The 288,358-nt window shown below is 43.9% G+C and overlaps 4 protein-coding genes across 5 annotated transcripts in view; 2 read left to right on the top strand and 2 right to left on the bottom strand.

The window, feature by feature from the left end:
- Nucleotides 1-1,574, top strand: part of TCF4 (transcription factor 4) — a 339,764-nt gene extending 338,190 nt beyond the window's left edge. The window contains exon 21 of the transcript XR_008332771.1: nucleotides 584-1,574. The gene's annotated coding sequence lies outside the window, so the exon portion shown is untranslated. The remainder of the gene's footprint in view (nucleotides 1-583) is intronic.
- Nucleotides 1,575-129,424: 127,850 nt separating this feature from the next.
- CCDC68 (coiled-coil domain containing 68) lies at nucleotides 129,425-157,290 on the top strand. The gene is made up of 12 exons (XM_053408476.1): nucleotides 129,425-129,618; nucleotides 134,375-134,486; nucleotides 138,393-138,535; nucleotides 139,389-139,475; nucleotides 142,481-142,618; nucleotides 146,076-146,201; nucleotides 146,697-146,825; nucleotides 149,192-149,274; nucleotides 149,838-149,943; nucleotides 151,451-151,534; nucleotides 152,832-152,908; nucleotides 156,140-157,290. Exons 2-12 carry the CDS (start codon nucleotides 134,468-134,470, stop codon nucleotides 156,186-156,188), a joined length of 1,041 nt encoding a protein of 346 aa, XP_053264451.1. The 5' UTR covers nucleotides 129,425-129,618; nucleotides 134,375-134,467; the 3' UTR covers nucleotides 156,189-157,290.
- Nucleotides 157,291-163,689: 6,399 nt separating this feature from the next.
- Nucleotides 163,690-267,448, bottom strand: RAB27B (RAB27B, member RAS oncogene family). 2 transcript variants are annotated; one of them, XM_053408098.1, is made up of 8 exons: nucleotides 267,323-267,448; nucleotides 267,083-267,174; nucleotides 229,072-229,158; nucleotides 176,155-176,326; nucleotides 172,721-172,806; nucleotides 169,689-169,792; nucleotides 165,665-165,788; nucleotides 163,690-165,064 (listed from the first exon to the last, which is right to left on the bottom strand). In XM_053408098.1, the coding sequence occupies exons 4-8, from the start codon at nucleotides 176,305-176,307 to the stop codon at nucleotides 164,875-164,877; spliced, it is 657 nt and encodes a 218-aa protein (XP_053264073.1). In that variant the 5' UTR covers nucleotides 176,308-176,326; nucleotides 229,072-229,158; nucleotides 267,083-267,174; nucleotides 267,323-267,448; the 3' UTR covers nucleotides 163,690-164,874. The 2 variants fall into 2 exon arrangements, with proteins under 2 accessions (XP_053264073.1, XP_053264074.1); XM_053408099.1 differs by lacking the exons at nucleotides 229,072-229,158; nucleotides 267,083-267,174; nucleotides 267,323-267,448 and adding an exon at nucleotides 199,928-200,244.
- Nucleotides 267,449-288,041: 20,593 nt separating this feature from the next.
- Nucleotides 288,042-288,358, bottom strand: part of LOC128423678 (uncharacterized) — a 14,086-nt gene continuing 13,769 nt past the window's right edge. Inside the window, exon 9 of the mRNA XM_053409118.1 lies at nucleotides 288,042-288,251. Coding sequence (XP_053265093.1) covers nucleotides 288,117-288,251 — 135 coding nt within the window. The 3' untranslated portion in view covers nucleotides 288,042-288,116. The remainder of the gene's footprint in view (nucleotides 288,252-288,358) is intronic.

Here is a 288,358-nt window from a genome sequence, read left to right as displayed (position 1 = left end):
TCAGATTCTGAATATTTCTTCTTTATAGATTTTTTGAATCATTCTGAGTAAAAGTTTGTTACTTTATTTTACTATTTAAAAGATGTTATTTTACCATGTGTTACTAAGATGAAATTGTATGGTAGTTTCTGTTTCTTTTTCTTTTTTAGTTGTAGGTCGCGGGGGGGGGGGGGCGGCAGGAATTTTTTTTGCGACCGAACCTGTAGTAGCTGCAACAGTTCAAAAAAGGAAAGGGGGGGAGGTGAAAATTACAAAAGGGACAAAAAAGGAGGAAAAAAAATGTTAATACAGTTACACTTTGTTTTCAACGTGTGGCTGAGTGCCTCAATTTCCCCTCCATGTTTTTGGTGTACTTTCTGATTTGTAGAAGTGTCCAAACAGGTTGTGTGCTGGAGTTCCTTCGAGAAGAGAGAGAAAAAAAAGCAAACAAACACAGCTTGCCGTAGGCCATTACCTGTTTCCCATCTGTAGTTATCCGATGCCGTCATGTACATGACCGTTCTGTAGCAATAAATGTGCCATTTTTATAAACTGCTTCTGACACCTTTGTTTCATTTCATTTTGCATTGTCCCATTTCTGTAGGTGTCACAGGAAGCGCTGCTTTTGGCTGACCTGGTTAGGTGGCGTTTTCGTCCCAGACACAACCCTCAAAATGCAAATGGGCTTTAAAGGTGCCCTTGGTGTGTTCGGAACTGCCACATTCCAGATGATGTGTAAAAAACTGAAGCTCTGGTCATCTGAGTTTCTTCTCAGAACACAAAGAGTTCTTCTAGAGGCCTCCATGCTCTTCATGTGCTGACTTGGGTAGCTGATAAAAGAATCTGCTTTCTGGACATAACTCTAGCAGAAGCACATGTACTTCACGTCTTGGCCTAAAACCTTTCTGTAATACGGCTATGCATTGTAATATAGTTGTTTTAAAAAGGGGTGGGGTTGGGGAGAGGACTGGCTCACGGTTGGCTTGAATCCCAATTGGTGGAGAAAGTTGTTTGTAAGTTTTAACTCCTTTGTAAAGTTCTTTCATATCTTTTGGAATGGAAGGTGCTATATAAAATGTAAAATCGCTTTCATGATCATCGGTATATAGCTACTCTGTAAATATAGCACCTGTATTTCACTTGGGGGGAAAAACTGTTATGTACATAATGAGAGGATATAATGCACCTTTGGACAATGGGGAAAATGTCAAGAAGGTGCTGACATGTATGCAAAAAAATAAAATAAATTGAACTATGTGATGAACTAGCCCTTGGGAGGGGGGAAGGTACCATCTGTCCAATTCAAAGCTAAGGACTAGAAGAAAAACCAATGGGCATAGTGCTTCTGTTGATCCAGATCTTCATGTAGTTTTCATATATTGATGAGATTATTTCCATGTCTCCAGACAGAAGCATTTCTTCCCTCCGACTGCAGTTTGAGCTGTACTAAAAAGCCAAAAGGGATGGTCACCTTTATTTTTACCTTCCCCCCCAATGAAACGTGTGTTGAAGTTGTAAATTATAAATGCTAACGTTGTATTTAACATCTTGTTAATGGGTGGGAAAGAAAGTAATAAATTCTGGTTGGCCCTGTTGCATTTTATTAGTCCAGAAGGTTTTCTCAATCTCTTAGTATCACAAAAATGGACCGTTAAAACAAAATTCAGAAGCCCATGTTACATACAGTACACTATTAGGAGATGTGTTTGTCAGATGGATCCTTCTTGGGGAAAGTGGAAATCTGGTCCTATGCAAATAATATTCAGTTGCTGCTAACACTGATGCCTATGTTCCACCTCCACTGTCTGAGATTGTCATGCTTCTGAATGCCACTTGCTGGAAACCTCAAGAAGGGAGAGTGCTGTTGCATTCAGGTCCTGCTTCTGGACTTCCCACAGACATCTGGTTGGACATTGTGAGAACAGGATGCTGGACCAGATTGGCCACTGGTCTCTTTATGTTCTTATGAAAGTTACCCTCTGAATATAGGAACATTGTGGCTTCAATTCATCTCATGGGGCTCTTTCAGACAGAAGGTTTAGTATAGAATTGCCACAGTTTGTTTACTCACTTTTTACAGATGGTCCACATTATAGCATTAGGAAATCAAATGGCTCCTTTGTTTTTTCTTTTGCTCTTCCACCTTTTCTGAGAGTAGAGAAAGTCCAGCTTTTCTAAGAAAGATGGAAGAGGTGCAGAATCTCTTAGTTATTCAAACAGATTTATAAAGCACTTATTCAAAGAGCTAAGTGGTGCACATAATATTGTAGATAAAGCAGGTGAAATCCACAAAACCACTGAGAAACAAACATGCACAAAATTTATCCGCAAAACATTGCAATCAGTAAAAATCAGAATATAGGTATTCTGATAGGTAGGCTTGCTGAAAAAAGTTCCCAGCAGGCATCTGGAGCAAGATACTGAGGGCACCTGGCTAATGTAGGGAGTTCTGAAGAACAGGTCTAGGTGATCCTGTTGCTACTCTTCCATCTTCTATAAGAGGTGGGGCTTAAGCATGGGCAGTGACAGTTTGGCGGTTAAGGCATTTCACCTTCATAAGACCCCCCTGGGGAAAGGAGCAAAGCAATACCAAGTGAGGGCATCAGTGGCTCAGTCCTCCTTAAGCAGTGGAGGTAAATGACAGATTAGGGTGGTTGGATGAAATTGGTTGTCCACTGACTGTTCATCCCCTGGGTTCATTATGGAGTACAACTAAATTTGCCTGACTGACTCTAAAGATGCCAAGGAGGAGATGCAGCCACCTTTTTCCAAACTGACCCAGAGCTGTATCTCTCCCCCTACCTTTATTAACTTCCTTCCACAGCAGAGCAGGAAATGTCCAAGGTCGGCTCACTTGGTTGGCTGGAGCCTGGGCAACAGCCTTCGGGTAGCAGCGTCACCGCCTGCTTACCAACAGGGAATGACAAGGTCAGGGCTTCATGGACACACCGGAGAAGTCAGTCCTGTGTTCCTTTCAGTGCACACACACAGCCCCAGCCTCACCCACCTCCCAACAAGTAGCAGTGATGTTGCTGTCGGGAGGCTATTGTTGCAGCTTCACTGCCATCAAGGTGATGGAAACCCAATCACTTCCCAGGTAGTCAACGGCTGAGGTTATTGGTGTTGCTGCCTTCCCTTCAATGCCATTGGGGATTTCGAAGGAAGTAGAAGGAGCTGCCTTCTACTGAGTCAGCATTAATCCACCTCACTCAGTGGTACCTCGGGTTACATACACTTGGGGTTACATATGCTTCAGGTTACAGACTCTGCTAACCCAGAAATAGTACCTCGGGTTAAGAACTTTGCTTCAGGATGAGAACAGAAATCACACGGTGGCAGCAGGAGGCCCCCTTAGCTAAAGTGGTGCTTCAGGTTAAGAACAGACCTCCAGAATGAATTAAGTACGTAACCAGAGGTACCACTGTATTGTCAACACTGGCTGACAGCAGATCTGCAAAGTTTCAGGTAGGGAGTCTTTACCAGCCCTACCTAGAGATTCTGGGAATCGAACCTGCCCCTCCTATATGCAAAGCAGATACTCCACCAATGAGTTACAGCCCCTTCCCTTTGCTCCTGTGGGGACTGAAGGAGGAGACACAATTCCCCTAAATGCATCTCCCTCAGCCCTTGCACTGTAGAGTTGCTTATTTCAACCCGTTGTAGAGCACCAGGGGTCCTCCGGACCTGTGGGGGTGCCAGGTTTTCTTTCCCCAAAATACAAAGCAGACCCAAGTCCTCTGTTCATCCTGCTGATGCTGATGCAACATTGGTTCATTTCTGTGCCCCTGTGAGCTGTGTGTTGCATCTGCTGTCTCTAGAGTAGTGTGCATTTGTGTAAGAGGGAGGGAGGGAAAGAGAAGAGGGTGCATGGCCCAGATGAAGGCAGCAAAAGCCTATTTGTCATTCAGGGCTTTGTAAATATATAAAGGTAAAGAGACCCCTGACCATTAGGTCCAGTCGTGGCCGACTCTGGGGTTGCGGCGCTCATCTCACTTTATTGGCCGAGGGAACCGGCGTACAGCTTCCGGGTCATGTGGCCAGCATGACTAAGCCGCTTCTGGCAAACCAGAGCAGCGAACGGAAATGCCATTTACCTTCCCGCAAGAGCAGTACCTATTTATCTACTTGCACTTTGATGTGCTTTCGAACTGCTAGGTTGGCAGGAGCAGGGACCGAGCAACGGGAGCTCACCCTGTCACGGGGATTCGAACTGCCAACCTTCTGATCGGCAAGCCCTAGGCTCTGTGGTTTAACCCACAGCGCCAAAGAGGGCGTCCCTCTTTGGTGGCAGACTGCTGATTGGGGGCACATGGCTGACTTGCTGCACCATGGATAAAACAATTCCACCGGCTGCCCATTTACGACAGAGTGAGGTTCAAGGTTGTTACAAGGAAATGTTTTATCCATGGTGCCGCAAGTGGGTCATGTGCCCCCAATCAGCAGTCTGCCACCAGTGTTCTACACCAGCTGGGGCTTCTGAACCAGGCCCAAGGGCAGCCCCGCATGGAGCACATTGCAGTAATCTAGCCTCAAGGTTACCAATATGTGGACTACGGTGGCCAGGCTATCCTTGTCCAGCAACAGCCATAGCTGGCAAACCAAACCAAACTGGTAAGAGGGGTAAAGGACCCCTGGATGGTTAAGTCCAGTCAAAGGCGACTATGGGGTTGCAGCGCTCATCTCGCTTTCAGGCCGAGGGAGCCAGCGTTTGTCCACAGACAGCTTTCCGGGTCATGTGGCCAGCATGACTAAACCGCTTCTGGTGCAATGGAGCACTGTGACACAAGCCAGAGCGCACGGAAATGCCATTTACCTTCCCACTGCAGCGGTACTTATTTATCTACTTGCACTGGCGTGCTTTCGAACTGCTAGGTTGGCAGGAGCTGGGACAGAGCAATGGGAGCTCACCCCGTCGCACAGATTCAAACCACCGACTTTCCAAGCCCAAGAGGCTCAGTGGTTTAGACTACAGCACCACCCATGTCCCACAGAGGACCGTTGTGACAAAGATGCATCTGTGAGTACCTCAAAGCTATGCACTTGCTCCTTCAGAGGGGCAGGCCCATCCAGAACAGGTAACTTGTTTATCTCCCAGTCATGGGAACCACCCATCCTAAAATCCTCTGTCTTTCCAAGATTCAAGGACAGTTTGCTGGCCTTCATCCATCCCACCACTGTAGGCAAACACTGATCTAGCGCTTTCACAGCTTCTCCTGATACATAATGTTATGGGCAGGTATTTCTGTGTGTCATCAGTGTACTGATGACACCTGGCCGGTTAGTAAGTGGCACCTCCTCCCATCCCCATCTTGACTAGTTGACATGAGAACTAAAAGAATTAACCCTTAAGTTCAACACTGGATTATCTCTGCTGTTGCACTTCCAAAAAATGCCCCAGCTGGAATTGTCTATAGGTCTTTCTTGTGGCTAGTGAGAGGCACAGGGAGAAGTGAGCCAGTACCTTATCTGCAGAAATGCCAGACTGAACTTCCTGACATGCTCAGATTTGCAACCACCTTTGCCAAAATGAGTAGACTACTGGGAAGCTTCACCTCTTATGGTAGGAAACACTACTTTCTCTGGCACAACAGGACCAAATCTTAATACACCCTAGTTGTACTGGCATAGGGTCCTGGAGGTTTTGCTAAACATGATTAGAAGGGACCAGCTGATACAAGGTATTCAGGTCAGATCTAAACAATATAAACTTAAAGCCTTTGCAGATGATCTTGTATTGACACTACAGGAGCCAGTATCTAGTACCAAGAGGGCTCTAGAACTAATCCAGGAGTTTGGTCAAGTGGCAGACTTTAAGCTAAATAAGTTAAAAACTAAGGTCTTGGAGAAAAACTTGACGCCGATTGAGAGAGAGAGGTTTCAGAATGAGACAGATTTAACATTAGTAAAGAAGGTAAAATACCTGGGGGGTGAATATGACTGCTAAGAACGCAAATTTATTTAAAGATAATTATGAGAAATGTTGGTCAGAAGTGAAGAAAGACTTAGAAATTTGGTCGAATCTGAAGCTTTCCTTGCTTGGTCGAATTGCTGTTATTAAGATGAATGTACTGCCGAGAATGCTGTTTTTGTTTCAATCATTGCAAATTATTGAAAAGATGGACTGTTTCAAGAGGTGACAAAGAGACATTTCAAGATTTGTCTGGCAGGGCAAAAAGCCCAGAATAAAATTTAAGATACTTACAGATGCTAAAGACAGAGGGGGGTTTGCCCTGCCGGACCTTAAACTTTACTATGAATCAGCAGCTTTTTGCTGGTTGAAGGAATGGCTGCTTCTTGAGAATACTGACATCTTAGATCTTGAAGGTTATGACAATGTATTCGGGTGGCATGCATACTTGTGGTATGGCAAGGTTAAAGCGCATAAGGCATTTAAAAACCATATTGTCAGGAAAGCACTATTCAATGTTTGGAAAAGATATAAAGACTTTTTGGAGAGTAAAACCCCAAGGTGGTTATCACCTATGGAAGCGAAAGCTATGAAAAAACTTAATATGGAGGCCAAATGGCCAAAGTATTGGGAAATCTTGGAACAGGAAGGTGACAAGCTGAAATTGCAGAGCTATGAGAAGCTTAAAGGGAAGGTGCGAGACTGGTTACATTATTTTCAAATAAGAGAGGTATATAACCAAGACAAAAAAATTGGTTTCCAGGTGGAAAAATCAAAATTAGAAACAGAATTGTTAGAACCCAATGCTAAGATATTATCAAGAATGTATAATTTGCTGTTGAAATGGAGTACTGAGGAAGAAACGGTAAAATCTGCTATGATCAAATGGGCACAAGATATAGGGCATAATATTATGTTTGCGGACTGGGAGCAGTTGTGGACCACTGGGATTAAATTTACGGCATGTAATGCCCTAAGAGAGAATATTATGAAAATGATGTACAGGTGGTACATGACCCCAGTCAAGCTTGCAAAAATATACCATTTGCCCGATAATAAATGTTGGAAATGTAAAGAAATTGAAGGTACATTCTTCCACCTTTGGTGGACGTGCCCAAGGATTAAGGCTTTCTGGGAGATGATTTATAATGAAATGAAAAAGGTATTTAAATATACTTTCGTGAAGAAACCAGAGGCCTTTCTCTTGGGCATGGTCGGCCAAGTGGTGCCAAAGAAGGATAGAACTTTCTTTATGTATGCTACAGCAGCAGCAAGAATACTCATCGCAAAGCATTGGAAGACACAAGATTTACCCACTCTGGAAGAATGGCAGATGCAAGTAATCGACTATATGGAAATGGCTGAGATGACTGGCAGAATCCGAGATCAGGGAGAAGAGTCGGTGGAAGAAGATTGGAGGAAATTTAAAATTTATTTACAGAAACACTATAAAATATATGAATGCTGATGACATTGAAATGAAATGAAGGGGTTCTAATAACAAGATAGATAAAAACTTGAAATTATAAATTTGGGAGGTAAAATAATTAAGGATAAAGTAATTGGATGAATTTGCTGAACCAACTTTTAAAGAGGGATACAAAAAAGGGAGGCGTGAGGAAGTCAGGAAAATAAGTTAATCAAAGATGAGCAATTAGAAAAGAGGGATTTGTGTTTTTCTTTTTTGTGTGTTTATTGACTTTTTCTTTTTTCCCTGTTAGGTTAAATGTTTGTATTTTTTGTATTGTGAAATTTTGTATGGTTGTGTTTTATATTTCCCCTGTGCTTTTATTGTTCTTTGTCTGATTGTTGTGGATTTTCTTTACTGTCAAACTTAATAAAATATTATTATAAAAAAATATATAGTTGTACTGGCATAGAATGCTACCCTCCTTACTAAACTACCATAATATTTTAAAACTTCTCAGTGGTATTCGGAAAAAAGGAAACATAAAAATAATAAGTATCAGAAAAACAGAGGTGCATCATAAAAACCAGTAAAAGGGTATTATCAAAACAAATCAAACCAAGGGGTCAGGGAAAGCCTGGGCAAAAAGCTATGCCTTTACAAAATGTCCAAAGGGGCTGGCTGAAGGTTTCTAGAAATCCCTGCAACATTTCTGCACTGCAAGCAATTTGGCTGGGAAACTCAGGCATTGAAAACATTCTCTTTGCTTTTTCGGTGGATATTAAAACCCGTTTCCCCTCCTGCCAAAGTAAATGAGCATTTTCTTCTCCATTCCATAGGAAGCAAGCTTGGTTCTTAAGCCCTTTGGCAGACAGAAGGAAAACAGCATTTGACACAAAACTGGTCACATCAGAGGGTGGGTGTGTGTGTGTGTGTTTCAGGCTCACAAGGTGTTTTTTTTGCTGATGGGTTGTTTTTGTGTTTTGCCTTGTTAATCACTGAGAGCTGCCATCGCGGCAGAAATGCTAAGCACCTTTTCTGGATCATTAGAGGGAAATGATTTATCAGCTCTAGCTGGCCAAACTAAGAAACATTGCCATTCTCTAGGAAATCTCCATCATTCTGGGCTAAATTAAACCTGTCCACTCTTCACCTAGCACATGTTGTGCTTGAGTTGTACCATTTTGCACTTAGTTTGCAAGGTCTGTGGGGGTCAGGGACTCTGCGTTCTCTCTTATGGCCTACATCAGCACACAACACTTTCTTCAGACTCTGCTTTGGCTTTGCACCTGCCCAGAGACCTGCAATATATAGGTGTGCTTACCATTTATTTGCCTGGCACTTTGAGCTGGAGGAAGTCATAACAGGAAGGCATCCCTTCCAAATGCAATGTCGTCACACCATCACTGTTCTGCCTGAACCTGACAACCCCCCACAGTGCCCCCAATTCACCGTGCTGCTCCTTGCAGTGCTCATTGTAAGGGTGGGGGGAGCTGAAGAAGGCACAAGTTGGTTGTGCTCAGTGCTTGATTTATGGGGAAGGAAGGAGGGACTGTGGTGGTCCCATGATTTGGACCCCTATCTCAATTCAATGGCTCCTGTGATGTTTCTTTCTTTTACATTTATATTCCACCTTTTCTCCAAGTTGGCTTACGCAATTCTTGTCCTCCCCCATTTCACCTTCACAACAACCCTGTGAGGTAGGCTGAGAGGAAGCGACTGGCCCAAGGTTGTCGGCTAAGTATTATGGCTGAGCAAGGATTTGATCCCTGGTTTCCCAGGTCCTAGTCCAAGACTGTAACCTTCCACACTGTGGAAGTTGACAAGCCACTTAGATGCATATGGTTCCTATGACCTGCATTCCTTTCGGAGGGTTGTTGCCCTAACTTGTGCCCTGGTGGTCAAACAAAGGCCAGCTTAGCTTGGCATCTAAGTGGCTTGTCAGCTTCCACAGTGTGGAAAGGCCAGAGTGTCATGGTCCAGTTCACGAGCGATCAAAGTCCCGGCTGGGAATGTCGGGACCGGGGGCAAGATGGCGGGATGGGAGCAGGAACAGGAGTCCAAGAGTCAGGAAGTCAAAGGTCCTAGTTTCAAGAAGCAAGGAGTCACAAAGTCAGGGGTCTGAGGATCAAGAAGCAAGGAGCCATGAAGTCAGGGGTCCAAGGATCAAGAAGCAAGGAGTCACAAAGTCAAGGGTCCAAGGATCAAGAAGCAAGGAGTCAAGGAACCAAACGCATCAAGGCAGGGAACGTGTTGCTGTGGTAAAGAGCTGAAGGGAAATGCTGACCTTATATCCCTTCCCAGCTCTTGCCACCAGGTGCTGTGAGTTACCAATCGGCCTCACCTGTGCAGCCACGCCTTGCGTCTTCAGAACAAACTTAGGAAGGCCCCAGGCTGCAAAGTCCTGCTGGTCACTGGGCCTGGCTCCTGCACACACACCCGACACAGAGCTCAGGTGGCAGAACATCTGCTTTGCATTCCTAGATTTGTAGAGTTGGAAGGAGCCCCAGGAGCCGTCCAGTCCAACCCCCTTTGATGCAGGAATTTTAATTTTTTTTTGCTCTAAAAATATTTTATTTAGGATTTTCTTGTTTTACAGAAGTGTAATGCCTCGTATTTTTCCCCCCATGTAACATTTTTACAAATCCGTTTCATTTGTTGAGGCATTAGGGGGAGAAGAAAAAAAAAGGAAAAAGAAAGGGGGTGGAGGGAGGGAAGATGGATGGGGTGGGGTCAGGTGGTGGTGTTTCTATTATGCTTAATGTATGTAGAGTTTGGTGTCAGCGTTGTTTGTGTTGTTCACTTGTGTTCCTTTGGTGGTGAGAGAGTTTGGGGTTGGCCTAGGGTGTGATTGTTTGTTTGTGATTGGCTGTGGTGATCTTTGTTTTCGTGTGTGAGTGGGGTGGGTGGGTGTTTCGGATCAGGTTAGCCATATTGATTTGTATGCTGTTGGTGGATTCTTGTCATTGTCTTGTTGGGCTGTGTATGTGATAAAGGGGAGCCATACCGGGGTGAAGGTGTCTTCTTCGGTTTGTCCCCGTGTCAGTTTCAGTTTATTAGTTAATTTTTCCAGTAGGGCTGTTTCCCATACTATTTGGTACCATTGGTCCATGCTTACTCCTGACAGGTCTCTCCAGTGTCTGGTTATGGTGTTTCTGGCTGCTGAAAGTAGGTGGGTTATGAGTTCTTTGCGGTGTAAATGGGCATTGTTGTCTTGGAAGATGTTTAGTAGGGCCAATTCTGGGGTGATATCTAATACTTGTTTAGTTATTTTACATATTTCTCGTATGGCTGTTGCCCAGAATAGTTGGATTTTGGGACACTCCCACCACATGTGTAGGTATGTGCCTGTGGAGGTGCACCCTCTCCAGCATTTTGGTGAGGTTCCTGGGCGTATTAGCGCTAGTTTCCTTGGTGTTAGGTACCACCTGTAGGTGAGTTTCAGTGTGAGTTCTTTTCTTTTCGTTGATATGGATTTAAAGGGAGGTTTAGACCACATTCTGGTCCATTGCGTGGGGTTAATTTCATAGTCTATGTCATTCTCCCATTGTTTTTTGATTGCGTCTAGGGGGTTTGTGGGATTTTTGGAGTAGTATTTTGTATATTGCGGATACCGTCCCTTTACTGTTTCCCTTTGTTGTTAGGAGGAGGTTTTCGAAGGTTGTCAGGGGCCTAGTTGCTGCTAATTTTACTGTTGGGTTGTTTAAGAGGGCATGTAGTTGGTGTTGTGTTAACCAGGGCATTTGGGTGTCTTCTAGTTTGTCTTGTATTTCTTGTGTTGACAAAGGTTTGTTATTTTTATAGAAGTCTATTAGGCGATATAAGCCTTTGGTTCACCAGGTTTTTATCTGGAGGTTTTGTGCTGCATGGTGGAATAATGGGTGGTACGCCAGGGGGATTAGTAGGGATGGGGTTGGGGATAGTTTGCCTATTTGTGTTTTCCATGCTTTGAGCATGGTCTGTGTGTACCTGTTGAGTGTTGTGGGAATTTTCTTTAGTTTGTTTGGGAGGAGTGGGTATGCTGTGGTGCAGGTATTTTCAATTGTGTCCCTCTCTAGGTGTACCCATTGTTTTGTCTCATCTTTGAGTATATATGGGATTATATGTCGTATTTGGTTGGCAATGTAATATGCTTCTATGTTGGGGATTCCCCATCCTCCTTCTAAGGTGGGTAGGTGCAGGCATTTGGGGCTTATTCTTGGTTTTTTATGTGAGAAGATAAAAGAGTGTAGTTTTCTCTGCCAACTGCGGAGTTGGGTTGGGGGGATCCAGATTGGGAGGGTTTGGAATAGGTAGGTTAGTTTTGGGAGTGTGATCATTTTGATCATGGCTATTTTGTCTGAGAGAGTGAAATTCATGTTATTCCATCTCTTTAGGTCTTTGTTAATTTGTCGCCACAGGGGCTTGTAGTTGTGGAGGTGCAATTTATTGAGGTTTTTGGTTATTTGTACCCCTAGGTATCTGAACTTGGTGTGGCAAAGTTTTATTTTGGTGACCTTCATGAGTTCTTTTTGGGTGTGAGGAGGGGTGTTGAAGCACATAGCTTCTGACTTTGTGAAATTTACCTGTAGGCCCGACACCATTGCAAATGTGTTGAGTTCTCTGATTAGGGAGGTTGCTGTGCTTATGGGGTCTGGTGTTGTGACCATTAGGTCATCTGCAAAGAGCCCTAATTTATAGGTTCTGCCTTTTATTTCCACTCCCTTGATGTCTGTGGCTGCTCGGTTGCGGATTGCTAAGGGTTCCAGAGCCAGGATAAATAAGAAGGGAGACAGTGGGCATCCTTGTTTCGTGCCTCTTTGGATAGCTATAGTATTAGAATCCATATTATTAGTTCTGCATCTTGCTGAGGCTTGGGAGTATATTTGTTTGAGGATTTGTAGGAAGTTGGGGCCAAATTTCATGTTAGTTAGTACTGCTAATATGTATTTCCACTCTAAGCAATCAAAGGCTTTGAGGATGTCTAAGGACATAATTGTCAATGGGAGTTTCGTTGCCTTGCTGTGTTCGATCAGGTTCAGTAGTTTCCTGATGGGGTCTGTTATATTGCGGCCAGGGACAAAGCCAGTCTGGTCTGGGGCTATTAACTTGTGTAGGAAGATTTTTAGGCGGTTGGCCAAGATTGATGTGAATATCTTGTAGTCTTGGTTTATTAATGAGATTGGGCGGTATGATTCTACTTTGAGGCTGTCTTTTAGTGGTTTTGGGATGGAGACTATTTTGGAGTGGGTCCAGGTTTTGGGGATGGGAACCCCTTTTATGATGTCGTTGAATAGGCGGGTCATGTAAGGCATCAAGGGTTCTTTGAATTTCCTATAGAATTCTGCTGTGAAGCCGTCTGGGCCTGGGGCTTTGTGTGGTTTCAGATTATTGAGGACAGCATCTATTTCCTCTGGGGTGATAGGGCTGTCCATGAATTCCTGTTCCTCATCAGTTAGGGTAGGCATGGTCAGTCCTGCTAGAAATTTTTTGATTTCCTTCTCTGGTGGGTTATGGGAGGTGTATAGGTTGGAGTAGAATTCTGCAAATTCTGAGATTATTTCTTTGGGGGAGAATGTTATGTTGCCGTCTTTTTTGGTGATGCAGTGTATTCTTGTTTTGAGTGCTTTTTTCCTACATCTATTTGCTAGTAATCTGGAGTTTTCCTCTCCATATTCATAGAAACGTTGTTTAGAGTATAGAATGTTGATCATTGTTTTGTTGATTTCTAAGGAGTCTAGTTCTCTCCTTTTTTGTTCTATAAGTTTGAGGAGTTTTTTAGATCCTGTTTGTTTGTAGCGTGATGAGAGGACTGTGATGTCTTGTTCTATTTTGCTAATTTTTGAGGTGGTTTGTTTTTTAAGGAATGTTTTCTCTTTTATGCAAGCTCCTCTGGTGACCGCTTTCATTGCGTCCCATAGGAGGGGGGTTGTTATATTGTCTACATTGTTTTCCTCGAAGTAGTTTTGGAGGGTTTTTGTGAGACTCTCTCTAATTTGTTTGTTTGTAGTTAGGATGGGATTGAAGGACCATGATGGGGTGGTTTGTGTTCCTTCTCCTATTTTAACGATGACTTCTACTGGGGCGTGATCTGTGATTTTAATGTTACCTATGTTTGTTGATTCCACTGAGGGGATCAGACCCTGTGTGAGTAGAATGCTGTCCAGTCTGGACACTGTATCATGGCGTCCCGATTGGAATGTATGGCTGATGTCTCCCGGGTTTTGCTCACCTCAAATGTCATAGAGACCCCTGTTTTTACCAATTTTAGTAATTTGTAAGAGTTCCTAGTTGTTGGAGGTTTCCTTCGGAGGAAGGTTGCCCATGGGGTTGTAGGGTGGATATCTTTCAGGGATATACCTTTCATATTTAGATTGAGGTCCCCTCCTAGGATTGCTTCCCCTTCAGAGAAGGAGAGGAATTTGTTTAGTGTCTTCTGGAAGAATTCTAATTGTTTCGCGTTTGGGGCATATATGGAGCCGATTGTCAGTTTGATTTTGCCATCTAGTGTCCCTTTAGAGAAAATGAATCTGCCTTTTTTGTCCTTGAGGACTGTTGTGGCAGTGAAGTTCAGGTCTCTACTAAGTATTATGGCTACACCACGTGCTTTCCCTGAGCCTCGTGCGACCCACTGTTGACTGAAGCGGGGGTCGCTCAGGAGTTTGCTGCCTTTGGGTGGGTTGTGTATTTCTTGTAGGAAGGTGATGTGTGGTTTCATGGTGTTTATGTATGAGGTGATGCGCTTTCTTTTGATGGGTTTTCCCAGCCCCCTCACATTTAATGTAATTGCTTTTAGGTTAGCCATCTTGCTTATCTATTATGTGGGGCGATTCCCTGCCAACCCGTTCGAGTTGTCTTGTGTCTCTCTCTTCGTGTTGTTTAAAGAACCAGTGGGGTTGCGCTGACCTAGGGTGTGGTGGGTGGGGGGCTAGTGGGATTAGAGTGAGATTTGGGTTAAAGAGTAGGGGGTAAGTTGTGGAGAGTTTCCTATATGTAGTCATATAGGTGTTTGTTTGGGGTATTTTGGGCCATCTGGCATTTAGCCGGTTGGTCCTAGGTCTCAGCTGGTGTGGAGGGCCGTGTTCAAGGGCAGGCCATCCCCCCTGTTGTTTGCGATGGGGGTTGATCAGCGAGACAGTGTGAAGTGACTTTGTAACGTCGCTGTCAAGTATAAGGTTCATAAGCAATGTTGCCAATGTTTTGAGCAACATTGTTGGTGTGTTGGGGTGGGGATGTGGGTGCTGGTATGCTCTGGTGCCACCATAGTGCTGGTTGGGTATCAGATTTTAGCCTGATTGTGGGTTGTGTTATTAAGGTTGGAGTTGTTTTTCCTTAGTATGGAGTATGGGGATGTTGAAGGTGTGGGTGATGGGGAATGTCGTTGAGGTCGTCTGGACTGGTGTTGGGGTGAGGATTTCTGTGGGGGTGCGGGGCTGGGGGCGATGTTGATGGTGTTAACTAAATCTATGTTTTGGGGGGGAGAGAGGGGGAAAGGGGGGGGAATCACCAGTCCTTCAGTTTGTGGTTTTTTTCTGGTTGCTTCATTCAGCTGGGGTTGTTGTTGTTGTTGTAGGGTTGTCCATCTGCGATGAATTGGTTTGGTTAATCTTGGTCTGGTTTCTTGTGTTGTATGGCCGGCGGGACGATTCTGAGCGTGATGCTTGTCTGTATTGGTTTGCATTGTTGTGCCGCTTCTGTTGTTTCTTTTTCTTCTGTACCGTCGTCCAGTTGTTTGCTGTTGTTTCCTCGTGGTTGGGGCTGTCACTTGGTGGGTTTGTCGGTTGCCATTCCGGTGGGAGGTCGAGTTCAAGGTTCTTTAGTAGTTGCAGGGCCTCAGATATGTTGGTGGCCGTGTGTTGTGTTGTATTAGTTGTTACAATGAGGCGGAAGGGGAAGCCCCATCGGTATTTGATCCCTGCTTGTTGGAGACACTGGGTGAATGGGCACAGGCTTTTCCTCCGGTTTAGGGTATCCTGGGATAAGTCTTGTAAGGCCAGGATGGGGGTTTCTCCATATCAAAGGTTGGTTAAGTTTCTGATGTTGTTCCATACCTCTTCCTTCTTTTTGTAGCGTGTGAAGCATACAATGATGTCTCTTGGGGGGGCGCTGGGTTTTGGCATAGGTTTTAGGGCTCTGTGAGCCCTCTCCAAGTCATCTGCCTCAAGTTTCAGGCTTGGGATTGTGTTTTTCAGCCAGCGTATAATTAGGTCTGCTGGGCTTTTCTCCTCTGTTTTTTCAGGAAAGTTGCGGAAGCGGATGTTACAACGTCTATTGCGGTCTTCAAGGTCGGCTTGCTTAATTTTCATCTCTCTGTGTTCTGCTTCCATTTGGTTTACCAGTTCGTCCAGTTTCTTGTTCACACGTGCATTCTCCTCCCGGTATTGCTCTATTATTCTTTCTTGCATTTGGTTCTTGTTCTCTAGAGCTTCCACTTTGGAGGTTAGATTGTTGATTAGTACCTGCATGGGAGCCATTGTGGCCTTCAGTGTTTCTTCTAATCGTGCTTCTAATCTTGCTTCCATTTCCCTCAGGTCTCGTTTCGTTACTGGGCGGTCATCATCTTGAAGGGGAGTTACGGTCTTAGCATTGTTTGCCATCTCCCTGGTTGGTGTCATCTCAGTCTCCCTAATGGTTTTGGTTTGAGGTTGGCTTGGCATCCTCTTGGAGTAGAGCGGTGGTTAGGAGTTGTGGCAGTGGTGGTTCCTGGGTATTGTTGGGTTGCTGAGCTGATCAGGCGTTGCTGGCTGGTGGCTTGTGCAGAGCGTTTGGATTAGGTGATCATTTGTGTCACTTCTAGCCTGTGTTTTAAGAACTTCTGTAGGGCTTCTGTAGTTGCCTCAGCGGTGCCGCCAAAGCGGGGGGGGGGCAGGTAAGAAGATGAGTAGACCAACGGACAGACAGTTCATATAAAGGGAGGGGGTTAGCAGGTAGAGATGCAAAAGATTAGGGGGTGGGGCCAGGGGAAATATTTGTTTCGGAGGGGGTTGTATATACCCCAAAGGGGTACTGTACTGGGGTCCAGTTAAGGTGGAAGTTGGGGTTGGGAGTGCACTCAGAAGCAGAGACAGACAAATAGGCTATATGTAAAGGGTGGAGGGGGGAAAAGGAAGAAGAAGAAAGAAGAAGGGGGGAGCCGGGGGGAGAGGAGAGATTGGAGTATAAGAGAAGAGAGAGAGAGACAAAAAGAGAGTTGAAAGAGAGAGGAGAGATAGTACAGTAATATCAGCGGTAATAGATTGCAGCAATAGTTTTAGCTATAGTATGAGGGGGGCAAAGTCTTGATGCAGGAATTTCAACTAAAGCATCCATGACAGAGGGCCATTCAGAAGGTCCCAGGTTCAGTCTCCTGCTTCTCCAGGGAATGTCCCATGTCTGAAATGCTGGAGAGCTTCTGGCACTCAGGACAGACAATACTGAGCTACGTGAGTGAATGGCTTGATTCAGCATAAGGCAGCTTTGCCTATTCTCCTACCTACTGAATACAGGAACATATGACTTGCCTAGATGGTCCATGGCAGGGATGGATGTGGGGTGAAACAGACAAATTACTTAGAATATCCTACACCAGCTGCACTTTATCCAACCATTTGATTTATCACCAGAATATACAGTGCAGGATAATGCAGTCACTTTTAAATAAGCAATAACATTTTATTAGAACTTCTGAACTTGTCCCAACTACTAACAGGGGCAGGCAATTTCTCTCACACATTTCTGCAGCAACAGTTGAGTCGGAAATCAACGATCCCTCAGTCTGTCTCTCTCTCCTCCTGGCAGATGAACGGTGTGAATTTCATGGAGCCTCACCACAAGTGAACTCCAACTGAAGACTCCCCACACCCACACAGAGCAGCACAGACCTTCAGAAGCTAAGGAGAGCCTGTGCGATAAGGCCAGTCTTTTCACAGAGACCAACCAGATGGCTCTGGGAAGCCCAGAAGCAGGACTGGAGCGCAACAGTGCTCTTGCCACTTGTGAATCCCGGCAGCTGGTATCCAGAGGATATAAAGTGGTACCTCAGGTTACATACGCTTCAGGTTACGGACTCCACTAACCCAGAAATAATACCTCGGGTTAAGAACTTTGCTTCAGGATGAGAACAGAAATTGTCTGGTGGCGACAACGGGAGGCCCCATTAGCTAAAGTGGTACCTCAGGTTATGAACAGTTTCAGGTTAAGAACAGACCTCTGGAACAAATTAAGTTCTTAACCTGAGGTACCACTGTATACTGCCCCTGACAACGGAGGTGGAACACAGCTATCATGAATAGCAGCCCGTGGTTGAGCCACAAGTTGCAGACATTGTTAAGCACTTACTGACCCTCCAAGTGTCCCTATTTTCCAGGGACAGTCCCCGATTTACAGAAGTCGTCCTGGCCTCTGATTTGTCCTGCTTTTGCATGTCTAGCAGCCAATGTTAGTGTTAAAGGTAAAGGTAAAGGGACCCCTGACCATTAGGTTCAGTCGTGGACAACTCTGGGGTTGCGGCACTCATCTCGCTTTATTGGCCGAGGGAGCCGGCATACAGCTTCTGGGTCATGTGGCCAGCATGACTAAGCCGCTTCTGGCGAACCAGAGCAGCGCACGGAAATGCCGTTTACCTTCCCGTCGGAGCGGTACCTATTTATCTACTTGCACTTTGACGTGCTTTCGAACTGCTAGGTTGGCAGGAGCAGGGGCTGAACAGCGGGAGCTCACCCCGTTGCGGGGATTCAAACTGCCGACCTTCTGATCGGCAAGTCCTAGGCTCTGTGGTTTAACCCACAGCGCCACCCGCGTCCCTGCTTTGCAGAAGACACCCCTATTGTCATCTGAGAAATATTGGAGGGTATAGAGTTATGCGACCCCCACAAGCCAAGGAGATAAGTAACTATACAAACTTTAGAAGACATCTGGCCCTGTTTAATGGTTATCTTTTTAATTATGTTTTTGTATATGTTGGAAGCCACCCAGAGTGGCTGAGGCAACCCAGTCAGATGGGCAGGCTATGAATAGTATTATTATTATTATTATTATTATTATTATTATTATTATTATTATAATAGGACATCCTTATCTTCGTCAGAGAAATGTTTTAGGTATGCATTTATAAATCATCTATGAAACTGAGCAGTGGCCTAATCTCCATCAGGATTTTGGCAGAGGTGAAACGAAGGTCAACCCAGATTTTCTATTTAGGAAAGAAGGATGAGAATGATTGGTTGACTAATTAATTAATTAATTGGCATGTCGCTTGTATCCCAAAATGGCTTCTAAGCAGTTGATCAGTGCATAATTAAATGCATATAACATGCCGTCATGTGTTCTTTCTACAGCCAGTTCTAACTACAAAAGCAACACACTTGTACTGCTTCTTTATTTTTTTATTAAAAAATATCTACATACCGCTGTATCACAAATATATATATATATATATATATATATATATATATATATATATATTGCAGTGTTTTGCAACAATATAAAAACATAAACCCATGTGGTAGAATAATACAAAAGCTAAATACAAGTTAAAAGCTAAAATAAATTAAAAACAAGCTTCAATGAGAGCCATTGTGGGTGATGTTCTCTTAATTGTCTGCATAGGCTTGGTGGAGCAGAAAAGTTTTCACCAGGCATTTGCAAGTTGGCACTCAATGCGCCTGATGAATCTCTAGTGGCAGGGTGTCCCGCAGGACTTTGAGGCTCAATTTCCGCTTGCCAGGAAGCAATCTTGTAACAAAAGCTCAAACTTACTCATTTTAGGCATTCTTTGTAGGTTAACGACTAGCTTCTCAAGTCTACAGGCCAGGTCCTGCTTCCAGAAGCTTCTTTTAAAAACACCAGGGTCTAAATGCGTGCGGCATCAGTGCATTGCTTTGCAGGCTTTTTCTTTATCAGACTATAGGCATGGGTCGTGATGTTCACTGGGCCCGTCAATGAGAGCTGTTATCCCAAAGCAGTACCTGAGGAGGGGGTGGTGCTATTTCAGCCATGGTGAGGAGGTTTCCCAAGGAACACTGCCCTGTTCCCCACCCCCACACTTAATTAATTAATTACTGCATCATGGCATGATGCAGGCAACACCATTAGCACCTTGTGCCGCTTGTTGGCCCTAAGAACATCCACCGTGAGAAGTGACGCCGTTGCGCCAAAGCTCTGGAATGTCGTCCCAGATGATGGATATGCTGGCTCCTCTCATATTTCTTTTGAATATTTCATTCCTAAGAACATGAGAAGAAGATTGGCATCTGTCTGTCTTGGAAGACAATGGAGGAGTGTGCCTTTGAGGGTGAAGTCACACTGCTGGGAGGTTGCAGCGCCCGCTGTGGCTGTAGAGACCGATACAGAAGAGACATGTTTTGTTGCAGCTGGGGCAGATGAAGGAGTCTGGTTTCGCTTTTACAGATGCACCATGGAGTTTCTTCTCTCTGCGCTCCTCCCAGTGATCAATCCTTCTCTGGTCACTCCTGTGGATATATAATATGACTGATTGTCTCCAGGCAGTGCGGTCATCTGCAAGGGATTCCCAAACAGTGGGGTCAATGTTGCCAGCCTTAATGTCATGTTTGCAGACATCTTTATAATTCAGAGTTTGTCTGCCAACAGGCCTGGTGCCTGAAGACAACATCCCATAGAGCACTTCCTTGGGGATCCTGCCATTTTGCATTCTGTGGACATGACCAAGCCAGCTTAGACGTCACTGAGACAGGAGTGAGAACATGTTGGGAATGTGGGCTTGGGAGAGCACATCTTTGTATGCAACTCTGTCCTACCATGTGACACCCCAAATTTTCCTGACGCAGTGTATGTGGAAGCTGTTGTTCCTGATGGTTGTAACATGTTTTCTACCCACTTCCACAAAGCAGCGTGCTCAGCACACATACTTGAGAAGGTGGTGAAAAAGGTAAAGGACCCCTGGACAGTTAAGTCCAGTCAAAGGCGACTATGGGGTTGCAACGCTCATCTCGCTTTCAGGCTGAAGGAGCCAGCATTTGTCCACAGACAGTTTTCCAGGTCATGTGGCCAGCATGACTAAACCTCTCCTGGCACAACGGGACACCATGACAAATGCCAGAGCGCATGGAAACGCCATTTACCTTCCTGCCACAGTGGTACCTATTTATCTACTTGTATTGGCGTGCTTTCGAACTGCTAGGTTGGCAGGAGCTGGGACTGAGCAACGGGAGCTCACTCCATCGTGGGGATTTGAACCGCCAACCTTCTGATCAGCAAGCCCAAGAGGCTCAGTGGTTTAGACCACAGTGCCACCCGTGTCCTGAGAAGAAGAGCCTTTATTAAATCATACCCAAGAGCTCTTGGTTCCCACAGTGGCCAACCAAATGCCTCTGGCTTCAGAGGAGTCTGCGGACAATAGCCCTCTTGCAGTGTTCTCCAGAAAATGGTACTGAGAGGCAAGGCGTATTTCTCAGCCTGGAGGTTCCACACAGATTGCAGATTGCTTTTATTCTTGTGCTTCCACCTGCTGAGAGTTGCTGAGCTGTTGATGGAAGTAATGCTTTGTTATGAATCTGACTGTTAAGTTTTAAGTGTGAGTTTTAATATGCTGAGATGAGGAAAGGCTTAATTGTTGTTATTGTTTTAAAAAAGCACTACTGTATGGTCCCCATTTTCATTCATGTAAGAATACAGCTTTTTTTTGGTCCTGAAAGGGAACCTTATGCATTCCAAAGAAGCCTTCTTGAACCTTGAAGGGAATACATATATATATATATAACTGCTGTTGTTGTCGGCCCCCGCGGCTTAAGGCGGCAGTCTAAATGCAGACATTAGAAATTAATGTGATCCGGCGTCAAAACGCCAACCTAGCCAATGCCTCCTACTGCCAGTGAGATAACGGCGACAACACACAGGCTAGATCACAAAATAAAACTTTGGTACAGATGTGTCCCTGAACGAGCTCAGATACTTATTGGAAAGCACTAAATAACTTGTAAGCCTGAGATTCAAAGACGACTAAAGAGGATTAAATAATCTGAAATAGGCCAGGACTACTTTGTTGCTGTTGTTGTAACTTGGTTGAAATGGAAAACCAATGGGGGGGAGGTGTATGGGAAGGGGGGGGAGCTCTATCCTTCATAAACAAGAATAAGATTTATTTATTTTTAGAGGGAAAGGAGGAATAACATTAGAACCAAAGACGTTTGTTTGTTCATCCCCCCCCCACTCAAAAGAAAATTTAGGAAATTGGTGGTGGAAAAAGCAGGGACTTGCAATCTAGGGCATGCTAGCCAGAGAGAAAAGCTTAACAGACTGACTAATCCATTGAGGGGTTTTTTTTCCCCTTTCCTTTTTTCCCCTGCAAACACAATCCTCCTTCTGCATTTCTCTCCCCCCACGCCAACCCCAAACAGCAATCCAGCCAGCAAGCTGTTGATTCTATACACCAAAGTTCTGAAAAGCAGGTCTGGAGCGCAAAACCTACAGCGCTGAACAGACTGGAAAAAACGGCCACTTTATGCTTTAGGAGAAGCAGAACGCTGGAACCACATGCCATAATGAAAATGCTTCAGCTTTAAGGTGCTGCTAGACTCTCTTGTTTTGGTGTTTCATAAAGTGTTACTGTATATAGGGCGGGGGGGGGGGCTGGTCCATTAGGGATGAGTTACTGCCCCCACAAGCCGCAGTCTCTCCTCCTCACTTAGCCCCTGCCTGCCAGCCTATCAATGGCTACTAGATCTGCCCCCATAGCAGTAGACCCTCCAAGTGTCCCTATTTTCCAGGGACAGTCCTGGACTTACAGAAGCCATCCTGATTTCTGATTTGATCCCGGAAATGTTGCACTTTTCATCAGAGAAACGCTGGAGGGTATGGAGTTATGCGATCCCCCAAGCCAAGGAGATAAGTAATTCTACAACATTTATAAGACATCTAAAGGCTGCCCTGTATAGGGAAGGGTTTTTTTTAAAAAAAAATGTTTAATGTTTTTAAAGTACAGTTGTACCTTGGAAGTCAAACGGAATCCATTCTGGAAGTCCGTTCCACTTCCAAAATACTTGGAAACCAAAGTGCGGCATCCAATTGGCTGCAGGAAGCTCCTGCAGCCAATCAGAAGCCACGGGAGCCCCGTCGGACATTCGGCTTCCAAAAATAGTTCGCAAACTGGAACAGTCACTTCTGGGTTTGTGGCATTTGGGAGCCAAAACGTTCCGGAACGAAGCTGTTTGAAAACCAAAGTACAACTGTATTATGTTTCTATATATGATTGAAGCAGCTTTATTTTATAAATAATAAAGTTATAATCATCATTATTATTATTATGGAATAAAAGGTAAAGGGACCCCTGACCGTTAGGTCCAGTCGTGACCGACTCTGGGGTTGCGGCGCTCATCTCGCTTTTTTGGCAGAGGGAGCCGGCGTTTGTCCGCAGACAGCTTCCGGATCATGTGGCCACCATGACTAAGCCGCTTCTGGTAAACCAAAGCAGCACACGGAAACGCCGTTTACCTTCCCGCTGGAGCGGTACCTATTTATCCACTTGCACTTTGACGTGCTTTCAAACTGCTAGGTTGGCATATTATTATTATTATGGAATAGGATGTCCCTATTAAACGGCGTTTCCGTGCGCTGCTCTGGTTCGCCAGAAGCGGCTTAGTCATGCTGGCCACATGACCCGGAAGCTGTATGCCTGCTCCCTCAGCCAATAAAGCGAGATGTGCACCGCAACCCCAGTCCGCGACTGGACCTAATGGTCAGGGGTCCCTTTACCTTTGCCTGTATTTTCATAGGAGAAATGTTGGAGGGGCAGTAATACGGTACTTCTGAATATCAGGAGGGAAGAATGTGCAGGTCCTGTTTTTGGGTTTTCCACAGGTATCTGGTTGGCCACTGTGAGAACAGGATGCTGAACGAGATGGACCATTGGCCTCATCCAGCAGGTCATTTGTATGTTCTCACGTTCGTATGTTCTTCCTTATACAGTGGTACCTCGTGTTAAGTACTTAATTCATTCTGAAGGTCCGTTCTTAACCTGAAACTGTTCTTAACCTGAGGTACCACTTTAGCTAATGGGGCCTCCCACTGCTGCTGAGCCGCCACTGCACGATTTCTGTTCTCATCCTGAAGCAAAGTTCTTAACCCAAGGTACTATTTCTGGGTTAGTGGAGTCTGTAACCTGAAGTGTCTGTAACCCGAGGTACCACTGTATACATCTGCCTTGATGTAAGGCTTTCCATGGCTCAGGTGAGGTTGTAGAGACACCTGTTAGATGCTATAAAGAGCCTGTGCACCATCTTCATTGTGTCCACAAGACAACGGCAAAACATGAGTACACGGATCCCCAAACACAGTCACCTGGTGCCCAACGCCTACAACCCCAACAGGCCACAAAGATGCCCATGTGACAGAAGATGCCAACTAATTAGCTCATGGGGGTTAAGATGGCACCAGCCTTCTCTACTTTAAGCTGCCTTATCCTGTGGCATGCCCAGCCTAAATACTGTCAACTCTGACTGGCAACAGCTTGGCAAGACCTCAAGCAGGGGGGGGGCAGCAGGGGGGCAGAGAACAAAGGTCAGCCCCTTAGCATCTAGCAGGAGGAGGAGGAGGGAGATAAAAATATTAACAGGATATGACAATGGAAAAAACTCTCTCTCTCTCTCTGCCGGCTGCTGGGCTGTTATCCTATCCTGGGAGCCAAGGATGGAAAGGAGGCCATCTCTACCCCTCCACCGCCTGCTCCCTACCCCCCCCCACAATGCTGCTGTGGCTGCTGCCGGAGGAAGCCTTGCCAGCGCTTGGCATCTGGGCTCTGCAGCTGTCAAGCCAGCCCCATGAGTAACCACAGCAGTTGGACGGAAACTAGCAGCAGATAAAGGCTGAACAGCAGTAAGAGGACGGACAGGAACACACACAACACCATAATCAACAGAAATGGGAAGGTGCCAAATAAGAATTTAAATGGCTCCATGTTCCAGTGGGGCTTTGATGGGGGGGTGGCGGTGCAGGGAGGAGGAGAGGCTATTTTTAAACAGTTTTATGAAACAGCCAGACAAATAAATAAAACCAAACAAAGGCAGAGCCCTGCCTTGCTTTCCTCCTTAATTTTAAATAGAAAAGGTCCCCTCCGTTATTATTTCCTCCTGCACTCTCGTGGTTCTGCCTCTTAATAGATGTGGTTTAAGGCGGATGGTAAGGCCACGGAAACATTCTTTTATTTTCCTTTTGATCAGTCTCTGGGAGGGATGCGGGGGGTGGGTTGGGGGGAGAGAAGCTCAGCTTGGCTTGCGTTTTTTCAATGTGAACATCCCCAATTTTCACTTCTCCAAAACAATGCGCAAAATGAAAAACAGCTACCCTCCAGAGCTTGCAGTTCTCCAAATTTCGCAGTGCTGATTTCCAAGCCCAAAATTGTGCACTTATTAGTGGGGAAGTGTGTACGTAAAAATGCATGTTTCTCCCCCCCTTGAAAATAACAGGAAAAAAGTGTTTTGGGAAATTGCTAGCAAAATTGCTTACACAACTGCGTGAATTAGGATAAATGCAGACCGAAACTGGTGAACTTTCGTGAAGTCTTTTTCTGAAGAAATCACAAATTGTAGTTGATGAAAAAATGTTGCAAAATGGAACTTAAGGTTGGAAAACTGAGAAACTGAGAAAAACCATTGACAGATCCACCCATCTCTAGCCCCCAGTCTACACCTATATCAGAAGGAGGCAGTAGAATCCTGACCATTTCAGTGCTCAGTCACTATGATGACTTATCACCTTCCAAGCTGGTTCCAACACGCAGCAATTTCCTAATATTATAACAGGCAACTGCACCTCTTTACCCTGGCTTTCAACACCTGAGATGTACATTTTTAAGGAAACACCTTATTTTTGTAACTGTACGTTGTCCTAAACTGTTCCTAACATAATGTTTCAATCGCTGTACCTCAACCTAGAACCTTAGCGTAAAGAGCAGATAATTAATGACGATGCTTATCTGTGCTGTGGCAAATGTTTGCCTGTCAATTTTAAAACTGGCAACCTTACATCATTGTTATCTTACCAGAAAGCAATTCTTTTTGCCCTCGCTTGAGACTGTGACTTAAGAAACTCAAGCGGTCTTTATTTATTTATTTTTTAATGCTTTGTGCATCCACATCTATTCTTGCCCCTTTCTAAAATTTACTTATTAGTGTCTGTTTTTCTTTTTGTAAATCTACAAAGAATAAAATCAAATCAGGATTAAGGGGTTTTCTCAGGACAGTGCGGGGTGAGTGGGTGTCCCGTTGGTGGAAATGTGGGGGGGGGGCACAAAAAATGGCGGATCCAGGAGGGTCGGTTGGGAGGGAGTGAGACGTGCCACTATTTTCATCTGAGGAATGTTGGAGGGTATGCATCTGGGTGGTCACTGTGAGAACAGGACATTTGTAATAGATGGGCCACTGGCTCTTATGCACGTGGACCTACTTCTCTTGTCTCATGCTACTAAGGCATGCACCTGAATGCTCAAACAGGACTTGTGAAACAGCCCTTAGCCCTCACCAAGTCGACCACACTTGCTAAAGCTGAGGTTAGCATGACAATATCAGCCCTTCACCCTCCCCTTGCGCTCACATCCAGTCTGATTTTTTTTAAAACTTATGAATTAGGAGAGGATATGTTCTTTAAAGCTGTCAATCAGGTTCAAAGGGCCGATTTGAAACAATCGCATTGCTGAACACTCTGCTTATTTCCATGAAAAGCAGCTCCCCAAGCCTTCCCCTCCACCTGGGCAGAATTCAGCCACACCTGGCACGGCCTTCAGAGAACAGCCTGGCTCCTATTGGAAAATAAATTGCATCGAGGCAACACATGCTAGCGATAGCCATTGGATAACGATGCAGCGTTTATTGGCCAGGCTCTCACTGCTGCCCTTTGAAGTTTCCCCCGCCTGATTATTTAAACATTGGGAAAGTTGGATAAGGGCAACCCTTTCGAGAAAATTTGAATTTTAATCGTTTCAAGTAATTGCGGCAAAATAATGGACGTATAATGAGGAAATGTGTGCAGTCCGTGGCATGTGGGGGCAGCTGGGGAATGTGTTTGTGGCTGGTCTGGCCGTGCCTCCTGGAAGGGTGTTAAGGAAAGGACCACTTAGGTCATTGGATAGCCCTGCTCATTACTCCGCAGGAAATGCGAATCAGATGGGGCTGTGTGGCAAGTTCATGGCAGTTCAAAGCAGTTCGTTGCATCTAAGAGGAGGGGAGGGGGAAGGAATAACCCAGAATATGGTGAGGGCGAAGAGAAATGTACAAGTCTCTTATTAAAGTGGGTGTGAGCAACTTGACACTTGTGCATGTGCGTGTGTGCAGCGGGGAGAGAAGTAAAGTCCCGGGGCAAAAGACGCCTCTTTGTTCCTCTCCGCACCCCATGCAAGTTATTGAACTGCATTGAATGCAGACTTCAGAGGACTTCCTCATTTTGCATATCTCCACCCACTTGCAGTTGAGAGATCTGCTCCATACCATTGAAATGGCAACATGGGGGGAGAAGCAGGACTTATTTCTCAAAGAGGGAGGGCAGAAATGGAGGGTGGGAATGTTTGTATTGCTGTCATATGCAGCAATCTGGATGAAGAGCTAAGGAGAAAAAGGTGGACAGGATATAACTAAAATTTGTGTTTGCTCACATTTTTTTTAAAAAAGCTACAACTCCTGTGATCTTACCAGGAAAATGGTGTTTTGCACATGTTCTGTTATGTACTGAGTTGAATAGGATCCAAACTGCAGCAGTCTGATTGGTTCTAGAACAATAGGATCCAAAAGGCAGCAGTCTGATTGGTCCTAGAACAATAGGATTCAGAATGCAGCAGTCTGATTGGTCCTAGAACAATGCAGAAGTATGATTGCTTGGCAGGAACTACCCAATCATGCTCCAGATAGAAGTGAATCCACAACCTGATTGGCTTACAGTAGAATTCCGGAATTAGCCAATCATGTGCAGCCCATTGTGTAAATAATGTATATAAAGCAGATACTTTGAGGGGACTTGCATTCATTCCTCCTCACCACTATGAGCTGAATAAAGAGCATGAAATCACTTTGCGACTCTTTCTTTCCTGCCAGAGGTTACTGCTCCCATTCACAAGCAATTATCAGAAATCCTGGAAGGAAGAAAACCAAAAGAGGCTTGGACTAAGGGGTCAGCCTCTTTTCTTTGGCCTTTGCCCCTGTGGCTGGCCATCCATTGTCCTCCCTGACCAAGGGTGGGTCAAAGGCCAGCCCAAGCAGGTGGGAGGCACCCGCACAGGTGAGCCCTCGGTCGGTGCCACAAACCCCGCCCACCTGTGGGGAAGGGAGGGCGAAAATTGCCAGAGATTGCTGCTTTTCTCCTCCCATCTTGCAGAGAGGCGGACGAGGAGGAGGAGTGATAGTTTGAGCCCAAGAGAAACTCAAATGGATCTAGATCTGGACCAGAATCAAAACAGACTGGAAGTATTTGAGCAGAAGGATTTTCATCATACACTGCCTTTTAGAAATATTCACTGCATCACTATTGTATTGTATTAATGGATCAGGCAACTGATGATGAGAAAGACCTCTGTCCAAGAACCCAAAGAGCTGCCACCCAGGGCTAGCCAATTGCATTTTTCTGCCTGAGGCAAGGACAAGATGGCAGCCGCTCCCATTGCATGTTCTGAAGTAGACTGCTGCATTTTGATATTGGAGATGGGATAGCATCCTTCCTCACACCTAAGGGCTGTGGGATGTGAAACACAAGAGCAGTCAAGTACAACATTCCTAGAGTGAACATGTTTACACTGCGGAAATCAAGCCTTAGTCAGAGGAATTTGCCACTCTCCAGGCACCCGGCTTGAGTTCCTTGTTGACCTCCCCGTCTGCGACTCCCGGCAAGATCAGGCGAGATCTCAATCGGCGATCCTCCTCTAACGTGAGAAGAACACACCACTCCTCCCCTGCCATTCCCAGGGAGGGGAGAGAGACAGACAGAAATGTATTTACATGCCTTTCTTTCTGTCCTTCCAGCAGTACAGAGAAACGTGTCTGCACTCTCTTAACACCAACAGCAGAGAGAGAAAAAACTCCTCCCATGTACTTCCAGTACAGGTCAGATGACACTCAGAGCTAACTTCCGGTGCTCAGTGGTGTGAATAGACTGTTCCTTTGTTCCCACGGAACAGTCCCAAACGTCAACATCCTGTTTGGCCTTCCAGCCACCTGGAGCTCGCTGCTGCATTGCTCCTTTTTCGTAACATACACATGGGGAGGAATGTTTGTCCAGCCAGCAGGCAAACTTCCTGTTTCCTTCTGGGCTGGGACAGACTTCCTCTGCATGTGACTAGAGGTGGGCTTTGCCTCACCTGTGCAGGTAACGACAAAAGCACAGGGCAGGGCAGCCTTCTCTCTCTCTCTCTCTCTCTCTCTCTCTCTCTCTGACTACATGCATCGAAGAAGCAACATCTGCTTAGCCAAAGATGCCCTCTTGGCTCCAGCCAAGTGAGGACAAAGGGACTGTCTTCTTATGGAATAGTTTCCAAGTGTATGTTACTTTTCTAAGCTAAGTCTGCCTTCTGGGGTCCTATCATGAACAGAATGATGTGTGAGTAAACCTTTTTATAGAAGACTGTGTCGTGTCTTATCTTTTATGAGGGAATAAGGGGAAAATACCAGAACAGATATTATAGAGGCTTTAGCAAGCCTGAGCAAACGCATCCGCTGCAAGTTTAAAAGGGGGGAATGTTACTCTGCTAAATTGTGGAACTTGTTAACACAAGTTGGAAAAGGATATAATCAGACAATATATCCTCTCCTGCATCCCTGAACATTCCCACAAGGGCCTCCTGCTGGTTTACAGGGTTCAGGAAAGGCTGTGGTTCACCAAAGTCTGTCCTCCAACCAACATCTCACTGCTATTCATTGCCTACCAACCCCCCAACATTTGTTACCTGAAGCGGCTGCCTCACTCTGCCTAACGGTAGAGCTGATTTTGTTGCTGGCAGTCAGACTAAGGTAGGTGGAACTGGGCTAGATGAATAAGTTACCTGACCTTGTTTGACAACTTCCTGTGCACCTTCGCTTGCGTGACAGGAAGCCCATGAGCGCTTGGAGTTTGATAGCATAAAAAAAACAAGGATGCAGCAACACACACAATTTCTAGACATCATGTTGCAAATAAATACGCACAAATGCCCAAGCAAGGGATGGTGGATATAGAGGAGGAGGGGAGAGGGACTCTGAGAGGAAAATCCTTCAATGAAATGTGGATGAAAGCCAGCAGAGGACAAAAATACCCTGGTGGATTAAAGTCTCTCTAGCCACACTTAGATGGAAAGATTATGTGAAATTCCTGAATAATGTGGAATAAAAGGGACCCAAAGATCATTAATGATAATCAGAGATTAACATACACCAAATGCAAGACGGCTGAAGCGGTGTTATCTGCTATCAATTGAACTTATTTTAGCAGCAAAATAAGACAGATTTGCAGCATAATAATGACGATAATACAGATAAATAAGATAACTCTTAAATCTTTAAAGCAATATTGTAAAGTATTTGTAAGACCTTAGTAACATATCTGCAAAGGAATGCCTCTGTGCTGTTATGGATTGAATGTCCCAGATGTAAGAGGAATATAAGGAGGGGGGAGAGATTCGGCATCAGTTATCGTGGTCTTAAAGCATCTTTGTTTCCCTTCATTTTTCCTCTTAAGGAGACATCGGGCACTTCCTAGGAAAAGAGAGGGGTCAATTGCACCCCTTTCTGTGGCTGTCTTGCTGCTTTCTCCTATGAAAATGGCCAGATCATGGCATGCCAACAGATGGACTGGGGGCCAAAGTGTACACATCTGCACAAACAAAAAAATAGAGGGAGCTAAACTCTTCAGAAAACAACAGAACCTTGGTATGAAATCGCAAAGGATTTGTTGCTTGCAGACTCACAATATAGGTTGCCTCAAACTACGGATTTAACCATGAGCGTAGCCAGGATTTTTGTTGGGGGGGGTGTTTCAGAACCAACGTGATTGGTCAGTTAGTTAAGTATTTCTATTGTCTTACTTGATCGGGGGGGACGGACAACTGCCCCCTGCTGCCCCTTGGCTATGCCCATGGATTTAACAGGCATGTGCAAATGGAGAGGCAGTGTGGTTTAGTGGTTGGACTGAGACCTGAGAGATTGGAGCTCTAATCTACACTGAGCTATGAAGCTCACATGGGTGACCTTGGCTGGTCAACAACCTCACAGGGTTGTTGAGAGGGAAAAATATGGAGAGAGAGAGAATAATGTATGACACCTTGAGTGGAATGGCGGAATATGGTGCTACTCTCAGTTAAGGGCCCCAGTGTGCAGCTATAAATCATAGAATCTTAGCATTGCAGAGTTGGAAGGGACCTGGGGGATCATCTAGTCCAACCGCCTACAATGCAGGAATATGCAGTTGTCCCTCGGCATTATCAGCACCACGCTCTACCCAACTGAGCTACCCCAGTGCGTTCTTGTAAAGGCAAACTTGAGTCAACAAATGGTGTGCAGAATGAGCAATCGGAATCCAAGGCATGCATGCTAACCTTACATGACAGGGATCAATCCCTGATGTGTAAAAGTTGTGCCTAGAAGTAATGAAAAGGGCTACAAATGGAATAAAAAGAAGAAAAGCTGCACAAATGTGGGTGGTGTGCTGATTATGCCCCTTTGCTAGGATAGCATTTGAGATAGGGTTGGACATACAGGCAACTGCTAGATAGCCACTCCCAAATTGGTCAATGGTCCGCCACTGGAGCACGGTCTACCTTCTACTCACCCCTGAGAATGAAAGTGATGCTAGAGATCCCTAGACGACCTTTTTCAGTCGTGAGCCAGTCCACCATCCCTCAGACCATGTGGTGGGCCAGACTATATCTTGGAACAAATTCCTATGCCCCACAAATAACCCAGAGAAGCATTTTAAATTAAAGCATACATTCTACTCATGTAAAAACACACTGATTCCCGGACCGTCTGAGGGCCGGATTGAGAAGGCGATTGGGCCGCATCCTGCCCCCAGGCCTTAGGTTGCCTCCCCCTGCCCTAGACGTTCCTGTAGCTACTGGAAGAGCCCTGGGCCGTCTCAGCATGGTCCCACTGCTCATTCACTCATGCAAAATCCCATCTCCTGGACAGCTGTATCCAGGAGTTCTGGCTACAGTTACAGCCCCACAATCCCATGACAAAGGAAGATTTAGATCCCGATGAGCTGGAAAATATCTACACACACACACACACACACACACACACCCCAACATCCTAGCAAAACAGATGTGGAAGAGATCCGTTGATTACTAGAAAACAGCCTTCCAAGGAAATTAGAAACCGGAGCGGGTTAAATTTTTTCCTCCCTTGGCATCTGTGTACAGGCTGGAAGAAGCTGCATATGTTTTAAGAAATAAATGTGTTAAGCCTTGAAATCCAGCCACCCAAAGATTGCAGTTAAACTTTGAGCAGTTCAATGAGCCCCCTTGGAAGGAGGGAAAAGGGAGAAGAAGCTGGTGTTGATTTCAGCCTAGTATTCGGAAATTGCACAGGTGCGAATTCTTAGCGCAGTCTCAGGAAATGAAAGGAGAGGGACAACGACGGCGAATCTTGATGACTGGCCATTTACTTGGACAATTTGCACGACAGAATTTGCACGGACTCAATAGGATCCATATGGAAGCAGCGGCAAAAAACAGTCTGTGGCTTTGATAAGGAGTCTTACGGAGAGGAAAGGAAATACCAGATGGCTTAATCTTCAGATGCATTGAGTAGCAGGAATTCTTAATGTAACGGAGTTCTTGGTAATCAGTGGCTCAGAGTATCAGCCCACTAAAAAGGGCACCCTTCTTTCCCCTGGATACTTTAAAAAAGGAGGAGAATGGGGAGGTTTCAACAAGGCTAAAGAGATATGCCTGTTTCTGGCCTCCATGGCAAGACCCAACAGAGGCAGGAAGGAAGGGCAATAGAGTGACCAGGTGCAAAGGGAAGATGGCACAGGGAGGGATAGGAGAGAGACTCAATTTCAGTTCACATTTAAAGGCTAACCTACCCAAGTCACAGAATGTGAACGAAAACACAGGCACAGTTCAAAACGTGCACTTCTCTAAATTTTGCAATGCAAAATTCTCCAGCCGAGTAAATGGTGTGCAAAAATGCATATACTAGGGCAAAGTGTGCATAAAAATTCATATCGTAGTGAAAAATGATGTAGAAAATATTTGGGGAAATCACTTTGCAAATGTGTGCATTGCAAAAATACATTCAGAGACATTTGCAACAAAATGTGGATGGATTTTTACTGGGGCCTGCTTCAAGTGGGCTGTCAGAAAGGTGGCATATACATGCAATAAAGGGAAAGATAACTAGATTAGATAGATGATGATGATGATGATGACAGACAGACAGACAGACAGACAGACAGACAGATGATAGATAGATAGATAGATAGATAGATAGATAGATAGATGATAGATAGATAGATAGATAGATAGATAGATAGATATAGACACTTCCTGTTCCGAACAATGTGCAAACCAAAATTATTATTATTATTTATTCATTACATTTGAATAAAAAGGTAAAGGTAAAGGTACCCCTGCCCGACAGGGCCAGTCGTGACCGACTCTAGGGTTGCGCGCTCATCTCGCTCAAGAGGCTGGGAGCCGGCGCTGTCCGAAGACACTTCCGGGTCACGTGGCCAGGGTGACGAAGCTGCATCTGGCAAGCCAGCACCAGCGCCGCACACGGAAACGCCATTTACCTTCCCGCTATAAAGCGGTCCCTATTTATCTACTTGCACTTAGGGGTGCTTTCGAACTGCTAGGTTGGCAGGAGCTGGGACCGAACGATGGGAGCTCACCCCGCCACGGGGATTCGAACCGCCGACCTTACGATCAGCAAGTCCTAGGCACTGAGGTTTTACCCACAGCGCCACCCGCGTCCCACATTTGAATACTACGCTTCATCTGAAGATTACAGGGTGGTACACAAACATACAAAATGAGAACCCAAAACACGTAACAAAAACAAACCAATACACGCCCCCTGCATGAACACTGAAACTATCTTTTAAAATCTGCATTCCTCCAAATTTGATATGCAGTTCTTTTTTTTAAAAAAAAGGGCGCAAACATTCATAACTTAGAGGGCAGTATGCATAAAGTCCATATATTTATAAAAATAACATACAAGCATGCATTGTATTAGGGAACATCATTTGTAAAAATGTGTATATTAAAGCAGAGTTGCATACAAAAAATATGTGCATATATTTGGAGAAAAGTGCAGTAAAATCCTGGTGCATTTTTGTGGGGACTATTTCTTTAAAACAACGACAACAACTCAACAATAACTAATCGATGCAGAAATGTGGTGAGCTAAGATGGAAAACGGATAAACCAAAACTGACAACAAATCCTGTCTTCCTGTGCGCTAAGTTACTCTTGAACAGCTTCAAGTGCAACAGAATTGTAGAATCATAGAATTGCAGAGTTGGAAGGGACCCTGAAAGTCATCTATTCCAACCCCCTGCAATGCAGGAATCTCAGCTAAAGCATCCATGACAGATGGCCATCCAAGATCTGCTTAAAAACCTCCAAGGAAGGAGAGTCCACAATCTCCCGAGAGAGACTGTTCCACTGCCAAACAGAAATGGACTACAGTTAAATTCACTACTGTTGACGTCAACCTTACAGAGAGTTGGGTGGGTGGGGGGCTTCAGTGGTGAAACCATTTAAATTATTGCCTGGGTTCAATATTCCCTGAATGCCTCGTAAGCCACATACTAAATAATTTTCTCGGTAGGTAGCTGGAAGAATAGCCTTGGTGAGTTAGATCTTTTCTCTAAGCCCAGATCTGCTGGGCAAGCATGTAGACACATCAAGGAGCTATGATGGGAAGCTGGAAGACCTGCCTGCAACTTCCTGGTTGCGCAAAGTCCCCTCTCGCTCATGTCAGACAACATGGAATTGACCCCAGAAATAAATGTGAACCTAGATGCGAGCAGGTTTTGGTTTTTTTTATCCTCCTCCCCACATCCACAAATATAAATTTCCCCAAAGCCTATGGGAAATAACACTGGACAACTTTGGCAGCCATTATGTGGTTTGACGGAAAGCAGAGATGCCCCGAGCTGTGAAGGCTGGAACCGGGACAGATCCTCCCAATAAGTTCAGCTCTGCTCTTCCAACGGAGGTTTGCTTCTAATTGGATGTGACACGTCAGCCTCCAACGGCCGGCGGATGTACAGTTCACACAACAGAGGGCCCCCCTACCTCGCTCTCATATATAGCACACACAAAACCACCAAATTATCCTAAGCGTTTTTTTGAACTCCATAGGGATATGTGGATGGGATTTGTTTGGGGTACTTTGTCTTGGGCAAGACACACCGTTGCAAATAACTTGTTGGATGGTTTCAGTTCACTCTGCTTCCAGGGGAAAGAATTCGAGAAACTGGCCTGAAGCAAGCAAAGGAGAGCATCATGTGCGGCACATATGGATGTGCATGCAGGTGTGGTTGTGGATCTGCACTGTGAGATGCTTAATTGGCTTCCATTTGATTTGTTGGAGCAGGCATGTGATGGACCTTGATAGGGATGTGTCTCTCTCCTATCCAGGGCCATGAACTACACACAACATAACACCTTGAATGAAAGCAAAGGGAAACATAGCTCAGTATCAGAACAGCTGCCTTGCATGTAGAAGGTCTCCTGCCATCTCATGCATCCATTTCCTTCCTTCCTCTCTTGTTTTCCTGTATGTATTCTAGACTGTACGCCTTTCCGGACAGGAACAAGACAAACACACATTAATTGCAGCTTCAGGTGGTTGTGGAGAAATAACCTTTTGAAATGTGTTTCATTTTATGCACTTATTATACATACATATGCAATGTATATGAGATCACCTTACATATGTAATGAAGACTTAATTTAAAAACACAGAGTATCCACTTGTTGGTTGTTACTTAGGTCTGGGGAAAGCAAAGTTCTTTTTATACTAAGCTAGAGGGCTGTAAAATTACGCTTCTGATTGGCTTGTTGGATAGAAATTTTTGGCCACTCATTGAACAATGGTGCAGTCGCTCAAATCTGATTGGTTGGAAGGTTGGCTGACACACGGGTTCTACTACTGTTCAATGAGAGCTTGTGACTGACTTGGAATGAGGAGAAAGACTGGCAAGAGAGTGTTGAGGATATGGAAAGCCCGGTGATACAGTTTGCAGCAAAGGAGCTGAATCACTGGCTCAAGATGAAGATTGCTGGAGAGGTCATCTAAGGATGGCGAGGAAGAGTTCAGCAAGGTGTTTCTGGAGCTGACCAGAGAGAGAACTGCCTGAACCCTTGGCTCATAGGACAATCAAGAGAAGTTCTCAGTACCTGGTAGAGGTGATAATTGACTTGACTGGCAAAGGACAAAGGGTAATTGGCATGTAAGTTAAATATGGTTAGGGACAGAACTTTTCAAATAATCCTTATGTATTTGGATGCAACTGGCAATTAAAAGCAAGCACAAGCCTCAAAGAAAGACCAGCCACTTTAAGTAAAGTGTTTACCTTATTTTACTTTTATTGTTAATAATCAATACTTAACATTTTGTTGATTATATTTTCTGACAAAATGTGTCAGGCTGGTTCTGCACCACATCTAAAGTTCCACAGCTTCTGGGTTATGATTAAGTATGTTGGTAAGCAGTATAATGCAGATATTTGGTGGCTGTGGTTAGAAAGGTAATCAACAGCGATGATAAAAACTAGTGACACACGGGCTGAAAGTTTGAATGCTTCGTTTAAAAACCTAAACTTTCCCTGCATGTAGAAAAACAGCGGACAAGATTAAGCTGAATGTTTCCCACTGACTTGCTCTTTTTTAGAGGCACATGCACAAACACACTGTACCAGCTTGGAGTCGTACAACTGAGGAAAAGCATAGTCTGCTGAAAGCATCTTATTTACCTATAACATTTCCACCCCACCTTTCAGCCAAGGAGCTCATTTTATCCTCACAACATCCCTGAGAAGGAGCCACTGGCCCAAGGTCACACAGCATGGTGACTGGAGCGCTGGACTTCCAGGTTCTAGTCCAACACTCTAACCCTTACACTACACCACCTTTTGCACTATACTGGCTTTGCAAGGAATGTCTATCTTTTTCTTTGTGTGTGGATGCAGAATGCATACAAATAGCATCGCGGGGGAAAGAGAGCTGTACTAAACGTTAGTATTTAGGAGACATTTTCCCACCCCTCCTTGAGCTCCAGGTGGCTCACAAACTATTAGACCATTTAAAAACAACAAGATATTCCTTGTCGCCCTGGAAAGAAATCTGCTAAAGACATGGCCGAACCGTACAGTCTTCCTTTAGCCCAGAGCTTATAGTTTGTTCTGCTTAATTACAGGATATTTAGTTCCCTCACATAATTTATTAGCAAGCCAGGCAATGATAAATTCAAGCTAGCTTTTTCATATATATCTATTTGGGTTTCGGCACTAACTGTCTCCAGATTGTCAGGCATTATCTATGGAAGTGGAGAGCAGCAATTTATAGCTATTTATTTGTAAGTTGTAACCATTGTAAATAAACGAGTGAGTGAAGGCAGAATCGCAGGGGAGAAAATAGCTTGAGGAAAGCCAAGGGAATTTGGGATGGATTATATTGAAGATGGGAAGCAGGTGGGCTTTGATTTAGATAAGCAAGGATGGAGGATGCAAACACAGTGAATTTCCATCTTGTCTCACTGTTCCCAAGCCTTAAAGGGGCCTCCTTAGGGAAGCACTGACAATTGCCTTCCCAAATTCTTCCACCCACCATCTTGGGTGTTGTTTGTCTTTTACACACATCATGATTGGCCACTGCCTGTTCTATAGGTTGCCATGCATGGAAAAAAAACCCTACTCCTGCGGTTTCAGAGTTACTGCATGCCTGGGCACTGGGTGGCTGCTTATGCATGCCTAAAGAGTGACCTGTTAAGTAAAATTGTTTAATTGACACTGAAATGGACAATGCCTGTGTGTATTGCTGGAAGGGTTTAACTGGGAAATTCCACTGAAGCTAAAGAAGAGCAAGAACTGCTCTCTAAGCACCTAGATGGGTTGGTAATTAACTGTTATTGTTCTCTGCTAGCTAGCACGTGAGTGTTTAACCTTAGATCACATGAGAGGTGTTGAATGGCAAATCGCCATCTTGGATAATTGGTCTTTGGGCTTTTGTTCTCAGGCTCCGTGGGAAAAGGATGTGATAAAGATGCCTCTCCAGGAAGCGCATAGCCTTGGGGCTGAACTGCAGGCTAATGGGTGTGGGTGTGTGTCAGCTCTGTTTATAAGTTATTTCAAAGAGAAGACTATCCCCTGAAAAGTAGGACAGTAACGGTTGAAGGCAGTAATAGTTGCTTCCAAATACCAGTTGCTGGAAGCTGCAGAAGAGGAGAGAGCTTCTGTGCTTGTAGGATTCCTACAGGCATTAGTTTGGCCCTTGTGAATCACAGAATAATAGAATTGGAAGGGACACTAAGGATTATCTAGTCCAACTCTCTGCAATGCAGGTATATGTAGCTGTCCCATATGGGGATCAAACCTGCAACCTTGGTGTTATCAGCACCACACTCTAATTAACTGAGCTATCCGGTTAGTTATAACATTCTTAACATCTGTGAGTTCTTTGTTAGCCAACCGAACTTTGCATCTTGTCTTGCCTGGTAAGTCAAATGCTAGATCAAAGCAGCACATGCATATTTGTTCTTCCATCAATCCATCCTTCGCCTAACAGAACAGGATGCTGGACTAGATGGATATTTGTCCTGCTGCAGCAGCATTTCTTATGTTCTGTAAGCAAAACCTTGTGGAAGAAGCACATAGTTAAACTATGGAACTTCTATCCACAGGAGACATTGATGGCCACTGAAATATACTCGGGGGCCTGTAGTGATTTCATGCTCTTTATTGCAGCTTGTAAAACAGTGAGTGAATTGCCCCCCAAACCTCAGGCTTTTATATACAGTGGATGCTCAGGTTGCGAACGTGATCCGTGAGTGATGCATGTTCGCAACCCGCAGCATTCACAACCCGCGTCTGTGCATGCATGGGTTGCGATTCGGCGCTTCTGCGCATGCTCATAGCACAATTTAGCGCTTCTGCGCATGCGCGACTGCCGAAACCCGGAAGTAACCCGTTCCAGTACTTCTGGGTTTCGGCAGTCTGCAACCTGAAAAAACACAACCTCAAGCAGACGCAACATGAGGTATGACTGTACATTATTTACACAACGAGTCCCATCTGATTGGCTGATTCTGCTTCCCTCCTGGAGCCTGATTGGTCTTTTCCTGCAGGCCAATCAGTTGTTGCATTCTACAATCCTACCAGCCTAATAGGCTGATTAACTTCCTCCTGGAGCCTGATTGGTCTTTTCCTGCAGGCCAATCAGTTGCTGTGACACTCAGGTCCTCCTTTTGGGCTTCTCATGGGCATCTTGTTGGCCACTATGAGAACAGAATGCTGGCCTAGATCAACAGGCTCTTCTTATGTTTCTAAGGCACACAGCCACCCCAGCTGGGCAGGTTTTTCATCATGCAATGGTTTAAGGACTTCTAGTTGATGAAACAATGGAAAGAAGGAGTATCCCAGGCCAACAGCACGGGGAAAGAGTTTCCAAGTTTCAAATCCTGAGGCTAAGATCTGGTCTAGACAAACAGCTCATTGTGTGGTAAGCTGGAATCTGCCACTTCAGACCACAGGTTGGGGGAACTGCATTTCTTGAATGTTTCTCCCACATAAAAAGAAAATAAATTTGCTGCGTAGAAAACCAGGACGTCGGGGAGAAAGCTTCTCTAGAATCATCCTCCCTGGTACCTAGCTTTTGCTTCACAGTGCAGGTTTTATAAAGGGGAGCACCAATTACATAATCCCCATGGCTGCTTCCAGCCAGGTGTTTATGGTGGGATTGGTGCCCCTCATGCTTGGAAACAGACTGTAGCATCCACACAACATCATTGTCATCAAAATGCCAGCCCATATTCCCTCCTACCACCAAGAAAAAAAAATCTGGAAAGCAAAGAAACCATCGCCCCACAGTTGCAGTATTAAGCCCCAGTCTGAAAGCATCCATAGCTCAAGAATAGGCTCACCACATTATGATCTATGACCTTAGCCATGAGCCTTGCCTGCAGCAACCTAAAAGCTACTGGTCACCAGATCAGCCCAAGCACTGGTTTAAGAAATGAGCCATGCATGGAAGCACTGGGTGCAACAGCCTTATCAAACAATGTCTGCTTGGTTTCCCGTGTGTGTGTTCTTGTCTTGTCATTTAAGTTTTACAGCGCCCTTGATCTCTGCTTGTGGGTACCACCATGGCTTACCCCTGTGCAGTAAAGTTGGCTGTCTCACAAGATCACTCCATCCTCAGCCACATGAAAGGCAAGGCAGAGGCTTGCAGGCTCCTGGAGCCAGCTGGAACGCCCGGATGGGGCTGCTGAGTTCAGCATCACGTAGACATACTTTTGTGCAATCCGTTCACACAAAGGGCTTCTTCTTTGGCACGGCAGATGAAGTCAGCACTTTCGGGGGGCGGGCAGCGATCTGCTTACTTCTGAAAACAAGATGCGCTCTGTCTGTTTACTGTCCAGGGTGTTCTAAGTATCAGCAGGAGGCTTCTTTTCAGCGACCAAACGCGAACTTTGTATAGCAGCCCCCTTTTTCGGTTGAAAGTCAGTCCCACACTGAACTAAATTAAACTTAGGCTCCATCTGCACTATATGTTGAACACAGTCATTGAGCAATCATGGCTTCTCCCGGTGAATCCTGGGAACTGCAGTTTGCCAAGGGTACTGAGAGACCCCTATTCCTTTCACAGAGCTAAAGTTTCCAGAGTGGTTTAACAATCACTCCCTCTTCTCAGGAGGGTCCTGAGTCTCCTAGCAACTCTCAGCCCCCTTAACAAACCACTGTTCCCATGATTCTTTGGGGGAAATGTTATGTACTGAAGTTCTCACCCTGGGCCAGCAGGGGGATACTGTAGATAGTTTTCACTCAGGTCCACATATGCAAACGTTCAGTGATTGGATAGTTTTAGGAAATTGTTACAGTTACGTTGTACTGGAGCTCTATATAAGCAGGCTGGCTGAACCCTTCAGTTCAGTTCTGTTCTGGCCTGTGAATAAACAAGAGCTGCCTGAAGAATCGCTGTGTTGTCTGATATGTTCACCCACAACTTAACAGGAAGCCCTGACTGTTCAGAGTAGCATGACCTTGCTTTATGTACATTGTACAGATGTTCTTACAGAGCAGATATGCCTGTTCCGCACCAAATGATCAAAGAATAATAGAATTGTAGGGTTGGAAGGGACCAATTCAGGAATCTTTTGCCCAACGTGAGGCTTGAACCCACGGCCCTGAGATTAAGAGTCTCATGCTCTACCGACTGAGCTATCTTGAATGTGCTGGAGAAAGCGAGCCTCTTGCCAGAAACTTCCAGTCTGCTTTTGCTACTCTGTGTGAAATGGAAATAGGGGTGCCAGCAGACCCTTCTCCTCCTGCGGCAAAATATGTTGGGCTGCCCTCAATTGCTAGACCAAATTATCTCCTCCTTGATACACAGAAAAAGCACCACACAATTATCTAAAGACTCTTTTTTGGAAAGGCTAAGTTGTTGGTTTATTTCTTTCAACGTAATTCCCCGCCGCAAAAAATACCTTTACATACAGTTGCACACACCCTTAGTCCTGTGTGGGGGGGCAGAGGAACCTAGAATTAGTTCTCTATTATTATTTTGTTTAGATCAGTTTTTTTTATTGCATTATGAAGAGACTTAAAAATATTTTATTACAAATAAAGAAGAACCTAGAATGAGTAAATGCCTTACTATTCGTTTGGCCTGGGGAGAAAACCTGCCCTGGTTCATACATAAACTACACAGCAAGCTCTTTTCTTCTACAGCGGTAAAGAACTATGCTTTAGATGAAGGCAGGCTTATTTTATACCACTTAATTAAAAACAACAATATGAGTAATGCTCACATACAGATGTGCCACAGTTCAAACCGCTGGTGAAAAACATTTTTTAAAAAACCAACTCTGTGAAAAACCCCCACAAAAGTTCCACTAGATGGAGGATCACTTTGAAATATCTCTTTTATATTCTCCCTCTTTAAAGCAGAGGTAAGGAATCTCTGCCCCGCCAAATGTTGCTGGACTACAACTCCCATCATGCCATGCAAGCTGGGGCTGATGGAAGTGGGGACTCCAGCTACATCTCAAGAGACTCCCCCCCCCCACTGCTTCAAATAAATATTTAACTTTATAACCATATTTTGAAATTAATATGATTACCAAAGGCTAATGGATGCAGGGTGTTTGTTTAAATGAAACTCTGGTCCCCTCTACCAAACAAATCACAGAATATGGCTTAAGGATGGTGATTCTGTTCATTTTGGCTTCTCTTTGTTTTCCATTTTTCAAAGTTCACACATTTCTAAATCAGCTTGCTATTATTATGTTTTTAAGTCCTTGTGAAAGTTCACCAGCATTTCAGCACACATTTACCCTAACATTCACAATTTCGCACGCACTTTTGCCTAAAAGACACTCTTTTGCAAAGCAATTTAACTTCATATAAGTGCAGTTTTCTGTGTAGTTTTTGCCAATACAGTGGTACCTCTTGTTAAGTACTTACCGTAATTCGTTCCAGAGGCCCGTACTTAACCTGAAACTGTTCTTAACTGTTCTTAACCTGAAGCACTACTTTAGCTAATGGGATCTCCTGCTGCTGCTGTGCCGCCGGAGCCCGATTTCTGTTCTCATCCTGAAGCAAAGTTCTTAACCTGAAGCACTATTTCTGGGTTAGTGGAGTCTGTAACCTGAAGAGTATGTAACCCGAGGCACCAATGTATATGCATTCTGATGCACACCTAGTTTGCCCTGAAATGTCCTCCCTCAAACAGACTAGATAAAAAAAACCAAAATGAAACAAAGAAAAAAATAAGCTCTAATTCAAACATTAGCTTTTAAAACATGCAGTGTTCAAAATACATACATTAAACTGAGCTAAGTGCAAATGAGGAAGGGCTCAGTTAGTTCCTTTCCCTTTGCTTGGTTGGAGATTACGATCCTGACTCATGGACTTGGAGAAAGAGGAAAAACAGGACCAAGCTGAACTGTTGTGGTCAAACTGTGACATCTGGCAGGCCTAATTATCCTCCAGGTGTTTTGGTCACAGTTAATTAAGTCCTAGACTGGTGAGTATATCCACACTAACAGACCTTGCCATGGAGGGTCATTTGCAAATTACATTCACAGCCCTTTTGTGCTGGATACTTAGGAGATTGAGGAGGGGCAAAGGGGGGGGGGTGAAGAAAGAAGAGGACTGGGCTTTGCAAATTTGCAAGCACCAAAAAAGGAGAGAAAGTGTTTACAAACACAGGGATGGTGAGAAACAGTTTTTGTTACATGCCTTAGGGGTTGGTTCACAGATTGCCTGTGAGAACAGCCTCAGGTCAAACACCATCAACTCAGCAGAGTTTTCCTATTGCTCCCCATTACCTGGGCTAACAGCAATGTGCGGTGTTTGGTGGTGCAAGGAAAAACTATAGAAATGAGAATTCCTGGAAGCCAAGATTCAGATTTGGGGAAGGTACTCTTTGGTGAGAAAACGCCAGCAGAGATTTAAAATCATGAAATACGCAGCAAATTAAAGCACAGAAATGTAGGCTATTAGATATTTAAAACAGATGCCCTTTAAAGTGAGTTCCAAAATGTCCCCTTTAAAAGTTTCTTTACAAAGCTTCCCAATCTCCCCAGCCTAGCAAAACGTCTGGCAAGTTAAAAAAATGGTTTACTTACAAACTCTCCAAAGGTCAGATGCATGTGCTTCAGAAAGTTGCACAGGCCGTAAAACTTGGCTTAGTTACAAAATGGTGAAAGTTCTTAGATTATTGGTATAGGAACTTGAGAGGTTCAAAAGAGTCGTGTGGTCTGAGTGCAGCAACCAGCTCAAACATCTCCACATCATTGCATTCACATGTAGAGGGGGTGGGGGAGAGAACAAAGACTAGTTCCTCCCAAGGTGAGGGGAAGTGGACATAGCTAAGCCTAGGAGGACAGCCTACTCTATGGTATTAACCCCTTCAGGTGTTAATTAGACTTAAGCATGTTGCTTACATGAGGCTGATTATCTCACAGCGTCCCCCTTCCCTCCTCTAAGTGGCACCAGTGTGGCGTATACTTCATCGCTGTAGTGGCAGAGGATACAAATAAGTGTTTAAACTCTTTCCAGGAAACCCCCCCACAGTATAGCTATGTTAGTCTGCTCCTTCAGGCTAGCTTCTCCAGGTGATTGCAATACAGTGGTACCTCGGCTTACATACGCTTCAGGTTACATACGCTTCAGGTTACAGACTCCGCTAACCCAGAAATAGTGCTTCAGGTTAAGAACTTTGCTTCAGGATGAGAACAGAAATCGTGCTCCAGCGGCGCGGCAGCAGTGGGAGGCCCCATTAGCTAAAGTGGTGCTTCAGGTTAAGAACAGTTTCAGGTTAAGAACGGACCTCCGGAACGAATTAAGTACTTAACCCGAGGTACCACTATACAAAGTTCCAAATATTGGGAGTTCTTCTCTAGACTGAAGTAAAACAATGAAATATTTTCTCTCTTCCCAGCCCTTCTTCCACTATATGTGTGTACAGTGGTACCTCGGGTTACAGACACTTCAAGTTACAGACGCTTCAGATTACAGACTCTGCTAACCCAGATATAGTACCTTGGGTTAAGAACTTTGCTTCAGTATAAGAACAGAAATTGCGTGGCGGCGGCAGCAGGAGGCCCCATTAGCTAAAGTGGTGCTTCAGGTTAAGAATGGTTTCAGGTTAAGAACGGACCTCCAGAACGAATTAAGTTCTTAACCAGAGGTACCACTGTACAATTATGGTTGCCTCACATGAAAAAGGATATTGTGGAGCTGGAGAAAGTTCAGAAAAGGGCAACCAAAATGATCCTGGGGTGGAGCAATACATCTATGAAGAAGTTGTCATGTTTGGGACCTTTTAGTAAGATGTGACTTGATAGAAGTTTGTAAAATTAGGTATGGCATGGAGAAGGTGGACAGAGAAAAGTATTTTCCCTCTTTCACAGCACTAGAACTTCATCTAATGAAGTTGAATGTTGGAAGATTCACAACATATCAATGAAAATATTTCTTCACACAGCATGTAGCTAAACTATGAAACTTGCTCCCACAGAAGGCAGTAATGGCCACTAACCTAGATGGCTTTAAATAAGAATTGGACGTATTCATGGAGAACAAGCCTTTCAATGTTGGCTATGCTCTACCGCCACAGTTGTAGGTAGTGATGCTTCTGAATACCAGTTGGTGGAACAGGAGAGGAGGGTTGCTTTGTGGTCCGATCCTGCTTCCAGATTTCCCACAGACATCTGGCTGGCCACTGTGAGATCTGGATGTTGGACTAGATGGGCCACTGGCCTGATCCAGCACACTCTTCTTATGTTTCTATGGCTAGGGGCCATAGGGGCCATAGTTATTTAGCAGAGGCTCACAAAATCATTTGTATCCAGCGTTCTCTGCCCACTTGCAAATGAGTGAGCCTCAATACAGTGGTACCTCGGGTTAAGTACTTAATTCGTTCCAGAGGTCCATACTTAACCTGAAACTGTTCTTAACCTGAAGCATTATTTCTGGGTTAGCGGAGTCTGTAACCTGAAGCGTATGTAACCTGAAGCGTATGTAACCCAAGGTACCACTGTACTTTGTGCAGCAGAGGGAATCCCACACAGGCTAGCGGAAACTCACTGCACAACTGTTTATTGTGCAACAATGTCACCAGCAACATGCATCGCCCTGTGCAACAACACACTTCTGGTGCAAAACATTTCACCAGCAGTACAAGTCGAAAGCCAAGTGACTTTAACTTATTGGATACAACCCACAAAACATTACTCGGGCTGGATTTTTCCTTAAAAAGGACAGAAGTTCACTAAGTTCATGCTTATACTAACATTTCCAAACAGTGAAGCAAGCAAGTTGAATGGGATAAATGCTCTCAGTTTCTGTAGGCTAATGCAAACGTCTTAGATGTTTCCAGAAGGGGGCCTTTCACCTTAGAGTTGCAGTTGGTGCTTTTCTTCACTGTTTATCTTGTCTTGAGTAGAGGCTGGAGGTCCTTAGCCATGTGCTCCATCTTCTCTGTTTCCTCCAACGTCTCTCCCCAGGGGCTGACATGAACAGCAAAAGAAGTGTACACAAAAGATTTTGCCCTCCTATATTTCCTCCTCTAAGATGTTGGACCATTCCTCCCACATAATCTCTCAGGAGGACGTTCTCCTTGACTTCCAGAGGCTGTTGGACAGGTGGCAATTTGAATGGTGACAATGGCCACAAAGTACCGTATTTTTCGCTCTATAGGACGCACTCCCCCCCCCCAAAAAAAAATGAAAGGGAAATGTGTGTGCATCCTATGGAGTGAATGCAGGCTTTCGCTGAAGCCTGGAGAGCGAGAGGGGTCGGTGCGCACCGACCCCTCTCCCTCTCCAGGCTTCAGGAAGCTATCCGCAAGCCTTCGGAGCGCAGCGGGAGTGCCCGCCGGGCTCCCAAGGCTTGCGGATAGCAGCCTGCAGCCCGAAGCCCGGGGAGAGCAGAGCTGGGCTCTCCGGGCTTCGGGCAACCATCTGCAAGCCTTCTGAGTGCGGCGGGAGTTCCCACCAGGCTCTGAAGGCTTGCGGATAGCAGCCTGTTCTGGGGGCTGGGGTCGGGGGAAGCTCAGGCTTCCCCCGCCCCAGCCCCGCGCCGGGGAAAAAATACCCCCCTTTATTCCCCCCCCAAAAAACTAGGAGCGCCCTATGGGCCGGTGTGCCCTATAGGGCGAAAAATACGGTATTTGCATCTGAACAGGTTTCCTGTTCAGTAATATGTGCTTTATGTAAACTCGTCTCCAATGCTTAGACAGAGTTTAAACTCAAAGTTCTTGAGAAATAGAAAGATGAAATTTCAGCTGTGGGGTAAAACACATTTTACTGCAGCAAGTGTCAGTGTATATATCAACCCCACCTAAATAAGCAATCAAGATTGCCCGTTCTCGCTGTATCAATGTAATAATAAAGATAATCACAATAACAGTAGAAGGAAATGAAACAATTCTTGCAAGGTGGCAGAGATTTGAATGTACCCACTGCCACAGTGTACAAGAAAAGTAGTGGTGTTCAAAGAAATTCCAGCTCAGAGCCAGAATACCGGCCCTATTCAGATGTGCTATTGCTGTGTTCGGATTACAGTGGTACCTCGGGCTAAGTACTTAATTCGTTCCGGAGGTCCGTTCTTAACCTGAAACTGTTCTTAACCTGAAGCACCACTTTAGTTAATGGGGCCTCCCACTGCCGCTGCACCGCCAGAGCACGATTTCTGTTCTCATCCTGAAGCAAAGTTCTTAACTTGAGGTACTATATCTGGGTTAGCGGAGTCTGTAACCTGAAAAGTCTGTAACCTGAAGCGTATGTAACCCGAGGTACCATAGAATCACAGAATCATAGAATCATAGAGTTGGAAGAGACCACAAGGGCCATCGAGTCCAACCCCCTGCCAAGCAGGAAACACCATCAGAGCACTCCTGACATATGGTTGTCAAGCCTCTGCTTAAAGACCTCCAAAAAAGGAGACTCCACCACACTCCTTGGCAGCAAATTCCACTGTCGAACAGCTCTTACTGTCAGGAAGTTCTTCCTAATGTTTAGGTGGAATCTTCTTTCTTGTAGTTTGGATCCATTGCTCTGTGCCCGCTTCTCTGGAGCAGCAGAAAACAACCTTTCTCCCTCCTCTATGTGACATCCTTTTATATATTTGAACATGGCTATCATATCACCCCTTAGCCTCCTCTTCTCCAGGCTAAACATGCCCAGCTCCCTTAGCCGTTCCTCATAAGGCATCGTTTCCAGGCCTTTGACCATTTTGGTTGCCCTCCTCTGGACACGTTCCAGTTTGTCAGTGTCCTTCTTGAACTGTGGCGCCCAGAACTGGACACAGTACTCCAGGTGAGGTCTGACCAGAGCAGAATACAGTGGCACTATTACTTCCCTTGATCTAGATGCTATACTCCTATTGATGCAGCCCAGAATTGCATTGGCTTTTTTAGCTGCCGCGTCACACTGTTGGCTCATGTCTAGTTTGTGGTCAACCAAGACTCCTAGATCCTTTTCACATGTAGTGCTCTCAAGCCAGGTGTCACCCATCTTGTATTTGTGCCTCTCATTTTTTTTGCCCAAGTGCAATACTTTACATTTCTCCCTGTTAAAATTCATCTTGTACCTTATAAGAAACATAATATAAGAGACATAAACCTGAGGAAAATTAAAACGTCAGCAAGAACAACAATCAGAGAAAAGGGGAGGATGAGGGACAGATGAGGGAACAGTGCTAAGGTGAATGATTTTTCTTGTATTTTCCTGTCTCCTCTCTCTTGCACCTCTAAATCTATTCTGGGCTCCCCCCCCCATAACCCCCCAGAGGGGATGGCGTGGGTCGGGGGGGGGGATTCTCCTTGTGCTAGTGGGAATGCTTGCTTTGGTTCTTGCTAGCACAACAATTTAGCTGAATATGGACTGTTGTTTATTGTTTTACGCAGCCCATCCTGGGATCGCTTGCTTGATGAAGGGCGGGATAAAAATGAAATAGGAAAGAGCGCAGGAGGAAGGGATATAGCCATCATGATTTGCTGCCATTGGTAGACTTACGTGGAGTTGGCTGGCGATCACAGCTGAGAAGCTAACAATAACATCTCTGATGAAAGGAACAGCAGCAAGCATCTTTCACTACCTTTGATTTCACAGGGCGTGCTAAGCTCGTGTTCAATGGGGATTAAAAGGTGCTTAACTTCCCCTAGATCCCCCTGCCAAAAAAACGATGAGCCAGCATCACAAAGCCTTCTGATGCTCTCGCCCTTCTGTGAACTAGGGCAGGTTCCACATACACAACCCCACAGGCTGAACATGCACGCAGTGTGTTTATTTGTTTGTTTGACCATGGACCTGGAGAGGGCAGGGTTAACAGTGCTGATGTGCCCTGATGGAAATTAAGTGTATTGTCTTCTCACCTGCCCATGCAGGCCTAGAGCTGGCCTTGGAGCTCCATGAACACAGGGGCCAGGTAAAAGGCTGGGGTTCCATTTAGAACTCACACATCACTGTTCTTAAAAAGTTACATTGGTTGCTCCTTTCTGGTCCAACTAAAGGTGTTCACACTAGTGTTAAGTAGTAATAGTAGTAGTAGTAATAAATTTATTATTTATACCCCGCCCATCTGGGTTTCCACAGCCACTCTGGGCAGCTCCCAACAGAAAGAAACATCAAACATTAAAAACTTCCCTAAACGGAGTTGCCTTCAAATGTCTTCTAAAAGTCAGATACTTGTTTATTTCTTTGACATCTGATGGAAGGGCGTTCCACAGGGCAGGCACCAGTACCGAGAAGGCCATCTGCCTGGTTCCCTGCAACCTCACTTCTCGCAGTGAGGTAACCACCAGAAGGCCCTCGGCACTGGACCTCAGTGTCTGGGCTGGATTATGGGGGTGGAGACGCTCCTTCAGGTATACTGGGCCGAGGCCATTTAGGGCTTTAAAGGTCAGCATGAACACTTTGAATTGTGCTCAGAAACGTTCTGGGAGCCAATGTAGGACTTTCAGGACCGGTGTTATGCGGTCTCGGCGGCCGCCCCCAATCACCAGTTAAGGTCCTAGTTTATATATATCTGAAAGTTCCCTCCTTCCCTACAGAACCTCTTGGGTGTTAAGATCAGCAGAGAGGACACTCCTGGTAGTTCCACCACCTTCAGAAGATTGTGGAAGAAGGATCTTTCTCTGTGGCAGCCCCTAAATTGTAGAATTCCCTCCCCACAGAGGTGTGTCTGGCACCTTCTTCATATGCTAAAGGCTCTTTACCTTGGTCTTTAGCACTTGGGTTGAATATTTTTTTAGTACCGTCCTGAGTGCACCCAACAATGACAGCTGTTTGGAAGTCTAGTTCTTTATTGGCACAACACTTGATTACACCTAATGTGCAATGGTGATGCACACCACCCCTCCTCATCCTTCTTCAGACTTATGCTCTGACGCAGACAGTTGGTGCAACAGCAAACCATGCCCCTCTCAGCTCACTTAAACCCCATCGTCTGATGTGATGTGGCACCTTCTCCTGCACAGCTGCTCCTGTCGCTTTAAGCCCCTCCTTTTCCTTGGAGACAGCTGGGGAGGGGGTGGGGGAAAGTCTAAGGACCCAACTCTCTCTGGGACTGATACTTCCACCTCTGCGCTTCCTTGCAGCTCCCCGCCGTCTCCTCTCCTCCTTTCTCTGACTGCCCAGACTCTTCCTTTTCCTCCACCCTCCAGCTTCTGCCTCATGAGTGGCACAGAGACCTACAAATCACTGCCCCCTTCCCAGAGCATCCTCCTGCCCCTCTGCTCACCCCTCAGACTCCTGCTTGCCCCTGACACCACCCTATCCTTGTGATTTCAATTTGTTTTAAGCTGTTGTTGTTGTTGTTGTTGTTTAGTCGTTTAGTCGTGTCCGACTCTTCGTGACCCCATGGACCAGAGCACGCCAGGCCCTCCTGTCTTCCACTGCCTCCCACAGTTTGGTCAAACTCTTGTTGGTAGCTTCGAGAGCACTGTCCAACCATCTCGTCCTCTGTTGTCCCCTTCTCCTTGTACCCTCCATCTTCCCCAACATCAGGGTCTTTTCCAGGGAATCTTCTCTTTTCATGAGGTGGCCAAAGTATTGGAGCCTCAGCTTCATGATCTGTCCTTCCAGTGAGCACTCAGGGCTGATTTCCTTCAGAATGGATAGGTTTGATCTTCTTGCAGTCCATGGGACTCTCATTAAGCTGTTCTTAATGTTGTATTTTAAATCATAGTGGCCCTACTGCCCTGGGGCCTTAGGGTGACGGGCTGTTAATCAGCCGCAATCAAAATGATCACAATCAAAATGATCACAATCTTTCTTTCTCTATCACATGCCACATGACGATTCTGCGCTCTAGAATAAAGTTTACTTGTGGTGTGGGAGTTGACCATACGCAGAAACTGGCTCTGCCCTTTCTGGATTGGGGCAGTCATGTTTAAAACCCCACCATCGGCAATTTGATCTTGTTTTAGATCGCTTAATTTGCAGTTTCTTAGCGATGATTGGCACCAGCTCTGAGCAACGGGAAGTATTGTGTGTCCCTCCCCCGCCCCCATGGCTTCCTTGCCAAGGTAGTGTTAAATTAAAATGTTATAAAGCCATTCAGATGCATTAGTGCCATGTACTTAATTTTATTGGTAACATGCTCTTCTGCTTTTGATCATGCATGCTCGTCTGAGACACACCGTAAATCACTGCATGCTAATCCGGGCTTGCTATAATTAAATTCTTCCATTCACATTTCTCTCGGAAGAATCACTGAGAACAGAAATAATAATGATATAAAAATCTGTCAGTGCCAGGCTCATGTGACTGGTTTTATTTTCCTGGCTATTTTGCATCTTTCGAAATCGAGTGTGCTCACTTTTCATCTGTGACATGACCTTGGGCATGTTGGTGACATGCTAGGAGGAAAAGCACTTTGAAAGAGTTCCTTCCTTGGGTCCTGTGCAAAATTTTTCCAGGAAAACAAAATTAATTTAAGTTTTCACCACATGCATAGATTTTATACATTATTATTATTATTATTATTATTATTATTATTATTATTATTAATTGAATAGCTTTAGCATACATAGAAATCAAGAATTTTGTGTTACTTTTGTAGGAAATATATACTTTTTGTGCATTCTGCAATCTCCTATTATTATTTTTATCATCATTATCATTAGCTATTATTCTCCGCCCTTTGATTTAATGTGAAATTGGCTTCAATCAGACAGCTGCTCATAAGACTCAAACACACACCCTTAAACACTGGTGTGGTAGAAAAAAATGAATGCAAGAGAAAGCTTTTAATAAGGGTTTAGTTGTGGGTTTCTCAATAAGCCATGAGTCAGGAGAGGCTCATGTTAGCACAGGCTCTGGAATATTATTGCATGCACAAAGAATACCATCTGGTCCTTGACTGGTATAGGCGGGGACTGCAGAGGAGTTGTCCCAGCCACCGCTTCTGCAGATCCTCTTTTCCTGCAGTAAATAACAATATATTGGAACAACATATATTATATTACAAGAGAGGACGCGGGTGGCACTGTGGTCTAAACCAGTGAGCCTCTTGGGCTTACTGATTGGAAGGTCGGCGGTTCGAATCCCCGCAACGGAGTGAGCTCCCGTTGCTCTGTCCCAGCTCCTGCCAACCTAGCAGTTCGAAAGCACACCAGTGCAAGTAGGTAAATAGGTACCACTGCGGCAGAAAAGGTAAATGACATTTCTGTGCACTCTGGCTTTTGTCACGGTCTTCCGTTGCACCAGAAGCAGTTTAGTCATGCTGGCCACGTGGCCTGGAAAGCTGTCTGTGGACAAACGCTGGCTCCCTCAGCCTGAAAATGAGATGAGTGCTGCAACCCCATAGTCGCCTTTGACTGGACTTCAGGGGTCCTTTACCTTTACCTTTTACTTACAAGAGAGGAAGCCAATGTGCCGGCCTCTGATTGGGTGGGGAAGTAAGCTGAATACTGTAGGATAGGATTAGTAGACTGAGTCTGCCTTCCCATCATCTGACCAGTAACTAGTTTTGCTGTAGAACACGGATGGTATATATGTGGTCCTCCAGATGCTGTTTGACAAAACCTCTCCTCATCCCTGGTCATTGGCCTTGCTGGCTTGAGCTGCGAGTTAGAGTCCAATAACATCTGGAGGGTGCCATGTTGACGACTCATGTGTTACAAAAACACATATGTCTTTGTTTGCTGCATCTGATGCCAAGTCTGGCAGTGATAGCTATACAGATGTTCCAGGTTCACGTGCACGATATCTCCAAACAGCAGGAAGATGGTTGCCCTTGTCTCCTGCTCCTGGGCTTCCCCAAAGCTGCGTGGATAGCTCAGTTGACTAGAGCAAGGTGCTGATAGCACCAAGGTTGCAGGTTCGATTCCCCATAAGGGACAGCAGCATATTCCTGCATTGCACTGGGTTGAACTAGATGATCCCCAAGGTCCCTTCCAACGCTATGATGGTTCTATGATTTGGCTGGCCGTTGTGGGAAACAAGATGAGCCTTGTGAAGCAAGGTGGCTTCCACTTACAGAAGAGCTCCTGCATAATGGGACTTTCTCATTCACAGAACCAACCTACAGAAGAAGGAGGATTATGTGTTATAGCTGTTAAAAGTGTGCCTCTTCAAGGCACAGATGAGAAAATGTGGGTTTGAATCTTTCACCCTGCAGAAAATATCCTCTGGATATAGAAAACTATCAACCTAGAGGACAGGTTTCTAACCTTAAACCCATTTCCCTAATGTGTCTGTTATTTCAGTCCAGGATGTATGTTTTGAAACAGGAATTCCTGACCTTTTGGGACCTAAGAGCACATTTGGAACTTTGGGGGAGGGGGGAATTGTGGGCATCACTCAATATGGCTGCCATGAGCTGTGGGCAGATGGATTTAGTAAATGAAAAATAGAGAATCTTGAAACGGCATGATTTTTGCACAGGATTCCCTGAACCACCATAAAATTAAAGCTTGCCTTGCAGTCTATAGACTTCCTGCACTCAATCGGAAGCCACGGAAGCCATGTCAGATGTTTGGCTTCCAAAAGACGTTTGCAAACCAGATCATTCACTTCTGGGTTTGCGGCGTTTGGGAGCCAAGCCGTTCAGGAGCCAAGCCGTTCGGTAACCAAGGTACCACTGTATATATAAAAATCAACCGTGAAAAACTTCCCTGAAAAATGCCCGGAAATGCCCTTGAGAGTGGAAGAACTCTGGGGCTGTATACACACTATAACACCTTTAAAGGACATCCGAAGTGCCTTCTTTCCCTCAAAGGATCCTGGGCATTGTAGTTCATTAAGGGATGCTGGGAACTGCAACTCTGTGAGGGGTAGACTACACTGCCCAGAATTCTTTGAGGTAATGATGGCACTTTAAAGCTATAGTGTGCCTCACACAGCACTTCTGGGTCCAGGTGATTTTCCCTTCCCCTCCCCTTCCCCCTCAAATTCCTCGGCTGCTTGTTAGTTCATGTTCAGCTCCCTTAATTTATGGATGTCCTTGTCAGCAATATAGCTCGATTGTGTTATTGTTATCTAGTCCTTTTGTTCTCCCTTTTAACAACATGCACAAACAAATCCGTTTGGAGAATGCTTGGGGGGGTTTTGGGGAGCGGGGTATTCTGGGGTGTGTGTGTGTGTGAGAGAGAGAGGGTTGTCATTGTTGTTTCTGTTTTGTGTTCTCCAGCCTGCCTTTCTGGCTGAGCATTTTGGGTACACTTTTAATAACGCGCGCCAGCAAATAGAAGTGGTACCTGTGCCATATCTCCATGGCGACAACTCCAAAAAGGCCTGGGTAGCAAACAGCTGAAAGAGGCTTAACTGTTGTTGCAGTCCTTTGAAGATTCTGAGCAGATAATAATGCAATGAATCTTCGCTGCTGCTGCTGCTGCCGCCACCGCTGCCTCCCCCCCGGAAGGCTGCTTGTTTGGAAGGGAATCAGCCAACATCCTTGGCTGCTTTGATGTGCCCTGCGATGGCAAGTGGAGGTAGCTCTGGCAGGGGGTAACCAGGCCCCGCTGCGTAATGCATGCTGATGTAATTGCAGACCAGGGAAAGAGACAGAGGCAGAGCTATACAGATCCGAGGCTGCTGCATTACACCACTGTCTCTCAGTAGGGATGGTGTAAACACTGGTAAAAGAGCTGATGGAGAGGCACTTGGCTGCAGAGGCCCAGAATAAACAGCCTGCATGTGGTTTCTGACGAAGCTGATGCATACTGTTAAGATGATTCCCCAAGCAGCGAGAGAACTTCCAGGGTAGTCCTGCAGGGAATCTGCTTGCTTTAGGGTGATGGAAACAGCACAGGAGACTTACGGGAGGGCTGTGTTTTCTGGCAATTTGCAGCTCTATGCACTGAGAAGGAAGGAGCAGTGGCCTGTGAAACAGCATCACTCTGCACCCAAAACCCTGATGCTCTTGCAGGTCACACCCATTTGATGTCCACACACACACACACACACACACACACACACACACACTGACAACCCAGCCTCTTTCAGACAGCTGCAAACCTCAGACGAACCCTCCCCCAATCTCTTGGGCTGCATAAATTGCATCTGGCAATTACTTATGTAGTCATTACTTGAGTATGTGGGGTTTGGCCAACCTTAATGGGTTACTGGAGAAACATCTTTCAGACATTAGTGCCCATTGAGGAAACTTCTGTAGCCATTAGTTAAATATATAAGACTGGAGGAAAAGTCACCTCCTTCTCCTCGCCTGACACAGCACAACGGCAGTCTTGTTACAAATGTTATGTGAGGCACCTGGTATAGGGACTTAATGGATCGTGCAAAGCAGTGGACCATTGGGAGAAAGGCATTCTTTACACACCTTCCTAGTTAGCTGTCGCTTTGCTCCATGCTGTTTTTCTAGAGAAAGAGGTGCTGGAACTCACCACGGATGCCTTCTTTGGTCTCTTATAATGGCAATGGCACCAGCCTGAGAGATGCCAGAACTGAGTTTTAACTTATGTTGATATTGTATTTCAATATTATTGTAGCTTGCCCTGGGACCTTATACTGAAGGGTGGCTAAGCTATCCAATAACGCTAATACAAATCATATACTTTGGCGACCTCATAAGAAGAGAAGACACCCTGGAAAAGACCCTGATGTTGGGAAAGATTGAGGGCACAAGGAGAAGGGGATGACAGAGGACAAGATGGTTGTACAGTGTTCTTGAAGCTACGAACCAAACTGCAGAAGGCAGTAGAAGACAGAAGTGCCTGGCATGCTCTGGTCCATGGGGTCACGAAGAGTCGGACACAACTAAACGACTAAACAACAACAACAACCTGTAACTGAATTGCATTTGCTCATTTCTAACTCTTTCCCCCCTTTCATCTCCCCATCCTTCTTCCCCTTCCTCTTGCAGAAAATGGTTCAGCTTTTTTTTTGGGAGACCCCAAAATTGTTGACCTTTGATGATTTTTCGATCCAGGACAAATCCCCCCCCCCCAGACATCAACTCCACCTTTGAAATCCCATCAATGCCATCCCTACAAAAACACCAGTGACAACCTCTTTAAAAATCATAAGCTTCTAGCCCTCTTGATAACCCAGGAAAAGTGCTCAGTCAGAAACCAGACCGGGGAACACTGCTGTTCCCTGTAGGGAAGAAGAAAATCTCCCTTCTGCACTGCTCCCATCCCTGAAATTTCCACCCATTTCCATTTCCTTCATTCCCACTGCATGGAACGGACAAAACAATGAACTAGAACATTGGAGAATTGCACACCCAATACCTTTATACACATTAGCATTCAAATGACAGGGGAAGCTTTCGTTGCCAAAAGATACATACACAGAAATAGGCAAGCCATCCATTTACTGCTGCAGGTGTTTTGATCCTAGCTAGACTTGGGCTGGTAATTTGCTAAATCTATTTTTGTCGCTGTTTTCTTTCTCTCTCCCCCCCCCCAAATAGGCTGCAGTTTGCTAGCAGAGACATCCTGAGCAGAATGTAACCTTTGTTTTCTTTCCTCTTTGGGAATTTTTTTTTAAAAGGCTCAGGAAGCTGAAGCCAAGGCAGGCAAGATAGATAAATAGTCTGAAAAGCGTGGGTAAACATATAGGGTGAATGACAGACAATATCCCCGGGCAAGTCATTTGCTGTAGCGTTACCTATTAAAGACAGTCTGGTAGTAACTTAGTAGTGGTAGACAGGGGTTGAGTTGGCCTGGGTTCCAATTAGCAGCCAAATATGGGAGGTTGACTCCTGCTTCCATTCCAAAGGTCAAGGGAAAAGCCATCTTGAATTAGGACAATAGCCCTTTCCATCCACACACCTGGAACCATTAAAATTCTCATTTGTTTTGACCAAACTCAAAACGTGGATCCACTGGCAGTTCATTCCTGTCTCCAAAAATGCAAGGCAAGTCAAATCCAAGGGGGGGGGGGAATGGAAGGACATGGAAGCCCATGAGCCACCACCCAGAAGATGCCAGGGAAGTCAGAACAGTTGTATAAAGTCAGGAATTGTTTCTCGTGCTGCCCCGAAGCAACAGCAAAACAACGTCTGCATGGATCCATGCACACACACATGCACACACATGTGCGCTCACACAGAATGATGGGATATCATCTACACTGACCTTTTTTAACATTACAGTGGTACCTCGGGTTACAGACACTTTAGGTTACAGACTCCGCTAACTCAAAAATAGTATCTCAGGTTAAGAAATTTGCTTCAGGATGAGAACAGAAATTGTGTGGTGGCAGCGGGAGGCCCCATTAGCTAAAGTGGTACCTCAGGTTAAGAACAGTTTCAGGTTAAGAACAGACCTCCAGAATGAATTAAGTTCTTAACCCGAGGTACTACTGTATTAGAACAATATTAGATCTATTGTTCTAAAACATCACAGGGCATACTGGTAAAATAAAGAAGTTCCTTACCTTGTTTCCTCTGTAACAATGCAGTTTCCCTTACTGCCGGTTCCTGATTGCTCTGCAGTGTCACATTTTAATAACACATTATTAGCATTACAAGCAAAATGCAATGTGTCCAAATACGTTATGGTAACCCTTCCTTAACATTATAAACAATGAGTGTAGATTCTCCCCATGACTCAGCCAAGAATGTAGCTTGCATAATAAAAACCACATGAAAACAACTGGAGTCACAAAACACTGGCTAAATGTGGACAAAGAAAGCTTTCCCTTTGCCTGCATAAGCCTGGTGGCACGAAAAGGTTTTTAGCAAAAGCCTAATAGTTATGAGGGCACATGCTGAATCTCTATCAGAAGAGCGTTCCACAAGATTGGGCCAATGACACTGGAGGCTTGATTTAGTGATGACATCAGGTGAGCCTCACCACTCATGGGACAAAGATGCTCCTGCAGATGATCTCAGTGACTAAGTTGGAATATAAGCTAAGGGTTCCCTAAGGTACCCTGGACCCCAGTTACTTGCCGTTTTGTAAGTTGATACAAAAACCTTGAACCTGGCTTGGTAGCAGATGGGCAGTGAGTCTCATCACTATAATCTCAGCAGAAATACAATACATCTCACCATGGTGGGGAAGACCTGTGTGTCTGCTCAGTTATTGCCCGGGTGCTGTTGGTGGGCAACTTCAAGGCCCCTCCTGCTTCCCGTTCTTAGGGTTCTTGTGTTCAAACCCGATTTGGACAGGGCAGCTCTTGAAATGAGAGACACCTTCAAAGAGAGGACTGTTCTCTGTAAAAGAAGGTGCATGGCCACCCTAGCAGGGGCTGGGATGTCAACGGGGCATAAAATCAAATGGAAATGTGAAAATGATGTAGAGGTGGTATATTACACCAGTGAAATTAGCTAAAATGTATAAAACGAGTAACAAATGTTGGAAATGTAAGGGAAAAGAAGGAACTTTTTATCATCTGTGGTGGGAATGTAAAAAAGTGAAAAGCTTCTGGGAAATGATATATAATGAGATGAAAAAGATGTTGAAATATACATTTGTAAAAAAAACCAGAAGCATTTTTACTTGGTATGGTAGGTGAAGATATTAGCAGACAAGATAATAAATTGTTTTTATATGCGATAACAGCGGCAAAAGTACTATGGGCACAGAAATGGAAGCAGGAAGAATTGCCGATGAAAGAAGAGTGGCAGATGAAATTAATGGACTATGCAGAATTAGATAAAATGACAGGAAGCATTCAAAACTGGCCGGATCAGAGGTTCTTAGAAGATTGGAGTAAATATACGAACTAATTGAAAATCAGCTGTAATCAATTGAATACGCTAGTAGGACTGCAAGAAGTTTTGTAAGGAGGACTATATGAAATATTGCAGGTAAAATTTATGAAAAGGTCTATTAGTTATGGATTTTTAAAAGTAATAGTGAAAATAATGAAATGCAAGTGATGAAGAATGAAAATCATTAGACGTAGTTGATGGAAGTCCTAAAAATATTGTATAAGATAAGATGTTATGTGGTGTTTGGAAAATGTATTTGCTATATATATATATATATATATATATATATATATATAATGGAAATATATATATATTTTTAACGATTGTCATCAACAAGAACAAGGAAGTGTTTGTGCCAAATGAGAATAAATGTCTCCGCTTATTTTCACCCAAAGCCCACGGAGAGCTTCATAAACATTATATTAATGGATGAGAACTGGGACTTCTGCCAAATGTGGGAATGTGGCCCCAACCCAACTCTTTCTCAAATTCCTCCTCTTCTTGTCTACATCGCTGCACACCCATTGAGCTATTCTGGGCTAAATTCAGAAATTGAATAAAAGACGTCTTTATAGACTCCAGTCACACTGCATGTCAAAATGAAGTCAGGAACATGGTAAACTTTAGATCTAATATTCTAATTTGTGCTGTCAACTGATTTCAGTCACACAAGTGGATTTGCCTGCAGATTTGATCATTAAATCAATCAATTATTCTCTGATCCTCAATTATTTGCTTCTTAATTAAAAAAATCATTTTAGCCTACTCCCCACTTTTAAAGGCTCAGTGCAAAGAAGGGAAATTTAAAAAGTTAAAACACATAAAAGTGAGAAGCAGCCTTTAGGGATAACGTTCAAGGATAAAACATAGTTCTGTGCAGTAAAATTCTCGGCAAATTGCTTTAAGATCAAAGTAATCACCGTAAGGCTAAAAGCCAATAGATAAACTTCACGGAATCCCATAACCAACTATCAGGGGTGGTTGGAGTTATTCTCCAAAATCATCTGAAGGGCCACAGCCCTGCTTGACTCAAAAGACAAATAAATAAATAAAATAATTTTGAAAAGCTGCAACAGGTGCTTATTTTGTCCTTGTCCAGTTCTAAAGGGCTTTTTAAAAAATATCCTCCAATAACCAATATTTATCCCCTATTTGTATGAGGAGTGATAAGGGCATGGTAAACCTCTTGCCTCCATCTGAAATAGCTTCAAATCTATAAAAAAAGGAAAAATTAAATGTGTAGAAGTGGCCAGCCCTAGTTTGGAAAATGCTGGGGGGAAATGTTCGGAATTACATACTTTGGGAGATTGGAACCTATTGTCATTCGGGCTGTTGTGGGATGGAAGCATTTGAGGGCAACCTGATCCTTTGCTAGCAAATTGTGAAATGGTATGACTTTTGCTTTGCAGAACAGGTTGTTGCTGTTTACCTGATTTATGACATGCAACCAATTAAAGCCTGGAGATTGGATCAAAAGAGCTCAACAAAAAACTAAAGGCGTGAGGAGAAATTATAAGCTAAAACTGTCATGTATATATACATATTGGATTTTCACCAGGTTTTTAAAGGCTGCAAGAGAGCACTTGTTTCAAAACACTTTCCATGCACCAAATCTGGATAGAAGGGCAGGCTTCATCCTGCAGTGGTTTCTTCCTTGGTGGTTGTTATGTACTGAGTTGAATAGGATCCAAAATGCAGCAGTCTGATTGGTCCTAGAACAATGCAGCAGTATGATTGGTCTGCAGGAGCCACCCAATCCAGCTCCAGATGGAAGTGAATCCACAACCTGATTGGCCTACAGGAGAATCCCGGAATTAGCTAATCACGTGCAGCCCATTGTGTAAATAATGTATATAAAGCAGATACTTTGGGGGAACTTTCATTCCTCCTCACCACTATGAGCTGAATAAAGAGCATGAAATCCACTCTTATAGAAGCACCTCACTATGCTAGCTTCCCTGGAGGTGACTCTCTGGTGGCAGGCAGGTCAGTGCTGTAGAAACGCAAGGGAAGGGTGCAGAATTGTCTCTGCCAGCATGTTTGCACTGCATCAACCTACCTGCTGCATTTGGCCCCCTATTCCTCCCACAGCAATTACCGACTTGCTGAGCTAATGTAGCAGCCCTGCCCCACCCCATCCAGCAAGCCACTTCTGGGGCTGACTCAACCCCTTGCTTAGTACAGTCCCATGTGGAGCAAAGCTTTAGGAGACAAGGAGTTAAGGAACAAGCTTGGAATGGCAGCGAGACAAAGCAAATCTCAGTCACAGAATCAAACTTGTATGCAACTGAGGAGCTGCTGAGTCACCAATGAGATAACAGTGGGCATCACCAGTGAAGATGCCAAGGCTGACTTTGTTGTTATTTAACCTTGGGGGACCTTAAGGCCATTTGTCACAAGGGGAAGTCTGAGAACCACTGGCTTTTAGATTGGATCTAATAGGGCAGGAATGCAGGATTAAAGGTGGAATGCAAAGCATTCCGCTGCCCGTTTTAAAGGGAACGACCCAGCTATGGAGATGATGGGATCTGCTTTTGTTTTGTTCCTGCTGCTTTTCCAGTATATCTGTTGTTCTGATCTTAACAGGCATATTATAAATAGAACCGAAACAACCACCTCCAGAATAAGCTGGTATGAATCCTTATGTAAGATTTTGTAGAAAATATTTGTAAGATTTTGGGATTTATTGGTGCTCATCATACTGCATGATATAGTGAGCACTGGGCATTCTTTTTGAGGACCACTGAGCAATTGCTCTAAGGCAGTGGTTCTCAACCTGTGGGTCCCCAGATGTTGTTGGACTACGACTCCCATCTTCCCTGAGCTCTGGCCTTGCTAGCTAGGGGTGATGGGAGTTGTAATTCAACAACATCTGGGGACCCACAGGTTGAGAAAGGCTGGACTATGGGGTTGCATGTCAGAGATGACACACACTGAGGGAGACCTTTGGCTCATCTATGTAGCTCAGTCCTATCTACACTGGCAGAGGTTCTCTGGGATTTCAGGCAGGAAAGTGTCTTCACAACAACACATGGTGATGGGAAGGATTGAACCTGGGACCTTCTGCATGCCAAGCAGGTGTTCTACCCATGTGTAACAAACCCCCTTCCCCCCGTATCACCATATCCTATAGCATCTCCGGCGGGCTAGGGCCAAAGGTGAGAGCTGTTTCCTAGTTCTGCTGGATCTCTCAGCGGCATTTGATACCATTGACCATAACATCCTTCTGGACCGTCTTGAGGGGCCGGGAGCTGGGGACACTGTCATACAGTGGTTTCGCTCCTTCCTCCTGGGCCGTGTTCAGAAAGTGGTGGTGGGGGATGAGTGTTCAGACCCCTGGGCTCTCACTTGTGGGGTGCCTCAGGGTTCCGTCCTCTCCCCCATGCTTTTTAATATCTATATGAAACGCTGGGAGAGATCAGCGTGGGTTTGGGCTGTATGCGGATGATACCCAGCTCTACCTCTCTTTGAAATCAGAAGCAGTGAAGGCGGTGAAGGTCCTGTGTGAGTGCCTGGAGGCGGCTGGAAGATGGATGGTGGCTAACAGATTGAGGTTGAATTCTGACTAGACAGAAGAACTGTTTTGGGAGGACAGGGGGAGGATGGGTGTGGGGGACTCTCTGGTCCTGAAGGGGGGAGCTGTGCCCCTGAAGGACCAGGTGCGCAGCCTGGGAGTTATTTTGGACTCACAGCTGTCCATGGAGGCACAGGTCAATTCTGTGTCCAGGGCAGCTGTCTACCAGCTCCATCTGGTGCGCAGGGTGAGACCCTACTTACCTGCAGACTGTCTTGCCAGAGTTGTGCATGCTCTAGTTATCTCCCGCTTGGACTACTGCAATGCGCTCTATGTGGGGCTACCTTTGAAGGTGACTCAAAAACTGCAATTAATCCAGAATGCGGCAGCTAAACTGGGGACTGGGAGTGGCCACCGAGACCATATAACACCGGTCCTGAGAGACCTGCATTGGCTCCCAGTACATTTTCAGGCCTCGGTCCTGTATACCTGAAGGAGTGTCTCCACCTCTATCGTTCAGTCCAGACAGAGGTCCAGCTCCAAGGGCCTTCTGGCGGTTCCCTCACTGTGAGAAGTGAGGTTGCAGGGAACCAGGCAGAGGGCCTTCTCAGTAGTGGCACCCGCCCTGTTGAATGCCCTCTCATCAGATGTCAAAGAAATAAGCAACTATCCTACTTTTAAAAGACACCTGAAGGCAGCTCTATTTAGGGAAGTTTTTAATGTGTAATGCTGTATTGTGTTTTTAATATTCGATTGGGAGAAACCCAGCCAGATGGGCAGGGTATAAATTATTATTATTATTATTATTATTATTATTATTATTATTATTATTATCATTATCATCATCATCATCTGTCATGTATTACCTAGTTGAGCTTCTTGCACTGCAGGGGGTTGGATTAGATGACCCTTGGGATCTCCTCCAACTCTACAATTCTTTAATTCTATGATTCTGACCTATTTTGCTGCCTGAGACCAGAGTACCAAGAATGGGAGAAATGCATTTACTCAAGCATTTGGTTAAGTTGACTGGATCTTTTGACACTCCCGGAGTGCTGGGATACAAATTTGATTCACTGTTGTTGTGATTTGATTTTCCATGTTGTTTTACTTTATTATATCTATATAAAGTGGTTACTCAGTTTTGGGATGTCTCTGTTGCCGAACATTTCAGTTTTCGAACACAGAAACCCCCCCCCCAAAAGTGAATGCCTCCATATTTGAACACACCTCAGAAGTCGAATGGCTTCCCCTGCATGTATCTGTTGTTTTTCACAATTTTCTCTATTGAATTGGCAGACCACCCTTTGCTCCTTGGTTTTCAAACGTTTCGGAAGTTGAACGGTCTTCCGGTATGGATTATGTTTGAAAATCAAGGTTCCACTGTATATCTATATAAGGTAAAGGACCCCTGGATGGTTAAGTCCAGGCAAAGGCGACTATGGGGTTGCTCATCTCGCTTTCAGGCCAAGGGAGCTGGCGTTTGTCCACAGACAGCTTTCTGGGTCGTGTGGCCAGCATGACTAAACAACGTGATGGAAGCCAGAGCGCAAGATAGATGATAGATAGATAGATAGATAGATAGATAGATAGATAGATAGATAGACAGATAGATAGATATAGACAGACAGACATGCTATATCCTACTCTGGGATTGATTTTAATGAAGAGCGGGTTATAAAATGACCAAACAAATGGAGTATTATTTTATTAAATTTCACAGTGAGTAGACCATATACAGCAAATATGATTTCATCCATCCCTTTATGCGCTTTTCGCGTACCTCAAAAATCAAGAGCCATCAAAGAAGCCTTTTGATTAACATGTGCATTCCAGAAGACCACAAACTTGATTCTGATTTGTGTATTTATTTCTAATATTTACATCCTGACTTCCCTTCAGGAGCAAACAGGTCTTGAAGCAGAGTGTTCTATATCACAAAACTATTCTGATGCTTATCGTGTTCAACGTCTAGAGTCTCTGTCAGGAAGGCGGCTTATTATTCCAACCTTACAATCTATACATTTTGATTAAAAGCAATTAAAGCCAAGCTTTGCAGTTGCCTCATCGAGGCAAAACTCTTGATTCCCTGCATTGCAGCCTAATTCAATGGGAACACACTTTGGGAAAGATTACTAATGTCTAAAAAAAATAAATTTCCTGGCAAGATCTGAGCCACCCACAGTCATTCCACAAGAAACATTGGAATAGATGTATATCTCTGCCATAGAACATTCTTGAGGAGTAATATGGAAGTAGACAATAACAGATGTGTCTTAAGAAGCAAACTTCCTTAGGTATCTTTCGTATTGCTGCTAAACAGGAAAAAAATACGATCCAACTCTTTTGCTCGTATACCATGCTGCCATCTAGTGTGAACAGAAGGTTATGATTTCATGTAGTTTAAATAACAGTAGGTGGCCAGTGGGGAGTTCCCCCAAAAGCTTCAAAGGATGAGCTTTCCTCAATACCAATGTGTGGGTTAAATTCCCCTTCTCACACCAGCTTTAGATGCCATTGTGATCAGGATAAACACACATCCAGCATGTTAAACCAGTATGTTGAATGCAAAGATGCTCTTAATGACACATGTATCATTATCTCAGTGAAGACCTTACTTGGAAAATCAATACAACCCAGGTGGTTAAGAAAGGCCAACACAGACTCCATCTCCTCAGAGTATTGTGAAAGAATGTCAATCAACATTTGATGTTCTCCTTCTACCAGTCCACAATAGAAAGTGTCCTTTCATACTGCATCGCAGTGGTTTGACATCAACTGATAGGAAGTGCCTACAGAGGGTGGTGAATACAGCACAAGATATTATGGGCTGTCCTGTGAATCCACTGGATGACATCGCAGAAGAACGTTGCCTCAGGAGAGTGAGGAAAATTCTCAGGGATGATTCATACCCTGGCCGGCACTTCCTTGATCTCATGCCCTCGGGCAGAAGATATAGAAGCATGATTAGTCACACCAACAGGGTAAAGAACAGCTTCTATCCGTGGGCTGTTAGGCTGCTGAATGAAAAGATAATAACAGGGCAACTGACTTTCGGGTTTAGTGTGTGTGTGTGTGTGTGTGTGTGTGTGTGTGTAAATGAGGGGAATTAAGACTAAGAAAGCTGAGTGGGGGGTGCTCATGTAATCTCACTGTATACAAGTTGTACACGTGACAATAAAGTATTTCAGTATGTAGTTTGGTTCTCAAGAGGAGAACATGCTACTGCTGTCAAGGGAATGGCGCCCCAAAAGGTCATAGACATATAAAATTGTAGGGTTGGAAGGGACCCCGAGGGTCAAATAGCCCAACCCCTGCAATACAAGAACCTCAATGAAAGCAACTGTGACAGATGGCCTTCCAACCTCTGCTTAAAAACCTCCAATAATGGAGAGCCCACAACCTCACGAGGGAGACTGTTCCACTGCCAGGCAGCTCTCACTGTCAGGAGGTCCTTCCTGATGTTTAGTCAGAATCTTCTTTCTTGTAACTTGAATCCATTTGTTCGAGTCCTACCCTCCAGAGCAGGAGAAAACAAGGAGAAAACAGCCCTTAAGATATTGGAAGATGGCAATCATATCTCCTCTTTCCCAGGCTAAACATACCTAGCTCCTTCAACCATTCCTCATAAAGATTTTTCCCCCCAGACCCTTGATCATCTTGGTTGCCCTCCTCTGCACACATTCTGCTTAAATTGTGGCGCCCAGAATAGGACACAGTATTCCAGGTGTGGTCTGACCAAGGCAGAATAGAGTGATACTATTACTTCCCTTGATCTGGACACTATACTTCTGTTGATGCAGCCTAGAAGAGCATTAGCTTTTTTGCTGCTGCATCACACTGACCACTCATGTTAAGCTTGTGGTCTGCTAAGACCCCTAGATCCTTTTTACATGTACTACTGGTAAGCCAGGTGTCCCACATTTTATACTTCTGCAGCTGGTTCTTCCTGCCTAAGTGCAGAATCTTACATTTTTCACTATTGAAATTCATTTTGTTAGTTTGGGCCCAGTTCTCCAATCTGTTCAGGTCATCCTGATTCTGTCCTCTGCTGCATTAGCTACTCCTCCCAGTTTGGTGTCATCTGCAAATTGGATGAGCATCCCCTCAATTCCTTCATCCAAGTTGTTTATAAAGACGTAGAACAACAATGGGCCCAGGAGAGATCCCTGCATTCTCCCCTTTAGAGGTAATCTGTGTCCTAGCCATAGCATCTGCAAGGACTATCTGTAACGCCTGAGGGCATGATTTATGCCAAATATTTTCCAACAATTTTATAAGGCCTAAGGCATATATGGGGAATCTCTGACCCTCCAGATGTTGCAGAACTACAACTCCCATCATCCCCAGAAAGCAGGGATGAGGAAAGTTGTAGTTCAGCAACAACTGGAGGGCCAAAGGTTCCCTTATAACTTCTTGTGCAAACAGAAATATTACAGTTGCACTGCACCATGGGACATGTAGTCCAAAAGTACAGTACGATTTAATCAAGTGATCATGCACAGAGACTTTGAAGTCGGGGGCGTCAATTATATACACCAACTCTTCCCCAAAGTCAATGTTAGATGATTTATAGAGGTGTTTGCACAGGGCCTAAAAAGTGGAGTTAACCCCAAACAATTAGAGGTTGACTACAATTCATGACAATGGAATTCACAGATGTATCCCTTGTATTTGCACTTGATGAGCTTAGTTTAAAATGGCTGCTTGTTTATTGCATTTTTATCTCACATTTCTTTCAGGGAACATTTGGTTATGTCACTCTGCAAAGTGTCATGTACACTGAGAGTGCTATATGTTAGCAAAATCATTTAAATAATGCAGACAGAGTTCAGGGAGAAAATAAATCCCGATAACACTTTACTGAGAAAACTGAACAAAACAGTATATCATTTTAGAAGAAACAAACAGACCCTGTACATAGCAGGAAGACATTAAACCAAACATACAGATGAAAAACCTCCCACAGAACTACACAGCCAATCAGAGCACATGCTACCTCACTCTGCTTGGTTGCTAAGCAACACCTCCCTCACCCTTGATTAGTGGACCAATGGATAACAGAATCACTCCTTAAGTAACAGACGGAATGATATCTGCTGTTGCACTTTTAACACTCTGTACATGAATCACAATCACAATATATTTCAATTTGGAAAGGTTCGGGTAAACATACCCCTGGAATCTCTGTCTCACCGAAAAATGTGGAAAGCTCTGAAATCTAAAGACCTTACATATCGATAGGGAAGCTCTGTTCCTCTGCATACAGTGGTACCTCAGGTTACATACGCTTCGGGTTACATACGCTTCAGGTTACAGACTCTGCTAACCCAGAAATAGTACCTCGGGTTAAGAACTTTGCTTCAGGATGAGAACAGAAATCGTGCTCCGGTGGTGCGGGGGCAGCGGGAGGACCCATTAGCTATAGTGGTACCTCAGGTTAAGAACAGTTTCAGGTTAAGAACGGACCTCCGGAATGAATTAAGTTCTTAACCCGAGGTACCACTGTATTGTGGACTACAACTCTCATCTTCCCTGACTGTTGGCCATTGCTGACTGGGTCTGATGGGAGTTGTAATCCCACCAGTCCCACAAGAGGGATTTTTCTGTGGCCTAAGAGAAACACAGGTTGCAAGTTACAGATAGGTAGCCGTGTTGGTCTGCCATAGTCAAAACAAAAAAAATTTTCCTTCCAGTAGCACCTTAAAGACCAACTAAGTTAGTTCTTGGTATGAGCTTTCGTGTGCATGCACACTTCTTCAGATACAGGTTGCAAGGTTTGTTGTTGTTGTTTTGTTTTGATTTTTATTGGGAGGTTCATCATAAGTTCTTGTGTTGCAACGAAGCCAGCTCCCTTTCAAATGCTGTGGCCACCACAACACACACCTCGTATGAGACCATGGGCTTTTTGAATGCTTACCCTTCTCCTACAAAGTACCACAGGGGGAGCACATCTTTGATCAGGCATACCATGGCTGACTCGGCAGTAGACTAATCTGCAGAAAGACCTTGGAGGGTGAGTATTTTAATGACCTCTTTCTGGGAAGAAGAGCCTGTTTTAAAGTTCTAAATGGCCCCATAAATGTAGTCAGGCATATATTTCCTTACTGATACTAGACAATAAAAACAGTGGGACGCTCAAGTACCTTGTGGGACACCCCACTGTGCTTATTACCCTATACTTCTCCACTAGCTACTAGAGCTTAAATTTTAATACTCATGTGTTTGTTTACCTTGCTCCCTCTCAGCTGTGGTGCTTCAATTTCTTTAGATCTTTTATTTCAATAACTGAATTCATTCTTACTTAGTCTTTTCCCTCATTGCATGAACCGATGGAGAAGGAAAACAGTATTCAGAGAAACTTGGGTGTGGGTGTGTGTTGTTGTTATTGTAAAGCAGTGTTCACTACCCGGGTGACATTCAGGATGCTTTGGACTTCAACATCCATCAATCTCAGCCAGAAGCCTGCTGGGGTTAATGGGAGTTGTAGACCAAGACTTCTAGAGGACATCAGCTTAGTGATCACTGCCATGGAAAATAAGGGTGACTGCCTCCTTTCTCTCCGTTCTCAATGCACATTTGAAGGACTGGGCAGTAGGAGGGTAGCTGCCTGACTTGAGGAGGTCCTCAGAGTAGCGCTGGTGAGTTTCTACATATTTGTCAGGGGCTGTGCTGAGGAGGGCTACAATGAGGAGGCATGGTGGAAGCCTCCTCCTCCCCCCGATCCTGAATCTCCCCATGAGCAGGAGGACTGTATAGATTTAGAATAGTGGTTTGCAGAGGGGCATATTTCAGAAAGCAGAAACTGGGAAATACTGGATGGAGAACAGCTAGGAGAAGAAACACTGGAAGAGAGAGGGTTAACAGATTCACAGTCTCTGGATGGCATTTCTTCACCCCCATCCCCCACTCCCGGTCTAAAAGAGCTCAGAAAGTCTCCAAACAAAAAGCACAGAGAGTACAAGCTCAGGTTACAAGACATAGGAGTGACGTAGATTAATAGGGACGGAAGTGGAATAAGCCTTAATTGGGAGCACCGCCATTCTAGAGTGATGCATTCTGTTGTCTCTTGCTGTGATTATTAAAGATTCTAACTGGTAAGAAGATTCCTTTTCCTTTGTTCTGCTTATCTACTGCCATAGGGGAGGAAGCCAATTCCCTGAAACCTGACATTACACAAGTGTCCCCTCAGTGGCAGGGCTGGACCAATAGGTTTTGCTACCTGAGACAAAGATAAGGTGGTACTTCCATACCCTCTGGCATGTCCCAGAGGGAAACCGGGACACACATCTTTTAGGGCTGCAATCTTGCGTGAGAGCACAGTGTCCAAAAACACAGTCTTTAAGGCCACAATCTTTTTTGCAATCATGTTAACATCCATTCATTCATTAATTCAACCATAAAATCAGAAAATAATACTTACAGTGCTTGAATATTTTTTTTTAATAAAAAGGCCAGCACTAGGCATGGGAAGGGACGCGGGTGGCGCTGTGGGTTAAACCTCAGTGTCTAGGATTTGCCGATCGTATGGTTGGTGGTTTGAATCCCTGCGGCAGGGTGAGCTCCCGTCTTTCGGTCCCAGCTCCTGCCCACCTAGCAGTTCGAAAGCACCCTTAAGTGCAAGTAGATAAATAGGTACCGCTTTATAGCAGGAAGGTAAACGGCGTTTCCGTGTGCTGCGCTGGTGCTGGCTCGCCAGAGCAACTTCGTCACGCTGGCCACGTGACCCAGAAGTGTCTCCGGACAGCGCTGGCCCCCGGCCTCTTAAGTGAGATGGGTGCACAACCCTAGAGTCGGACACGACTGGCACGTATGGGCAGGGGTACCTTTACCTTTACCTTTAGGCATGGGAAGGTCGACATGGAGGGAGCCTGATTTCACTTGGGAGGAAGTCCCGCAGAATTGGGCCCACAATATGCCTCCTGGTGAGTACAAGTTGTGCACCCAAACCATTGTTGTTGTTTAGTCGTGTCTGACTCTTCGTCACCCCATGGACCAGAGCACACCAGGCACTCCTGTCTTCCACTGCCTCCTGCAGTTTGGTCAAACTCATGTTAGTAGCAAACCATCGGGGACCACTAACAGCAACTCCCCTAAAGACTCTAGTGATCAGGTAGAGATCACAGACAAACCACAGACAGTAAGCCAATAACACATCATGGCTAGCACTCATGGTTTGTTTGGGATGAACCACAAGCCCAGGCTTGTACGAGACTTGTTTTGTTTGTGGCACGGCAACAGTAGTAGTAGTAGTGTCACAGGAATCTCTTGCATACCATACACTATCATGCTGTTCATCCACATCAAACCAGAACTTTAAATTATGGTGTATTGTGGGGGTTGGGAACTGCTTTCAGCCCAAGGGCCACACCTTTGAGGGCCACATACCTCTGCATGTTACCTCTGTGCAGTAGGTTACATTTCAGGCATGCAAATGGCAGAGATTTCTGCAGCGCATATCCACACCCAAAACACATTTCTCCATCCTCCTTCCAGACCAGCAAAAGGAATTAGCAAAGTTCAAGGGCACATTCTGGGCAGGCAAAAGCACTCAAGGAGGGTGTGGCTTCTGGGAGGGGGTGTGGCCTGAGGAGGGTCCTGAAATCCAAACAGAGAGGAGACGAGGGCGCCTCTGGCCCCCAGGCCTAGTATGATGTGCACACTAGGCCAATAGCAGAAGTATTCAAAGGAAAGCCGCATAAAACACTGCTAAGGATTATCCATTTGGTAATTTTGGACTGGTACTTTTAACTCATTGTCCTTTAGCTGGCCAGCTCTGTTCCTAAGCACCTAATAATGTTAATTTAGCTGACAACATTCTAAGTATTCAAGTCCAATAAATTGGATTATCACCCTTTGGTTGGATTAGGATGAATGAGCTTCCAGATTCCTGGCCCGTTCACTCTAACTGTACTTGGATCCTGTGTACTCTACTTCTGATAACCAAGATTTTTTTCTCTCATTTAATAAGTAGGATCTGCGGAAAAGAGATGGAAACTAGATCAACAACATTGCTTTCTGGCTCATTTCCTTTTTCCTCAGAAGTCAGAATCCCTCAATAATTGCCTTCATTAGCCTTGACCCAAGGAACTAATTCAAAAGGCATTTTTGGAAGGAGAAAAAAAAGAGATTAATAGGAGGATTTGAGAGGAAGAGAAGGTATTACAAAAACAATATTCATGTCTGCCCGGCAAAATTCAATAAAGTTTTCCATGATGCATGCAGGATCATACTAAGACTGTGACTAGCATTTGGCTAGACTAGAGTGCATTGCTGAGTTGCCTTTGTAAGGAAACAAGGAGGATCTGGTTATTGTTGTTCTGACTGCAGTAATAATAATTCCTATTTTTAAAAAAGATGGTTGGTTTTTCAAATCCCTTCATTGCTCTTTGGGGTCATAGTGGGAAGAATACGCTTCCAAATGCTCGTCTTAAATCACTCGCGGGTATTGCAAAACAATAAAAACATCAGCTGCCGTCCAAAATTACTGCAAGCACATGGAACCTCTCTACACTAACTCTGTATGCACGGATGCAGTTTCCTGGATTACAATCCGATAGTGGCCCATGGGTTTCACATAGGTGTTGCTACATTCGCACCTGTAAAACAGGACATAATAATTTTGCAGATATTAATATTGCGCAGCTCAAAGTGACTGGATGCATAAAAACGGACTTCTTTTGGAATAAAACGTTGTCCAGACCCATAAGTTTGATTCAAAGCTTTGCTTGCAGAACTTTCTTCAAAACAGAACAAAAAAGTAGTAAATGATACATCCAAACAGTTCCATAATATCTTGAACATGTCCAACACGGGCTCAGCATCTTAGAAATAACTTTAAACAAGGCTGGGATCAAAATTCTCTGTCTTCCCCATTCCAGCCTCCCTTGCAGCCTGAGGCTATGCAACTCCTGGAGTAAGCTTCATTATCACATCTTACTTCCACTCTGGCTGGGAACAAAAGACCGAAGGCAACTCCCTTTCAAGATGGAGATTTGCAACCAAATACCTTTTTCATGTGATCAAAGGCACACACTCAGTTTAAGAGCAGAGAACATTCTCAGTTCATGATCAAATGGTTAAAGCTCAGAGTCCAATAGTATGCTGCTATGGAAAAACCCAATGTTAGCAATACACATTTAGCTATTCTCCATTTCAGCGTTAATTAAACTATTATACGGTACTTAACGATGAAGAGCCCTGATGTCCCACCTAGCCGAGCACCCTGCTATCACAGTGGCTGACCAAATGCCATGGGGAATTTCACAAGGGTAGCATTCTGCCTGTGACGGTGAAGGTAGACCACAACCATCATTGTGAGTAGTTGTTGGGTCATCTAGTCTAACCCCCTGCAATGCAGGAGTAATTCAGTTCATGTGTAAAGGCAATCTGACCTAGGGCTCACCCAAACTTCTGCTTGTCGCTTGCCTAGAAAGCACAGTGGTTTTCTGCTTGACCCAGGCTTTCTAGGCAATGGTCAGAATGGTTTTGCCTTTGCCCCACTGCTTTCCTTTGGAAAACTCACTCTTTAGTGCTAAACCAGAACAAATGGCAATCTGCAGAAAACCCGACGGCTGTTTGTTCTGAGTCAGTGCTAAAGACTGAGATTCCTGGGGGAAAGCAGCAGGGCAAATGGAGGTTTATTCTGAATAAATACAAGAACCAAACCCAGCCAACCACTGAAATTTGCACTTCGTCAAATTTGCAATGCAGTTCTCCAGACAAGTACAATAAATAAATAAATCATATACTGGGGTAAAGTGTGCATAAAGATGCACATATTCGTCAAAAACAACATGTCAAAGGAAGCACTATTTTCAGGAAAGCTGCTTTGCAAAAATGGATATATTGGGCAAAATTGCAAACAAAATGTGGGTACTAGGAGACAGTCACACTAAAATTCGGTGAAACCTGCTGAGCACTTAAAAAAACAGCTCATAAACTGATGTTTTATATTGTAAACTGCCCTGTGATTCTTGGATGAAGGGCAGTATAGAAATTTTAATAATAATAATAATAATAATAATAATAATAATAATAATAATAAATAATAGTGTGGAAATGTGCAGAACTGAAGAACTTAAAGATGAATAACTGAGAAAACTACATCAGCAGATTTGCCAGTTTCTATTTGAAACCAACCCTAAGAACGCATTTGCATGTTCCATATTTATCCCCTTTCCCATCACTCTGTTGAAATTTAAATTTGGCAGCTCTCCTATATCCATGCATGCATGTATACGCAGTCCCGTAAAGCGCTATGTATATGAATGTCTATAAATAATGTGTAATGTAGTGAATAGTTCCTGTTATTTTTAACCAACACATTCCCTACAGACTTCTGATGGGACGGACTAGTGTAAAATTTAAATAAAACTTAAGCTTGGATACTGCACGTTAAAAAAGGTTTACGTAAAGCACAACTAACCATCTGCTCATATCTGGCCTAGCATTTGTTTTAGGATTATCCAGCATATGTGTTTTTGGGGAACCTGGCTAACGTCTAAGGCATGTAAATAAAGCACAGGGAAGAGCCTTTAGGCCTCGGAAAGGGAGCATTTAAAAGGTTAACCCGATTCAGTGTGTTTCTGCAAAGGCAAACCCAATGTAGGGATAATTAGGCAAGGAAGAAATGGGTAATAAAGTAGCAAGCATTCTGTTGCCATTATATGGTCCAGAGAAAGGTCTGATCATGCATTTCTATTGCTGATGCTAGGCAGGGCTAGCACTGTAAAATGTTTGGACCACCTGGGTACCATATGCAAGCTGCTCTCAGAGGAAAAACAGTGCATAAGTGCAATTAAAAAATTGAAATGAAATGAGATAAATGGATTGGTTCTTCGCGTTTGGAATGTTGTGCAGAGGCCTATTCATCTCACCTCCAAGAAGGGTTCAGCAAAGCTGGAGAGTGTGGCTGGGGAAAGCTTGAATGGTGTGGAGCGAGATACGTTTCTCTCCCTCTCCCTCTGCCATATAACAGAAGAACTCAGGGGAATCACCCAGTACATCTGACTGACAGGAGGCTTTGTTGTTTAGTCGTGTCCGACTCTTCGTGACCCCATGGACCAGAGCATGCGAGACACTCCTGTCTTCCACTGCCTCCCGCAGTTTGGTCAAACTCATGCTGGTAGCTTCGAGAACACTGTCCAACCATCTCGTCCTCTGTCGTCCCCTTCTCCTTGTGCCCTCCATCTTTCCCAACATCAGGGTCTTTTCCAGGGAGTCTTCTCTTCTCATGAGGTGGCCAAAGTAATGGAGCCTCAGCTTCAGGATCTGTCCTTCCAGTGAGCACTGAGGGCTGATTTCCTTCAGAATGGATAGGTTTGATCTTCTTGCAGTCCATGGGACTCTCAAGAGTCTCCTCCAACACCATAATTCAAAAGCATCATATCTTTGGCAATCAGCCTTCTTTATGGTCCAGCTCTCACTTCCATACATCACTACAGGAAAACCATAGCTTTAACTATACGAACCTTTGTTGGCAAGGTGATGTCTCTGCTTTTTAAGAGACAGTAGGCTTAGGGCAGGCAAAAGAAAATGCTTCTTTAGGCAAAACAGAGCTTTGCTTATAAAACCCTTTGCCACAAGGTGGCCATCATCCTTGATTTGCTTTCAATAATTGCTTTCAAGAGAGAGGGAAGTGGGGAGAGGGGGGACAGAGAGAAAATTAATGGTGGAGAGGTCTATTATCCATGACAGCTAGCTAGAACCTCCACAGTCAGAGGCAGCGTACCTTCCAATCTCTCAGCTGCAAATGCTGAGAGGATTGGGATGCCTGTTTCTTATTACTCAGCAGCACACTGCTTAAACCACTGTGCTGGAATAGATGGGCTGGGCTGAGAAAAGCTCTTCCTGTATTTTAGTATGTCTATTATGTGTCAGATTAATATGACCAGTTAGGCTTCAGTCCTGCACACATTTATCTGGGGCTGAATCTCATGCACCTAAGTGGGGTTGGTTTACTTCTGAGTAGACATGCACAGGATTTTGCGTTTAGTCACCCATAACTAGATATCTTTGATGTTCTACAGAAGCCTTCACCAATCTGATGTTCTTCAGATGTTCTGGACATCAACTCCCATCAGCCCTTGCTGGCTGAGGCTGATGGGAGTTGTAGTTCAGAACACCTGAAGGCCAGGAAGCTGGGAATCGTCTCGCGTGTCTTTGCATTCATTCTCAGCACCAGACTGTGTCTCCTGTCCCTTGTGACAATGTAATAAAAGCCTGCTGGAACAGGCCAATGACCCATCTACTCCAGCTTCCTGTTTTCACTGTGACCAAACAGATGCCTTTGGAAACCCACAGAAAGGACCGTGGCACAAAAGCACTCTCCTCCCTCATGGATAGTAGCCATGGAGAGCCTTCTCCTCCACAAATTTGTCCATGTAAACTGGTGGCCATCATTTTTTCCTGAGGGAGTGAGTTCCGTAATTTCACTATGTGTTGTAGAAGCACCATCTTCTTTGGGGGATTGAGGGGGACCCTGCATGACGCTGTGTGATGTCACGACGTCATGCATGTGATGCCAGGGGACGGAACCAAACACCCCCTAATATTGACTCCCTCAAAAAGTACCTGGGGTGGGGACAAAACTGCCTCTGCCCCTAAGAGTTGGCACACCTGATGTGTTGCATGAAGCCTGTTCTTTCGCCTGTTGTGAATCTTCCAAAATTCACCTCAGCTCCCTTTTCCTTCCTCTCAATCAAAAAAGTCATTTCCCCTGCATTTTCAACTTTGCTCCTCTAACAGACTCCTGCGAGAGCTATTTTAAATCCATTGACGCCCATGCCTTAGAGGAAAACGTTTTTCATTATGATATTCTGCATAAGCAAATGCCACAGCTATTATTAGCTCTTACAACAATAGCAGAAACATCATCTTGTCTTTGTGTCATTTTCCCCTCACTCAGCATAATTTTAGAAAGTGTCTCTGAGAGCCAATAGCATAAGACTCTGAGCTTTGCATTTGCTAACCCTTTTATCTTCTGCCACCCTCGTTTTAGCCTCTGTGGTTCCTGATATAGCAAACAAGAGACGGAGTCTGAGATTGCAAAGAAAACACTTCAGAATTTTAAAGTCAGGGCTGTCCTTTCACACCAGTTTTGGGTGAGGAGCAGGTGCCACAAGCTGACTTCACTGCCATCCATTTCGCACGGTGAATACATCAGACTTACACTTGTTGCGAAAGGTAGTGTTTACCTTGCTAGGGAAACACCATGGAAACATATTTGTGATGTGGAACTGATATGGTAAAATGGCAGGGGGTAAAATCCAGGATGGTAAAATCCAGCAGTTAGGCCAGTGGTGCAGTACTCAGATATTTGCTCTGCCATCTCTACATACAAACTATCCCCCCCCTCACAGATTCCCCCACACATACACCCCAATAGGATGGACAAATTTATCAGTTTTGTTTCTCTTAGTTTCTCATTTTTCCAATCTGAAAAATTTGAAATAATTTGCTATGCATCCAAAGAGTTTTTAGATCAATAAGAATTTGGGGGTAGGGAGTTGCTTTTTTGGGTGGGGAGATCTGGTTTAAGGGGTTGTTAATTACCGTATTTTTCACACCATAGGGCGCACCGGACCATAGGGCGCACCTAGTTTTGGGAGGCGGAAAACAAGAAAAAATTATTCTGAACCCCAGAAGCCAGAACAGCAAGAGGGATCTGGCTTCTGGCATATCGTGTGGCTGTTCTGGCTTCTGGGGTAACCGCGCCAAGCCTCTTCAGGGCAGCGGGATGAAGGCTCCCCCTGCCCAAAGAGGCTGCACAGGGCTAAAGCAGAAGCCAGGACAGACGTGTCGCTGAAGGAGCACTGCGCCTTCTCTCTCTCTGCGCAGCGCCCCTCCTTCACAGGAGAGGCGCTGCGCAGAGAGGGAGAAGGTGCAGCGCCCTTCAGTGAAGCTGGAGAAGGAACAAAAGGAGACCCTTCTGTTCCTCCTCCGGCTTCGCTTGATAGGTGCGTTGCTCAAGGGGTGCTGTGCCTTCTCTCTCTCTCTGTGCAGCACCTCTCCTTCACAGGAGAGGCGCTGCGCAGAGAGGGAGAAGGCGCAGCGCCCTTCAGCAAAGCTGGAGAAGGAACAGAAGGAGACCCTTCTGTTCCTCCTCCGGCTTCCAGGACAGGCGCGTCACCGCGAAGCCAAGGAGCCTGCATTCGCTCCATAGGACGCACACACATTTCCCCTTCATTTTTGGAGGGGGAAAAGTGCGTCCTATAGAGCGAAAAATATGGTACTTTTTATTTTATTGTTATTATAATAAAATTTCTATATTGCCTTTCATCCGAGGATCACGGGACAGTTTACAATATAAAAACACAAAAATACGTAACATTCAAGATGCCTTATATAGAAATTATTTGGGGATAATAAATTGGGTAACCAAAGAGTAATTTAATCTTGGAGTCAGAATTGATTAGGGATAAATGAATGGGAAAGAAATTGATTTGGGGTGATCTGGAATTGAGTACTGTACACTCAAAAAATAATAATATCTGCAGTGATTTGTATACTAAATTAGGAGGTTTGCCTACTGTGACATTTAAATTCTAAATTTGCTTATGTACAAATCAACCAATCAAATTTATTCTGATTTGTGTCTACAGTCCTAAGTGCTGAAATATTTAAGTACCCTGCATCACCTATGCAGTTGTTGAAATCAATGGGTTTAAAATTGAATAAATTTGGCTTGATAGTCTCTCACGCAAGTTTGCATGTATGACTTGCTTGCCTAATGTTAAGCAACGTCCATTTAAAGACCAGAAGTGTCATGTATCACTCATTGCTTCTAACACATAGGAGTAAGTCATGTCAATGTGCACAAATACGGTAACCTAACGCTGAGCAGGGCAAATCCAGAAATCCAAATCTGTGGAACCTCCTAGTTAATGAAATCTCAAATGGTTTAGCAACCTGGGGCAGAGAAGGGTAAGCAAGCAGAGTTACTGATGCAGGGTGACTTAATGGAAAGATAACGGATAGAATGAAATTTTTGCTGCATGCTGCGCTTAACCCAAACTTGCTAAGTGACTAGAGCATTAATGAGTGAGAGATCTTAATTAAATTGTAAGCAATTAACTTGCCTGAGAGCAACATGGTTAAAACTAGCGAGGGCAGAGTTGTATCTCTAGAAGTCAACCTGGAGTCTGCTATTCAGACAAACCATTTCTGCTCTTTTTGAAAGCAGCGCTGGAGCCTGCTTATGCTAAACTGGAGATGGGCAATTGCTTTTAAGATATATGGAAATGCTGTGGTGAAGACCACATTGCCCTTGGTATACACACATCTCACAATTGTCTTTGAGGTTCTGCAGGTTTTTGAAGCATGCAGGAAACTGTATACTGAACATGGTGGGATGAGCAAAGAGCATTCCAGTGCTCTGAAAAAGGGCTGTGGACAGCTTGATGTGGACATTATGCATATTTATTTTACTTTTGACAGTGTAATCCCCATACACGTTTCCTTGGAAGGGATCCCCGCTCAATTCATTGAGACCTGTTTCCAAGTTCACGTGTCTTGAAGTCAGTGATCATACTGGAACTGCATTTGACATCAGAATCTCACCGAGAAAAACCTTCCATTGCTCCACAATGACACCCATCACAGGCCTGCCTAAGCTGCAACCCAAGAAGCCAAAATAGAGCTTCCCAGCCTGGCAGCATTTCCCACCAGTGACTTTTTCAATCTCTGCCTTTTTCTGCCTAGATGGGGTTGCCAACAACTTGGTAGGGCACAATATGCTGCTGGTGATTTGTATTCAGCTTGGTGGATGACAAGTTGCACAGGCCAGAAGTCACTGCACGTCTTCATGCCTGGAGAGACATCACCAACTTCCCACTTGGCTTATAAATGGTTGTGGATAATACAATATAATGCACACAGAGCTTCACAAACCAAGGCAGCTCACACCTCCCTGGGAAAGGGATCTCCATGCTAATGGTGTCCTTACTGTTAAAGACATATTATGAATTCTGGAATGTATTACTGAGGTCTCTGCCCTGCTTTGTTTGGTTGTTTTTTTGTCTCTGCCTTGTTATTTTGAACCTGTCTTCTGTAATTATTTTGATTATCTTTCATGATAGAACCTCTCTCCTTCAAGGACAACTTTGAAGGCACAGAATGAGATGACAGACGCTGTGCCAATCCATGCTCTCATTGACAAGGTGTAGATTAGTATATTGGGAAACACTGGCCTGCGAGCGCTCCAATTGGAGAAAACAGTCTTTACCAAAGGTGTCATGGGCTTTGAAGATGCTGAAACTCAGGACAAAAGGGAGAAATGTGCTAAGAGGAAGGCATGTTTGGCAAACCCTCACGATGATCAACTCACACCTGGAAACCTATGTCCTCACTGTGGAAGGACATGTGGATTCAGAATTGGCCTCCACAGTCACTTACGGACTCACTGTTAAGACTGTGTTCATGGAGTGATTGCCAAAGAAGAAGAAGATAATTAGTGAGGTTGTCAAACAGCTAATCTACACCTTCAGATGGGTTCCTCAGGTGAGAGGCTTCCCAGTGCTGGACCATGTCCTGCTGAAGAAGTGAAAGCTTTGAAGGCACAGACTGGGCAGTTTTCAGCCACCTATTCTGTATCTTCGAAATTCCCTTCAGGTAAACTGGATGAAATCAAGCCATGGGTTGAATCCAGCTGGCAGGCTGTAAGTTCTCAACCTCTGTAGATGTTTTATGGAACGTGGCATGCTACAAAATCAGTTCTGACACATCTCCATGTTGGGTCAACTTTATCTATGTTTGTTTTAGTGGTGGGAATGAGTTAATAAACAGAAAATCTGTGTATAATTTGTTGGGGTTCCTTGGAGGCTCAATCTGTACTGTTTTGTTCTTTATTCCATGGGTTTTAGGCAAACGACACATATCACTATCTTTCAAAGCAGAGATGCTTGCTTTCCCAGCTGCTAGGCAAGGGGGGAAATGTACCCATAAATCATTAAAACCAGTCCCACAGTGAATATTTGACCAAAGATATTCTGTCATGATCTAATGAAAAACTAAGCCACTCTAATATGTGGCAGAGTTTTCTTTTCATAACAATCACTTATAGGTTTTTAGACTTTGTAATCTTGTTCGGCATTGGCTCGGCAGCCATTGTATAATCAAATAAGTTGGGCAAATGTATGAGCAAAAATTGACCGCTGTCATCTATAATAACTGCCTTGGGCTTTTCAAAGTTCTTCTAATACTGTCCATCTTATGAACTTCTTTGCCAGGTCCCCGAAACCCTTTAGGAAAGAGGAACTCTTAATGTTGTTTTTGTCCTGAACTCATCTGTGAGTTATTGTTGTTTAGTCATTTAGTCATGTCCAACTCTTCGTGACCCCATGGACCAGAGCACACCAGGCCCTCCTGTCTTCCACTGCCTCCCGCAGTTTGGTCAAACTCATGCTGGTAGCTTCAAGAACACTGTCCAAACATCTCGTCCTCCATCGTCCCCTTCTCCTTGTGCCATCAGTCTTTCCCAACATTAGGGTCTTTTCCAGGGATTCTTCTCCTCTCATGAGTGGCCAAAGTATTGGAGCCTCAGCTTCAGGATCTGTCCTTCCAGTGAGCACTCAGGGCTGATTTCCTTCAGAATGGTTAGGTTTAATCTTCTTGCAGTCCATGGGACTCTCAAGAGTCTCCTCCAGCACCATAATTCAAAAGCATCAATTCTTCAGTGATCAGCCTTCTTTATGGTCCAGCTCTCACTTCCATATATCACTACTGGGAAAACCATAGCTTTAACTGTACGGACCTTTGTCAGCAAGGTGATGTCTCTGCTTTTAAGATTCTGTCTAGGTTTGTCATCACTTTTCTCCCAAGAAGCAGGTATCTTTTAATTCCGTGACTGCTGTCACCATCTGCAGTGATCATGGAGCCCAAGAAAGTAAAATCTCTCACTGCCTCCATTTCTTCCCCTACTGACTCCATAATCTGAAAGTGAGTCTTCCTTAACCACTTGCAATGTGCTACATAAAATCTGCCCATTCCACACACACACACACACACACACACACACACACACACACACTTTAAGAAATATGAAGGCCAGAGGAGCACATTTGAATGGCGTGCCTACATGTATGGGGCTCATTGTATGGGTCTTTCTCACCTTCCTACCTAACTATCCACTTGCATAGCCCTTTCTATGCCCCAGTTATATTCTCAAGTGCTTTCAGAATCTCCTCCCCATTGTATCTTCATTTTATCTTTCCTAATTCTTCATGCATTTGCACTGATTATACTTATTACTTTTGCTGTATTTTGTATATCTATCATCTATCTATCTATCTATCTATCTATCTATCTATCATCTATCATCATCTATCTATCTCTATCATCTATCTATCTATCATCTATCATCCATCTATCTATCTATCTATCTATCTATCTATCTATCTATCTATCTCTATCATCTATCTATCTATCTATCTCTATCATCTATCTATCTATCTATCTATCATCTATCTATCTATCTATCTATCTATCTATCTATCTATCTATCTCTATCATCTATCTATCTATCATCTATCTATCTATCTATCTATCTATCTATCTATCTATCTATCTATATCTATCTCTATCATCTATCTATCTATCTATCTATCATCTATCTATCTATCTATCTATCTATCTCTATCATCTATCTATCTATCTATCTATCATCTATCTATCTATCTATCATCTATCTATCTATCTATCTATCTATCTATCTATCTATCATCTATCTATCTATCTATCATCTATCTATATCTATCTATCATCTATCATCTATCATCTATCTATCATCTATCTATCTATCTATCTATCATCTATCTATCTATCATCTATCTATCTCTATCATCTATCTATCTATCTATCTATCTATCATCTATCTATCTATCTATCTATCTATCTATCTCTATCATCTATCTATCTATCATCTATCTATCTATCATCTATCTATCATCTATCTCTATCATCTATCTATCTATCTATCTATCATCCATCTATCATCTATCTATCTATCTATCTATCTATCTCTATCATCTATCTATCTATCTATCATCTATCTATCTATCTATCATCTATCTATCTATCTATCTATCTATCATCTATCTATCTATCATCTATCTATCTATCTATCTATCTATCTATCTATCATCTATCTATATCTATCTATCTATCATCTATCTATCTATCTATCATCTATCTATCTATCTATCTATCTATCTATCTATCTATCTATCATCTATCTATCTATCTATCATCATCTATCTATCTCTATCATCTATCTATCTATCTATCTATCTATCATCTATCTATCTATCTATCTATCAATCTATCATCTATCTATCATCTATCATCTATCTATCTATATCTATCTATCATCTATCTATCTATCTATCTATCTATCTATCTATCTATCATCTATCTATCATCTATCATCTATCTATCTATATCTATCTATCTATCTATCATCTCTATCTATCATCTATCTATCTATCTATCTATCTATCTATCATCTATCATCTATCCTTCTTAAGTATCTTTAGAATGAGGCAGGAAAATGGAAGCTTTTTCCCCACAGGGAAGGAAATCTTTCCACACACACAAAAAGGAGAGCACATTTTGCCTGGCACTAATTGCAGTTAAGAACTTAAGAAGAGCCCTACTAGATCAGACAAAAGGCCTATCTAGCTCCAGTCACTTCTGCGTGCCTCCTTACTAATCCAAAAAATGAAAGAAAAAAGAGCTAAAGCAAAAGTTTGACAATCGGAATTTCAAATATCAGAAGGCTTTGGTTTTAGAGTAAGAACACTTGAAAAGTGCGGCAGATGTAGCACATTCGCTTTCCTCTGATTGTGCCTTCAAAGCTCTTCATGTTTTTGTCTCTGAATTCTGTAGCAGTCCTACCTAGAACTGTGTGGAATTGTTTTCATGCACTCATTTCTCTATAGAAACATACTCTTTCTTACAGGGGAAAACAGTTCTGCACAGTAGCCATATTCTTTGCAATACTTGATAAAGGAAAGATTCTGAGGCCCTTCTCTCAGTCTTGGCGCAGGCACTTGGTGGGGACACTGCCGAGGGCCTTCTTGGTGGCTGCTCCCAGACTCTGCAACTTCCTCCCTTGAGAAGCTAGACTGGTTCCCTCCTTTTTGTCTTTCCACTGGCAGGTGAAGACCTTCTTCCAACAGGCTTTTGGGAACTGACTGCTCTCCATGAAAGGGCTGACGTTGTGCTGTTTTCATGGCAATTATTTGTATGCTTTAAACAGGTTTAATACATGTATATAGTTTTAATTCTATTAATGTTTAATTGTTCTTTAATTATTGTTTTTTCTATGATTTTAGAAATTCTTATTTTTATCTGTAAGCCGCCTTGAGTCCCACCCGGGGAAAATAGTATATTGTTATTATTATTATTATTATTATTATTAGGCTTATATATTTTCCTTGGCTAGATGATGAAAAAGGTCTCTACTCCCTTCGCAAGCAGAGGCTTCTCAAGAGCGCCAGCCTCTGTCTCCTCTGGTTGTACAAGCTATATGCAAAAAACAACAACTGCAGAGTATTTCATTGCTCATTCAACTCACGTATATTCCACTGGTGTAATGGCCTGGGAATCCGATTCAGAGGTTGAACCGGAGGAATCCCAGCCTGCACAGGAGTCCCCGCCTCCAGGGCCAGCTGAACTGGGGCAGGGCCTTGATTCTGAAGCGCCTGCACCTGTGCCGGATCCTCAGGAGCAGGCACCAGGTGAATCCACTCTGGCTCCGGAGCTGGTTGAGGACTCAGTGCCTACAGGTGAGTCTCCCCCTGGGTCCAGTAACCCTTCAGCCTCTCCTGAACTGCAGAGGCTCAGGGCAGAGAGGCGAAGGGAACTGGTTTCTCCCAGGAGGAGTGCTCGCCTTAAGGCCAGGAGAGGCGGGTCTCCTGGGGGCCGGGACCGCCCCTGGCCTCAGAGAAGATAAAGGCCAGTCTGCCCAGTCCCAGGTTGCGGGAGCAACATCGTTGAAGAGCAGTTTCGGCCAGCATCCAGTCCTGTTCCCTCAGAGTTCCTGTCCTTGCCCGGCTTCTCGCTGTGGACCCCACTTCGCCCGAGGAGGACTGTCTGCCGACCCTCAACTCAGGTCCTGGACCTCGCCCCACGTTAACCTCCCCCCTGGACCAGCACAACTGGGAAGCACAGCATTTAAATAATATATATTTCAAAGTACTTTTATATTATAAATCACCTCAATACTATTTTAGTAGTGGGTATAGGGGTCTAAGAAAATAAATAAACAAACAAACCCTCTCCCCATCCTGTTTTCACAGTGGCCCCAAGCAGAACTTGAGCGCAGTATGGTGGTACCTTGGGTAAAGAACTTAATTTGTTCTGAAGGTCCGTTCTTAACCTGAAACTGTTCTTAACCTGAGGTACCACTTTAGCTAATGGGGCCTCCTGCTGCCGCTGTCACGTGATTTCTGTTCTCATCCTGAAGCAAAGTTCTTAACCCGAGGTACTATTTCTGGGTTAGTGGAGTCTGTAATCTGAAGCGTATGTAACCTGAAGCGTCTGTAACCCGAGGTACCACTGTAGTTTGGAAGCATTTGTGTCTCAACTTTCTGGGGGGTCTTGGGAGTAAATTGGAAGTGGGTGGATCTCTTCCTCATTATCATAGCTACACTATGGCTTGCTCCTGATGGCCACCAGCTCGAATGCTTTGAAAAGGGGATTAGACAAATTCCTGGAGGATCAGGCTATCAGTGCCTACAGACCATAATGACTATGCTTTGCCTCCCCGGTCAGAGGCTGTAATGCTCCCCAGTGCCAGATTTACATATAAACTGGATGTACATTTCCAAAATATAAGATAAAAAACAAATAAAATAAAACCTACGTACAGTATAGTGTTTTGTGTTGTGTAAGCTCCTATGCTTGGCAGGGGGTTGGACTCGATGGCCCTTGTGGTCTCTTCCAACTCTATGATTCTATAATGGGCCCTGCCTGCTGGCCTGCTCCCTAAAATATCACTGGTTTGCTCATTTCTATATACAGTGGTGCCTCGCAAGACGAAATTAATCCGTTCCGCGAGTCTCTTCATCTTGCGGTTTTTTCATCTTGCAAAGCACGGCTATTAGCGGCTTAGCGGCTATTAACGGCTTAGCGGCTTTAAGAAAAAGGAAACAAACTCGCAAGAACTCGCAAGACGTTTCGTCTTTCGAAGCAAGCCCATAGAGAAAATCATCTAGCGAAGCGACGCAAAAACTGAAAAACCCTTTCGTCTTGCGCGTTTTTCGTTTTGCGAGGCATTCGTCTTTCGGGGCACCACTGTATAGGGTGCCTACATTCTGCATGTGCAGATGGCTTTAGATACCTATTAGGTCCATAAATTACCATATAGCATATATTCAACACAAAAAACAGTGACCATTTGTTGTTGACAAAGGACAGCTGGACATATTACCTTCAGTAGCTTAGGGCCTCATCAAACCTAGGGCCCTGATGCTCCCAAATGCCTGACCCAGCAGCACAGTTACTGGGTCTAAATGCAAACTACCACTGTTATCTTTCTGATAGCTTGTTGGATTTTCATCCCAAAACCTCTGACCAGAGGACAATCCCACCGTATTTGCCAGGAAGCACTTCTGGTCTTCCGACATCTCCCTCAAGGATCAGAAATGGTTGAAAACATTTTTGCTAATTAAACGGGAGTATAATTCCATCTTAAATTCTCCCTTAAATTTAATTTAATCCCACTTTCCACAGACTAATCACAAACAGATCTCACTGCTGATCCATTGCAACAATATTAATTTCTCTCCCCCAGTTCTCTTAATTGGATTTATAATGCTACATTCCCGTGCAATTAAGAACTTATAAACCCTTGGATATAATTGTGTAGCCCTGTTCATTAGATGGCTTCTCAACCTTATTGTGGGGTCCAAGAAATCTTACGCCATAATAAAGTTGTTTGTCTTTAAGGTGCTGTGACACAGGCCTTGGTTCAGCCTCCTTGTGACCCAGCATTGTCCAACCAGAAGGGACTGGTGAGCCAAAAATACTGAGAAGCTTTAGCGGTCAGATAAGGACAGTCGATTGTCTGAGAGAACCAAGATAGGCAATGGCTGTAAGTCAGGGACCTGGAGAGAGTTGGAACTGGCCTGTTAGAAACATGAGATTGCTAGGCAGGGCAACCCGGTTTGGCTCCCTGTGTGAAAAGTGAAATCCTAGAAAGGGTTGATTGAGTGTTGCTGGTTAGAAACACAACTAGCCATTCTAGGTGGGGAAAATCTACCCTGAGATTTGGTTTGGAAAAGAGTGCTGTTTGAAGTTCTCTGTAAGGTAAGTGTGTTTTAAACTAAGTTTTGTGCCTCGCTTCCATAGCTATCATGCTTAAAACTTTCATTGAGTGTAAATAAATAAACAATTTAGTTTCATTCCAGAGGTGCCTTCTCATCCTTGAACCAATGGGTGGGAGGCGAGTGGCAGCCTTCACAGAGGTGCAATACCTGGCTGCTGTTTATTCATAAACACTACCTCAAATAGAGCAATGACAAACCTAGACAGCATCTTAAAAAGCAGAGACATCACCTTGCCAACAAAGCCCCGTATAGTTAAAGCTATGGTTTCCCCAGTAGTGATGTATGGAAGTGAGAGCTGGACCATAAAGAAGGATGACCACCGAAGAATTGATGCTTTTGAATTATAGTACTGGAGGAGACTCTTGAGAGTCCTGTGGACTGCAAGAAGATCAAACCTATCCATTCTGAAGGAAATCAGCCCTGAGTGCTCACTGGAAGGACAGATCCTGGAGCTGTGGCTCCAATACTTTGGCCACCTCATGAGAAGAGAAGACTCCCTGGAAAAGACCCTGATGTTGGGAAACAATGAGGGCACAAGGAGAAGGGGACGACGGAGGACGAGATGGTTGGACAGTGTTCTCGAAGCTACTAACATGAGTTTGACCAAACTGTGGGAGGCAGTGGAAGACAGGAGTGTCTGGCGTGCTCTGGTCCATGGGGTCACGAAGAATTGGACATGACTAAATGACTAAACAACAACAACAACCTCAAATAGTTAATTCCAGACCCAAATAACAGGGAGAGTTATATCTTCTAACACACCCACAGAATCAGTCACATTAACCCAGCGCCCATCTTCCGTAAGGGTGCAAGCCACAGCAACCACAAGGCTCTTTATTATGGAGCTGATCACCTCTGATTCCCAAAATTACAGAACTTGACCATCCCAACTCCAATAAGCCTCAGCATGCCGTAGAATTATTTGTTTGCATGTGTTTGCTATTCTTGCAATACAGGCAACTCATGTCTTCTTCTAGGGTTCGGTTCCAGCCAGGGGTCCATGCATAAAAGTAAAATTGCATAAAGCCATGGAACTCCTGGAACTGCTCCCCCAAAACGAGGTGGGAGGGCTGCTTACCCAGTTTTGGGAAGGTGGCGCAAGGGCTCTGGCCACCTTCCCAAAGCCCTGTGTCTGTCTTGCTTTGGGAAGGTAGGATGCTGCCAGAGCCCTCACGCTGCCTCCCCGAAGCCCGTGATCGCAGCTTTGCTTGCATGGTGGTGAAAAAAATAAATGGAGATTGGGTTTCCTCTGCTCTGCATCCATCCATCCGTCCATCCATCGAGAGCCAGTGTGGTGTAGTGGTTAAGAGCGGTAGTCACGTAATCTGGGGAACCGGGTTCGCGTCTCCGCTCCTCCACATGCAGCTGCTGGGTGACCTTGGGCCAGTCACACTTCTTTGAAGTCTCTCAGCCCCACTCACCTCACAGAGTGTTTGTTGTGGGGGAGGAAGGGAAAGGAGATTGTTAGCCGCTTTGAGACTCCTGAAGGGGAGTGAAAGGCGGGATATCAAATCCAAACTCTTCTTCTTCTTCTTCATCCATCCATCCATCCATTTATCTATCTATCATCTATCTATCTATCTATCTATCTATCTATCTATCATCTATCTATCATCTATCTATCTATCTCTCTATCATCTATCGTCTATCGTCTATCACTTATCTATATCTATCTATCTATCTATCTATCTATCTATCTATCATCTATCTAATCTATCATCTATCTATCATCTATCTATCTATATCTATCATCTATCTATCTATCATCTATCCATCTATCTATCATCTATCTATCTATCATCTATCTCTATATTTATCATCTATCATCTATCTATATCTATATCTATATTTATCATCTATCTATCATCTATCATCTATCTATATTTATCATCTATATCATCTATCTATCTATCTATCATCTATCTATATCTATCTATAATTATCATCTATCTATCTCTATATTTATCATCTATCTATCATCTATCTATCTATCTATCTATCTATCTATCTATCTATCTTTATCATCTATCTCTATATTTATCATCTATCATCTATCATCTATCATCTATCTATCATCTATCTATCTATCTATCATCTATCTATCTATCTATCTATCTATCTATCATCTATCTATCTATCTATCTATCTATCTATCTATCTATCATCTATCTATCTATCTATCTATCTATCATCTATCTATCATCTATCTATCTATCTATCTATCTATCTATCTATCATCTATCTATATTTATCATCTATCTATCATCTCTCTCTCTCTCCTGTGATCAAATAAGTAAAATGAGCATAAGATACCAGTTACCTGTACTGGATTCATACCTTAGTGGCACTGGCATGCTTTCTGTTTAGGAGATTTATCACATTTCATGTCGTCCTTGCAGGTTACGCTGAAAGCATTCAAGTCCCGAATTTGGTTCAGAACCCAAACCTACAAGCTCAGTATTCCGTCCTCTGGACCATTCACAGTGTTGGTGATTAACACACATTATTTTGCAGTGATGCATTTATGAATTCGTTAGATGTTTTCCTTTTAATTGTGCCAAGCAGTTTAACCTATGACGTCTTTAGGTAGTTTAGATAGAACAATATATTATTTTTATTACATGGCAAAGTTCCATTTGAATGAAAACAGTGGCTGAGTCACTTAAAAAAAAATACAGATATGTGTTGTGGCATGAAATCTGTGCACCTGGAACAACTCCTCCGGAAAAATAATAATAATAAAGCTGAGTTTGAAAAGAGAAGATCATGACTCAGCTGCTGTTTTTGTTTGGGATTGTAATGGATCTGTAACATTCAACTGGAACATAATATTAACACAAAAAACAATTAGGCTATATTATATAGAAAGAAGTGCTGGTAAAAGTGGTTATGTGTGGATCAAAAGGCCAGTTAATAGTTTCAGTTTCTTTTGCTGATATATTCATATTTCTCCAAATCCTATAGATCAGCCCCAGGGAGTTATAGTCCAAAACAGGTTGGGGAACACTGCCATAGAGCTCCCTTCAAATACCTACTGCTAATCTACTTAAGTTCTTACGACCATCCATTCTATTCTTTTCTTTGCCATCAGACTATCAAACACATCCTTCACCTAAAGCACACTATTTTAATTGGGTTTGATCCATACTTAGTCATGCTTAGAGTAGGCCCACTGAAATCAACTTAAGCAAGTACACACTAAAAACATGACGAAGGCTGCAATTATGGCCCCACTCACCTGGGAGGAAGCCCCATTGAATTTATAGAATCATAGAATCATAGAGTTGGAAGAGACCATAAGGGCCATCGAGTCCAACCCCCTGCCAAGCAGGAAACACCATCAGAGCACTCCTGACATATAGTTGTCAAGCCTCTGCTTAAAGAACTCCAAAGAAGGAGACTCCACCACACTCCTTGGCAGCAAATTCCACTGTCGAACAGCTCTTACTGTCAGGAAGTTCTTCCTAATGTTTAGGTGGAATCTTCTTTCTCGTAGTTTGGATCCATTGCTCCGTGCCCGCTTCTCTGGAGCAGCAGAAAACAACCTTTCTCCCTCCTCTATGTGACATCCTTTTATATATTTGAACATGGCTATCATATCACCCCTTAACCTCCTCTTCTCCAGGCTAAACATGCCCAGCTCCCTTAGCCATTCCTCATAAGGCATCGTTTCCAGGCCTTTGACCATTTTGGCTGCCCTCCTCTGGACACGTTCCAGTTTGTCAGTGTCCTTCTTGAACTGTGGTGCACAGAACTGGACACAGTACTCCAGGTGAGGTCTGACCAGAACAGAATACAGTGGCACTATTACTTCCCTTGATCTAGATGCTATACTCCTATTGATGCAGCCCAGAATTGCATTGGCTTTTTTAGCTGCCGCGTCACACTGTTGGCTCATGTCATGTTTGTGGTCAACCAAGACTCCTAGATCCTTTTCACATGTACTGCTCTCAAGCCAGGTGTCACCCATCTTGTATTTGTGCCTCTCATTTTTTTTGCCCAAGTGCAATACTTTACATTTCTCCCTGTTAAAATTCATCTTGTTTGTTTTGGCCCAGTTCTCTAATCTGTCAAGGTCATTTTGAAGTGTGATCCTGTCCTCTGGGGTGTTAGCCACCCCTCCCAGTTTGGTGTCATCTGCAAATTTGATCAGGATGCCCTTGAGTCCATCATCCAAGTCGTTGATAAAGATGTTGAATAAGACTGGGCCCAAGACATGATTAGGAGTGGTGTGTAAGTCTGGATCCAACCCATTGGCTTTCCTTTCTATGATCACTCAGTTAAAGTGCATTCCTTTAACAGACAATGGGAAAGAGGCTACATGAGAGACTCTGGAGAGTTGTAGTCAGTCTTCAGTAGAGATCTTCTACATCATCTGCTGCCAAATTTTTATAAGTGGGGATGCCACAATTTGCACCAGTGACCTTCCGCATGCAGAACATGTGCTCTGTTACTGAGCTACAGTCCCATCATTTCATTTTTTATGGGAAGCTAGTCATTTTGTGGCAGGGGGATACTGGAAAATTGCAGGCTGGGGTGTTCTTTTTGGCATAGCATGCACCCTTTGAGTTGTTCTGGCTTGTAATAGGTTTGTGTCAATCTGAACTATGGGATGCGGGTGGCGCTATGGTCTAAACCACTGAGCCTCTTGGGCTTGCTAATCAGAAGGTTGGCGGTTCAAATACCCACGACGGGGTGAGCTCCCATTGCTCTATTCCAGCTTCTGCCAACCTCACAGTTCAAAAGCATGCCAGTGCATGCTGGCTTCCATCACAGTGTTCCGTTATGCCAGAAGTGGTTTAGTCCTGCTGGCCACATAACCCAGAAAGCTGTCTGTGGACAAACGCCAGCTCCCTCGGTCTGAAAGCGAGATGAGTGCCACAACCCCATAGTCACTTAACCATCCAGGGGTCCTTTACATTTACCTTTAACAACCTGAACTTATTTCCATAGTTTACCAATGTAGATCATGACAGGAGACCCTCCATGATAAACTTTGGTGACCCTGGTACAAGCCAGATTCCAGCCTCGCCTTCTGAAAGGCATTCAGACATAGCCTGAGCTAAAGATTAACACATGCAAATTTAGTTGTCAAATACTCAACTCCTCAATGGGAGCCATCCACAAGATGGTAAGGTGATTTGAAGGCAGATAGCAGACAAAAAGATATCCAGGTTTAGTCAATTGCTCAGTAGGATTGCTAGGATCACAGTCTTTCACCTTTTCGTTAAGCATGATGGGTGAAGTGAGAACTGGGCAGGAAACTCTGAAACTGTGTAAACTGTAGAAATCACCCATTCACAACCCCCTTCCCTTCTCCATCTCCTCCACTGAGGAATGGACAGGATCTCTGGGAAAGACAATAGAATTGCTCAACTCAAGGCCCATTCCCCTCTCTACTGGCATGCCTTGCCAGTAAGATATAAAGTGTGGGAATGTTCAGGGATGCAGGAGAGGATATATTGTTTGATTATATCCTTTCCAACTTGTGTTAACAAGTTCCACAAATTAGCAGAGTAACATTCCCCTTTTTAAACTTACAGCGGATGCTTTTGCTCAGGCTCGCTAAAGCCTCTATAATATGTTTTAAAGGTAATTCCCCTTTAGTCCTTCATAAAAAGATAAGACATGGCACAGTCTTCTATAAAAGTATAAAAAGAGTTTACTCACTTACATTCTGTTCACAATTGGATCCCAGAAGGCAGACTTAGCTTAGAAAAGTAATATACACCTGGAAACTATCACATAAAGAGACAGTCCCTTTGTCCTCTCTTGGCTGGAACCCAAGAGAGCATCTTTGGCTAAGCAGATGTTGCTCCTTCAACGAAAGTAGTCAGAGAGAGAGATGGCGGCCACTCCTATGCTTTTGTTACCTGCACAGGTGAGTCACATGCAGAGGAAGTCTTTCCCAGCTTAGGAGAAACAGGAAGTTCCGACTGGCTGGTCCAGACATCCCCTTTTATGCCCACTCTAGGGATGTTGTACTTGACTGCTCTTGTGTTTCATATCCCACATAAAGTCCCCCTTTGATTCAAAAGTTAGCTAGCTCTGTTATCTGTCTAACAGGGCAGAACTTACCCAACGCACACTTCTGTTTCGCTTTAAAGACAGGTAGACTTTCTTCCCCCTCCTCTTTTTTGCTTCTAGCGTGGATTTATGGAAAATTGTCATACCCATGTTTCCGTAGGTTTTTTAAAAATAGCAAGGATTCTCTCACTCTTTCCGCTGTTTTGTAGGAGCTGCTGCCTGCTTAAATTGTAATTTTGCATGTCTGAGACAGCATTTATATTTTCTGTCACTCCTATTTAGTATAATAAACTAAGTTTTCTTTATTCCTCTGTGTGAGAGCTTCTTGTGGGCATAGCATTGAGGGTAAAGCTCATACTCATAGACAAGTGTGTGTTATGACTCCAGCCAAAGATCCTAAACCTGTGTGTTTACATACTTGAGTGCTGGTTGCATACATGTGAGTCCAGGTACACACTTGCAAAAAGCTCAGGCCACTGCCTGTCTGCCTAGATATCATGCACTATGTTCACACTCACAAACTTTTCAGTGGAAACTTGTCTCCCTCATGCTAGGAAATCAGATGTGTTTCCCACATCCCCCACCCCACCCACAACTTAGGGGAGGAACGTTGCAAGAGAGCGTCAGCAAAACCACTTGATAGGTCTTCGCGGATAGATTTCAAGAAGGGTTAATTCAATTCTGCAGAAATGTTGACTGCATTACAGGCAAAATGAATGCAAGTTGCTACACAACTTGATTATCCTCGTATCTGTCTATATATAATAAAGGAGAACAATATGTTGGGAAAACATGCCTAGGGATTTACCAAATGCAATCATGGTGCAGAAGGCAAAATAGATATTCAGAGAATCACCTGCAGCCTTGCTTGGAAAATCAGAGCTAACGTTATATTTTTCCCCTATTTAATTATCCCTTCCATAACATCACTTAGACTTAGTCTCCTATCTCTGCAAATTAGTAGCACCATTATTATTAAAACCTGCTTAAGAATCTCAATCAGGGAAAACTACCACTTTGGTGCTGAATACATATAGGCATATATAATTGTGTGTGTTTGTGTGTGTGTGTGAAAAACAACCAGCAAAATATGATATAAATCAACCATACGGCTCCACGGCAAATATGTGGTTCAGCATTCAGTTTTTCCAAGTGGCGCAAAACTGCATTAAACTAGCAGTCACAGTTGTGAGCTTAGAGCCAGTTATTTACCCGGTGTGATGGCCTGGGATTCAGACTCGGAGGCTGAACCTGAGGAATCCCAGCCTGCACAGGAGTCCCCGCCTTCAGAACCAGCTGAGCCAGGGCTGGGGCTTGAGCCTGAAGGGTCCTCACCTGTGCTGGATCCTCAGGTGCAGGCACCAGCTGAGTCTGCTCTGGCTCCTGAGGTGATGGAGGACCCATTGCCTGCAGGTGCTCCAATCTCAGCCCTGTCAGGGGAAGCTGAGGTTGCCTCTGGGTCCTGTAACCCTCCAGCCTCTCCTGAGCTGCAGAGGCTCAGGCCAGAATGGCAGAGGGAACTAAGTTCCCGCAGGAGGAGTACTCGCCTCCAGGCCAGGAGAGACAAGTCACCTGTGGACCAGGGCTGCCCTATGCCTTGGGGCAGATAAAAGCCAGCCAGCCCCAGTCCCAGGTTGTGGGAACAACATTGTTGGTAGCCTGTTCCTGCCTGCACCCTGTCCTGCTCTTCTGCCAGAGTTCCTGACCTCACCCAAATCCCTGCCTTGGACCCAGCTTCAGCTTTGACGGACAGCCTCCATACTGCACCCTTGACCTCGGACTGGACTCGGACCTCACCGCATTGTTAACCCTTGGGACCAGCACACCCACACTTGCTTTAGTGGGGGGGAGGGAGTCATGATCTGGAGCAAGGATGTGAAAGCACATGTTCTACAGTGGGAATGTTCATCCCATCAGGAAAAACACCTGTATAGCTTCAACCATATCATGTCACATTATCCCACAGTGCCATCCTATGGGAGTCTGCAAAGATCTGCCAACACACAAGTACCGGTTGCAAGACCGTTGGCAGCTGACTGCAAACTGGAGGAGGTTTTACAACACCATCCTGTTTGTCAAGCATTTGTCCTGATGTGTTCATGTGGAGGTTAGACGACATTGCCAGCTAGTGGTTGTTTCCTTGCACTTTCCAGTGCAATTTCCCTTCCCTTTTCTTATCAGGCCCAGTTGCCCTGCAAGCAAAGTAAAAAAAGAAAAGAAAAGAGAAAGGCAGATAAATGTTTATGCATCAGCTAACAGCTGCCCGCACATGACAATCAGTTATAATTGAGGGCGGGGGCACTAATGTACCATCATTGGAGAATTAGATATTAAGGGTTTGGGAAGTAGTTCAAATGATAAAATTAGTCAACATAGTCAGGGTAGGCAAACCACATAATCGCTTTATTGAAAAATGGAGGGGTGGGTTGTTGTGTTTTTTTTAAATAAAAAAAAGTCATGTATCGGAACAATGAGATGCAAGATAATATAGAACCATGTACTTTTTTGGGAACATAATATTCATATATATGGAGTGAATGTGCAAACATTTCCCCCCTTGCCTCTTATTCAGTTCTATACTTTTGCCTATGTACTGTATGCAATGTATACTACTTATTTTTTTCTTAACGCACTATTATTTACCTTCCGCATTATTGCTGTTATTGAATAATAAAGTGCAAATGAGAGGAGGGGGCTATTTTGGGGGAGAAGGGCAGGAGATCTGGGGCCCAGGACAAATGCCCCAGGTGTCTCCCTCAACTCACCCCCACAAAACAGAATGTCCTGGTCAAGGATAAAGATTCTCAAGTGCTAGCAGCAGCTAGGCAGCTGGTGTTTTGAACGACATGTACGTATTTCCATGGTAGTCAGACTAGGGGGTTCCTTCCCCACCCCCACACCCTAGCATGACATGAGATGATCACAGCTTCAAAATACTGGAGAAGACCTGAGGAAGAGCACGTCTCCGTGTCTCTCATTCTCTTCCGAAACAAGCGATATTTACAGGGACCCTTCTCTGTGTAATTACACAATTATTAAAAAAACACAGTCATGAAGTGAGGGCTTTTATCAAGTCATTCAAATTAGAACCGTTTCATCTTAATCACTATCTACATGAATATGTATTTGCTTGGCTCTCTAACTGGGGTGGGGGGGGAGAGAGAAAGCTCATTAAATAATTTCTTTCTTTAAAATTTAACTACTGGGAACTTCTTCAGAGAATAATCGTTGTGGGTATAATTAGGATCTTTGTTTTTAGACGAAGAGGTATAAAGGCTGACTGAGAAAGAGGGAGAAATTGCGGGTCCAACGTTTGGTAGAGAGCAATTGGAAGACGGGGCAGCATGCTAAGAAGCCAGAATTGCAGAGCAAAATGGCGGCACATAGAAGGCAGATACTCAGTTCCTGCCTCTGTATCTGTGGGAGGAAATCAGAGGGCAAGGATGCCACCTATCCCACCATAGCTCTGCTCCTGAGCCCTTTAAAGAAGACTGGCACACAGAAATGGAAACTGAAGCTGCCCCCTGCACTTACTTACTCATTCACCTTTTTGGCCAGCATCACTGAAAGGGCCATGCTGTAAAGGGACCCCTGACCATTATGTCCAGTCGTGGATGACTCTGGGGTTGCGGTGCTCAGCTCGCTTTACTGGCCAAGGGAGCTGGTGTTTGTCCACAGAGAGTTTTTCTGGGTCATGTGGCCAGCATGACTAAGCCGCTTCTGGCGAAACGAGAGCAGCGCATGGAAACGCCGTTTACCTTCCCGCCGGAGTGGTACCTATTTATCTACTTGCACTTTGACATGCTTTTGAACTGCTAGGTTGGCAGGAGCTGGGACCGAGCAACGGGAGCTCACCCAGTCGCAGGGATTTGAACTGCCGACTGTCTGATCGGCAAGTCCTAGGCTCTGTGGTTTAACCCACAGCGCCACTTGCGTCCCTTTCGGGTGCAATTGGGGGGCATTAAATAAAAATAAGACGGTTGTGGAAGCATAAAGAAAGAAGAGAGGAGAAGAAAATTTAAAAAAAACCATTCATACATGTTTCATCTGTTGTGTAATGACACTGACCGCCAGGTCGGGTGCCATTGCGGGAAAGCAACAACGCTTCCCCTGGATCCAGTGATCATGCTGGAGGTTATGGGTTTTATTGGGGTTGGATGAATCCTTTTTGGCTTCACTCAGGTCTGGGAAGTGGATTGCAGCTTGCCTGCCTATTTGACCAATGGCAGGCGAGCTGTGGAGCTGGCCCCGCCCCTTCACTTAAAGAAGGTAGATTTCCAGGGGGCACCGAGTATTAATTTTTTTTTCCTGAAAAGGGAGAGGTCGGCCAAATAAGTTTGGGAACCTCTGTTCTAAACAGATTTTATAGATGCATATAATTTTAATTGTATCCATGTTTGATGATTGTTTTTTCTATGTTTTCAGTGAGAATTGTTTTTATCTGTAAGCCACCGAGTCCCAGCACAGGGGTAGTGTATATGAATTTATAACAATAACAGTGGCATGCAGTGAAATTTTTCATAGGGGAACAGCCAGGGCCAGAGGTGCCAGTTTGCGATGGGGGTGTGCATGATGCACACATGTTATCACAATGTTGCATGTGTGAACATCACACCTCCCTCCTTAGGAACCAATAGCAGTACTCTCCTATACGTATCTCCTCAGAAGTAAGTCCCCAAATATCTGAAATGTTGCCTCCTTCCACACAAACCCTCTTGGGTGTTCAGATTACCAGAGAGTCCCTTCTTTGTAGTTCTACCACCTTCGGAAGTTTCTGTGTGTGTGTGGCCCAGGGAAGGGCCTTCTCAGTGGCAGCCCTGAAGGTGTAGAACTCCCTCCTGACAGAGGTGGGTTTAGCACCTTCATTATATGATTTCCATCCTGTGCTGAAGACACATCTCTCAACTCTGAGGATGATAATAATATTAATAATAATAATATTTCACAGACAGCTCTTGTGAAAGAGGATTGTTCGAGGCAAGACTGATGCTCTGTGGGAAACAAAAGTCCAAAAACTTCTTTTTATTAGGTGTAAAGAAATGCAAGTGTCTTGAAAATGCATTTTGAAAGAAAGTTTCTAGTCCTATAGGTTGAACGATGAAGAAGCATCATTCAGATTGTTACTCCAAAGTTACAGGGAAGCAGGATCTTTGTGATGTTAATACTAACACTCAATAAAATAAAAGCTAAGGATTTTTAAATATATATTTTCTTTTTTTAAAAATCAAGAATAGGGATAAATGGATTACTTGTACTTCTCGATGCAGCTTTTGAATCAGCAACAAGCAAAATCAGACGTGATTATGCTTCCCCTCAGTCACATTTTGCCAATCAACCAGATTATTTAAAAAAAAAACACCAAAAAAAATGAGAGACTAAAAACCATCTTTTGAAGAAGAAGGAAAAAGATGAAGAAAATGAAGCAGAACAGAAATCTGGCAATCATTTGCAAATAATCTACTGGACTAGATGTAGAGTAAATTTAAATTACTGGAGATGGCACACTGAAAAATATATGCGCTGCTTCTACCATCCAATATCAACCATTCTGAAATTTTACTTCTCAGTATTAAACAGTGAAAGGGGACTGATTGCCAAATCCATAGAAGATGTTGACAGCACAGTACTGGCCTAAAAAATTAAAAAGTGAAAAAATAATAATCTCTGGGGTTGTTGCACTTCAAAGTCTGGAGCAATATTCAGACGTTATTCAGAACTTTCTAGAACTCTTTGTTTTCTTAATATTCTACAGTCAGCACCTCAGAGTAAGGCCTCATTCCCACCGTATATTTAAAATGCTATTACAGTCGTACCTTGGTTCTTGAACGCCTTGCGACTCAAATGTTTTGGCTCCTGAGCACCGCAAACCCAGAAGTAAGTGTTCCGGTTTGTGAACGTTTTTCAGAAGCCAAACGTCCGATGCAGCTTCTGAGGTTTTGGATTGTGTGCAGGAAGCTCTTTGAGCCAATTGGAAGCTGTGCCTTGGTTTTTGAATGTTTTTGGAAGTTGAAGGGACTTCCGGAATGGATTCTGTTCAAGAATCAAGGAACGACTATATGCCACTTTAAACAGCCATGGTTTCCCCCAAAGAATCCTGGGAGCTGTAGTTTGTTAAGGGTACAGAGAGATCCCCATTCACCTGCTGGAGATACTATCATTCCCAGGGAAGCATTCCCAAGCATTCCCAGAGAAGAGAGATTGATTGTTAAACTGCTCTGGATCTTTATCCATGCAAGCAACACAACACATTCAGGAGCAGACCTAAAGTTTATGTTTCAAGAGTTCAGCAGTCAGACAAGAATCTGATGGAAGCAACGAAGATGTCCCAACAGTTTCCACACCCTGCTCACCAAGCATTTTAAGGTAAGGCGTGGTGCGAACACTCCTGAGACTTTCTCACTTTGGGGGAATGTTGGGATTGCAACAGTGTGCTCGTTTGCAGTGGCTAGGTCTGCTTCCACCTACAGTTGCGACACCTGGTTCTGGGCAACAAGACTGTATCTTCCTGTTCTGGCCGCTTATCAGCACTGCCTCCTCCTGAGGTTACTCCCCCTTGGCTCCCCACAGTCTCCACTGAGGCTCTTCATCCCACCAGAAGATGAGGGAAGGAGCTGACACCCCTTCTCTCTCTTCAGAACAGGCTAATGTTGAGACACAACAGGGAGATTTCCTACTCCACCAGCTCTGATTCTTACAACAGTCATACCTCGAGTTACAGCTGCTTCAGGTTGTGTTTTTTCGGGTTACGGACCACCGAACCCCGGAAGTACCAGAACAGGTTACTTCTGGGTTTCGGCAGTCGCACATGCACAGAAGCGCTAAATCACGCTTTGCGCATGCGCAGAAGCGCCGAATCGCAACCCATGCGTGCGCAGACGTGCTGCTGCAGATTGCGAACACTGCGGGTTGCAAACGTACATCCTGCACGGATCACGTTTGCAACCCGAGCGTCCACTGTATTCAGGCCCCACTCTGTTTCCTCCTCCTCCTCTGGTGCCAGGGCTCTCCAATCCAGACCTGATCCTGACCAAACACTGCAGGGCTTGCGACAAGAGGAGACATTCCGTTGTGCGAGCGGAGGTCGTTCCACTTGTGCAATGACTTCGTTGCATCCTTCTAGTGTCTCTAAGAAGCTTGGCCTGTTTTTGTATCTCAGACACAGCCCTGCGTAACCCTTGAAATCTCCGAAGCAAATTAGGAACCTAATGGCAAATCCTGTATCATAAATCTGCTTTAAAATCCTCTCATTTGCTATTTGGAAACAAACTATGCAGCTCAGAAGGGGGTGGGCGGGAACAGAGCTTAAAGCAACAAAACCACAAAGCCCCTATCAAAGCTGGATAATCTTCCATCACCATCAAGAATTTTCTGTTAGCAACAATAGATGTTAAATTTAGCCACGGAATAGCTAGTTAATCAACCTGCTAATGCACACTTATTTCTGACACATCTAGTTGAACCAAACATTTTTCACCTAAGCAGTGTCAAGCTGTATTCAAAGATTATGTGTTATAAACAATGTCTGTTTGCATTTTATTTTGTGCGACAGTATGGTTTATTCTTTGCACAGGTGCTCAGCTGAGGAGTGGTACATGGAAGGGGAAATTAATTAACAGATTGAGGAATACGAAAAGAGCCGGATATTCTCACTGTGGTACGATATTGACGTCTGCACCCACCAAACTCCCTCTCTCCAGGTTCAGAAATGTTATAATCATCTCTGAATATGTCAGGAGTGTGGAGGCTTACTGGGGAAAAACCCAGCTTAGTGTTCAAAACATGGATTTAAGCATGGTCTGGTGGCTTATTGAGGGGAAACCCAGGCTACTGTCCAAAAAACAGGATTTAGGTATATGGTCTGGTGGCTCCACTCTGCTGTTAATTCGAACAGGGGGACTGATCACTTCTGGAATGTGGCCAAGCGTCACGAGAGGTGTCATCCACTACTCAAGGTTATAGCGCTGGGAAGGGTGGAGGACAGACACAAGAAGATGGAGAAGTTGGATTGGTTGAGGAGCAACAGGATGAGGCCTTAGGCAGAGGCAGCCAGATGAAAGAGAGAATGGAACCTGGGCAGGCGTATTCAGATCAAGGAAACTGGACTTCCCTCCTCTGTGTGAAAATGAGGTCCTTGACTTGCACCAATGGGCACGGGAGCTATATAACATGGTATGATCAAAGCCTGAAACCAGCTTGGATCATTTATTTATTTATTGTAAGCTACGTCAGCAGAGGATAAGGGAGAGCATGCCAATTATGAAAGATGTAAGCATAATCCACAAAGGATATTGAAAGAAAATCAAAGGAACATTAATCTTACAGAAGGCAAAATATAAGAACAGTGAATGCAAAGGCGGCAGCAGTGGTGGAATGGGATTATGATGCCCTGATTACGTGGGGAAACAAAATGTGAAACATTCTGCATTAAAGCATCAGGTAAAATGGTTATTACGTGCTTGGCATACACAAGGCAGGGATGGAAGAATCTGTCAAATTCAGTTTCTTTCTGTTTCTCATTTCCCAATCTTATATTCAGTTCTCTATATTTCTGCAGCAATTTGCGTTTTGTTTTTTTTACAAAAAAGATCTGTGTAAAAATTCATAAGCAATTTAGTGCAACTTTCTTCTGAATAACACTAAATGCAGTTTTGACCAATAGTGACCAAAGCAATTTGCCGAAGCAGAATTCATTTTTCTGTATTATTTTCACTAATATATGCATGATTATGCACACACTCTCCAAACTCATGCATTTTTGTACACATTATTGGTTGAAGGTTTGGAGAAGTGTGAATCTCAAAGGGCAGCTGTGTTTCCATTTACGTATTGCTTTGAGAAGTATAAATCAGGTTGTTTATCATTGAAACACAGATTTAATTGAATTTCTCCTCCACCCCTAGCTGAAGATCCCAGGTTGAACCCCTGGTGTCTCCAGATAGGGCTAAGAAAGACCTGTGTGTCTGAAACCCTGGGAAGCCACTACCAGTCAGTGTAGACAGTTGTGAGCCAGGTGGACTACAGGAGGCAGTGAGAGATTTTACTTTCTTGGGCTCCATGATCACTGCAGATGGTGACAGCAGTCACGAAATTAAAAGACGCCTGCTTCTTGGGAGAAAAGCAATGACAAACTCAGTATCTTAAAAAGCAGAGACATCCGCTTGCCAACAAAGGTCCGTATATGGTTTTCCCAGTAGTGTTGTATGGAAGTGAGAGCTGGACCATAAAGAAGGCTGATCGCCGAAGAATTGATGCTTTTGAATTATGGTGCTGGAGGAGACTCTTGAGAGTCCCATGGACTGCAAGAAGATCAAACCTATCCATTCTGAAGGAAATCAGCCCTGAGTGCTCACTGGAAGGACAGATCCTGAAGCTGAGGCTCCATTACTTTGGCCACCTCATGAGAAGAGAAGACTCCCTGGAAAAGACCCTGATGTTGGGAAGGATGGAGGGCACAAGGAGAAGGGGACAACAGAGGACGAGATGGTTGGACAGTGTTCTCGAAGCTACTAGCATGAGTTTGACCAAACTGCGGGAGGCAGTGGAAGACAGGAGTGCCTGGCGTGCTCTGGTCCATGGGGTCACGAAGAGTCAGACACGACTAAATGACTAAACAACAAGTCTCCTCTTCCCATGCATTAGTGGGCAAATCCAATGGATTCCAAGAGGAGAGTGGCAATACTGAATTTTGTCCTATGTAATTTTTGTGTTTGGCTTATATTCAGGTAAATATAAAGACAAAGGACCCCTGGACTGTTAAGTCTAGTCAAATTCGACTATAGGGTGTAAAGTGTAGGTGGGTTCCCACAAGGCAAGACATAGTGATAACAGCAAGAACCTTTATTGAACTACAGAACTGAACAACAGGGACAAAGCAACTGCTTATATACATTTCTGAAGGCCTGGGCCACTCCCACTCCCAACGTGATTGGCTGTCTAAACTTCCAAGCTGCAAATCATAACTCAGAGTTTAAGGGCCAATGGCAGAGGCTCAAATCCTGAAATGTTCTGTGATTGGATATCATGTATCAAATTAGAACACAGGAGCTCAGAATCCTTAGTCCAGACTCAAGCTCAGACTAACACAGACCACCGAATACATAACATGGTGTGGCGCTCATCTCCGTTTTCAGGCCAAAGGAGCTGGCATTTGTCCACAGACATTTTTCCGGGTCATGTGGCCTGCATGACTAAACCACTTCTGGCACAGGGAACACAATGACGAGTGCCAGAGTGCACGGAAACACCATTACTTTCCCGCTGCAGTGGTACCTATTTATCTACCTGCGCTGGTGTGCTCTTGAACTGTTAGGACATAGCATGAAGCTGATCATTCCATCAGTGCAAGGATCTCCCTTGCTCAGTGAACAATCTCTCCCTCTCATCTCCCCATACACCTCCTAGATCTGGAAGTTTCCTAACCCTCCGGAGCAGATTTGGGGAATAAAATACGGTGACGTCCCTTTGGACTTTGCTAGGACAACTATTTAATTTAACGCCACATCTTGTCTTTGTTTTTAATATCTTGCCAGTCACTTTGGGCAAGTCCTTTGGAGAGGAAAGGTGGGATGTAAATTTTTGCATTGGCAAACTTTGATTAGGATGTGTATGTGTGTACTATATTGCATTGGGGAGGGAGAACACCCCCGCCCCAGAAAGGTCTTCTACATTTAAAAATAAATAAAATCTGGAGATGAATCATAGGCAATTAACAGGAGCAATTCTAATTAACTGAAATAATTAAAAAACTAATAATGTTTAACATTATTGTTTTATGCAACAGCATTAAGCTTTAACAGCCTAGCAACACATCAGTACTTCATTTGTAGAGCCACCAAGTACATTATTTATACTTGGTTTCTTTGGTAACCAAATTGACAAAAAAGAACAGCAATGAGGGTTCCTAAATTGTGGCACCATATAGCTTCATCACTTATGCCATTGGCAGTAAATGTAATGTCTGTATAATTTCCTTTTAATTATCAGCTAATGAAATTTACATTCATCAGGGTAAAACTGAAGTACGCTCATTCAGCTTCCAATCACCTGTCCAGATTCCCATTCAGTTAGCGAGTTGTTGGATTCTTTTATGTCTTTGTCTAATATAAATGTCAAACTGAGAAAGATGGCATTCATACTGCTTTGATTATTAATATGCAGATGAATATTGATTATTGTTCTCCACCTTTCCATAACCTTTCGTGTGTGTGTGTGTGTGTGTGTGTGTGTGTGTGTGTGTGTGTAAATCCAAACAGGCATCTTGCAGAGACTTGGCTACTGGGTTTTTAATTTTTTGGCATTAAGCTCTAAGGATTTCAAACGGAATTAATTTTGTAAACTTTAATTGCAGAATAATCTCTGCCATTCCCTTATCTCCTGATTTATTACAGGCATTTATTCCTAGTTTGAAAAATCCTCATCAGTTTCCTAGGGAATTAATTTAGATTTCCAAAAAAGAAAAGAAACGAAAAAGAGAGAAAAATGGGAAAGGAGAAAAAGGAAATTGCTTCTGGATTCAAATTAAGAGGCTAATTACAATAATTATCTCATGAAACGATAGAGAAACTTTGTGCATATGAGCTTAATCATTTTGGGAAGGAAGAAGAAGAAGATCCATCTTTCACATTAAACTTCATGGAGGAGCAAAAGTTTTTTGTTTGTTTTTTACAGTTTATCATAAATCATGATCTTTCCCCTTCTGTGTTCCAAAACACATGGGGAGTCATGAGTGTAAGGGGGCTTCAGAATATAACCCTTCAACTCCTGAAGGACGATCAAGGATGAAAGTAATAGCAATACCTACAATTTATATGGCGGTTTCTATGCTGCAAGTCTCACAACAACCTTGCAAGGTACTGTTTGTGGATCGAGGGCCCGACCCCCGCTATGTGAAATAAACACACAAGGACACGTGATATAAGGTTAATGGGCAAGAAAAGGCCACAACTTTATTGATTACAGCAGTGAAAAGGTATTAGCTTAGGCATTGGATGACTATAGGAGGTGGGTTTATTCAACAGTAGGTGGAGCCTGTTGATGCCAATCCAACTATAGGCTCACCCCCTGATGTCACCGAGGGTCGTGCCATGGCCTCCCGCCAAGCAGGCATCGGACGGAATACACGACCGCCAGATTCCTTTAACGGAATAACCCACGGTAGATAGCATAGGCGATGGCCACACCTAGCCCTTGACACACATGAATCCAATGCCTAACCTACCCACCAATACCACAAAAGTTGTGACGATTGCTACGAGGTAGGCGAAAAAACCAAAAAGCCTAATGCCAAATGGAAAAATTCCTACCAGGCCCCCCAGACAACCGGGGCGACCAACCTAAGGTCCATAGCAAGGCCAAAAAACCTAGACCCTGAGCTAAATGGGAGTGGAGGGTGGGTGACTCGCTGCGGGACGACGACGACTGAGGACGAGGCGGAGCTGGAGCCGCAGCATTAAGCTGCTAAACACGCCCCCCGGAGACACCTGGTTGGCTGCCTCCGGTGGGCGTGGGCACCAGCCAGGTGAGGAGGGGCGGGGGCTAAGGCCCCCGGCCAGGGGCGGAGCTCGGGCTCCCGCCCACAACCACTCCCCTCTCTTCCAGGGAGGAGAGTCTTTGAAGTGTAGGTGGGTTCCCACAAGGCAAGACACAGTGATAACAGCAAGAATCTTTATTGAACTAACAAAACTGGACAACAGGGGCAAAGCAACTGCTTATATACATTTCTGAAGGCCTGGGCCACTCCCACCCCCAACGAGATTGGCTGTCTAAACTTCCAAGCTGCAAATCATAACTCAGAGTTTAAGGGCCAATGGTAGAGGCCCAAATCCTGAAATAATAATAATAATAATAATAATAATAATAATAATAATAATAATAAATTTTATTTATATCCCGCCCTCCCCAGCCGAAGCCGGGCTCAGGGCGGCTAACAACAATAAAACAATACAAAAGTACAACACAAACAACACTCTAAAATCATTCATTATAAAATTAATTAAATTCAAGCCACTGGCCACCATTGGGCCAGAGCTCCGCGAAGATTGCCGAGGGAGGGAGTCAGGCTGTGCCCTGGCCAAAGGCCTGGCGGAACAGCTCTGTCTTGCAGGCCCTGCGGAAAGATGTCAAGTCCCGCAGGGCCCTAGTCTCTTGTGACAGAGTGTTCCACCAGGTCGGAGCCACAGCCGAAAAAGCCTGGCTCTAGTTGAGGCCAGCCTAACTTCTCTGTGGCCTGGGACCTTCAAGATGTTTTTATTTGAAGACCGTAAGTTTCTCTGTGGGGCATACCAGGAGAGGCGGTCCCGTAGGTACGAGGGTCCTAGGCCGTATAGGGCTTTAAAGGTTAAAACCAGCACCTTAAACCTGATCCTGTACTCCACCGGGAGCCAGTGCAGTTGATATAGCACTGGATGAATGTGATCTCGCAGCGAAGACCCCGTAAGGAGTCTCGCTGCAGCATTCTGCACCCGCTGGAGTTTCTGGGTCAGTCTTAAGGGCAGCCCCACGTAGAGCGAGTTACAATAATCCAGTCTGGAGGTGACCGTCGCGTGGATCACAGTGGCTAGGTCAGGGCGAGAGAGGTAAGGAGCCAACTGCTTAGCTTGGCGGAGATGGAAAAATGCCGAAATGTTCTGTGATTGGATATCATGTATCGAATCAGAACACAGGAGCTCAGATTCCTTAGTCCGGACTGAAGCTCAGGCAAACACAGACCACTGAATACATAACACTGTTATTCCCCATATTGCTGCTTCCTAGCAACAGCCACTGGTAACCATTTGTTGTTTAGTCGTTTAGTCATGTCCGACTCTTCGTGACCCCATGGACCAGAGCACGCCAGGTACTTCTGTCTTCCACTGCCTCTCGCAGTTTGGTCAAACTCATGCTGGTAGCTTCGAGAACACTGTCCAGCCATCTCGTCCTCTGTCGTCCCCTTCTCCTTGTGTCCTCCATCTTTCCCAACATCAGGGTCTTTTCCAGGGAGTCTTCTCTTCTCATGAGGTGGCCAAGGTATTGGAGCCTCAGCTTCAGGATCTGTCCTTTCAGTGAGCACTCAGGGCTGATTTCCTTCAGAATGGATAGGTTTGATCTTCTTGCAGTCCATGGGACTCTCAAGAGTCTCCTCCAGCACCATAATTCAAAAGCATCAATTCTTCGGGGATCATCCTTCTTTATGGTCCAGCTTTCACTTTCATAACTGGTAACCATATTTCGGCTCAATTACTGTTCAGATGTGGTAGTTTATTCCACTCACACATAAGCTGCCTCTGGGCTTGCCACTCACGAACATTTCTTGAGCTTCTTCAGAGAGGCATATGCTCCTCACGCTTGGAGAAGCATGGCCTTAAAGGAATTAACATTTGTTTTGTTGCACTTGCTCCGAATGCAGTATCTGCTATGTGTGTTCAGGCCCACTAAGCAGCTTTTTCTGTCGCAACATGAAATTCATTTCGTGTGGCTATCAGAACTATTTAAGCTCCACAGTCTGGACCGTGGAAGTTACAAGCCTGCAGAGAAACTCATTTTATTCCTGCTGAGGCACCTGCTCCCATTACTGAACTAAGGCAAAGTTCTTAGATGTTCCGACAAACATACATCTCATGCTCAGCGAAAGGGAGAGGGCTATTTGCTGCTAGTTTCCCCTGGCTGTTTTATTTGGACTTGTGACAAGGCTACTGCTTTTGTTACAAATATTATGCTATATCAAAAGAAAGAGATGGGCTAGAAAGTAGAGTCGAGCAACCATATGCCAAGGTCACTCATCCAAATGAATATGATGCTCCTAGTTAGAACAAATTACACATGGGTCAGAATAAAAATGGGCTGGAGACTTGGTACCACTTGACCAAAGAGCTGGTTCCAATTCCAGGGAAGAGCTCGGATGGCGAAGGGAAAGAATGTCAAATTCATGACTAAGTTTATTTTACGAGTGCATGAAACAGAAGGCAAAAACTTTAACTGTGATCTTGGCTGTGCAAGCAGAATTTGCTTGCTCACAAGTGCCGCACCTTTCATCCCAAAGGAAAGAGTGTGTGGACATTCTTTTGCATACATGCATGCATCCACTCCTCCCATTGAAATCAATGGGGCAATGCAATAAGAGTGTGCAGTGGAGCACATGTTGGACTCTAAACCCAAAATATCTGGTTTTCATGATCTAAAAGTAAGCTCGAACATTAATATACCCATGCCTTTTGCAAATAGGAAAAAAAAATATCAATGCTATCTGCTATTGTATTAGGTTCTGAGGCTTAGAAACAAGGCAACGGAACACTCTTATATAAGGTCAGATCATTTGTTGTTTTAGACCACAACTGTCTAATCAGAATGGCAGCAAATCTCCAGGGTGTCTTTCTGGCTCCATTTAACTGGAAATGCTAGGGACTGACCTGAGAGATTCTACCTGCAAAGCTTCTCTTAGGCACAAGTTGTTCTGCACCTATGCTAGGACTGAACTGAAACCACCTGTGTTGTATCAGCTCCATTTATGTTTAAAGGGGCTGCTGCTGCTGCTGCAAAGGTTAATAGATTAATCTATTATATAAACCAATTCTAAAACTTTTGATCATCAAAAAAGATGCCAGAATTAACTGGACAGCAGACTTGAAATAATAGTTTGAATCCATATTATTATAAGGGAGAATGCCTGTATCCAAGGTGATGTCTGCTACAGTGGGCGTCATCTCAAAGCAACAAGAGAGGAAACTTTTTTGTTTTGACACTTTATTTATGCAATTTGATCATATGCAAATGCATGCAAATTTAATTGATCAATTAATTGAGCAAACCACATATGATTAATCAGCTAATATTGCTTTAATCAGGTGACAGTCGTGGTGAAACACAGGCAAGTACAGCTGCCTGTTATTTGCAGGATCAGCTGGGAGCCCTTGAACGTTTTAGGAGTTGCTGGCCCTTTTTCAACTCACTTCATCCTTTGAACATTGGGGCAAATCGGAGAGTGAAATGGTTGTTATGCCATAATAATTAGTTGCCATCTCTGTCCACAGCCTGCAAATAAAAAAGGCTGTGCCTTCCTGTTTACTTTAAATTCCCCCTGCACTTCAGAAAAACCAGCATTAGGTGGCAGTGCATTGTCACATTACTCTCTGAGCAAGAACAGTTTGCAGGTGCAGCTTTGATAAAGAACCAGAGTAGCAATCACTCATGTCTGTCCCTCACTGTTGCCTGACATACAGGATCATTATAGGTACTTCAGAGACTGACTGGCATGCTGAGTGTCCAGGAAAGCCTCCCACCCAGGCACAGAATTTTCAGAATAAAATATAATAATAAAAAACCCCAGCAGTGTTTCTTTCCCCATACAATTCCCTCTGAGAGTAATGGAATACAATCAAGTCCTATAAATTCCAAGGGGCTTCTCCGTATTTGCATTCAAACTATGAATGACTAATTCAGGGGTCAGCAAACTTTTTCAGCAGGGGGCTGGTCCACTGTCCCTCAGACCTTGGGGGGGGGACTATATTTTTTTTGGGGAAATGAACAAATTCCTATGCCCCACAAATAACCCAGAGATGAATTTTAAATAAAAGGACACATTCTATTTATGTAAAAACACTGATTCCCGGACTGTCCACGGGCTGGATTTAGAAGGCGATTGGGCCAGATCCGGCCCCCTGGCCTTAGTTTGCCTACCCATGGACTAATTTTTTAACAGTTTGGTTTTTTAAAAGACCAGAGGCAGTGAACTTTTTCTGATCCATATCTCCCCATTCCTTGGGGGTCAAAGCTGGGCAAGAGGTGCCAGGGTTCAAGAAGGAGGTGTGAGGGCTCTGGCATGGGCCTAGAGCCCTCCCTCCCATGCCCAAAGTCTGGTAAGTTGCTTGCCCAGCTTTGGGAAGGAGGAAAGATGACTTTAGGACCCTGTCAGAGCCATCACAGCTCCTTCCCAAAGTCAGGCAACTGGGCTTTGAGAAAGTGGACCTCCTCAGCTTCATACCCAGTGTGGCCACACTGCCCGCATTGCCTTAAAACTGCCTCTGGCGGTTCTTCAGTCTTGGACCCACAGATGTTGTTGGACTACAATTTTCATCATCCTTGATCACTGGCTAAGCTGGTTGTGGGTGATGGGAGTTGTAGTCCAACAGCATCTGGGGACCCAAAGTTGAAGAACACTGGCCTACACCTTGGGGATCCTATGACCCTCAAGATGCTGTTGGACTCCAAGTCCCATAAATTCCCATCAGCATTTTCAGGGACGATGGAAACTGTTGTCTAACAACATCGGGAGAGCTCAGGTTCCCCATCTCTGATTCTATATCTTATTGTGCTCAGATATGAAGTATATTTACAGAGTTTTATTTTTATCTTCAGAACTCCACATCAGTAGACTTTAATTTATTTGATCCTAATGAGTACCAAAGTACCAAGGTCTTTGCAGTCATGTTGCCATCAATGAAATCAAAGCAATATACGCAAACAGGTTAACAAAACCTGTACAACTGTATGCTATAAGAGATACAGAAGATTTTGGCTTTGAAAGCTTTAGTATTTGAGCTTCTGCCCTACTGAAACCTAGAAGGCTATGATTCATGCTGGCTTTAAGCTACTTCGTCAAAGAGAACTACCATAATACCATTTCGATAAATGGAGTTGGTTCAGTGAGAAGGAATTATAAAAATTTCACAATTGAATTTATAGCAACTGGTGGTGCTCGATGACGAAAGACGATAATTATCATGGCTTTTGCTACGATTTTATGATTTGGGGAAGGCAGGGTGATTTAACAGCTTGTATTTGCAAATGTAGATTCTAAAAGAGCAGCTGTAGGAAGGGAAGAACAAAATTGATGTGCGCCACCGACTGGCCCAATGGGAAGGAGGCAGAATTGAACAGAAGGGAATCTAATGACTGTTTCCACATAGAAGTCATTGATTCGTGAAGCCATTCAAGTGCCAAATGATTGGCTTGGGGAATTTGTTATTCATGTATAGTTAATGTTTTCTGAAGCAAAACCGCAGCTTGTATCTAAAGGCAGCCGATTAAATGGGCTTTAAAGATATAATAGCTACAAAATCTTAACTGTTGAAGGCTACACGTACCTTAGAGATGACCTCCTTTCCTATTTCTCCAGGACAGGTAGAATTGCATCCTCAGACCCATTTTCAGTAGAGCAAAGCTTGAGGCTACCTTTCCTCTTAGCCTAGCCCCCCCCCTTATTATTGTCCTTGGCATCCGTCTGTCCCGAGAGCCAATGAACTCCAAAGTGATGTCCCTGGGACACAAGCCTGGGTAGTGTGGCCATGCATAAACTTTGATACTGTTATTCTCCTATATGCATGCAACTTTAATTTGCTGCAATTAATGGCTAGTTTTCTATGTAAGCAACACAACATGATTCACCAAGCTGAGTGCAGCCCACCAAGTTCCTGCAAACCATGCTCTCTCTCACTGACCTCCACTGCCCAGCGCTTTCTCCTCACACTGTACTTTGCAGCGCCACCTACTGGCGGCACATGAACTGCAGCGTGATAACATTTTTTCTTTCAGAAATATTATATAGCAAGATATAAGTAGATCTAGAAACAGAATAAGAGATAGAGATAGATGGATGCAGCTGCAAAAGAGCACATGCTGATATGGTCCTATGATGGCTTATTTTTATACAAGAACATAATCCAGTCCAGCATTCTGTTCCTTAGCCAATAAGATGCCTTTAGGAAGCCCATAAGCAGGACATGAGCAAAATTGCTTTCTCCTGTTTTTCCTCAATGACTGGTATTCAGAGGCTTACTGCCTCTGATTTTGGAGTAGCACATATCAACCATGACTAGTAGCCATCAATAGCCTTAACCACCATGCAGGTGTATAATTCCTCTTTAAAGCTATCTACTGTCACCACCATTTATGGACGGATGCGGGTGGCGCTGTGGATTAAACCACAGAGCCTAGGACTTGCTGATCAGAAGGTCGGCGGTTCGAATCCCTGTGACAGGGTGAGCTCCCGTTGCTTGGTCCCTGCTCCTGCCAACCTAGCAGTTCGAAAGCATGCCAAAGTGCAAGCAGATAAATAGGTACCGCTCCGGCAGGAAGGTAAACGGTGTTTCCATGCGCTGCTCTGGTTTGCCAGAAGCGGCTTAGTCATGCTGGCCACATGACCCGGAAGCTGTATGCTGGCTCCCTCGGCCAGTAAAGCGAGATGAGCACCACAACCCCAGAGTTGGCCACAACTGGACTGAATGGTCAGGGGTCCCTTTACCTTTACCATCACCACATGTGGTTGTGAATTCCAGTGTTGACTATGTGCTGTGTGAAGAAGCATTCCACCCACCCACCCCCAGCCCTGAATCTTCTATCATTCTTCTCTTCTTTCCTTACAGACAGAATCTTTTCTGAAGTCTCACCAGTCCTGCTGATTGGCCAAAATGCCAATAGATCCAGGATTCCTTGCATACAGAGGGGAGCGCCCGTCCACACTGTGGAAAGGCAGGCATAAATTCAACAGATTTCTCCTCCACCTGTATCTCAGCCAATCTGCCACTGTTACTGCAAATAAGAAAACCTAGAAGTTTAACCTTATCATAGTTGCACTAAGCTGGACAAGCAAATGAAAGGTCCATCAATCACGCACCCTTGTCATGTTTTCTTCCACTGACAAGCACAGGAATTAGTTTCAACCAGGCAGGCCTGGGAAGCAGATGGAATCTTCCTCCCTTGAGGGAGAACAGGTGTCAAACAACATATAACTGCTATTTAGCATACCTTGTGTTTCTTTACTCATGCTATGCCACAAACTAAATATAGATATTTTTGTTCCAAGATTTTCTTCTCATAATGTTGCAAAACAGCCCTTTCTCCAGTATGCTCCAATTTGTTTCGCAGGTGGGAATGGAGTTAAATTATAGTGTCAGCTGTAGAGCTTACACTGTCACAGTAGGTCAATCTGGCATCCTTTGGATGTGTTGAACTATAACTCCCATCCGCCCTAGACAGCACAGCTCTAACTTCGTTGTTATAGGTTAATGCTCTGCATTTTACAGCTCTAGATTCACACTATCTACTTTTAAGGGTGTGGTGTTTCCAATGCAGCAGTCAATATAAGGAATTAAGGCCGGGGCAAACTGAAACCTCTTATCTACCATACCGATTTTGCATACCTGTCCTTTTTGCATGCATGCATCCTGATAACAAGAGTTCAGCTTTTGTCAACAGACTCCTTCAGCCCTGCTTGTGCTACTTACATGACAATTTATTTATTTATTTTTATCTTATGCAAAAGGGGGGAAAGAGAGACATTGTAAGGATCAAGCTGACATGCTGTATCATTAAAGCAATAAATTAATTACAAGGCTTCCCTGGTGACTTTTAAACACTTGAGGCAAATTAGTTGCTACAATGCAATTTAAGCAGCCAGTGTCCTGAATATGCAAACAGTGCAAGCCTACGCATGTCTACTCAGAAGTAACTCCCACTTAGTTCAACTGGACTTACTCTCATGTAAGATTGCATTCTGAGCACAATTATTCCCCTCAGAGAATTCTGGGAACTGTAATCTCACAGGGTTACAATTCCCAGTAGCCCCAAACAAACTACAGTTTTTGAGGAAGGAAATGTGCTTCAAAAGTATTGTGTATATGTGGCCTTCATCTCTGCTGCTGGAGATCGTGGGTTGAAATGGCAAGAAGGCAAATTTCAAAAGAAATTTCCTAATGCTAAGGGCTGCTTTTCAGTCAGACGGACTGACCTGAGGGGAGATGGATTCTGCTTCTCTGGGGATATTTAAGCAGAAGCTGAATGACTTTAAAAAAGGAAATGGCCAAAGCAATCTATACCGGTCAGAATAGCAGTGTGACAAGCCATCTACGCCTCAGGAAATTTCGCAGCAATTCTGCTGGGTTTCTAAAAGATGGATTTTCTTAGCTTTGGAGTGGGTGGGAGGCAGGGGAACACAAGCCAAACAGGGTAAAAATGAGAACTGTTTGATAGTGGAATGGGCTACCTCAGAAAATGGTGGACTTTCCCTCCCTGGTGGTAATCTGTCAGGGATCCTTTATCTGTGATTCCTGTGTTGCAGTGGGTTGAACAAGATGGCCTTGAGATCCCTTCTAACTCTACAGTTCTATGAGTCTATGAGAGGAGGATGCTTTGTTGGCGCAGTGTGGAAAGCAGCCATTGCCTGGGACAGGTGTGGATACACACTCAGTTCAATATCCATTGATCATGACTTCGTCAATGAGGTTCAACCACATGTGGGTTCTGACATAGGTTGTGTTGACAGGAAGGAAATTCCTCCCCACTCAGATTGGCAGTGAGCATGTGGCTTATGTTGTTTTTGAGACTCACCTTGAACTACCTGCCACATAAGCACATTTCTGAAGTGTGCCTCCTCCCAGTTTGCAAAATGTCATCTGGATTACGTATGTAGGCTGCTTGGTGATGTTTTTCAAGGCCATAGGCTTATCTCTGCTCAGCAGATTTGAACTGGTTAAACTGTAGTTCTTGGAGAAGGGAGTGGCTGGGGAGACTCAGCCAGATGGGTGGGGTATAAATAATTTATCATCATCATCATCATCATCATCATCATCATCATCATCATCTCTAGTACCTAATACCCCACACAATTACCTCCCCTGATTCAAGAAATGAAAGGTGTCAGTTGAGAAGCTGTGGGTTGCCCAAGGTGAAACACAGTCTGAGGCATCCTTCAAGTCGAGATGATCCAGAACTTTAGAATTGCCCACATGTCCCGCAAGATATTTATTTTATATATATATATATATATATATATATATATATATATATATATATATATAAAGATTAAACATATGTATGGTCTAAGTGGAGGACTGCTAAGTTGCTAATTTCCACATGGAAACCTGACTAGATTAAACACCTGTGATAGATCCTTCTTATGATACAAATTCAAAGGTAATTAAAGGATAGCAGGGAACACGGATAGCTTGCTGCTGAATAACTACAATGTGAAGTACTTGTGTCCACTCCTTATTTTAAATTAATTAATAGAATGGATTGTTTCTTATGGCTTGAGAAAGGGTTATGAGCGGTAGGGAATCTTTCACTTCAAAAAGCGAGTGGTTTCTGATTAGGTTATAATATGCTGTATTCAAGATGTGTTAAATGGTCAGCCATTAAACTCATCTTGGATACAACATGAATACAACATATTATAATCAAACCAGAAACCACCCCCTTTAAGTCTTAAATTTGCGTTGCCTTTGTCCAGCATTTCAGGCTGCATTGATCTGCTTAGTTCAGGCATCCCCAAACTCTGCCCTCCAGATGTTTTGGGACTACAACTCCCATCATCCCTAGCTAACAGGACAAGTGGTCAGGGATGATGGGAATTGTAGTCCCAAAACATCTGGAGGGCAGAGTTTGGGGATGCCTGGATTATCCTAATTTGTTAGTTTGATTCATCTTCTAGTGAACCTTAATTTAGGAGTATACCTTGATTAATTTGGTTGTTGTCTGACAATGTTTGTTTCACAATGAACATATGGGGGATGGATTCACATGTTGCTTTCCATGCTTTCCCCACAAACCTTCTTAATAGCTTAGGCTATTCTCTAAGGGAGGGATGGAGAACCTGTGGCCATCCAGATGTTGTTGGACTCCGGCTCTCTCATCAGCCCCAGGCAGCATGCTGAATGGTCAGGGATAATGGGAACTGTAGCCAAACAACATCTGGAGTACCACAGGCTCCCACCTCTGGTCTATGTTTCAAAAACAGAATTTATACCCTGTTTATGTTTCCTTTTTTAAAAAAATAATTTTTATTAAGTACAAATTAGAAAACATACATATTTACAACAAAAGAAAATACAAAAGAATAAGAAAATGCATATAACCAAGGAAAAAAATTAGAGAATACTTTGTCTCTTTTCATATTTACAGTTATTTATATCTCTTTAAAATGCTATTCACAATAAAGGAGTGAAATGAAAGATAAGGTATCAGAAAAAAGAAAAAAGGAACAAAGAAAAAATAAAGAGGTAAAAGAAAAAGATCATAGGTGAAATTTTTTTAAAGTAGATAAGTATTCACTATACATAGCCGTTTCCCATCTATATTTATATTCAATTGTATAATTTCATTTTGTCCTTATCTACCTTAAATAAAGTATGTGGTTGTTTTTTTAAAAAAAGACTTCCACTGTTTGCCTCATGCATTTTTAATAATCCGTTCGTCAGATCCTCTGTTCTTCATATTTTCCCTTTGGATTTCCTTAATGTCTCACTTTGTATTTTTTATATTATGCACAAGATTATTCTAAACACAACCAGATTTTTGTAGTCGCCTGTTTATGTTTCCATGCTTCCATGTTTCCTGTTTATGTTTCCATGCTTGCAACCTGTTCTCCCTCCACAGTCTCCTTCCAATAGCTATGTTCTCCCTCCACTGTTGGAGACAGCATGCACCTGAACGTCAGCAGCTGGGAATTGCACATGGGGATGGCATTGTTCCACTCAGCCATCTGATTGGCCACTGTGAGAATAGGATGCTAGGCAAGGCCAACCTTTGCTGAGGCTGACTTTGGTACTATGGAAATTTTGGCTCAGTCAAAATTTGGTGCCCCCCACCAGCGGCGGAGTATATGCCCGCACTGCCCAGGGTGGGCACGCTCTTGAGGGGGGCGTGGCACGGAGGGTGCCCTCCCAGGTGTGGGATAGCCGCTCGGGTGCCCGGAGTGGTGCGCATGCCCTGCAGCCACCCACGGGAGCACAGCAAGCAGCCCATGGCGGACATTCGGCACACAACACACCCACAACTCCCAAGCCTCCCGCAAGCTGTCAAAAGGAAGGGGCAAGGAGTAGGCTCAGCTTGGGAGTCGCGGGCAGGCAGCGCACTGAATGTCACCCCCCTCAGTCAGGACACCCGGGGCGGTCTGCCCCCCTTTCCCCCACAGCTCTTGTACTGCCTTCCCAAAGGGTAGGGTCCTACAGCCCACTCACCTCCTTCCAAAAGCTGGGAAAGTACTAACTAGGCTTTGGGAGGGAGGGAGGAAGGAGCACTCTAGGACCCTGCTGGAGCCCCGACACCTCCTTTCTGTAGCCAAACAAGTGCTGGCTGCTCTGCCCTGAAGCCACCTCTGACCTTTGGTCTGATCCAGCCATTGTGGTGTGGTGGTTAAGAGCAGCGGACTCATAATCTGGTGAACCAGGTTCAATTCTCCGCTCCTCCACATGCAGCTGCTGGGTGACCTTGGGCTAGTCACACTTCTCTGAAGTCTCTCAGCCTCACAGGGTGTTTGTTGTGGGGGAGGAAGGGAAAGGAGATTCTTAGCCGCTTTGAGACTCCTTAGGGTAGTGATCCCCTTCATGGATCACTGCCTTGCCGTGGTGAAGGGGCTTGAAGAACTCAGAGAAGCTATGAACTATGCCGAGCAGGGCACCCAAGATGAACAGGTCATAGTGGAGAGTTTTGACCAAACGTGATCTGCCTGGAGGAGGAACTGGAGGAGAATACACAGAGGAATTATACCAGAAAGATATGGATGTCTCGTACACCCCAGGTAGTGTGGTTGCTGACCTTGAGCCAGACATCCTGGAGAGTGAAGTCAAATGGGCCTTAGAAAGCACTGCAAATAACAAGGCCAGTGGAAGTGATGGTATTCCAGCTGAACTATTTAAAATTTTAAAAGATGATGCTGTTAAGGTGCTACACTCAATATGCCAGCAAGTTTGGAAAACTCAGCAGTGGCCAGAGGACTGGAGAAGATCAGTCTACATCCCAATCCCAAAGAAGGGCAGTGCTAAAGAATGCTCCAACTACCGCACAATTGCACTCATTTCACATGCTAGCAAGGTTATGCTTAAAATTCTACAAGGAAGGCTCAAGCAGTATGTGGACCGAGAACTCCCAGAAGTGCAAGCTGGATTTCGAAGAGGCAGAGGAACCAGAGACCAAATTGCAAACATGCGCTGGATTATGGAGAAAGCTAGAGAGTTCCAGAAAGACATCTACTTCTGCTTCATTGACTATGCAAAAGCCTTTGACTGTGTCGACCACAGCAAACTATGGCAAGTTCTTAAAGAAATGGGAGTGCCTGATCACCTCATCTGTCTCCTGAGAAATCTCTATGTGGGACAAGAAGCTACAGTTAGAACTGGATATGGAACAACGGATTGGTTCAAAATTGGGAAAGGAGTACGACAAGGCTGTATTTTGTCTCCCTGTTTATTTAACTTATATGCAGAATTCATCATGCGAAAGGCTGGGCTGGATGAATCCCTAGCCGGAATTAAGATTGCTGGAAGAAATATCAACAACCTCAGATATGCAGATGACACAACCTTGATGGCAGAAAGTGAGAAGGAATTAAAGAACCTTTTAATGAGGGTGAAAGAGGAGAGCGCAAAATATGGTCTGAAGCTCAACATCAAAAAAACGAAGATCATGGCCACTGGTCCCATCACCTCCTGGCAAATAGAAGGGGAAGAAATGGAGGCAGTGAGAGATTTTACTTTCTTGGGCTCCATGATCACTGCAGATGGTGACAGCAGCCACGAAATTAAGAGGCGTCTGCTTCTTGGGAGGAAAGCAATGACAAACCTAGACAGCATCTTAAAAAGTAGAGACATCACCTTGCCAACAAAGGTCCGTATAGTAAAAGCTATGGTTTTTCCAGTAGTGATGTATGGAAGTGAGAGCTGGACCATAAAGAAGGCTGATCGCCGAAGAATTGATGCTTTTGAATTATGGTGCTGGAGGAGACTCTTGAGAGTCCCGTGGACTGCAAGAAGATCAAACGCATCCATTCTAAAGGAAATCAGCCCTGAATGCTCACTGGAAGGACAGATCCTGAAGCTGAGGCTCCAATACTTTGGCCACCTCATGAGAAGAGAAGACTCCCTGGAAAAGACCCTGATGTTGGGAAAGATGGAGGGCACAAGGAGAAGGGGACGACAGAGGACGAGATGGTTGGATAGTGTCTTCGAAGCTACAAACATGAGTCTGAACAAACTGCGGGAGGCAGTGGAAGACAGGAGTGCCTGGCGTGCTCTGGTCCATGGGGTCACGAAGAGTCGGACACAACTAAACGACTAAACAACAACAACAACAACAACAACAGGGTAGTGATAAAGCGGGATATCAAATCCAAACTCTTCTTCATCTTCTTCATCATCATCTTCTTCTTCCTCCTCCAGCAGGGCTCTTCTTATGTTCACTTTTATTTGTGCATGTGATGGCGTTTTTATGTTTGTTGGATTTATGCCACTGGTTTTTATCATTACTATGTGCTTGCTTTTCATTTTAAAAATAAATAAATGTAAAGAGTTGGCTATAAAGAATAAAAAATAAAGTAATTTTTTTAAAAATAAAGTAGGATTCAGTGGCTTTGAAAGCTGCTGGTGATAGCTGGGCAGGCACCACCATTGTACCTGGTGACATCATTTAGGCATGACTCCCCACCATGAGGCTCTGAAGCCTGGGGAAAGGCGTTTTCAGCATCAGTGATGAATGTTAAGTAACATGCAGATCAGCTGTAATGGAGCTGTGCTTTTAGAGTGCTTTTAGAATGAGCTAGAAGGCACACCTTGTGCAGCTGCCTAGAAGGACCAGTTTGTGCTGATCCAGCAAGATCTAGCACAAATTCCTGCCATTTCCTATCCAATAGTGGCTCATCCCGAAATGCCCTCAAGTCATGCATTGCAACAGGAAACACAGGAGAGGAAGGTGTAGGTGCAAACAGAGGCAGAAACAAAGGTAAAAAGAGGAAAGATACTGGAAAAGCAATGGATTGGATGAGCATTTCCTAGGTATACAGAGCATTTCAACTCATTGAGTAAACAAGCATTAGATCAGGCTGTTAAACTGCTTTGTTAGGGACCTCTACTAGTAAAAATTGGGGTGGGGGGGAGAGGTTCTTTCAGCTTCTGGCATTCCAATGCTTCGTCTCACCTCACCAAGAGCATGTGTGCACTGATCATTTAAGTTAATGGGAATGATGTAACAACAACCAGCTTTCTTTGGGCTGATTCACTGTACACATGCATCCTAGTCACTTGTTGATGGGAGCAACAGGAGGTAACTTGCTCACATGAATGAGCCAGCACTGATCCAGTACCACAAATAGCCCTGTGAAGTAGGTTAGGTTGAGAAGCAGTGGCTGGCCCAGGGTAGTGGATGAGTGGGGATTTGAAACTTTGAACAACAACCCCCAAGTTTCCAGGGGAGATGCTTGCGTCTGCCATGTACCCATGCCTACATTGAAATATTAGTTGATAGGTATGGGGATGCAGGTGGCACTGTGGTCTAAACCACTGAGGCTCTTGGGATTGCCAATCGGAAGGTTGATGGTTCGAATCCCCATGATGGGGTGAGCTCCTGTTGCTCTGTCCCAGCTCCTGCTAACCTAGCAGTTAGAAAGCACACCAGTGCAAGTAGATAAATAGGTACCGTTGTGGCAGGAAGGTAAATGGCGTTTCCTTGCACTTCGGTTTCCATCACGATGTTCCGTTGTGCCAGAAGCAGTTTAGTAAGCTGGCCACATGACCTGGAAAGCTCTCTGTGGACACTCGGCCTGAAAGTGAGATGAGTGCCACACCCCATAGTTGCCTTGGACTGGACTTAACCATCCAGGGGTACTTTACCTTTTTTTTTTTATTAGCTGATCGATAATGAGTGCTTCTTAAACATGCAGCTTTTCGATAGCAGCAGAAGTCATGGTTGCAGTTAGCAGGTAGCAGTATGGGTACTTTACAGTATTTCTGTGAATGTAAGTTTCATTAAACTGTTTTTAACATTGTGTTTTAATTGTTGTAAGCAACTCTGGGAGTTAACTTGGGCTAAGGGTCCGTTGTTAATAATAATGCAGAGTGCTTGTCTAATAATAAGCCAAGTGCTTGTCTCCAGATGATGTTGTTGTACTACATAGGAATATAGCAAGTTGCCTTATGCTGAGTCAGATCAATGGTTCATCTAGCTCAGCCTTTTTGACACTGATTGGCAGCAGCTCTCCAAGGTTTTGGTCAGGTGTCGCTCCCAGCTCTACCTGGAGGTGAAATCCCATGGCAGAGATACGGAACAAGAAAAGGGTTATAATGCATTATGCAGGGTAACCCACCCATATGCTGCCTGGATTATATACCGGTACTTAGTTGCTACAGCAGAGAGGTCAGAGGTGAAATCTGAAGAGACTTGTCCCTGGCTATGATGAAAGTGAGAGAACAAGGAAGGGAGAATGCCGCATAGAAAATAGTAGTTTTCCCATCTCACTAAAACCAAAGGTGGGGAAAACTGGAGAAATAAGAAGAGAGAGAAGTGGGAAAGTTTAAACACAAAAATTACTTGCTCTGCTATAAATGGAAATAAGGGAGGACAACTGCTGTGTTTTTTGTTTTGTCTTGTTTTTACTGTAAGTTAGAAATGAGTTGGCTAATGATCCACAGCAGAGATAGTTGTAACTTCCAGTGGGTTCTGATGAAACCAATTTAAAGTTTTCCAGCAAACTGACATTTTCCACCACCAGAGGTTTGTCAATTGCACTGGCTGTCCCCTCTGCTTAGTGCAGGGGAAGGCAACCTAAGGCCCAGGGGCCAGATGTGGCCCAATCACCTTCTAAATCTGGCCCATGGACAGTCTGGGAATCAGAGTGTTTTTACATGAGTAGAATGTGTCCTTTTATTTAAAATGCATCTCTGGGTTATTTGTGGGGCATAGGAATTTGTTCACCCCCTCAAAAAAAATAGTCCAGCCCACCACATTGTCTGAGGGATGGTGGACCGGCCCACGGCTGAAAAAGGTTGCTGACCCCTGGCTTAGTGTCACATCTGAATTGGCTTTTAGCTGGTCTGCCAAACAGTGCCATTCAAGAGACAATTAGTCATCACTATTGATCGGAGGCAGCAGAATTCATTAACTCCCACGCAGTGCAGAAAGGAGGGTTACTGGCACCAGCAAACCCTGTGAACTGAGCTAAATATCTATCATTTATAAAAACTAATGAAGACTAGGAAGCTGAAGCAAAATTTGAATGAAATGCTGTATATTGAAATGGCTGTGCAACAATCACAGTGAAGACGTGCACTGTTATATCATTGGTCAAGCAATAAAACTAAGTCGATGTGAAAGTATAAATTAATGAGGCCGATTCACAGGTTGTTTACACTGTTGTATTCTCAGCGATGGCAAGTGAAGATATTTAACTCCTAGGTCTCAATTTACCAAGCACTTATTGCATTCAGAGCCCCTTCAAAGGAAGGGTAGCAATTGCACACTTTCTTATCCTCATGTGGCATTGGGGTTCAAATGTGTCACAACTTCTAATTATTTTACAATTAACATAGGCTCGATTGGTCCCAATAAAGATACAGATGCTGTGTCAACAATGCACTGTGTCCTCTTTTTTAACCATTCTTCACCATTTAGTGAGAAAAGGGATTGTATTTGAAAATGATCAAAAGGGGAAGGGTTTTTTTTGGGGGGTGTGTGAAATTGTCATTTGTAGGGTGCTAGGATTTAGATGTACTTGTCTTACTTTTGGGGTAGCCCAGGGGTGATCTAGTATTCACTCTACAAATCATCTCATCAGCGGTTTGCACTCTGCAGCCTCCCCAGGTGCCACCCTTCAATCAAAGCCCAAAGTAAGATATTATAAGGTCATTCCTTCCCTAGGGCTTTTTTTAAAGATCAGATAGTAGAGGCAGCCAGGGAGGCTTCACAATGTAAAGAAAACCACACACCCAAACCCTCCACCTTCTCTCAATGATGTAAGCTCAAAACCCCACACTCACAGAAGGACTTGAGTGTCTAGAGAATAAGGCAGAAAAATGGAAGACTCATTTGCAGGGGGAGAAAATGCAGAACATTTGGTATACCACCAGCTTTCTCTTTCTTTACTCAGCTTCCTTGATAACTAGGCAGGCAATAAAGCAGTGTGCTCAACACGCAAGCCTGGTAGACCTTTATCTTGGTACTGGTCATTAGCATAAGTTGCCCATGACTCACTTCCATAAAGTAGCGTTCTCAACAGGCTGGCAATGCTTGCTGCAAATTATTTGTCAGGTGCCATGTTCATGCTTGAGTTTGGCTGTGGAAGCCTTAGTTAAGCTAAGGACAGGCTCCTTCTACATCACCTACACCCAATATAGTTGGTTGCATATTTACAGGTGTGCATGCAATTGCACATCAATATTTGGTATCATGATTTCTTAAGGAATGGAGGAAATAGCTCAGGGTTGATGCTTTTGAATTATGGTGCTGGAGGAGACTCTTGAGAGTCCCATGGACTGCAAGAAGATCAAACCTATCCATTCTGAAGGAAATCAGTCCTGAGTGCTCACTGGAAGGACAGATTGTGAAGCTGAGGCTCCAATACTTTGGCCACCTCATGAGAAGAGAAGACTCCCTGGAAAAGATCCAGATGTTGGGAAAGATTGATGGCACAAGGAGAAGGGGACGACAGAGGACAAGATGGTTGGACAGTGTTCTCAAAGCTACCAGCATGAGTTTGACCAAACTGCGGGGGGCAGTGGAAGCCAGGAGTGCCTGGCATGCTCTGGTCCATGGGGCCACGAAGAGTCGGACACGACTAAATGACTAAACAACAACAACAAAAACTGCATGTTGGAAATTTAAGATAACGGCAAAAACTTCTAATGTTGCCAAAACTGGGGAATGTTGTTGTTTAGTCGTTAATAAATTCATCAACAATGATGCTGAGATTGCAACTTTTTATTTATAAAAAAAGATTTATATACCCGTATTCATTTTTAAAATAAATTATCAGAGTGGTTTGCAACAATTATACATAAAACACTTAAAATGCATTAAAAATTGAAGCCAGAAATCAGGTAGCTGTTATGGAAATATGTATTCTTAATTGCCTGCATAAGCTTGATGAAATAGTAACGTTATCAGCAGGCATGTAAAAGCTGGCACAAAAGGCACGTGCTGAATCTCTGTTGGCAGAGTATTCTATAATACTGGGCGGATGACACCAAAGGCTGTTTCTTGTTGCTTTCAAAAGAGCCTTATCAACTTAGGGAATGAGCATGAATGCTCCTGCAGATGATCTCAGTTATTGGGTTGGGATATAAGCTAAGGTCCTCTCAACCTAAGTTGTTCAGCACTTTGTAAATTAATGCAAAGGACCTTGAATCTGGCTTGGTAGCAGATGGGCAGCCAGTGTAGATGTTTTTAAAATGTTGTCTGCCAGGTGCCCCCATCAGCAGTCTAACTGCTGCATATATTGGATATATATATATCCAATATATATATATATATATATATATATATATATATATATATATATCCAATATATATATATTGGATATATATATCTATATTGGATCATGCATTTTGCATGATCTATTTTGGGACGCAGGTGGCGCTGTGGGTAAACCACAGAGCCTAGGACTTGCCGATCAGAAGGTCAGCGGTTAGAATGCCAGCGACTGGGTGAGCTCCCGTTGCTCGGTCCCTGCTCCTGCCAACCTAGCAGTTTGAAAGCATGTCACAGTGCAAGTAGATAAATAGGTACCGCTCCGGCGGGAAGGTAAACAGTGTTTCCGTGTACTGCTCTGGTTCGCCAGAAGCGGCTTAGTCATGCTGGCCACATGACCTGGAAGCTGTACACCGGCTCCCTCGGCCACTAAAGCGAGATGAGTGCTGCAACCCCAGAGTCAGCCACGACCAGACCTAATGGTCAGGGGTCCCTTTACCTTTATATTGGAACCAGGCCCTCACATAGAGTCCATTGCAGCAATCCAACCTTGAAGATATTCTCATTTGGATAATGATTAGAATTGAGAAAGTGGAAAATAGTTTGGAACCTGCCCCCTGCCCCCTTGAAATATCTTATTACCCAAAGTATAACCCTCCAATCCAATGTCCCAAGAAGATGTTCTTGATACCAAAGGATGTATGAGGTCAGGAAGGAAGCAACCAGCCAAACCTGATAATCAAGGAAGAATCTCATCTGATCACAATAAGGCTTCCTACACAGGAAATTACAGGCTTCACATACATTATAGGGTGATGCTGAGACAAGATACCTCAAGCGACAAATATGGGCAGTGTGTATGTACAGGTGGATGGTGGGCTTTGCCACATGACAGGACAGGTGTCACAGGAAGAAAATGCTCTGTCGTCATACATGCTAACAGTAATCTCAACTTTCTGGGGGAACAGAGAGGATTATCAGTTGGAATGCCCCCCCCCCATTGCCCCACTCCGAGAATGTCCAAGAGCTCCAATTAAGCACACAACAATAGATGACTCAAGTAAGCAAGCCAAACAATGTGAACATTAGAGGAGGTCAAATACTGGTTTTCACTGACGCTGAACCTCTATGCCCTCGCTTTTGATACCCGACCCTACCCGCTTTTTAGGACCCACCTTATTTCTGCAGTTGTGTTATTACATTGTTATTACATATTAATATTGTGTTATTACATTGTGTGTTCATGTTGTAACCCACCCTGGAACCTTAGGGTGAAGGGTGGGCAAGAAATAATAGAATAAATATAATATAATATAATAAATAAAATAATATAAGCAATACTGAATAAAAATGATGTCTCTGGAGGACTCTCCACAATCAAAAGCTGAATTCAGAATAAAGCGTTCAAGCTGAGCAGCTCTGTATGAAAGCATCATGGCCAATTCCATATGCATTATCCAAGAACAAAGCCTCGTTTTTCCACAGGCAGACTTCGTTCTCCTCTGTGCGAAATTTGAATGGAGGGTGGGTACAGAAGCTGAACAGTTCTGCTTTCTACCTCCCAGCCTTGTATGAGAGGAGCAGTAGACTTTGGAACTGTGCCCCACCTTTCCTGTGTTTACAAGTCAAACATGGAGGAATGTCAGGCCTGATTTCGCTTTCCCAAGGAATATAACCTTGGCTTAAAAAGGAGGTGCCCAGGCAGTTATGCTTTTTAAAAGGATATCACTTTGTAGATAAGTCTTGTGCTGTGCCGAAACCTGTCCTTCAGCTTCTTAGAGGTTTACTTTCCCTGCAAAAGAGGCTTTTATTTTTTTGCCCCTCTTTTTAAGGGCACTTCAGAATTTGGGTGACTGCAAGGTTAATTTTACCTTATCACTGCAAAGTGGTTGAGGGTGGGGTTTTCTTTCCTTTTTCTGTTAAATATTTATCTGAAGCCTGCCTGACTTCTAGTGCTTCTCTGTCTGAGAAAGCGCGATGGCAAAAGTTACTCCAGGACATATTCCCCTATGCCTAAACTGAAGCACAGGAAGGAAAGGAGAAGGGCTACCAAGCACCTGAAATCATTGCTATAAATGGTTTTGTTTTCAAGGGAAGTTCTTCCTTTTACCTTGGGGGTGGAGGCAGGTTTGATGAGGTCCTAAGCTACTGAAGGTAATGAGACCCTTTATATGTCCAGCTGCCCTTTGTCAGTAACAAATTGTCGCTGTTTTTTGTGTTGAATATATAGTAAAATTCATGTTAAATCGCTGTTTTAGGGGTTGTTTTTAAAAGTCTGGAACGGATTTATCTGTTTCGCATTACTTTCTATGGGAAAGCGCACCTTGGTTTTGGAACACTTTGGTTTTGGAACAGGCTTCAGGAACAAATTAAGTTTGAGAACCAAGGTACCACTGTATATAGAAATGAGCAAACCAGTGATATTTTAGGAGCAGGCTAGCAGGAGGGGCCCATTACTTACATCATAGGAGCCTACACAACACAAAACAAAACAAAACACTGTTGCTGTATGTAGGTTTTATTTCATTTATTTTTTATCTTATATTTTGGAAATGTACATCCAGTTTTTTTCCTTTAATTTTTTTTGGGGCCCCCAAGAGAGTGGGGCCCTAAGTTATAGCTCGTTTAGCTTATACATAAATCCGGCACTGGCAATTTTTTTTACCACACTGATGTCATATCTGGTCCTGACCTGGTACCAGACACTGACTCCTTGGAGGAAGAACCAGACACCTCACAGGACCAGGACCCTGAGGAGCAGGCAGCCCCCCCCCCAAATCCAGTGCTGTGGACCCCCTTGAAGATCTACGTTGATGATGAAAAATCCCCTGAAACTGTCAGAGAGGAGTGACCGACAGTCCTTGAGAGGAATGGTAACAAAAGTCCAAGTCAAATGAGCGACAACACAGTATGTCTACAGATCCATTGGCCTACTTGTAAGCAGTCTACTCACGAGTAAGAAAGTAAAGGTAAAGGTACCCCTGCCCATACGGGCCAGTCTTGACAGACTCTAGGGTTGTGCGCTCATCTCACTCTAGAGGCCGGGAGCCAGCGCTGTCCACAGACACTTCCGGGTCACGTGGCCAGTGTGATGAAGCTGCTCCGGCGAACCGGCACCAGAGCAGCACACGGAAACGCAGTTTACCTTCCCGCTAGAAAGCGGTACCTATTTATCTACTTGCACTTAAGGGTGCTTTCAAACTGCTAGGTGGGCAGGAGTTGGGACCGAACGACGGGAGCTCACCCCACCGCGGGGATTCGAACCGCCGACCATGCGATCGGCAAGTCCTAGGCACTGAGGTTTTACCCACAGTGCCACCCGCGTCCCTTACTCACGAGTAAGAAATCCCCGTTAAACCTTTACTGCCAAGCAGTTGTGTTTAGGGTGTACTTTAGGAGCCCACAATATATAAGATCTCCCTCTTGAGCTTTTCAGTTGTTAGAAGCCACATAGATTGCTCCTTGGTCATGCTCATGCCCTACTGAATTCCTTTGGATATTTACATTAGATTATTTCCTGCTGGTTATCGAACCCAGGACTTTCTCCACGCGATGTGTGTGAATTACCACCAAGCTACAGCTTTTACTCCAGCTCCATGAATGCTCAAGCTTTTTAGAGTAATGTACTTCCGGAACCTTGTATCAAATGAATTTACAGTGGTACCTCTGGTTACAAACACTTCGGGTTACAAACACTTCGTGTTACAGACTCTGCTAACCCGGAAGTAGTACCTCGGGTTAAGAAATTTACCTCAGGATGAGAACAGAAATCGTGGTGGTGGCAGCAGGAGGCCCTATTGGCTAAAGTGGTACCTCAGGTTAAGAAAGGTTTCAGGTTAAGAACGGACCTCCGGAACAAATTAAGTTCGTAACCAGAGGTACCACTGTATAGGTTAAAGAAAGGAGCAATTCAGCTTGGTGCCCGGAAGGAGCTGTTGCAGATTCTGACAGTGAATTCTGAAGTTTCTATAAAGTTAACAAGCGCAATCCCTGTGCTTGTTCTAGTAGTTTTAGCCTGGAGGTTATAAAGATATGAGACATATACCTTGTAAATGGAATATGCTGTAGCAATGGAAGCTCCTGACCCAACCGGTCTTCTTTTACTTGGAGGGTATTTGCACGCACAAATTCTGTTGCTTGGAAGGCTTTAAGAGAATGATACACATGTGTACTTTCAGATTTGTGAAGATACCAATCACAGTGGCTGAAATCTTGCAGCAGATTGTTTTCAAAAGCAAGCAGAACTGGGTGGCTACTGGCAAATCCCACACTTTCCAGGTACACGGAACTGCAGCTCCACTATTTCCTTTGCTTCTGCAAAGCGACAATGCCTGCCTTTTTCTATATATTGGCAATTACTTATCCATCATGAGGATCACGTGGTTTCAATGAGGGCGATTCCCACAAGTGAAATAAAGCAAAATGCACTTCTGTTTCAAGAAGAGGAGGTTTGCCCCAATGGTATCTTCATGGTGTGGGAGCTGTGGCTGTGCCAGCCCAGAAAGATAATATCAGAAATGCTCCCATCTTGAACTAGTAGCTGCTTCTTACAGCAAGTAGTGTTGCTCCTTTTGGAAACCAGAGCACTGCTGGTTTAGGGAAGAGTCACATCATTTGCTTCTCCCATGTTGTCCAGGGCTTTTGACATTTGTTGTTGTTTAGTCATGTCTGACTCTTCGTGACCCCATGGACCAGAGCACGCCAGGCACTCCTGTCTTCCACTGCCTCCCGCAGTTTGGTCAAACTCATGCTGGTAGCTTCGAGAACACTGTCCAACCACCTCGTCCTCTGCCATCCCCTTCTCCTTGTGCCCTCAATCTTTCCCAACATCAGGGTCTTTTCCAGGGAGTCTTCTCTTCTCATGAGGTGGCCAAAGTATTGGAGCCTCAGCTTATCAGGATCTGTCCTTCCAGTGAGCACTCAGGGCTGATTTCCTTCAGAATGGATAGGTTTGATCTTCTTGCAGTCCATGGGACTCTCAAGAGTCTCCTCCAGCATCAATTCTTACCATCGTGCTTTGGGAAGGACTCATGTTGCAGCAACTCCAGGAAATCACCAAAGAAGGACACCTTATAGCAGGAGATGATCCACATTGGAATTTTAACTGTGACACAAGTCAGCGCTGGCAAATATCAGCCTGCAGGAACTACTAAACCAATTGGTTTGTTTGAGTCCCCTTGAGGTGGTGGTAGTTGTGGTGGTGTTAGGGGCAAACCATAGTTCAGTGGAACAGAATAAGCTTTATATCAGGGATGGGGAATCTCAGGTTCTGGGCACGAATGTGATCTCCAGGCCTCTCTGTCTGCTCCTTGGAACTCTCCCCAGGACATCCCCCCCCTCCATAGACACACCCTCTTTCCCTAAGCCACAGTTCACACCAGTCCTGCTTTGCACCCTCCTTGAGTGTTTTTGCCTGGCTGGATTTTGTCCTTCGACTCCAGTAATGACTCTTGGCTTGCCTAGATGGAGGATAGAGGTGTGTGTCTGTGTGCATGTGTGTAGAAACTATACAAAGGTAGCATTGTATAACATTCATTGCTCTGCCCATTTTTACATCTGGCCCTCACCTGCAAGAGCTTCTTGGAAGACTGCCCAGTCAGAAATGTGGCCTTCAATGTGGGCGTGGGGGGCAGCTCCCCCCCGCCCCGCAATCAAGTAAATAAAAAAAAATATTTTAACTATCTGTGGCCCTGCCCGAAGTCCTGCATCCAACCACTGGTAACAAAACATCAGATAGCAAGTGATGGGGAAAATCTGAGACCCTGCAAAGTTGCTGTTGGCTATTCATAGTGGATCGCTCTAGTCCGGAGACTGTGTCAAACAAGTAGTCTGAGCGAGCACAAAGTTTTCTGTATTCCCAGTCCAAGACATGAAAAAATCCACTCCAAACTAGCAGTCTTCAGAGATCTGGAAAAAATTGGCCCAAAGTCCATCACGGCAGGAAAGGTCATAGGCATAGTTGGCGGAGGGACAACTGCCCCCCTAAATTAATAAATAAAAACACTTGATTAACTGACCAATTGCGTTGCAGATAAACTTGGTTCTGCCCCCCCTAACATAAAGCCTCCTGTAAGAAATCCTGGCTACGCCCATGGGGAAAGTAATAGATCTTGGGGGGCGGGGAATGGTCCACCTTAAAGCCAAACTTTCTTATGGATGCTGTTTTTCACCTAATCTAAATAGTTGGAAGCTGGCAGCTGCACCTGTTCGTTTAACCTCTCGAACTCGGCGCAAACTTCCCCCCACGCTGGATGGACCCCCAGCCCCCCCCCCAAGAAAGAACAAACAAGCCCAAGGACTCGGGGAAAGTGCTGAGCTTCTGCTGACAGGCTTGAAAGGCATGTGGACGCAGCGCTGCTTCCGATCCGCCTCGTGGAAGAGACTGCGCCGCTTCCAGGTTCGCCTGCTCCCGGGGGCGGGTGGCAGGGAGGAGCCAGCGCCGTAGGTGTTTGGGAAGAGCCGGGCAGGGACTCGGCAGGAGCCAAGAGCGGCGGAGACCCGAGGGAATCGCTGCCCGGAGTGAAGCGCGCGCACACGAGGAGATAACGCACTGGGGTAAGATAAGAGGGAGCAGGAGAGAATCCGGATGGATGGAGTACCCACCCGCCCCCGCCAGCCTCCTCCAGAAGATGGATCCACTTTAGCCGAGGAGCACCCCAGGGAGGAAAAACTTGTGGGTCGGGTTGCCCACACACGCTTGGGCGGTGTTGGAGAGGGAATTTTCCACTTTGGGAAGGCTTGCCTCTCCCTGGAGATAATTCCGTGACGGGCCATTAGGCAAGAACTGCTCCTGCTCCACCCGCCTCAAAGCTGAAAGATTTTCTTCCTTTCTCTTCTCTGCACTTAATAATTTAGTTGGGAAAAGCGGGAGATGGTCTCCTGCTTCGGGCGCAGAGACTGAGCGCAGTTCCAGACTAAAGGGGCCATGATGAAACTTGTGCTTTCGGGAGAAGAGTTCTGTGCGTCTCGGAAGCTTGCCTCTCCCCTTACGCCAGTGGTTTCAGTTAAATGGTTTCGGTGGCTGCGGTGGCCATTGAATTATAAGCCAGAGGAGCTGGGCTCATTTGAGCAACTGGAGAGATAGAAAGCTGCTTAACTTTAGTGGAGGGGGGAGAGGTGGGGAAAAGAGGAAATTGGGGGTGGGGTGGGTGAAATCTGTTTGGAAGTGACACCTGTTGAAGTTCCTTTGTTTAACGCAGAAGGAAATGCACTGTGCATCTTCTCGGAAGTACTTTTCTCCATTCTCATTTCACATTATTACTATTTTTATATAGTGATCTCAGTGTGTGTGTATGATTGATTGATTGATTGATTTCATTTATATCTCACCTTTTTCTCCATGGAGCTCAAGGTGGCAAACATGCTTCTCCCCCATCTCATTTAATCCCCACAACAAACTTGTGAGGTAGGTTAGGGTGAGAGGCAGTGATTAGCCTAAAGTTCACCTAGTGAGCTTTGTGACTGAATAGGGATTACTGGCTCAGACAGAGGAGCCACGCTCCGTGGTAGAGGACCTGCTGTGTATGTTAGAAGCTTCCAGGTTTAATCCTTGGCATAAGGGGTCTTAGAATGCAATTCTGGGCACATTTTCCAGGGAGTTCAGCCTCCCTGAACACAATACAGCTTCTGGGTAGAAGTGCAGATGGTTTTTCTCTCAATCAGCGTAGACAATGCTAGACCATCTCATGTACAGCTCCGTATTGGAAACTGGGGTAGCGTAATGGCTAGAGCATTGGCTGCAAACTGAAGAGTCCATGTTCAGAATCCCACTCATGCTGTGTGCTCACTGGATAACCTTGGGTCTCTTTGCTTGACCTACTTCACAAAGTTGTTGTAATGACAAAACAGATCATGTATAAGAGCTCCTTGGAGGAAAGATGGGATGGAAATAGATGAATAATGCATGATGTTGAGATGCTGGCAGAAAAACAACTGATGTTGGGGCTGAGCCCCAGGACAAATTAGGTCCGGGCAACATGGTTACAACCATGGTGACAGTACTCAGCTCCAGAGTAACGTGGCTGGTTCTCTCTTCTTAAAAGAGCTGTCATGTATTCCTGCATTGGATATGAGTTGCATGGTCAACCCAGGCTCCTTGTGGAAGAGCCCTAGGGACACAGGTGTATGAAGGAAGGAGCAACTTACCCAGATGCAGACACAACTGTCCTGCATGCTGCTTTTAAAATGTGTCTTTGTGCCCATGCAAATCAGTCTCTGTAAAGTCGAATGTGCTGGCTCTGTTGTTAGTTTCTTCCATCCATGGAGTTGCTTGCTTCCTGTGAAGGAACGTTAACCATCTGAATCATCCCCCAGGACAGTTGAAGCAAAGCTCATGGCTTTTCGGAGTTTCGATCTGGTGTCCTAACTGCTGTGTAAATCCTGACCCCCAAATGCAGCTTTGCACTCATTGATACTCATGTTGCTTCTCAAATACAAAACTTTTTGTGTGCAAGGTCAGTCGCTGATTCTTGTGCACAGTCTGAATGCTTGCAATTTTTTTTTGCCCCCAAACGGTGTTCTTTACATTGTATTGTGCCATAGGTGACACATCATCCATTACTTGCTTCAGAAGTCTTTTAGAGTAGTTGTTGTTGAGATTCCTGCATTGAATGGGCTTCAACTGGATGACCCTCAGAGTTTCTTCCAACTCTACATTTCTATGAGTTTGAAGGGAGGAGAGTTCAAAGGGATGTAGTCTGTGGGAGTGAGTTCCGTAGTTTATAATTATGCATTAGAAGAACTTCCTTATCTCTTTCCTGAATCTTCTAACATGCAGCTTCATTGGCTGTCCATGAGTTCTATACTTACAAATTTGTCTATCTTGATAATCTTGGTAATACTTGCCCAGCAATCAGTAATACTCAAATGAAGAGTTGGTGGGGTTTCTTTTTGGTTAGACAAGTATGTGGGCATATTCTGCTTGTTCTCTTGGAATGCCATTCCTCTGCATAAACTGCAGCTTAGTTCCCACTGAGATGGAAAACTTGCACATTGGCTGCAGCTGACTAGATGCTCCTTTACTTATAATGTAGTATAAACACTGACAACTGGGAAACATTGGCCTGCAAGCACTCCAGTTGGAGAACAGCCTTTACCAAAGGTGTCATGGACTTTGAAGACACTCGAACTCAGGACGCAAGGGAGAAACGTGCTAAGAGGAAGGCACGCTTGGCAAATCCACACCATGATCAATTCCCCACCCCCCAGAAATCAGTCCCCACTGTGGAAGGACATGTGGATCCAGAATTGGCCTCCACAGTCACTTACGGACTCATTGTTAAAACTGTGTTTATGGAAGATGAAATATACTCGGAGTCCTGTAGTGATTTCATGCTCTTTATTGCAGCTTGTAAAACAGTGATTGAATTTTCCCCCAAACCTCAGGCCTTTATATACATTATTTACACAATGAGTCCCATCTGATTGGCTGATTCTGCTTCCCTCCTGGAGCCTGATTGGTCTTTTCCTGCAGGCCAATCAGTTGTTGCATTCTACAATCCTACCAGCCTAATAGGCTGATTAACTTCTTCCTGGAGCCTGATTAGGCTTCTCCTGCAACCCAATCAATTGTTGCATTCTAGGATCCTACTTGCCTATTGTTCTAGGATCCATGGTTAGTACATAACAGAAGACAATCTTACTCGGCTACGAGTGATCGCCAAAGAAGAAGTCTCATACATCAATAACATCAAAATGGGGTTATTGCAGTGCAGTCTATATGGTGCTGCCCTTAAGGCTGGTTCAGAAGCTGCAGGTACTACAGAATGCAGCAGCACGGCTCCATATTATGTGCATTTAACGTAATTATTTCACTATATGCATGTGAATTAACAAGTTCATCTCTTTTTTTAAAAAAAGTTATCCTTTTTGTGCTCTTGTTGTTGATGAAGATGCATTGTGGCCACCCTATCAGCATGCCTTCCCGTCTCTTGTTATTGTTATCTTTCCATTTTTTCTTCTTGGGTTGCAAATGGGAAGCCCTTTGTTTTGTTGGTGAGGGATGATATAAAAATAGTGAAGATTCATTACAGCTGCAGTTGTTATTTACCTTGGAGTGAGCCTCTTTGACTGGTTGTTGGTCCAGCATTTTCCTTACAACTTTGGTCAGTCAAATCTTCCTGGAAAGCCAAGGTAACAGCCATTCCTCCATTCAGAGGTATATCAGTTCAGAAATGCTGCCTTGCCAAATAAAAGCTCAGTTAGGAATTGTGTCCTTTAAAGTTGTCTGCCCTCCTTCTAAAACCACCTAAGTCACAGATTCATTGGAAGGGACCCCAAGGGTCATCTAGTCCCAAGGCTCACCTGTGGCTCTTATCACATCGATACACTTTCTGTTCTGTTTTGTTGTCTGTCTTGAGCAAATATTCAGAATTCCCCAAAAATACTACCTTGTGTCAGCCGTGTGACTCATTGTTCCAGAGACACAAGACAAGTCTCATCCACTCTGATGACACCTTCTATGACTGTTGCCTTCTTGTTCGTCATTAAAGAGGACACAAAATTTTTGATTAAGTGTGATAACTGGAGGGTGTGCCCAGGTGGCGACAGTAATATCCTGGGATGAGAAAACATACCTAGAGCTTGTAGGTGACAGCATTTGGGCTTGGATTAGTGTTTTAAATAGCAGCTGTCTTGGGTTTTGGGATCTCTTCCCCCACCCTACCCTCTTCTGTCCTACAAAAGCCAATGAAGCCAGTGCATCCATAGGATGAATGGACCATGTTTCAGCCTTTACCCTTGGACTTGAGTCACTGCAATGGTTCTTGGATATTGCCATGTTGCCACTCTCACTGGCAAAGCCTCATTCCAGGAAGAGAATCTGCAATGTGTAGAGCTGTTTCCTCTAATAGGAAGCTAGTGTAGCATAGTGGCTAAAAAACTATCTGCTCTATGAATGGGAAAGCCCAGGGTTTAAATCTTCTGCCACAAATTCACTCAGGCCAGTGTGGTGCAGTGATTTGGGTGCTGGAGAAGGACTGGTGAGAGATCCAGGTGCAAATCTGCACTCAGCTGTGATGCTCCTAGGGCAAGCATGGGTCAGTTGCTAGATCTCTCAGGCAAACCTATCTCAAAGAGATGTTGGGAGGTTAAAAATGGGAATGATAATCCAGCAACTTTTGGGGAGTACATTGGCTATATAGACCATCGTGTGTTAGACAAATAGTTTAAGGTAGTTTTATCATGATCCCAAAGAGATGAGAGATCTGATGCAGAGGTGGGCAATTGTGTGGCGTTGAGGCCCAAGCTAGGAGGACCTGTTGTCTAACTATCATCCTTTTCTCACATCTATCTTGTTTTTTTTACCTTTCAGTTCCTTTCATCTCTCAACATTTATTGGAACTCTTGCTCACAGGATTATCAACAATCAATCAGCACTTCAGGAAAGTGTAGCGTCTCTTTCAACATGACCTGTGCAAATACAAGTATGTAATTATGCTAACTTTGGGGGGATGAAAACTCTTTAGGCTTCAAGCAAAGTGGGAGGAATTTGGGTAGGGGGAAATGCCCTAATTTGAAGACACTTGAAAACCTACCTCATTAGAGGTCAAAAAATGTGGGTCCTCGTCCTATATAACTGGCCCAGCACTGGTACCTTTCTGTCATACCTTTCCACATCACCAAAGTTGGTCTGCCCATTGGGTCAGAGACTTTAGATTTTCGCCCAGAGAGTTATGCGCATCTGCTTCATGTTTGCCAGGTCACAATAGCTGGTCTGTCATGAAGCTAATACAGTGGTACCTCGGGTTACATACGCTTCAGGTTACAGACTCCGCTAACCCAGAAATATTACCTCGGGTTAAGAACTTTGCTTCAGGATGAGAACAGAAATCGTGCTCCGGTGGCATGGCGGCAGCAGGAGGCCCCATTAGCTGAAGTGGTGCTTCAGTTAAGACCAGTTCCAGGTTAAGAACAGACCTCCAGAACGAATTAAGTTCTTAACCCGAGGTACCACTGTATACAGTTACCTCTGCTGCTCTCAGCTGCTCTCCCTTTTTATGGTTCTTTATCCTCAAACTGGACATGGGATGGACAACCCTTCAAACAGAGGACTGTCCCTTTAAAGCTGGAAATCTGGCTGTCCACATGCTTCTCTCGCTGTTTCATATTGCCTGCCACCCACATCTGTTCACCTAATTACTACCCCTTGCTCTGCCTGGCCCCAACTTGCTGCATGCCATAACTACCATAGCACTGAGTGCCCAGCAAAGGATTTGGTGTGGAACCGAGATTTACGCGAAACCATCTTTTGCAAACACATGCTGTGTTTTGCACACTCTTTCTGTTGCAGAGCCCTTAGCCCACATATTTTCCAGCTTTCCTCATCTTCCATCACAGCTCGCAAATTGCTTTAAAAATTCTCAGGATGGCAAAATCCATGCCAGACCTTAGACTTTGTATTTGCAAAATGATCTAGTAAATATACACATAATGCTTTGATGTGACCCTCTCTCCCTTCCTCCTCCTTTGTTACATTCTGTTTTAAATTTTGAAGCAGGCAAGCATGCCAAGGTTACAACGCTGCTGGATTTGAGAGATAGACATGTAGGCATGAGATTTGTTCATCAAACACTGGATGTCACCATTGTACCACACAAACATCACTGATATCAAGAGTTAAGGGGTGGGACAGCTCCCATTCAGTTCAAGCCAGTTTTCTTCATGTGGAATAGAATTCTGCCTCTTTCTCTTCCTTTGCAGCCAAGATAATATTTGTCCCCGCTCCACTGTGCATAGAAATCTGAACTTAATATTAATGCTCTTCTGTGAGCAGACTTGATTTCAAAGCTGCTACCACGGGTCGCATTGGATGCAGACTCTGCCATCTGCAGAAACTAGGGCTGCATCAGATGTTTGTTAATTTCAAATTCATTTTAAAATAGGGATAATCAATGCAATCAAACAAATTATCAGAAAATAACTAGGCTTACTTGAACATTAGGGACGCAGGTGGCGCTGTGGGTTAAACCACAGAGCCTAGGACTTGCCGATCAGAAGGTCAGCAGTTCGAATCCCCGCGACTGGGTGAGCTCCCGTTGGTCGGTCCCTGCTCCTGCCAACCTAGCAGTTCAAAAGCACATCAAAGTGCAAGTAGATAAATAGGTATCGCTCTGGCGGGAAGGTAAACGGCGTTTCCGTGCACTGCTCTGGTTCGCCAGAAGCGGCTTAGTCATGCTGGCCACATGACCCGGAAGCTTTATGCTGGCTCCTTTGGCCAATAAAGTTAGATGAGCGCTACAACCCCAGAGTTGTCTGCGACTGGACCTAATGGTCAGGGGTCCCTTTACCTTTACTTGAACATTTGTGTGAGTTCAGACTTCTCTGTAGCAACCTTCTCTGCCCTCACTTTCCTCCCATTCATTTGCCTTCACTGACATTCAAGGTGACCCATGTAACCTTGCTTGTGGGTGTACATGATATCATCACCTCTGATGTCCCATCATGACATTATCTGGCATCACCAGTTAAGCATCACCTGGCTGAGATGTTATATATAATACCAGTGGCCAGGGAATTTTTGTGTGTGTGCAAGTGTATATTGTTAGGGATCTGTAATCTTTTTTTTTGTAAGGAAGCGAACTTGGGAGATGCTCCTGCTGTTAGATGGTGTTGTAAAAATGTATTGCATTCTTGTCCTGCAAAATATAAATGTTTGATGTTGTCCTTTAAAATGTGCATATCCACACTGTCAGGGTAAAGGATGTCTTTGTTTCTCGTTTCATATTCATGTTGCTTTCTAATGTGTTTTCTGGATGTACATAAAAAATGGAATGAACACAAAAGCCTGAAAAGAGATGATAGCCTTTTCAGAGAGCTGATGGCAATTCAAAAAAGTTTGCTGATCTTGATTTTTGCACACTGCACAGGCTTCACTTTTGCTTCTGGCAGACAACTTTGCATGGTGTTGGTTTTCTTTGCATAGTTTCAAAGACCTCCAAAACTGGGAGGGCGGGGGGGGGGGCGGCGGCGGCGTATCAGCAGGCCACATGCGGGGCCAGATTTAGGACTGATGAGGTGCTAAGCTACTGAAGGTAATGGGGCCCTTTAGATATCCAGCTGTCCTTTGTCAACAACAAATTGTTGCTGTTTTTTTGTGTTGAATATATGCTATATGGTAATTTATGAACCTAATAGGTATCTAAAGCCATTTGCACATAGCAAAATATGTATTTTATCAAAGTACATCCAGTTATTTTTTCCTTTAATTTTTTGGGGGGGCCCCAAGAGAGTGGTGCCCTAAACTATAGCTTGTTTAGCTTATACGTAAATCCGGCACTGGCCACCATGGCAGCATAAAGCAATAGCACTTGGCTCCACTGGTTTCTGTGACTCAAGTCTAGTGTTATAAAAGGGAGTGAGTTCATGGCTGATTTGCGTGTAATCTAGCTTAGCTAGGTAATATAACTGAGCAGTTCTATAGCACAAACAGAAAACCTGCAAGATCGCTATGAACTTCCCACTCTAAGATCAATAAACTCCAGCCAGCCTGGCCAGGGAGGTTCAGATAATCTGCTGTTGTTTATTAAATTTGTGTATGGCCCTTTAGCTGTAGATCTCAGGGCAGTTCATACGATTAAAAAAAAATCTAATCTAGAGGATCTATAATCTAGAGCAGGGTTTCCCAAACTTGGGTCTTCAGCTGTTGTTGGATTTCCCATCATCCCAAGCTAGCAGGACCAGTGGTCAGGGATTATGGAAACTGTAGTCCCAAAACAGCTGGAGACCCTGATCTAGAACAGTGTTTCTTAACCAGGGGCCCCCCAGGATATTCCAAGGGTGGCTAAAGGTGAAATTATATAATGTATATAGTTATAAAAATTATAAATAAAACATGTTCTATTTACAAACAATATAGCTACCTTTCTACTGGTAGGATAGGGGGGCCACAGGAAGGAAACAAGGTTAGAAGGTGGCCATGGTCGGAAAAAGGTTGAGAAACACTGATCTAGAGGTTACCAGGGTGGGGAAGCCTGATGAAAACGCTCCAGCCTGAATCTTTGCATTTCTAACTTGGAATACAGTTAGCCAGCCCAAGTTACTTTGGAAGATCCAGGAGTATCGTTGGACTATGTTGAGCCTAAACCATTAAACTTTTTTGAGTCAAAGCCCCCATGAAGTTTGGGAGTCAACATGGTTAATGTCTCATATTGGTGCATGATAAGCTCCCAGTGACCCACCGTCGTCATGATTCACTTTGAAGTACCCAGAGTTCCAGGGTTACCTGTTGCAATGTCCTTTTTTTTCATCATGTCCCTATTAAGTCCACTGGTTTGAACCATTGCCATGTTTAATAAGTCTTTTTAATCAACGCTTGCGATCTTTGGATACAGGTCACCCAAAAGCCCGGATAATGACTACCACTCTAGTGGTGACACGCCGTGTTTTGAGAGAGGACAGGGGCACAGAGGGGAATTTTCTCCTGTATGGATCCACTGCATCTGAGGTGACTGAAGAAACTGAATATATCAAACAGGTATGATGTTTCACATGAGTGTATTAACGCTACCTTATGCAGAGTCACAGTGCTCTTCCATCTAGCCCTAGAGTAGCCAATGTGGTGCTCTCTCCAGATATTGTTGAGCTACCTTGTCCATTATCCCTGGCCTTTTACCAGACTGACAAGAGCTGATAGGCTAGCTCAAGGGCAGCCAACATGGTGCTTCTCAGATCTTGTTGGACTACAATGCCTGTCTGCGGACATAAAGAACTTAAGGAGAGCCTATTGAATCAGGCCAGAGGCCTTTCTAGTCCAGCATTCTGTTCTCACAGTGGCCAACGAGATGCCCATGAATATCTCACAAGGGTGCCACAAATGCAGCAGAATTCTGGACCGCTTTGACTGGACGAGACTGTCCATGATCTCTGGGAATAGATGTCTCTCATCCGTGTTTGAATTTCATTGTAGATACTGGGCGTTGAACCTTGGTGCTCTACCACTGAGCTTTGCCATTTGGATATAGCTATAAATGAAATGACATTTTAAAGCAAATGTCTTGAATTATGGGTTTTCGCTCTGGCTCTGGTGTTGGTAGCTCAGGCTTGGTGGCAGCCGAGGGGCCATCGGGTGATTGTCCTAAAAAAGCTCAACAGCTTTTAAAAAAATGATATTAAGACCACTTTTTGGTAGGGTATATGAGGTTTGGTGAAATGTTTGAAATGCATTTGTATTTGGTCCACAGTACAATCCTATGCATGTCTACTTAGAGGTAAGCCCCATTGTGCCAAATAGGGCTTTACTACCAGGTAAGCATGTAGAGAGGATTGCTGCCTTTGATTTCTAAGAACAGAACATCAAGGATGTGACTCCTTTTGCTTTCCTCTTGCAGATTAGATCGACGCTAGCAAAAGTTCAGCCTCTGCTGTGTAGAAATGACTCAAGCCATGGTGTTGGAAACATCATGCTGGATTCAAAGGTTTGGAAGAATTTTTGTGCTTAAAATGTATAATACAAGGGCTACATTGTGTTTGGTTACCTTGCAGTGTGCCCTCTCTGCAGAGCAGTGTGGGGAACCTCAGGCCTGGGCTCCAGATGCGTCCCTCCAGGCTTTTTTGTCTGGCCCTTGTGCTTATCCTCCCACTGCAGGCCGCATTGATCACTGGCCATCCTCGAATGCTTCCGCTTGGCTGGAATGTGCTCTTTAATTCTGGTAATACCTCTTGAAGGACAACACAGAGAATCGTAGAATTGTAGGAATTGGAAGGAACTCCAAGGATCATCCCGTTCAGCCCCCTCCAATGCAGGGATTTCAACTAGATCATACATGATAGTTGACCATCCAACCTCTGCTTACAAATCTTCACTGAGAGCCAGCGTGGTATAGTGGTTAAGAGCGGTGGACTCGTAATCTGGTGAACCGGGTTCGCTTCCCCGCTCCTCCACATGCAGCTGCTGGGTGACCTTGGGCCAGTCACACTTCTCTGAAGTCTCTCAGCCCCACTTACTTCACAGAGTGTTTGTTGTGGGGCAGGAAGGGAAAGGAGATTCTTAGCCGCTTTGAGACTCCTTCGGGTAGTGATAAAGCGGGATATCAAATCCAAACTCTTCTTCTCCTTCTCCAAGGAAGAAGAGTCCATCACCTTTCAAGGGAGTCTGTTCCACTGACAAGCAGCTCCTTTATACTCATGCCTCTTACATGGGAGACACACCTGTTGCTCTTGCATGTGGCCTGCCTTGCATGTGGCCCTGGGAGGGTTGGCTCAGAGGGGAGTGCGGCCCTTGGCTGAATCAGATCCTCACCCCTGTTGTAGAGTAAGAAGGCGCTTGCTGACTGATGTCCACTCTTGGCTCCCACAAGATCTTGTGCAGATTTTGAGCAACGCGGCTGGTTCTGCCCACACTGGGTGCTGTGGGGCCTTGCAAAATAGTGTAGTGAGCAGAATGGAAATTGACAGGCAGGGGTGCCAGATTTTGACCCTGCACAGGGTGCCTCTGAAATTTTAAAGACTGAAGTGTGCCACTGTGGGAAGGGCCATTGACAGAGCATCTGACTTGCATGCAGAAGCTCCCAAGGTCCATCCCCAGCATCTTAGTTAGTTTTAGGAGAGGCTCCCTGCCTGAAACCCTGGAGAGTCACAGCCAACCAGTGTAGACAAGGCTGAGCTGGATGGACCGATGGTCCGACTCAGTATAAGTCAACTTCCTGTGTTTTCAGGAATCTTCCCTGCAGGTTTCTGAAATGGCAGGACTTGCCAATTGTCCTGAGAAGCTGATGCCAGAGGATCAGGCTGCTTGTTAACCAGGAGGTCACGGGCCTCTCTGAGCACAAGGCAAGATGAATGTTCACCAAGAATGTTAGAGAATTATGTGTGGCTTTTCGCTGTCTACCGCCGCTCATCTGCAAACCTAGGCAGAATGGCTTTGCTGCCTGACGCAGAGTTCCAAGCGCTAATTAATCTTGCAGGCAGAGAATATCCTCCTGGGGGAATCAAAAGCTGTTATTTATCAGGTCTGTTGTGCTAATGCTTTCAAATATGAAACCCCAGGGAGCTGAGCAAATAGAACATGATTTTTTATTGTTATGGGTGTGTGTGTGTGTGTGTGTAATATAAACACTCTTGGGTCTCACTTCAACGTGGAGATGAGGACAGGGCAAGAACCTTCGGCTTGCAGGAATGCCAATGATGCCTGTCTGCCAGAAGCTACTTGTCCAATTGCCTCCGTGTTAATATCACAGGAAGCTGATGTATACAAGGTCAGATGGCTTTTCCATCTGGACCAGTATTGCTTACTCTGACTTGCAGCCGCTCCCCCTCAGTCTCAAGCAGAAGACACTGCTATCCTTTCTTTTTAACTAGGGATGCCAACAAAAATTGAGTCTAGAACCTTCTCCCTGCAAAGCACATGCTCCTACTGAGTTGTGACCCTCTCTGTGTTAATTAGGGTGACTTGCGTGGTGAGTTCCTGCCCCCCCAGTGGAGATAAATACACATGACACAATTATTAAGGTTAATGGGCTAAATAAGGCCACAACTTTATTGGTTACAGGTGATGAGCGGTATGCTGGTAGGCGGGAAAAGAGGGAGATCCCTGGCTGCGCCTGTGTTAAATAGGGCAGGCCACGCCCCCAGAGCCAGCCAATTGGCTGGCCAGGGGGTGACGTGGCTGGGGATTCCCCCAATCACGCGGGGGCCGTGACGCCCGCAATCCCACCTCCTCTGCAGGGTGGAAGTGGCTTTACAAACATTCTAACAACCCCCTTGGATTTTGGGGTTCTGATACATTTTGGTTCTGGACCTTTTGTGTTCTGGACATTTTGTGTCCAGAGTGGCACAGATGCATTGGGCATCAACATGACTTTGTTCTAACCACAGAATGTGAGCAGTTTCCCCACAGTTTTTAGTTTCCTCCACACACCCCTTTATAGGTTACTAGCAGCCTTGTACCTGACACAGTTCAGGAACTCTAAGAAAGCAGAAAAATCAGTGCAGCTTTGAAATCAGTGGTAAACAGCTGTGCAGTTTTGAAAGACGCAGTCTGCCATCTTGAGTCAAAATGGTGCCCAATTGTATCCAACGATAGACAGAAACTTGCTCCTTGATTTCAGGAACCATTATTTGGTCTTGATAGCTTACCAGGTGCCCAAATGCATAGTGGGCAAACAAACAACTTTCCAAAACACACATCTATAGTTAGTGGAGCACTCGGGCTTGATATGTTCCTTGGTTAAATCTCAGTTTGGAAAACAATCGCAAAGCGCTAGTGCAATCACATTAAGGTTCCCTTTGTTGTTGTTGTTGTGCTTTAATAAACATATGAGCTTATGCACATCCATAACCAGTAGAAGCAAAGCAGATGCGAAGTGAAAACGACAGCATATGTTAATTCTGAATCCAATTAATCTGAAGCAGAATGAGTCCGCAGAATGATAATGAAATGAAATAATGAAATTTGACCATCATTAACATGATTTCATATTAGCCATATTCTGAAGGATCTGAATTGCGACCTGATCACAACGCCCTCTCCTCCAGCTACAAGGAGACAGTGGAAAAGACGAACAAAGCAGAACAGGAACTGTCACGCGTGAATAAAGAAAACGAAATTTTAAAGATCAAGGTGTGTCCATGTAAAATAAGCACTTCTGTGTCCTTGCCTACAAAGAAATCTCATTTATGTTTCAGCTTAGTTCTGCAAAATATTTTTGGTTCCTTGTTGGTTTTGAAATTGAGAGGACTAGAATATGCAAACGGCTGAAGTGTCAAACCTGTTTCTGGAGCACAGCACTTCAGACTGCGGCAGGGAGATTGCACGTTTGAATGCTTCGCCGTGTAAAATACATCTTGCATATGAAAAGCTAGACCGTGGGAAGAAACATTCGAGGCCAATGCTTCACTTGTTTGCTTAGAATCTGTATCCCACACTTCATCATGGATGATCTCAGGGTGTGTAAGGACAATTTAAAATACAATAGAGAGAAGGGGTGGATAAACAAAGCAGTCAAAATAGCTCATTTGCCAGAGTGTAGTTCATATAGATGTATAGTAATACTGGGTCCTGCTTGAACTACTGCAATGTGCTCTATGTGGGGCTACCTTTGAAGGTGACTCAGAAACTATAACTAATCCAGAATGTGGCAGTTAGTCTAGTGACTGGGAGCCGCCGATGGGACCACATAACACCAGTCCTAAAGGATCTACTCTGGCTCCCAGTACAATTCTGAGCACAATTCAAAGTGTTGGTGCTGACCTTTAAAGCCTGAAAAGGCCTTGGCCCTGTGTACCTGAGGTCCAGCGCCGAGGGCCTTCTGGCGGTTCCCTCACTGCGAGAAGTGAGGTTACAGGGAACCAGACAGAAGGCCTTCTTGGTAGTGCCACCTGCCCTGTGGAACACCCTCCCATCAGATACCAAGGAAATAAACACCTATCTGACTTTTAGAAGACATCTGAAGGCAGCTCTGTATCAGGAAGTTTTTAATTTTTGATGTTTTATTATGCTTTTATATTGGTTGGAAGCTGGCCAGAGTGGCTGGGGCAACCTAGGACTCAGCTGCAAATATAATGTTTTAAGTGCATTATACAAATGTGACACCAGATGGCGATGGTGAGCTAATGGCAAATTCAATACATATTCTTTAAAAAAATTTTTTTTAAAGCATTTTCACAGTGTTTTTAAAATATATGTGTAGATTCCACCCCCGTCAGATGTGCAGGGTATGAAAGTATTATTATTATTGTTGTTGTTGTTGTTTTATTAAAAATGCTGGAAAGAAATGAAAGAATTCAGCTAGTGCCAATAGATAGAGATCGTTGGCACTTTCTATATATCTGGGGGATGGGGTGAAAAGGCAAGGGGGGCATTGCCAAGAACAATTTCTGGAGGGGCATAAATGCTCTGACTTTACTCAGTGATATCATTGCCAAGAGGGCAATATGGGGGAATAGCACTTGCAGACCAAAACCGAGATACGTAATCTCCTTTCTTGTGTCCTGGTTTTGCACATACTGGTACATCTACATCTCTTTCTTGTGGGCGAGCATTCAATCGTGTGATTTTTCCTCACCCCCACGGCAGTTTGAAATGGTACGATCCAGAAACATCTGGCCGCTGGTTGGCCACTGTGAGAACAAAATGTTGGACGAGATGGGCCTTTGGCCTCTTCCAGAAGGGGCTTGTCTCATGTTCTCATGGACAGCAGTGGAAGCGACTCCATCAAGAGTTTTCATAAGCTACTAGCCCCTGCCTGGCCTTGAATGTGCAAGGAATGGTTTGCATTAGCTTGGCGGTGTCTGGAGCCACGTGTGAGGCTCTGAGTTGAAACTCAAGATTGCTGTGGAGCATAATGGGCATGCCTGCAAAATATTAGAATTAAACACACGGTAGGGACTGGGCTTTTGAAAGCTTGCTTGCTTGGCACCCCCACCCCCCAACCAATGCTAGTGTTGCCACCCTTTTAACTTAAAGCCCCAGCTGTTTTTTGATAGCAGGTCTGGGAGGAAGGTGGGCACACTCTTCCTAGTTGCTTGGCAACCACCAGATGCTGTTGAACAAGTCTTTCCTGTGTTTACCGGACAGCCTGGGCTTTCTGCAGAGTAGGACAGATGAATTTAAGGTGAAAGGGGAGGGCGGGGAGTCAAAGCACCTGTACAACCAAGAGAGTATTATGTGGGAGGAAGGTTTTAAAAAAAATCAAAAAAATCAAGGCAGTCTAAATTTCCCACCCACCGTGACAACAATGAACCTCTCCTGCCCGGCCTCTCCCTCTCAGTTAGTCTCCATACTCCATAGCTGCCTGCAGAGGCAACTAATAATACGTACTTGGATATTTTATCCATGTTGTTGCAATTTAAAGTATGCTTGCCACATTTTGAGTCAACTGCTCTTCAAGAGCAGCCTGCATGCACATATAGGCAAAGATGGATGTGTGCACAACAGTCTGTGGGTGTGCATGTGTGTGCACGCACACCCACCCACCCACAGAGAGAGAATGTTAACAAGAAGTTTCAGTTGTCTAGATTAGGGCTGCCATATGTCCAGACTTTCCCTGGCATTACCGGAATTTGAAAGGTGGATTTGACATCTGGTGGGAATTTCCAAAAGGTGGTTTCCTTAAAATAAAAAAAAATTGGGGTGTCCTGGTTTTTACTTTTTGAAATATGGCAACCCTAGTTTAGATGAATATAGGAGTGTAGACTCTCTTCCTATTGTCTCTCTTCAACTTTGGCTGCCACCTGATGGTGGTAGCCAACTATTGCAGCTAAGAATACCTTTAAGCTTCCGGGTGCTAAGCAGAGATGGCAAAGGATCTGATGCTGTCCTCTAGTATAAACACTTTCCTAAGATACTAAGTTGTATCCAATGGTTGCATGAGGTTAAGGCAGCTCATGCAACTGATCTTTCCCTTCCCTCCCCCAGTATCCTCAAAAGACCTTTTCCAAAATTTGAGAGTGGCCTCCTGAACAGAAGTGGGTTGTCCTGCCAGAGGGGTGGGGGATCACCTGGAACTGAGGCAGGCCTCTTGCATTCACAGTGTTCCTGCTCCAATATTCTTCCCTCAGCATGTTTTCAGGCAAATGCCTGAACAGAAATACAGTTTCCCATCTGTTCCATGCCCATGCAAAGGACTTAGGTGCCTTGGGGAACAGAGATAACCTAGAGTCCCTCACAGATGAGACACAGCAGAGGTGGAGAAGCTCCAGCCCATGTACCAAATTCGGCCTGTGAGGCCATTTTCCTAAGACGTGTCCAGATACCCAACTTGTGGCAGGAGGTTTGAGGCAGGTAACAACGTGACAGAATCAGCTGGGTGACTATGTTCCTCATGGGGCACTTGATCACATAACCACAGAAAGCAAGTTTCAAATCCCCCTTTCATTTGATTTTTAAGGCAGTGTTTTAACCTGGTATGCTGTCTAGCAATGGTTTGGAATATTACAGGGGATTTGCTTGCTTGTTTCATCTTAATATACCCATTTTACACATCTATTTTACACTACTGCCATCCACCCTGACTTGTTGGAACTGGATGGTCAACAATATCCTAGATAAATAATTTGTGTATATTGGTCGTCTCCAGCTTGACGCTTTGAGAGCAGTGGGCATGGAGTCTATGAAGAACATGTCGCATAAACTCCAGGAGGACTACAACAAGCGCTCGGAAGAGCTCAAGAAAAGGCATGAAGGGGCTATTCACGTAATGAAGGTATGATCTTGCATGGTCACCAGTGACTGCTGGCTGCTTTGAATATGTAGTGAGAAAGGGGTTGGCAGCACAACATCCATGGGTTGTTCAGATTTAGCACTAAAGAGCAGGTTTTCTGGAGAAAGCAGCAGGTCAAAGGCAAAACTGCTCAGATCCATGCCTAGAAAATACCAGACAAGTGGAAGTGTGGGCAAGGCCTGGGTGTTGTTCAGAACCAGGGATCGTTGTTTAATGCCCAACCAACTGTGATTTGTAACCAGAGTTTGCTCTTGGCTTACCTATCATGCTTTGTTCAAGCAAAACATACCAGGATTCCCAATTCGGACATAACACTAAGCCAGATATTGCGGTTCGTTCGCCCTGGAGATGAGCAAAACTGCACAGATGGTTGCTTTCAAAGCAAACCATTAGCTGTGGTTGATTGTAATGTGCGAAACGAACTGAAGTCAGTTGCCTGTGGACCTCTGAGCATCGCTTCCTCCTCTCGCACCGCAGGCCCGCAAGCTAGAGCAAGAACAAAAGTTGCAGCAAAGCACGGACCACCTCAGTCAGCTGAATGTGCAACTGCATGAGAAGTATGCCCAGATTGAAGAACTGGAGAAACGGGTGCAAAGGATGGAAGAGGTGAGATTCTGTTTCATCAGTTATGTGTGCAGGCTGTTCATTCTGCAAGAGCACAGACAAACCCCACCACCACCACAATCCTTTCAAAACATGTAACTGGTATTAGAAGTTTCTTAGGAGTCCCAGCTTCCGAAAAAACAAACATACAACACCTCCCCCAACTTTTTGGACTGAAAGCATGTGAGTAGTGCTTGATGAAATCATGGAAGGCAGAAAAGTAGCTATGAATGGCCCTTCCCTATCCCAGCATTACTAGCTACTACTGTGACAAGCACAGAGGACAACATAGAAACAGGATAAATAATTTCATTGATTGAATTCATATCCCTCCCTTCCTCTGCAAGGAGATCCTCAGGAGGCAAACACACCTACTTTTTATTTTTAAGCATTCTAAAACAATTTAAACCTCAAAGCTTACTGGGTGACCATGGGCCACTCACCATCTCTTAGCCTAACCTACCTCACAGGTTAGGTTGTAAGGATGAAAGAGGAGGAGAACAATTTGCACCACCTTGAGATCCTTGGAAAATTAAGGTGGTATGTAAATGTGAATAATGAAAACAACAACAAGTGTTAGAGTTTAAAGTGTTTAAAAAGCATATCAGGAATGATAGGAGTCAGAGTTAAGCATCAGCATTCTGGATGTATGTTTTCCTTTTAAATAAAGGTGGATGTGCAGCTGTTTGCCTTTTAACCAGTAAAGCTGTAGATTGTTGCTTGAGCATTACATCTGTATTATTAATACTTTTAATTGAGCCCAGCAGGTTGGACAAGCTATTGCTGGGAAAAGGGGTTGTGTGTGTATTTCCCCCCCTAAGAATCTGATTATTGTTCTCTGCCTGTTAAATATATTTCTCTGCACCAGTGAATATGCAATTTTCGCAACAGAAATGGAAAACTACAAATATTTGCAAGTTTCCCGGTTGTGGGAGGATTTTTGCACGGCCCTCAGCTTGTGTCTGCAAGTGCTGTACGATGGGGAATGCTGTGTGAGGGCTGAGAATCTGTTTTCTAACAAGGGTGCAAATAGGAGCCTTTAATTTGCTTTTTTTAAAATCTTGCTGCTCCATTGGTAATTAGTAGAAAGAAGCCCATTTGTGAGAGAGCTTTGGAGCTTACAAACACCTACCATTCTCATTCTTTGTCATCGTTCAAGCACGCTGGCAAAACCCTTTTGCAGAATCCTTCCAGCGCTGCCAGCGAACAATCACCACCTCCTTCATAGTAAATAGTGATTAGCAATGAGAAGTGATTGCAACGAACATATTACTTAAAATCCAAGCATCGCCATCTGTTCTGTTATTAACTTGGAAGTCAATGGGATCACATTCCATTAATAGAGTCTCAGCCAAGGAGTCAGATTGAGAAGACTTTTAAATGTGAAATAATTAAATGTGTAGTGCTTTGCTACAGTTCTGAAGGCTTCTTCCCAATGGAAAATAGTAAAGGAAAACTGGCGAGCCTATTATGAAGTCGTCAGGTGGTCTTTCTGCTGGTAATAATCTCATTCAGCTAATCTTCCCTGCTTTGCAACTGCTAGGAGAGATTTGCTGAGCAAGGTAACAGCCCAGCATATATTTATTTCTTCATATTTATTGCATATTTATTTCATTTACACCCCAACTTCTTACAATAGAACTCTCCCTGCAAGACACTCTATTTTGCCACCGAATGTTTGGGATGATGGCTCCTTCACCATATATATAAAAATGTCCAGTAGCACTTTAGAGACCAACTAAGTTGGTTCTTGGTATAAGCTTTCGTGTGCATGCACACTTCTTCAGATACCTGAAGAAAGTATGGCATAGTTTCTTTGCATATTCAGTGGGGCAAGTGGATTGTAGAGGGTTCTTAATTCTAAGACCCTTAGGTATAATGTCCAGGTTCTTGCATTTAGTCAGAAAGAGATATCATATTTAAAATGTCCAGTAGCACCTTAGAGACCAATTAAGTTTTTTCTTGGCATAAGTTTTTGTGTGCATGCAAGTGACTGTTAACCATAGTCGACCTGCTGGACTGGGTTCGAACATATATCCAAGCCATCGTTTGATAAACCTTGGTTTAGTGTTATGTGCTAAGCAGGTGGTTCATTCGGATTTAGCTAGAGTCATTATGCCCTTGGTTGTTGACTCAGTTCATATGTGTAGCAGATCTTCTGCAATAATTCTCATCATTTTGGGGGAGGGGGCTCGCTGCATTATGCTGCAGTTGAATTCGGACCCTTACATAAAATGAAAGCAGAAATAGGAAATGCAAAGTGATTAAAGCTTTGACGACCTTCCATTCTTAGAAACTCTGGGACTTCTTTATTCATAAAAAAAATATTGCCTCGAGTGTGAGAGCCTTGTGACTTTGCTGTTTCCTAGGAGAAGAAAACACTGAAAGAAAAGAAACGTTGTTTAAAGAAGAAACTACACGAGATGATGTCGAACGCTGAAGATACCTCAAGGTTTGCACATAACACATGACTTAAAAAAATAAAAACCTTCTATGAGCATTTATTTAGCTTTTGAATAGCAAAGATAGTTCAAACTTTGCAATAATAGTGAAACATTATATTTTGTGCGTGTTGGGCCCTTGCCTAAAAAGAGGCCAGGCGTCTATAAAAACACAAGGACAGCCCTGCTGGATGAGGCCAAAGGCTCGTCATAGTCCAGGATCCTGTGCTCAGAGTGGCCAAGAAGATGATTAAGGGTAGTGCTATTTTTCTAAAAAAAAGAGGTGCTGGAACTCGCCATGAATACCTCCATCTCTTAGAATGGCAATGGTGCCCACTGGAGAGATGCCGGAACTGAGTTCTAGCGAGTTCCAGCTGAAAAAAAGCCCTGCTTATGGGAAGCCCACAAGCAAGACTTGAACGTAACAGCACCCGTCTCGCTTTGTGATTCCTAGCTATAATGTTCATGAAGATTTTATGTAGATCTCCGCACCTTCGTTAACCTTCAGTTTTCTACCCTGTAGTGATTTTCCAACATGCAAACCGCCCTTACTTTCCCTTCTTCTCTCTACCAGCTGTGTGAAAGTTCAGACAGAGATCTCAACACTTCAGGAGCAAATTAGCCACTTGGAGCACATGATCCATTCGCAGCACCAAAGCTTACACGGTGTGATTCAACAGGTTAGAGCCTTCTAATCATACCCTGGTAGCAAACTGGTCCTCCGGGTGTGGATCTCTAGGCAGCTAAACCAACACAACAAAACACACACACAAAGGTGGGAAATTTTGGTGGACTTGGAGAATCCTCAAGGTTTGCAGATGAACAAAAAATACTTTGGGGGGGGGGGAATCTTTCTCATAGGGGAAAATCCCCCCAGTGAGGAATGAGGATTCTCGCTGGCCATGGAATGCTGGCTGACTGTTGGGGGACAATAGAAAACCACAACAGAGGGGCAAAGGAATGGAGTATCCTTTTGAAGGGTATGTACATTTTGTTGCGGAGGATCCCACATCTTTGATTTGTCAAAGAACAACATCACTTCCTGTTTACTTGGGAAGACTTGCAGAAACAGTTGCATTCCAGATTTTTATTTAACTTAGTTTGGCCAATAGGTCACCACAGCCAAGAAGACTGCATTTATCTCAGCGCTAAGAAAGGCTTGCTTAAATGGAGTTTGATTGGTTTTGATAGCTGGTGGCTACTTGAATGTACTCTATCGGTTTATATGAGGTCTGGAGAGGAACATTTTGTCACTTTGATTATAGTTAGTGAAGTCTGGGTTTTTCAGCTGGCTGGTAAGCAAGGATCTATTTGGTGTGGAGACAATTGATGGCACTGGCCCAATCCCCATTGCTCAAAATGCCCTAAGTCGTCACCGCTGTCGTCTTCTTAATTAATATATCTGTTAAATTTGTATGCTGCCCTCCACCTGCATAATACAGGGTGGTTCACAACATAACAATACAAAATGAAAACATAAAATACGTAATAAAAGCAAGAACAACATCAAAAGCAGACCAATAACACCCCCTCCCACAAACACAGTTTCTGACAGCCTATATATTTTAATGTTACAACGACACATTTAAAAGCACGGAACGGCTAGCTTGTGGTGCTAATTGCCGTACAGAGTCCACATTTAGTTTAGCTGTATTTGGAGCAGAGGAAAAGTAAGGGGTCATTGGATTACACTGGTGGAAGCTCAGCCAAATGTATTTAAATCTACATTCAAATATTGCACATATTGCAAAGAGAACACAACCCTACAAGTACTCATGTCATGTACTCTCTACTCTTAAGAAAGCTGACAGTGTAGAAATCTACCCCAGTCATATACTCATAGAAGTGAGGAACCACAAAACAGTGCTTCATTCGCACATCACTTTAAACCATAGTTAATATTAACTATGGATTAAAAGCGATGGTGTGTAGTGTGCTGATGTACACTTGCTAAAATCCTGGGCGCTTTGGTCCTTCTCTGCTCCTGCTGCTATGCTGCTGGGAACTAAGCCTTGGTTTGACACAGCCTTTCCTTGAACCAAGTTTAACTATGGTTTAAAGTTTAAGTATATATGTGGTTTAAAGTGACGTGCAAACCAGGCTACTCTCATAGCTCTGTGGATGTGATTTAACAAAACGGTACGTTTTCTTACTAATTGTATTTCTCCAATTTTCTTTTCTTTTTAGATTGAAGAACTGAACAACGAACTGAAACATCAAGATGAAAGAATAGAAGGGCTGAAAGAAAAGATTGAGATACTCCAAGCAAAGGTAAAGAAATTACTGTGTGTGAGTGTTTATGGTAATGTTGTGGTCCTATTTTACAAATCTACAGTTGCTTTTTCTTGCACAACTGAGAGAGGTTCTCCTCATTAAGCAGGCCAAGTAATTTTGGACTGTGGAACTTCAAACCATTGCAGTGGAACTGTATTTTTGATGCTCCCTCGTAGAGAAAGTTCAGAGCAACTAGTAAATTAGCACATTGGTGCAAAAGCTGTGTTAAACTTTCCTGGGTTTCTATAGTACAGTGGTACCTTGGGTTAAGTACTTAATTTGTTCCGGAGGTCCGTACTTAACCTGAAACTGTTCTTAACCTGAAGCACCACTTAGCTAATGGGGCCTCCCGCTGCTGCCGCGCTGCCAGAGCACGATTTCTGTTCTCACCCTGAAGCAAAGTTCTTAACCTGAAGCACTATTTCTGGGTTAGCGGAGTCTGTAACCTGAAGCGTATGTAACCTGAAGCGTATGTAACCCGAGGTACCACTGTACATGAAATTCTGAACCAGTGGAGTTTTAAGAGTTTTGCTATAGGCAAACAGACGGTCCAGCTCTTTGTTCCTCTAACTGGGTTTGTAGCATCTCAAATATTGCAGGGGTGCTGGAGCGTTACTGAAACTTAACAGTTCCTACAATCACCATTTCTTCCTTCCTGGTAGCAACCCATTTCGTTGTTAACACTATGCAAAATGCTCTTCCCTGAGATGCTTGCCTGGTGCCTTTGTTACACATCTTTAGGCGCTAGGCAAAAGCATTCCCCTTCTCCCAGGCTTTTGGCTAATTAAACAATCTAAGGCCTTTCAAACTGTGGAGGGTATTGTTTTCATTTGTTGCCATGCTATGGATTTCTGTATTTTTATATTGTTAACTTCCCTGTGATCCTCAGATGAAGGGCAGTACAGTGGTACCTCCGGTTACGAATGGGATCCGTTCTGGAGGCCCAACCGTATCCTATAAACTTTGTAACTGGAGGTGCCCTTCTGTGCACCCGTGCAACGTGCAGAGCGCTTCTAGGTATGTGTGCGCAGCAAAACCTGGAAATATAGAATTCCGGGATTGCTGTGGCCGTAACCCGAAGATTCCGTAACCTGGAGGTTACGCAACACGAGGTACCACTGCATAGAAATTTAATAAATAAAATTATTATTATCATTTAACCAAGCTTATTGTCTAGTTGAAAGTTTTCACTACCATTGAGATAAATGAGGTTGACCTGTGCTCTACCTGACTTAGCTTAATATTTTGTGCTTGGATGAAATAAATTATGTGCATTCTTACCTCCCACTTCCAGAACAAAGAACTAAAGTACAAAGTGGAATTCTATTCCAGCCAGTCGAGACCAAAGGCCTCTAAAGCTGTTTCAGCAAAGTAAGACTTTTTTAAAAAAACGAAATAGCAATCCAACAGTTTTCTTGTTATGCAATTGCTTTTTGTTTGGATATTTAAGCAGCAGTGTATTGGGATCACCTCAGTTCCCCTGCCCCCATCTCTCTCCTGGTCATGAATTTCTGAGCTTTTAGAAAGCATGGAAAAAATAGAGTAAAAGAAAACATGTGGCATCGAGCATCCCCCTACATCATGTTTTCTTTCTGGCACTGCAGAGGCCCCTCACCACAGAAAATCAGTGCCAGCCAATACGGTCAATGGTCAAGAATGATGGGTGTTCCAGTCCAATGACAACTGGAGCGCCACATATTCTTGGTTCTCGGCATAGACCAGGAATGAAACTAAGCTTTATTTCACCTGGGTCAAATACCCAGTTTGGCGCACACACACCCCGACGCATTTATGTACACATACAGGCTGGGAGCCTCAATGACACCGCTCTTGAGGCTTCACCCGCGGCAAAAAACACAGCTAGCCCCAGGCTGCGCACCTAGTCCTGTAGGGCCACCATTTACCCCATTCAGGACCAGGGAGTTCCCCACACCTGCCCACCCCTTATCCCCCAGAAACAGTGTTTCTGTCTTGTCTGGATCCAACCTCAATCCGTTAACCGCCATCACCCTCCAACTGCCTCCAGACACTCACACAAGACATTCACTGCCATCACTGAATGGATTATATCCTTCTAAAAAGGTAAAGGGACCCCTGACCATTAGATCCAGTTGTGGCCGACTGGGGTTGCGCCGTTCATCTCACTTTACTGGCCAAGGGAGCCGGCATACAGCTTCTGGGTCATGTGGCGAACGAGAGCAGCACACAGAAACGCTGTTTACCTTCCCGCCAGAGTGGTACCTATTTATCTACTTGCGCTTGATGTGCTTTTGAACTGCTAGGTTGGCAGGAGCAGGGACCGAGCAACGGGAGCTCACCCCATTGCGGGGATTCGAACCGCCGACCTTCTGATCAGCAAGTCCTAGGCTCTGTGGTTTAACCCACAGCGCCACCCGCGTCCCTCAAGCTAGATGTACCAGGGGTCAAATTCATTGTGAGCAGCGACGGAGCTAGCTGCTCGGGCACAATGCAAAATTGAAACTATCTGGTGTTTTGCGCTCTATTCCAGCTGGCAACCTATTAAGTGAGGAAGCAATTCATAGCCTAGATACCAAGGGACGTTTTTCTTCACAAAGTGGCAAGATCTTTAAAAGGCAGCTGATAACATTTGTTTGCTGTCACAGTCCAAACTCAGACAGTCTGTTACTCCGCATAGGAACTCTGCAAACCCCTTTGCTTATTGGCCTCGGCCAGCTATTGGAGGAAGGGTGTTTTCCTCAGTGCCATTTTGGCATGATGCGCTCTTCGGTCAAGCCATCCGAACGAAACACATGTGAAATTGCCTGCAGGCTGCCATTGAAGCCGCATGAACTCTTGATTCAATTTCAAAAGGGCAGGTAGAAATGAATGTGTGCAAGAGGCCCGCCATGCTGGGGGATGTTGTGTGCAAATTCACCACAGCTTTTCGGTTGCTGATTGGTTCTCAAGCGTGGCTTTCTCTGCTGAAGAAGACGCCAGCTCTTGCCTTGCGATCTGTTGCTAGTTCATCCGAGGTCCATCGAAAGGACTGCGTCTTGCCCATCCTTCTGTTCTGACTGATGCAGAGCATGTGGGTGTCTATTACAGGCCAACCACTTGGTTCACTCTCCTCGGGTATTAATAAGCAGTCCATCTGCTCTGCTTTCTGGAAGGCAGGGAGAGAGATTGGCTTCTAAGAACAAGGCTAAAGAGAATAATGGGGAATGCTGGCATGAGATTTCTGTCCTTGGCTGCCTGTACTCGATACTTCAAATTCTAAGCACCAGCAGGGATATAGGAACTTGCCTTCTACTGAGTCAAACTAGCTCAGTACCAAGAATGGAGAATCTGTGACCCTCTGGATATTGCTGGACCACAACTCCCATCATCCCTGTGCTGGCTGGAGATCATGGGAGATAGAGTCCAACAACATCTGAGGGGGCTACAGGTTCCCCATCCCTGGTCTACATTGACCGTCGGCAGCTCTCCAGAATTTCAGACCTGGGGCCTCTCCCATCTCCAACTGAGGTGCTAGATTAACCTGATTCAGATTCAATGCCCAGCCACGATCTGGTGTTACATCTGAATGTAGCTGCAGAGAACAGAATATTTCACAACATGTGCAACAGTTTTAGATGGTTCCAGGGCAGACCTACTACCTAGTAGCATTTCACATTTATGGACAGTTTGCAAATATTCAAGGCATGTCTTTATCTCAGTAATGGTTACAACAATCCTCTGATGCCTGCATATTGCAGAAGATGCCCAAAGGCTAAGATAAGAGCGGGTTCCATAAAGCCACCCATTGAGCTTATAGCAGATGTGAGATCTGAATCAGATCTTCCTTGCTTGCTCTTCAGTCTCTTAACTCCTGTGCTAGAAATGGTGGAAGGCATTATTGAGCGTGCCTTTACTCTCCAGTCACTTGCATACGTCTAAAGGTTCCTCAAAGCTACAATGCAGGAGTGGGGAAGCTGTGACCCTCCAGATGTTGGTGGGCTACAGCTCCCATCATTCTTGACCATTGACCAGGCTGTCTGGAGATGCTGGGAGTTGGAGTCCAACATTTGGAAGGCCACATGTTCCCCATAATACTGGCCCAGAAATTCACCTTCAGAATGTCACGTTCAGGTATGGTTGGCTTGCCTTGAAAAATGAATGTAGTTGGGCAAGTTCTCTCTCCAGATAGTTCTAATAACTACTGTCCACAAAAACTAGATTCAGCTTCCATTTTCAAAGAGAGTATTCACAACTGATCACAGAATCAGAGTTGGAAGGGACCCCGAGGCTCATCTAGTCCAACCTTCTGCTACGGGGATCAGACCTGCAACCTTGGTGTTAATCAGGACCACACTCTAACCAACTGAGCTATCAAATTATTACAAGATGCTGGAGCAGGTAGATAGTTCAATTGGGTTGTACTAGCAAATCTCCCTGGGGGATGAAGCTGGACCATCTTGGTAAGCAGTCGATTGAATTAGATGGACCATTGATCTATTCTATACAGCATGATGACGGCAGTTCTTAAGGCTATTCTTAAGCTATTGACTCACTGCAGAGTACTGGCACAGGATTCATTTGCACAAAGTTATGTTTTACCCGTAGCTGGATGTATGGCTCACCTGTAATCTTCTTCTTCACCAGGCTTGACGGAAGTACACCATACACCATGATTTCCAGACGCCATAAGTGAAGCATCTCCAGGAAACACAGGCCATTTTTTTTTTTGCAGATCCACCGGAAGGATCCCAGTTTTGTTGACTTCATTTCATGGATTACTCTTCAAAATATGATGCATAGGAGAGAGAGAGAAGTCTACCCAACCTCCGCCCTCCATCCATCACATCATGTTTGGTCTTATGTCAATGCAGATGGAACCACAGGATGGCTGTCCAATGAAAGAAGTGGAGTCAGATTTGGAGGGGGAGCTTCAGGGGAGACTGGGCAGCTTCTTATTTATTTATTTATTTATTGACTGTAGCTCTGTGGCTATTCCCCACCAGTGATGAATGTTCACTGCCTTGACTCATTAACTCATGCAGAATAAATTTCAGAACATTATTCATGCTGCATGGAGGTCTGATGAAGCTGATCTTCACTAGGAAGAGGAAAAAGGTTATTGCATGCCCTTCACCTTGAAGTACCAGGGTGGGTTACAACAATTTAACATGCACCACAAAAACGGTTTAAAACAACTTGCCACCCCCAAAATAGGGTGGATCCTAAAATTAAGCATCCCGAGTGTCAAGTGCCAGGAGAAAAAGGTGCATCTTCAGCATTCAGTGCAGGTGCCAGATGCCATTCTGCAAGGAGGGACTTCCACAACTTAGGGGCTGCTGCAGAGAATGTCCTCTCCTGGATCACAGATACACTCTGAATTTCTGAGGGAGGTGGAACTGTGAAGAGAACTCCCTCTGCTGATCTTAACACAAGAAGGTCCATCGGAAAGAAGATGTTTCAGATATGAGGACCCTAAGCTGTTTAGAGCTTTAAACGTAGGTGAGCATCTTGAATTGAACCCCAAATCTAACTGGCAACTGTTGTAGCTTTTTATTTTTTTTCAAAGGGGTTTTACATTGTGAGGCCTTGTTTCTCCCATAGTCACAGCCTTGTTGGAATCAAGCATGGCTCTGACTCCCAGCTTCTGCCTGCAGCCTGCTTTTTGCTCACTTCACACACAACTCTGGCCTTTGTCCTTCTCACTACCAGCCCGATGAGGGAGGGGCCCTACCCATTTGCCCTCTGGCACAAAGCAACTTCCCTTCTTATACTAATGACCAGTAAAGGTAAAGGTAAAGGACCCCTGACAGTTAAGTCCAGTCGCTGACGACTCTGGGGTTGTGGCGCTCATCTCGCTTTACTGGCCGAGGGAGCCGGCGTTTGTCCGCAGACAGTTTTTCGGGGTCATGTGACCAGCATGACTAAGCCGCTTCTGGCAAAACCAGAGCAGCGCACGGAAACGCTGTTTACCTTCCCGCCGGAGTGGTACCTATTTATCTACTTGCACTTTTTGGCGTGCTTTCGAACTGCTAGGTTGGCAGGAGCTGGGACCGAGCAACGGGAGCTCACCCTGTTACGGGGATTTGAACCACCAACCTTTTGATTGGCAAGCCCTAGGCTCAGTGGTTTAGACCACAGCGCCACCCGTACTTACGGTCATTAACAAGAAACTTGCCCGGCTCCTTCAACAGTGTCTCTGTAGGAATTTAAGCTGGAGCTTTTCCCAGCCAGCCCTACCTTGGGACATCAGGGATTGGACCTGGGATTTTAAAATAAATTTTTGCATGCAAGGCCACTCTATGATGGAGCTATGAACCTTATTCTTTATGATACAGTTCTGGTACAGAAATCATTGTAGCTCAGTGCTATACACTCCTTTACTGAGAACAAAGCCCTAACAAGTTTGGTGGGACGGATTTCTAAGTACACACAGACTTACAGGTAGGGATGTACAAATTAACCACACAACACAAATTCTTTGTGTCTTAGAGAGCCAGTGGGGGCCATCACAAGTTGTGAAGGTCTGCCCAGGTTATGCTTCTCCATTGCATCTGCTGGTTCCTTACCAGCTGTGTTGCCCTCTTGTCAAGAGGAAGTAATTTAATTAATTAGACTCCATTTGAAATTACAAACTGCAAAGCCTACTGGAGTGCATCTTCTCAAAAACATCCTTCATGCTGTGTCTGATGAGCTGTTCTGATTTAACCGGACCCCCCCCCCCTTTTTGGTCCAGGTATATGATTTAACAGCAGCATTGAAGCAAGTATAGAAGTTTGCACTTTCTGAGTCATGGATTTGAAGAATTTGGGTGGCATCCCAGGTTTAGGGCCAAATTTACATGGGGACATCCCAAAATCAGATGGTGTGGTGTTTCCATTTTTATTCTAAAGCATCAACTCAGGGACGACAATTGTGCTCAGGGAGGGAGACATTTAACCCTTTCCCAACAGGGAAGTTTCCTTACCTGAATCCAACATATGGCCCATATTATTGACTTCCTACTTTCAAATACGTCCATCTGTTTTTCAGAGGCAAATAGAAACATTGGACGCTCCCCGTTTTAAATGCATTTCAATCATTTGAAACTTTGGAATCGCTACTGCTATTAAAGATTTACACGCAGTTCTCCTACACACTTGCTCATGACTTATTGAGTAATCCCAGCGTGAAGCTTGCTGAGCTGCCCCCAGGAATCAGAAATCTGGCAAATTAGAACATCAAATAGTACTGGTAGCCTGCCATTGCAACACAGCTGAATTTGGAAAACGTATGGAAGGCAAACATCCATGTTCTTCCACTGAAACTCCTCTGCCCCCCCACCAAAAAAACCTTCATTACAAGCCAAGTTTAGAACAGGTGCCTCTAAAGCAATCTTGCTGCAAATTCCAGCAATTTAAAATCCCTAAAACCACATACACTAAAGAGGCTAGGCTTTGTTTGAAGTGTTTGCAAAGGTTCTTTTGGAGGGAGGGGGAGGAAAATTCTGCTGGAACTGAAGATGCCAAGGAAATCCTCCAGGCTCAGGCTTGGAAACTAATTTTGGGAATTTGCAAAAGCCTTGAAAGATGAGAGATGAGCTATTCATCCCCTCAAATCCTTCTCTATTCGACCAAATCTAGGTAGTATAAATAGGCTCAAGACAGCAACCTGAGGATGTAAGGGAACCCCGTCTCTTATGGAAGATCCCACCCTTGGTTTCTGGCCTTATATAACCTAATGTAGCAATTTCATTCCATTAGACAGGGATAGATAGAGACATGGGTAAAAAGCAGAATGGAGGGGAGGAGGAGAATGGAAGATATGCAAATTTTCTACGAGCAGGAATTTTTTTTAATGGACCATCAGATTAGACTCCACCTGAAGTGATACAACCAACACAGGCTTACCATATGACAGCTACTGCTGTTGAGTTTTGAATGTGTACATACTGGGCCATACCCAGTGCTGGGGACCTGCTGATGTGAGGGACTTTGATGCATGCAATGGCATATCCTCTTCCTCTGGTCTCCTCCATCCTCCTGTGTGCCCTGGGATGTTGGGGGACCTTTTGGAGACGATTGGGAGGCAAACTATGCAGAAATTCTGGTTTTAGTATGCTGGCTATTTGCTGTAATAAACACTGATTTATTGATTGATTGGGAGGTACACCGGGGAAGGAGAGGAAACCCAAGTCCTATTATGCCAGTGGAAACTGATGATGAGCACTGCATTTTATTCTTTGATCCACAAGCTGCCCAGAGAACTGATGTTAGTCAGGGGGCCTTAAATTGTGAATAATCCCTAAGTAAATATTGGGGAGCCTCAGGCCTAGGGATCAAAAAGTCACCTTCCAGACCTCTCTATCTGGCTCTTCTTTGCAGACCACGCTCTCTCCCCAGCCACACACACTGGACTGGAATACATCCCTGAAGTCTTAATATTTTTCAGTCAAAGTCGCAGTGCCTTCTGCCCAGCCTTCCAGGTGTCAAATGCTGGTGGATCAAAAACATTTTTTACCTTTGCACGTACAGTAAGCTAGTTTCTGAACACTCACACACATCTCTCTCTGTTCTTCATCCAGCCAAGCAAGAGGCATGTTAGATTTCAAGGACACAGTCCAGTCATGAAAAGAATAATTTGAGGTGTAAGGCAGGGATAGTGAGAGGTGTGGCCTAGGGAGAAGGGGTGTGGCCTTAAGAGAGTTCTGAGGGCCAGATACAAAGGCCTGCTGGGCCAAAACTGGGCGCTAGGTCTGCGGTTCCCCAACACTGTTGTAAAACATAGTGAACTCTCTCTCTCTCTCTCTCTCTCTCTCACACACACACACACACACACACATACACACAAGCACACTCTTTCCTGATTTTGTGCTCCAACAGCCCAACACTAATTAAAAACATATTATTTTAATTTTCAAAAGGACAGTGCAGATATGAAACCACAAGATTACATTCCTTGACCATATTGTACAAACCCAGACACTAGTTAATAAAAGTTGACAATGTGTATGTATATAATATATATATATTTATAGATATTTAGTTTTAAAGCCACAGGTACTTTGGTACAACAAAGTAATGACTGACATTGTTATGCTGGCATCACAGTCTACTGAGAGACATACAATACAAAACGTCCACGTTCAAGAATGTAAATCTTTTAACATGTACAGACCTGCCGCATAGACCAACGTAAAACATGCTCAGAATAATCTAACAGAGAAAACTTTTTTTTTTTTAAAAAAGCAATTGATCAATTAGAAGGTTGCTAGTGTTAAGTCAGGAAGGCAAAGGATACAAAATCTGAAAAGGATCATTTCAATAAATATGCTCAGGCAAAGTACCTTGAATTATTTACACTGAAAGCCCTATTGTGCTGGGAGGACAGGCAGTTAAAGGAGATGCTTCATAAAGAATCTATGTAAATTGGTGTTCTGAAAATAAGGGTAGAACATAAGTGATGCAACTTGCCTTTCTCTGAACGAGTGGAGGGAGGAATGTTTCGGTTTTCTTTTGTTTTTAAAGTGCAAGAATGTCTGTATTACTTGGGACTACCTAATCTCCCCACCCAAGTACAGGCCCAAGTACAGGTGCCTCTATAAGACTGTCTTATATAGATGATATGAAATGGAAAGGCAGGCCATAGTACAGCAGAGCCAAAATTACATTGTGTTTCTTGCAGAGCACACACACACTTGCTTGCAACATGATAGCAGGGCCCTACCCAACTCCCACTCCCACTCCCAGCTTCCTGTGAAAGCTTGGCTTATCTTACTTTGCTTCTATAACTGTTGTACACACAGCTTGACTCAATTTTATGTTTTACCCGGCTTGACATTTCCCAACATAAGTGCTGGAATGAGATAAAGAAAAAAAAATGTCTAAGGGGAGGCAGACAGAACCATGCTCCTGAAAAAAGCTCCAGAAGGTTCCACATCTGGCCCACAAAAGTACCTGATCCTAATGCGGAGCCGCAAGGAGATTACCAAGAAAAAAATTGGGTTCTTCTTTTCATTCAGTTTCACAGTAGACTACCATTTGCTTTCTAGGAAAAGGAGACTTCAGATTACAGCTCTGGCACAGATGCAGGGAACCTGTCCCCCCTCCAGATGTTGTTGAGAGTCCAACTCCCAATACCACACCAGCTTTAAGTGTTGGTGTGAACTTAGCAGTCAGTGCATTGGTAGATCTAAGACAAGGGTCTTAAGACAAATTTACAAGCACACTTTTGGAGAGAATGGGTTTTCCCCAGAAAGTATTGATCGAATACCCATTTTTAGGTGCACCACGTGTCTGTTACCACTCTATAACACTCCATTTTCGCACATGAATCCAATTGGATACACTTCCCCTCCTCCAAGGACTTATCCTTAAAGGACCGCCATGCAGAGCCACATTGATAAACTCCTCCATGCTGTTGCAGTAGGCAAATGGATATTCCCGGGACACCAGGGCAGAGTTAATTCTCTCCTCATCTATTAAGTATGAACAACTCATCAAGCTTGTGGAGCCATATTGCAGAGGTGATTGGGGAATGCTTCGGCCGATTATTTGAAAGCACTCAAAGAAAGTACCTCAAAAGCGCCTGAGGAGTTGTAGCGTTCCTGTTGGACGCTACAGGGGACAGTGAAAAGTGATGTCTCCCACACCACCACACACCAAATGAAGCTACATTTCACTGCACTCATTCCAAGAGACTCCATCGTTTTATTCAACATTTTTAAAAAGGGGAGAAGGAAGCCTGGAATTACCTCTTTATTTTCATACCAACTTTTCTATGCCCCTGGCAATTGTTGATCAATGAACCACAGATGGCCTGTTTTAAGTATTCTGTTGTACATAGGCTCATTTTGTCAAGCAGCCAATGTAAGAACTGTGAGGGCAAGATAAGTTTCCTACATAAAGGTACCTGGTGTCATTCTGACACTTCCTGCTGCTCCTCATTTCCAGCTCTGATGAGAGGTGGAGGTGGAGGTGGGATCACCAGGAAGGTGCCACCAAAGATGAGTGATGTGCTATGGAATGAAATCAGCACAGACGCTGCTGAAAACCTCATATAGACTCTTATTATGCCAAACACAACAGACTTCACTTGGGATTCGGCAGTTTTTAGTACCCTGATGTCCAGAAATGGATCTCCAGCTATCATATGTGGAGGTCTACAGGTTGTCCACCCCACTATAAGAGGAAAAATAGGAATCCTGGACCCTAGTCCTTAATAGGAAACCATGCTTGCCAAAATCCCCCAACATGCAGCTATTAAAAGTACAGAGGGGTTCCTCTCGAATAAGACATCTAGAAATTTTGCAGGGAGTTTACAGTAAATGCAGCATGAAAAAAGAAGATGGGAAGCTGGGCTTCCTAAAAGAGGGTGCTTGAGAAGTCTCGCTAATGGTCCTCAGAAGGAAAAAAAGCAGTTGGTTATGAGATGGAAAGGGAGGAAAATCTGCTCTTGCACTGAACTGTTAACAGCCCACGCACCAGGCATGTGGTATGTTGTTTCACCAAAAAATAGCATGCAAAAATATAAAATTCCAAAAGCATAGCTACCAAGGTTTTATGAACTGTTAAAAATACCACTGGGGTTTTTCTTTCTTTCTGAAAGACATCCTGTCAATTGCTTGCTGCAGGTCAGGTAGAATCTCTAGCAGCTGTAGTTTTCCAAGCACACACCTCTTCCTCCTTCCTTGAGGAACTTGTTAGTGCAACAGCTCTTTCCTACAGACTACCATATGCTCATATTGCCCTCTAGGGCTGGCTTCAGGATTTGGGGGCTCTGCAGCAAGAGTTCATCAACTGAGCCATCTTAATAAGCAAGGGATGGAGGGGGAAGATCTCAGAACAGGCACCTCAGAATTCTCCATCTATGAAGTAGATCGGCAAGCAAGCCTAACTCCTCCGTATCATTTCTTCTTAACGCCATCTTCCAACTCTCCATTTTGTTACAGTTTCAGCTTTATACATTAACTGGGCTGCCCAGATACCCTCTTGCCCTTGTGCTGCACAAGATCACCTCTGCATGAATCCCAAATAAAACTATGGGACAATAGTTTGGCCCATAAAGCAAAGACCACGTGGTGCTTAAAGTCTCTTCTCCAGTTTTCCCAGTGGGATCTTGCTGGCTTCAGGGCCAAAGCTGGAGCAGCCATATTGCTCTAGGACTTTACCAGTATATACTTTGTTCTAACGTGGCACCATGTAGGAATGGTACACAGCTGATTTTTTTCATTTATTTCAAAAGATACGTTTTAATACATCACAGCCCCCCACAACATTTGGCTTTAAAGAACAATTTGGCACCACTCAACAGTTGGCAGCATAGCTACAGTAACAGAATCACCCTTTGATGCTCTGTTCCTAAGCCTACCTTGCCAATTTTAAAATGCTTCCAAGTGCCAGCCATATATTATATATTTAATCAAGGTTTTGCTTTTGTGATGCTCCATTCTTCAAATCAACATTCAACAGTTTTACATTTATTAGGTGGCCCACTTGTAAAAAAAATAATTAAAAAAAATAATGCATTGAGGGAAGAGGATTAATTAGAAAAGCTAACTGCATTCATATGGACCTGTCTTCTCTTTACCTGAGGAAAGAGACTCCTTTAAAGCAATTACAAAGTCACCAGAGAAAGCGTTTGTCATTCTGTTGCCCGTGTTCTTGGGAGATGCTGGCCTTGGTGTCTGAAGCATGGACAATACCTTTTGGTTTAGAGAAAAAAGCTTCACTGCAGTATGCACCTGCTCCTTCCCACCCCTGTGCTAGAATTCCTGGACATCCCCTTCCTCTTTTAGCCCACACCCCTCCAATTCCGCTTGGCAATCAGTTCCAATGTTACACAGGTCCTCAGTTTTATCCTGGAAGAGGATGCAATATTCTGAGCTCATCAGGGACATCAGTCAGCTGAATGTAACAGCAATGACTGCTTGGTATTAACAAAAAAATAAAAATACAAAGACATTTATAATAAGCTACATTAATATCCATTTGCTTTTTATAAACCATCTGTAGCAAATGCATAATGTATATTGTAATAGAAGGCAACAGGACTAGAAGTGATTGCATGGGCCTACAAGGGTGATTCATTGTCTTATCATATAACATTTCAACAACTCTCTCCCCAATATAAGCAAGGCTTTCCTCTATTTACTGGCCTGGTTGTATTGAGAAGAACGAGGGCCTTTGGGTTTTCTACGAAGATGACATTGTACAGATAACATCTGTGGCAAGCATGGAAGAATGACTCTCTCAGCATCAGAACTAATCGGCCTTGCTTAAGACAACAACAGCTGCCCCATATGGACCACAAGAGCTTCCAGGGTTGAATTTGGTGGTTGGTCGGGTCTGCTATTTTCAGATAGGACAATTTCTTGTTCATTCCCCTCTGTCTGAGGAGCTAAATCAACATGCACATTTCTTCTCTTCTGATTTTGCTGATGCCAGCTTCCCTGAACTTCCTCCGTTGGCTGTGTCTGAGACTTGACTCTTGTCAACACACTGTTCCATACGTTTCATTATCAAGTCCAAGAGCGTTTCCACAGCTTTTTCCACATTCTGGCCGGTAGCTGCACTTGTTTCGAAGTATGGGATGCTAACAGAGAAAAACACGAAAAAATCATTGTCAGATGGGACATTTTAAAAATGGGGTCATTAACGAAAATGTCTACCCAGCTCTACCTTCGAGGGACAACTTATCCACAGATCCCAGGTGGCCTTCCCTCAATAGAAAATTGCTTTTACATCAACAGAACCACATCATAGACCTTCAGATCATTCCCTAGGCATGCCTAAAAAGGCCTGCTTTGACTTTGCCCTGCTCTTCTCCCTACATAATAGGAGTGGAAATCAAAACTTTTTAAAAACTATCATTGGAGACTCTTGGAGTACCAGATAAAACAAAGACTCAGTCCCACCAGATTATGCAGGAACACAAGGTATAAAAGAGATAACATGTTGCACCTTCATTAAAATTCCAAATACTAACCAACTTAACATCATTTTTTTTTTTTAAAGTACAGATTAGCAGTGCTGTGCTTCCCAGGAGAGAAAAATGTATGTGAAACCTTAGGGCATGACCATGGATGCTAGTTAGAAACTTGAAGTATACACTTAATTACCTTTCATAGGAGAGCTTTAAGGAGGCTTAAAGCTTTTCATTCATGTTAAGATTCCTGTAACTGACTGGGCTTACCCGTATTTGTCTGCTAGATCTTTCGCTTGTCTCTCATTGACCTCTCTCTGATCTGACAGGTCAGCTTTATTCCCAATTAATACAATGTCCGGGTTCTCACAATATGCGTTTGCTTGCAGTTGGCCTAAACAAAACAAAGAAGCCTGGGTAAGGGATGTTGAAAATGCTATCTGGAAAAAAGATAAGCGTAAAAACAACTGTTTCAATATCAGTACCAAGAGGACTTGTTTTCATTTTTTTTTAAAAGATATTTATTAAAATTTTCCATTGTAATACATTAAAAAATCAAACAAGAAAAAACAAAAAAGTTTAAAAACACATAGAATTCACAATCCTTATTTTCAATAACATATTTCCCTGACTTCCCCACACCTCCCCCTCTCGTATTCCAATTCAAATTGTTGGTTCAACAAGTTCTTATCCCTAATTTTTAACCTTTTTATATTTAGTTCATTTTAAAAAAACCAATTTTGCCTTATAAACATCAATAGTGATACATCAGTGCTTATTCTTAAAACCTTTTTCTAAAGTCGGCCTAAATTCCCTTCCACGATTTCCTCAATTCTCAGACAGATAACAAAAGTAAAAACAAAACAGATTATAATTATACACCCTTTGGATTCCTAAACTCCACCCCCCCCTTTCCCGGTTTCAATCCCCAACAAACGTCCATCAATCAATCTACTATCAGCCTAAAGATCTCACGTCCGAGGCTCTTAATTCTCTCTCAGTTCCTCTCTGCTGGTTTTTTTGATAGTCCTTGGTATTAAGCACCAAATCTCGGAGACGCACTAGTCCAATAGGGTCCATGTTTCTTCCAGCCAGACCTCCATACTTAAAAGTGGAGCCTGAATCTTGTTTCTTACTCCTTTCAAGTCCAAATGTCCCCAAAGCTCCAACTTCCACCTTAATCAAATTTGTAATCCTTGGGTCTTCCGATCTCCACATAAGGAGATCTCTCCATTCTTCAGTCTCCAATTCAGACGAAATTTTCACCATCAAGTTCTTATTTTCCTTTGTAACCATCATGTCAGGCCTCTGGCCCTCCTTTATTTTCTGTAACATTACATCTCCTCCTTCCTTTTCCTCAGAAACAACATATATCTCTTTCTTCACACTCTCAGAACTCTCAAGTTTCTCTTCTTTTCCAGCTGCATGGGCTTCCTGAGTCAATTCCTTATCAAATTCAATAGATTTGTTTACTGTTAAGTCCAGAGTTGCAACATTTATAGCCAAAACATCAATTTGGCCTTGTAACTTTCCCAAGAGAAAAAACACTCTGTCCAATTCAGCCTGAATTTCCCCTCCTTCAGCCATTCTTGTAATGTCCCAAAATCCCCTCTAGAGGGATTTTGGTTACTTAGTATTCCTTCCAGTTCAAATCCAAAAGTCAAATTAGTTTGTATCAGTTCTTCCTTATTTTCAACAAAGTATAGTCAAATTATAACAAATATAGCCAGCAGAAGCAGCAGAAACAAAGTTCTCTTTTTCCGTCTTGACAGCTAATTTGACAGCTGTCAAACTCTTCAATGTGATCTCTCGCGGATCACTCCCGGGTCCGGGGGGGGGGGGTGGCACTTCAGCTCCCAAAATTAGCTCTTATCCTCCAGTAAAATTTCTTCTAGTGCCAAATCGTGAAATTAATGTCTTTTACCCAATAATAAAAGAAAGAATTCTCTCGACCTTAGTTAGCAGGTCCTTGCTTTAGAATTGTTTACAAGACGGGGAGACGGACTTCCTGTTTACGCCTTCCCCGATCGTGCCTAATTCACAAAAGAAAAATTTCCTTAGAAATCCAACTTCTGTAGTACTCACAGGTTGTTATTTTAAAGTCCAAATCACAAGAAGAAGTCAGCGCTCTCCGGCCATGGCAGCGCGGCTTCACTCCGCAGGAGAAGCAGTCGACTCTCAGCACCGCGCCGCTCACCCCATCCCCCGTTCCGAAGCCTTTAAAAAGGCTCCTTCGCAGGTCGGGGGGCGCAAATGGTGCCCGCCGAGTCACCAGGTTCACAGGCTTCACCGCCTGTGATTTTTAAGGGTCCCCGCATCGCCGCAGCGGTTAGACCCTAATCCTGTGGAGCCGATTCCCTCCGGAGCTCGGAGGGAATCCGCCATTAGCTGATGGCACTAACCCGGAAGTCCAAGAGGACTTGTTTTCATGTCAAGGTAAGAATTATGCACAACAGAAATTGGAGGCTTAGGAATTTTTGTTGCCCTAGGGTACAACAGCCCTTTCAATGAATAAATAATAAAACTGGAACAACAAAAACTTGTCTAGTAAGGCCAAGTAGCAGAGAATTCATTTCCCTCACTACAATGGCAACAGAATATTAATAACCTGCACGTATGTAGTGCATTTGAAGTGTTGAAAGCACTTCCCACTATCTCAGTAATCCCTCCAAAAGTCCGGTAAGGTAGGCAAATATTATTATCCCATTATGTCAGATACTGTACAGACATGGTGATTGCTGAGGCTTAGAGAATAGAGATTCATAATAACATAGCAGCCCTGCTGGATCAGACCGAAGACTGCCTTATCTAACTGGCATGCTGTTTCCCATAATGGCCAACCAGATGTCTACAGAAAACCAACAAGCTATGCATGAAGGTGAATGAGGTTGCCGTGATAAATGGGTAGCCAACTTCGCATTAGTCCTATCTCATAGTTCCATCTTACCCACCCACCCTCAAACAGAAGACTATCGACAATTGGCGTATGCTGGGAGTGAAGAGTAGATTCTCTCTCTCTCTCTCTCTCACACACACACACACACACACACACACACGCAATGCACACACATATGAACATATGAAAGAGAAAGGAGCAAATGCTTAGTTATATTGCCAAAAAAAACCAGTCTTCAAGTCTGCCTGTTCGGTCTTTTATCTATAGAACCCAACTGGTTCATTCACCCCATCCCATCTTGTTGTAGCTTTATGTGGAAGATCTCAGCCAAGCTTTATCCAGAGAGAGTATGTTACAGCGTTATCTTGTGAGTCTGAAGCTAAGGCAACATTTGAACCAGTGACCTCCTGGCTCAGATTGTTAGGATTCCTGCTCCGTGTTTGCAGTCATGGGATTGTTGTCTATCACATGATGGTGTATCTTTTCATTCCACAGTGTGGGAAGTGATGGAGACAGGATGTTTTGTGTTACTGTGTTCCGTGAAGTGGGACTATTGCCCTTTGTTTTTTCTCTCTCTTTGCTGTCTGATGAGAAAGAGGAAGGAGCTAAGGCAGAATGCTCCGAGTGTATTATATGTAAATAAAAGCTGATCAGCCAAAATGCTGTGCTACTGAGTTCTGTTACGTAAACTGCGAATACTCTGTGGATCCCTAAGTGTGCCAGTGTCTGTTGGCATCGGTCGCTGTGATGTTCGGGCTGAAGAAAGCTTTTGAAGCTCCCGAATGATCGACCAGGAGGGAGAGAACATGCCAGTTGGGCATGTGTCTCTGCCAGGGTCCTACATGAGAGTAGGACGATCCTAACATGGTTATGGGCCCAGCACACTTCCGCCGCGCCACTCTGCTGCTTCCAGGAGACTCCAACCAGGACAAAAACAGCCCCCGGTCCTTCCTCTGCTGGCACTAGGTCTGTGGCCCTGATCCCTGGGCCCATAACCATGTTTCCTGGTTTCAATGAGGGTCCAACATTGCTTTCAAGGGGCCTGGGGGTCCAATACATGCAACTCCCAATATGCCAACCTTCTTCAACTTGTTGCCATTCAGGTGTTGCTGGACTATAATTCCCATCAACCGTAAGCATTGGTGCTGATGGGAGTTGTAGTCCAAATACCTATGGACCAGCAGATTGGAGAAGGTTGCTCCATGCTCTCTTGCTCTCCTCACTTTTTAAAGGTTAGGGTGGAGTATGGGTTGCACTTTTAAAAAAATAAAAAATTCCAAGCATGGACAGAGATTCTGTCTTATACAGCAGTAGTCCCTGTATGAAGAATGACAGATGCAATATAGCCTAATCCAAAAGCACTTGAGGGCACGAGAGGCAGCTGCTCCCGCCACTTACTCATCCAGTTTCTGACATTTAAGAAGCTCTGTTGACTGGTGAGATCAAACATTAACAAGAAGCCCATGGCATCTCTGAAAAATGCTGTCGTGAGACTTCTGAATCTGCCAAAAGAAAGAAAGGGAAAGGATCAACAAGCTGACTTAGCTCAGGAAGAAAGAAAAAAACCCATAGTAGGTAAACATTTCTCTACTGCATGGTTTAATGATGTTGAAAGCAAAGATAAATCACAGTGGAAAACTTTTAACATTCTCCTTTTTACAGGAAATATATGCACCAATTCACTGTTATTCCAATGGTACCATAAAAGCCGAGAAGCCCTCTTGTGGTTTACGATTTGTTCAGTTATGGACGTGAGTGTAAAAATGTCAAAAACTCTGCAACCAGCCTGTATGGCTCATGCAAAATAACGACAATTTTTGCACATTTGCTTGTTTTGTACAATTGAGCCCAATTTTGCTGTCAAGGGGATGGGCAAATGAGCCCACCCTGGCTTCTGAGATTTCAAACGGTATTACTCATACACCCTTCAAGCACAACTCTAGCCATAATGATTAGCTAAGCAGGATGTTAGTTCATTTAAGCGAGAGCTGAGAATGATGCAACATTCCAGAGCGCAACAGAATCCCCACAGCCCTGGTAATACAGCCATACCTTGGTTCTCAAACAGCTTAGTTGCCGAACAAATCAGCTCCCGAATGCCGCAAACCAGGAAGTACGTGTTCCGGTTTGCAAACGCTTTTCAGAAGCCAAACATCCAACGAGGCTTCCGTTTGAGTGCAGGAAGCTCCTGCAGCCAATCGGAAACTGTGCCTTGGTTTGCGAATGGTTTCGGAGTCGAATGGACTCCCGGAATGGATTAAGTTCGAGAACCAAGGTACCACTGTATCCAGTTGCCCACATTTATTGTTAATGGGACTGTCACCCAGTTAAATATATAATAACATATGAGAAATGCCCTGCGGGATTCTGATCCAAAGGCCCATCTCGTCCAGCGTCCTCTTCTCATATGGGCCAACCAGGTGCCTATGGGAAGCCTGAAAACAGAACCTGAGTGCAACAGCCCTCTCCCCACTTGCAGTTCCCAGCAACTAGTACTGAAAACACGTCACCTCCAGTTCATATCTATTGCTATTCCCACCTGCCATGGATTTGTCTAATCCCCTTTTAAGCCACCCAAGTTGAGCCATCATTGCATCTTGTGGGACTAAGGCATTGGCTATATCTTCAGTCATTTAGTCAATTAATTGGATTAAAATAAGCATATGAATAAAATAATAGGCTCTGAAGGAAAACATTACTGTTGCTTTCAAGATGATGCAAATGGCCACCATCTTAAAAGGTCCCTTCCAACTCTGTCGTTCTATGTGCATTTTATTGGTTGCCAGTCACAGACACGCAATGTGGAACGGTAGCTTCAGCCTCATGACAGCATCAGTTGCACAGACTCTGACAGAGAGCAGGCGAATCTCGGACTTGGGCCCAAGGAGATTTACATACCACTGGATTGTTAATAAAACTTCAGCGCGGTTTACCAAAGAGGGGCAGTGATCCAGCCCAAAGGTACCCACAGGGTAAGATACCACATTGTCTAAATAATGGATCTGTTAAGGATTTGGCCTTTAACAGTTGAAAATTCCTGGCATTTTGGAGCTTGGGTGAACATGGAAAGCCACATGTTAAGCTGAGAGTTATTTTTTAAAAAACAAATTCTATACATAGACATGCATAAAGGTAAAGGTAAAGGGACCCCTGACCATTAGGTCCAGTCGTGACCGACTCTGGGGTTGCGACACTCATCTTGCTTTATTGGCCGAGGGAGCCGGCGTACAGCTTCCGGGTCATGTGGCCAGCATGACTAAGCCGCTTCTGGCGAACCAGAGCAGCGCACGGAAACACCATTTACCTTCCTGCCAGAGCGGCACCTATTTATCTAATTGCTCTTTGATGTGCTTTCGAACTGCTAGGTTGGCAGGAGCAGGGACCGAGCAACGGGAGCTCACCCCGTCACGGGGATTCAAACTGCCGACCTTCTGATCATCAAATCCTAGGCTCTGTGGTTTAACCCACAGCGCCACCCGCATCCCACTAAACATGCATAGCTATTCATAGAAATCCACACATTGTATGCTTTCTTCCTCCCACCTCTTTAATGGTTACCCTTGCCTCCTGGGGGCAGGGATTGGCCTTTGTTGCTTACACTCCTCTGCAAGAGGCTACACAAAACAGTGGCAGTCTTATATAATTCACATTTTGATTTGTGACTGCTAACCTATTGGGCACATTCATGAAGACACTTCCCAGATGGGCACAGCAGCCCCAAGCCCATGTAACCATGGCAAAAAGGCCCCCATGTTGCAATTTCTCCTTGATAAGAGGATATCTCAGATGTAAAGCAGCCCTTGCACTTTAGATGTGGCACACGCAAGGACAACTTGCCAGATCACTGCTGACTGAGGTGTGCTAGAAAAGCAACACACCACGATGCAACAGTGGCTGTAGCAAAACGCTTGCTGGAGTCACATGTGCCATGGCCTCAAGCACATTTACTGGGCAAAGTTATGACTGGAATCAATGGCACAATGTGCCTAACTTTAATATAGGAACAAGGCAATGGCTGCTTAAAAAAGGAGGGGGAACTTGTAAGTGTGTGTGTAATTAAATATTGAGAAAGGACCGCATAAGTCTGTCAGGGAGGGAGGATTCTGTGCCTGGAAAAGCTCAGTGTATCTCCCTTTTGCAATTCAATTTCCTCAGCAAAAAGAAATGGAGTAGGGGCTGCCATGCGCTGAGTTGCGCTTCATGGTATGGTCAGGAGGGGGAAATGCGCCATGCTGATGCCAGTCCTCTTGGTGAAAGTAACACACCCACACCCACATGTGCTCCATTGGATGAACAATTTGCTCTTTCTCCAGTCTCCCTAATAACACCTAACCTGCCTAATCTGAAATGGCCTAGCAGGATCGAATGGAGAACCTTTCATTTGCTCTTCCAATGATCTCTGCTTCAGAGACGATGTTCTTATGCGTTACCTTTCTTGCCCGGCTGTGTCCCAGAGCTGAAGATGGACCTTAAAGGCTTTCCCAGGAGAGCCATTTGACCCCCGGCTGTTGTATACCTGGAACACATCAAACAAAGCTTAGATGTTTATTGAGGCAGAGTGGTGACTTGATACGCCTTCCATTAAGGCTGAGAACAACATGGCTGAATGGCAGGATGGAGAATACAGATGGATAGGGGGGAGAAGTCATCAAACACTGGAGTGGTCATGTAGTGGTTGTTTTTGTCACCAAGAGATGCCTTGGTCATGCCCACAGAATGGAAGATGAAAAGATCCCGAAGGATGTGCTCTATAGGGAGCTGGCTTCAGGCACCAGGCCAGTTGGCACACCACCTCTACAAATGCGACAAGAAGGCTAGCAACATCAACCTCAACGTGTGGGAATCCCTTGCAGATACAGCTGGGTTGTGTATCAGTTGCAGTGACCAGAATGACCACTGGGAGGAGTGCAGAGAAGAAACACCAGGGTGCATCTGCAGCAGCACAACCGGACACATTCATCTGCCCCAGCTGCAGCAAAACATGTCTCTTCTGCATCAGTCTCTATAGCCATAGCAGGCACTATAACCTTCAAGTTTGACTTCACCCCCAGAGGTGCACCCTTCTATTGTCTCTTGAGATAGACGGATGCAAACAAGAACAAGACCATCCTGGATGTTACCAATGCCATGAGTGCATGATGGCAGAGAGAGGGCTGGTGTAGAATGGATACAGTATTAGACTTGGGCTGGAGAAACCTAGAATCAAACCCAACTTGGGCACAAAGCTTATTTGGAGACCTTGGCCCAATAACTCTTTCTCTGCTTATTTTCAGAGTTGAGGTGATGAGAATACGAGGAAATCCTATGAGGTCTGGGTGGCGTACAACAGTCTGTTGCTACAGAACGAACTAAAATAGGAGTCTGACCAGGGGATCTGAGGATGGATGACAATTTTGTTCATAACAACTCAAGCAAAGGCTGCACTAAAGTAAAAGTAAAGTAAAGGTGTGAATGAACTGCTCAGGGACTGACTGGTGCCTAATTGCTAGGAATGGGCACACCATTAATGAGGTGCATTGATCTTCCTTTCTCTTTTGCCTTCCATGACGTTCTGAATACCAATTGCATTCATCCTGGAGCACAGAGATGGAGGTAGAATGGTGTACCATCCCATATCCTTCCAAAAATATCTACCAACCCCCAGGCCAGATCCAAACAGTTGTGTTCTGAGCTCCATATCTGTAGCAGGGGCTCTGAGTCTTGCTGCCTTCTCAGAGTAAATCCATCATGTGCTGAACAAGCTGCTCCTGAAACCTGGGAGAAATTCAGGAGCATCTTCTGGCACAGGATAGGGACTAGCAGTTCAGGGGCATGAAGTTGGAAGTCCCAACACAGATGTGGAAGTGTAGCTGAACAGCTGTTTGGATACCAGAGAACATGAAGTGGTTGTTTAGAAAAAGGAATGTTATGTGCCACAGTAACTAGAAGTTATAAATGAGGCTGTGCACATATTACCAGGTTAAAATGCAGCAAGGTCATTCTTTTTCACAATTCAGCTGAAAGCTGCTTTGGGGGCAAATGTATCAAAATGCAGTATTTCATAAGAAATGACGGATAGGTGCAGGCTACAAATGGATTGTGGCTTAAGGAGCACACTGGATGCAGAGTAAATCAGAGTGTGTACACAGCCTCAGTTTCCCACAAAACTAACAGGATATAATGAGACGAGAAAAGACTTAATGCACGGTGAGTCAGCAATATATTGCCTTGACCTTGAAAACGGTTACGCTGGTATATTACAAAAAATAGTATGTATCTGTGCAAAATTGCACATATAAAAGAAAACGTTCACAAAAATGTCTCTTTTTTGTGGATGACAAAAAAAAATTCCTGTGTGTGGCAAAAGCTTTTTTCTTATTACAGCTTGTAAGCAAGAATGCTGGCTTTTGTCGATTAAACCAGCCTTTATTAACCATGGGCCCTACAGACCAGCTGGTAAGTTGTGTTCTGAAACATCTGGAGGGCACCAGCTTGGGAAAGGCAGAATTAGATATTTAGACTGCAGTCCTATAACCAGTTACCTGTAAAGAGGAATGGAAGATCATTTAGTTTTGGTCCTCTTGGTTTCTTAATTTGCCAATCCTAAATTCAGTTCTCCACATTGCTGCAGTAATTTGTAAACTTTTTAAGAACTAAACCTCGTCAAAATTCTTCAGCATTTTACTGTAAGTTTATTACACATTCATGTATGCATTTTTTGACTAATGTACGCACTTATACAGTGTACTTCTGTGTTCTATTCTTCACCAGTAAATTCATTTTTATGCACACTTTTACCTAATAAATAATTTTTGTAAGCATTGTTTGAATGGAGAACTGGATCACAAAACTGGGTAAGTACAAAATTTGAAGGGCAGTTGTTTCAGTTCTTGTAATGCTTTGGAAAATGCAAATTTGATACGTGCATTGCACTGAATTCTGCCCCCATCCCTACCTGTGAGTATGTTGCATTGAACCCAATAGGCCTTACTTCTGAGTTGAATGGCACTGTTCATACACTGGGAAAATCTGTTTGGATAAGGCAGTGGAATGGTGGCAAGCACATGGACGCTTCCTAGAATAGCAATCTCATGTGTGGTTTGTGCTATAAAATCCCACACAGTCAAAAGAAGTTTCTCTTTGTTCTGACCCCAAAGTACCACCTCTGACAGCTCAACAAGCCAGCAGAAGAATGGCAGGAGGGTTTTTGGAGCTGTGTAGGGTTTCCATATGCCAACCAAAGTTCCTATACTGTTAAAAAGTTTTGTAACACAAAGCTAGTTCACATTTCGCTCTTATGGCTGCTGTCAAGTCTGCATTGAGAACATCTGGTTACTTCAAAGATCAAAGTACAGTCATACCTCGGAAGTTGAAAGGAGTCCGCTCTGGAAGTCCGTTTGACTTCTGAAATGTTCGGAAACCAAAGCACAGCTTCTGATTGGCTGCAGGAAGCTCCTGCAGCCAATCAGATGCCACGGAAGCCCCGTCGGATGTTCGGCTTCCAAAAGAACATTCAAAAACTGGAACACTCACTTCCAGTTTTTGATCGTTCGGGAGCCGGAACGTTCAACTTGCAAGGGGTTTGGGAGCCGAGGTACGACTGTACACACAGTTCTGGCCGAACAGTAGTCAAAAGTATGTATAGGATAAAGTTAAAATGAAACAATACATGAATGCAGACTCTGAGTGGATGAAGGTTTGGACAAAGTTGCATGTCATTCAGATGAGTGCAACAAAGGCTGACAACAGTGCCTGAAGGAGAATAATTGTTGCAATGCTAAGGATAGCCAGGTTGCGTTGAAATATTGGGAATGTTTCGTATCTTAATGGGACCTCCAGAAGAAGAAAACGTATCTTTTTAACCTTATATAGAAAAGAGACTCACCACCCGCTTTTCCCGGAAGTCAATTCCTACTGTGGTGATGAATTTGGGGTTGAACTTGTTGTCGGTGTATCTGTACAGGAACGTGGTCTTCCCAACCCCAGAATCCCCGAGGGCAAGGAGTTTGATCAGATAGTCATAGTCCCCATCAGTCATAGTGCTGACCTTGATGAACCTGCAGAACAGGGACGGAAAGAGAGGGGGAAAGATCGGAATGAAGACAACAAGAAAAACCAGAGACACAAAAACTGGAAGCATCCTGAGTTCTACAGCAAGTTTAACCCTCTTTCCCACTTAGCCGAAGCTTAGAAATTATCCAGCTACACTTTCTACACTGTGCCTTCCTTTATTGAACCATGAGCCAGGGAGTATGTATTAGAACCAAACTTTTAAGACTCTCCCCTACCACGCCCATCAGCATTTTTTCAATTAGAGCTCTTAAGACAGTAAGATTTTATTCACTGTTTCTCATGAGTTTCATTACACTGTTTTATTGCTGCAGTGGATTACTTGCGGCCGTTGTCAGAGCTGTATTTCAGCTTGGGAGGGGGATGTTTTGGTTATTATACTGTGTTTAATCTGAAAGCTGCCTTGAGTATGCCTTTGGGCTGTAATTGTGCGATAGATACCTGTAATGGTTCTAGGGGTTGCTCGTGCGTAAATCGACGCCACACCTGGCTGGGTTACCTGGGTGAACCCTTTCTGTCCGGACAGCCACTCACCTGTGGCTGTCTCAATCGCTGGCAGAATCCGTCAGTGGGCGTTTCTTGAACTTCTTCCAGCAAAGAAGCTCTTTGACGCCTAGTCGCCGCCTACTCTCCCTGCACGGAAGTCTTCTGCGCAGGGAGGGTGTGGGCAGCGGAGGACCCGTGCTCTCCCCGCTGGTCTCCGGCGAGGAGTCCTGCAGCCCCCTCGCTGATTCCCCCATCTGCCCCCCTTCTCCACTGGTGCTACGCTGAATTCCTTCCCCAGAAGATGGGCTGCTTCTCTCCCTCCCAGGACGCTCTCCGGAAGCCCTCTGGAGCCCTCCCTCTCCCTCTGGCTCCGATGGCAGTTCCCTGACAATACCAAAATAAATGAATGCATAAAAATAATGTTGGCACCAACATTAATCACAGTGTAGGCTAACTAGGGTACCTTTTAACCAGTACCTGAATGTTTAACGCTGGTTTTGGAGCCTGGCTAAAGGGGAGCCCACATTAAGCTTCCCTCAAATGTGGCCATAAGGAGAGAATTTCTTCCCAAATGGCCGTCCTCTTTGGTTCACCGATCACAGCTCAGATAGAAAATGGCAAAAGGAATCTGATCGATCTCATCATTTGTTTTCAAACATACTTTTATCTGCACTCATGCTCTTGGAAAGGGAACAGAGCAGTCTATCAAATGCAGGAAGCCCAGGCAGTTTTAAGCAGTGGGGGAGAAGAGTCACACTGCCCATCCTCTGCTGATGGAAGGGAAAGACTGCCTGGTGAATTGCCCTTTTGAGATTAATACTCCTTTGTATCTGCTCTCTTCCTTTGCAGATAACGCATCGAGTAGAAATCATCCAACAACTCCCTTGCTGGTTTTTTTATGTCTGAAAGCAGTTTGCAAAAGGGAGAAGTTCAGTGTGCATACTTAGGCCCTGAATATAGGGGGTTCACTGCTACAAGATGTAGCAATGGCAAGTGGCTTACATGATTTTATTTTTGAGGATTAGACAATCATGGTGAACAACACTTTCAGGGGTTATATATTTGCCCATGCTACCTAAATGGAACCTCCGTGTTCAGTATATCTCCAAGAACATGGGTAGGCAAACTAAGGCCTGGGGGCCGGATCCGGCCCAATCACCTTCTAAATCTGGCCCGCAGATGGTCCTGGAATCAGCATGTTTTTATATGAGTAGAATGTGTCCTTTTATTTAAAATGCATCTCTGGGTTATTTGTGGGGCATAGGAATTCGTTCATCCCCCCCAATGCAGTCCTGCCCCCCCACAAGGTCTGAGGGACAGTGGATCAGCCCCCTGCTGAAAAAGTTTGCTGACCCATGTCCAAGAACATCAGGACCTATGGACAAGCAACAGAGAAGGGCTGTTGCCTTCATGCCCTGTTTCAGGTGTGTGTGTTTGTAACAGACAAGCGCAGGCATAGGCAAACTCAGCCCTCCAGATGTTTTGGGACTACAACTCCCATCATCTCTGACCACTGGTCTTGTTAGCTAGGGATGATGAGAGTTGTAGTCCCAAAACATCTGAAGGGCCGAGTTTGCCTATGCCTGGACGAATGGTACCTGACCAACAAAACGTTGCAGACTCCTGTTCAGTGCTGCAGCCAGCCATGCCTTCTTTCAAAACATTCCATTCTACCATTTTCTATCCATACCTCTCAAACTCAGCATTTTGTAGCCACTGAACAGGCTCAGTTCTCATTGAACGATTATTAAGTTTTTGTCTCCTTGCCCCCCCCAAATATTCCACCCCCACTTCTGCAAATCTTGTGTTTCCCCTCAGCAGATTCTACCCCTTTGCTTCTCAGTAGCCTTTATTTGGGCCACATCATTGTCATAATTCAGCACCAGAGTTATTTATTATTGTCTACGACAGAACCAGACTCTCAATTAGCTGAATACACTGACCGGGTTCACAAGCCATGCCGGCTTTGTGCAAATTTCTAATTATTCAACTCTTTTCCATGCCCCTCAAGCTGAAGTTGAAACATTCAGAACAGTCTTGTGTCCCGGAAAGGAATTTTAAGTGTCGTCACAGCACAGATGACGGGGCTTCTGACATCACACAAGGCGCTTACGATTTTTAAATAACCAGAAGACTTGACAATCTCCCTCTTGACAAAGAAAGGCGAGTCCACTCAAACATTCTAGACAGATTGTGGGAAAGGTCACTGAGCAAATTCTGCCCACTGAAAGATTGGGTTTATTCCCATCTGAAAACCAATGGTAATTTCTGGTTTCTGGTTCTGCAGAAACAAGTTATGCTAATTTCAGCTTGCACTTCAAATAAAGAGGCTGAGCTGCTGGAGGCTTCATCACATTACCTATTCAGACAGTAAAGTCTGACATCCTTGCCTTGCATGAAGTACCCTCAGCCAGATATTTGCACCTACGGCTTTTGTGCCTAGTTAGTTTTAATCAACTGACTTCCTCCGCTAAGCCTGAAACTAATTACAAGCCTGTGAGGCCCCAGTGAAACCCCGCCTCTCCCCACCCAGGATACCACATCCTTTGCTAGTGGAGTCCCTATGGTCCTTTCGGAATTGTAATCCAATTCGAGACGTGTTCTGAACAACTTTATTACTTTTGTCCCTGACAGCTCATTCATCTTGCTGTTCCCTCTGCTTAAGAAAAAAAATGGATCGAATTTTGCACAGATTATGTAACACACACACACAGTCCGCCACCAACATATGGTGTGGAAAGGAATAGCCTTCTTCCCAAAACACTGCATATAAACAGACGGAGGTAATAAAATTGTAATGGCGCATGGGAGGAAAGCTACCAGAAGCAATCTTCTCAGGAGACAAAATTCTCTTCTCTTCTTCTGTTGGCTAGGTGTTTTCATTACAATGTAATAAACAGAATCATAAGCTTGTGGCACTGAAGTCATCTTAGGTCTTCATGCACAAATTTTGGGGGAGCAGGTAGGGTGTGTGTGCGTGTGTGTGTGTGTGTGAGAGAGAATGAATATCTGGAATTCATGATGCTCAGAGAAATGCTAGATGGGATTCTGTTACAGGGAAAGAGCCCAAGATAAGGTAAGGTTTATCAAGTTTAGCTTCCCACTGAAAAAGCCCTGAAGCAATTCACAACCAAGTAAAAAAGCCACAGTAATAAAATCACATAAATATTATTAAAAACAGATTTAACAGTACAGTAATATATCATTAGGTAAAGGTAAAGGGACCCCGGCCGTTAGGTCCAGTCGTGGACGACTCTGGGGTTGTGGCGCTCATCTCACTTTACTGACTGAGGGAGCCGGTGTACAGCTTCCGGGTCAAGACTAAGCTGCTTCTGGCGAACTAGAGCAGCATACAGAAACGCCGTTTACCTTCCCGCCGGAGCGGTACCTATTTATCTCCTTGCACTTTGATGTGCTTTCGAACTGCTAGGTGGGCAGGAGCTGGGGCAGAGCAACTGGAGCTCACTCCGTCGTGGGGATTCGAACCGCCAACCTTCTGATTGGCAAGTCCTGGGCTCTGTGGTTTAGACCACAGCACCACCGTGACCCCATAATATATCATGCCTGCTCTCTTGCTGGCACTCTCCAAACATCCCTTTGAAGGGGCATACAGAGAAGGAAGGGTCTCAGATGATATCCAAGGTCTGGACAAGTTCATATGGGGAAATGTGGTGTTTTGGTTATAGTGGCATACACTTCAAATGCCCCTGTCTTCCCAGGACAGTCGTGGAATTATGAAAGCCATCCCAGCGTTCGATTTGATCCCAGTATGCCCCTGGGTGCCCCAGCAGTGCTGCCACTGCCAAGCTGGAGTTGGGGGAGGGGGCAAATGAGGAAAAATAAACAAAGCTGCCCCCTGCCCTCACCGCCTTTCCTGCTCTGGGTGCAGGTGGTTGGCAAAGCTTTGGATACGGTGGTTGCTCCACCACAGCACTGCTCTCAGTCTTAATGCTAAACAAGCAGTTTTAAGAAGGATCTAAACACAAGCACTGGGTCCCCAAGGGGCTGAACCCCCATTAATACTAAAACCTACCATAGCAGCTTTATTGTGCTAACAGCACTGTGCGTATTCAGCTATGAAGGTAGGTGATCAAGAGTTTTCAGCATGAGTTAGCATGAGTGCTTGAGGAACAGCAGAAATAAGTCCATAGTAAACAAAAGTCTGGCATGAATGCAAGTTGAGCTAGTAACCTCCAAGACCCACTTGCGCCCAGCAAATGTCCTCTCCTAAAAGTTATTCCACGCTCCCTTCAACTCACCCCCACAGTTTACCTCGGTGCTCTATATTCCAAGCAATATCCTCCCCTCCAACCACAAACCCCCAAAATGGTTCATTGCACACAAATAGACACTACAGTACAAATAAAAACGCTTCTTAAAAACTATGTAACGTCAGAGTTCTAGCGTTGGAGCTGTGCCTTCTCAAATTTCTGAAATATCTGCAATATTTGCACCCAAAAAAGGAAGCCAACATATTTTAAAATGTAGCTGTACTTAGAAGCCCAGCAGTATGTGAATTATTTAATCTGCCAACAGTGAAATGTCTTTAGAAAACAGGTCATTCAACTATCACATCCTGTTCATTTTCCTTGTCAGCTGTGCAAGCAACAGTTTTTTTTCATACAGGGCAACTAGGCTCCACATTTGGAAGCTGCTTAGGAAAGAATAAATGCTCTTTCACAGGTGGGTAGCTCAGCAGAGCAGCGAGAAAGAAAGCCATGAAAAACTGTGTTGTCCTCTAATCTCCTGAAACATATTCGTAAGAACGGTGGGAATTTCACAGAAGTTTGTTAAGTATTGACCGCATACCTGTGGCCGTTTATTCCTTTTTATTACAAATATCGAGTGCAGCACAGCCATTTCCCTTCTCTAAATGATGTTCCTAACAGCTTAGAATCCGCTGCTCTGCACGCCTATAGAACCTTTCAGCATACGACACTAAACCACTGTTTACTGTTACATGCATGGATAGCAGTGAGCCTTCCTGGATCCTTGATATTTGCAGCTGTGCTGCAGTGCTGCAATAAAAGTTTGTAAGATCTGGCTTCTAGACTGAAGTGAACCAGAGGCTCCTCAGTGTGTCCAAACTTGGAGGAACCATGGTTGTTTTAAAATGATTTTTTCTTCAAACAACGGCTTGTGGTCCTGGTTTGTTCTCTAACCACACAGTGGTACCACGTGTTTCGGACGGGATCCGTTCCGGAGGCCTGTTTGAAACGTGAAAAGCCCACACCTTGAAGCGCTGTATCTGCGCAGGCGCACGGCACGATTTGGTGCTTCTGCGCATGTGCAGAGTGTGATTTAGCGCTTCTGCGCATGTGGTGAAACCCGGAAGTAACCCATTCTGGTACTTCTGGGTTGCCGCGGGATGCAATACGAAAACACGTAACCTGAAGCAGACGTAACATGAGGTATGACTCTACTTTAAATCAGGCTTCCTCAACCTCGGCCCTCCAGCTGTTTTGAGACTACAATTCCCATCGTCCCTGACCACTGATCCTGCTAGCTAAGGATCATGGGAGTTGTAGGCCAAAAACATCTGGAGGGCCGAGGTTGAGGAAGCCTGCTTTAAATTAACCAGGGTTCCCAGGGTCTGAATATAATGGGGAATTCCTTTTGCTCTCCCTATGAAAGAATGGGTGTGTAGTTTGGGTATGTACTGCTTGAACAATCAGTCACTGTCACTTGAGGCCCATTTAGCCTTGGTGGCTAGAAGTGCCTGTGCTTAAGTTTGGCTGGTGCACGAGCTACAGCCTTTGTATACAGGGGTGACCTGGCTATGGTCCCCACACCTTGGTAGCCTCCAAGCTGGACTACTGTAATGTGGGGCTGCCCTTGAAGAAGGTCCGCAAATTGCAACTACTGTAGTGCAAAATGCGGCAGCCAGAGTGCTTACATGTTGCAAAAAATGTTTGTGTCAGCAGAATTGTATACAAAGGTGTGTCTGTCAGGAGAAACTCACACTAAAATGCTTACGAATTTTAATGCACAAATGTTTAAAAGCACAAACTGATGGGGGGGGATGGAGAACCAAATGTAAGATTGTAAAAATGAGAAACTGAGGAAACACAAAGTTGTCCGATTCGCCCATCCCCAGTTGCAAATACGTTTTTTCTATTTAGCTGTTGCCTGAGGGTTTTCTGCCCTCGCTTCCCTGCCAAGTTTCTAGTAAGATATTAATAATCCACCAGGGTCCAGATCTATTCCCATGTGTTTTAGCATTTTCAAAACCTGCAAGGTAGCTACATGAATCACTCCTGTCATAGACTCCCATAAAGCAGTCATGTCTTTTAATAATTACACAGCCCATTCTGTCAACTGTGAGCGACGAAACCGGGTAACCGTGGCTACAGACTATAAAATCATTGTTTAGGTAACGCACTACCCACCCAGTGCAGAAAAACTAGGCATTTGCCAATGGCAAGAGCAATTTGCTACTGAATCCCTGCTTAAGACATGGCTGTTAGTAGATCTCCATTCACACAACAGCAAGCAGAAGGGGGAAACATGCAAAGCCTAATGGCTCGGGAGTTGCTACTAAGGATCACACTGAAAGTAAATCAAAGCCATGGAAGCAGCTCCCAAGAGGGAGGGTTATATTGGAATTAAGATAGGCTGTGCAGAAAGTCAAAACTACAATAAAATCAATCACGCTTGCTGTCACAACCTGAATAATTTAAATGCCTTTTTACAAGCATTTAAGTCACAAACAGACCCATTCTTCTTGGTGGCAGGTGAATAATCAGAAACACTGGTGTTAATTTCAAGGATGCCTCCTTTCTCCTCTCTGACTTTAGTAGCGGAACAGGCAGAAATTCAACAAACTCAGCTTCCTGGCCATACTGCATCTTCACAGTGGCAAAACCGTCATTTGGTGAAGCTAGGTAGGCCGCTGAATAGCTCAGTTGCTAGAGCATGAGGCTCTTAATCTCAGGGTTGTGGGTTTGAGTCCCACGTTGGACGAAAGATTCCTGCATTGCAGGGGGTTGAACTAGAAGGCCCTCGAGAGCCAGTGTGGTGTAGTGGTTAAGAGTGGTGGACTCGTAATCTGGGGAACCGGGTTCGCGTCTCCGCTCCTCCACATGCAGCTGCTGGGTGACCTTGTGCTAGTCACACTTCTTTGAAGTCTCTCAGCTTCATTCACCTCACAGAGTGTTTGTTGTGGGGAGGAAGGAAAAGGAGATTGTTAGCCGCCTTGAGACTCCTTAGGGTCGATCAGCCTTCTTTATGGTCCAGCTGCATGAAAGTGAGAGCTGGACCATAAAGAAGGCTGACCGTCGAAGAATTGATGCTTTTGAATTATGGTGCTGGAGGAGACTCTTGAGAGTCCCATGGACTGCAAGAAGATCAAACCTATCCATTCTGAAGGAAATCAGCCCTGAGTGCTCACTGGAAGGACAGATCTTGAAGCTGAGGCTCCAATACTTTGGCCACCTCATGAGAAGAGAAGACTCCCTGGGAAAGACCCTGCTGTTGGGAAAGATGGAGGGCACAAGGAGAAGGGGACGACAGAGGACGAGATGGTTGAGCTGCTTTGAGACTCCTTTTGGGTAGTGATAAAGTGGGATATCAAATCCAAACTCTTTTTCTTCTTCTTCTTCTTCCTCGTGGTCCCTTCCAACTGTATGATTTCATGATTCTGCCAGTAAACATCCATCCCCAGGGTGACCAGATACCAAGGAGGAAATCAGGGCTTCTCATGCCTTTAACACGTGGATGAAGAACCTGTCATGATTCCACCAAGATCTTTTCCAGCTCTGCTGAGATCATTTTAACTGGAGAAAACAAGGAGTAAACCTGGGACCGTCCGTCCACAAAACATGTGCTCTCCCACTGAACTGTGACTCCTAAGGACTGTAGCTTAGTGGCAGAGAATCTGCTTTGCATGCAGAAGGTCCCTGGTTCAATTCCCAGCATCTAGGGTGGGAAAAACTCATTGTCCAAACCCTGGAAGAGCTACTGTTAGGCACTGCAGACAACAGGGAGCTAGATGGACCAATGACAGCTCCATATCTTCCTATTCTAGCAATTATGAACATTCTCAAAGTGATATCCAAGTTTGCTCACGTTTTTCTGACAACATTCTTCCATAACTGCTAGGTTACAGACAAGATATTCCAAAGGCACAGTTTCCAAAGCAAATAGTGATGACCTTCCCCTGTTGTGTTTCTTCCTTTAAACATCTATTTTAAAAACCAAGGATGATACGGCACAATCAAGATTCCAATATGGAGAAACACCATGCATGTGGGAGCTTGGATTGAAGAGGAAAACACAATCTCATATCACCAAGCCTTACTTGCATTGGGACAATGGGCTCTGTCTTTCAGTTTTTCCAACTCAGTCACATGGGAGAACAAGTAATAAACAAATATGGAAGACTGCATAGATTGACAGAATTTGAAAGTCTGTTACTGAAAATTAACCAAAATAAATTAATAACTAATGTTCACGCAATTCTTTCTGAAATTAAACTTACTCATACACAGCCCATGTATAGCATTAAATGGGTGACAGACTTGATAAAATTAAATTCTAATATCCAACAAGAGAAATGGGTTTGGTTGTTTAATAACATTCCCAGATCTCTGATGAGCTCTACTCTCAAAAAGAATTTCTTCAAGACAATCTTTCTCATTGTTATTCCTCATAGACTAACCAGACTATATAAAATAAATATACTCTGATGGAGATGTGGATCATTAAGAGTAGATTATTAGCATATCTTCTGGCAGTGTAAAAAAAGTTATGGAACAGCTTATTTGAGATGGTATAAGAAAGCACTGTTTACAACTTGCCACACACTCTCAAAACAGCTCATCTTTGCTGTTTGAGATTGGAGGAGAGTCCAACAGACCTAGAAGTAATTGCAACTCTTCCAGAGACAGCCAGAATTTGCATCACTAAATGCTGGAAGACCAAAGCAACCACCCAACTGGAAGATTGGGTAGGGAAAGGATGCACCTCTCTCTCTTCTGATTTCCTGTGTATCTCTCTGTGTTTAGTATTTAATTATGCTAGTGTAGCTTCTAACGAATGGGTAGGGTGCTGGAGTGTGTGGTCAAATCTAATGAAGTTTGCTGTTTTCTTCCCATTTGCTTCCAATCTGTTATTGTTTGGACCCCCCTCCTGCCACAAAAAAGTGCTAAGATGTCTGAACTATATGACAATACAAAAGTGTTAATTTGAGCTTAGGGCGGGGAGAGAAGCCAGGAAGAATCTTGGGGCACCTAAAAAACGAACAAATTTATTATGGCATCAGGTTTAGTGGCATACAGTCCACTTTCAGACATGGAATGCTACGCTCATTTGGCAGATGTGAATATATGCTCCTAGGTGAAGTGAAGTAGGGAATGTAAACAGTGCAAAAGAAGAAAGAATATGAAATATAAAAATCTATGAAAGCCACAGGAACCCTGCTTGAGGATGACACTCTTAACTGAGCCATTCATGCTGTCCACAGTCACCCAGGCCTATTGCTTAGATTGCTAAAGGAACAAAAAGGCATGTTTGGGCTTTTATGGACATCAGGACCGCAGAACAACCATGGCAGAGACCTGGAAAATGATGGAGCAGGTCAGATCTAAGACTCAAAGCTGCAGCAACCTCCAACTAGATTGAATACTACAGGTTTGGGAAAGGGGAGAAATGCCTCCCCTTTGCTTTTACCCTCCTGCATCTCCTTCGCGAAGTCTAGGAAAGAACAAATGCTTCATTTGAAACTAGTGATGTGCCCACAAAAATGCAGTTAGAAAGATGAGCCAGCTTCCTTTAGCATATGTCAAGATATTGACACCTTCCTTGTCAAGGTGTTAAACCCGCAGCTGCTTCTGCAAGTTTTTAGAGCCTAATCAGTGGCGAGAGTGAAAAATACTAAGCGTCTCTCACGCAGAGAAAGGTGGGGAAAGGGAGTTTCCCCTTAGTGAGGCTGAAATCAGGAGTTAGGAGTTACCTTTCCTGCTTCTCTTTCTGGTCCTCCCCTTCACAGCCTTCTGCCAGCGCAGCACACTTGCACAGAGGAAAAGGGCACTCAACTCAAGTGCTGTATTTTGCATTAGCAAGAAATTATCACCGTCTGTGGGTGGTATCTCAACAAAAAACACACCAAAGAATTCATCTTGTTATCTGGGAGGCAGGAAGTGAATGTTGACTTCCTGCATCAGTGCAAACACACAATGACGCATTGTCTGACACGCCATGTTCCCTTTGAGACCTTACTTGAATTATATGTATTTTCAACTCCCTCGTCAAGGTGCAAGGAGCAATTCCCTTGGCAGAAACTATGTATGGAATTGGAAGGATGGCTAGTGGGGGAGAAAGAGAGGCAACGCTTTTCACCATTGCATGATGCCTGTCCGTTTGATCATTGGGTTTGCCATTTTCTAAACCTTTTCCAGCTCTACGCTATACTTGTTGAGGTGAGGCAACCAGAACTGTACACGGTATTTCAAAATGGTCTCACCACAGGTTTGTATAACGGGCATTATGATGTTGGTCATTTTATTTTCAATCCCTTTCCCAACCATCCCAGACATGGAATTCACCTTTTCCACAGCTGCCGCACACTGGATTGGCATATTAATCAAATTATCCTTTACAACCCCAAGGTCTCGCTCCTGGCCAGTCATTGCCAGTTAGGAATCCTTGCTCCTGTATGCATCAGTTTACATTTGAGTTGCATTTATCTTTTGACTACACATTCATCCAGTTTGGAGAGATCATTTTGGAGCGTCTCAAAATCAACCTTTTTGATTTAACCACCTAAAACAATTTGATACTGTCATTACCCCAGGCTTTCTCACAACTCCTAATTTTACACCGCATACAAGCAAGTTCAAAAGCACGTCCCAATACCAATCTTTACAGGGACTCTGCCTTCTATATTCTCTACACTGAGAACTGCCCATTTATTCATACTCTCTGCTTCCTATTCCTTAAACAGTTCCAGATCCACAGGAGAACCTCTCTTCTTATTCCAGGACTGGTAAGCTTACTCAGGAACATTTGGCGAGACACTTCTAGTCTAAGAACATACTGTTGATTGGATCAGCTATAAGCTTGCTGACACTCTCAAAGAACTCTAATTGCTTAATGAGACAGAAGCTCTGCTAGCTCTGCTTCTGAAGGACTGGCTATTCCATGCGCTTGGCAATTCCATCTTTAATAATGCTTTCCACCAGTTTTCCCAAAATAGATGTTAAGTAAATAGCTCATAATTTCCAGGATCACCCCTTGATCCCTCTTCAAGAATTTGGCCACTTTCCAGTCCACCCAAATGAATGCTGATCTTAGGGATAAGTTACATATTTTGGTTAGAAGACAAACAATTTCGCATCTGAGCTCTTTAAGAACTGGCAGGTGATTCCAATCTGGACTCAGTCATTTGTCAGTGTGTAATTGGTCCATAAGGGACACGGGTGGCACTGTGGGTTAAACCACAGAGCCTAGGACTTGCTGATCAGAAGGTCAGTGGTTCGAATCCCTGCGATGGGGTGAGCTCCTGTTGTTCGGTCCCTGCTCCTGCCAACCTAGCAGTTCGAAAGCATGTCAAAGTGCAAGTAGATAAATAGGTACTGCTCTGGCAAGAAGGTAAACAGTGTTTCCGTGCGCTGCTCTGGTTCACCAGAAGCAGCTTAGTCATGCTGGCCACATGACCCAGAAGCTGTACGCCGGCTCCCTCGGCCAATAAAGCGAGATGAGCGCCGCAACCCCAGAGTCGGCCACGACTGGACCTAATTGGTCCATAAGCCTAGAACTTCATCTCTTACCACCACTATCTGCCTCAGTCCCTCGGACTCCCTTCCCGAGAAAAATTGCTCAGTTACAGGAACCTGCCTTGCATCTTCCACGGTGAAGAAAATAATTCATTCACCTTCTCTGAAATCTCCTTATTCTCCAGTAGCACACCTTTGACTCCCTTGTCGTCCAAGGTTCCTCAGTTTTTTAAAGCATTTTTTACTGTCTTCTTGCATTTCTTTTGTGATAGTTTATGCTCCTCTTTGTCTTCTTCATTTAGACAAGGATGCCTTCTTGCTTCTGGTGATATATCTCTTATTTTCTACAACAAAGGTGGGAATTTGTGACCTTCCAGATGGTGTTGGACTAAAGCTCCTCTCACCCTCGGCTTGTGCAGTTAGGATCCAACATCTGAGGAGCCACAGTTTCCCATCCCTATTCCACAGGCTTCTGAATGATAAAGCCACATTCTCAGAATTTCTTTCACGAGTGAAGGGGCTCTGCATAGCATTTTCTAAAGAAGGAATCTCATATTTTTAATGGTTTTAATGCTGAGCTGCATGAGTTTAAGCTTTCAAGAAAACTCTGGAACTAAGTGAAGAAACCGCTGTGATGCAAACTTAAAACAGAGAAAGAAAATACTCATTTTTTCTTAGAAGACTTCCCCTACTGCTGCTAAAACTTTTATCTCCCCTCACCCTTAACTTCCTGGAGCAACATTCCTGCCTCCTCACTGCTTTATGATCTTGTTCACCCCCATTCTCAAGTCATAGCTTTCTCTCTCTCACTTGACATATAGATTTAAGTGTTAAATGCATTCATTTCGGGGCTGTTGCTCCTCATTTCCATGACTACCAGTGACAAGAGACTTGGGATCCCCCAAACCCATCTTTTGTTCCCTGCCCAGCCATTTAACCAATAAGCTACAGCTAACTCGGCCTGCCTTATTAATAAGCAGGACTCAGGTAACAGGCAAAGTGGAAATGCAGGTTCCGTGGAAGCAGAAGGAACTGCTATTTTGTGACTCAGCAGGAAGGACCTCACCTCTGGCACAATCAGCTCCACCTTAAAATGCTGAACCTTTCTGACAGGTCTGCTAGTCCACAAAACCAGTGAGCAATTCACCTTAAGGCAAAAAATAGCCCTACTTACAAACAAAACCATCCTGATTCCCACCCCCAACCCAAACTAAATCCAGATGTGTCTTGGGAATGGCTCAACAAGCATGTAGATTGGAGGTCAAACGATCTCTGGAACATTACACAGAAACAGGCATAGGATTTGGATGAATGTTGACCCACAGCTTGGCTGTGGAAGGCAATACAGTGGTACCTCGGGTTACATATGCTTCAGGTTACATGCGCTTCAGGTTACAGACTCCGCTAACCCAGAAATAATGCTTCAGGTTAAGAACTTTGCTTCAGGTTGAGAACAGAAATCGTGCTCTGGCGGCGCAGTGGCAGCGGGAGGCCCCATTAGCTAAAGTGGTGCTTCAGGTTAAGAACAGTTTCAGGTTAAGTACAGACCTCCAGAACGAATTAAGTACTTAACCCGAGGTACCACTGTACAGGTTTAGAAGTGGCAAGTGGGAAATGGCTGTGATTCAGTTCTTAATCTTTGACCATTGTGTAGGGCTCTCATACATCCAGGAGTTCAAAGCCGGAATTGATGTCCGAAATGTGGCACTTTGTCCTGGATCTTAGGCAAGCTCCACCTAGGGAACATGCATGATTATGTCCTCTTTTTCTCTCTCTGTCTGTCCACCTCATCCTTTTTCATCACCATCTACAAAATGAACATGGGACAAGGGGAGATAACAAGCTGCATTGGGGGGAACCAGCAGTTTCTCACCTGAGTGAGACTCTGTTTCTCCATGGGAGAACAGCATAACTTTCCCCCTCCTGGATCCTTTCTGCCATCACCAACCAACCAGTGCACCTATCCCTACCCTCATCTCAGACCTACCAGTATTTTTCGCTCTATAAGACACACCAGAGGAGGAGGAAAACAAGAAAAAAAATATTCTGAATCTCAGAAGCCAGAACAGCAAGAGGGATCACTACACAGTGAAAGCAGCAATCCCTCTTGCTGTTCTGGCTTCTGGGATAGCTGCGCAGCCTGCATTCACTCCATAAGATGCACACACATTTCCCCATACTTTTTAGGAGGGAAAAAGTGAGTCTTATAGAGCAAAAAATACGGTATTTGTTTGCTTGGCACTAATGCCACAGGTTAAGAAAAGGAGAAGAAGATTGCCATGCTTTAAGAGCTTGGAAGTAAAGAGTTAAGGTCCACTGTGGGAAGACAGACGTAAAATGAGGAACCGGCACAGCTACTGACTAGAAGCACAATGCAGGAGCTAACTAACATGCTCACACCTTAATATTTTTTTTACAGAAGTAAAGCAACTTCAGAAACTTAGACCAGAGAAGCGATGGGGACACTTAACCTTTTCTCTACCTGTTTCCCTGCTCCCATATGGTTGGTGGCTCAAAGCATGTGTTTCCAAGAGTAAGACCAAAGGGCAAGAGGAAGTGAATCTGAGGTTTGCCCACCGACACAGCTACAATCCATCTTTATGGTCACCTTTCAAATTAACATTCCTGCCATTTGTTTGCCAATATCCTACAACGTGGCTGTTACGTGTAATGTGTGCCTTGGCGTGTCTGCCTCCAGAGTTTCTGTATCTTGTGAGGGAGGGTGCATACCTGGGCTTTAAATAGGCGCCAACTACGCCCTGAAGCAGATTTTACAGGAGGCACAAACTACCCTAGTGTGTCACAGGAGGCAGGTACAATCGGCATCCATCATGAGAACTGCTCCTTATCGTTGTGCAAACTTTCTCAAGGCCGAGATGGGCATGCAAACACAGCTGTGTGCAAAACCTCTTGTACAGCTTCTTCAAGCACCAGAGTTTTTTTTTCTTTTCTTTAAGGGGAAGAATGACTCAGTCAAAGTTTAAAGGGCTTTTAAGGCCCAAACTAAGCAAGCAGGGCAACTGCGTATGTGTGCGTGCTATATTACATATACAGTGGTACCTCGGGTTACATACGCTTCAGGTTACAGACTCTGCTAACCCAGAAATAGTACCTTGGGTTAAGAACTTTGCTTCAGGATGGGAACAGAAATCGTGCTCCAGCGGCGCCGCAGCAGCAGGAGGCCCCATTAGCTAAAGTGGTGCTTCAGGTTAAGAACAGTTTCAGGTTAAGAACGGACCTCCAGAACGAATTAAGTACTTAACCCGAGGTACCCCTGTATTTGCCTCATTCACATATAAAGTAAGGATTGGTGCTCCTCTTTATAATAAAATGTTGAGGATGCAGAGGAAGGGAGAGAAATCCATAGCCCTCCCCTGCCTCACCTTGTTGTACTTCCTAACATTAAAGAAATTTCTCCTGCCCCGACTCCGATACTGGAAATGAACCAGGCAGGAAGAAAACTACTTACAGTTTATGGAGCTCAACGAGATTTGGCAAGGAGGGGCACGTTTCTCCCTACTCCCCCATTTGCTCAGTTAAGTGTAAGGAGTAGACCCCCCCTCCCCAGTTTAATGTGCTTTCCACATCAAGTTTGACCCTTACTTTCATTTTTTGGAGGGCCAAACAAGACATAGAGTTAATTGTGCAAGTGCAATCAACACATTATGCAAATAACAGCTGAAAGGAAGCAGGGATGGGATAAAGAGAAGTTTAATTCCTTATCTCCCTTTTGCGGTCCAGAATAAAACCCTCATTTCTACAGCTGCAACACGCACCGCCATCCTGCTTGAAGGTTACACATTAACTTCTGACATGAATTGTGGCTTGTGTGTGTGTGTAGATGCTTTGCTGTGTGGCTACTTGCTACTTGCATTTGCAAGAAACACTTATCTGATTTCTGAAACCTGAACCAGCGGCGTCTGGTGCTTGTTGGGGCTGCTAGGGCAGAAGGCAAGGAGGTCAACACTAGGTGGCAGCAGAGTCAATGCCAGGCAGAGATGCCTCCTGCAAGCTTTGTCTCCCTCCTTCCCCTTCCCACAGGTCAGTTCTACATGGCCAGTACTGAGACTGAAGGAAGCAGACAGGCAATGCTTTCACCACCTGGACTGATTGTAAGGGGGCTGGCTAATGGCACATCAAGGCTGGTATGGCACTGCCTCATTCACTCTAGTGGACCAACCTCCATTGTTTCAAATGAACCTCCCACTTATGCCCACAGAACCATACCTGAAGGTCCATCTCCACCTCCATCGTTCACTGAGTTCCAGCTCTGAGGGCCTTCTGGCAGTTCCCTCACTGAAAGAAGTGAGGTTACAAGGAACCAGGCAGAGGGCCTTCTCGGTAGTGGTGCCTGCCCTGTGGAACGCCCTCCCATCAGATGTCAAGGAAATAAACACCTATCTGGTTTTTAGAAGACATCTGAAGGCAGCCCTGTTTCGGGAAGTTTTTAATGTTTGATGTTTTATTGTTTTTAATATTCTGTTGGGAGCCACCCAGAGCAGTTGGGGAAACACAGCCAGATGGGCGGAGTATAGATAATAAATTATTATTATATAGCTTCAGAGAGGTGATTTTTGCCAGAACAGTAGAAAGGAGAGAGTTAAACTTTCCCTCCCCCACCCCTCCCAGTCCTGAGGCTGCTCAGGTTTCCCCACCACACACACACACAGCTGCTATTTGGAAAGCAAAAATGTACGCATTAACCACAATCATTCACGCTATATAATTCAGTAACCAAACATGTCAACATTCACACAATAATGTCACCTCTGGTTTGCAGAGTTGGGATCCAGCAGCTCAGGCCCTGCCCCAGGACACCCCATTTCAGGGCCTTCTGTGGGTTGGCACCAATGAGTATGCTGCTTGTGGCACTTCCACTTGCTGATATATTCAGCGGGTGGAAACAGGGAACTCCACAGTCTTGAAGGCCTGCAGAACAGAAGGATACTTCCACCCAATCGACACAGATACATATGCACAGAGCTTGGCACAAAAGGGGTTTGGTTTGTATAGCCCAAATTACTTTCTTAAACCTTACAGTCAATACGAGTCTTTAGGCAGGATTTTTCGCCAAGCCAGAGTTTTCCACTATGGGTAAAGTTCTGAATAAAGAATGAAATAACTTCTATAGCCAGACATCCTGAGCTGCCGTTACTTCACACTGCACTGTAACTTTCAGGTGAGAAATAACTTCGTGCTCTGATCATTTACAGAAAGGCTGGGAACCTGTAGTCTTCCAGATGTTGTTGGAATCTGAACTTCAAGCCATCCACAGTTTTGGTTGTCTCATGATTTCAAGTCATGAATCTGAGAGGGTGGTGTGCTGTTGTTTTTTGTCCTTCTGCTTTCCCTTTGAAAATCCAGTTTGCTGTTGAACCGGAACAAACATCCATTGGGTTTTCTGTGGATTGTTGAAATTCAGCAGTAAACAGCAGGTTTTCTTGGGGAACGTGTCAAAATAAAAATCAAATTTTCTCAGACTCGAAATCACAGGGCAAATGAAACTGTGGTTGGGCCCCAGCAAGCATGGTCAATCATCAGGGAGTATGACACTTTTGTAGTCCAGTAACATCTGGAGTGTCACAGGTTCCAAACCTGCTTTACATTCTTGGGCTTCCAAACACAACTCTCTTTCATCTCTATTCCGTTTTTTGTCTTTCCAGCAGTCTTACATAAAGGTAATTTAATATATTTAGCAAGTCGTTCAGTTGGAAGTCTGTTCCAGTTCACACCCTCCCAAGCAACACGCAAGCGTAGCTACAGGCTACATTTTCCTTTCACTTCGGTGCTTCACTTTGTTATCTCAGAGGTTTCTAGCCCCTGAAATGCATCCACTTACTGCAGCTGTTCCCCTACGTGGGAGAAAAAAGAAGTGTGTTCTCAGGCACACCATGAGCAGATGCGAAATCCACCTCTTATCTCTTTGTTACTCCAGTTTTTTGAAAGGCCGAATGGGAGAGGTTTGACCTTGCTCCCTTAGATAAGTCTGCCAATAATGGCAGCCCACTTGTTTTGTCTTTGATAACTTCGTGGGAGCTAATCAAGAACTGAACCCATCCAGAACTCTGTCGTGGTTCCACTTCTTGGCTGCTATTACAACAGAACTTGGTCAATAGTTGAAGGACGTCAGAAAACAGTTTCTATGTAAGTGACTAGTTAAGAGCATGTCAGGGAGAAGAGGCATTCAAGAATACTTATTCCCTCCCATCTGCCTTCTGCCAGGGGATGGGGAGAAAGATTCACCTCTCCACACTCCTGCGTTTGCAAATCATAATCCTATTGCTTCTCTGCTGCAGATTCTGAAGCAAACTTTTGAGGGTAGAGGAGGGTTACCAGCTACCCCTCCCATGAGGTCTCTGTTGCTGGTGGCCGGCCAGTATCCATAGAAGAGAACAGGTTTTCTGCTGCAGCAATGCTCTCTCTAAGTGCAGCACTTTATTCCCCGCCCCCCAATAATGAATGGCAATCATGCACTTATGTAAATGTAAGAATGTAAAGGACTACACTCAAGCCCCCACCACTGGCATGGGGAGAAAACTGTTTTGTGGACCTCAACCATTAAGAATCAAGCCTGTTTGATTCCATCTCATATTCTGTTTCTTGGTCACACTTGTGTGTGACATTATGTTGGGATTTTATCTCTCTCTCTCTCTCTCTCTCTCTATCTATCTATCTATCTATATATATATATCTCCTGGATTGTGCTTTCAATTCGTAATAGACACCAGTCTTTAATAAAAATAAAGAGGGTGCCAGGTTATGCAATTTAATGCACCATGTTCCATAAAACATTTATTTTAAATTTAAGTATGTATCTTCTGAACAAATATGCCTTAAGTACTTCTAGTTTCTTTGCTTCGGTAGTCATGCATGTCAGCATCAGAAACGTCAAAATATAATTTCCACTGGTGCTCTGCCTCTACTACGTTAATAGGAAGATTTCATTGATTTGTCAAAATACTGCCTGGTGTGGAGAACACATGCTCCACGCAGCTACTGCTAATGTTATGTACTGTGTAACCTTATAAAAGTCAGCTCCACAATTTGTTTTCTAAGTCAAGTTGAAATTTGGAACTAATTTATGCAAAATATAGCAGGTTAAATTTTTTAATGTTTAATAGTTAACTATTGTTATGGTGATATACTATATCCTTAGTTTATTTGTTTTTTCTATTTGGTCTATATCTTCATGTTTTGTTTTTTAAAAAAACCACTTTTGTATGTGTTGCTAAATAAATAAATAAATAAATAAATAAATAAATGGCTTCTTCCGCCAATCTTCTCATAATTTTTCAGTGGCAAAATATCACGGACACGGCTGATTTCTACTGAAGGAAACTCCAAACATGGTATTTGTTCCACTTTAATGAGTGTTGTGAGCTTTAAGGTATGGCAAGGTACGCGAGATCAACGTTTCAAAACTCTGTTCTGAAGTGCCAAGCAGATTCGTCCTTAGACTACAGCACAGTTGTGGAACAGAGACATGCTGGTGTGGTTGGAGGGGCTGGCTGAAGATCTCACTGTTCCAGGTGCCCATAAAATACCCCTAGCTCAGGTGGCTTTTAGAAAGGAATGGACAACTTCACAGTGATTAGGTCTATCTGGAACAGAGGTGATGAGCCTCAGCCCCCGGGGTCCAAATCCAGCCCTGCAGGTCTTTTCACCTGGGACTCTCTACTTTGGCAACCACCCCAGGCCACATACCCTGCCCAGCCACAACCTCGCTTCCCAGGACACACCCATCAGTAGGTCTTGCTTCAGATTTTCCTTGACTGTTTCTGCCTGGCTGGACGGTGTCTCTGAACTCTGATAATGACTCTTGCTTGCCTGGTTAGAGGATTAAGGTGTGGGGTGTGTGTGTGGGTGTGTGGGTGTGTGTAGATCAGGCTTCCTCAACTTCGGCCCTCCAGATGTTTTGAGACTACAATTCCCATCATCCCTGACCACTGGTCCTGCTAGCTAGGGATCATGGGAGTTGTAGGCCAAAAACATCTGGAGGGCCGAGGTTGAGGAAGCCTGGTGTAGATAGTACCCTAATATACACAGGTAAAATTTACATTCATTGCTCTGTCATTTGCCTCGGGTCCTGCCCACCACCAACATGTGGCTTCTGGAAGCTTGACCAGAAACGAATGTGGTGCTCAGGCTGATAAAGTCCAACCCCAGCCCTGGATTCAAAACCACCAAGTCTAGAAGTCATTTATCTCTGACTATCGGATAAACCAGGGGCAGTTGCTGCCTCCGTGTCTGGTTTGTGAGCTACGCAGAGTCATTTGGTTGGCATCTATGGCAAACAGGATGCTGAACTACAGTAGATGAGCCCTTGATTCGATCCAGCAGGACTCTTTCATGTCAGAGATGGAGGACCATGATGCCCTCCAGATGGTCTTAGACTCCAACTTCCTTCAGCTCCAATGGTGGGGGAGAATGGGAGTTGTAGTCTAACAACATCTGAAAGATCACAATTTGCCCATCCATGGTTTATGCTCTTCAATATACAGTTGGCCCTGAAAGTTATGGTTGGGGACAGGTTAATTTGGAGCATGTTTTCCTCCCTAGGTTGTCCTCTTCTGTCACCTGACATAGGGCACATGTGGCCATGATTCACCTTTATGGGTCCAGATTGGGGCTCCAAATGAAGAGGCAAAAGCATGACCTCAGTGTAGGGGCAGGGGAGAAATTCAATTCAATACACGTTTAAAAGTGAATCTATCCAATTCACACTGAGAACTACTGAAATGCAGCCATCCTTCGAAATTTGCACTTGTCCAAATCTTGTGATACAGTTCTCTACCAAACAGCATTTACAAAATACACATAATTGGGTAAAAGAGTGGATATTGGGGAAAACGACATTAAAAATACATTTTATTCATCAAAACTGCATACAAAATGTGTTTCTTAGGAGAAATGTGTGCTAAAATGCTGTGGAATTTTCATGATTTTGGGGGCGGGGAGAGAATGCAAATTGCTGCAGAAATATGGAAAACTGAATTTAAGATTGGAAAAAATATGAAACAGCGAGAACCAAAAGTGGACAGATTCTTTCATCCCTGGGTGGAAAAAGGGAAATGCACTATCCTCATCCTTTATTCTATTATTCTTCCATCTCTCTATCTCTCTCTTTTTCTCCTGCAGAGCTGAGCAACTGGAAGACAGAGCCCCACCAGGGGTCAGTGCAATGACAGCAAGGGAGGGTAGGCAGAGAAGAGAAATAATCTCCCCCTTTCCAAGCCATTCTTGGATTTTGAGCATATAGAATTGATCTGTCCAGGTGGAAAAAAAAATGGACAGGTGACATTTCTAAGACCCAATCTTAATAGAGTTTTACATTTGTATAGCACTTTCCAATATTCAGTGATTTTCAGGTGCTTTATCTAGTTCTAATCTGTATAACAACTCTGTGAATTCAGCCAGTAATGTTATCCTCCCCACATGCCCATATTACAGATGGGGAGGCCGAGACTTGCCAAGGCCACCAAATGAGTTCATGACAGGGGCAAGATTCAAAAGGTGGATTTCTTGGTTCATAGGTCACAGTGCTACACACCTATGGAAGGTGGAGCCCTACTGAGTTCGAGGGAACATGCCCTGGTAAGGCCCCTTCTGCACTATGGCAGAATCTTGCCATGAATTGGTGGGTCAATTAAAAGGGTGTGTTCCTAATGCAATATGTGGAGCTGAACAAGACTGAATAATGCAGGAAGCACACACCCTGCTGGCCTGCTTTTCCCGTGAAAAACCACATGTTTACAGCAGCCCAACCGATTCCTTTGAGCTGACAAAAGTGGGGACTACTTCCCTTGTGATGCTGTCCTCCACATATATCAGGCCAACCTCAGCTCCCCACTACGCACATGCATCAGCCAACATATGCATGCATCAGTGTCCAAAAATGTTTTCCCACACAGAACATCTTTGCAGGTGAAAATAGTCCACAGCGTTACCTTCTGTTGCACTGGTATAAAAATCCACTACACTGAGCCAAATGGTGAAACAAAGATACAGCTTTATCATTGGGAAAGAACAGAATTGTGTCAGCCTGCTCATTGCTTAAGTGCACCCACATGCTACCCCACAGAATGCTGCTTGCAATCCTGCCTATACAGAAGTTTGTGGCCAAATTTCCATTAACTTTTAACGGAAGCAGTTTGGAACCCCAAAATAATTTTTCCACATTTCTCTGGCAGTATAAAACAGCCCCTCTGATTTGACATATGTTTATCCATAACTCCCACCAATCCAAATATAGGATATAGATGCCCCTCTTTTCCTAGTTCATTTATGCACGTAGCTTTCTCATTTTTCCATACTTAATTACTCGTTTAGCCAAACTTGCGTGACTCATCCAACACACTGAACTTGAACAAGCTGTTTGGAAGTCCTATTGTTTTCAGTTACACTTCTAAAGGTCAAGGTGTCAGTGTCAGTTTGTAAGGCTATGTGCCTAGGCTCCACTGCAATTCGTTGAGTCAACTTTAAAGATGTTCAGGTATTGCAGCAATTCAGGTAATAACAGTGCAATCCTATACACATTTACTCAGGAGTAAGTCACACTGAGTTCAGAGGGGCTTGCTTGTACATTTTGGGTGCAATCCTGTACATTGCTACAGGATTGCACCCAAAATATGCTGCATATAGTTCATACAGTGTAATCCTATGTAAATTTACTCAGAAGTAAACCCCACTGTGTCACATGGGGCTTGCTCTCTGGAAAGTCTACATACTATGGCAGCCCAAATCACCTTCTATCGTCACATTTTCGTTTCTTAGAGCAGGATAAAACTTTTCTTTTAATGTAGCCACAACACTTCCTGTACACATCATCAGAGATCACTATCTTTAAAACGAACAGCCACGTTACAAAAATACTACAACCAGGCAGTTGCCTTTTGCACAAAGCATGTTTCAAAAAGCTGAGTAATATAATAGTGAGTGGGTAAGTTTCTTTTGGAAGACTTCCACTTTGAAGATTTTACGCTAACACTGAGAAGAAGCAAACAGCAATGTGACTTGAGTTTTTTACAATCTCACCTAAAACCTCCATATGTAATTCTGCAAAAAAAGGGGGGGGAGAGAACCCCTCCTGGGATCTCCAGCTGCTCAGCACTCAAACAAGTTGTTTCTGAATTGCTCTGCAAAAGTTTGGGCTCTGAAAACCTGGCTTACCATTAGCGCAGAAATCACAAAAAGGAAACCACAGGTAGTAAATAATAACAATAATCCAAACTTGCTTGCTGTTTTCTTTTCAGGCCTGCTGCTACAGTGTATCTCCTGGTCGGGTTTCCTTTCAGCAAAGCGACGGAGCAGTTAAACGATTCGCTGGCAAGGATCAGGGTATGCGAACGCGTTTCAGAAAATAATACCCGGACACGACCTGAAACTTACCAGAGCGCGAAGTTTTTCTTTCCCGTGGATTTGGTGCCTGCTTACAGAGTCCGATGCTTGTTTCGCCTTCCCAAAAGACTCTCACCCGCCGCAGTCAACTCCTCATAAGCAAAAGAAAACCCCAAAGCAATCTAGCAATCCTTGGAAACATTGAAGAGCGTGAAGGAAAGGGGAGGAGGACAAAGGAGTCCGGAAAAGTGGCGTTCCTCCCTCGCCAGCAGCGAAAGTCGGCTCGCTGTGCGCTCGGCACCACCCTCCAGCTCTGAGCTCACAGAAGCTGCTCTCTGGAAAGGTTGATTGGAGAGGAAAGGCGTTCCCCGTGACCGTCCGCACGGACGTACAGGATGTAACCCGGGCAGATCAGGCTGGCGACTCAGTCGCACACAGCGCTGGCTGCTAAGGCGGACTTGCTGCAACTTTACGCGCGCGTCTCTGTGTTTCTGTAATGACATTCGGTGAAAAGAATTGACTGTTGTATTGCTGTGTCGAGTTTTAAAAGGATCCATTTTAGTGCCCAATGTGGGAATATTATCTGTTCAGCTGGAGGCTATTGGTCTGTTTTGACTGCTGTTCTGTAATACTTGGGTTTTTACCTGCTGCAGGCTGCCCTGAGAATTCTCTACTAACTAAGGAGATTAGAAAAACACCCTCTCCCAATTAAAATAAACCTGCAATCCTGCCCATTAAGCTGGGAGTAAGTTTCATTGAACTCTACAGGGCTTGCTTCTGAGTAGACTGTATAGGCTTGCACTGTGAATATATACTTATTTAAGGATTTTTAAGTTGCATCCTCTGCCAGAAAACAGCAGACAAAGAGGAATAAAAAGGAAAGTCAAAATGTGACTACAGATTAACTAGGTTTAGGTCCCAAACCTGTTTTCATTGAGAGGGTCATAGACTAACTGAATTGTAGAGATGGAAGGGACCCTGAGGGTCATCTAGTCCACCCCTCCCCCAATACAGGAATCTAAACTAAAGCATCTATGACAGGTGACCATCCAATGAAAGGGAGTCCACAACCTTCCGAGGGAGACTGTACCATTGTCAGACAACTCCGTCAGAGTCAGGTACAGTGATGCAGATAGGTAATTTTAGATAATGGTTTTATGTGGGGTGGGCAGGGGGCTCCCTTACTTCAAAATGTGGTGTGTTGGCCCTGTTGCATTTGGGGACTGTTGTGCTCATTCTGCTGAGCACTGATAACCCTGCCCGGATAACACCTCTTTAGCAATGGGGTGTGTGAAGTAACAATACATAGCAGTCCTGTGGTGCAGCAATAAAACTGCTAGCACATTTGCAAAGCTAAGCAGGGTCCAGTGTGGTTTCAAATTGGATGGGTGACCACATGTTGAGATACTGTATTTTTTGCACCATAACACTCACTTTTTTCTTCCTAAAAAGTAAGGGGAAATGTCTGTGCGTGTTATGGAGGGAATGCCTACGGGTGGCATGCCTACGGATTTTCCTCCTCTAAAAACTACGTGCGTGTTATGGTCGGGTGCGTGTTATAGAGCGAAAAATACGGTACTTTTTTCAGGGGCTTAGACTAGAGGACCCTCGGGATTCCTTCCAGCTCTATGATTCTATGAGTGTAGTTAAGACATCGGCAGAGAGGAAATATAAAGTTGAACTAATTCACAACTTCCAGTACGGTCACCCATGTTCTTTCATATGAATGACCAATCCCTGGTGCAGCATTTGGTAGGACCTTTTGGAAAGCTGTGGCTGCAAGACTGAAGGTAGAGGGCACCCCTCCCGCCTCAAAATTAAGGATGGGTGAGAGTCAGACCTCCTCCCTTAGTTCTGTCTGATTGGCACTGCAGCAGAACAGTAACTGCCACTGACTTTGTATGAGTAGCTGTAATAAAAGTCAGTAAACACTAGTTTGGACGTAAGTCAAAAGTTCAAAACTGTTGTCCAAAAGTAGCTAAATATGGAAGAAAAATGTAGATGTCCCTGATAGGGAGAGAGAGAATGTTTCTGCTCTAATAATAATAATAATAATAATAATAATAATAATAATAATAAATAATTTATTTATACCCCGCCCATCTGGCTGTGCTTCCCTGGCCACCCTGGGCAGCTTCCAACAAAATATTAAAATACAGTAATGCATCAAACATTAAAAGCTTCCCTCAACAGGGCTGCCTTCAGATGTCTTCTAAAAATCTGGTAGTTGTTGTTCTCTTTGACATCTGGTGGGAGGGCGTTCCACAGGGAGGGCGCCACTACCGAGAAGGCCCTCTGCCTGGTTCCCTGTAACTTGGCTTCTCACAGTGAGGGGACCGCCAGAAGGGCCTCGGCGCTGGACCTCAGTGTCCGGGCAGAACGATGGGGGTGGAGATGCTTCTTCAGGTATACTGGACCGAGGCCGTTTAGGGCTTTAAAGGTCAGCACCAACACTTTGAATTGTGCTCTGAAACGTACTCTAGAAGCACAATACAGTACTTATAAGTAACTGTAATGTTAATTTCTTCCTGAAGAGGTCACATGCATTGCCATCTATGGGTGATTTGGCAAGCTTACCAACACGGATGGCAAATAAAAACAACTCAGCCCCTGATGAACTGAAGAAGCAAATAAATTAGGCCACTTACTGAATGTTGGATCATAAATTTCCATGCCCTGAAACCACCCCCCCACCTCTATTGTGCAATTTATGCACAAGCTACATAAGCTTTCAAGGTATCATCCTTCTTTATACAGACTAGTGTTGTGCTGGAATAATAATTAATAAAAACAATAACCATTATTGTGTGTGATATATTATGTCTGAATTATATAAACCTGAGATGAATGGTCCTGTTGACCCCAGGCTTGTCTACTCAGACTGGAAGCCCTGCTCTGAGGTGTCAGGCAGAAGTCCTACCCAGTCCTGCTACCCTGGATGGTTTTAATTGGATATACTAGGGACTGCACCTAAAATTTCCTGAATGTGAAGCAGTACCACCATGCTGTGATCCTTCCCCATTAAAGCTGGCTGAGGAAACAGATCCAGAATAGACCCAGCATTGAAGTACGGTAATTACGAATCCACATTTGGCTTAAAGTAAATCAAGCACAAGGAGTTCTATCACAGCATTTATTGCTATAAAAACCAAATTAACCTGTATGCACGGCTGATGGGAAAACAAGCACATTCACCCTCTTTCAAATTATGCTTGGAGACTGCCTGCCGTATATCACAAGAACTATATTTGGTAACAATGAAATATTGTTTCTTTACCTTTCTGGATATTTAAGGGTTATAATCCTTTCCCACAACGTAACATCCTTATAAAAGAAATGTTTTTAAAATGTTCTCATACTTCTAAATTGTTTGTACTGACAGAGCAATCTGCTTAGCGCTATGCTGAATTCTTCCCTAGATAATTGAAATATTTGTCACTGGTAAGTGTAGCTATTTTTTAAAGCGACAGCAACCATTATTGAAGGGATCCTGTCTAATGCAGATTATGAACACAACTTTAATGAGAACTGCCTATACCTCCTTGTGCATTTCCTCATGCCTAACAATGAAACAATGAACTGGTAGGGATGGATGAATCGTTCTATTTCTGGTCCGTGACAATGATGCATGCTTCATTGATAAATCCACTCTGCCCCATGTTTTTGGCATTAAGCTGCTTTTTAAAATTCACATACAAATTACACATTTAAACACACACGGCATGCATTTCTAAACATATTTAATTCCATAGCACATATTTTTGGCACATTTTTCAAGCCAAACAACAACGCTGCAAAATTCAGAGAAGTGCAAAATCGAAAGGATGGTTATATACCAGTCAACACATTCGTTTGAGAGGCAGGGGTCAGGGGTCAGTTCACAGAGGAATTCACAGAAATAGGAGCCCTTATGCACACTTAGTATTAAATAATCTGAATGTGAACTCCTATGATGGGTTTGCGACACCCTGTCCTGTTGTCATACTATTAGTTCACAAGCCTGGTTCCCCCACTCCCGTGAACTGTTGAAGCTTTAGATGTCCCAGAAAGATGGGGCAAAAATAACTTTTATAACCACTTGCATAATACGGTATCACATGACTATCAAGCAACAGCCAAACATGCAAATAGGGTTATACAAGTAGGACTCGAAACAAGAGGCTCCAGTTCCATGTTTTAGTAAGTTGGCTATGTCCTCCATCGACTCCACTCCTCTTTCCTCCTGGACTTTTTGTCACCCTTCTGCAAGAGTCAGCCAGCATCGCATGACCCCACTGAATAAGCTCGGTCCATGTTTGGATGTTTTGGGAAGTTCCCTCCAAATGGTTGTTTTCTCTAAAGATTTTCACGTGTGTACTTCTGCAAATTTCAGTGTTTTCCTCAGCCTACTGATACCTCCCTCTTGCTTGCAGATGGTTCCATCTTGGCTACATAAGAAATGGCACTCAGTTGTGAACATCAGAAATGGAGGGGATGATATGGAAACATATTCCTTTTTACTTGTAAAAAAAATGGAACGGCTTGAAACCATGCAATTATCAGGTGGATGAATCGGTCTTTGTCATGGGCCACCATTTTGTATGGTATCAGTTTGTTTGCTTTAATGTACTTGCTGGTTTTTGTTTCTTACTGTTTTGCTGGGTTTTTTGTACATCACCTTGAGACAGTTGTGTAGAAATTAATAAGAAGAACAATAAATATCACGTAATGCTGGTTGCTTTTTATTGCTCCTGGTATTTATATCCCATTTTCATCTAAAAACACTCCCAAATCACAATAGAATATTGAAACAAACACACAAATTTAAAAATATCAAACTCCTGACAATTGAGACAAGAGCTTTTTCCCCAGCCAGAACTCTCAGGTGGGTGCCATTGCCATTCTAAGAGAACAAGGGAGGTGTTCATAGGGAGCTATGGCACCTCTTTTTCTAGAAAAATAGCACTGGCTGAGGCCATTAACTGGCTGCAGCTCCAGAGCCAGCTTGCTTCATTGAGTCTAGCTTTGGATTCTCCAAGAAATGCAATCTCTCTATGAGATAAGGAGTCACCTTCACATGACAAGCTAACTATACAATGTACCACCCTGGGCTAACAGCCACATAAACTTTCTTTGCTGACAAATCAGAATTCCTCTTGCTGCATTCCTGAAAAGGGCTCCAGCTAAACAGGGTGGCACTTGTACAGATGTTATCAGCCATTGTTTGCTTATTTAGCACATGGATTTCCCTATTTTTCTATCATGGAACTCCTATCTGAAACCCTTCTAGTCTATGTAGACAAAGCGGTACCTAGTGTCCAATGGGAGTGGCAGGGCAGAAACAGGGCCGGCCCTCCCATGATGTGGGCTGAGGCAGCTGCCTCAGGAGCACCAGCCACCAGGGGAGAGGAGGAGTCCTGTGCATGTTTGCTGCTTGCTACCTCACTAACAAATAAGGTTTTATAAGTATGATCTAGAGAAGCATGTGCTTAGCTATAATAATATAGAAAGAAAGTGTCACCAAAAGGGCAAATCACATCTTAGCCATCAATTTGGAAAAAGCATTTGTAAGAACCATGGGGTTTTAAATAGAATAAATAGCAATAAGAACGAGCAATCTAAAAATGCATACGGAGAAGTACACCTGAAAAGAAATAAAAGATTCTTTTCTTTGGACGCTGCCAAAAATGCTCAGATGTCGCAAAACACTGATAAAATTATGGACTAACATGCCATGCCTTGATAAATACATTGAGAGATAAAACTGATTAAACATATAGCTTGTCATGTAAAAATATGAGGAAGCCAGTATCAGACCTGGTGCTGTGACGGTATTCATTAATGTTGCCTGTTATTTAATCCCAAGACTCAAGTATTAGATAGTGTTGGGAGTTAGAAAGAACAGTAGTGAAATAGGCACCAGTCAATCAAAGTCCTGAATGCACCATATAATCATCCAACCCTTGAGCTGCTTCAAAGGCTGAGAGGAGCCCATCAACCTGCAACTACAATTTGAGACTGATGGGTGAGCCAAGGTAGCTGTTGTAGTCAGATCTCAAAAATGAGCTATGCCTTTATAAGCTGATGATTACTATGGAGTTTTTTTTTTGAAACAGGGAATTGACCCGGCTTTGAAGTGTTGCTTTGAAGCAAGTCAAACAAGATTTAATTTGTTGCTGCTTTTTTATATATTAAAGGAGGACTCTAAATTTAAGCATCTCTTTGGATAGACAAATTGCCCCAGAATAACCCAATGCACAGAATCTACTGGTATTTCTAATCAGAAAGAGTTCTCCAAAGACAAACAAGAAATATGAAGTCAAGCAAGGTCACAACATAACAGGCCACCATCTTGCTGAGCTTGTGCTAACCACCTAATGTTGACTTAATTAACTTTCCGATAGTATTAATTTGCTGTAGTAAGCTTCTTTAACACCCTCACCTTCATCTTCAGCTGCAATGATGTCTATCTACAATTGCTCACAGTCATCCTTGCCTTCCATCATTCTTCCACTCTGCTCTCAGACCGACTGTAAGCTTCTTGGGGCAGGAACCACCTTTTCGTTCATGCCGTATGTAAATAACCTCAGTAGTATCTAGACGTGCACAAATATGCCCGGTATACCTGAAGGAGCATCTCCACCCCCATCGTTCTGCCTCGACACTGAGGTCCAGCTCCGAGGGCCTTCTGGCGGTTCCCTCACTGTGAGAAGTGAGGTTACAGGCAGAGGGCCTTCTCTGTCTAGGAATAAACAACTATCTGACTTTTAAAAGACAGCTGAAGGCAGCCCTGTTTAGGGAAGTTTTTAACGTTTGATGTTTTATTGTGTTTTTAATATTCAGTTGGGAGCTGCCCAGAGTGGCTGGGGAAACCCAAATCCAGGCATATGGGTGGGGTATATATTAATAATTATAATTATAATTAAATACCTGTTTTTAAGAATATTTTTAACACCTCTATTTGTCTTTTATTGATAATTTTAACATTTATCTTTTTGTAAACCACTTAGTGGTTTTATTACAATAAATGGTATATAAATGTCGTGAAATGAAACAAATAAAACATGGTCTGTTTATCTTCCACTCCTGACCATATCACTGATGCAGGCAAGCAGTGGCATACCTTAGAACCTCAAATTTCAGAGGCGCCCTGTGCGACACCCAAATCCATACCCTCCAACATTTCTCCAATGAAAATAGGGACATCCTAAGGAAAAGTGGGACATTCTGGGATCAAATCAGAAACCAGGATGGTTTCGCTAAATCAGGGATGTCCCTGAACAATATGGACACTTGGAGGTTGTGGAATAGCCTTCCCAAGGAAAATCACTTGGCAACATTTTTGCCGTCTTTGAGCTGCCAGATGAAGGCCTTGCTTTTCACCCAGTGCTTTTAAAAATGGGAGGTAACCTCTTTTTTCAAAAATCTGTTCTTGATTTTGAGATGCAGCAAGTTCATTTTCTTTGCCTTAAGTAGTTTTGCCCTAGAGTTGAAGCTGAACATTAAACTGAAAGAAGGAAAACTAAAATAAATGAAAATGGCAAACTAAAACTGCAGTAAACTGTGCTTGTGCTGCAGTTTGAACACAGTGCATTAATAAAAAATGGGAAATTGGCAGATTGGTGCAGTGAAGGCTTCTGAAGCATTGGTGGAATACTATTTAGAAATGGACTGGTTGTGAAACTCTTGAAATGCCACTACAGCAAAGACAAAAGGTAGACTTAATAGCATGCTTGAAGGGTGGCGCTGTGGTCTAAACAACTGAGCCTAGGACTTGCTGATCAGAAGGTTGGTGGTTCGAATCCCCGCGACGGGGTGAGCTCCCATTGCTCAGTCCCTGCTCCTGCCAACCTAGCAGTTCAAAAGCACGTTAAAGTGCAAGTAGATAAATAGGTACGTCTCTGTCGGGAAGGTAAACAGCGTTTCTGTGCGCTGCTCTGCCACATGACCTGGAAGCTGTATGCCAGCTCCCTCGGCCAGTAAAGCGAGATGGGCACCGCAACCCCAGAGTCGTCCACAACTGGACCTTATGGTCAGGGGTCCCTTTACCTTTAATAGCATGCTTAGCAGTCTTCTTCAAGAATGCCTTTGCTTTATCCACAACACCTGAAAACTAGTACCTCCCTTAATAGCATACTGTCAACAGCTACTAAAACTCCCAATCAACTGGCAGTTTCCCCTCACTGAACATCCGGCACATGTTTTTCACCAGAACTGCTTCATGAAATATTCTTGCAGCCTTGTTAAAAGTAGCTACAATTACACTATCATTTTCCCTCTCTTGCTCCACTCCTCCTTTTGGTTTCGTTCGAGTGCAAACTCAAGTAGCAAATGAAGAGATTTGCTCTGGTCTATTAAATCCAAGGACCGCCAATTACTTATAGGCCTCATTTCTTGTCTCTCCAGATTGGTGCATTGAAGGTGCACCAATCCAGATTGAAGGTGAGCACTAGAGGAAGACCAGGAAATGGAGCAGATCTTCAGCAGAAGATCTTCGGAATTTATCCTGTTTTGAATGAAACTGAATTGTGGAACTGCAACAGAAAGAGGGAATTAATGCCTCTTCCAAAGGCATGATTAAAAGAGACGGGGCAGACCTGCAAACAGGAGCTTCTGGTTCCCTCCCCCCTGAAAGTTAAGAGCAGCTTCATAGCTGAGAGGAAGACTCCACCACCTGACACACAACTGGGCTCAATGTCTGCTGTGAGGAGGCTGCTATGTCGGAGCTATGATTCTTCAACATCAACTTTGTTGGACTGGTCATGTTGTGTGGATGCCTGATTATCGTCTTCCAAAGCATCTACTCTATTCCAAACTTTAAAATGGAAAGAGTAATGCTGATGGTCAACAAAAGAGGTTTAAAGACTGTCTCAAGGCAAATCTAAAAAAATGTAGTATAAACACCAACTATTGGGAAACACTGGCCTGCAAGCACTCCAGTTGTAGAACAGCCTTTACCAAAGGTGTCATGGGCTTTGAAGACACTTGAACTCAGAATGAAAGGGAGAAACATGCTATGAGGAAGGCACGTTTGACACTCATTCACTGTGATCAACTCCCGCCCAGAAACCTATGTCCCCACTGTAGAAGGATGTGTGGATCCAGAATTGGCCTCCACAGTCACTTACGGACACACTGTTAAGACCATGTTCATGGAAGTCTATCTTACTCAGCTATGAGTGATCTCCAAAGAAGAAACTGTGCTCAAATAGATCCCCTACATGCTTAGGGACTCTGCACAACCTCTTTTCTTTGTCTAGAATCTCCATATTCAGAGCAAGTGCGGTGCTGAAGAGCTATCACTTTTTTTGACTGCTTGCAGGCTTCCGAGAAGTATAATCCTCAGGTGGCACAATGGGTCAGTGCATCTGGCTGTTAACCAGAAGGTTGGTGGTTCAAGCCCAGCCAGGGCTGGCTTTTGGCAGGATTCCTGCATTGCAGCAGGTTGGACTAGATGGAGATCTGGGTTTCTTCAAACTCTACAGTTCTATAGTACTATTATTTGGTTAGCCATAGTGGGAAAACAGGATGCTGGATTTGATGGACCAATGGCCTGATTCAGAAGGGGTTTACTCAACCTTCTTGGTTATGGTTACCAGATTTTTTTCAATGAATCCGGGGACACTTTTTTTGTTGTTTTTAAGCTGAGTAGCAACAGGGAGTCGGCAGTGGGGATGGTGAGGCAAAAGACCCTGGGCCCAAGCACACATGCATATTGTATAAAAGTGCAAAGCCCTTCTTTTGCACCCTGTGAAACATAAATGCACAGAGTTTTTAAAAAACTGGGCAATGGCGCACCACCTGCCTGTGACTCCTGAGCCTCCCCCGATCTCCTGCCCCCTTCCCCCTTTGTTTTGGCTGATCGGGGGAGGCTTGGGAGTCGTGGGCAGGCAACCGTTGCCCAGTTTTTTAAAAAAACTGTGCATTTATGTTTCACAGGGTGCGAAAGAAGGGCTTTGCATCTTGCCTGGCAGAGAAACTGCATGCCTTGTGTCCCTCCTGGGCAACGCCCGCCCGCCCATGACTCCCGAGCCTCCCCCGATCTGTCAAAACCAAGGGGGAAGGGGGAAGGGGATCTGTACCACCAGATGTCCCCAGTTCCTCCTAAAAAGGATATACCAAGAGCTCAGGCCACAAGTTTCAATATAAGGAATAATTCCTACTCGAGAGTTGAAAAGAAAAATGTGTATATTCTGCTAAGAATAACAGTTTGAAGCTAATAGTAAATTTAAACACAACGTGTAAGTACGATAGTTTTAAGGTAAAATGTTTAAGTACAGAAATAATGTAGTTTCAAATATGCAGTGATATAGTATAAAGGTACATAAAATACCAGTACACAACAATTGTTTTGTACAAGTCTCAATGGCAGTCAAAAGGAGTCCATATTATATAGAATCAGAATAAAGAATAAAGAATCAAATAGGGCCGAAAAGGAGTATCCGGAGTGTGAATCAGATGTACGACTCAGTAGTGGTGACCAGGACAGGGCCCTGTTTCGGAGTAAACGCCTTCTTCATGGAATGCTCCCACGTTTTCTTGCGTTTCTCTGTGCGTTTTGAAAAACGCAAGAAAACGTGGGAGCATTCCATTATCTAAGACGCATGTCCAAAAAGAAACATAAAAGAATTAAATGATACAGACTTCCAACAGATTTATAGTCCTCAAAAAACCGAGCTGAAGAAGGTGTTTACTCCGAAACCTTAAAACTATCGTACTTACACGTTGTGTTTAAATTTACTATTAGCTTCAAACTGTTATTCTTAGCAGAATATACACGTTTTTCTTTTCAACTCTCGAGTAGGAATTATTCCTTATATTGAAACTTGTGGCCTGAGCTCTTGGTATACCCAGTTCTTCCTAGGCAGTGGCGGTGGCAGGGAGCAGTTCCTGAAGCCAGCCAGAGCCAACGGCGCTACCAGGCTGGCTCCGGGCTGCTGAGACTGATGCTGCCACATTTCCTGGGGACAGATTTGCAAATCTGGGGACATTCTGGGGACGGAATTTGTCCGGGGACAGATTTGCAAATCCGGGGACGTATGGTAACCCTATTCTTGGTGCCCAAGACTGAACAGAAAAATAAGGACTATGAAACACACACAGCCCCTCTGAGATTACAATGGGATAGTGATGATGGCACCACTGACTTTTCCAAGTTGCTATGATTCGACTTTGCTGGTCACAGAGATAAGAACAGGAAGATAAATTCCTCACAGTGCAAATTAATATGCAGAACATGATTGAAACGGAATTATGAGATGTTGTGGGGATGGGGGGGGCGATAACTGGAAATAGAGCTATGACTAATTCTTTGAAAGGACTGTGAGATAGTACATCTTAACAAAGTCACGCTAATCAGCTGTTGTGTGCTAGTACTACATGGCAACATGTTGCAAAGTATAATGAGCAAACTTGACCTCCCTGTCAATGCGTCAGCAGGGATATGATTCAGTTGTCTGTCGAGATGCTAGGTGCTTGTGTACTGCAAGCACTGAACAAGCCATCCTCAATGCACAGCCAAGCTATACAATTCTTGGAACTGTCGAAACTGACTGTTTCCATCTCATCCTGTTGACCCGTTCTGCCACTTGAACCAAGGAGCGCTGCGATCTGACAAGAGGAGAAGCCCTGATCCCTGTAAATGTCCATCTGCTGTCAGGTTCCCAAACGCACGTTTCATGGTGGGAGAACTGGGAGTAGAGAAAGATACCATCTAGGAGTTGGTTCTGATGTTATTGTTTAAATACTTTGCTACAAGCTACCCCAGAGACCTGTTATGTGTTGGGTGTTTTAAATCAGGGCCTTTTTTCAGCCAGAACTCACCGGAACTCAGGCTGGATCTTGACACATAAAAAAACACACGTTTCAGTTAAATACGTTGTAAACTTTATAAAGGGAAAATCACGTTGGCAAAAGACAGGACTCCACAGCGCCATCTGGTGTCACAGTGTTATAACGCATACAAAGCGCCTTTTCTTTACAATTGTAGCTGAGCCCTCAGTTCCAGCACCTCAGGTGGGTGACATTGCCATTAAAAGAGAACAAGAGAGGCATCCATGGTGAGTTCTGGCACATCTCTTTTTCTATTTTAAATCAATATATTGTTATAGGTTCTGGGTGCCACAGTTTGTGGGCGCAAGTCATCCATAATTCTTGGATTTAGTAAAAGTTAGAATTGACCATGGTTTGATTAAACTGCACCAAATATGGAAATCCCTGGGCACAGCTTATGTTGCTTTTTGATGCAATATTACAAACTAGCTTCCATCTGATTTGTGTTTTTTTAAAATAATATTTATTAACGTTTTAAAAAAGAAAAAATTACAAAAATGAGGAAAAAGACAAAACAAAAAATACAAAATACAGAAAAAATAAAAACAGTTAAAAAGAAATCCATCTTTCCATAACTTATCTTTCATTTACTTATTTCCTTGACCTCCTCACACCTCCCTTTTTTGTATTCTAGGTCAATAGTTGTTTCAGCAAATCCTTACAATTTTTTCCTTTATCTTAATAGTTTATCTTAATATATTGTAACTTTACATTCTCACCTGTTAACAATCCATTTTTACATACCCCTTAGTAACATTACTGCTAAAACCACATAACTTCATTCCAACATCCTTCTAACATTCCTTAATTTTGCAGTATTTCTGTAGATAATCTTTAAATTTCTTCCAATCTTCTTCTACCGACTCTTCTCCCTGGTCTCGGATTCTGCCAGTCATTTCTGCCAGTTCCATATAGTTCCATATAGTCAGCTTCATCTGCCATTCTTCCCGGGTGGGTAAATCTTGTGTCTTCCAATACTTTGCGATGAGTATTCTTGCTGCTGTTGTTGCATACATAAAGAAAGTTCTATCCTTCTTTGGCACCAATTGGCCGACCATGCCCAGGAGAAAGGCCTCTGGTTTCTTCAGGAAGGTATATTTAAATACCTTTTTCATTTCATTATAGATCATCTCCCAGAAAGCCTTAATCCTTGGGCACGTCCACCAAAGGTGAAAGAATGTACCTTCATTTTCTTTACATTTCCAACATTTATTATCGGGCAAATGATAGATTTTTGCAAGCTTGACTGGTGTCATGTACCACCTGTATATCATTTTCATAATATTCTCTCTTAAGGCATTACATGCCATAAATTTCATACCTGTGGTCCATAACTGTTCCCAGTCAGCCAACATAATGTTATGTCCGACATCTTGTGCCCATTTTATCATAGCAGATTTCACCGTTTCATCCTGAGTATTCCATTTCAACAGCAAGTTATACATCCTTGATAATATCTTAGTTTTGGGGTCTAACAGTTCTGTTTCCAATTTTGATTTTTCCACCTGGAAGCCAATTTTCTTGTCCAAATTGTAAGCCTCCCTTATTTGAAAATAATGAAGCCAATCTCGCACTTTGTCTTTTAGTTTCTCAAAGCTCTGCAATTTCAATTTATCTAGCTTCCATCTGATTTGAAGACGTAAACTGCGGTTAAGCTGAGATGTGTAATCTGAAGGCACCCCTGCATCAGAATTTTTTTAATGTCTAATGTTTTACAATTTTTTATGTGCTGTAAACTGCCCAGAGTGGCTGGAAAAACCCAGCCAGATGGGTGGGGTATAAATAATAAAGTTGTTGTTGTTGTTGTTGTTGTTCCAGGCATCCATTGCACATGTGCAGATGATGGCTTCATTGGATGGGAGTTTGGGGCAGTTGCGGGTTTGGAGAAACTAATCAGGTGATGGTGCATACGGCAATGCCAAACATGAAATGCGGGGAGTGAAAACGACCTTGCTGTGTTTTATTCGCCAATGTGTACATGCCCTCAGAAAACTGAGAGAGACTATTCAAGGAGCAGTTAAACGGGACTATCTATCACTAATCCCCAAAGAAACAGGTTGAACCTACGAGGAGGGAATTTTAAATAATGTTTCTGAGAACTTTGCTGGGCTGGATTTACTTGTGAGTAAACATTACTGGACAACCTTGGCCTGAGGGAGGAGCATTGCTAGACAATATGGCACTTATGAGTTCATGTGGCATCTCCATTTTAATTCCACACGCATCTCATGGCAGAGAAGCCATGTCTCCGCAGCGCTAAAGGGCCCTGGTGTGGCAGCAGCCTAGATGACCTTTGGATTCCGTCTGTCCCAGTGATTTTTATTTAATATTTTTTTCCATCTCCCTCTGTAGATGAAAGCGTTTGGAATCGCGCACACCTGAGTGCTTTCCCTTTTTAAGGCAGATGGCCTGGATAAAGATAAAAGGCAGGATTGAAAAGGATTAATTAGCATCTACCAGAGAGGAATGCAAAGGAGGGAAAATAGTTCATTAATATTCATTCATGTTTAAATGCGCACTTCCATTCCACCCTATTTGTGCCTCTGGCAGAGCAGCATTTCCACAAACAGTCTGACTGACGAGGGATTTGCCACTCAAAGTCTCTGGGAGAGGGATGTGAATATTCATAAATGGTACTGAAGAAAAGTAACACTTTAATCTACCACAGATTAAGTTAGGAGTGAATCTGCCACATAAATGAAAACTGTGGGTGTGTATGCACGCGCGCACACACACACACACACACACACAGGAAAAAGAAATATCAGGATACAACGAACTCTTAAATACTGAACTCTGAACCCCATATCTTGAAAACAGGACAAATCTGTATGTGAGGGTGTGGATATTCATGTATCCTTATATTTATTTCCCACCTTTCTTCAAAGAAGCTTAGGTAAGGAGTCAGTCTTTCTGCAGACACACAAATGCACCGCTTTATTCTTACTACCCTGTGAGGTAGGTTAGGTTGGAAGACAGTGACAGGCTCAAAATCATCCGTATTTTAAAAGAGATGTTTTAACGCAGAAGTGGAGAATCACTTAAGCCTCTCTTTGGGTGCTCAGCTGGAGGGGAGTGGTCCTTGATAGTTTCACCAAACCTCAGAAGTGTGGGGAACGGCAACCTGGGAGAGGGCTTTCTCTGTGGAACTCCCTCGCCCCCAGAGGTGTGTGGCAGCACCACCATTATTCAAATTTCACCACATGCTGAAGATGCACCACTTTACCATAGCCTTTGACAATCACGACATTTTGTTTTATGGGACCCATCTATTTTATTTAATTCACACTGTTCTGTTTCGTTTGGAACCAACTTATACATTTCATTTGTTTCTATAATGCGCCCTGGGACCTTACAGTAAGAAATGCTTCCTTCCTTCTATGTGTCCTGATGAGCATATGAAGTGATTTAGGATGCAACTGGTGAGGCTGAAGAGGAATTGCTCATTAAAATCCAGATGGCAACGCTATCCGCCGAATGCGATTGTGAAACAAATCTCAAAAAATGAGGTCCGTTCTGTCTGGTTTTTATTTGCCTTTCTTTCTTATAATGAGTCTAATATTTTGTGCACCAAGAGGCCACACTGCCACAATATTAAGTCATTGCATGAAAATACCGAGGCAATCTAGCTGATGACAGATTATGGGAAGAAAAGCGTTTTGTGGTTTAAAATGGAAACAAAGACCTGGCTTCCACGCCTGATGTGCTGCTGTAAAACACAGTGATAGCTGTAAAACAGTAATAACTCTAACTTGCACCCACGTATATGAGACACTTTACATGCACGAGAATTTATGCACTGAGCTTTTTAAACATGAAAGTTTCCATTTGGCTTCACAGATTACTTGTCAGAGGAGTGTCTCTAAGGCATCGGACACCTCCAGCCTCCTCCTCCTCCTCCAATTTCATCAGCTCAGATGCCTCCTCCATGTCCATGGTCACTGAAATGTCAGGACCAGCAGGAACAAACCTCGCAGAGCCAACCCATTCAGCCGAGTAGCCTGTTTGACTTCAGCCATGTGTCCTGCTGATAGCTGTGCCTGGCCCATTCTTCAAAAGAAAAGTGCAGGGTTTGTCCCTTGTTGTATCAACATCTGAGCTTCTGCTTAGCAATGTGTCCTGCTTCTTGCGCACCTGCTGAACCTTGTAACCTGTGCTTTGCCTTACGTAGCCATCTGATTTGAGCATGAAAGCCTATGGCAGGGCTAGCGCTTGGAATTCAAGTTCTTCAGCTGGCAGTGAAGACCAGGACATTTTATTATCTGTCAGCAACAAATGCAAAAATTGGAAGGCATTTCGTAAGTCAGGGGTGAGGAACCTCAAGTGAGGAACCATCATGGCTTCTCTATTTGGCCCTCAAATCTCTCCCCAGCCCACCCCACCCCACCCCACCGCCCTATGCCCTCCTCATGTGCTTTTGCCTGGCTGGAATGAGTTCTTGAGCTGCAATGTTCTCTAATTTGCATGGAAAGAGGATGGAGGGGTTGTTGAGAAAGACCTTATTCTTGAATGGCTGGAATGTGGTCTACTGTGCAAACCTAAGAGTCATATCTGTCATACCACTCACACTTTGCTTCGAGCCTCATCCACCTCTGGCATGCAAGCCCCAGAAAGTTGTCTATGAAGGAATGTGGCCATTGGGCTCACAGGTTTCCTCACCCCTGTCCTAAGGGTTTCATTGGCCTCATTTCCTGTCCAAGCTTACCCCAGTGCAGTTCATGCTTGGTTTTCAATAGAAATACTGAATGAGATTGAGTGCTGCCATTGACCAGGATGATGTAGGCTGGAGATGATGTTCAATCAAGTATAATACAGATGAGTCATAGTTCTCTTTCCTTCCCTACCCTTCTCTACAATGATAATGTAGGTGGACAATGACTAATGTCAGCAAGAGAAAGCTCATCTAGTCACACTGATTTCAACTCAAATATATCACCTTTCCTTTTCCATAGCCAGTTTAGGATGATTCTTGCTTTCACTTATTCATCCACTGACATTAAGGGGATTTACTTCCAAGTAAATGTGTTTAGGTTGGGGCAGGATATGTCCTTTCTCTTTCTCCCAGCTCCTCTTCAACAAGCTTTTGCTTTCTGCCTGCTCCTAGGCAAGGGGTGAAAACCATTGGAAATGTCCTGAAGGCTTAGATATTCTTCTCCCTTCCCATTTCCCACCGAGGGAAATAAAATAGTATTTCTTTCTTTCCAGAACATCTATGTCATGTGAGCCAAGAAAAATAGACCCCAAAATACGGCCTCTGGGTTTCAAATGGCTCATAGCTTTTTGCAACAGAAATGCATATAAAGGAAACACAACCAGAAGGTTTTTATAAAACAACTTCTTTCCCCCCCTCCCGTTTTAAACATTGACCAGCAAACCTTGGTGGCTGGTAGAATGCTCACGGTATTTATAGAGTCCATATGCAGAAGTACAGTACAGAAGTACAGTACAGTCCATATGCAGAAGTACAGTAGAAACTGTTCCTTGTCCACAAAGTGACCAAACAACTGAAGAGGGTAGCTTATAGATAGGTTCAAGAGTCACATAACATAACATAACATAACATAACATAACCAGACTCTGAGCACTTGTAGCTGACCTGTTTGTTGAGCATTCACCCTGATTTGCTGGCTTTTTAAAATGAGCATTCCTTTCGAATTGTTTGCAGGGAAGTTTCCAACACAAGTGTTATCCCACACCTTCCGGGGTATTTCCCTGTCACTTTCCTCATTGCAGAAAGTCCAACCTTTTGATAAAGTGAGTTTGTTGTGCAAGATCTCCCCATGAACTATAACTGAGCAACCTGAATTTGCCGGTATGTGATTGAATCCCACCTGAAGCTACTGATAGTCTAGAAGCACCTTCTGTGGGCATTTGGGAAATATCAGTTGGGTGCATTTTGGCTGAATTCAGATTGTATTTTCATATGGCAGCGATGTTTGAAAGTATGCACTTAAATTCACAGAGGTATCCATTATTTCTACTGACACCTGCCTTCCATATTATCCACAGCTTTCATAGAGAAAAAAAATCCAAGAGACCAACACTCTAGTCATAGCCGTCCACAGTGGGGGGAAGGGGAGCAGTCATCCCCTGGACGAACCATAATCTCCAGATCCCCAGTTTTCATTTAAAAATAGAGTAATTTTTACTCTATTTTTGTTTGTTTCTAGCATATATAGAACCCAATGAATGAGGCAGAACATACAGACACTATTCTTCTATGCTATTCTTCTAATTTTTGTGGGGAAAACTGGCCTGCTTTTGCCTTCAGTATTTTACATGACACGCGCGCCCTAGAAAAATTCCTGCAGATGCCTGTGACTCTAGTGGCAATCACCTGCAAATCACACGTGAGTAGGCAGGTGGTTAGAGATACAGAACATAATAAGAGCCCTGTTGGATCAGCTCAAACTTCCAAATACTCCATCATCCCGCTTCCTACGGTAGCCAGTAATCAGAAGACCCAATTCACATAAGAATAGGCCACAAGTGGGATATAGGTATTCATGATAAATTAACATGTGCCATTAAGGTAAGATGGGGAATATGCAGGAGAAATGATTTTGAGGAGATATGGAGGGTGTTTGTAGAATGTGTACTGTTAAAACGGAAAGGGGTCAAACCATTGCAAGAGGTGTTGAAATTTTGGGAGGTGGGATAGTTACAATGGAATGGTCTCTGTGGGGTGGAGTGCACATTTTTATTCTTATTTATGATTATTACTTTGTCAAATAAAAATAAATAAATAAATAAATAAGAATAATGTATCAAATGTAAATAAATGTATAAAATACAGTGGACCCTCCGGATACGAACTTAATTCATTCTGGGGGTCCGTGCACAACCCAAAAAGTCCACAACAAGAGGCGCTGCTTCTGCACACACATGCGGCATGATAGAGCACTTCTGCGCATGCACACGCAGCGAAACCCGGAAGTGTACACTTCCGGGTTTGCCGCATTCGCAACCCGAAAGTTACGTTACCCGAAGGTAACGTAACCCGAGGTACCACTGTATAAATAAACCTTTTTATTCCTTTCCTCTTCCTGTTTCCCAGTTACTGCCAATGTTCAGGGGAACCATAGGAAACTGGTTGAGGAAAGTAATACCTTACTTATTTGCTTATTTGTTTTTTAAAACCCTTCATTGTTTGCATATGCAAAGACCTCACACAGCTTTGTTCCCGCTTCTAATTGGCCTAAGTAAAAAGGATTAGAGAGGTGAACCTTCAAAATTCAACAGGATTGACACGAATAATGGGTATTAGATAAAGCAGTTTGCGGAGGCTGGTTTGTTTGGCTCTCCCCACGGGAGTCCTTTGTATGCCTAACTGGGTTTCACTGAACCATGTTAATTTTTCAGTTGACACAGGCAGCCACAGATGAATCACTATTTTAATCTTTCAGGGAGATCCCTCAATGCAGCAGCCACAGCTACCTTAAGGAGAAAACCGGTCAGCGTCTCACCACTGATTTGAGTGAGAGGTGAACTGCACACATAAAATGTTGCAGACTGCTTAGGGCAAAGGATAAATATGACTCAAAAATTAAGCACAGATATTTATATAGTCCCATGCACTTTTCACCCTTCACCTGGGCCCTTCTTGGTAGGTCTGACGGAGGCATATCTGGGCACCCTTGCACAAGGAGATGTATCAGAGCCCCTGAAGCTGGAAGAGACCATGGACCAGAAAGTGAAAAAGTTTGCTTTTTGTCACCTTTTGTGCTCCGTCAGTGACTTCCTCCTCAGCATCAGGCTCTGCCCCTCCTCCCTCTCCTTTTCGCCTTCCATTGGTTCATCTGCCCTCCTCCCTCAACGTTGTACAAAGGAAGTTGCATGGACCTTCAGCTGCTTCGTGCATGACTAGAACAATGGCATTCCAATCACAGCAGTGGAGGTGCTCTTCTCCTCTTCTCTCACATTACGCTACCCACACAATTGGACAAAGCATATGAATAGTTCTTTCCAAGAATTTAAGTATCTTACGATCATGTAAACCAGCTGAAAATGGGAACGATCCAGGGCCATCTATGCGTCTCTCTTTGCACTGGGCTCTCATAGTTCACTTTACAGGGCAGGTCCGGATTTAAGTTTGCTGAGACCCTAAGCTACTGAAGGTAAAGCTAAAGGGACCCCTGACTGTTAGGTCCAGTCGCGGACGACACTGGGGTTGCGGCGCTCATCTCGCTTTACTGGCCAAGGGAACCGGCGAACAGCCAGCATGACTAAGCCGCTTCTGGCGAACCAGAGCAGCACATGGAAATGCCATTTATCTTCCCACCGGAGCAGTACCTACCGGTACTTATCTACTTGCACTTTGACGTGCTTTCGAACTGATAGGTTGGCAGGAGCAGGGACTGAGCAATGGGAGCTCACCCTGTCGCAGGGATTCGAACCGCCGAACTTCTGATCGGCAAGCCCTAGGCTCTGTGGTTTAACCCACAACACCACCTTTATATGTCCAGCTGTCCTTTGTCAACAACAAATTGTCGCTGTTTTTTGTGTTGAATATATGCTATATGGTAATTTATGGACCTAATAGGTATCTAAAGCCATTTGCACATAACAAAATGTTTATTATCTTATATTTTGGAAATGTACATGCAGTTTTTTTCCTTTAAATTTTTTTGGGGGCCCCCAAAAGAGTGTGGCCCTAAGCTATAGCTTGTTTAACTTACCGTATTTTTTGCACCATAACACTCACTTTTTTCCTCCTAGAAAGTAAGGGGAAATGTCTGTGCGTGTTATGGAGCGAATGCCTGTGGGTGGCGGGGGGATCTGCTGCAGTCGTGAGCAGAGGATCCATGGTTCCCCTTCCTTGCCTCCTCTGTGGTTACAAAGCATGGATCCACATGGATCCTCAGGATTTTTGCATTGGGCTACTCCAAACTTACTGTCAGATCACATGTCTGCGGCCACAGCATGAACCACAAACATCATATATCACTATTTCGTTTAGAATATTTTTTTTCTTGTTTTCCTCCTCTAAAAACTATGTGCGTGTTATGGTCTGGTGCGTGTTATAGAGCGAAAAATACGGTATATGTTAATCCGGCACTGATACAAGGTTCCAACCTCACTGAGAGGTGCTCTTCTGAAAGGTGATTAGGGGAAGAAGACTGAGAAGAAGCAGAGTTGTCTAATGGAAACGGAATCTTAAGAGTACCCTACTGTTCTGATCATATGGATTTGTATTTCTCGGGTTTGCAATGTATTTTGGGGCCAGCTCACATATGCAAGGTCATCACTCATGCTCCAAGTGATGATTTGCATGTGTGATGTGCCATCACAGATTAATCAGCATAAACTTTCACCTCTCATTCCCTCAAGCACCATACTTTTCAACAGAGCCAGGGTGTACACATTTGGCTGAGAGCATTTAGTAATCAAATGAAGAGTAATCAGTGTGGGGATGCTAAGGTCATCTGGAGCTAAAAATAGGCTTTTACCTTTGCAGAGCAGCAGGGCCAGTTTGGAAATGTTCTCTCTGTGTTCGGTACAAATGGAACCTTTTCACTCTCGAGCACAAACAGACCTTTTCTTGAACCCTGAAAAACCTGGCTCTGCAAATTTGCAGCGAAAGCAGGCTATGAATGGAGTCAATTGGCCAGTTCCTGTGACAACATAAACACCCCTCCCCAGAGAAGCTTCTCCTCTGCTTGAATGAATGTATTAACAAATCAAATTACATGTAGAGCTTTAAGCTTTTTTAAAAAATATAGACAATCTGCCTGAATTATAGGGGGAGGGGCAAGATTTACCATTGATCGAAAGTTCAAGTTGGTAGATTGTAAATCTGTCATATGGATGGCAAAGCCAAGAGAAAAGCTGACACACATCGTAGGTGAAGAACCTGTTGTGACTTCTTTTTAAATATTATGTACACCTCCACCCTTAGTAAGGGGTAAGTCCAATGAGGCCAGTGGGACTTCTTTCAGTAAAAACGCTTAGGATCAGGCTACAACTGATGGCCGTCCATGCAGGAAGTCTTTAATACTTTTTCTTAACCTACGTAAATCTCCATGTATACATCATCCAGAAATCCCCGCAGTAACAGCATAAACTGTGCTTAGCAGTGCCTTTGATTGTGCAAGTATTCCTCTGTCTAGACACTCTAAGGCAGGTCTGTATTTTTTTAAAGAAAATAATGTAATATGCAGTTACAGCATTACGTGACTAGAGAAGAAATAGCTTGCCGGGTCCACAAACTGATCTCAGCATTATAATAATAATAATAATAATAATAATAATAATAATAATAATAATATGCCATGGAGTTTACATTCTGAGGTAAAACTAATTCAACATTTTAAAAAAGTAACATTTTAAAGGTTGTTTTTTAAAAAATATATACTTATTTATTTTATTTTGATTTCAGCATCTTTTTTAGGGCAACTGAAATGAAAATGCTGAGGAAGTTACCAAACAAAATGGCACAAGCCATCATACTGTGCTTTGGCAAATAGTAATTTTCTTTTTGCTCTAGCTTTATTATCAGAACTCTCTGACATATTATTGGAGGAAACAGGACTGGAGACCGGTCCCCTGGTGTGGGACCTAAAAAAGACAAAATTATATCAGGCAAAAGTTCCATCTAGCCTTTTACCGCTGTTTCTGGCAGTGACCAATACCAGTTTTCATGTGGAAAAATAAGTGCTCAGGGCAGCGAGTCCTTTTCAACCTCCCAACCCCAATTCCGTTTTATGTTTCCATTGTGTCATTTAGACAGGAACCCTGCGGGCAGGGTCTGTCTTCTTTTAACTGATTGTAGGCAAGCTGCTCTTGGTGCCCTTTGGACTTCAGAGAAAGTTAAAAAATGTTCCGAATCAACAAGTAATCATTAGATTAATCAACTAAAGCTTTAGTTGATTGATTGGTGGGAGCAAATTTTAACTGGTAATTGTTGGGTGTTGCATTAGCCAGGGTCTCACACGGTTTCGGAAAGCTGTTCCTTGCTTCCGTCAGGAACACACTCCCTTCTCTGTCATCCTGTCTGACTAGAGAAGACCTGCTCATCATGAAGGAGAGTACATAACATTCTCATTTGTCAGAAGGCAGCACCTGCCTTCCTTAGACTTTCCATTCCAAGGTCACCCAGCAGCTGCATGCGGAGGAGCGGGGAATCGAACCCGGTTCACCAGATTACGAGTCCACCGCTCTTAACCACTACACCACACTGGCTTATAAGCCATTGAGAGGACACTGGAATCTTGTAGCCTGTCTTTAGCCCCACCATTACCTCTCTGATTAGGGACAGAGGAAGCTGTGATACCACTGGCCTATCTAGCTCTGTATTGTCTACACAGACTGGAAGCAGCTGTCCAAGGTTTCAGACCTCTCCCAGCCATACTGGGAGATGCTGGGGACTGAACCTGGGACCTTCTGCAAGTGAAGCATGTGTCTTACTACTGCTGAAGACCTTGGATTCCTCCAAGCTTGCTGCTCCAGTATTCTCTTTTTCAGGGCTCACACTAGGGAAGGTCCATTTGGCTATATAAGGGCTGGCCTTTTTAGATGATGATGATGATGGCCACATTACTGTGTTTCCCCATCCAACCTCTTATTAAAAACTTCCAATGAAGGAGAGTTCACAACCTCCCGAGGAAGACCTTTCCTCTATAAATAATAATAATTTATACCCCACCCATCTGGCTGGGTTTCCCCAGCCACTCTGGGCAACTCCCAACAGAAGATTAAAAGCATGCTAAAACATCGGACACTAAAAACTTCCTTAAGCAGGGCTGCCTTCAGATGTTTTTTAAAAGTAAGATAGTTTTTCCTTGACATCTGATGCGAGAGCATTCCACAGGGCAGGTGCCACTACCAAGAAGGCCCTCTGCCTGCTTCCCTGTAACTTCACTTCTCGCAATGAGGGAAGCACCAGAAGACCCTTGGAGCTGGACCTCAGTGCCTGGGCAAGACAATGGGGGTGGAGATGCTCCTTCAGGTACACAGGGCCATGGCCATTAAGGGCTTTAAAGGTCAGCACCAACACTTTGAATTGTGCTCGGAAACATACTGGGAGCCAATGTAGATATTTGAGGACCGGTGCTATGTGGTCCAGGCGGCAACTCCCAGTCATGTCTAGCTGCTGTATTCTGGATTAGGTGTAGTTTCCAAGTCACTTTCAAAGGTAGCCCCATGTGGCGCGCGGTGGAGCAGTCCAGGCGGGAGATAACCAGAGCATGTACCACTCTGGCGAGACAGTGCGTAGGCAAGTAGGGCTCAGCCAGCGTACCACGAGGAGCTAGTAGGCAGCTGCCCTGGACACAGAATTGATCTGTGCCTCTATGGACAGTTATGAGTCCAAAATGATTCCCAGGCTGCGCACCTTGTCCTTCAGGGGTACAGCTGCTTTATTCAGAACCAAGGAGTCCCCCACACCTGGCTGCCCCCTGTCCCTGAGAAACAGTACTTCTGCCTTGTCAGGATTCAACCACAATCGGTTGACCGCCATCCCCTCACCAAGAGGCCCTTGATGGGCTACTCATGAGCAAGCAGTCTAGCGGCTTCTCCCCTACAATAGGGCTGAGGCAGAAAAATTATCATTTCAGTGCTGTAATAGAACTTACTGGAGATGTCCTTTGCTTCTAGCGATGGGTGGAAACTTTGGTAGATTAAATTGAAAGTGTCCCCACAGTTCCACATTGTGCTCATTGTATTATTGTCTGTTACGTAGCACAGGATGATTTTGTTTTGCAAGCCTGGAGACACAGTATAGTCACTAACTTGTAACAATGGTATGAAGAGCTTTTAGTCACTGTTACGAGCATTAGAGTATTAGAAGTAATAACTCACTGAGGAAGCAAGAGAGATTATAGAGGACAATTACATTTGGGTTTGCATAACAATGGGTGTTATGACTTCTAGGCCTGTAAGAATTTCAGTGGCTGCCTGTTTCAACACAACACAGCCAGTATCAAAATTAAGCCTGGAGTTCCCACCTTTCAGGTGCCCTCATCCAAATGGGACATTTTCCACCTAAGGTAGGGCAGTCCAACAGGCAGTGCAAAGGCTGGGGGCTGTCCAGTTTTGCCTCATTCCCTTCCCCATGCGACAAGGCAATGTGCAGCCCACAGGTTCCATACCAAGGTACTCTTATAGAATCATAGAATCATAGAGTTGGAAGAGACCACAAGGGCCATCGAGTCCAACCCCCTGCCAAGCAGGAAACACCATCAGAGCACTCCTGACATATGGTTGTCAAGCCTCTGCTTAAAGACCTCCAAAGGAGACTCCACCACACTCCTTGGCAGCAAATTCCACTGTCGAACAGCTCTTACTGTCAGGAAGTTCTTCCTAATGTTTAGGTGGAATCTTCTTTCTTGTAGTTTGGATCCATTGCTCCGTGTCCACTTCTCTGGAGCAGCAGAAAACAACCTTTCTCCCTCCTCTATGTGACATCCTTTTATATATTTGAACATGGCTATCATATCACCCCTTAACCTCCTTTTCTCCAGGCTAAACATGCCCAGCTCCCTTAGCCGTTCCTCATAAGGCATCGTTTCCAGGCCTTTGACCATTTTGGTTGCCCTCCTCTGGACACGTTCCAGTTTGTCAGTGTCCTTCTTGAACTGTGGCACCCACTTGGTATGAAAAGTTGGGCTGCCCTGACTTAAGGCCTCCTGTTAGGGCTGCCATAAGACACATCCGAGAATCGCTCAGAAAAATGGCGTCCAGGTGGATTTTTGCTGAATCAGCAAAATGTCTGGGGAAACCTGGACGTATGGCAAGAAGTTGGGCTTTTTTATATATTCAAAAATCTTTTAAAAGAAAAGAAAAGCAGCAAAATGAAGCTTAACAACTCTGTCCGGTTTTTCACTTTTCTGAATATGGCCACCCTACCTCCTGTGGAATTGTAGGGCAGAAGATATTTAATCAAGGCGTTCCTGAGAATCTCCATTTTGAAACCTCTATGGGTTTAAAATTGGGGCAATTTAACAGGAGACATGAAGGGACAGCTGTTAAACAGCTGTTGGTTTGTCATGTGGGCTGCCAGCAAACATTACTACTGCCCATGCACAAAAACACCACGTGCTCCCTGCACACGATTCTCAGTGTCGGAAGAAGCATCTACTGACCAGTAGATTTCTGAAATACACATTTAAACCTGAATTTTCATGTAGAATTTGTTTAAAGCACAGATAGATTTGGAAAGGGCATGAACAGACTTATGAAAGAAAGTGTGTGAAAATAACACAGACCTAAAATAGATTGACCCACCCTACTTCTCAAGAGGAAAGATTGATAAAGAACTGTGATGTTTCTGTAGTATCTACAAATATAGAAACAGGGAGCAGCAAACTGGGATTTTTAACATTAGCTTTATTTCACAAAATGTACATACTGCTTAATCTCAATGCACTTGCCAAATAATGCACAAACCAAAAAAGGAGCTATCCTTTGAAATTTGCACTTATCTGAAGTTTGCAATGCAAGTTTGCAATGCAATTAAAACTGCACAAATCTTGAATCAGCCACCAGGTACCCTACCACAAAAACATTGGACGACCAACCCCAATTAATTTGGGAAGGAAAGTCTTCACATTTGTGCCTCTGTAAATGCGCAATCCAACATTTTTCAGTAGAGGATGGCCTTATCTGTATATCCATCACATATGATAGAATATCTACATCCCATTTAAACGCTTCTCTGCATTTGTCAACGTACAACAGATGGCACCTTTCTGGGATCATCTGTGTGAGATTAAATTTGAGGGATCCTAGTTTCACCGCTTTACACCTCTCCTGATTCAAATTTGAAAATCTGAGTCTAATTCAAAAGCCACCTGGAAAAGCACCATCAAAGATTTCAAACAATACTCTAGCAAGCAAGTTTATTGTGACATGGCAAAACGATTGCACTGTTGCATTGTTACACCATTGTGAGTGCATAGCAAATGAATGCACGTTTTAATGGCACTCTCATGAATCATTCAGGAGTGAAGTTGCCTGCGATTTACTTTGAGGAGTTCCTGTTTTTAAATAGCTCTAGGGTGGGAAATATAGAGGCAAGTGTGTAGCAAGCAGGGGCTGTACATGGGCAGGCAAGGAATTTATCCTCTTATGGTTCTGGTATAGTCTTCCTATCTGCTTTTGTTCCTTATGTAGAATTAGAGGAACCATGCAGATGATACGCGAAGGTATACCAGGGCTGTGTGCATGTATTACTGTACACAAGGTCAGAAAAAGCACAAAAACCTTGTACTCAAGGCAATATTCAGTTTCCGGAAAATTTCAGTTTTCATTAAGTTTTTCTGACAGGGAAATTCAGCCCCTTATGGCTGCAAAAAGATATTTTCAGACATGTACGGATCCTGGCTTTGTACTTAAAGATCTGCACTAGCAGCTTCATCGGCACTAAATTATGCACAGCGAGGATCTAGAAATCTCCCCGTTATCCTTCCAGGCTACAACAGTTGCTGGAAGATAAACAAGACAGGATGCTCATAGAGAAAAGTAGCCCCACCAGATCCAGTTGGCTTAAAATATTGCTCAAAACAAAAATGCCGTGACCTCAAAGTTCCCCTGCTGCTCATATTTCGGGCCTTACCAGCCAGGGGTGCATTCCACCCAGAAAAATATGTGCATGTTCCTCCATGTTCCCATGTTGACTGAGATGTAGTGGTAGACACAAGAAGTGAGAACTTTTCAGTCCTGACTCCATAGCTGTGGAATGGTCCGCCTCAATGAAACTACTCTAACCCCATCATTACATGCATTCTGCCCTGTGGTTAAAACCAAGCTTTGTGGAGAGCTCTCTGCGGAAAGACGGTGTCTATTGTGACTTGTCAGCTACTGCAGTTATAGTGATTTTGCTGTTTTCTGTCTCATTGTGCTATTTTACTGTGTTTTTATGCTATTTGTTTTAAATCTGCTGCTCTTAGCTGCCTCGGGCTCTTGAACAGACAGTTTTAAACCAATAAATACATTTTAACCTAACATAATGTTCACAATCTCCCCAGCACCACCCAACTCAGCTATTCAAACGGACTCAGGTTCTTCATTACATAACAAAACTCCTCTCCCCTTTCAGCATTATGCTAAACAGAGGTGTTTTCATGGTAAAATCAACTGTGATCTGTCAGATTATTTCACTTCCTTTCTAGGATATTTAAAGTGCGAGCCGGTACATGTCTACTTAGAAGTAAGCACCCTTAGTTCGATTAACTTACTCCCAGGTAAATGTGCACAGGTATGTTTTAAATTTTCAGTAAAATTCATGGTGGTCGTCTGAATAGATTTCTGGGTGTCGAGAACTGAAGTTTCAGACAGTGCTCTGAGCATTTCACTGCATCACTAGCAAAATCCCTAGGACCCCAACTCTGAAATATGAAATAAGTGAGTACCGTATTTTTCGCTCCATAGGGCGCACCGGATCATAGGGCACACCTAGTTTTTAGGGGGGAAATAAAGAATTTTTTTTTATTTCCCCCCAGCCCCAAAGAGCAAAGAAGCCAGGACAGCTTCTGCCATAGCCGCGTGCAACCTCTCCAGCCAGGAGAGGCTGTGCACAGCTTCGTTTTTAGCCATGGGGCTGGGGTGGGAGAAGCCCAAGCTTCCCCCGACCCCAGCCCCCAAAACAGGTCCAGGAGTGGTGGCAACATTGCGTGCAACCTCGCTGCTGCTCCCGGAGCTTGCGGGGCTGGGGACAGTGGAAGCCCGAGCTTCCCCCGACCCCAGCCCCCTGAACAGGCAGCTATCCGCAAGCCTTCTGAGCGCAGCGGGAACTCCTGCTGCACTCAGAAGGCTTGCGGATAGCTGCCTGAAGCCCGGGGAGCGCAGCGGCAGTTGGCGCTGCACTCCCCGGGCTTCAGGCTGCTATCCGCAAGCCTTCGGATAGCTGCCTGAAGCCTAGAGAGCGAGAGGGGTCGGTGCGCACCGACCCCTCTCGCTCTCCAGGCTTCAGCGAAAGCCTGCATTCACTCCATAAGACGCACACACATTTCCCCTTCGTTTTTGGAGGGGAAAGTGCATCCTATAGAGCAAAACATACGGTAAGTAAGTAAACAAAGCAGAAATGCACAAAATAAGCATGTTTACATACATTCGCTTAATTTGCACAGGTTGTTGAATCCAGCTCTTAGTGCAGAATTTGGAAACAGCCTTGCACCAGCTCAAAGTGTTTGTCCATCTAGCCTAGTATTGTCTACTCTGACTGGCAACAACTACCTAGGGTCTTAGGCCAAAAAATATATTTCCTGCCAAATGATCATTGTAACTGGAGAAGCCAGGGATTGGAGACTTCTGCATAATGCTCTAGCACTGACCTATGACTACTTCCTAAAAGTCTTAAAGATTAAAGAACAATAATTGTATTGTAAATAAACACAGCCCTAAACCTCACCCTTAATTAAAGCAAAACAAAACATAACTGTTCTTACCTGTGGTGTGACTGTGCGGAATCCTTCAAAGCACGGAAGTGAGGGAAAATGAAATCCTGTTTTCCATCACAGCCTTTTCATAAGACTCTGTGGGTGTTGGATAGGGGAAAGGACAATGTTAACAGTGAAGCAAGCTTTTGTCTCTCAAGGACAGCACATAATACAGGATGTTGATGGAGGTTGGGTGTATAGCCCCATATACCTCATATGAATAAAGACACTGTTTAACAATTCATCCATGTGAAAGAATGCACCTGACAATGCTTCCAAGGAGCTGAGGCAGATAGTCGTGACATAAAATCTGACAAATTGCCGGGTCTAGATGGCATCCGCTCAAGAGTTCTCAAAGAACTCAAACGCGAACTTGCTGATCTACTACCAGAAACATGTAACTTCTCCCTCAGATTAGCCTCCATAACCTGAGGATAGGAAAGTAGCCAATTCGACACCAGTTTTTAAAAAGGGATCCAGTGAGGGAATTCTAGAAAATACAGGCCAGTTAGCAAAGCATATGTCCCAGAGACTTGGTGGAAAGCATTGTTAAAGATAAAATAACCAGACATATAGAAGAACAAGCCTTGCGGAAGCACAGCCAGCATGGCTTCTTCAAGGGGATTCTGCAAGGGAAGTACTTTCTTATGAACCCATTAAGAGTTTTTTTGAGTGCATCAACAAGCAGGGAGGATTGCCTGGTGCCTTCATTACATACTTTTTGGCACCAGGTATAAACATTTCTCTGTAATCAACCCTTTGGCTGATTGACATGGCCTTTGAAATGTGTTTGCGGGAGGGGGGGTCATTGGTTTGTTTTCGTTTATTATATATTTTGTGTTCTCTTATTATGTTGTAGACTGCCCTGTCATCTTTGGATGAAGGGTGGTATACAACCACCCTTTATTTTAATAAATAAAGATACAAGCGGGGGGGGGGGGGTTCAGCCAGAACTCACCGGAACTGAGTTCCAGCACCTCTTTGGTGCATTCCGGCAACTCTTTAGCGCTGCATTCCTAAATGCTCATGGCTGTGTGTCAGAGGCGGCAGGCATTATGGCAATTGGGGCAGCGCAACAATTGGTGTGGCGGAGTCTGAGGGCAGCGGCATAGGGCAATGGGATTTATTCTGCCATTTTGATGACGCTGAAAGTGGCTGTGGGCAGGTGCTCCCCCTAAAAACAAGTTCCGGCACCTCTTTTTCTATTTAAAAAGCCCTGGATATAAGTGTATTTGGACTTCTGAAAAGCTTTCAACAAGGTACCCCACCAAAGAATCCCGAGAAAGCTTAGCAATCGTGGAATAAGAGGAGAGGTCCTCTTGCAGATCAGGAATTGGTTAAGTAGCAGCAAGCAGTGAATAGGAACAAATGGAGATTTCTCCAAATGGAGAGTTATAGAAAGTAGAGTCCCTCAAGGATCAGTATTCTGTGCTTTTTAACTTGTTGATAAACATTCAAGAGTTAGGGATGAGCGACAAGGTGGCCAGGTTTCCTGATGACCCTAGAGTGTTCAGGGTTGTTCAAACGAAAGTGATTGTGAAGAGCTCCAAAACTACCCCTCCAAACTGAGTGAACAGGAGGTGAAATGGCAAATGCAGTTCAATGGAAGTGTGTGTAAAGTGATGCAGGTCAGTGCAAAAAAATAAATACAGTGGTACCTCGGGTTAAGTACTTGATTCGTTCCGGAGGTACGTACTTAACCTGAAACTGTTCTTAACCTGAAGCACCACTTTAGCTAATGGGGCCTCCCGCTGCTGCTGCACCGCCAGAGCACAATTTCTGTTCTCATTCTGAAGCAAAGTTCTTAACCCGAGGTAATATTTCTGGGTTAGCAGAGTCTGTAACCTGAAGCGTATGTAACCTGAGGTACCACTGTAAATGCTAAATTCACATATACGTTCATGGGGTCTGAACTGGCAGTGACTGATCAGGAACAAGACCTAATAAAATGTTTATCAGGTACCCAATTGATCTAAGAGATTTAGGAGTTGGAGACAAACGACATTTTCAGGGTCACAGGTTTCTCCCCTTCCCTGATGCTGAAGGAGTACCAGGTTGGGCAAGGATACAGAAGACAAAACTGGGAGGACCAATAGACTGACTTAACATACGGTGCCTCCTTCCTATTGGCCATTACTGTTTCTAGTGTTGGGCGGGCTGAACACCATATTGAAGTTTTAGCTGCCATGCCATTATTGCCTGTCCTCCGCCAGTACCACTTCCTGAACAGCTCATGTGGGAGCAGGTTTATCTGGTGACAGCCTCCTGGAGTTCTGGGGTTCTTCAAGGGGCCAGAGACTTATCTCCCCTTGCAATCTCACAAAAATAGCTAGTGCCTGAAGATTCAGGTATACAGAGGGGGCAGCAAAATACAGTGTCATATTTGCGATATTAGCAATCAGTGTGAACTGTTTTAGAAGAGGATGCAGATACGTCTCAGCTTGGATGTGGAGGAAAGGGGTGGGGAGACCCTGAATGATCCTGTCCTTCTCTTTTAAGGACAAACATTCCAGCTAGAGCTGAAGAGAACATCAGACACTGTCAGAGAGAAAAGGGCATGGCATTAAAGAATCCATGTTAGATATTGCAGTGTTGGGTCGGTGTGCCTTTTTCTAAAGTTAATGCAGCGCCCCGCTCTCTGCCCACGGATAACAATATAGTTTTGCCACCTATTTTCATGTCCAGAGATGCAGGCTATAGAGCTGCATTTTTTTTTAAAAAAGCCTCAAAGTCTACTTAGCTCTTCCCAATTTTCCAGAATCACGGTGAAAGCCTCCCTAGGAGACTTCATACTTCTGATTTTTTTCTTAGCTTCCATTATTTCTAAATGAACCAATAAGACAGTTTACACAAACAGCAGATCATATGACAGACTATTCTTGGACTGCATTACTCCAGATGACGACTGGGGAAAATTACATTTTTTAAAAAAATCAGAGGGAAATATTGCAACCTAGCCTTCTCCTTGATATTGTAGAGATGTTTTGCTTTTGTTTTTCAGAGGGGACATTTAAACACTCAGCTGCCGCCTAGGGGCTATAGTCCAGGAATGATTTGATCAGGTTTTTTAAAGGTGTTGTTTTTTGTTGTTGTTTTTTGTATACACTAGGCCTCAATAAAATCCACTAGTGTAGATTATTAACTTTACAAGTGTATCTGGATACAAGTGCTCTCTTTCTTTTTATTCAGGGTTGTAGTCCAGTTACTGTCAGATCCTGAGATTTATCTCTGATGCCACCATGTCCTAGAGAATAATCAAAAGCTAAAGTTTGGCGAGTCAGATGTCCTGCTGTACGTGTGTTAGGTTATCCAACAGAAATGTGTGAAAATGGCAGCCCTGAGAGAAACTAAGCTGTGCCTGTCAATGCAGTGCCCATTAGCCAGGTTCAAACTGTGCTAGGGCTGCCATACACCCGGATTTTCCTGGACATCACCGGGATTTCTAAGGTGGAATTGACATCTGGGGGGAATTTCTGAAAGGTGGTGCTTATCTTAGGCAAGCCAATCGAAAATTGCATTTTTTTGTGTTGGGGAGGGGGAGCTCAAGGAGTCTGTCTTAAAAAAGCTCAAGAATCCCAAACTGTGTTGATGCTGGCAACCAATGCCTTCAGTGATTAAATGGGTACATTGTTTGGAGCTATTTGATGGTAAAGGAAAAAAGTAAAGGACCCCTGGACGGTTAAGTCCAGTCAAAGGCGACTATGGGATTGCAGCACGCATCTCTCTTTCAGGCCAAGGGAGCTGGCGTTTGTCCACAGACAGCTTTCTGGGTCATGCGGCCAGCATGACTAAACTAAACCGCTTCTGGCACAACGGAACACTGTGATGGAAACCAGAGCACATGGAAATGCCGTTTACCACTTCCGGGGTGGCGCCATCGGCAATGGCGGACTCCCTCTGAACTGGAGGGACCAGCTCCGCGCGAAACGGGTCGTTTCCGCTACGGCGAAGCGGGGACCCTTTAAAAAATCACAGGCGGATGAAGCCTGTGACCATGGGACTCGGTGGGCACCTTTAGCGTCCCCCCAACCCGCAAAGGAACCCATTAACGGGCTCCGAAGTGAAGAGGGGGAAGTGGCGCGGTGCTGTGAGTCTACTGCTTTTTCCGTGGAGCGAAGCCGCATAGCCGTTGCCGGAGAGCGCTGCCTTTTTCCTGGGACAATTTGGCATCTAAAGAATCACCCGTGAGTACTTAAAACTTGAACAATTGGACTTTAAATAAGGACTGGCCAGTAGAGAGGAATTGGATTTAAAATTTACTTCAATTTGGTACTGAAACGGGAAGGTCTAAACAGGAAGTCAGCCTTCCGTTTCTTTGTAGTCAGAATAAAGCAAAGACAACGTAAACTAGAGCTTAGAAAATTACTTTTAAAGGATTGGCTTTCATCATTTAAAATCGTGGAACCCCCCTTCGGTAGCAGGAGAAGAAGGGGGATCTCTTTTTGGACTGTTTAAACCTGCAGAAGTGAGTGTAAAGTAAAGTAACTTTCCACCGTCCTGATCCTGGAGCGGAGTGTCAGGACTGACGTTTGAAGCTCATTGACCAGAGACAAATGTTTTTGACAGACAGCTAAAAGAAAAGTAACATAGTGACTCCATTGTTTCCTTTCACATTTCAAAGGAACAAATATTGACTGACTATCTTAAAAAAGAAACTTTGTTGCTATTGTTCTTAAAAGAAAGAATAAACAGAAGTTTTCCCCCTAGAGGGAGACTGTGAAATTGTAACCAACTTCAGGAGCTTGCAGCTGTTATAGATTACAATCGTGGGAAAGGACTTGTGACCTTGTAGGACAATGTTTTCAGAAGCTCTGTTGGGTGCTTTCTGTAAAATAAATGCCCTATTGGATCAGTTAAGCCAGAAGACGGATTTGATGACTAATGCGGCCAGAAATTTTGAACAGGCAGTAGGAAACTACATGGAGCCTACCCAGGAACTAAAACAGGAGTATGCTATGACAGCACAGATGAGAGAAGAGGATACTGCTCAATCCTGGGTGCCAGAAATGGAGGGAGTTGCAGCCCTGCAGGATCATGAGCCTTTGGATTTGATAAATGAATTTGGAAAAAAACAGATTTAGAAAGATAAAGTTTGGTTTGGTTTGGAAATGGGGGGTTGGACTGACCCTCCCATGCAGGGATGTTTGGACTTTCTGAGTCTGGTAATGGGCCGTCAGATGTTTGGAGCTGTGGGGGCTCTTAATTTTGGAGGGAATCTGAAACAGGTGTTTAAATATCACATGGAGTTTAGTCTGAACTATGGAAATGGGGCTGATCTGCTGAAAAGGGTTAAAAACATTACTAAGCTGGAGTTCCCACGAGTGAAAGGAAAATATGAAGAAGAGTCGCGGAAGGGACATGGAAGAGACTTGAGGGCCTCGGATATAAGGATACCAGGTTAATGCGCTAGATTAATGGGACAAAAAGGACTGACAAAATCCGGGGCCAGGAGGAAGGGACGCTGGATGAAGATTGGATTGTTTTACTTTTTTTTCTTTTATCATTAGGACTGTTTTAAAATAATTGATGAATGTTAGAAAAATGTTGAAATGGAACTACTTGGTTCTAGTAAAAATGTTTAAAGAATTAGGTTAATGATACGGTTATGAGAAGTTGGTAAAAATAAGATTTAAGTTTTAAGGTTTAAGGTTTGCTATAAGACAAGATGAAAATAGATTAAGATAATGTAAGGACAAAATATTATGAACTATGGAAAGGATTTGCTGTGATAATTATTAACCAGGATACAAGAAAGGGGAGGAGGAGGAGGTCAAAGAAAGAAGGTAAGGAAAGTTAAAAATTTGAGAATGATGGATGTATTTTTTCTTTCTATTTTTCTGTTTTGTCTTTTTTTCTGTTTTGTCTTTTTTATAATTTAAAAAAAATCTTTAATAAATATTATTTTTTAAAAAAAGAGGAAATGCCGTTTACCTTCCCACCGCATCTATTTGATGGACATGTTTGCTTCACATTTTGCAATGAAAGCTGTAAAGAGCTCAGGGGAAACAAATGTCTCCAAAGACAAGGAGAGGTGAGATGGACTGAAAAGCTGTGACTGGCCAATGTGTGGTGTATGTTCATCGGATTACAGACACAAGCCTTCTCTTCACACTTTGTGCTTAACCACCATAGCAAACAGCTGTGTACTGGTAGGTAACTTTCTACTGCATAAAGAGTGACTTGTGCAGGGGCGAAGAACCAGTGACCTTCCCAGATGTTGTTGGACTACAATTCCCATCATCCATGCTGGCCGGGGGCTAATGGCAGTAGGAACTCAGCAATATCTGGGAGGGTCGCAAGTTTATTAGGTTCATTTGAAGAACATATTCAAGATAGGAATTTCTGACATTTGGCATGAGACAGGTCTAGAAAGAGGAAGAAATGAAAGCAATCTATATTTATTCACCCTTTAAATTTAGAGATCGCCAGAACGACTTGCTGTCTCTTTCATATTTTCCTTTCTGGAAATGTTAATGGCGTTTCCAGCAAATATTTCTAACAGACTTTTAAAAAAAGTATATTGAAATATGCAATCAAGACATTCTCTCCTTTGGAGTTTTGCTGAGAGTTTGGGAATTCTTTCCTCTCACTTTGCATAGAATGTGCTCATGGAGTGAGAAATTGAATAGCTTGCCTATAGATACACAACAATGTCTATAACAGATCTGCGTTTCGGTTTATCTGTGCTTTCTTTTGTAAAGGAGCAGCATTAAAAGCTTTTCAGATAGGAGGGTTTTGAAGGGTGCACATACCTTGGCAGGTGTTTGTAAATAAAGGAGTCATATTTTATTACCGGAGTGCATTTAGGCAGAGCAGCAGATAAAAACACAATAGATGGATGGATCATTGTTTACACTGACTTTTGGTTAAACGAGGGTCTATGCAGGTAAACAAAATATCCAGATAACAGCAAGATATCACAAGTCAAAGGCACAAAAGAGCAGCACCCAGCTTAAGAACAGAGGTGAGGACAAGTTCAAAAGCAATATAGACAAAAACATTTTCTGTGAGGCAAGATCTACAATATGGAGGAGAAGTTAATCACTTTTGAAAGGGGGTCACTGCATAAAAGACCCTACAGCTCTCAGTAGAAACAGAAGGGGTGCAGAGTGAGGCTGTGCATCAGCTGATCTTAGTACCCAGGGAGGTACATGTGTGAGAAGGCACAACCACAGAAATTGCAGCTGCATGAGCATTCAGGACCAGCACCCTAAAGGTAAGCCCAAGCACCCTGAATCAGGCTCCAAAATAAAACAAAAACAGGTATCACATTATGGCCTAGATGACTGGGGACCTTAACAGCTGAGCATAGGAGAGTAATAGATTTTGATCTGCAAGACGCGAGGGAATGACAGATTCAAACCAACAGATTTCTCATGCAAGAGGACCTGAGGTACTTTTTGATACCCAGCAAAACATTAACACCTATGCATAAATTAATGAGGTTTGCCTTGTTACATCAATCAGCAGTGACAGGCAAGTAGATGAGAAAGAAAAGCCCATGGGAAAATGTGGCGGAGGCGAAGCTGGGTGGTGGCGGGCCACTGACAATTTAGATGTCAGATTTGGGAAGTTAAAGAAGCAAATGGATACCTATTCCACAAGAATGCTAGAAATCTGTCTGCTCCAATGATTCCTTAAATGCAAGTTCCAAGCTAGTGCTGGGGGGGCGGGACGTGGATCCATCATGGAGAGGAGGGAAAGGCCTAATCCATTCCCTTTTCCACACAATTGATCTCCTCCAGGATCTAATGGGTTACAAGAACCCATTCCCAAGTTGAATAAGTATGTCTGAATAAGTCTGGTCCCCAGACAAATGTGTGGGGAGGGGGAAGCAGCAGGAACAAGGGATGCTATATAGCAGAGCCATGGGGGGCATGTGATTGTGCGGTCTGTGAGTCCATGAACAAAAATGCTATGCTTGGTCTCCTTATTTCATTTGTCCATCCACGAAGCTAGCTCTAACAGCTTACAGACTAGGAAACCAGTAAACCACAGAATTTGCCCAATGAAGGTTGCTTTCTGTTTTAAGGTATCTTCATCCTAAACGTGCTCATCTCTGGGCACATCTACACTTGCCCCCTGTGTAGAAAGAACGGGTCCAAGTGGTCTTCTGCTTGTCCCACACTTTCCAGGCATGGGCCTGAGAGGTTTTTGCCTTTGTGCTGCGACTTTCTGCTGGAAAACCCTCTAAACTGGAGCAAATGTCAATCCAGAGAAAACCATATTGACATTGGCCCCGATTCAGGGGTAAACAGTTGGTATTCCTGGGGGGAAGCAGCAGGGCAAGTGGAAGTGGCAGGTGAGCCATCTGCCAGGGCTTCCAGTTCCACCAAAGTCCTGACCTGTGCTTTGCTCCTCTGCTTCCAGATTTCATCATTCAAACCTAGCAAGGCCAGGCCAAAGATTCATCTGGCCAATATATATTTAGAAAAATTTGTGCTAAAATTCTGATGAATTTTCACGAGGACTTGAATCCCCCTGCCAAAAAACTGATGTAGTGAATTTCAGACAGGAAAACCGAAAATACAAGCTTGATCAACTCACTCATCCCTATTTGAGAAAGGGTAACTAACCTATCCACTCTGCACATCATTCACAATTTCCTAAACTTCAGGGGCTTCTGCTCTTATTGTAGAATCTCACCACTGAAGATCAAATAGCTATTGGTGGCCAATGCTACAAGCAGAGCAGATATAAATCTTCATGAGTGGTTTATCTCTGAAAATAACAGCAGGCCAAAATGAATAGCGGAACGGGTGGAATAAAACACTTCTCTCCTCTTGAAAATCAATGGTGTCAGATAGACATAAAGCCTTAAGATCAGTGTACACTCTAAGGCTTAATTAGAAGTCAAACATTTGTCTAGGAAATATCAATGACCGGTCTGTGTAAATGGCTGACTATTGTATCCTCTCTGCACTGCAAATAAACCAACCAACCAACCAACCAACCAACCAACAAATGCTGGTTTAAAATAGACAGCTTTTTACAAATGATAGTCGATGGTCGATAGGTGTTAAAAGGTCAAGGATTGGCTTGAACCGTAATAGGTTTTGATTTTCCGATGGACATCTAGGAAAGTCTCTATGCCGAACTAAAAGAGCAGGCAACATTGTGGCTTACACACTAATCCTTGCCTCCCAGTTCTCAGGTTCTTACTATAAGAAAGGACATACCAATCACTCAGTATGTGCCCAAGCAATGTACTCCTGACTGGTTGGTTTCCCCTAAAAATGCACACAATGTTATGCTGTGGCTGTACATTGCAAAGTAATAGAGAGCAAGCTGCCTTTCAGGGAAGATGTGTTATCATGACTTAAATTCCAGGAAATCCCAGGACTTAAAATCAGCCAAGTCACACACATGGATCTAAAGAACACATGGTAGCCTTTATCACTATGTTCACATCCTCAATCAAACGAGCCTGAAATGATCCAAGCAATGGCAACAGATGTCATAGGTGACAAGTGAAAACCCCTTTACCAGCAAGATTTTGAGAAAAAGCACTACAGTGACTTAAAGAGGCTTCCCAAGCTGGTAGATCTTCCTTCTCACTCCTTGGAAAACATCAGGTGGATGGAGTGGAGAGGAATGATTTATTGGCCGTTACCGCCACCACTTCATAGACCTGCGTATAGCATGGCTGGCCATATTTAGTATGTGTCTTACAGAACATGGGCAGATAAGGCTGCTTCCCTATCTGTTTCATTGCTCTCATTGTGTAGAATCAAAGAATTGGAGGTGATGCTTTTAGTCCACCTGGTCCAAACTCCTTCTTGATGCAGGAAGTCCAGAGCTACAGCATCCCCAAAGGGTTGGGGAGGAGAATGGTGTCAGTTTTGCTGGCCAACCACCCATTCCACATCAGAATTATCTCAGAGTTATCTTTGGCATCTGCTCTACATCGGTTCAGTACAATTCTAGAACCAACTAGACTCCAAACTTTTGGGGACAGCCAACCACAAAATTCATCTTTAGTGCACATGGCAGGAGGGTATTAGAAATAATAGGAGACCTTTGTGCATGCTTGCAAGAGGAAAGATGGAAAGGCTACCTGCTCCTCAGCTCAAGTAAACCAACTGGCTTTGAAGGCTTACAGAAAGCTACAGTTGAAAAAGGCCCCTGAATGAAACCTTTATTGTTTAAAAACATCAGAGGTAAAGTTCCATTATGGTGCAAGAGAGAGTTGTGACATACAACATAACTCTGGTTATAACAGATGCTTCGATTCTACAGATACCTTGACATCTGTGCAAGACAACTACATTCCAAGCAACAATCCAATCCTGAGTGCTTGTGTTAGCTGGGGAAGATTTTCTCAATAACAATAAAATATACCGTAGTTTGAGTGTTGCATGCCTTTTTTTCACACAGATTAAGATAGCAATCCCATGTACACCAACTTGGGTGTAAGCTTCATTGATCTCAGTGGGACATACTCCAGAGTAAACATGTGTACAGTTCAGAAGATGCTGGAAAAGTGTAAATGCCTCGTGGATTCAAGCCTCAGTTAAATCCAATGAGCTAAAGGCCTGAGGTCACTTTCATGTGTACCAAGAAGGCTCTCAACAAGTTAATCTTCTGGTAGGTTTTGGGGGGTGATGGGTGTGTGCCCTCTTTGCCAAGCTGGAAAACTGTCAGAGATGAATTTCAAATATCACCAATAGAAAACAAAGCAGATGGAAATGTTGATGCCATTGGGAGGAATTTTCCTGAGGTCAGACTTTATCAGAAGCATCTAGACAACAAGCAAGGACATTTCACTCAACTGGGTGTCCTCCTTTCCATCTAAAGCTTTTTATTCCCTTGTTATATTATGAAGCAAGAAGCTTCACTTCTTGTGAATTAATCTCTAAATGGTGTCCTTCACTACTATCAAAACATGCTGTAAACATATCATTAGGTTTGACTATCTGTGAGCAAAACATCAGCCTTCATGGTTATGCATCAGGCTGCTGCCTACTTTTAAAAAACGCCTGTTGAAATGTTTCCCTTATTCCCTGTTAAAGCAGAATTTACTAGCCTTCTCCAAGCATTCCTAATGGGAAAATGAGATTAAAGGGGCTGTGAAGTCCTGTGTGTCCATTAACCAGACATCATTCCCAGATGCAGAGAGGTGGATACCATCTGGTCTAAAAAGAGTCTCTTTGCCAAATAGGAATCCTGGCCTAGGAATGTGAAACAATCTTTTCTTCTTAGGGCTTATCCACACTTCCTCTTGTTCCACTGCTTTCCCTGAGGAAAACTGCTCTTCAGCTCTCAATTGGAACAAATGGGAATTCAGGTTTTCTCCAGAATGATGTTGGCTCAAAAGAGCTAAAGAGTGGGTTTCCCCTGGGAAAAAAGCAGGGCAAGGGGGAAACTGCTCTGAATCATGCTTGGAAAGTGCAAGTCAAGTAGAAGACTGCTAGAAAAGCATGAGATAATTGGAAGGCTAGACGAGCCCTTAATCAGACTACAAATATACATGCATTTTAAGGGTTGCAAGTTTTAACCAATTTAATTTGCAGAGCCACGAACAAACTACTGGGATTTTGGCACCATTTAAACTCACATCGTTTTGCTAAAGTCTTTTGGGGGAAACTGAAAATGCCCATGTGAGACCAGCTGAACATAAAGTTACAGTTTGCTTCAGTAATTTGGTTGGTTTATGGTATTTCTTACTGCATGTTTTTAATGTGCCAACTGTTAAGCTGTCCTGGGATCCTGAAACAAGAAAGGGAGAACGAAAAAAATGAAAGAAAGATTTGCAGTGCAATCCTACCACGTCTTCCCAAGAAATAAGTCCTATCCCGTTGAATTCCCTGGGGTTACTCCCAGGTATGTGAGGTTAGGATTGCAATCTCAGCTGATGAATTTTAATAAGTGGGGGAGGGATTTAAAAATAGGTACTGGCCATGGTTGAATGTTCAAGTGTGTTGATTCATTGGAAAATGAAAAGAAGACATCCATGATGGTGTTCCTTCTAAACACGAGTGAAAATTTCCATCCTCCAGCACCTTAAAAAGGGCACTTTTGTTGAATATATAAATTGTATTTGAATTTAATTAAATTCACCAGCTTTAATACTACATCATTAATTAATGCTACATAGATCTTAGGTGCAGCGTATGCATGTGGGTGTATTGATGTACGCTGTAGCATAAATTATTAGATCAAGCCATCTTTGCTAACAAATCACAAGGGAAAGAGTCCCATGAGCATAATAGCTGCACATTTCACTTAGCAGCATAAACTCTTCACATACCACCGATTTCATCTGACCTGGTTCCTTGGGAAGATAAACAGCACAGTTTGTTCTGGACCCCCTGATTTCACTCAAGAGCCTGTGCCAACCTGGTTGTTTCTTAATCATGTGCACAAGGAGGAAGGGGCGTATCCGATTATGCACAATCTTGTGATAGTTTGGCACACAAGACTTTTGTGCCTGTTTCCTGGAGCACCAAGTACTGCTGTCTGCAACAGACACACACTGTTTACTGCTCTAGGAAGTTTGCATAGGCTTCCTTTACATCCTTGTTACTGAGGCAGAAAATACTATAGAATTCCCATTATCTCTATCCCTCGATATTCAGATTTCTTTGTGTTTCCCCAGTGTATTTAACCACTCAGCCATAACGATAATACTGGAGGCCTTATCAGAAACAACCGTGCTTTATTATTCATACAATGCAGCTGATTTTTCTTCTGCTCTTTCTACATTTCGGTCTCCTGTGTGTTATCTCAGCTAGCAGGCCTTCGGGCCACACAGGGTAGGAACTTTGGATTATGTTCTCAGTTCTGCTGTTGTTATACCCACTGGACATCATAATCTATGTAAATAGTAGTCTTATTTATTATCCAAATGGCTAATGCAGCAAATCATTTACGCCCTCCCGGCTATTAGGATAAATGGCTGAGCTGAGTTAAAGAGATAACGACGATTTCCCTGTCGTTCTTGGTTTCCCTTTCTTTCTCTAAGGCTTCCTTGGACTTTATCAAGCATTTCTCAAGTAAAACCTGATCAAGCTCAGGTAAAACCAATCCTGCACGTTGCAGAGACACCAGCTGAGTTTTGCACTGATTGGCTGTGGGCTTGTAACATCATAAACCCGCCTCTCTTGGAGCGAGGGGTGTCAACTTGAATAAAATATTCCAATCGATCACATGACGCAATGCACAAACACCATTTGAATGGGAATGCCCATCAAATTTGTGGCCACCCAGCCCCCTCAAATATTTTATTGTGGGGGTCGAAGCCCCCATGGCCCCTAGGAATTGGCTCCCATGCTTGGGGGATGTTTTGCAAATCCTTAAAAATGTAGCAGTTTGTGTTTAATGGATGCGGAACAAAACCCAAAAGCTGCAATCCTAAAGGGGGAGGGGGAGGAACCAAAGGCAGTTGAAGGGCCTCACCCAGACCCCTGCTGAGCTGTCCAATGTACCTTAGATATCCATCTGTGAAGTGCTATGATGAATTCTTACAAAAGTGTTGATTTTTTAAAGTCTGCTTCCTTGTTTCCCGTAAGAGATCAGTCGCTTGGGCGGGGAGCGCTTAGCAATGTGTGGTGCATATTTGGTGTGTTTTTTATGTGAGAACTGTGCATGACTACCCAGACCGAAGAGAATTTAAACGTTGTGGCTTATGATGAATGCTACAAGGCAAGTTTGCGCAACTTTATTGCTCATGCCTCTGGAATGCAATTGTGGGTGTTGCTCAACACGTGGCTAGGTGTATGAAAAGCACTGTTCTGGACACTTTAAAAGAGATGAAAGCAACTAAGAAACTGTAGGGGGAAATGTGGTCTTGTTCACAATATGGGCAAGGATGGGTCTGTTATATCAAAAAGTTGTAGAAGACTTGATTTGCATCGTTTCCCTTTAATGAGTTAATACAGTGTGCCCTAAGCACAGTACATGAGTTCCATCATGTTGCCTGCTCTTGCAGCAGATGGGGTTTGGTGGCTTTGCTGCCAGTCCGAGTAAAGAACAGCAGGCTAAACCGATCAATGGTCTGAATCAGAATAAGGCAGCTTCATGTAGGCGCTTCAGATCCTGCTTCCTGGAGGAAGCCAAGTCTTAAGAGAGGTCTTTCCCATTGTTATAGCAAAGCACAAGGATCCCTTTCTCCCATTCCAAATAGTAATAACAAAGGCAAGAGATTGCTTTAGAAATCTGAACTTTACTCAGCGTACTGAATAGTGCCTTCATCTGGCAGAACACCTGCAAAGTAAATATTGTAGTATACTTTCATACGAGCCAATATTTACATGCCAGCTATGAGCCACTCCAGCTGTATTGCACGTAGGGTAGGAAGAAGGAGGTATGTTTGCTTAGTATCAAAATGCTTGCTACTCTGGGGTAAAACCATGGCAGTAGAGTTCTTTCCAACCTTACCAAAGAGAAGAAAGGCCTCTTTGTTTTTGCATATGACCAATGAATGATACCAAAGTCACACCGGTACAAAAGGTCATTCTACGTAGGAGATGGATAGGGCAAATGCCTATAAGGTCACATCAGACCTGCCCCAAAGTGGAAGCAGCAACTTCAGCTGCCACACTGCCAGGGCTGACCTGAAGTCTCCAGGTTTGCCTGCCCACGGGGCAAACGGTTGAATCCCCAGGTGGGTGAGAGTTCTTTGAGAGAGAGAAAAAGACAGAATATGAGAGACTGTGTGTGCAGCTTGCAAACTCCCCCGCTAATCGCCCAAGTAAAAACTGTTGCTCCTAAGGGTGGAGGAGTATGAAATACAGTAAGCCTGCAGCTGGTGTGAGGGTTACGTTTAGACTGATTGTGCCTAAAGTCAAAACTGCACATAGTCAATAGAAGTGACAGAATGCTGGACTTGGACTAATGCAAACTGAATGCAGATTCTGCTCAGCTATTAAACTCTCTGGGCAACCTGAGATCAATTGCTATTTCCCACCCTGGCTTACATGTCAGAAATATTGTGATAAGAACTCCTGAGATTCTTGGAGGAAGGATGGGATACAATATAATATATCTGGAAAGGCTCTTTCTCACAAAAGACTGGGGAAGTGTTTTGATACTATTTGACCATTTTGTTTTAACAAGTGCAGGCCTTTCAGATAGTAAGAATTCAAGGTTTGTTGGTGGGGAGGAGAATAGGCTCAAGGAGAGGGATTTGGATGTGGTACAACCACTGAACCCTCCTAGAAGATTGGTTCTGTTCTCACGCTATGCAATCCCACATCCACAAGAGGCTTAGTCATTGCTGGGTCATTGCTTCAGTCCGGTTAGACACTGAAACCATGAATTCCAGAAAGCAGAATTCATTCCCCACCAGCATCATGAGGGCTTATTTGAAATAACTTCACTGCCTGCAACCTACATTGCAACCACACACTTCCTCTCCATTTCTGCTGAGTAAATACAGTGGATGATACCTGCAGTGGAGGGGAAATCAGCTCCTGTAAATGAAGTATCATCCTTGAAAAACAGGTTTTGTAGTTTCAACACTGGTATTTTTTTTCCACCTATAAAGTCAGCTGAGCAAAGGAACTTGCCTTTGCCCGTTCGACTGGGAGACATGCCAGGAGGCAGAAAAAGCATTCATTAGTTTAAGGCATTTCCCTTGATTCTCCAAAGTCAGGCTAACTGGTTCAGATCAAGCTGTACCTGTTGCAAATGCAAAAGCAAACTGAGAAAAGGAAATATGAGAAAACCTGTCCCTTTTATAAAAAAACAACAACAACTGGCCATGAAACATTAATGAAAACATTAACATTGGCTGCCAGGCATTATATGGCATCAGGTGAGTGGCTGATAAAGACACAGATGGCCTGAAAGAGCCTTTTGCACAGCCCATTCCACAGCACTTTGCAACTTTCATGAAGGACTATGCAACTCCTGACAATTAATCTATAGGTTAGAGAGTCCCTTATTCTAGTGGTTACTTTGAAGTCAGGGGTTTTTCTCTCAGGGGTTTCTTCCCTGGCACCTCTGGTGGGAATGTCCCAAAAGTTGCTTTATTCTGGAATGAAAATTATCAGGAGGTGCCAAAGATTATTAAAACACATATCCAGTTGTCCCTACTAAATAGGTGGACAGATACTATGGAGACATTTCGCCAAAGGGAACACTTGGCATGGATGCTGGCAGCTGCCAGGAACTCTCTAGCACAACAGTGGAAATCTTTTTAAAAGATCTGATTACTGTATATCCTTGTGGTATAAACATCTCTAGAATTTGGGTATTGCAGGAAAAAAAATAGCACATGAGTTATGAGTGTCTAAGGACAGGAAGAGCCCAGATCTCTCCTATTTGGTATGGTGGAATTTTATTTCATTTAGTTTCAGATTTTCAGATATCTCTCCCCATGCCACATAGATTGGGTGCTATATTTTGACATGTTTACGTTTTGTATGACCAGCCTTTAGCTACATTTATTATAGAATGGTTCTTATTGTTTACTTATCTCTGTGGTGCCATAATAAATTGAAACCCAATATATGGATATATATAGGAACTAGATCATAGCTTGCTCTCTCCCAAATAAAGTGACACCTTAGCCATCTGTTCAGACTATAGTTCCTCCATTTTGGAACCTTCCAGATCTTCTTCAGCCATACATGTTCATTCAACCAGAACTTCCCTCACAGGGCAACTTTTAGCCTCTGGTGAACTATGTCAACAGATCTTTCTTCCCTATTTGCAGTGTGAAGTGTCATTCTAAAGCCTGAACAAAGTCTGTGCAACTCAAGTAAATCCCAAAATCTGGCTTTTAATGCATATGATTCTGGAAAGGTCATTTTTTAAAATAATGATTGAGGAGAAATCTGATTCTAATTGTTTTGCAAAATACTTCATGCAACTGAATCTCAAAGCTGTAATACGCCAGCACAGAAGAACACAATGTACTCAGTGACAGGCTTCAGCACATAACAGAAACACTGGTCACCTTTGTGGCCAGCTACACTCAGTGGGATTAATGGTAAGTCTGGGTTTCTGATAGCAAGCAGCAACAAAGCTTGGGAAGAAGCAGTAAAACATCTGGAAACTCTCCCAATTACTTTTGCCACAAAAAGAAAAAGGATATTTGGGCAAGAGGTAACCTGTGGCAGTTGACAGCAAGTTCCAGCTCCCTAAGGAAATAATAGCAGTAAACGAGATGGATAAAAAGGTGGTAACACATTTTCGCAACTCAGTAGTTTAGGAAATGCTACTGCTTTGCACCCAAAAGTACTCATTTGAGCAAAAAAAGTAAAATGGGAAAACATTGGCCAAAGCCCTGAGATGCTTCCAGAAAGGTGTTTATTGTGGTCTTGATGCTCCTCACATATACAAGATTTTTGAAGTGTCAACACAAAAGGCTAGTCTACATTTCCCTCCATTACCTTTTCTGTCGAAAATGAACTAAAATTTTTTTTTTAAAAAAAACCTGTTGCCAATGACCTACTTGCAAGAGATGAACTCATTTGCAGTACTAAACCCCCATTTTGCAGCACCTCTGTACAGAGTCCCAGTCTTGGGGTGCCTCTTCCAGAGCCAGCGCTGCTATGCAGGTAGCATGATGTAACTTGCTTTAGATGACACCAAGAGGAGGAGGAAAATAAGCACGGGAAATGGCGTCTGAACTAGGCAGCAAGATACATTTAATAGGGTGGAGGGCACCGTTTCGGCTCTGCCTCAGGTAGAAAAATGACGTATGTTTTAAGCAGGGATGAGTAACCTCAGACACAGTGCCAGATTAAACCCTGTGGTGGCCCCAAGGCAGTTGAAATCTCAGGGCTGGGGACCTGCTGCGCACACAATGCAGAAGCGAGCTCCAGGTGGCTGTAATGCAAAACAGGATGTTGATGTTATGGGACTGTACCGTGGGAACGAGGGACGGTCTATTCAGTGCACTGAGCACCGGATGTTAGCTCAGAGTGGCACATGACCCTGTACTGGAAGTACATGGGTGGAGTTATTCTCTCTCTGCAGTTGGTGATGAGAGGGTACAGACATGATTTCTCTGTACTGCTGGAAAGACAGGAATAAAAGCATGTAAATATATTTCTGTCTGTCTCTTTCCCCTCCCTGCAATGGGAGGAGGGGGAGGAGTGGTGTGTTCTTCTTCACGTTGGGAAGAATCGCCGATTGGAGACCTCCCCTGGTCTTGCCGGGAGTCGCTGGCAGGGAGGTCAACAAGAATTCAAGCTGGGCACCTGGAGGGTGGCCAATTCCTCTGAACTTCGCTGGCTTTTGGTTTTTATTGGCTTGAATTCAACACATTGAACTAAGAAAGCTTGATTGCAATTTTCTTTCAAGATCAAATCAATGCTCATTTGATGCATTGTTGTGGGGCTCCTCAAAGGCATGGGGCCCGTAGGCCTACTCTGCCTATTGGGAAATCCAGCACTGCTCAGACCCATGGGCTGAATTGGCCCTTCCTTCCAGCTCTATCTCATCTTGGGAGATCTCCTCAGGTCACAATCCCCTCTCAGGCAGCCGTGTTATTCTGAAGCCGTCGAAATAAATAAATAAAAATGTCCAGTAGCTCCTTAGAGACCAACTAAGTATGTTCTGGGTATAAGCTTTCATGTGCATGCACACTTCTTCAGATACCAAGGAGCTGGAAGGAAGGGCGAGATCAGCTCCTGGGTCTGAGCAGTGCCAGATTACCCAATAGGCAAGGTAGGCACCAGCCTGAAGAAGTGTGTATGCACAAGAAAACTTATACCCAGAACATACTTAGTTGGTCTCTAAGGTGCTACTGGACAATTTTTTTATTTGTGTCTTATCGTAAGCCAGGGGTCCCCAAACTAAGACCCGTGGGCCAGATAAGGCCCGAGGGACTCGTTTATCCGGCCCGTGGCAACCCCCGCCGCCCGCTGCCGCCACCCGCTCTTACCGGCTCTGCGCTGCGCGGCTGCCCACTTCCAGGTCAGAGGAACACCGGAAGTAGCTTGTGTGCATGCGCAAGTATTATTTCCAGTGCACATCCGGGTCGGGCGAGGCCCGTGCACATGCGCACAAGCTATTTCCGGTGCTCCTCCAACCCAGAAGTGCGCAGGAAATAGTGTGTGTGCACGCATATGGGCACGCGCTTCCCCACACTCCGGCCCGCCGCGCTATCAGCGCTGGAGACACTGGCCCTGTCATAAGCTGAGCTGCAGAACAGGACATTAAGTGACCGAGAACAGACTGAGAGACTATTTTCATGTTTAATTTCTGCAACTGATTATCACATGCTTGTGGTCCGTGTTAGCTAATCTGGAGAACGTACCATCAGCTGGTTTCCAGGCACTGCTACTAAAATAGATTGTCAGTCTGATTAAAATCAGTGGGTGTGGGCAGGTCTAACACTGCATGGAGTGTGCTGCAGAAATACTTAACCAGTCACTTAGAGATGTCTGTCCCCTAAAGTTCAGGCAACAGTTTACGCTATATACACAACAGCAGCTTAAAATGCAGCGTGTCGTTCCCCCCTCCCAGTCCCAGCCGTGTCTTTCACATTTTTCATTTTCCTTAGTTTAAAAATATTAGCTAAATATTTTCCTTTCTAGTTTTTTTTAATAGAAATAGGTATGTGCTATCTTACTTTTCTGTATGGCAATTATTATTATTATTATTATTTTAAATTTTTATATATAATTGTAATTATAATAGTTGTCTGCCAGCAGCCCAACATATTCCTCCTATCCCACTGCTACTAAGGTCTCTGCTGCATAAATTTCATGCTTCTGTCTGGGGTTGTGTGTACTCTGCTAAAGCAGGAACTCACAAAATCCAAATTCAGCCAAAAGAAAAGTCAGGTCCTGAAACCTGCATAAATTATGCAAATTAAGCACAGCAGTGCATGCGATCACTTATTTTGCAAAATTTATTTTGATTTCCTAATTATACTGAGGAATAGAGGAAAACGCTGGACTCTCATGCTCTGCTACTGAGAATGTTATTGTCTGACCTGAGATTTCATCAGGCATTGTCCACATACAATGAAGCCCAACTTATTTAATATTTATTAAATTACAGTGCAAATCCTCACAGCGTCTACTCAAAGGTAAGTCCTACTGAATTCAATTAGTCTTAAAAGTAAAGGGACCCCTGACCATTAGGTCCAGTCGTGACCGACTCTGGGGTTACGGCGCTCATCTCGCTTTATTGGCCAAGGGAGCCGGCGTACAGCTTCCGGGTCATGTGGCCAGCATGACTAAGCCGCTTCTGGCGAAACAGAGCAGCGCACGGAAACGTCGTTTACCTTCCCGCTGGAGTGGTACCTATTTATCTACTTGTACTTTGATGTGCTTTCGAACTGCTAGGTTGGCAGGAGCAAGGACCGAGCAACGGGAGCACACACCGATGCGGGGATTTGAACCACCAACCTTCTGATCGGCAAGTCCTAGGCTCTTTGGTTTAACCCACAGCGCCACCTGCGTCCCTTCAATTAGTCTTACCCCCAGGTAAATAGGGTTAGGATGGCAACCCTAAGTTTCTTTTGTTAAAAAATATATTCTGCATACCTGTTATACAGGTGCTCAAGGCAACTAACTTTAGACACACCAATAAACAACCACAACTGGAGATGAATATAAAATCTTCATATCTATGAGAACACAGAACTTGCCTGGCTTAACTCCCATCTCCCACGCCATGTTATTGCCAGGATATAAACTCAAATGTAAGAGAGAACTTGTATATGAAGAGCCTCTCAGTAGTTTTGGCACTTTCCCCTCCATTCTTCTCAGATATGGATCCTGGCTTTAATCAAAGATTGTGGGCCTTAATCAGGTTCCTGCAAAGCATCCTGTTTCTGAAAATGTCTGACCTACTCTTTCCTCCTCCAACTTTCCAACTTCTAAGCAATAATTCATCATTCCTGTATGAAATATTAAAGGCAGCACATTTTGCAGTGCCCTATTTATCTGCAGTTTCTTTTTCTGCTCTTTCCACGGTGCTATTAAGCTTGCTCCCAGCCAGCAACAGCTTCTGCAGACACATTTCCATCAGGGTGTATAATTAAGCAAGTCATCTTCCGTTCTGCTGTGCTTTGCTGTGCTGTGATGACAGCATATGAGCAAAGCTGGTTCCCAGTTATCCTGAGAAAGCATGACACAGAGCTATCAAGTCCTATTCTCAAATGCTGTGGTATGCTGGAATAAATTTGTGCCAAACTTTTTTTTTAAAGGATCAACACTTTAAGGCCTGTTCCACCATCACCACCACCCCACCCCACAAAAGTGGAGCAATTTGCTCAGTCCTGCAGTGCACTTCTAAACATATGCAGAGTGCATTTCCCCCCAGCGAAGACAGAAGGCACAACTTTCCGGACTTAGCTACTGTTTTTCAAAGGCTATAGGGGGCATGATTTGATTTAAACTACAGAGATCAGGGGTGTGGATTTCATTAAGTGACTCTGTAGCCTTTGCCCTATAATTTGAGCACTGTACTTTTTCTTACTGCTGTACAAACCCAACCTGTTCCTACACCTTTGGGATTACAAACACACCTACCAAGTCATAGGGGTTCCCATGCAATTTGAAGAATGGCGTACATAAAACCAGCTCACTTTCAAGCCCAACCTTTATGAGTTAACTTTAACCTGAACCCATGATCTTTTCCACCCAATCCTCTGACAGTTAAGAATCTCTGCATTAACATAACATACCATGAAAAAGGAATAGCTGCATCGACTTTATATCAGAATGAAGCTGATTACACACAAGATTGAGTATAATTTCCCCCCCTTACTCTTGTGTTGCACCCAAGGATGTCTTCATCAACAAGCGAAAACCTGCCATTGCAGAGGATTCGCCAGCATGGGCATACATCCCTGTTCTAGTCTTAGCTGTGCATGTTGACATACCCATGTACAGAGATGGTATTTGCACTGGCACCAGCTGAAGAACACCCTCTGCTGCTGCTACTACTACTGTCAACAGACTATGACAGTTTAGTTAAGCAAATCTCTCTCTGTACTTTTTTTCCTCATAGATGAATGGAAATTTCCCCAGGTTATCCATCCCGTATGTCACACAGTATATAGCCAGTAGGCCAGGTCACTTGATCCTCAGTTCACACAGAGAGGAGCTTGCTCCCCAACCCACTGCAGTCCATATGGTCAGGGAAAGGTTAAAAAAAAAAGGTAAAGGACCCCTGAACAGTTAAGTCCAGACAAAGGCGACTATGGGGTTGTGGCGATCATCTCGATTTCAGGCGTTTGTCCACAGACAGCTTTTCTGGATCATGTGGCCAGCATGACTAAACTGCTTCTGGAGTAATGGAACACCGTAACGGAAACCAGAGCGCACGGAAATGCCATTTACCTTCCCGTCGCATCTATTTGATGGACATGTTTGCCATAGCGGTACCTATTTATCTACTTGCTCTGGCTTGCTTTCGAACTACTAGGTTGGCAGGAGCTGGAACAGAGCAATGGGAGCTCACCCTGTTGTGGGGATTCAAACCGCAGACCTTCTGACTGGCAAGCCCAAGAGGCTCAGTGGTTTAGACCACAGCTCCACTCATATCCCTGGTTGGGGAGAGAAGCCAACTCCTCAAGAGACAGAGACCTCTCTGCCTTTTCTTCCCTGCCACGCATCTTCCAAGTTAGCGGTACCCACTTCTAATGTGGGAGGCGTCAGGGTCCTGGAAGAGTACAGTTTCTGGTCTGTGGTTGAGCTCTAATATGGTGGCTGGTCAGGTTAGTCTCGAAAAAGCACTTTTGTTTCCCTGCAGTGCCTATCTCTTTTCTATGCATTATTTATCTGGTGGATTTGGGAGGGATGATATTACTTGAAGTTGTTTTTACTCCAAAAGAGCACATTTTTATTGCTGCTCTGTGCGATTTTATTTGACTACAGCACCCTAAGGCACCCGATGACAGCACTTGTGAGTAGAAGGATGATTTAGTTTTAAGGTTTAATTGTGTTTGTTGTGGTTCAGTTTAATTCATGTTTTAGTAGGATCTCGGTGTGCTTTATGGTTTGTTTTGAGCTATACAGAAAAAGCCCGCGAGCACTTGCTGAGAATATGGAAGGGTTGTGACCTGGCGATGGAGCACATACTTAGCATGAAAGAGGTTCCAGGTTCAAACCCTGGTGTCTCTGGGTGGGGTTGGGAAGGATCTTGGCCTAAAACACCAGAGAGTTGCCACCAGCCAGTGCAGATAGTAGTCAGCTGGTTGGGCCAATGGTCTGGCTTGCTATAAGGCAGCTTGCCAAGTCCCTATTGGAAATGCAAAACAAAAATCCAGGGACTATACAAGTATTGTCATTTGTCACCCAGTACTGGGGTAGCCAGAGACTATCCTGAGCAGGGACACGGGTGGCGCTGTGGGTTAAACCACAGAGCTTAGGACTTGCTGATCAGAAGGTCGGTGGTTCGAATCCCCGCGACGGGGTGAGCTCTCGTTGCTCGGTCCCTGCTCCTGCCAACCTAGCAGTTCGAAAGCACTTCAAAATGCAAGTAGATAAATAGGTACCGCTCTGGTGGGAAGGTAAACGGTGTTTCCATGCGCTGCTCTGGTTCTCCAGAAGCGGCTTAGTCATGCTGGCCACATGACCCGGAAGCTGTATGCCGGCTCTCTCGGCCAATAAAGCGAGATGAGAGCCACAACCCCAGAGTTGGCCACGACTGGACCTAATGGTCAGGGGTCCCTTTACGTTTACCTTTACTGGGATAGCCAGCATCTTCAGCCCTGAGGTCCTGATCCTCTTCAAAGTTGGACATCTTTGCCCAGACATCACCTCCTCCTCTAACTCATGCCTGCAACTTGCCTAGGAATAGCCTGTTCCTTCACAATTAATGAGGGGATCCCCAACCTTTTCGGACCCAGGGGAACATTTGGAAATCTGCTGTGGGCACCACAAAATTCAAATTTCGCCAACGAAAAACTGGTGATATTCAGAATCCTGCTGCCAAGCAAAACATACACCCTGAAACAAAACAAATCTGAAACAAAACAAATCTGCCAAGTAACCAACACTCCCCGATCATCCCCAAGGACTTTTGCTACAAACAAACATAGACATTTACATTAAAAAATGATCCCTTCAATTAATAGGCCATGGAGAAGAACGCATCATGTGATCTTGCTGGGGCATCTCCTGGCATTTCTGGATGATTAGCATGCTTTAATTATTCAAAGACTGCTGTTCCATTTGTGTCCTACCATCTTTTGAGTCAATTAAAAAAAAAAGTGCAGGAATGCTGAACAGAATATATAAAGTCATTATGGTTGGCTAAACCATCGAATCAGAGAAAAATCCTTCTAATCCTTATTTAACCCATCTCCCCTTATAATGGATAAAACTCTGCATTGAATAAAATATGCCTTAGCTATATAACAAAGTGCATCCAATTCAACTAGTACTACTTTGGGTGGCATCAAAAGCTATTCGTTTATAATCCCCAAAGATCAAGACAGCATTATATGGTTTTGCACATCGTGTGCACACACACAAGCATAGAATTATCGAACTGGTAGGGACATTATGAATCATCCACTCAGGAGGTGGTGGATTTATATCTGGAAGCTCCTCAGTTATTCACTAAAGCAAATGCTACAAATACCTGCCCTTAAAGATCCCGGTGAATGTTCCACCAAATGCTTAGCCAACCTGTTCTGATGGACCACCTCCTTTACAGAACGTTCTTCCTAATTGCCACTGGTTACAGTTTCAGCTCATTATATCATGGCATCCTTGGCAGAAAAGAGCAGTGGACCTCTGCCCTCTTTAAAGCACCCGACCACATCTGAAGGCTGTCTCCAAGTCTCCTCTAGTCTCCCAGCCAAAAAAATGTGGCGACTTCAGCCTTTCTTCCTATGCCATGTTCTCTACGCACCTACCACCATTTGTTTCTCTCCTCTAGATTCTTCCCAGGTTGTCTATTCCGTGCTTGCTGTGGGGCAACCAGAACCTTTACACCATATTTCTACCAAAAGGTCTCACCAAAGTAGATCCTCTGTCTTACCAGACATTCCCGTTTCCCAGGGACAGTCCCCGGATTTACAAATTCGACCCCAGACAAAATCCGTCCCCGGAATGTCCCCGGATTTCATTTAATGTCCCCGGATTTATATTTTAAGTGTTGTAGATTTATTAGTAGGGAATGAATGTTGTGTGATTGGTTCAGTGGCACAAAACATATCATATGGGGACTTCTGGTGAGGCAAAATGGCGGGCGCCATGGCAGCGGGCAGCTCCTGATGCCAGCCAGAGCCAGCTGTGCTACCAGGCTGACTCCGGGCTGCTGAGACTGCCGCTGTCGCCATGACTGCCAAAGGGAACCGGGGATGCCCGGCGTGTCAACTGGGGGAACCGCTGACACACACCCACACACCCCCGCCACCCCAATCAAGCTGGGAGTGAGAGCGCCCAGCCACCCGGCCGACTGCCCAGCGGTGCTCCGTGGCCAGGAAAACCCCAGAGCCAACACAGGGAGGAGGAGGAGAAGAGAAGGAAGAGAGAGAAAGAGGAAGGAGAAAAAAGAGGGGAGCCCCAACTTTGCAGCGCTGCTGCTGCTGCTGCTGCTGCTGCTGCTGAGGAGGAGGAGAGGACCAGGAGGGCAAGGACATATGGCCGAGCCCAGGCCCGACCCGAGCCTATTCCATGGCGGCTAGCAGCTAGCATTCCAAGAGAGCAGGCCGGGGCCCAGAGGAAGGCTGAGCAACAGAAGAGAAGATATTACTTTTTTAATAGCTTTTTTTTTCTCTTTTCCAAAAAAAAAAAAAGTGTCCCCAGATTCTTTGAAAAAAAATCTGGTAACCTTATCTTGTGGTCACTAGCCCTGTCCATACCTCCCATTCAAAGACCAGATGCTGAAGGAAAAGTGAGGAAAACAAGAAAGCTTGAGGAACGATGTCCCATACCCCATCCCCATATGAAGAGGTGAAGTGCAAGAAAAGGCACACAGAGACACTTGAAGTATAGGTATTTGCAGTATATGGGCAACCTCAGGAAGCTGTGGACTCTCCTTCCTTGGAGGTTTTTAAGCAGAGGTTGGGTGGCCATTTCTTCGTGGATGCTTTAGTTGAGACCCTGCATTGCAGAGGGTTGGACTAGATGACCCTCAGGGTCCCTTCCAACTCTACAATTCTATGACTCTACACTGGTATGGATAAAGCACAGCCATATCAACATTCAGATCAATGGATTTGATATTCAGTACAGGCTATTGCAAGGAGTAGGAGAGGCTGACTAGGACACCTATTGCTTTGCATGTGGAAAGTCCTAAACGTTTCCAGCTAAAAAGGTTATTTGGGAGCCAGTCTGGGAACAATACCTGCTGGAGACCTTGAAGAGTTGCTGCCTGTTAAAACAGAAAATGGGTCAGTGGACGGACTCAGTATAAGGCAAGTCCATGTGTTCAGTAGCTTGGAGTGGGCTCCACAGTTCTTGCAACAAATCCCTATTTGGAATCCTGCAAGTTCAAACCTGAATGTGTGGGCTTTGGCTTGCTTCTGCCGCATTTTATCTCTAGTGAGCCACAGATACAATTCCAAGAAGGCTGTGATGAGGACGAGACAGCTGGGTCAGAGACTGAAAAATTAATTCCGGGATTTCAATTAATTCTTCTTTTATGAGCTAGCAACTCCACATTCTAAATCTGAAAAATGCAAACATTGCACAACAAGATTGTGGAGATGAGTAAAAGTTTCCGGTGGTCTTATTAATCTATTGCAGCGATCACCCTGTGACAGCAGTCTGAGAAGAGCAAACAGAGCATTTTGGAGACTTCCGTGAGGGCGGGAGTGGATGGCTGATGGCGTGGGAGGCAATATTATTACTTTACGGCTCCACAAACTGAAAATGACAGCGAAGTCTGCTCCTGCAGAGTTTTGAACATTGTACATGGTATCACTGTCTGGGTACAGGGATAATGAGAAAATTTACTTAGAAAGCAGCATTAAAACCATATAAAACAAGATTAGGCAGTGCACTGGGGGGAAAATGCATCAAAGAACGTGTGTGTGTGTATGTGTGTGTCTTATTGGAAGTACGACTTTTTTTTAGACATCACCACCACCTGATTTGAAGACACAGGACAGCCGAACAGGAGAGCCGATTAAAAAAGGGTTTGAAGGCCTCATGCTTTGAAATTTTTATGCATCACTGAGGAAGAGAATGGAGGGATTTAGAGGCAATATGAAGGACAACCACCCTTTCTACTAAAGCAGAGCTGTGGTGTAAATAAATGTGATAAGTTAGTACCAGCTGTTCAGGTCTCAGAAGTGCTTTGTTGGATACCACGCTCGGTATATTTGGGGAAATTGCTTTGCAAGAAAAGAGTGCATCTCTGGCAAAATTGCAAACAATAATATGTTTGTTAAGAGAAGGTTGCACTGTCTAAATAAAGGATAAACACATGATGTAGCCTTACAGTGGATTGGCTTTTTTGTCCATCCAGACCCATGTGGCCTACCCTGAATGACTGTGGCTTCTCCAGCAAACTGAATTCTGTCCAATTCTACTTCCTGAAACCCTGTTTAGATGGCGATGAATGGAGATGACCAGGACTTTCTAAAAGTGAAACAGATGCTCTACTTGTGAGTCATAGACCCACCCCTCTCTGAATCTCTGTATGGATGTCTGTGTAGATAAATCCTTTCTGTTGCAGGGAAAGCACTGCCTCCTCCCTGCCCACCTCCCAGTTCACTGCCCCTCACACACTTCTTCATCATCATCATCATCATCATCATCATCATTTCATTTATACCCTGCCCATCTGGCTGGGTTTCTCTAGCCACTCTGGGCGGCTCCCAACAGAACACTAAAAACAGAATATAACACCAGTCATTAAAAACTTCCCTAAACAGGGTTGCCTTCAGATGTCTACTAAAAGTCAGATAGTTGTTTATTTCCTTGACATCTGATGGGAGGGTGTTCCACAGGGCATGCACCACTACCAAAGAAGGCCCTCTGCCTGGTTCCCTGTAACCTCACTTCGCGCAGTGAGGGAACTGCCAGAAGGCCCTCGGAGGTGGACCTCAGTGTCTGGGCTGAATGATGGGGGTGGAGACACTCCTTTAGGTATACTTTGACTTTAACATATTTAACAGTGCTGTTTAGGTTTTTTTAACTCTTGGAAACAGCGCAAGGGCCAGCCAACCAGCCCTGTGCAAATCCAGCATCTGCAGCAAACTGAGAGAACAGGTTTCTCCTGAATTGATCCAGGGCCGGGAAGGAGAATGCACAAATGCTTAAAATAAGTGTGCTTTCACGGTGGGTCCACCACTAAAAAAGATCTCTCCCTATACGCATGCTACAGTGTTTATTTCTGAGATTTCATTTAGTAAAACAAACCCTTGTGACACGAGACAGTTTAGCAAATGTGATGAGATTATTACAATGGAGAATGTAAATGTAATAACCAGCATTTGAAAGTGCCAGGAAAATGTGATGCAGTATTTGTTCACCACCCAAGCTGCTTCCAATTTGAGAAACTCTAAAAAAAATGCTATAGAAAAAATAAAATGATTAATTTAAAAAGAATACCCTCTGGTAAACAGATGATCAAAGTATGGAGGAAAAGTAATGCCAATTCAAAGGAAGTCCAAAAAATATTGTTTAAAATATGGTAAGGACATGGATTGTATTCATGTACTTAAAATTTTGTGCATGTATTCCTCTCTACTTCTAGGAATAGCCCCAAGGAGACAAGAAGACCAAGGTGGTCCCAGCCATCAGAAAGGAAATGAGCAATTGCAGGAAATTTGCCCCCCATTCCCAGATGCTAGAAAGGACATTTGACTCTAACTACCAGTTGCAAGGAAGCCTGATCTGGCTGAATTTATCGGTCACAGGACAAAAGGTTTTGCAGCAAACACTCTCACAAAGCAGCTTCCATAAACGGTACAATACAATACACAAAATCGGAGTTGCAAGTGCCACAAAAGCACAACCAAATATTTGTGAGCGTTCGGGTGAATGCATTCGGTGAGCTTTTGAAAAACATCTGTTACTACATGCTGATATGAAGAATGCTCACATAAACGCATGCAAGGACTGGGTCCAAATATGAACAATTCACCTGACCACCATTGCTCCACTTTGTCAGAAGCAAGGTGAGATCAAATAAAGAGCAGAGAGTACCCACTTCCCAGCTGACCAACAAGCAATCAAGGCAACGCCTCTGTTTCTCAAAAGGCATTTTTCTTTATGTGTGGCAAACACATCAGCAGCGAGTTTATTATAAATTTACATGCAACCCCAGACAAAAACCCAGATCTAATCCAAGTGGGAGCTTGGACTCTTTGCTATGCCAATGACTATTCTAGGAAGCAGAAGCAGTATTTTGGAATACCTCTTTTCTCTCCACTGCAAACTTGCCCTTATTTATTTATTTCTGTTCAGTTAACCTTTTCGCAGTTGAAAGCAGGCTTGACAGCTGTTCCAGCTTTTACCTGCTACCTCTCCATGTAAGAAAGATGTTTTGTCTAAAGTGACCTTCTGCAGCCATGAAGTGGATGAGCAGAACATGAAACAAGGATCTGCCATATTAGGATTTCCTTAAGCATCATATAAAACCAAATAAGCCTCACACTTTTAGTCAGTCTTAACAGAGGGACAGACTTACAGAGAGATCAGTCTTTATCTCCTGCATAAACAATGCACATAGTTTATACTCCTGAAGAGAAAGTTCTAACATGGTCCCAAGACTGTCCAAGCCTTTTTGCATTTTTCTTATCTAAATTCTCTTTCTTTCCTCCTTGGTAGTTGGGTTGCTTACCTTGTGATTCTTATTAATCACGCTCATAACAAGCAGCATAGCTTGCAATTTAAGTCCCTCATGACCCAAATTCCTTTAATGAATGGCTGGATTATCTCTTCTATGTTATAGTGGGATTCTGCCAAATTAAATTGCTCAGTTGAGCATGGGTCCAGCCCATCCATAAGACACAAGGCAATCAACAAGGAATGTTTTCTATGGAAGACGCACAGGAAAGAGACAAAAGCTATCCAACATGGCTCCTCCAATGGAGCTAAAAGGGCCAGTAGCTAGGGATGGGTGGATCTGTCAATTTTAATTTCGCTCAGTTACTCAGTTTTCCCACCTTAAGTTCAGCGCTCTTCATTTCAGCATCAGTTTGAAAATTTATTTATAGTGACAGCAGGTAGCCAATGAGAGAAATTCTGCTACATTGCTAGATGTGCTTCCCAACTATTGTTGGGCTGGGAGCAACCAGCTCTCACTCCTACACTTGCTATTCAAGGACAGTGCCATGAAATAGAATTTTTTTATATGGCTGGAAGGCGGGGGCGGAGAAATGACAACATAATGTCATCTACACAGTGGCATATTTGGAATATTTGATTAGAAATGACTGTAGTCAAATGCTATGCCGTTGCATAGAGACAATATTTGACCAGTTACTTGATTAGAGTGTCAGCTAGACACTCTAATTGTTATTATTTAACTACATAGCTTCTTGGGGGGAAAGCTCACAGATTTCAATTAAAGGCATTTATTTTCCAAACTCAGGTGTCTTCTGCCATCAGAAGCAGCATGCCTCCTACCCAGGGTTGCTCAGGAATTCTAAGAAACTAAAATATTCAGTACTGTCTTGAGAGCCAGTGTGGTGTAGTGGTTAAGAGCGGTAGTCTCGTAATCTGGGGAACCGGGTTCACGTCTCCGCTCCTCCACCTGCAGCTGCTGGGTGACCTTGGGCCAGTCACACTTCTTTGAAGTCTCTCAGCCCCACTCACCTCACAGAGTGCTTGTTGTGGGGGAGGAAGGGAAAGGAGAATGTTAGCCGCTTTGAGACTCCTGAAGGGGAGTGAAAGGCGGGATATCAAATCCAAATCCAATCCAAGATCAGTGGTTAAAATCAGTGCAGCTTTGAAAGGTTCAGCCCGCCATCTTCATTCAAAATGATGTCCAATTGTATCTAAACATAGATGAAAGCATGCTCCTTGGTACCAGGAACCATCTTGCAAAATTTGCTTACGATATCTCAATGGGTGTCCAAAAGCATAGCAAAAAATTCATATATAGATATAGATACAGTGGTACCTCGGGTTACAGATGCTTCAGGTTACAGACGCTTCAGGTTACAGACTCCGCTCACTCAGAAATATTACCTCGGGTTAAGAACTTTGCTTCAGGATGAGAACAGTGGCGGCTCAGCAGCAGCGAGAGGCCCCATTAGCTAAAGTGATACCTCAGGTTAAGAACAGTTTCAGGTTAAGAACGGATCTCCAGAACGAATTAAGTTCTTAACCCGAGGTACCGCTATATACAGATACACAAAAACATATACCAGTATGTATATATTCTTCATGGCCATATCCTAATACCAAGAGGTTTAATATACTTCGGCAACTTCACACCATTTGGTCAACAGCAAACCTGGCTCAAAGGCTCTATTAATGCTGTCCAACTCATGTTTTGCCTCCCCACCCCCAATTGTGCTGTTGAACGTGGCCTGCGGCACACTGTCGGCCAAGTCACATTAGATTGTAGTGTATTCGGATTCAGATAAGCTCTCCTGGGCATCCTGAATTGCCAGAGCACACACAGGAAACAGAGACAGGAATGATACCCTGGCTTTTTAAATTCTCAGCTGACGGTAAGCCATTAAACCGTGTCCATTTGTTCAACAGGAAACCCCTTTCTTTCCATTCACTCATTTTGGGCCAGTTACAGCACACCAGAGGAGCCGATCTGGCGCTCCTGCTCCAACCTTGCCGATGTTTTGCCCCTCTCTCTCACCATCCCGACACATGGCAATGACACCTCTGCTGGGAGGGCCAGGTCAGCGGTGCCGCCGCCACCTTCCCCTCCACTGCCAGCCCAATACATTTTGCCGCCTGAGAGACAGAGCAGGAAATGGTCCCCCAACCTTCTAGCTCAAGGTCCATAGCATCCAAAGCTGGCCAAGTTATTTTGGAAATGGAGACAGGCAAACAGTGTTTTTCACCCTACTTGAACAGCAAAAATGCAATAATAATAAATAAAACAACTACTAGTTTGCTGCCCTTGCATGACACCCAAAACAGCACCCAAATCTACAGACTGGAGTAGGTTTGATTTGTTAATGGCAGGGAACAAAAGGTGCAGGGAAAATAATATTCCCCAAGAAGTGATCTTTGAACACAGCCAACCCTAGTACACTTCAAATTTGGGGTTTTTTTAAGTGTCCTTGCAAGTTACTCTACCCCTTTTCAAAAGTTAAGGGGGGTTGTTTGCTGGGGAAGACTGACAGGGAGACTAGCAAACCCCATTTTGAACTGGACTCTATTTGAACAAGGTTGGGCCTAACTGAAAAAGAGACGGGCTTTTTTGAGTTGGGATGTTGCATTTTGAGCTCACATGACTCAACCTTCCCTTGAAATGTTGCTTTCCCCCAAAGAACGGTGTTTTGAAAGGTACTTCTTCTCTTTCTCCCATAAAAGTGAAATGTTCTCCTCCCAATCAGTCTTATGAGTAAAGCAACGGACTTAGGCACAACACCTCACTACCAAGAGCCCAACTAGATTTTATGAAGGATGTGTTGCTGGCTTCGACAGGTGTCTACCCAGTAACACATGGCGCAACATCAATGTTTCTCTGAGCATGAAGTCATGACGCTTGTTACTTTTACTAGCTGTTACTGTGAAGACGCTGTGGAGCAGGGGAGATGTGGTACTTCTTCATAATGTTTACTAAGGCCCTGTAGCGCCCAGCTGTCACTAGTAAGGATCCTGCAGGAGACACCATGTGTGCCTGCCTGGAAAGGACCCAGGGATTCCACATACTCATAGTCATTTTGCTAATAAGGGAGATAATTATGAAATTATTCCTTTAAAAAAATAGTTCTCCTATGCTCCTGCGAAATATCTCTGTGAACTGGGTAATGAATTCCATTTTTGAAAGTAATTTTCCAGCCATTAATGGGTGGCCTGTTTATTATTTGTTTCTTCCCCAACATTTGATTCATAGCATAAGTGAGAAAAGCAGGATCTCGCCCCAAGGAGCTTGCAAACTAAGATCTGACAACGGCAAAACATTAGCAGCTACCTAAGGGTTTCTGTCAGGGAGGTGAGGGCAATGCTTTCTCATATCTGCTGTATAAGGTCAGTCCAGGCAGCAGCACCTCTAATTCTGATTGGCAAGTCAGTTAATGCAACAAATCTCCACCTTCACAGAGCACCTGTGGGAGCCATGAACATATCATTCAACTGACAGCAACCTTATTAAATTTAATAGGAAGGAATCTGCCTTGCTGAATTAGCGATTCCAAATAAACAGAGGCTGTCAGGGAGATTTCAGGTCTATTTATGTATTATACCCTCAGGGGTCCCTTCCAACTCTACAAGTCTATGGTTTTATCCTACCTCTACCTAGTGTGATAGCACTTTTTAAAAATCCAAGGACTAATCAGGTTGTGTATGTCCTTTTAGAGATATCCCAGCAGTTCAGAATCTTTCATCCATTCATCCAGGAATTCAAGGAAAGGCTATTATTCTTATTCATGGGGTGCCTTCACTGTAGCATGTAGCAATCTAGCATTTGTTGTTAGTACCACTACTGGAAGCAAACTCTGCCACTGCTGTTATTTTTGTGCTTACAACGTTGCCCTTTTCTTTAAAGTATTTTGTGATGAGCTGTTGTTGAGGTTAAGTAAACTAAATCAGTTTAACTGAACTGGACATCTACCACTGCAGGGCTCCTTTTTTTAGTTTCAATCAGTTCTGCACTTCAGTTTAGCACAATTATGTGCACAAAGATGTTACACTGGATGGAACAAACATCTGTCTGATATTATGGCTATCAGGTGCATATCTTTTCAGCATCTGGATTCCAAACATGAGCCTCCATCCACACTTCCATTTCAGATTTCATTAAGTAGCATGGTTAAGTGTTTTCGATGGAGAAGCAGATATTTCTAGTAAGATGAAAGAGATCACTCATCTTTCCTTACAGAGTGAGAGCCAGTGTACATGAAGCAAAACTAACAAACTTCAGAGTTCCTCTGCACAAGCGTTGATTACACAAATAGATCATCTCCCCCAACAAATGACCTTCCCCCCAAAATACAGTTGTATCCAATGCTGGCCCAGCAATGGGACTTCCATTTCCTCTCTCCCCCCCACCCCCCGCATCTGATAAAAAAGGCCCCCAACATCCCAGAGCTGATTTTGACGGTGTCTGTGTATGTGTGGAGGGGACAGGAACTCTGTCTTGCATACAGAAGTGCATTGCATCAGCAAAGCTGGATGTCGCCCATAGACATGAGAGGGAGTGCCAGTCAGTCAGTGCAGAACTATCCATGTGAAAACAGATGGACAACCTGTGGCCCCCTGTCTTAATTTTGTGCATCTCCTGGCATCTTCCTCCTCATATTTCCTGGCTTTTTAAAGAGCCTCCCTTCTGCATACTTTCAGAAGAACTGGAAGGGGCAGTGTAGGGTTTTGTGTGCATGTATATATACAGAGCACACTGAGGTCAGAAAGGAATTACTTTCAGTCGCATACCAGAACAGTAGCTGCATTGGTTTGTTGTCGGCACACGCAAAAATCCTCTGCCTACTTCCCTTAGAGTAGCCCCATTTAATCCAGCTTACTTCTGAGTAGACTTGCATGGGAGTTCTAACTTCAGGTAGCCATGATGAAAAGTGAAGCAGGGTGGTCCTTGCCATGGATTAGTTAAGCCATAGTGCCATGAAGAAGAAGAAGAAGAAGAAGAAGAAGAAGAAGAAGAAGAAGAAGAAGAAGAAGAAGGAGGAGGAGGAGGAGGAGGAGGAGGAGGAGGAGGAGAAGTCCATCATTAGCTCTGGCTCTGCCTCTCACCAGCAGACATCCCTGACACCTGTTGGGTGCTGTTTGATATAAAGTTCCTATCATATCAGTACACATGCATGGAGTTGCTGTTTTCCACTGAGTTTACTTGCAACCTCATTTGAATTCAGGAATACTCCATCCTACAGTTGTTTGAGGAACATTTTTTGTTTTCTGTTTTCTTCTTCTGCAATTTTAACACCGTTTTCGAATAATGCATGCTGTTCTATCTGGTTTATACAGTGTTTGGATAGTTAATTTGGATTTGCAAATTGGTCAAAGCAACAAAAAGAGATGGGTTTGACTCGGAGAAAGATTTCAGCCGCCTTGGACACTCCAGCACAGAGTTTTTGGGTTATTCTGCGGGAAGAGCTGTTCTATGATCCTGCCAAGCCAGTAGCCACAAGGCCATGGCTACTGCCCCATTATATGGCTGCAGCTTTAGGCTCAACAAGAAAGATAGCCAACAGCACCAAAACTGCTGCAGGAAGGGAAACTTCCTTTTATGATAGGAACTTTAAATAAAACACAACCCAACATATGTTTGTTTATTAGCAATTAATGGGTTATCTTGGATGCAATATTTATCCTATTTAAATGAATGACAGTTCTCTTTGTGGTTTTTTAAAAATGGATCAGAATGGCACTCCTTTTCATTAACTATGTTTATTTAGGGAAAATAATCAAAGAGACATAGTGGCCCATCATAAATGGTTGACACAAAATTTAAGCAGCTGAATTTAATACAATATAGGCAACAGACCATTTATTTTTATTGTCAGGAGAAAATCAAGATTTTCTTTTGCTGCCCAACAACACATGGGAAAATATCAAAAGTTTCTCTTATATGTGAATAAAATGATATGGGCACATTAAAAGATAGAGAAACATATGGGCACATTAAAGGATGGAGACGTTTAAGTATATAATATACAACTTACAGCACGGGAGAAGCTATGGAACTGGGATTTGAAGTTTACAGCAGGTTATACGTTGAAAGAAAACTATATGAAAATGACGTATCGTTGGTAGTTAACTCCCAGTAAACTAGCTGAAATGTACAAAGCAAGGTCAAATACATGCTGGAAATGTGAGGAAAAAGAAGGCACCTTTTATCATATGTGGTGGACGTGTAAAATACTAAAAGATTTATGTGAGATGATATATAGTGAATTTTCAGAAATGTTTAAAATAACTTTTTCTTTAAAAACCCAAAACTTTTCTTTAACAAATTCTAGGTGCCGAAATTCCAACGGATCAGAAAAAACTATTTGTATGCAACCGCTGCTGCTTGGATATTTCTAGCCCAGAGATGGAAAGAAGATAAAGTCCCTCCCAGAAAAGAATGGCAGATTAAGTTGTTGGATTATGCCAAAATGGCAAAAATGACCAGAAGAATCAGAAATCAGGAAGAGCAAAATTTTAATAAGGAGTGGGGAAAATATATAATTTACCTTAAAAACTATTGTAAACAATTAAATTTATTAGTAGGATTGGAATAACTCTTGAAGTTTAATGTTGAACTTCCACAGTCACTTACAGACTCACTGTTAAAACCATGTTTATGGAAGACAATCCTACTCAGCTACGAGTGATTGCTAAAGAAGAAGAAGAAGAAGAAGAAGAAGAAGAAGAAGAAGAAGAAGAAGAAGGGACGACATTTAATAGATTTGGATTAGTACAAGATGCAGGAGCAAAACATTATACAAGGACCCACAAAGGGGATGAGGGAAGTCCAGGAGACTCTTCAGAATTCTCTTTTTATGTTGGTTGTTTGATAACTGTTCGCAAATTTCAAAATCTGGAAAAAACTAAAAACTTTTTTAAGAGACTTGTTTAAGGTTTGTCAAACTATCCCTCTGCCATCAGCTCCTGTTAAAACCGCAGTGGTACCTTCTAGTCTGGGTTGAACTAAACCAGGGTTGGGGAACCCACGGCCCTCCAAATGATGTGGGACTACAGTTCCCATCAGCTCCAGCAAGCATGGCCAAGGGTCAGGGATGATGGGAGCTGGAGTCTAACAGTTTCCCCACCCCAGAATTAGACAATGGCAGCTGGTCCGGGGCTGGTAAACCACAAAATGGCTGCAAAACAGCTGGGAGGAGCTGTGATTGACAGGCCAATAGCTGGGGTGATGGGCTGGGTTCTTTTTCCACCCTTCAGTTTCCTCTACCCCACCTGCTTCCTCTCAAGCCAGGGATCTTGCTGCCTCGCAGGGGAAAGAGGCAGGGGAAAAGGTGGGCTGCAAGGAACCACAGTGGGGAAGCACACCTCTTTCCTCTTGCCACTTCTCTGCTGAAAATGACAACATACCCCAATAGTTCAGATCCACTGATCTAACTCTGCTGCTGCACATCCAGATTGACTCCCTTTCTTGCAGAGAAAGCCACTTGTAACTGAACCACGCCTGATGCACAGAACCAAAAAGGAGCAAACTTAAGCATGTAAATAAGATTCGCTTCTGATTTAACATGCAAATAGTACACCTCTTGTTGCAAGAGAGTGGTATTTTGAGGGAGAGTTGGGTTCAAGCAATGTTCCTTGTCTCTCAACATGCAGGCCTGTGCATATGATTCTTTATGAGGATGTTTGTTGCTCCTGTGTTTTCATGTAAACTAACCTGACATATGGTTTCCTAGAACGGCAGAGTTGGAAAGGACCCCAAGGGTCATCTAGTCCCAGCCCCCTGCAATGCAGGATTGGACCCTTTCACCTCTACAGCACCACTGATAGTCTAATTTTTAAAGAACTGTCGTGGCATGGCACAAAATCGCCAGATGTTTTTCTTGGGGGTGAGGCTTGTCTCAAAATAAAAATTGGGCCCTTTGGAATCTGGCCCACAACCTGGGCATGTCAAAGTAGTTTGAATAAAAACTATTTCATTTCACTGAGGACAATGGAACCAAACTGGAATAAATTCAAGTATTTTGGTTTCCCACGCTCACTAGTTCCTTCCTGGTTTTAACCCAAGTCATTCCTCTTTCAATTGCTTTATCCCCTGCCCTCCTTTCAGTGGCCATGGAGAACACAACAGAAAAAATAATAATGATAATTGCAAACAGAAAATCATCTCTGACCATACATAAACAAGCAAAAAAAGCACATGACCCATACTGGACTTTGCAAAGACTTTTTTTGACATGTGTTATAACAAATATAAACATTTTATTTCATAAACTGCCCCCACAAGAGGACTGGGAGGTTTCTAGGAAAGGGGGATGTGCTTTGTTTTGGTTTGAGGCTTGGTGTGTGGTTCTTTTTGCAAAAGATGAAGGTGCAAAAGCAGTAGTGACAAGCTATGCAGGGGAGATGATATAAAAGCTACTTACACTTTTTGGTGTGAAATAATCCCTCTGGATTCTGCCAGCTGGAAAATAATTAGCCCATTTCTTAACGGCACTGTTGCTTCTGTCTGCTCTCTCTACGGACGCAAGAAAACACAGGTATGAGAGGAGGGAGGGGAAAATTCTGCCACTGGTGTTCTGCCGCTGCAGCTAAACTCTGCTAGCCTCTGATAAAGCAATTGGCAGGTTAAGGATGCTGAGGACGGCAAGCAGATAAACAGGTACCTTGGCTTTCAAGAGGCAAAGGATGCTCCTGCGGCGGCTACCCTTCGTCTTGTGTAACAGCGAGAGCCGCTCTGTCTCTGTACCGCTGACATGCTACCAGCCAGCATTTCAGAAAAGGCGTCTGGGAGGTCCTAGTGCCAGGGTCTGCAATGTCGCCTTGTTGCAACCCGACTCCTGGCATGTTTTCAGACAGCTCCAAGTTGCCACGGAGGGCAGAGAAAAAGGGATCAAAGGCTTAAGTCGGAAGAAGTCTGACAATTCAAAACCAGCCTTGCAACTCTACAATCCTACGGTTCTACTAAGCCAAAGAAGCACCTTTCTTTCTTTAAAAGAACAAAACTCAATGTTTGCTCCAGTGCTGAAGAAGACAAGGGTACGCTGTCCAAAGAAAAATGGTTTTTGAGGCTCACAAAAGCTGCAGCCCCTAAGTTCACTAGCTGCAGAGTACTTTTGGGTAAGCATGCAAGGATTGTGGTGCAAATTTTCTTGGAATAATGGGGTGTTGCAGGGGACGGGCACAGAATAGAGCTTCACATTGTTTTATTCCCCCCCCCCCACAAAGGCACATCAGACGTCTCTCCAGATGTTGGAGTCCAACTTATTGTTGCAAGGCAGGGATGGGGCTCCTGCTGGAGACCTATGGTTCTTGTTTGTGTACAAATCCCATCAGCTCCAGCCAGCCTGGCCAGTGGTCAGGGATGATGGTAGCCATAGTACACCAGTATCTGAAGGCCCACAGGTTCCCATCCTTGGGCTACACAGAGACAAACTTTCTCTTTCTTTTTCAAGAAAATTGAGTGTTGGAGATGGGGAACACATAGACACTCTGATCTAACAGAAGGAAACACATAATAATAAACAACACATGTGCTATAAATTTGCTTGGGCAAAGGACCTGTCAAGGTTGAGAGAATCAGAGCAAAAGCTGGATTCAGGCCTCCCTGATCGAGATGAAGTTTTGAGAAACAACAGTGTTTCATTGTTGTTGCTGTCTGCAAAAAGACACATTGAAATAGTTGGTCATAAGAATAAAAGAAAATTACAATAGTTTGGAGATGGTATTTAACATCAGTCAGATTAAATAAATGCTTTTGAATTATGGTGCTGGAGGAGACTCTTGAGAGTCCCATGGACTGCAAGAAGATCAAACCTATCCATTCTTAAGGAAATCAGCCCTGAGTGCTCACTGGAAGGACAGATCCTGAAGCTGAGACTCCAATACTTTGGCCACCTCATGAGAAGAGAAGACTCCCTGGAAAAGACCCTGATGGTTGGAAAGATGGAGAGCACAAGGAGAAGGGGATGACAGAGGACAAGATGGTTGGACAGTGTTCTCGAAGCTACCAGCATGAGTTTGACCAAACTGCGGGAGGCAGTGGAAGACAGAAGTGCCTGGCGTGCTCTGGTCCATGGGGTCACAAAGAGTTGGACACGACTAAACGACCAAACAACAACAACAGATTAAATAAAATAAACAAGGAATATTCGGTGTTATGTTGGAGGGCATGCCAGGAAACCGGGAACTATGTTCACATGTGGTGGGGGTGTAAATACGTACAATTTTTTGTTAAAGGATGCTTTAGGAGATAACAGAAATCACTGGGTTAAAGCTGACGAAAGCCCAGAAGTAGCGTTATTATCAATTTACGATGGGGGAGAAGGTTTGCAGGCTATGAAGGGCTTGCTCACAAATTTATTGACAGCTGCACGAGTTATTATAGCTAGGAAGTGAAAAGGGCAAGAGGAATATAAAATGGAAGAATGGTATATAAATAGGTGTGGGATATAGCCATTAATGATAAATTAACATGTGCCATTAAGGTAAGACAGGGAATATGCAGGAGAAATGATTTTGAGGAGATATGGAGGGTGTTTGTAGAATTTGTACTGTTAAAACAGAAAGGGGATCAAACCATCTCAAGAGGTGTTGAAATTTTGGGAGGTTGGATAGTTACAATGGAATGGTCTCGGTGGTGGGGTGCACATTTTTATTCTTAGTTATTTATGATTATTACTTATTTTCCTAAAAAATAATAATAATAAAATAATGATTATAATAATAATAAAGAAACAGTTGATCATTGCTCTGGGGAAACAGGTAGTTTTGCCTCCGCCCCTCTCTATTTTTGAAGGGCTGCATGAGCACTCGTATGGATAGGCAACATTCTTAGAAATACACAACTCTGTTAAAAACAGCTCCAAAACTGCTCAAAGACATGTGTTTATTTGCATTGATACTCTCCAACAAGCACTTCTGATTATAACACCAAAACGTACACATGTCTGTTGAAGCATCAATCAGTTTGTTCAGCTGGCTACAAAAATTGGCTAAACCTGAGGAAGAAAAGAGTTGACCAGAAGTTTGACAATAATAATAACCACAAATGTTTCAGAGACTCTCCAAGCCTGAAAGGCTATAATCCATACATGCTCTGACATAATAAAAGAAGGCCTCTTCTAATTTATTAAAACCACTGTTGTTTTTTTAAATCACAAAATTGCATCCATCTTTCCTACTTCCCATTCTGTTTCCAAGGTCTGCTACATATTTGTTGTTTCTCTGTGGTGTATCAGTCCCTTAAGGCTGATGTTTTGGAATAATTTCTCTTTATTGCTGCAGGCAGACAAGACCCACCCCTGCCACACACAATATTTCTCCTGACTAGACCTACTGCATCCTGGCTTTTCTACATGCTTTTAGAACTGACAGCTTGCATGATTAGTTTTACTCTTTTATTAGTGTTCAACTATTTTAAAACGAGCCTGTTGTTAGTGTGATGTTTATGAAAGTTTGTGTCAATTAACATCTATTCACACATTTTTAATAAGTAGCCTACTTCGTTTTGATACAATGGCACTTACTCCCCCTTCTTTCTTCACTTATTTATATTATTTACAAAAACAGATGTCTTTCCAGTCCTGTTTCTGAATCTTGTACTCTTAACATGCAGCAAAAACGGTTCCATCTTTCAGCAAATGCAACATTCTGTGATATCCTAAGTGTACGTGGGTTCCCACAAGGCAAGACACAGCGACAACAGCAAGAACCCTTATTCAACTACATAACTGGAAAACAGGGACAAGGAACTGCTTATATACATTCCTGAAAGCCTGTGCCACTCCCACTCCCAACGTGATTGGCTGCCTAAACTTCCAAGCTGCGAATCATGACTCAGAGTTCAAGGGCCAATGGCAGAGGTCCAAATCCTAAAATGTTCTGTGATTGGACATCATGTATCGAATCAGAACACAGGAGCTCAGAAGCCTTAGTCCAGACTCAAACTCAGGCAAACACAAACCACTAAATACGTAACAACCTCCCTTCTCTCTTTTGAACTAGTTCAGCTAATTTACCCATATCAGCCAAATCCATACAATTTATTAACCACTCCCACTCTCTTGGAGCTTGTTGACACTTCCATTTTCTAGCCCACCAGCTTAGCAGCTACCAACAGCAAATAATCTAATGGCTTCAGATTCTTTACCAATTCATTCTCAATGACATTAAACAGAATCAACACTGGGGTAAGTCTCAGAGTGGCCCCTATTAGATCAGAGACAGCCTGTACTGTTTGCCTGCAATAATTACCGGTAGTTACGATTGGACATTTCCACCATATATGGAGCAAATGTGCATTTCCTGCTGGGCATTTCCAGCATGTAAAATCTGTTCTGTTCAGCACTGAAGGCTTTAAGTACTGCCTCAACATTCATTATACCACGCTCCCCTAATTGATAAACTTAGCAACTCAACCAGACTTCACATCTTTTTCTATTGTTGATCGGAGATAGTCCATCTCAGATAACATTTAGCTTTGATTTATCTTTGCTGTCCAAATTCCAGACCCTGAAAGGGGTGTCACGGTTGCATGCAAGAAACACAGGATTGTGCATAAGCTGCACAATTCATAACAGTTGCCTCCTGCAGCCTCGCTGTTGACTCTTTATTTGGATATACAGAAGTGCCTGCAGGAACTACTGAACTCTGGGAGTTGTAGTTTTTAGAATGAAACATCACACAGAGAGGCACACATGCCTCAATTTCTTTCCCAAATCATGTTGTAAGGCTGTCTTGCTCTCTCTCTCTCTCTCTCTCTCTCTCTCTCTCTCTCTCTCTCTCTCTGTGTGTGTGTGTGTGTGTTTTCTACATTACAGAAGGGCCTGAACTTATTAAAACTGCCCAGCTTCTGGGCAACTTAATTTAGAAAGTGCATTTTATTCTTGTGCTTGCATGCAGCTTCCTGGATTCAATGGATTTAGCTGGAGTGGGTCTGTGAGGGCAGCTGAACTAAAATGACCACTGCTGCAACTTGGGCTTTGCACGAACTTCTCCCCCTCCGCATACACTCCCCCTATCTTCTTGGAAATTCAAGCCAGCAAGTTGCTGACAGAAAATGACTAGCTGTGGAATGGGTTGTAATAACTTCCACTGCAGTGTTTTAAAGCACTTTTTAATAGACCCGAGGCTCAAATTACACATAGATGTGCTTTTTCTTTTTCTTTAGGGGAATGCAGTCACAGGGAGTGGAGAAGTTGATTAGGGGAGCAGGCGCTTAGCAATTTCCTCCCCCCCCCATCATTCCTCAAAATTGCCATTGGGGGTCAATTTGACTATGAAAATCACAGGTACAAACTGATTTCTCAGTAATGGGGAGTGAGGGAGGCGACAGGGATTGCAAAACGACTCTCAAGGTTAATCGCCCCCCTCCATTAACATTACAGTGGTACCTCAGGTTACATACGCTTCAGGTTACAGACTCTGCTAACCCAGAAATAGTGCTTCAGGTTAAGAATTTTGCTTCAGGATGAGAACAGAAATCGTGTTCCGGCAGCATGGCAGCAGCAGGAGGCCCCATTAGCTAAAGTGATGCTTCAGGTTAAGAACAGTTTCAGGTTAAGTACGGACCTCTGGAACGAATTAAGTACTTAACCTGAGGTACCACTGTACTGCTAAAATCAAAGTCACACAATCCTTTTTTCTTTTCTTTTTTAAGGAAGATTAGATATGAATATTTAGTTATGCTGCATTAGTCTTAGGCTAATGTCTCCCTCACCCTGCATCCCCACCCTAAAATATGAGTATTATATACAATTAATTGCTGCTGTAGACCATTCTTTTTCTCAGTCACACAGGCAAACACAACTCTCTCTAATCCAGCAATCAGAATAAGATCCACTATTTGACTATTGATTCAAAACCCTAAAATGTATTTTATACAATTGACTTTTTATTTCTATTCTTTATATATCATATTGTTGTTTTATTGCTCTGGCCGATGGCTGACACAAATAAAGATTCATTCCTTCATTCATTCATTCTCTAATACGGTGTAATAATGATAGATGTATTTTCATTTACACCGGCAGGGCTTTTAAAAAAAATAAATAACAGCACATTTTTCAAAGGAAACAAAGACTGTTTAATACTAATTTGTATAGAGATATTACTTTTCTCTAGATTATGGCTAAATGGCAACGTTAACAATATTGATTTGTCTTAATATTTAAACGAACATGCTTCCCCCCTTTTAAATGTATTTTTGCATATTTATTATATGTTTTTGTAGTTATATATTAATAACGGGACCATGATTTTGACGATGGTGAAGACGACAGTGAGGATGATTTCGTTATTTCATTTCTGAGTCACTTCCCATGAGACAGTTTAAAGCAAGAGAACATACATAAAATCAATTAAATCCAGCATAATTGGATTTGTCTTCACCCAGGCCTTTGGTTGAGTGGATGCCTTTCATCCTCCTACACAACAGCAATGAAAATTACTTCTGAGTAGGCATGCATAGGATTGCACTGCCATGCTAATATTAATGGCTTTGCTACTAACTTTACTAATAACATTGTTCTGTCACTCGTCAAAAATAGCAATAACAACAACCACACTTTCCACAGCAAATAAAAAGCAAACCAATGCAAAAATTCAGGATTTTAAAAGAAATCCAGAAATAAAAAGACCTGCGTTAGAAAGAACGTGAATTCCTGCCACTGTTTGTGCCTTGTGTTTGGGCAGTAAGTGAAACACTCACACTGGTGCCCAAACACAGCTACCTTAAAATCATGAATTTTTGCACTGTTTTCCTGTCAAAAGATTGGAATCAAAATAAGTCTCATCTCCAGATTCTGGATAATATTCAACTATGTTTTTATTCATAATAGTAGACCCACTGAAATGAGTGAACGTGACTAAGTTAGGCCCGTTAATTTAAATGAGTAAAACAGCTGAAAACCACCTGTCTTAACTTTTTAAGTTAACCAGCAAAGCCGCCTTTTCCTACAGCAGCACATTGGCTGCTGCAAGTCCACTCAAAGGCAGTAAAGTAAAAGCACTGCACTTATGGTGAGGTCAGGGGAGTAAAACCAAAACCACTTGCCTTTTACGTAGGTCAGAGCTTTCCAGACTTTTCATGTCGGTGGCACACTTTTTAGACATGCATCATTTCGTGATACAGTGATTCAGTTTTGCACCATTTCGCCACGCTGTAATTCAGTTTTGCTAGCAAACTGGAGGTTAAACTAACCCCTTTGGGGAGCGTTCGTGCAACACACCTACACACTGCAGCCGACACACTAATGTGTTGCGACACACAGTTTGGAAAGCTCTGATGTAGGTGGATCATCACAGTAAAAAGGTAAAAGGACCCCTGGATGGTTAAGTCCAGTCAAAGGTGACTATGGGTTTGCGGCGCTCATCTCGCTTTCAGGCCAAGGGAGCCGGCGTTTCTCCACAGACAACTTTCTGAGTCATGTGGTCAGCATGACTGAACCACTTCTGGTGCAACAGGACACCGTGACGGAAATGCCATTTACTTTCCTGCCACAGTGGTACCTATTTATCTACTTGCGCTGGCGTGCTTTCGAACTGCTAGGTTGGCAGGAGCTGGGACAGAGCAACGAGAGCTCACCCCACCGTGGGGATTTGAACCACCGACCTTCTGATCGGCGAACCCAAGAGGCTCAGTGGTTTAGACCACAGTGCCACCCACATCCCTTAGTAGCGCAGGAGTGAGGAACTTGTCACCCTCTAACTGCCATTGAACCACAACTCCCACCATCCCTGACCATCATCCATGCTGGCTGGTGCTGAGGGAAGCTGTAGTTCACCCATGTCTGTGGCGCCACAGATTCCCCATGCGTGTGTGAGAGCATTTTGTTCATGGAAAACTGAGGGAACTCTGTCCCGAAAACTAGCCTGAAGTAAATAAAACCCAATAAGCAGCAACACAAAGCAAGTGGTCTTCATCAAGTCCCTTCTGTTACAGAAAGATCACCTCAGAATGGACATCTCCTCAGCGTATGCAGCTGGGTCTCTAGGCAAATCACAGGCTGCTCAACGGCCATCTTGTGTGTCCAAAGTGGTTCAAAAAGCCAACTGCCCTAACCTTCTTGGAATGGAATTTATTCAAATGAGCCTGGCAGAGACTGCGCTGGCATTTATCCTTATATCTATTGAAGTGCAGAAGGAAACATTGTGTTCCGCAAAGCACCCAACCTTTCCCTCATTGCTCTGGGTTAACAGACAAGGGTCATAATCTTAACATGTCAACTCAACCTGCTGAAAAATGCCTCCACATTAGCGAAGCATCACAGTGGTCTGCAGCATTTAAATCACTAAAGGTATTTTCCTGGTAAACCCAGAGAAATTGACACAACGTGCATAATTCCGGGTTGTGCCCATCCAAATTCTGGCAACTGTTTTCTGTACTGATTGAAGTTCATCCCTAATATTGGGAAATGATCTATAATGAAATGAAGAAGATGTTTAAAATAACCTTTGTTAAAAAACCAGAAGGTTTCCTACTAGGTATTACAGGAGTGTAGTTACCAAAATCACAAAATAACTTATTTATATATGCAACTATGGCCGCACGGACATTATTAGCACAGCATTGGAAAGAAGTAGCTGTCCCAGCTAAAGATGATTGCATGTTAAATTAATGGAATATGCTGAAATGGCAAAATTGACAATGAAACTAAGAGGAAGAGACGACAACGAATTTAAGGAAGAATTGAAGATGTTTCTTGCATATATACAGAAGCATTGTACACAGGTTAATACATTAGCAGGGTTTTAAACTACTTGTAATTTGTTATGAATAGATAATAGGTAATTTCAATGGTTTTCAAATTTAACAATGGGCATGCGGTATGCTGATAAATAATAGAACCAAGGAAGGGACTAGAGCAGGCCTCCCCAAACTCGGCCCGCCAGATGTTTTCGGACTACAGTTCCCATCATCCCTGACCACTGATCCTGTTAGCTAGGGATGATGGGAATTGTAGTCCCAAAACATCTGGAGGGCCGAGTTTGGCGGTGCCTGGACTAGATGGAAGTCAATTTGTTTTTGTATTGTTGTTATTTTATTTTTGGAAAAATTAATAAAATATTGCATATAAAAAAGCAACATTTATCCAATGAAAACAGGGACTTCTATTATTATTATTATTATTATTATTATTATTATTATTATTATACCTTCTGAGAGCCTGAGGGCCCTGCCACTGCCTCTCTCCACCTGGCCCAGGGTGAGACCCAACAGGTTTATAAGGACTGCTGCTGCCCAGCAGAGAGCACTGCTTCTTCTTTTAAATTGCTTTAAAAAAAATTTTTAAAACTGTTTTTAGCTGGGTTGATTGACAACCTATGCCCTTTAAAAATGTGTTGGGGGTTGTTATTGGGTGGTTGTTGTTCTGATTATGTCTTTTGTGGTTTTTTATTCTAATTTTATCCTGTGAACTGCCCTGAGACCTCCGGGTCCAGGACAGTATTATATTATATTATATTATATTATATTATATTATATTATAATTATAATTTATCCCACCCATCTGACTGGGTTGTCCCAGCCGCTCTGGGCAGTTTCCAAATATATAGAAACATAATAAGTTAAACATTTCCTATTCCGATGGCTTGGGGGTCGGATAGCTCCATACCCCTCCAACATTTCTCAGATGAAAATAGTGACATCCTAAGGAGGGGGCGGGAATTCCAGGATCAAACCAGAAACCAAGATGGTTTATGTAAATCCGGTACTGTCCCTGGAAAATAGGGACACCTGGAGGGTCTGGAAGCTTCTGAGTCATCTTCCAGAACAACTTCGTATATAGCGCATTGCAGTAACACAAACAGGAGGTATCTGGAGTATGGATCACTTTGGGGCCAAACTATCCATGTCCAGAAATGGCCACAGGTACTGAACCGGCATACCCTGTACCAGAACCCAGGATTCAAGAAGCATCTACGTCCAGTTTATTGGCCCTCACCTAGCCCAGTACCAACTCTAGGCACCAGTTTAGCACCTCCAGAAGCTCATCTAATCCAGGTGATAAGAAGCAGTGGTAGAACACATGCTTTGAATGAAGAAGGTCCTAGGTTCAATCCCTGCCAACTCCAGGTGGGGCTGAGACCCCTGGTTGAAACTCTGGAGAGCCGCTGAAAGTCAGTGTAGACAGTGCTGAACTAGTTGGACCTATGGCTCTGACCTGGTGTACTTTATTTAATCCACCATGTGCTTGTTATACTTTTATGTATGCTGCCCAGGGGCTTCAGTTATTTAGAGATCTGATAGTAATATGCGTGTTTGCATATTTATTATTACAGTCATACCTCGAGTTGAATGTGCTTCGGGATAAGCGCTTTTGAGTTGCGCTCCGCGGCAACCCGGAAGTAACGAAGCGTGTTACTTCCGAGTTTCGCCGCTTGCGCATGCCCAGACGCTCAAAATGACGTCACGTGCATGCGCAGAAGCGCCGAAACGTGACCCACGCATACGCAGACACAAGTTATGTTTGCTTCTAGATGCGAATGGGGCTCCGGAATGGATCCTGTTCGCATCTAGAGGTACCACTGTACATTGATATCCTGCCTGCCCTCCAAGGAGACCAAGATAGTGTACATGGTTCACCCCTCCCCATCTTAATTGGTATGTTTTAATTGATTCAACTTGCCCTGGGACCTTAGGGCAAAGGGCAAGTAATGAATTTAATAATAACTTTAACCATTCTGTGTAGTAGGTTAGGCTGAATGACCCAAGGTCACCCAGTGAGCTTCGTGGCCTAGTGGGGATTTGAACCCTGGTCTCTCAGGTCGGAGTCCAAGACTCTAACCACAACACCACACATGATACAAAGCAGCACCCTCTGTGGTTCCCAAGCTTTCACTGCTGAAATTATTGTGGTGTGAGGAAATTTTTCTTTGTTAGGCAGGGAGGGTTATCCAATGAAGTAGTCTTCCTCTAAAGTTGACCTGCTTCACAGTTAGAGCTATGATCGAGTTGAAATTCCTGAATTTTAGGGGGTTGGACTAGATGACTAGATGAGTTAGGTCCCTTCCAACTCAACAATTCTATGATTCATCCTTTCAAGCGTGGCCTCCTGGGCCATGCCTGTCTGCAGCTTACTGTAAAGGTAAAAGTAAAGGGACCCCTGACTGTTAAGTCCAGTTGCGAACGACTCTGGGGTTACGGTGCTCATCTCACTTTACCGGCCGAGGGAGCCGGCGTACAGCTTCTGGGTCATGTGACCAGCATGACTAAGCTGCTTCTGGCAAACCAAAGCAGTGCACGGAAATGCTGTTTACCTTCCCGCTGGAGCGGTACCTATTTATCTACTTGCACTTTGACGTGCTTTTGAACTGCTAGGTCGGCAGGAGCTGGGACTAAGCAACAGGAGCTCACCCCATTGTGGGGATTCGAACTGCCAACCTTCTGATCGGCAAGCCCTAGACTCTGTGGTTAGACCACAGTGCCACCCACATCCTGCAGCTTACTGTACCATCTCACAATACAGAAAAAGGACGACTTGTGTCCCCACTTTGAAAGCTCCCTACCCATAGAAAGCCAAGCCAGATGTAAGGGAGAAGTCTAAGCCCAAGCCATGGGAGGACTATACCACGTGTTCCTACAAACATTTAAGCTGCCTCTCAGTTACCACTACACCAGTTGCTTCTCTTTGTCGTCATGGCAATTTTCCACCCCTCTGTTGCCATGCAACCATTTCTGAGCAACACTGGTATGTACATTTGATCTGTCTGGCTTAATTTTATTTCACCCCCACCCCAGTGCATTTATTGGCTTATATGTCACAAGTAGGTTCTTTCTACAGCTCAGCTTCAAAACCGGGAGACCTTATTTTCTTGTCGAAACACTTAATAGGGAGATTTCTGTTGTTGTTATTATTATTTTAAAAACATCTCAGTTTTCTTCCATTTAATGTTACCTTCCTGTTAATGTTTTTGCACTACACTGACTTCACGGTCACAGCACTCCATCAACCAACCTGAGTGGGCTCTTCTTCTCGGAAGAGCAAAGCCACTTTTGTTTATCATGAGAAAGGGGAACCTCCGTCAAAGGTAGCTTATCAGATCGGGACGGAGGCAATGGCCTTTCATCACTTCCTATATGTTCCATAAAACCAATTATCAGGGAGGCCATCTCCACACAAGAGTGTAGCCTGATCACAAACTGGTAAGACCCAGTTAAAGGGGAAGCTAACGTGGGTGGCACTGTGGGTTAAACCATAGAGCCAAGGATTTGCCAATCAGAAGGTCAGCTGTTCGAATCCCCGTGACGGGGTGAGCTTCCGTTGCTCGGTCCCAGCTCCTGCCAACCTCGCAGTTCGAAAGCACGTCAGAGTGCAAGTAGATAAATAGGTACCGCTGCAGCGGGAAGGTAAACGGCGTTTCTGTACGCTGCTCTGGTTCGCCAGAAGCGGCTTAGTCATGATGGCCACACGACCCAGAAGCTGTACGCCGGCTCCCTCGGCCAATAAAGCGAGATGAGCGCCGCAACCCCAGAGTTGTCCGTGACTGTACCTAATGGTCAGGGGTCCCTTTACCTTTACCTAACACTCCGTGTTAGAGTGGAAAACAGCTTTGTATAATGTTCAAGGAGGGCTCTGATGGGTTGAGCAATTTGCATTTCAGGGACCATGGTAAGATGAAGAGGTTGTGAAGCAACCAGGTGGCAGAAGCTAGCTGGCCAGAGGAGAAACAGCTAGATGACATCTATTTTTGTCCTAATTGAAAGTTCCTGCAGACTCTCTGAACTCTGTCCTGCAAAGTGTTACTGAATAACATCTGACTGATTGGGAATTTGGTGCGAGACACCATACTTGAACCCCTAAAGGAAACTTCTCCCATAGTAGCCTGGGAACATCTTAACTTCTAAACTTATTGGGGGGATTTAAAGAGAAGAAGAAGAAGAAGAAGAAGAAGAAGAAGAAGAAGAAGAAGAATGTCACAGCCTGGCCGTGGCACAGTATGGTAGGGGGAGGCGGAGGGGCTATTGTAGAGAACAGAGAACAGCAAGCCAAATGATTTTTTTTTTTTGAGGAACCCAAACTGCAGCAGAATGGAAACATCACTGCATGGGGTGGATACAAGGCCTTTATACACCTGTAGCTGCTACACAGTTGTTCCCTCAGGCAGATGACTTTTAGGCTGGCCATCTCTAAGCTGTTCTGCCTTCTCTCTCTTAGGGCAAGCTTGTCCTTAGGTAATTTTGCAGTGGCTTTTGAGAGAGGGAAAGGCCATCTCAACTAAAAATACTGATGAACAGCGTGAATTGCCCAATGACTCACAGCTGAACTGCTTCCATTACTCAACATTGTATCTGAGATTTGAAGGTTTTATCTTCAGTGATTCATTCATTCCTAAAAGTCTTCGTGATAATGGATGTAACTAACATGTGTGAACGTAGTCTATAGACTATCTCCAATCCGCAGCTTAGCTGCCATTTCCTATTACTCAGGAAGTAAGTTGCACTGAGTTAAATAAGACTTATTCCCAATAAGTGTGCATCGAATTGGAACTTTAGTAAAGCGACGCCAGCTAGTCAGAAATCATGTACAATCTTAATCAAAGATAGTGTAAACCCCCAATGCAGCCAGCTAGGTTTAGCAGTGCGCCACCATCATGAATATGAAACAATAAGGGCACAAAGCCTAGCCTTCTCTCTAAACAGACTTCCTGACAATGCCATGCAGCCAGTCAGATCTGGTCACATGATGATGTCACAAAGCCAGATGAGAGTGAAGACAATGCTGCCTGCCTATACTCTGATTAATGGGGGGGAAGTGCCACAAAACTTATCTACTAAAAACCTCTCTGCTAAAAAGGAGAAGTACATTTCACAATGGGAAAGTTTCTGTTGAAAAAAAACCTTCTCTTCCCTGGTTTTAGCACAGTCCTAAAGCAGTTGCTGAAATGATAGATGATGGATAGATAGATAGATAGATAACAGAGAAAGAGCAGAAAAAAGCAAATTATTTTTTATAAAAATAAAGTACCTCTGTGCTTTAAAAAAGAAAATACAATTGCCAATGCCATTGAATACATTAAACTTGAACAATGCATGAACATCATACAATGAACATCAGCTTAAACTGGTGGTAAGTCAAACAATGAGCTATTTCTAGGCTGCATCAACAGAACCTGTGACCTGATCAGGGGAAGTAATATCCCTGCTTTATTCTGCCTTGCTCAGACCACACGTGGAACTACTATGTCCAGTTTTGGGTGCCACCATTTAAGAAGGATATTGACAAGCTGGAAAGTGCAGGGGAGGGCAACCAAGATGATCAAGGGCTGGAAAACAAGCCTTATGAGGAACGGTTGAAGCAGTCTGGTGTGGTTAGCCTGGAAAAGAGGAGACTGAGAGGAGATGTGATAGTCATTTTCAAATATCTGAAGGGCAGTCACATGAAAATGGCACAAGCTTGTTTTTTCCTGCTCTGGAGCCTAGAAACCAAACCAATGGCTTCTAGTTACAAGAAAGGAGATTCCGACTCAACATGAGAAAGTATTTTGTGACAGTAGGAGCTGTTTGACAGTGGAATGGACTCCCTCAGGAGGTGGTGGGCTCCCCTTCACTGGAGGTTTTTAAGCCATCTGCCCTGTATGATCTAGCTGTGATTCCTGCATTGCAAGAGGTTGGACTTGATGCCCTGTCAAATAATTTCATAAAAATTAAGTGCTGCTTAAATAGCCACTAGCTCTCCTTCAGGCGCCACAAAAATCACAGTTTGATGACTGCAGGGTGCAAAAATACAAATAACAATGAGTTTCATCGCAAGTATAAACAGTGCCTTCATGTTCATCTCCTGACTTTTCAAAGTGTCGGCTGCTCTGAGCAACTTGGGCACAGTGCACAAGATTTCCTCCTTGTCCCCAGCCACCGCGCAGTGTAGTCTGGCTACGCACTATATGCTGTTCTCTGAGGGCAATGCACTTTAACTCAAGATCTGGACAAGGATTTCCTCTGGAAAAATTATAGTTTTGCAAGGTTACTCTTAACCAGTCATAAAAATAAGCTCAAGAGAGACACCTGCTGGAAAGAACTGCTCTGAGCAATGGCACAGTAGACATCATTCTAATTGACAGGGATTTGATTACGAGCCCAGGAAAGTGGAACTTGGGGAGAGGGGAATTATCCTGCCACCTCATAAGGAGAGCCCTGCTAGATCAGGCAAAAGGTCTAGCCCAACCCTCTTGTTTTCACAGTGGCCACATAGATACCTTTGAGAAGCCCACACACAGGACTTGAGTGCAACAGCCTCTTCTTACGTATGATTCAGAGACTTGCTGCCTCTTCCTCAGCTGGGGATATAAAACAGCATCATTTTCTATGTCACCCAGCTTCCATTTTATATTTATTTCCAACTGGCTTGCCAACCCTGATAGGTGGAAAGGTGCTGCACAGTGGTACCTCTGGTTATGAACTTAATTCGTTCCAGAGGTCCTTTCTTAACCTGAAACCGTTCTTAACCTGAGGTACCACTTTAGCTAATGGGACCTCCTGCTGCCGCCACACTGTCAGCGCATGATTTCTGTTCTCATCCTGAGGTAAATTCTTAACCCGAGGTACTACCTCCAGGTTAGCGGAGTCTGTAACCCGAAGTGTTTGTAACCCAAGGTGTTTGTAACCCGAGGTACCACTGTATATATATTTTAAATAAGTATATCCTGGTCTCACTGCACTGGCTACCAATTAGTTTCAGGGCCCAATTCAAAGTGCTGGTTTTGACCTATAAAGCCTTAAATGACTCAAGACCGCAATACCTCATAGACCACATCCCTCCATATGAACCTACTCTAGGGTTGCCATATTTCAAAAAGTAAAAACCAGGACACCCCAAAAGTTGTTGAGCTTTTTTAAGGAAAACCCCAAATTTGTTCATTGACTTGCCTAAGATCCAGGACAAAGCACCACATTTTGGAATCCCCACCCCCCAACATCAATTCCGCCTTTGAAATCCCAGTAATGTCCAGCCCTAATCTACCCAGACCTTGAGATCATCTTCTGAGGCCCTTCTTCACGTGTCTCCCCTGCAAGAGGTCCTGAGGGTGACAGCATGAGAACAGGTCTGTTCCGTCCTGAGACTTCTCTCAATATGATTAGTATAAACAAAATTCCACAAAGCTCTCAAACATGTATTTTATTGAAACTCACAAGGCACAAATAGAGGTATTTACTCACATTCCAGTAGCCTGTTCTTTTGGCTCTGAATGAATGTGGTTAGGAAGCTCTTTATGAAGTAGGAACGATGGAGTCTACCCCTCTTCCTGGGCTTGCAAGAACTAAACAGAACTAGGTTGCAAAGGAGAGACAGAGGTTTTCCCCGCTATGGGAGTAGCCAATAGAAACTGGTATATTACTATGCCCTCCTTTCCCAGCCTGCTTTGAGATTTGGAAAGGGGAAAGGCACTACCTTTTCTTAAAGTTGCAGCATTATTATTCCTGCTACCTAATACTAACACAGAGATTTGCTATCACTAAATAATTGAACCCTGTGGGGCAGAACAGGGTCTTTTCTGCAGTGGCTCCCCGTTTGTGGAATGCTCTCCCCAGAGAGGTTCGCCTGGCACCTTCGTTATGCTTCTTTAGATGCCAGGCAATAATGTTGCTCTTCAAGCAGGCCTTTGGCTGATTATCATCCAATACCCTTTTAAATGTTTATTTAGTTGTCTTTGTTCTATTATGTATTTTTTTATGTTGTGATTTTACATTGTGAACCACCCTGAGATCTACAAGTATAGGGCGGTATACAAATTTAAGAAATAATAACAATAGCAATAATACACTGAAGTAACAGTAGCTTAGTCCACCAGTTCTTCACTTCCACACTACTCAGAATGCCAACTCACTCCTCTGTCAGTTTCAAAATGGCAGCTGTAAAATGGGACCAATTCCCACGGCTTCATTCGATGCCTTGCACTCAGCTTGAGAAGCAAGGAGAAATAAATACAGAAGTGAAGAAATGTACTCTTAAACTATTGCTGTTTGAGGGCATGGGTTGCAACACACCTTGGTATAGACCGTAACTTGGTTTCTTGGGGAATAGGCTTCAGGCAGAAGCTATTTCTGAGCCCTGGAAAGTGTTGTGTCCATTTCATGATGCTTTTGTGAGGGAAAGCATGGCAAAGATCTCCTTGCCTTTTCTGCAGCCTCAATCTTTTCTTCCAGGACTTTTATGCCTTAAATCTTCAACAGAGTTGTGGCCTGCATTGAGGCTATTCGCTTACATGTACATAACAAATTCAACCTCCCATAGCTTTCATTTTAACCATAGCTATCCTGGGCTTGCCATGTTTCCTTTGCCTACTTAGACAAATTATTCCATTAAATAGTTTACAGATACAGATCTTTACTGATGTACGATGCCACCTGCTGGCTAAACCCCTATAAAATTACCCTGAATTATGGGGATTTGCTGCCTTCTAAGAAACTTGGGCTAATAATTCTTGCCTGTTAAGTGAAACCCTTGAATTGTATTGTTCTTGGGAACAGCTGGCTTCTGCAAACACTTAAAAACAATATTCTGAGCATATTACATAAAGTGAAAGAGTTTACTTTTAAGGTCTTAGCGGTCAATATGTTTCGCTGCGGCAAGCTTCATTAAATATGATGATTGGCATATCGGAGGTCAAAATATCAAATTTCAGCCACAACAGCCCATGTCAGGAAATGCTCCGCGTTCTAAATGTTTGTGTGCTGCAATGCTGCTCGTGGCCAGAGTGCAATCCAGCCAACAGAAGAGCATTGCTAACACCCTATTCCATAGTTTTCATTGAGAAGCAAGGCTCCGCCTACACATGCAACACAAAACAAACTAAAGCGGCTTGGAAAGAGAAAAGGTCTATTCCAGATCTGCTGGTTTTCATTATTTGCACTGAATTGTCACTACAAAAGCTCATTCAAAAATAGGACCTCCCCACCTGGAATCTAAAATGGTACGTTATGCCTCCTGACCTCCCTACATGTATAGATCAGGTCTAAGCCCAGTGAGGGTATGACAAACTCTATATTCTCATGTAGACCGACAACTCCGTTGAGCAACTGCAATTTGGCACCCGTGAGGTGAATCCTGAATAGCCAAATATCCCTCTTTATCTTCATTCCACATTCTTGGCTTTAATCTTCCTTTTTACAATAACTTGACTGGTTGGAACCATCTGGCCCTTTTGCAATGTACATGTTCAGAAGCATTAAGGAGTTTGGAGCAGCCCCTAAGTAAATTTCTGACAGGCCAAAGGTGTGCTTATGCTCTTTCAGAACCTCCCTTCTGCCAGGTACTCTGCACATGCTCTGAAACCCTGGACTCTGCTCAAGCTTTCTAGCTAAGGTAGAAAAAACACACAATTATTTTTGTGCGTGCATGTGCATGTGAGAGTGTGTTATAAAGTAGGAGAGTAGGGTTATAAAGACCAGGACTAGCCGCCTGAGAAACAGTTTCTACCCAAATGCAATTCTGGTTCTAAATGCAGTATAAGGAGTCTCTATAGTGTATTGTATTTTAAAATGGGGTTTCAGAATTTTTATGGGTTTTTGAATGTCTTACGTAGATTTTTCAGTTTCATTGTTCTGTATGGGACAATGACAGTAAAGATATATCGTATCGTTTATTCCTTTCCCCCACAAATAAAATTCTATAAGCTTTGAAACCTGGCTTGATTGGTTTTACTAGGTGTTTCTCAGGGATTTATCTCTAAAGTCTGCATCCACTTGGCTTTGGGAAAGAAAATCGAAGGCCCCGCTTGTTTTACTTTCTTCCAGAGCTGGGCTTAAGAGAGGATACCTTAGTTAGAGGGGCTTAGAAGCTCCTCAAACAGCTGGACAGGCAGGGCTTTTTCAAGAGGTTCAACCTGGCTAGTGGCAAACTATCATTATTCTTTGGTGTGGTGAGACCTTATACAAAATGGGGTCCTACTAGTGGTGAAGGTCCGTATTGTTAAAGCTATGGTTAAAGCCGAAGAATTGATGCTTTTGAACTATGGTGCTGGAGGAGACTCTTGAGAGTCCCATGGACTGCAAGAAGATCAAACCTATCCATTCTGAAGGAAATCAGCCCTGAGTGCTCACTGGAAGGACAGATCCTGAAGCTGAGGCTCCAATACTTTGGCCACCTCATGAGAAGAGAAGACACCCTGGAAAAGACCCTGATGTTGGGAAAGATTGATGAGGGAACAAGGAGAAGGGGACGACAGAGGACGAGATGGTTGGACAGTGTTCTCAAAGCTATCAGCATGAGTCTGACCAAACTGCGAGAGGCAGTGAAAGACAGGAGTGCCTGGCGTGCTCTGGTCCATGGGGTCACGAAGAGTCGGACACGACTAAACGACTAAACAACGACATGCTCCCATGATAAGTCATAGAGGCTTATTCCCAAGTAAGGGTGAATTGGGCTGCAGGCTTACAGCCAATTTTTGTAGTGTCATGCCCCCAGGGCATGAGGAAAAACCCGAATGAGTGACTACTATGTGATCACATCCCACAAATACATTTCGCCATCTGTTAATTCCACATCCCTAAATGAAAACTAATCACCACCTAATTGCAATGTAGTAGAAAGCTACAGTGTTGTTCAAATTACAATAATTGCAGCGCTGTTTCCAAAGTTTGCTTACAGCATTCGCTTGAGGATCTGAAAGTGGGGAAAGGAATGTATATATTTGAGGGGAAATTATCGCCTCAGCGCAGGAATGAACAAATATATGTCAGTTTCAATTTGTCTCAGTTCTCGTTTTTCCAATCATCAGTTCAGCTCACCACATTTCCACACCATTTCAGTTCATGTATTTTGGGAGGGAAGGGTGCAGATGAGGTAAATTCTCCATTAAATGCAAACAGTTGGATTTCTCCCCCATCCCAACCCCATTATTGAGGAACTTCAGTCGGGAATGATGAAAAAATACGCTGGCTTAGATGCAGAGTTTCTAAGATTAGGACTTAACTCATGGAAGGCTCAAGGGACACAGGTGGCGCTGTGGGTGAAACCACAGAGCCTAGGACTTGCCGATCAGAAGGTTGGCGGTTTGAATCCCCGCGACGGGGTGAGCTCCCATTGTTCGGTCCCTGCTCCTGCCAACCTAGCAGTTCGAAAGCACATCAAAGTGCAAGTAGATAAATAGGTACCGCTCTGGCGGGAAGGTGAACGCATTTCCGTGTGCTGCTTTGGTTCGCCAGAAGCGGCATAGTCATGCTGGCCACATGACCTGGAAGTTGTCTGCGGACAAACGCTGGCTCCCCTGGCCTATAGAGCGAGATGAGCGCGCAACCCCAGAGTTGGTAACAACTGGACCTAATGGTCAGGGATCCCTTTACCTTTACCTTTTACATGGAAGGCTCCCAAGGTCAGAAGGGGTTGGGGCTGAGGCAGATTCTTAAAATTATCCCTACTTCCTCCTATAGTTCCCTGAAAATTTGCTCTGGAGGATAGAGAAGACCCTCCAGGACAGTGTGGGAGGTGGCCCAGCAGGAAAAAAAGCAAAAATTCTCGTTCCTCTTCTTTCTACCGACAGGAGTCTCTGCTGGGTTGCAGTCCTTTCTGCAGACGAAATAAGCCCTTTCATGAAAGGAAGGACAATGTAAGACCCAACCTGCTCCCTCACCGCAAAAACTTCTCATTTTGTTTTATTTATGTGACTATTACATTGCATTTGGAATGGATCATAAGTCAAAACACTTCCATTTAGTGCTCTCATTCATGCTATCTAAGTTCTAGAAATGTGGTTATCCTTCACATCTGGATGAATACACTATAATCCTGGTAATGCCAAGACAGTGCCAATGGGTACAATTGCACTGGCGATGCCTCCCCACAAGGTTTGGGTGCTTCCTCCACTCTTCTGCCTCAAGATGTGGCCCTTGAATCCAAAAATGTTGGCAACCCTTGTGTATGAGATAGGGTCAAGCTAACCACGATAACAGGGTAACGTATGCACATCTTCTTATAAGTTCCTTTGCCTTATATTGTAGCCCGTCATGTAGAGAATAAGCTGACATTATGAAGAAGTGTCTCCATCCCCATTGTTCAGCCCAGATACTGAGGTCCAGTTCCGAGGGCCTTCTGGCGGTTCCCTCGCTGTGAGAAGTCAGGTTACAGGGAACTACACAGAGGGCCTTCTTGGTAGTGGTGCCTGCCCTGTGGAATGCCCTCCCATCAGATGTCAAAGAAATAAACAACCACCTGATGTTTAGAAGACATCTGAAGGCAGACCTGTTTAGGGAAGTTTTTAATGACTGATGTTTTCATGTATTTTTAATCTTTTCTTGAAAGCCGCCCAGAGGGGCTGGGGAACCCCAGCCAGATGGGCAGGGTATAAATAAATTATTATTATCATTATTACTATTATTATTATTAGGAAAACGCGATGCAAGCCCTGACTCCGTTTACTTTATAAAGAAGTAGATAACAACTCGAAAAACTCTTCCAAGGCAGCATTAACATTATTAATAACAAGTGGTTTCATGCAGACTTCTTCGTTGATGTAGTGAAGCTGCTACGGTAGATTAATTGCCTGATCCTCGTTAAAATGTGGAATCTTCTTAAATTCGCCCTGCTTTTTGAAGAAAAGCTGGGCTAGTATATGGTCTGGCGTGCGGTGGAAATAGTCATCCATATCAAGGGTCTGCAGCTACAAAAAAAACAACCACAACAGTATTTGAATTGGGAAAGGGAAGTTTACGCTCATTTCACAGTAACGCACACACATTTTTCATGGCAAACTTTTTAAATTACTAT

Source organism: Podarcis raffonei, chromosome 11 (assembly GCF_027172205.1).
Source record: "Podarcis raffonei isolate rPodRaf1 chromosome 11, rPodRaf1.pri, whole genome shotgun sequence".
NCBI classification, from domain to species: domain Eukaryota; kingdom Metazoa; phylum Chordata; class Lepidosauria; order Squamata; family Lacertidae; genus Podarcis; species Podarcis raffonei.
Note: the sequence above shows the minus strand (reverse complement) of the source record. Positions and strands in the feature narration are given on the sequence as shown.

Excerpts from the sequence above, each read along its gene's own strand:
- CCDC68 (XM_053408476.1), top strand. Across the intron at positions 146,202-146,696 it reads GGGCTATTCACGTAATGAAG|GCCCGCAAGCTAGAGCAAGA; the intron begins GTATGATCTTGC and ends CTCGCACCGCAG. Across the intron at positions 152,909-156,139 it reads TCTAAAGCTGTTTCAGCAAA|GCTTGACGGAAGTACACCAT; the intron begins GTAAGACTTTTT and ends CTTCTTCACCAG.
- RAB27B (XM_053408098.1), bottom strand. The coding sequence starts at position 176,307 with ATGACTGATGGGGACTATGACTATCTGATCAAACTCCTTGCCCTCGGG. Across the intron at positions 165,789-169,688 it reads AAATGTCAGAAACTGGATGA|GCCAACTGCAAGCAAACGCA; the intron begins GTAAGTGGCGGG and ends TGTTTTGTTTAG. Across the intron at positions 165,065-165,664 it reads GATCTAGCAGACAAATACGG|CATCCCATACTTCGAAACAA; the intron begins GTAAGCCCAGTC and ends TTTCTCTGTTAG.